This window comes from Carcharhinus amblyrhynchos, chromosome 25 (assembly GCF_965287045.1).
Source record: "Carcharhinus amblyrhynchos chromosome 25, sCarAmb.v2.hapA, whole genome shotgun sequence".
Classification (NCBI taxonomy): domain Eukaryota; kingdom Metazoa; phylum Chordata; class Chondrichthyes; order Carcharhiniformes; family Carcharhinidae; genus Carcharhinus; species Carcharhinus amblyrhynchos.
This window is the reverse complement of record NC_137348.1, coordinates 22,804,207-23,037,894: the sequence shown is the minus strand read 5'-3', so window position 1 is coordinate 23,037,894 and position 233,688 is coordinate 22,804,207. Positions and strand designations below refer to the sequence as shown.

The 233,688-nt window shown below is 40.0% G+C and overlaps 1 protein-coding gene and 1 non-coding gene across 10 annotated transcripts; one reads left to right on the top strand and one right to left on the bottom strand.

Moving 5' to 3' along the window:
- Positions 1 to 6,575: 6,575 nt before the first annotated feature.
- Positions 6,576 to 174,880, bottom strand: strbp (spermatid perinuclear RNA binding protein). Of its 9 annotated transcripts, none has more exons than XM_080212033.1 (20): positions 174,176 to 174,878; positions 173,419 to 174,140; positions 95,415 to 95,607; positions 79,406 to 79,592; positions 78,208 to 78,443; positions 70,740 to 70,905; positions 63,657 to 63,804; positions 60,221 to 60,312; positions 59,732 to 59,827; positions 59,181 to 59,292; positions 58,691 to 58,788; positions 57,137 to 57,251; positions 52,094 to 52,186; positions 48,084 to 48,292; positions 42,275 to 42,442; positions 34,553 to 34,687; positions 31,785 to 31,925; positions 31,252 to 31,378; positions 24,405 to 24,449; positions 6,576 to 12,858 (listed from the first exon to the last, which is right to left on the bottom strand). In XM_080212033.1, exons 4-20 carry the CDS (start codon positions 79,502 to 79,504, stop codon positions 12,764 to 12,766), a joined length of 2,175 nt encoding a protein of 724 aa, XP_080068159.1. In that variant the 5' UTR covers positions 79,505 to 79,592; positions 95,415 to 95,607; positions 173,419 to 174,140; positions 174,176 to 174,878; the 3' UTR covers positions 6,576 to 12,763. The 9 variants fall into 9 exon arrangements, with proteins under 9 accessions (XP_080068159.1, XP_080068158.1, XP_080068161.1 ...); XM_080212032.1 differs by having other exon boundaries at positions 60,221 to 60,315; positions 174,176 to 174,877; XM_080212035.1 differs by lacking the exon at positions 6,576 to 12,858 and adding an exon at positions 18,504 to 20,891 and having other exon boundaries at positions 174,176 to 174,876.
- On the top strand, positions 167,525 to 167,717 carry LOC145358469 (U2 spliceosomal RNA). Its single transcript, XR_013889487.1, has one exon. It is a non-coding gene; the product is annotated as a U2 spliceosomal RNA (small nuclear RNA).
- Positions 174,881 to 233,688: the final 58,808 nt, after the last annotated feature.

The following is a 233,688-nucleotide window of genomic DNA, read 5'->3' as shown; positions in this document are numbered from 1 at the left end:
TCATTTTTGTTTTCAAATCCTTCCATGACCCTGTCTCTATCTCTGCAATCTGTTCCAGCACCAGAGCCATGGAGATATCAGAGCTCCTCTAGTTCTGAATTCTTGTGTACCCCCAATTTTTATTGCTCTAAAAATAATTTCAGAATTGAAGTTCAACCTGTATGGGTGCTGTGCTTTCAGTTGCCTATAAAGCCTCAAATTCTGTATTACCAACCATTCTCCCCTCCCCTGACATCTCTCAGCCTCTCTACCTAGCCTTTCTCCTTCAAGACACCCCTTAAAATTTACCCCTTTGAAAATTTGACCTAATATCGCCTGATGCAGCTCAGTGTCACATTTTGTTTTATAATGAGTTTGTGAAGCACTTTGAGGGTTTTATTTGTGCCATATAAAGTTTTAGTAGTGAACAATGGAATCCCCTCTTATAATCTCTTCATCTCTCTTTTCCTTTAAGATGTTCCTTACAGTCTAATTTTTTAAATTAAATTTCTGGTCAGTTGCCCTAATATTTCACGTGGCTTGGTGTTAAAAATTTTGTTTGACAAATGCCTGTGAAACACCTTGAGAGATTTTACCATGATAAAAACACTACATAAATGCAAGCAGGATTGGGAGTTCAGAAATATCACAGCCTTGGCATTTTTGTAATTGCAAAAGAGCAAGTATTAGGAAGGTTGCATGACAATAAACCATTAGGACCTGACAAGATTTATCCAAGTTTCTTTTAAAATGATTTTGTTCAATAAATTGTAGGGATACTGAAGATGTTTTCCAAGATTCGCTGATTCAGGACATGGCAGCATTCCCTCTCATAATTGTTTGCACCACGATGGTCAACAGTTGTGTTAAGCATTATCACGTATGGCTCAGGAACTCCACCGTGGAATGGCAGTCCCCACTTCACTTGCTGCAGAGGCTGAGAAGGTGCACAATTCACTGTCCTCCATTTTGTCTAGACCCTCTTCTTGGCTAGCTAAACTTTTCATTTTTGGTTGCCATTTCCAATGTCCTTCCAGAGCTCACGGCCATCAGTGCCAATATCTGCCATCTTCATATCTGGTTTGTTGGTGTCCTTGTGGTGGAGGTATGGACATATAGGTTGTGATCCAGTGGCCAATTCAAAGAACAGAAGCCTTTGGATATACAACTATCATCCATCTGATAAACATGGCTGAGCCAGCACAGATGTTGGCTAAGCAATGAGTATATACTGATGGAATTAGCACACCTCAGGACGTGTAAGTTAGTGACCCTGTCTTGTCAAGAAATGCCAAGAATACATCTGAGACAACAAAAGGTAAAAACTTTCAGCCTTTTCTTCTGCCTAGTATACATTGTCCACATTTCACCACTGTAGAGCAATATTCTGAGGAGTCAGGCTTGGTGAACTCAGCCTGTTGTTTTCAGGTTGCTATCTTATTCAGCTTGGATATAGCAGTTGCAGTAGGATCATCTTAGCATAGATCAATCGGAGACAGCCTATTTGGTTTACAGAATGGGAGGACATGGAATCTTGTGGCTAAAGGTGAAATTTTGTTTGTTATTAGTTAGGTGACTTTTGGAACTATCCTGTTATATAGGAAATACTGCACAAGTTTCAGGACTTTGTGATTAATGGGAATGTACTAAATTGATTAACTGAAAGAAAACAAATACGAATAAGTGAAAAGAAGTTGTTTATTGGCGGTGTATTAAAGGGATCAACATTGTATTCACTGCTGTTTAACATTATATGTGACTCAGACCTCACAGCCAGCTTATACTTGTGGAAGATTTGCAGATACAAAAACTGGAAAACTAGCAGGAGAAAAATATGAACACATTAGAAGAGTTTTGTCTGTTGGAAGAAAAACACAGCATATTCAACTTAATGCTTTATGAAAGCACTCATAAAAAGTTCAATGAGTATATATTGTACTCATTGGTGGTCCTGGGTTAAATGTTGAGTTGATGCAGACTCAATGGGCTGAATGGACTCCTTAGGGATTCTATGGATTCAGTAGGGTTATAGTGGTGGTGTAAGAGGAGAGATCTTAGAACACTAGTGCAAAGATCACTAAACCCTGCGATATCATGTCTAATAGTGGTCCTTTATTTCAAAACTGATAAAATATTGGAGAGTTCAGAGGGCTAGAAGGTTAACAATAGTAATCAGGATTGAGCTATGGAAAGCAATTGTATACCCAGGAACATCCACACCTTCAAAAGACCATCAAAGCTTGCAGTACTTTAGCAAAAGGCTTATCAGTTTATTAAAGAAACTGACACAACAGGTTGAAAGGAATTTTAATTGGTTTTGAGGGATCCTGTGTTTGCATAGCCCTGTTTTCTTCAGTCCATGCAAAGACTTCATTTTAAGGTATTTCTGCCCTTGCACAACTACATTTAAATGCTAGACTGTAGTGGTTAACTAACTCTGCTAAGCTAAACAACTGTTGCATTCCTGAAGGTAAACAATGCAGGCAAACAAGTTTCCCATAACAGCAGTGAAGATTGATTATCTAGATTGAGACAATATGTTAAAAACACTTCCAATAACAAGATAAGGTTTGAAATATATTTTGATTTTAGAGGGTGTGTTCAGTTCTTAGATTCTGCTTATTTCAGTACTTTTTTTTGTAGAAGGTCTGGTTGAGAAGCTAGTCTGCAAGTCTGCTTTTTTGCTTCTGTCATGTCAACTCTTGACAAACTTTTTTTCAATAAAAAAAATCATTTTAAAACTCATACCAGTGCTGTCCTCTCATCTCTTCAAATGAATGAATGGACCCAAGAGTTCAAAAACAACATTTTTGGCATTTTAAAATATTCAGTGTTGTTATAAATGACAAGGAAATATCTTACAGGGAAGATTGGGGATTATTAAATGGGCAGGCTGGGTCATCTCCAGCCTAAAGCGCATTCTGCATCAAGAATATAAACTTCTCAACAAAACCAAATGCAAGATAGTCAGAGAAAACGTGGTCAAACCAAGGGACAGGAATTGCTGCTACAACACATTCATGTCAGTATGTATGCAAAGTAACAATGAACAAAGACAAAATCACTATACAGTAAGTTACTAGATGGCAGTTCATATTGATACTAGGAGAAACTTTGCACTAATCTTAAAATTTAAATAACAAACAGCACAGCCAAGCTAAGTAACCTAGACAACATAAATTCTAAATCAGTTAAAATGTCCATTCAAGCTGTGTATACACACATGCACAATATACCATATGCATACTTTATAAAAAGATTTTGAATGATAATTAAAAGTGCACCCAGATTACAAGTATTTATTTTTCACTACTACTTTAAGTTCCCTGTAGAAAATGATTTCAAAAATCAAGCTAAAAATAAACTCAGAAATTGGCTTCACATTGACTATGCATTCCATAGCTATTTAATACAGTAAGTTAAAATGTCATTTGGAATATCAGGTTCTAAGATATTGCTGAAAAAGGAGACATGCACTCATCAGAACAAACACAAAAATGCCAAATGATCACAATTTATACCACAGGAGAAAAGGACTGCTGATTGGTTGAAAAATCAAATCTGATTGGCTGGGGCATTGCTACGTAGGAAGTTCCAGGCAACTACTGACTCTCTATATTTCCAGGTAATTTTAAAGGAACACAAGCCTGAACCTTTTCCTTTTGTTTGCAGAGGATGGCTCTCTGGGTATGAATGTGTAATGTAAGCAAGCCAAGCTACAAGTCCAACTGATGATCTTAAAATAGGTTTGTTAGTGTAGCTATTATCACACTCAGGAATTTTCAGCAAGTGCTGCCCAATCACATCTAACAGTTGATGTTTTACGCTTTGCAAGCCTGGGCTGGTTGTCTGCTTTTTAAAATTCTTTCATCAGATGTGGGGTATCATTGGTAAGGCCAGCATTTGTTCCTAATTGCCCTTGAATTGAGTAGCTTGCTAGGCTATTTCAGAGAACAGTCAAGTGTCAAATACATTGCTCTGGCTTTGGACACAGATTGCCATCCCTAAAATGATATTAGTGAACCAGATGGTTCATGGTAGCTTCAAGGTTAGACCTGCTTTCAATTCCAGATTGATTTGAACCAATGTTCCAAAGTATTACTAATCCAGCAACATTACCACTACACCACCATCTCCCCTATTACTACAGCCAAAGGAACACGTTATTTGATTCACCAGCCAATCATTGAGACATAGAATCCATGTACCTGGCATCACATTGCTCAATTATGTGGTTAGGCAGAATCTCTTTTTTGACTGAGAAGCATCCTAATTAATGGAAAAAACCAACTGCATTGCCACTGTGTAGCAGCAATGTGAAATAGTGTGCTTAATCTGTTCAAATATTTGAGATACTTTGTCCTTGCTAAGGTGATCTGAAATAGGCTGGGCATTTTTCAGGTCTAAAAGTGGTGGACTTTGGCCCATAACATGGCTTCTTAAGCTCATAACATGGCTTCTTAATGCTCGCTCAAAGTGACATTCTCTGCAAACAAAAGGAATATGTCATGCTTTTTAAAGAATTAACTAGAAGCATGGGGAGCCTATAGCTCCTTGTTGCTTTCTATATGGCAAATCTCCACCAGAGCCAACTTACCAGAACCCTTCCTCTTGTGGTATAAATTATGATCTTTTGAAATTTGGCATTCTTGTGTTTGTGCTGATAAGTGCTGGATGAAAAGTTTCAGCAACATATCTTTTCTCAGCAACATTCAAGTTCTATTTATTACCAACTGTTAATAAGATAATTCTCTACAAAGAGTCCATTAAAGGAATTATAGTATCCAGTACAATGTTGTGATGATACTGTACCTTTAAACATATTTTTATCATGTTTCTTGTAAGGGGTATGTTTAAAATTCAGCTGTTAACATGGTGTCAATTTGTCTGTGCCAGACAGCTCACATGCTGAGAATGCAGGCTAATGATTGATTTTAGCTGCGGATGTATTTGTTTTAATCTGTGTTCATGCATTTTTGTTTTTCCCCCTAAGTTTCAGAGGAGGATTTTGATTAGGTTGATTGAATGAGGCTGAGTCATGTGAATGGGTGGACCTGAGCTTGCAGGGAAGACACAGTCACTTTGATTTAAAACGTCAGTTTTTTGCATGGTTCTGAAAAAAACAAGAGGAAGCTTTCTGTGTTCAAAGGCCCTAGGATTGTTAACAAGTACAAGCATAAAAGTCTGGGGGTTTGCTAACTTATTTTGGAGAGGAGTTTAAGTTTATAAGAAGAATATTGATTGAATTGGTATTAATGGAGATAGGATTAACTGTTAAAATTGTATCTGGTCATGTTTGAGTACTTAATTTGGTAGACATTATACTAATTTATTCAGTATATTTAAACTGTATTGTTAAATGAAGTTTGTTTTGATAAAAGGTACCTAATGTGTCAGTAAAATCACAGAGTGAAACATCTTACCCTCATTCTAATGCCAAAAAAAAACGTCTTGGGGTCTAGTCTAACTTTAAAACATACTTTGAGCGCTCTGGTACCCTAAAAATGTCCAGAACCATGACAATCCTATGAAAGGGTTACATTTTGTAGATATGTAACTTTATTTAATTCACATTCAGAGACATATATTTGTCTCTCTGAACATTAAAATGCAGTTCTAGTCAAACAAAACCTGTGCAAAAGCATGATTAGTACTGAAGTCTGTGCTGCATGCATGCAGTTCACTTTCACTCATCATCTCTAAGTATTTTTCCCATGTGGGTTTACCTGCTCTTTTTTAAAGCTTTTTGATGTATTATTTATGCATCTCTTTCTGATGAAGGGGAAAAGGGGAAGTGCAATGGTCTATTCTATTTCTTACTTTGGTAAAGGAGCTAGCAACTGGTAAAGTATCTGAGTAAATGAGTTGAACCACTCATTTCATTGTTTTTCTGTCTCAGCTCACAGTTGGAAAACCACATGCACAACCTCTAGAACTCTGTGGCACAATTTGCTATGGCACCCATATTTCCTGTTGGTCAGCACAGCCGAGTTTAATAGCGCAATACTTCTAAGGGCAGGAGAATCTCTCCATTTGGTCATTGCTTTTTGGGGCTGAAGGACTGGAATGTCTGGCTCCAGGTTCTTCACTTTAATGTTTCAGCGTTAGCTGTGAGTCTTGGAAAATAGCCTGAAATTGGCCTCTTTAATATTTCATCTACCCAATGAGACATCTCATCTCCACTTGACACTTCTCCAATGCAGAACAGCCAAAATATGGAAAGTTGATAAAAATAAATGTTTTAAGTCTCTTTAATGCCTTGCACTATTGCTCCAACAAGTTAGAGATAGTAGTTTCAAATCAGCCACTTTGATTGAAATTCACTTAAAACACTGAAATGCTTAATTAAATCTTATTGAGATAAGACAACAAAAAAAGTGTGGCATCTTTAGTGGATCTCAACATAAAGTTACGGAAATACTGAACAAAAATAATATTTTATAGAATGATGCAATGGTATTAACTTTTAGATGAAATATCCATTCACTCATGTAACAGCTAACATTCCAACACCCATGAAAGTTCATTTGGAAGAGTATTCAAGAAGGGAAGTGGCCATAAGTAGAATCAGTTCTTTCAAAAATACTCAACACAAATTTATATTGTGATATTTTATTGTACAAAATGCAAGTACTGGCTGTGTTGCACAGTTATTTGTGACAAAAATCGCATACAACAAAAAAATATACACTATATATCATTTCATTTATGCTCATAATGATTAACCTAGTTATTGCCTTTATTCTTTTCATACACACTTCTCTAAACATTTAGTAAGACATGAATAAGCTTCTACTTCAAGGTAGTTTCCTAGTCTTAGTAACTTGTAATTATATACATTGTCAATGAAGACTGATTTTCCTCTGTAGCTTTTACCTATCTGAAAATACTTACATATTTTTATATATTTGATGGTGTACACCTACCTATAACCTCAAAAGGCGAGCCTTGAGGCTTCAAAAGTACTTTCTGTAAATTATACGCAGAAACAAATGGAAAGCTAAATAATTGATTACATCAAGGTAATTATTTTGGAAGAGTTTGGTAATTATACTGCCCTGATTGTGTGCATTTGAAAATTCAATTTACATCTTGGTAGGGATTTTAAATGTCCAGAGTCAATACCAGCATTTCAAATCCCTTAATTACCCTGAGAGAAGTATTGCTGAATTAGAATTGTGCTTTAGCTTACAACTGAGAAGTATTCAATTCTAACAAATTATTGCATAAACTGTAGTTTAAGGTGACTGGGCATAGTTTCAAAGCACATTCAAGACATGGCTGATGGTATTCAAACAATATTGTAATAAGCCATTTGCAAACATGAAATGTGTAGGTCAATTCTTTTAATATTAACTTGTATGCATCTACATACAAAGTTGGATCAACCATGAAAAATGAAAAACAATTCAACGACTAACATATTAAGAGATCTAGATCAAACATTTATTCAGTGCTTGCCTTTTGCAATAAGCAGGACATTGCAAATAAAAGGTTTCCAAATTGCATGACTGGCATAATTTGGAAGGAAAAGCAGCCAATACGGAAATATGGGCATGTGTTCATGAAGAAACTTGTAAATAATTTCCATCCTGTTGCATATGTGTGTCACCCCAACTTCCCACAGCAAAAATAAAAATGAAAGACAATATATACACATTGGCTAATCAATTCCTTTGGCATAGAGGATAAAATGCCTCATACAAGAAACCTCCACTGCTACATAAATTGCTTTCTCCAGCAGAAGATTTACTTGGTAAGCCTGCTTCTGCTAGTGATGATAAAGAGGAGTTCCACTATTTTAAAGCGGAAGAACGACAAAGAAGTACAATATGAAAGATAGTCCCGAGTAGGTCTGAAACACAAAACATCTGCAATAGCAGCTTAGCAATTTTTGACTTTGTGACAGTTCACTTCATTCCATTGAATAGTTCTGGCCTATGCATTGGTTCCATTATATACTCACTGGTTTTATACACAGAATGCATCCTGAAGCAACGTGGAGTAGCTCACAATGGATTCTGGGCACACAATCTAAAATCCAAAACAATTTGGAACTTTGTGCAACCAATGCACTGGCATCGCCTTGAGCAATTTGGAAATGCTAACCTGTATACTGGAAAAAATAATATTGCCACAATTCTAATCAATTTCTGGTCCTCAAATGTGCAGTACAACTGTTAGACTACACCATAATACATGAGAGAATGGTGCAATTTAAATATGATAACTATCTTTACTGGGGTGAAGATTAACATGTAAGTTAGATTATTGTTGGACCAGAAAATATTGACAAAAGTATAAACTTTGTAGTATATGACTGATTTCACACAAAGAGATAAATGAAACACACAACACCAATATTAACTTCAGAACCATGAAAGATTATTACAATTATACCCTGGAAAAAATGGTTCTCAACAAGTACAGGTGTATTCCTCTCCACTGCCATAGATGAAATCTCCCCACTTCAATTGCTGATTTCATGTTTTATTTGGTGTCAGCGGAGCTGAAAGGTCTATTCAACTACGCTGGTGAGGAAAGAGACTCACTGCAAATAAATGCTCTTGAAGCAACAAGAGATTCATAGTAGTCGCCCAGAACAGGAGCAGAAACCCATCTAGCAGTACAGTAACTCAGAACAAGTTGACTAGTCCAAATGATCTGCATTAACTTACCAGTATTCTCACTATGTCCTTGGGCTAAAATACTTGAACTATAGTGTTTCACAAGTCGTAATGAACAAATCCCTTATGATGACAGAGAGCCTTGGAAGTACCATCAATTATTTAGGAGCCATTACATTTTGTACTCTTGCCACAACACAGAAATTTGGAGGTTTATTTATAGTTTCTTAAAACAGTTAGTATATATTGGAAATACTGTACCATCCTTCAAAAATATGCAATCATTGGCTAATAGATATTACCAGATATGTGGGTCTTCCTTGGTCTCTGAGAGAAGTAAAAAAAAGACCATATATCTGAAAACCCATATTGTAGGTGTGGGCAGAGGAACTAGGTGCTTTGCAGTCAGTGGGATCATCTACTAAGAAGGAACTTTTTACCCTGCAGTTATAGCATTAAGTCCAATGAGCTAAATGAAGTTTGGACAGTTTAATTCCTAGTCAACTTTTAATGCAGCTTCACATTGCTTACCACAAAATCTACTCCCTTGGAAACAAGATTTCTGCAGATCCAATGGAAAATCTAAGCACCCAACATTTTCATCAATAAAATAGGAACATCGTCACCTCCAAGTTTTTCTTTAAGTTGCATACTATTCCAGCTTGGACAACAGTATCATCGTTTCATTGCTACGGGATAAAAATCCTCAAAATTTCCCAACACAATAACATCCCAGAAGCACAATAGCCACGAGGACTGCAGTGTTTCAAGAAAGCTCACTACATCTTCTCAAGACAACAAGGGAAGAGCAAGAAATATAACCATGCATATGTTGCAAATGTACACTGCAGCCCGAAACTCTTGAATACTTGTCCTTCTTCAAGGTATCAGGGTTCCAGCAATGAGTCTCGCATTTAAAGTTGATGGGCAGGGAGTGCTGCTGTTTGAAACTCGGGTGTATTCAATTTGGACCCATGCTGTGAGCAAGTATAATTATAATGTTGCCAGGCTCGCTAAATATTTTCAGCATCTTCTTTTTACTTTAATCTCCTGTTGGCTTGATTCTTGATAACATGGACAAGCTGTCAGTCTGACTTACTTAAATCTTTCACCACATAAGCCCTTGAATGATTAAATAACACTGAGAAACTGAACTGGGTTTGCGTAAGTCTGTATTTTTGCAAATGACATGTTCGAGTGACTACTTCCATAGGAGAGAGGGAAATCTGTATTTTGCAAATTAAAAAATAAATCTATCTTGAGCCTCTTAAATATATAAATAAAGTAAAAATGAGATCTGTGAACTGATTGCCTATTATTTCTAGAAATACATGCACACTACATGCATAAGCCTCCAGCACATAAAAAGCGCTTCAGTTGGCATACCCTGGAATGTTAGTGGACCTGCATTTTGTCTTTATCTCAAGGTTTATCTGGTATATTTCATCATGGGTTTTAACCCTCAAACTGCAACACAAAGCGATTATCTGTTTTCTTAAGAGCATGATTGAAACACTCCTTCGATGCAGCACTTCCATTGGATGGATATTATAACTTGGATGGCAGTCTTTGTGATTACAAATCCATTTGAAAAAGGGTCCTTCAATCAAAAAAGTTTGAATACCACTGGGTTAAGTGGCTCCTTCTGCCTTGCATGTGTTGTGATCATCAATTGGAATTAAACTGGCACCAAGATCAGGGTGTCTAATTTGGAGTGCTGATATTTGCACCAAAGATCACCTAAAGATTAGGTGAAGTTTGATAATATTAGCAGTTACAATTGATGTCAACACCACTGCAGAACCCAGGGATACAGTAACCTTTTGACTATTTCTAGAGGACAGTTTTGATGTGAAAAGAGCAGAATGCTGCTTGCTCTGTATAGTGTTCCCAGGTTCTACTGAAATTGTTGGTATAACTGCAAAATTGTGGCTCATCTGCAGAATCTACTTACAATAAATAAGTTGCATTTGCAACTTTTGGGGAAGGCTCTACTTCTGAATATCATGGAATGTTTGACAGAGGGCAACAAATGTCAATGCTATCAAGGGAATACAAAGCAGAATACCTGGGAAGTTTTAGAATTAGAACCATTTTGAACAAAAACAAAATCATTTGTCAAGAATGTTTTCATTAATCAAGAACAAAAATCAGATGTTCAAAGATTATAATATCGTTGTCATTCTGACCATAAATTTTTTTAGAATCAGAAGCTTGCATCAGTTGGTGGAAAAAGGAGCAGAATTGAGCTGAAATTTCTTAAGGCAACCCCTGTGAGAAAATATTGAGATGCAACAAGTAACAGTGACACTGTGCAAGTAGAAAAAGACTTTTGAGAAGTAGCCTGCAAATTGAAAATTAATTTTTAAAAAGAATTATCAATCCACAAAAAAAAAGCAATAAATGGCAAAAAATATTTTCAGAAAGTGGGCACCTGAAAACAACTGGAGAACACTCAAAGGCAATCATTCAGAATAAAGTTTTATAAGCAATGGGCTGGAGGGAGGATAACATGATAGCAGCACAATGGCACAGGTTTTTAAAAAATATTTAAAGTAGTGTCAACAGTGTCACTAAATGAATTTTCCAGTGTAGAAAGACAATTGTGTCTTACTTTCAGGTGATGATACTTGTTGAGAACATCTATTTTCCCAAGAATACTGTGTAATAATTTTTCACTCACCTGTGGGATGTCATTGCTGATGTTACCTGCCTGGATATGGTTTTGCCATCAATTTCATTGGCAGCAGAAAGAAAAAGTCTGTCATTTAACTTAGACATTGCAGACACAAGCAATGTTTAATAAACCACTGAGATGGATGAAGTTAAACCAAAATATAACTTCTCAACTGCCACATTTATTAGAACCATGGAAAAGTTGCAGCACAGGAGGCCATGTGGCCCATCTTGTCCATGCCAGCCCAAGGACACCCATATGCCCTTTCTGATCCCACTTTCAAGCACCCATAGTCCTATAATATACTGCACTTCAGGTACAGATCCAGGTACTTTTTAATCAAATTAATCTGAACATAAAGTAACAAAAAGTTATTTTACTTCTACAATGAAAATGGCAGTGAAGTGGATAAGTAACTAATTGCAGATATGGGAGTGTAAACTGGGGTAGTTTTTAATGTTAATCTAGATAAATAGCATATGATTTCAGATGCCTTATAATAAATAAGATAAATGCCAATCTCCAATGGCATTTATTGTTCCAACAGTTTAAAGAAATATAGTATAAAATTACAATTCTATAAATAACAAAAATGCTAATGAACACACATTTCAAGTATTGGCCATATTTTCATTATTAATCCCATACATTTTATATTTGAATAAGTATTAATTCATCAGCCATGCTATAGAAAATGTTGGTTATTGATGAAAATTTGTTTTCCTCTATTTGTGCTTATCATCTCCTTTAAATATATTTGATCTAATTTTAAATATCTTACTGTACACAAAGCCAGTGGCTTTGTTCAGCTTTCATATTTTGCTTGTATTAAACAATTACCTTAAACAGTGCCCAGCCACCATAAATTTAGAAAATTATTTTACAATTGTATTTTAAACCCTGTATCAATAATTCAAAGAAAACATTGAATCGTTAGCATTCAAATATATCCACACTGGAGAATACTCATTACTTTCTAAATAAAGGATTGATTTAGTGTTACTTTTGTAGTGCACAATATTTATAACTAATAATCTGATGGTTTTGCAACATATTAATGGTATTTCACTTTAAAATCTAATTGTTGAAGCCATTAAGTAAATGACTAGCAGCAGAGCTGACAAAGTAAGTCAAATTCACAACAATTTTTACTGGAGTACAAAAACAAAATACAGGACTCAAATGCAAACTCTAATGAAACAGCATATGATTGGTATATGTTAAAATGGAAGAATAGGAAAGAGAATCAACTTCATTTTACAGTTCAAATTTCTAATGGTTGGAATCACTGATAAATAATCCTCATGATCTTGGCTTAAACATTTAAATTCTAAATTTAAAGTAAGCTACTGCCAAAGATTGCTATTCGTGCAAGGGATGGATAGATATATGGCCTCGAAACAGTCTGCCATTTTTTCCCTAGCCCACAGCCGAACTGACATAACAAAAATAAGTTTTCAAGTCTCACAATCTGATGGTTCTAGAAGTCAGAGTCGAAATCCTGAGGACCCAAGTGAATAATAAAAGGTGCGATGGCCCGAGGCTGGTAATAGGGATTGTCAATGAAAAAACCACCTACAGTAAGGAAAAAAGCAGAGAAGCAAAACTGCACATTAATTATCACTGCAGTGAAGCTGTTCCATTAGCATTTATATTTCTCTGCTCCTTTAGCTGTATGTGGAATTTTCATTGCAAACGGGGCATTCTTTGTCAAAGGCATTCAAGTCACACATTTCCTACTTTGATAAAAAGCTCATTTTAAATAAAGCAGAGAAATGTAAAATTTTCAGCAACTGGAGTTTCAGACATTGTGGTTAGTCACTTGGAATAAACAAAAAATTTATACATTATGAAACAATCTCAAGCATCATTTTGGAAGTGTACAACCGCTTGCTGATAGATCTATGTTCTGGGATATGACTAACATGTTTGAATTTGGCAAAGTTACGAGCAGCAGTAATGCTAACATCAAATATTGTTTTATCTAAAGGTCAGCAAAACAAACTGAATAGAACTTGGGACAATAAATGGCACATGTTCAAAATTCTGCCTTGCAAATCACAAAAGCCAACAGTATGAATGTTCATGCAATTAAGACCGCCTTGCAAAGCAACAAGAATTGTTGCAAAGATAATTTCAACATTACAGTTGAGGGATTGCATTTGGACAAATATTTCTGAATTTATTCTTTAGACATGGTCAGAAAATAGAAAGCATTTGCCTAAATATCTGCAGCAACTATTCTAAATGAGAATTTTGTGCACACCTTAAACTAACTTTTCAGATTCTGCCTTTACATTGGCCACTAATGTCTTACAACTGAAAAACATTATATTTTGAGTGTGGAGCTCAGGAATGAGAACGGCCGAAGGCAAAAAGGTCTGAACTTTTTTCTGATAAGGAATCAAGTAATCTGAGCATCTTTTATGATCTGTAGCAAAAATGCATGTATGTCTAAGCCACTTGAAATGGGTGGAATTATTAGACTTCGAGTGGGTGAAAACATTAGCTTTCCCTTTGTTATCTTCAATTACTTCCAATGTGTCTGTAGCAAATCACCATAGTGACCTCAGCATTTCAGCAGTTAGTGAATGAACAACAGAACACGACCTTGCTGGACGAGGTGCATGCGAAGCAAAGTGAAGCAAAGGAATATAGCAGTTTTTGCAAACTATTTTTCAATGTGGCTCCATACTCACCACCAACTTCTCAAGGGCAATTAGAGATGGGTAACAAAGGCTGGCCTTGCCAGCAATGCCCGCATTCCATGAACAAATATATGTGTATGTTTTATATATATATAATACATATATAAAAAAGCTGGAAAATTCATGTGCCCTCCGCCAGCAAAAACAGCAATAAAATAACATAGTAGCATTCTGCACGTAGGTATTAAAGTCAACTTATCAGCATAATTCATCATATAAAAATGAACATCTGTGTTTGTAAAGCACTTTTGAAAAATCCATTTTATAACATTCATGTAGGTTTCAGCCAAGCTTTTATGTTCCATAGTGTCAGAAGATTCATGGAAACCCTTTCTTCACCCACACTGTAATTAGATTCTCTCCCCATCACACATTCCTTGCCCCAACCACCAGCCCCCCACTCACTCATAGCTTTTTCCCAAACCATCTCCCCCTCACTCGTTCACTCACCCCTCCCTTCCCAACCCGCTTTCTCACTCATCCCTTCCGCACCCATCTCCACTCACTCAACCCTTCCATCTCTCCCCTCCCAGAATCACTCTCACCCATCTTCCTTCTACACCCTCCCACCTTATCTGGATTTTTTCACCTTCTCCAAACTTGGCTCGTCATCCTTGTTGCTATCCTTGCTGCCAGTAGGAATCCTCTTCAGCTGGTACACTTAGATCTAACTCCCTGAGGATTAGCAGATCAGGCTCTGGGTGCACAGACCGTGCAAGATACCAGGCTCTTCAATCACTGGGCACTTGGACAGCACCAGGGTTCTGGGTTGTCCAAGCTAGAGGCAGCTGAAAGTGGCAACTGCTGCTGAGAGCAGGATGTGGCTGAGACTACTGTCTCCATCCCTCTATCCCACAGCTGGTGCCGGAACCAGAGCCTGAAGTCAAGAAACAGACTATGGTTGAGCTGGGATCCAGTTGCTCTATCAGTAATACAGCCTGAGATTGGCCAAACGATCCAGTCATTCTCTGCCAGCAGAAGCAACCCTTGCAGCGGACAGCATGAAGACGAGGATCCAATTCACATGGGCAGCAGCAGTGACTGAGGAGGAGGAGGGGTGAGTGGTCAAAGCCTCTGCATCTCCCAATCGCAGAAATTGAGCGATTGAGACTGTAATTAGATCAACTGGAAGTAAAAGCCAGATTGGACATGTGATCGATTAAAGGCTGAGTGATGTCTTCCCATGCTGAGAAAGGTTGGAAAAAATTAGAAGGATGGAATTTCATGATCAAAAGAAGATGAAATTCTGCCATATGGTGGAAAGCTCCTATCCTTGGCAGTCCGAAATAAATTCCAAATCCTTAATCGCATGGAATAGTTCCACTTACTGTTCATTTGAGTCACACCCAAGCACAAAAAGCTATCTTTACTAATTAGCTTATGAGCCATTCCATCAGATCGTGTACCAATACAAAGCCATTCAGAATAGTTTCAACATGCTGGATGTAGACAGAGGCAAGGCTTACACTATCCATTATCATCAGGCACTGTTCAAGACCTCCCCCCCAACACCCCCCACTTTACATATGAAAAGGAAGAAGCCAATGATAGCAAAAATAGTTTAAAAATTTTAACAATCCAAATCTGCACTTTCTCTTTCATTAGAGTTGTGTAGAACATCCAAATCTCTGTGGTGCAACGAGAAGAGCAAATTTGAAGCTGGTTTCATACTGCTGACTCCATCAGTACTGAGATTCTGACCAGCATGAATTGGTCTCCGCTTTTTCCTTTCTGTTTTTTGGTTTAGCTTAGGACCTCTTCCCCATGTGTCTGGCTAAGGTTAATCATTGTATTGGGAATAAAAGCCATAATTCTGCAACCATTGCCCTATAATTGATATACGAACATTGCATAAGGAAGCTGCCTTAGTCCTGTTTCTTCTTAGGTGGGATTGCAAACCATCATCCCATTATTGTGTTTGACTGACAGTGTTCAGCACTGCACACAGGCAGCAAATTGTAAGAATTCAGTTTTAATACAATATTACATATAGAACTGTGATTATAGTGAAAACAAATCAAAAGGAAAAAAGTATTCCCATTTGTAATAATGATTAAACATGAACACCACAATCACCAGGCAACAGTAACATTATCTTTCTGAATTTTTCCAGCCAAAGTACCTAGGGTCTATTAGTACTATTAGATATTTCATAAATTGAAAGGTGTTAGGAGACATATAGAATTAGATGAGTTACGTACCTGGGTCATTCCTATATATTCTTGGTCATCAAAATGTACCTACTTAATTCATTTTATATACACAAGGATTAGATGCATAATAAATCATATGCAGTGAACAATAAACAAAGCTGAAGATCAAAACTATAATAATACTTAAATGTTGATGAAATATCCTCCAGTCACCACCCTTTAAAAGGATTTGTAAATGTCAATGGACTGTGGTATTCCTCATCATTTCAAAGTCAACATTTCTCTCTTGACAGAGGATGAGAAAAAGTTCACATCACTCATCCAAAAAATAAATTGCTTAGTCAGCTTTGAAAAAAACCTGTAAAACTTCACAGCAAATTATAAAAAACAGTTTTTAATTTAAACATCACAAACACACAAAAGGAGAATGAAAAAGTAGTCTAGTTAAATAAAACACAATTGTTTACAGTCATTGGCATTATTTATAAGGGATTCTCACGTAAGATTTAGATGGTTTTATTTAAATTAAGATTAGGTAATCAGATTTATTGTTGTTGTTCTAGTCACACTGATGTTGAAATAATAAAAACTGCTGGTAATTAGCATGCAATGTGTGCAATTGCCACCAATACAATCTGCACACAGTGCTGGATCAGATATTCAACCAGAAAAAAAGTTAGGAAATTTTCAGTGATTTACCCCTCAAAGTGGAGATGAATTATTGCTTTACAAAAAGCAATTCACCAGGAAAAGCCATGAATTTATTGGTACAAGTCAGTAAAAATGGGTTTTAGTTATCCCTTGTGGCATCCCAGCCAAACAGGTTGTGGCACACAAACATAAAAACATGGAAGATAGGAGCAGGAGGAGGCCATTTGACCCTTTGAGCCTGCTCTGCCATTCATTATGATCAATGCTGATCATCCAACTCAATAGCCTAATCTTTCTTTTTTCCCATAATCTTTGATTCCATTTACCCAAAGTGATACATCCAGCTGCCTCTTGAATAGTTGAATAAAGAGGCAATCCAGTGTCTCAGTCAGCATTATGAAGCAAGTAACTCAGCCACCAAATACTCAATAACGCAACATCTTTTCTACTGTAAAGAAATGATAAAACATTTCCCTATAATCAATTATTCCCATTGGTGCATAAGCACCAATTTAGAAGTTTAGGTCATCAGTAGAGGCCTTTTTCTTATTCTTTCACAGGATGTGGATGTCACTGGCAAAGCCAACATTTGTTGATCATTCCTACTTCCCTTGAAATGAGTGGTTTGTTAAGCCATTTCAGAAGGCAGTTAAGTGTCAACCACATTGCTGTGGGTCTGGAGTCACATACAGGCCAGCCTGGGTAAAAATGATAAATTTCATTCACTGGAGGACATATGTTTTTAGAATAATTGATGGTAGGTGCAGGGTCACCATTCCTAAGACCACCTTTACATTCCAGATTTATCAAATATATTCAAATTCTACAAGCCACCATGGTAGGATTTTAACATGTGCCTTCAGAGCATTAGCCTGAGCCTCTAGGCTACCAGTCCAGTGACAATGCCACTCAACTCACCATCTCCCCGCAAACTCAATTTAACTCGTGCCTTAAAATTCTTGCTTATGTTAAATTAATTCAAAATATACTTGTTCTGGGTTTGTAGGAAACAGTCTTGATGAATATAAGAAGCCAAAGGATTATATAACTGATAGGCTGACAATTGTTCTGCAAATGGTAGTAATCAAGTGTCACCAGCCATCAAATGTAAATGTGCTCTAACAGGGCAGTGAAGCTCATACTTTATCCAGCATTATTGCATTAATAATTATATATACATATATCAATTAATGAAGATATTGTAGCAAGCATCAATGTAATGAATATTTAATTTTCAGTAGTTTACTGAAATTATATCGTACACAGACAGTCTGAGTTTAAAATAAAGAAAATAAATTATCCCATTTAAAACTCCAAATGCAATGACATGTGAGCAAAATTGATGCCCACAGGTTAAGAGGGCAATAGTATAGATATGAAATTGGTAAAGAGGTTGAAAGCAGTGATGAACAGCTGTTTTACAGGCTGGAGAGAAGTAAACAGTCATACCTCCAGGGTTCAGATACTAGGATCATTGGCTATCCTTGATAGCTATAGTAATGATTTGGTCTTGCTGTCCTTGAAATATATTAAGGATCTGATCTTGAATATATACGGCATGATTTCAAAGTTTGAATGAAACTCAAAAAATGTAGTAATCAGCCAGGCGGACAGAAACAGAATTCGGGAGGATAGAAACACAACGGGCAGACACACAGTCGATGCAATTTAACAGAAGTGTGAAGTGATGCATTTCAGTCGGAAATATAAATTCAAATATAGTTATATATAAATATATGATACATAATATATAAATTTAAACATAATTTACTGGGTAATATAAACTAAATTACAATTTTAAGGGGATGCAAGGATAATAAGACATTGGTGTTTGTACGCAAATCTTTGTAGGTGGCAGGAAATGGAGCAGAGTTGTTTAAACTAAAGCAAATGGGGTGCGTGGCTTTGTAAATAGAAGAATAGAGAACAAAAGCAAGAAAACTATGCTAAACTATCGTAAATCACCAGTTAGGTCCCAGATGGTGAAGTGTGTCCAATTCTGGGCATTGCATTTGGAAGGGGATGTCACCATGGCTCCAAGGGTTAGATGACATTGAGAGATCACATAAATTAGGTTTTCTGGTATCTCCTGGGATATAGTAGGCTATGGGGTTATTCAATTAAGTTTTTTTTTTAAAGGATTTTGAAATGATTGATTAGATGGAGAGAAAAATTTCCCACTGGTTGGAGATTTTAAAACAAGAAACATAGCTTTAAAATCATAAGGCGGCCATTAGGAGATAAATTAGGAGAAACCTCCTCACGCAAAGGATGGCAGAAGTGAAGAACTTGGCAACTTATTAAAGAATGCACTGCCTGATAGTAGTAGAATTAGATTTAATAACTCTCAGAGGGTAACTGGATAAATACTTGGAAGGGAAAAAAAAACAGTTCTTAGAGAAAGGGCAGGAGAACTGGACTAACTGGATTCATTTTTCAAAGAACTGGCACAGATATAATGGGCTGAATAATCTATTTCTATGCTGTATGATGCAAAATATACATACTTTGCATTTCACAAGTGCAGCACATGCACATATTTGTTAAGGGGTTTTGCAGTGGAAAATATACAATCTTTCAGATTTTATTAAGTAGGGATTTGCAATTTTGGTATGAAATCTCATGCTTCATGTCCCTTTAAGCACTTTCCTAACAGAGTATCAAGATCCCTAGCACAAAATTCTTAACATACTGGTCAATTTAGAATTAAGTCTGACTTTTCGTACACACCTTGATAAACTGCTATCATTGACTTCCATCCTTACCACAGTCCAATAAAGTCAAAAGATTTTAAGAGGAAGGTGTCCTTCTCAGGAATAAACTGCAAACAAACTGATTGGTACCTTAATCTTAGGAAGAAAGTGATGTAATCAAGGATGATCTTAAAATAATTCTCAAAGCCTATAAAAGTGGCATATCATTTTCACAAAAGGCATGCATATACACAAAAAGGGCATCGGGATAAAAAAATGTTGGTTAACAATTATATAAACACAAGCATCTGAAGTTCTGTTAGGCTTGACAATGATGCAAGAATGATGGCCCATGGGTGAGACGTGTCACTTTTTAAAAAAAACAGCAGCACTCAACAAGAATTGGGACAATTAAGTAGCGAATATCCATGGGGACCTTGTTGCTGCTTCAGATTCTTCATTTTGTGCAGTGGGAAAAAGATCCTTAGAAAAGGAGATTTTTTTGTTTTTGTACTACAGCTCATCAATTAAAAACCTATCTACCTAGAAGCAACTAATGCAAAGTCAAGATGCATCTCAGTAACTATAAAAAAGGCCACAAGAACCAAATATAATATTATGGAGGCAAGATAGCCTTAAGCCAATTTTAACACACATGCTTCATACCAGGATCTTAGGAAGGACATAGGTATATTAGCTCATTTGCAGCTTCCATCATTTGTATAAGACTTACCACCAATATGACCTAACTTGAGTGTTTTGGAACAACACAAACTAAATTTTGAAATAAACTAATAGAAACTAATTATAAAATTTGAGGAGGGAAAACACCATTTTCATTACACAAATGATGGCCAGTACAGAGCATATGCACAATACTGGGTTAAGGCTTTGCTACATAAAGAGATTTATAAAACAGGCAATACGCTGGCTGGTTCTGAAACAGAAAGTGTTTATTTGTGATCAGAGATCTATTATCTATACATCCTTCACAAATAAGCTTCCATAAAATTCTTCAGAAGCTATAAATCAATTAAAATGTTTGTGAGGTTCTTCTTTTTAAAGTTTATTACTTTCTACCACAGAAGGCTGGCATAAGTTATATTGAGAATGAGGTAACATTTCACAGTACATCTTCAAGTTTTAATGAACTAAGCCTTTTTGTTAAAATCAAAAAGATAGGAAAAATTATTTTACAAGTAATTTGCTTCATACAACATTTTCAAAAGAAATTTAATTAAAAAAGCAACTTTTTTCTCCTAATGCTCACTTTTTTTGCTATTGTGATCAGAATCAGTTGTTAGGCTTCTAATACAGTAATTAGCTGAAAAAGGAGTAAAGGGGAACAGGATATGTTGGAATTTTCATAACAGGGAACAGAAGCATTCTCTTGCCTGGCAAACCTATAGAGAGAAGAAACGAAAGGACCCCAAATAAGTTTAATGGTCCATTAAATTGACTTAAGAATATAAGGTTCTGTTACCATAGATCTTTCCAGATTAGCCATTCAATTTCAACTTATTTATTTTTCTTTATATATACCATCTAATTTTATTAAGCAAGCTGACAAATTCTCAGCATTAAAATTAATGCTAATAAGCAGAAACTGTAAATCAACAATGTGTGGAAACTTCACATTTTATCCACATCCGTCCCCATATTGTACTTTTAAGTAAGTACTGGAAACCACGAAGCTTTGAACATTTCTTTACATGCTATTTTTAAAAATAAAACTTATCTTGCTGAACATAAATTTATTATTTGCAAAATAGATTCATTTGGGATAAAATCTGACATTGTGGAAAAGGATATCGGGGCGGAAATAGTATCACACAATTATTAAATGGGCTACTAAGTATGGCTGCAATGCTGCTAATTATATATAACAAATTGAGTATCTATTTAATTCATGTAGTTTAAAGAAAACAGAATACAAAATAAACCACTGGAGCAGCATTTTTAAAAGATTTTTAAAGTTTATTTATTAGTGTCACAAGTAGTCTTACATTAACACTGCAATGAAGTTACTTTGAAAATCCCCTTGACACTCGGGTATACTGAGGGAGAATTTAGCACAGCTAACGCACCTAACCAGCACGTCTTTCGGACTCTGGGAGGAAACCAGAGTACCGGAAGGAAACCCGAGTACCGGGAGGAAACCCACGCAGACACAGAGAGAACATGCAAACCCCTCACAATGACTCAAGCTGGGAATCGAATCCAAGTCCCTGGCGCTGTGAGGCAGCGGTGCTAACCACTGCGCCACTGTGCTGTCCTTTTCATTATACAATTTCATTATGTTAGTAAAATATTCTCTCTTTCTTAACTCAGAAAGCTTTCATTTTCCCTCTAATAAGTGTTCCTGCAGTGAAGCAGAACCTTTCTATCTTTTAATGGAATATTTTGCCAGATTTAATAATCAGCAACGGTTAACACTGGAACAATTTGAAAAAATGAAAATTATTTCAACTAAACGTACAAATAAGTTGTTTTCGCATTGGAGGTGGACTTGGACATTGATTGTTACACTCCAATCTTTATCTTGATACAACAGTGTCTGCAGGAAATTAGAATTCCAAATCATTTAAAAGTGTAGTTCCTAGCACATTTGGGCAGCAAATGTTCACTACAGATGCTACCATAAATTTACATCATGCTTCCACAAAAGACCACACTATCTATTTTTCTCAAGATTGTATCTAAATCGAATGTCATCTACAGAAAAGTTATTCCACAAGTTATTTGAACAGCAGATCTGGAAAGGTCTACGGGTTGTTAATTAATGTTATTTGGTTGAATACTAAGTTCTTGTGGCCTCACAGAATTCTAAGTATCTAGACAGATTTCTTATTCTCAATTTTTATCTTCATTAGAAATCACAAAGCAGCAACAGTAGGTGTTTTAACAGCACCAGATGACTGAAGTGCAAATTTCCCAACATGCAACAGCTTACAAAGGCATTAAGACACTTTCAACCTACAGCCAAGAAAACAGCCGTGTCAAATATTGTTTTGCATCACATCTAGACACTGGAAAAACACAGGGCCTTTATGTGAGAAATGATGACAATGATTATTTCTAGGAAATAACATTAATTTGGACCTCATTGAACATTGCTGCACACCAAACTGACAACATACAAACTGTAGTGTTCAGGATTGATTTTAGAAATACATAGGTAAGTTATTTCAGACACATGCCAGCTGTGACTGTAATAGCAAACTTTGCAGATTTATATTTGGAACTCATGTGATACTCAAACCGCTCACATGTGCAGCCCAACTCAGGCTCCAAATAAATCTTACATTTGCTTGTCATCATTTGCACATAAGGCTCATTCAAAGCAACAGCATGGTGCCAGTTTTTGTGATTAAATCGAGCTTATTTTAGTAAATTATGGAAATCTGTCAGTATTGTTCTAACATTAGAAAATGTATTTGACAATACAACAAAGGTGTATGAACAGTCAAAAGGCTGTAAAAGCTTGAGCCAATTGATATACCTTTCCAGTGTTAAACATTTACCTGTTATACTGAAAGTGGGTCACAGGCTTTGTTTACCAGAAAAATACAAACTTAAAATTAAGTCCTTAAAATGGTAACTTACTAGATTAGAATACTAATAATGCTGCTGTTCACCTTGAATACTTTAACTGCCAATTTTAAATCAAGTTTAAATCCTTCCCTCATTATAGCCTCAACCAGGGTTAAACCAGGTAATGATTAAGTTGAGTGTAAAAATTTGAAAAATTGGGAAAATTAGGAACAAAGCAACAAGTTTATCAGTTGGGGAGGGATTCATTTTGGCCACAGACAAACTTGTTAACAAGATTAAATATTTTCCAAAGTCACACTAGTGTCTAAAATTGCAGTCATTTCACTAAGTCCTTCAGCTGTCAAGGATAGCACACTGTAAAAAGCCAACCCGTGAGATGGGCATAAGTGTTGACATTCCACCTGTTTTGCTGCTAATCAACTGGGTTATAATTTTGAAGCTAAATAACCACAATATATCCATGTTCCACAGTTCCTTGAAATTGTAATAACTGATTGAAAAAATTAGCCAAATTTGAAAATGGCATACTATTCAATAACATCAGAATTAAAAATTCAAATTTTACAAACACAAATGCTGTTACTTTTCAAGTAATTAAGGTTCATTTTACATTTACAACTTTAAAATTAATTATGCCTGCTTAAGGCTATGGAAGAAGAGTAATTGCAGCAGTGAACTAAATAAATGTTAATGCAGTCAACTTGTTAATTTGTCTGGCAGTGCAGTTTGCTTTGAATAGAGCATCTAATGGCTGTAAGCACTGGGACTACATTTAATAAAATGTACACTCTGGCACGGAAGGGGACAAGCAGTTTACAAGCAGTCCCTTTACAACTGGACAAATCTGTGCAAGGAGGAGCTCCAACCATGAGAAGAACCACAAGGTTATGCTGATTTCTTCTACTGAGTTTTAAATTGGGTCAAAATGACAATTGGACTGTTTTTGTACAAGTATGTAAATCAGAATGAACTAGTTGCTATTTAAAAACAATACCTTGTGTTTTAATTCAATGTAACATTGAACCCTTCAAAGTACATAAGATAATAAAAGTTCAAACTGCTTTTGGGAAAATACTCCATAATTTTATGAATTCATAATATATTCCACACTCCCTGTAATCCTACTTTACAAACATAACAAGTGAAAATCAAAAGTGAGCTTTGGAAATTTGAAATATTTTCACCATGGTTGAATATACATTCAAAAACCAGGAAAGGGACTTCGAGTACTTGAAGGGTTGTCAATGTTCACATACATATATATATCTCTGCACAATGCAGAGATATACATGTTCTAGATTAAGGCACTAAGGAAATGATAGTCATCTTAGAGTCATAATCCATTGCGTTGCCATACATACCGTAAGCTGGGGCAGCAGCACTGTAACCATATGGTGCCCCATAACCTAAAGCCAAAAAGGAAAACCAGAATTATTTTTCTAAATTTTATTGTCATCAGTAAAAGAACAGCAATTAAACAAAAGGAATTTTATTCCATAATTCTTGTTGATGCACTGAAGTTTACTGCAGGCACACATGCTTGTGGCTTCGATGTTAACTGCATTAACAATTTTACTGTATTAAACCAACCAACTATTTAATTATTGGACCAGCTCAAATACATTACTTCTGCTTCTTCAAAAACATTACACTAGTTTGCTGAGGATTTTGTCAGAAATTTACAAACCACTATATTCTTTACCCTCTCTTTTCCTTCTCCCCTATGTATTTTATGAACAGTATGTTTTGTCTGATACCACACAAGAAATAACAGTTTTCATTGTATACCAATACATATGACAATATTAAATCAAATCAAAACCAGCGTTACAATAAAATCAGAAGTAAAATACAAATCTACAAACACTGGGAGCGAGTGATACAGTACTACAATCATGGCCTGAATTTTTCACGTTTTAGGCAAGTGCACTAGGTGGGCCTGGAAGCAGATATGAAACATGCTTCTTGCACCATCAACCCCAGAACACAATTTTGGGCAGCCAGCATGTAATGCATGCTGGGAAAGGCTCAGAGCTGCCAGACAAGGCAGGAAAAGATGTGGAGATGCCGGTGTTGGACTGGGGTAGGCACAGTAAGAAGTCTCACAACACCAGGTAGAAGTCCAACAGGTTTATTTGCTAGCACAAGCTTTCAGAGCACTGCCCCTACATCAAGTGAATGCAGGATTTGATTCACAAATAGGGCATATATAGACACAAGCTCAACAAGATAATGGTGGAATGCAAGTCTTTACAGGGGCCGACAATGCATGTGGAGACAGGGTAAAGCACAGGTTAAAGAGATGTGAATTGTCTCAAGCCAGGACAGTTAGTGAGATTTTGCAAGCCCAGGCCAAATGGTGGGGGTTACGGATAGTGTGACACGAACCCAAGATCCCGGTTGAGGCTGTCCTCATGCATGCAGAACTTGGCTATTAGTTTTTGCTCGGCGATTCTACGTTGTCGTGTATTTTGAAGGCTGCCTTGGAGAACGCTTACAGGAACAATTCAGCAGTCAAGGACCTTCAGCCTCTGATCTTCGAGTAAGCGTTCTCCAAGACAGCCTTTAAGACACACAATACAGAATTGCCGAGCAGAAACTGATAGCCAAGTTCTGCACACATGAAGATGGCCTCAACCAGAATCTTGGGTTCATGTCACACTATCCCTAACCCCTACGACTTGCCTGGGCTTGCAAAATCTCACTAATTGTCCTAGCTTGAAATAATTCACACCTTTTAACCTGTGCTTAACCCTCTCTCCACTTCCATTCTCTGCACCTGTAAAGTTTTGACTACCTGTTAAAACTCGCATTCCGACCATTGTCTTGTAACTGAGTTTGTGTCCAAATATGCCCTGTTTGTGAACCAAATCCTGCACTCACCTGATGAAGGGCAGTGCTCTGAAAACTCGTGTTACCAAATAAACATGTTGCACTGTAACCTGGTGTTGAGTCTTCTTACAAGGCAGGGAAAGGTCAGTCACTGAGGAAAATGAATACAGGTTGGTGCGGAGCTGTCTCAAGGAGCTGCAGGCCTATAAAAATACAAAACTTTACAAATAGTGTCTAGGCAGCACATTCAAATGCAAACCTCCGTCACCAGACACTTTTTTTTAGTCTTACTTCAGCCCTGACGTTCCATCTCATCCTGGATTGTGGTTACAGCTAAAAAGGAAAGGCCAATCTGCCCACCAACTGTAAAAGTAGAAGGCCATATAAAATTGCTTTCAATTGGCTCTTTAATGGGTTAAATTGCCTGCTATATTGTCAGCGGGTGTGCTTTTGACTTTCACTTGCACATGCCAACCAAAACATTGCGCGAGTGCGCAACAACATTTGGATGCATTCCCATTGGCTTCGTGCGTGATTTCCACATTTCTGGACTGGGTGCGTGACCACCTGAGCAATATAAAATTGTGGTTCAAATGTCAGAATCAGAAACTTTTAGTGGAACTAGTGAAAAGATAAATACTTCCAGAAAATTAAATTATTCCCTGCTTGTTCCTTCCCTACTCATTACACATCTCCCAACATCACTTCAGCACTGTATTAACCCTTGCTTGACTTCACTCTGACCAGACAATCTCTAGCAATGGCTTTTCTCACCAAACCTTTAATGTTACCTCTGAAAGCCCCTGAGCATCCCTCTTATCCATATGCTGTCTTTTGATTACATCATCTGCAGACAAGGGGACAGCTTCCACTTGTACAGTGATTGGTCTCCAGCTGTACCTCTGTTAAGTGAATCACTCTGAGGCTGTTACACTACTTATCTGACATGCAGTGCTGGATGAGCTATAATTTCTTCCAATTAAACACTGCGAAGGCTAACATCAATTTCTTTCATCTCTGCCAAAGAACTCCGTACTATTACCACTGGGTCGTAGAACATAGAACATTACAGCGCAGTACAGGCCCTTCGGCCCTCGGTGTTGCACCGACCAGTGGAACCAATCTAATGACCCTCTAACCTAAACTATTCCAATGTTATCCATATGCCTATCCACTGACCATTTGAATGCCCTTAAAGTTGGCGAGTACACAACTGCTGCAGGCAGAGCATCCCACGCACTTACTACCCTCTGAGTAAAGAACCTACCTCTGACATCCATCCTATAATTACCACCCCTTAATTTAAAGCTATGTCCCCTCATGTTAGCCACCACCATCTGAGGAAAAAGGCTCTCACTATCCACCCTATCTAACCCTCTGATCATCTTGTATGCCTCAATTAGATCACCTCTTAAGCTTCTTCTTTCTAACGAAAATAACCTCAAGTCCCTCCGCCTTTCCTTATAAGATCTTCCCACCAAACCAGGCAACATCCTGGTAAACCTCCTCTGCACCGTTTCCAATGCCTCCACATCCTTCTTATAATGCGGCGACCAAAAGTCTTGTACAGTTGCAACATGACCTCACGGCTCCGAAATTTAATCCCTCTACCAATAAAAGCTAACACATTGTACACCTTCTTAACAACCTTATCAACCTGGGTGCCAACTTTCAGGGATCTATGCACATGTACACCGAGATCTCTCTGCTCGTCGACACTACCAAGAGTCCTTCCATTAGCCCTATATTCTGTACTCCTGTTACTCTTACCAAAGTGAATCACCTCACACTTTTATGCATTAAACTCCATTTGCCACCTCTTAGCCCAGCTCTGCAGCTTATCTATGTCCCTCTGCAAACTGTAACATCCATCCTCACTGTCTACAACTCCTCCAACTTTGGTGTCGTCAGCAAATTTACTAACCCATCCTTCTACACCCTCATCTAGGTCATTTATAAAAATGACAAACAGCAATGGCCCCAAAACAGATCCCTGAGGTACACCACTTGTAACTAAACTCCAGGTTGAATATTTCCCAACAACCACCACCCTCTGTCTTCTATCAGCTAGCCAATTCCTGATCCAAACTGCTAAATCACCCTCAATCCCATGCATCTGCATTTTCTGCAGTAGCCTACCATGGGGAACCTTATCAACCGCTTTGCTAAAATCCATATACACCATGTCAACTGTCTTCCCCTTATCCACCTCCTTGGCCACCTTTTCAAAAAACTCGATAAGGTTTGTGAGGCACGACCTACCCTTCACAAAACCGTGCTGACTATCCCTAATCAATTTATTTCTCTCTAGATGATTATAAATCCTATCCTTTATAATTCTTTCCAAAACTTTGCCCACAACAGAAGTAAGGCTCACCGGTCTATAATTCCCAGGATGGTCTCTACTCCCCTTCTTGAACAAGGGGACAACATTTGCTATCCTCCAGTCTTCCGGCACTATACCTGTAGCCAATGACGACATGAAGATCAAAGCCTGACACAGGTAATGGAGAGTTCATGGAGAACTCTCCATTCACCTGACGAAGGGACAAACCCCGAAAGCTTGTGAGTTTACTATCAAATAAATCGGTTGTACTTAAACCTGGTGTTGTCAGACTTCTTATCATAATATAGGAAACTCAACAGGCAACTTACACACAGCTGGCTCTCACAAACAGCATTATGATAATAAGCAGATAATGTTCTTCAGTGATGTTGCATGAGAGATAGGCATTAGCCAGGACATTGGGGTTAACTCCTTGCTCTTAAAATAGTCATGGGATCTTTCATTTCCACTTGTGAGATGGATCTTCAATTCAACGTTTCATCAGGAAGATGGCATCTTCGACAGTAAACCAGAGCCATAGCTTTGATTTTTGCGCTCAAGTCTTGAATCCACCAATCTACTGACTCAGAGATGAGCTTTCTACTGATGGAGCCATAGTTGACAACATACACATGCAAGTCATTGTTGCATTTTTTTGCAACCATGCAGACAAAGCACAAGGTTGATTCTTGCTTGAAGCCAAGTTAGAGGATGTCAACCTGTGGAGCTTCTTCCCAATCCCTGCTAGCTTTTCAAAACCAGCAACTGAAGATACAAAACAAACACATAGCCAGGATTTGCACTCATATTGCATGAAAATACAGTAAGCTTAGCTGTGAATTCCAGGTGGGTAATCTACAGGCACATTGTCCAGATTCTTACAAAGAATAGGGAATTGAGTAGGGTATTTATGGAACTACACTCCTGCAAGAAGTATGGCCATCAGTGTAACTATGGGGAGAAAATTGTTGGGTGGAAAAATTGAAAGAACATTATTACTGCAGTAAGCGTTCTCAATGCATAATTTCAACAATTGACTCTCTGTAAATAATAAGGAACTTCTACATAACCAATGGATAATTTTGTACAAGTCTGTGAAAGAAGCTCCACAGATTGACATCCACCAACTTGGCTTTAAACAACAATCAGCTTTGTGCTTTGCTTGCATAGTTGTAAAGCATGCAGCAACGACTTGTATGTATATACTGTCAACTATGGCTCAATCAGTAGAAGTCTCACCTCTGAGTCAGGAGATTGGTGGATTCAAGTCTCATTCTAGCATTCAATTTCTCTAAGTTAGTTGCAAAACATCTCAAAACGCCATGTGCAACTTGCAATAGTTCAAAACAAATATTCCCATGAACAAAGTAATTAGCAACAAATATGAGTCCAAAAATAAATCTCAATCCAGCTGCTAGAAAGTATGTGAAAGTAACACATTTGAGTCACATTCATCTTCCCTTTTTTACCCCCTGCAATGTTTGACCTGTAGCTACATCCTTTGATTGCACAACTGAGGTACTAATATCTGCGCAAGGATTCATGACATAAAATCCTGGCGCTACAGTTTGAAGCTATAATCTCTGGAAAAATAAGACATTTAACTGATTTGCCATACATTAGTTACAAAACGTAACTTGAGGATACATGTGGAAATAAATATGTAAAATTAAAACATTATGGCCCATCAGAAAGGGAATGTGCAGTTGATGACATTCTAAATTGGATAATATTTCCTAAATATGAATCAAGGTATATTCCCTTGTTACTGGCAAGAATGAGGGTAATGGGTCATTGATTTTTACTTGTTTATCTTGGGCACCTTGAACCAGGCAAATATGTATTACTTTGTTAATGGTTAAATACAATGTGTTGGTTAAAAGGAAGCATCTTTGCCAGCTAGGACAACTGAGGAGTGGAAAGTTCATGCAATCAATAGTGAATGCATGTGGGTTGAAGGTCTGCAAATATGTGGTCAACTAGTTAACTGCCATGATTGTCCATATCTGATGACTCTGATATTATGCTAAGAGACCAACAGACTTGAATTAAAATTGTTTGGCATTTGATACTTTTGCTGGGATTTAAAAATCTATTTTTATAATTCTTCAAAGTACGAATACATGAAATAGTGGCACAGTGGTTAGCACTGCTGCCTCACAGATGCAGGGACCTGGGTTTGATTCTGGCCTTGGGTGACTGCGTGAAGTTTGCATGTTCTCCCCAAGTCTGCATGGGTTTCCTCCGGGTGCCCAGGTTTCCTCCCACAGTCCAAAGACATGCAGATTAAGTGGACTGGCCATGCTAAATTGCCCCTTAGTGTCCAAAGATGTGCAAGTTGAGTGGATTAGACATGTTAAATGTGTGGGATTAAGGGGATAGGGTGGGAGGCCTGAGATGCCCTTTCAGAGTCAAGTGCAGACTCAGTGGGCTGAGTGTCCTTCTTCTGTACTGTAAGATTCAAAGAAACAAGAGGTATTCCATTTACCGAATAAAAAAAATCACTAAACAGGACGTATATCTTGCAGAGGCAGGTAAAGGTACTAAAACTGATGTGAGCATTGGTTGTGTGTTTTTAATACTTTCAAAGTATTAATTTTCACAGTATACAATTACCAATAGTGGCATGTGGATGTCATGAAGCTATTAATGCATTGCCATGATTATACCTCACATTCTTATCTTTCCACATTTTATCATGTTGTTTTAATACTTCAAATTATATTTTTCCAAGTGGGTTTAAAAATGGTTTAATTCAGTTATTTTCTTGTAAGTAAGCAAAATTAACAGAATCAGCTGTGAAGCTATCATTGATATCGAGAGCTTCATAGTTACCATAGCTATCATATAAAGCTATCGTTGATAGCTTCATTATATGCAGGTGTGCTTGCAAGGCTGTGTAGTATTTGAACAGAGATGACTTAATTCTATATGCCTTCAGCAAAACCCAGAAGACAATAGAATATAAAATCTGAGATATTTATAATGCAAAAAACATTTTCCTTGATAACTTTCAACTTTGACCACTGCTGTTTTGCAATGCGTCATACCTGGTGTTAGATATCCTGGAGCAGCTGTTACTGCTGCACCAGCAAATGCTCCTCTGCTCAAGGCTCCTCTGCCTCTGCCTCTGAGCGACTGGACTGCAGCTGCTGGAGCAGTAATTGGACCCTTAGCCTTTATAAAATGAAAGACACGAAAAGGCATCAGCCAATAAATGATAAATTTCATTTCAATTAAATGCAGGTTTTAAAAACAATTCAAAGCATCATCATTTCAGGTTTAAAGAAAGTTGACCCTGTAATGAGGTAATTAAATAACACATTCTACTTGTGAAACTTAAAGTGCATTTACCAAACTTACAAAAAAAAGGCAAGTGGACTCGTACAGAAACTGTTAATTCCAGAAATAAGTGTTACAATGTATGGAAGTAACACAGCATTTGGGTGTGTAAATAAATTAATTGGTGTTAGAAGGTCCTTTTTCTGATTAAAACCGTTTGTGTGTTATTTGTGATCAGTCACTTACCTAATTCACATAGCTTAATGCAAAAGAAGCAGAAAGAAAACCATAGAAACCCTACCGGAGGACCAGTCCTCTTTTTCTTGTTGTTTGCAGCACTGGGACCAGAAAACAATCTTTCAAGGGCAGCTAAAGCAGCACTGGCCTTTGCTACCTTCTTATTAGGACCTGCTCCCTTGAACTTCTGACCATCTACTTCAACCTAAGAAGAAGATGAGAATTTTCAATCAGTTCCTGTACAAGCTATTGAATAATCATAGAAAACGTGAGGTACTAAACAGGCTGATATACCTCTACCTTATTACTCTAAAGGAGGTGCAGGAGCAGAGGGACCCCTCTGTATATATGTGTGTGTCATCAAAGGTGGCATGAAAGGCTGAGTGTGTGATTAATGAAGCATACAATATCCAAGGCTTTATTAATAGGGGCATAGAGTACAAGAGCAAGGAGGTTACGCTGACTTGTGTAAGACGCTAGTTAAGCCTACTGAGTTCTTGATGCTGTATTTTAGGAAAGATGTGAAGGTTTTGGGAATAATGCAGAAAACATTCACGAGAATGGTTTCAGGGAAAAGGAACTTCAGTATGAAGGTAAACTGAAGAAATTAGGACTTCTGTTTCCTTGGAGAAAAGAGATTTGGTAGGGGTATTCAAAAATTGTGAGAAGCCTGGACATAATAGATAGGAAGAAACTATTTCCATTTGTGAAAGGATCAAGAATGACAGGGCGCAGATTTAAATAGCTGGCAAAAGAAGCAAAAATTATACGAGAAAACATGTTTCCATGCAGCAAGTGGTTAGGGTCTAGAATGCATGGCAGAATGTGTGGTGGAGGCAGGTTCAATCAAAGCATTCAGAAAGTAATTAGACTGTTTTATGAAAGGGAAGAACATGCAGAGTTATTAGAAGGTGGGAGAACAGCCCTAGGTGAACTGCTTATTTGGAGGGCTGGGGCAGACATGATGGGCCAAATCATCTCCTGTCTGCACTGTAGCAATTCTGTAATTATATTGAATTGTCTGTAGGTTGAACTGTAATTGCTGCCAAGGATTTGTAATATACTTAAGCCACAAAATAAATCAATAGCAATATTTATTCTTGTCTCTAAAGGAAATATTGTATTTAAAAACCACTTTAGTCAATATCTAAACCACATTATGATCTGTTCATTTTCTTAAAACATTATTGTAAGTATGCATGTTTATATGCAAAGACGGAGTGTGAAATAATAAATATATGCAACTCTAATTATTGCATATTGTAGCCTATAAAAGGGAATTTAATGATAATAATTTCTCTATTAAATCATGCAGAGATCAAAATGATTAACTTTGTAGTGTGTAGAGATTTTTTCTTCCATAGTGTTAAAAACTCTTAGTATTTTTGGTTTGAGCGGTTTTCAAAGACAAGATGAATTTGGAGAAGGCATGATTGGAGACAGGAGGTAAAAATTTGGCTTGGTGGATAAAGTGAAAGGGTAGAAGTAGCAGAGGAAGCAAAACAGATGATTTCAGTATTATTGAAACATGTTTTCCTGTCTTACAGTGTAAAAGGCAACTTTTACACTGTAAGGCAATTTCTTCCAATGTTTTGCATTCAGTAGCTCATGTCCTTTTTATCTGGATAGGTGTTGAATCTGACCAGGACACTGATTAGATGAGAAGTGGAGACACCATTTCATTCATCAGATATGAGTACTTTGCTGGATGTCAATTCAATATTCAAAGGCTAGAGCTCTGGTCTTCTGCTCACTGAGTTGTGTGACACACAAGAAACAATGATAAATCTGGGCATAACGAATGGCAAAGAATGAAACCAATTACAAAATCAAGCAAAATAACATTTAGCACTATCAAGTCTCATTCTCCTCAGCCAAAAATACACCTTACTCTAATCATTCTGGAGATCAAAGGTAACTCAAGATTTATTTTCTTCATCAGGATAAATGGTGAGATGATTTCCCTAGTGGGACAGTCTTGAATACGGGGACATAGTGACAAGATAAAGGGTTGGTCATTTAAAACTGAGGTGCATAGAAATTTCTTCTCGCAGGGGATCGTGAATCTCTGCCGCAAGGGGTAGTGGAGACTGGATCATTAGATGTATTTAAAGTGGAGGTGGATAAATATTTCACAGATCAAGAAATAGCAGACTATGGGGAAATGGCACAGAAAAGGAGTCGAGGCTGGCATAGGTCAGCCATGGTCACACTGAATGGCGGGACAGGCTTGAAGGGCCTGGTGCCTACTCACTGCTTTTATTTCATGTGTTAAGAAATATTTCCTCAGCTTTCATGCAGTAACAAAAAAAAGATACTATGAAGGTTATAGCACAATGTAATTCAAGGGCTTTGGACAATCAATTGTTCCCCAGTCAGTCTGCTGTCAATGCTGATGTACCATTGATAAACAGATATTTAATTTGTATTTGGCTGATATAGTATGATCAGTGCTGTAGTTATATTGACTTGTAAACTGCGGAAAGTGAAAGCCAGGCCATTCTCAATTTTTCTAAACTGAATTAAAGATATCTTTTAAACACAGGGAACACATTTGTAGCTCAATTTTCTCCACCGAATACAGCAAAGAGTAAGAGCCACAAGGCTGTTTTCCTTCTTGTTATCTACTAACACGTGCTGCTGTAAAGTTGTGACACTTAGTATTGTAAACCCTTTTTCTGAAAGAAAGCGTGCAATGTCTGACTGCTGATCTCAGAAATTAGACTTTTAAATTAAATGTAATAAAAATTTCTGAAGCAAAATATTGAGTAAACTGTAAACTTGAAATAAAAATTAGTATAAAAATATTTCCAATGCTAAATCTTACCGTACCTCCATAACAAAGCGTTTGTCATGACTGCCACCAGTTTCAGATATCAATTCATATTTCAAACCCCTCCTCTTTTCATTTAGTTCCATAACTGGATTTTTTCCACTCGCAGTTAGGATAGGACCCTGTGTTCTCATCTAAATACAAAGCAAAATATATGCGCAAAATATTTTATGCACCACCACATGGTTTCATTTAAAAACAGGATGTCTTAAAATAAATCATTATGATTTACATTGGACTTTTGTCTATTTCTATTCAACTGTTCAAACAAATGCTGGCAAAACTAGCTGTGAGGAATCACTGACATCAACTACATAAGGTAAATTAACCTAAACTGATTGCGTGCATCAGCAATCATTTTTATTTAAGCTATGTTAATTTGATCCACATATTTGGTCAAGCTTAGTGGCTTCTCAAAATAATATGTTCTACTCGCTTACAAAGTTTACAAAAATTAACAGGATTGGGCAGAATAAAGGATTACTTGTCAATCAAATATTTATTTGTTTGGAACTTTTTAATACAGCATATTAATAAAATTATGCAGTACTTTGCACATAGTATACCACAATTTGCTTTTCCAACAGATTGTCTCTCAGAATATACCAAGTTTGGCACAGCTCCATAACATAAAAGAATTTGTACATAAGCAGCATCTTATTATATCTCTCAGAAACATCTCCAGGGATTTCACATGCAACACATTACTTTGAAATAGCTGCTATGTGACTATCATGAAAATACAAACTCGTCAGATGTCTAATTTTATCAAACAGCCTCAAAGCTAGAATTTAAAATGTCTCAAGATAGAAAGTACCACACAGAAGACTCAAAATATGAACCTTAATTAATCCATCAATTCACTATGAAATTGTACAACAACTGGTTTCAACTGGGGCAAAATACCACTCAAATATTTATTTTTAAACTAACCAACTTCCATTCATATTACTTTTGAAAGAAAATCCACCGAGAGAAATGAATTAATTTGCTACAAACTTCTATGGAGATTTTGCATCTTTTTCTTGGAAAGTACAAAATCATACAAAAAATATATGGATTCTCCTGTTGCTTTGAAAATGTGTGTTCGATAAAAAAAAAATCAGTCTAGGTTGATGTTATCTCACATGTATTACTAAGCTAAGACTCAAACTGCAAAACCAATTGCAAATACTGCATATGAAGTCAGTGCTGCAGGGAAGGATGGAGGTACTGGCTTTGTGCTGTACTGGGTTGTCCTGAAAGTAATTGACTGTTCTCCTCAAAAGTCAAATTCGCTTGATGACTGAGAATAGTCCATTTGGGTCTGTCCGAGGTGGCTTCTTTCCATGTACAGGGATCCAGCTTGCAAGCTCTGAACACTTTCAGATTGTCTTTTAAATCTAAGCTTGGGATGTTATATGGGGTGGGTTTCTGTGCTCAGCATGGAATGAGCCCTGGAGTATGTGCTATGAGGGTGTAGCCATCTGCAAGAAAGATTTTGCTGAGTAGCCATTCAATAACCTTCATGCAAGCCTTGAACCTTTGCAAATCAAAGAGGTTGCAATCTATCCTGAATTGAATGGTGTACTTCTGTGTCAAGATCTTTGAGCATCTATCGGTGCACAGCAAAGAAGTGTATGGCGAAGAGCTGGAGCCAATACAAGCGGTGCTTGATGCCACTGACGACAGGACAGGTGTCCAGTGATGTATGGACTTTACATCACGCTGGCCATCATGCCATTGTGAAATGAACAAGTAACACCGAACATTTTTCAGGGTAGGCAAATTTCTACAGAATCTTTCACAGGCCTTCCCTGTTTATGTTAAAAGCTTTCTTCAGATCAACAAAAAAAAACCATATACAGGTCCTTATTTGTGGGATTCTTTTGAATTTGACATGCTACAAAGATTGTGGGTGGAATTTTCCTAAAAAATAGCAGCAAAGTATCAGGTTCTGACTGAAAACTGGCATGTTTCGCCCCAGAAAAACAGCCAAGTTCTCTCCAGATCTCGTCTGTAAAAAAAAAAGCAGCTGGGCATTTTTGTAGTGTCATTCTGGAGAAGAGTTTCAAATTTAAGACCCCCCTCCCCCCACCAGACATTGAGACTTCAGCATATCAGGACAGCACCATGCGCCCAACACTTAATATATAGCCCCCAACACGCAGCTATCAGGGTGTTCTGACACCACACGCCACACCCCCCTCCACCGCTGCCAACCCCTCCGCCCCCTATCTAGGCGCAACGCCACCACACCCTCCCCACCACCACTACTGCCCTGCCCCCACCATATAATGGGAATCTGCCAATGGAGTTCCCTAGAGTCCCTGCCCCTTGACAATACCAACCTGGCAGTACCAGGGTGTCATATCCCTGACCTCCCCAGGCCTACAGTGGCCCTAATGTGGTCTTCCCAGCTGAAGAACAGCAGTGATTCCCACCAGCTTGATCTTGCGGGGGATGGAGGAGACATCACTGCCCCCGGAATCAAAAGCATTAAGCTTTTTTAGAAATATTTAAATCTACTAAAACTGATCGTAGTCAGGTTCAGGCCCTCGTTGGGTTGAATCTGATTACATCACCAGTGAGGGGCCAGGAATATCTCATTCTGAGCTTTCCCTGACGCAAATACCATTACGGCCCTTTTGTGAGAGTCGGCAGCCCTAACTGGATTTATGCCTGTGGAGAATGGGCCCTGAAAGCCCCCCTCTCCCATGTCTACTGTTTCCGCCCTGCTTTCTAACTGGCATGGGAGACAGTGCATCATAAGCATGGATGCATCGGTCAACTAATGGCAAGAATCTGTGTTAAAACTCCAGGAATACCTTTAATTACAATTGGCATAGTGGCAATTCAATAACATTTATAAAGCTTTTCTTTGCCATTTAAAGAAGTGCTATTCCATATTCCGCTGTTCCTTGCTGGATATGTAAGATCTCAGCGTGTCGTGCACTTTGTTTAGAAGCTTGTGTATGCCTTGGCTGTTGTTGTTTAAGCAGTCTTGGTGTTTTGATTTAACAAATCCCAAAACTTCTGATATTGTGCTGTAACATTCTTTTTTTTTCCCCCTCCAAGATTTCAATAGCAATATTGTCCTCCTGCTTATCAGTGTTACACTCTTGTCTCTTGGCTATGTCTTTGACAAAAGTTACCTCAAGCTTCCCTTTTGACTCATCAAATGATACAACACTCCTGACAAGCCAATGGTCAGACCAGCATTTCACACTTCCAATGGAGCAGGTCGAGCACATTTCCTAGAGACCAAAAGAGAACATGCTGGAAAATCTCAGCAGGCAGCATCCATAAGGAGAGAAAACAGCTGACATTTCAAGTCCAAATGACTCTTCGTCAAAGCACTGCTGCAATTCCTAGAGATCTCTGTTATACAATAACATAGTCCAACATGTGCCAGTGTTTGGATCTGGGGTGCATCCATGTTGTTTTCAGTTTATCTGTTTGCTGGAAGATTGTGTTAGTGATGGCTAGTTCAAACCTGCTGCACTTAGAGCTGGCCTCTGGAGTTTGCTTTGCCAATACTGTGGTATTCTAGTACTCCTTCCCATATATTACAGTCCATGCCTAATTGGGCACTGAAATCACCAAGCTGGGGTTTGTCCTCATGAGGTATATCTCTAATTATCTTGCTGAGATCATTATACAATGTTTCTTTGACCTCACCTGTTCATGTCATTGTTGGAAAATAGACGCTCACGTATGCTGCATGCTGATTTCTGACAAAGCTTAAATGAAGGGCCGTGAGTTGATGATTAATCGCCATAGAAAGTGAGTCAAACCTGTGTGCCACCTCAGATTAAGTGGCACGCCCGATTGTGGAGACTGGTCCTTGAACTTGTCAATCCAGTAAAATATAGAGAATTCACCAAACACCTCAAATTGAGACGCCTCAGTGAACCTTGTTTCTCTTGGGGCAGCCATGTCAATATTGTTCCTCCTCAGTATTCCGACTATAAGGGTTGTTCTGTCATCTGCCTTGTATTGGTGTCTTGAAGTGCTCTGGTACCCCGTGAACTGAGCTTCATACGATGACTAGTAATCTTGTTCTTTACATTTTGATGTTGGTGAACAGATCTGGTCAGGAACAGGGGGCGCAGGCTATGTTTAGGGTTTCTTATCTGCCTCTTCACTGCATTGTGGAGAGAGCAACGTATCTGAAAGCATCTGCTTTACTGTCTCAGGAGGGTACAAACTCCACATCTCTCCAGATCTTTGACAGAGGACAGTCACTCCAAAGCTGCTTGTATGCAGGATAATTGCTGAAAGCTATGTGTAGTATCCCCTACCTGTTGCCAATTCCTCATTGCCACAAAGTTTGGTATGCCTGATGTTTTGGTTGATGATTTTTTGATTACCTGCACATTGAGTGTATTTTAAGTGGGAGGGATTTGTGCTCTCTTCACCATCCAAGTCCTTCTTAACCCATTGACCCCAGATTTACACAAACCTAAATGAAAGCACCTACATATGTAAGATTAAGCCTACTATTGAATAATATAAGGCTCTTGAACAATTAAACACTTGCACATTTAAAAGCAGCAATATACATTCTGTCACAGAAGTTGTTAACTTTTAAATTAATCATTTGGAATATAGATGTTGTTCTTCCCTGGTGGGTAAACATAATTTTAAATGCATTGACCAATGGCAGACAAGTATTTGTGAATTCTGAGCAAACAACAAAATTGAAAGAATTTATAAGCCATTCTAAAGAAATGCTCAGCAAACATTGTACCCAAGGGCAGCACAGTGGTTAGCACTGCTCCTCTCAGCGCCAGGGACCCGAGTTCAATTCCAGCCTCAGGCCACTGTCTGTGTGGAGTTTGCACGTTCACCCCGTATCTGCATGGGCTTTCTCTGGATGCTCCGGTTTCCTCCCACAGTCTGAAGATGTGCGGGTTAGATGGATTGGTCATGCTAAGTTGCTCCTTCGTGATAGGGAGATTTACAGGATGAACGTGTGGGATTATGGGGATAGAGCACGGGTGGGATTGCTATCTGTGCAGACTCCATGGGCTGAATGGCCTCCTTCAGCACTGCAGGGATTCTAAGTTAGCACAGACCTATGAAGCACCTCAACAACTGAAAACATTGGAAGGCTTCTATAGAACTAATCAATGTGTGCATTGCCAGATCTTTTGAGCAATTAATATAGATCAAATAAGGAAGATTAAAAACAGAAGAAAATTCTCCACATTGGCATAGTTTGCTTATCTGGCTGCCTTTCCTCACTGCAGTGATCTCTGGATTTGGACATGCAAGTGTAAACATTTGTCATGGAAAGTGGGTGGTGTCACGTTGGCCACCTGTTATAGGCCCCACTCTATAGCCAACCAACGCCTCTACTTTCTCAGAAGACTAAGGAAATTTGGCATGTTAGTAATGACTCCCACCAATTTTTATAGCTATACCATTTTATCACAGTTTGATATGGCTCCTCTCTGTCCAGGACCACAGGGAACTACAAAAGGTCGTGAATGTAGCCCAATCCATCACGCAAACCAGCCTCCCATCCATTGACACTGTCTACACTTCCCTTTGTCTTGGCAAAGCGGCCAGCATAATTAAGCATCCCACGCGCCCCACACTTCCATGTTCTTCCGTCAGGAAAAAGATACAAAAGTCTGAGATCATGTACCAAGCGACTCAAGAACAACTTTTTCCCTGCTGCTGTTGGACTTTTGAATGGACTTACCTTGCATTAAGTTGATCTTTCTCTACACCCTAACTATGACTGTAACGCTACATTCTGCAGGCGCTAGTTTCCTTGTCTATGAATGGTATGCTTTGTATAGCACGCAAGAACTAACTTTTCACTGTATGTGACAATAATAAATCAAATCAAGTATTCCGTTTTACAGACTTCAATGAAACTGAATATTGTATTGGGCAGAATGACAAGTACGCTACCATGAATGATGGCCCTCATCCATACTTGCTGTGAACCAGCAGAAATCTGCTCAACCACTTGGGGGCTTGCAGGAGTAAAGCCTTAAACTTATTTTCTTACTTTGGGATATATCACAATGCTATGTGTCTAAATTTAGGGGGTCCGAATGGCTGTTATCTGTGATTCTATTGTTGAATTTTATTTGGAGCAATACTGCAAACGTACATTTCAAAAGCATAATGCTTCCAATATTCAAACTGAAGTAGGCAGGTGATACTAGAGTAGCCAGCTAATTCAAGTAGTGACTAGGAGACAAGTAGGCTGCTATTTATGCAAATTAACAATTCATGAATAAAGTCTGAAACCTAGCACTGCACATTATCTAAACATTTTAAAATAAGCCACGGTCAGTATTTTCTTATGAACTGAATTTATTCTCCCCAGCTGATATTTGGCAGGAATTATTTTTCATTTTGCATCAAAAGCGACATCAAGCACTCCTACGATAAGACACATCGCAGGCCAGATGCAATAAGATACAGACCTTCCCACACATTATACTGACAATCTGCCTAAACTTCAGAGTCACGAGCAACAACTCCTACTTCACTCCACTGTGACATTTTAGTTTGTCATTTCCCACAATCATTACCCATTTTAAACAGGATCACACCCAGTAGAATTAGATTAGATTTATCCAAATTTGTTTTGTATTAAGTGCACAATGATAAATGGTCATAAAGACCTGGGACCGAGTCCAGGTTTAGTAATTCATATTCACGTGTGGCTGCCAACTAAAATAACCCAATACCGAACACATTTGGGTAAAACTAATCTAATTCTATTGGTGTGGTCCATCAAATAAAATTTCTCGACTGGTCATAAAGTTGGTCGAGTTGCAATTTCACAGTTTAATGGTGTCCCAAATCAGGTGAAGGCAAATGTCTGGGATTGTGCAAAAGCAGCATTAACTTGCTCATCAACTGAAGCATGAAAATTCATGCTAATTTGATCAAACTAAAGATCTGCATGCATGATAGGGAGGATACTTGTGTTGAGACCTAAATTCACAATACGCAGGCATTTTCTTTCTCATCCTAAAGTCGCAAGAAACAACCCCAATTTATAGTTACACAAGGAGGAAAGGTATTTTTGCCCAACTTTCTCACTCCATTATTCATGATCTGATTAAACAATTTTGAATCTATTTCACAATCTATATTTATCACAAGCCACCGAAACAGAAACTGATCCATTTGCTCGTGAATGTTTTTGCTGAGCCAGAATTTAATGCATCAAGTAGTAATCATACTTTGCCATTTTTGGAGCTCAATTGAAAACACTCCAGCAACTTGACCACTCAACTGTAAGAGAAATAAACTATGTCAATAAGCATCTTTAAATGGTGCACACAATTACTAATTTTAGCCATATTTTTCTCTCTCAACACTCCAATTTCATGGAACATAAGAACATCCTGAAAGTTCATCAATCCCAAAGGTAATTAATTTACCTTGCTGCACAAGTTTTAGAAAAATAGTTATAACTGCACTTTTAAAGCACATACACTTCAAGTGCCTCCGTTTCCACTTGATCATCTAACTGCATAATCCTGGAAGTGCAAGAAACTCACTATGCCCAATATGATTACTTTCAAAAGAACTCCAAGTGTTAATAAAAGGAAAGTAACTTAGTTAAAATTTGATAATATAGATAGTGAATACTTACTTTGAAATTAAAGAAGTCAAAATTATAAAGGCTGTGAATTACAATAGTGAAATAATTAAATGATTCTTTCTACCCTATTTATTATTAGGTATTCAAAATCTAGTACCTCTAGAGTATTGGTGCTTGCGGTTGTAGCACAGCCAACTGTGTCATTGCTAGAGTTTGTAGAGACAGTTTCATTTTTATCATCGCCTGAGGACTTTTCTTCCATTTCCTGAGATTCAAAACCCATCTTCAAATCCATACCAGTTGGGCAGCCCATTGCCTGAAGTACCTGGAATAACAGCAATTAAAAAAAAAGTCATTTTGGAATATTCAAGTGTTTCTTTAGGCTGTTGCAAAAACTACAAATTATTCCATTAAGTTATCAGGGCACTCAATCCATTGTGTCTAAATTCAATATTACTATTATTTGTTTATTCATGGATTTGGCAGAAACTGACAAAACACATAACTCCTAGTTGTCTAGTTACTTGAACTGGAATCACATGTTGGTGAGTTAAGCTGGGTATTGAAGGCCCCATGCTTCAAAAAGACAAGTGAATGTGTTGGGTTTTACAACAATTCAGCAGTTTTCTTGGCCAGTTTTTTCTGTTGCTAACCAAAGAAAATTAAGATATTTTGCATTCAATTTTGCAATTTGTCATGATTCCTCAATTACTAGCCCATTACTAGTATTGTAATAATTAGGCTATTGTACAGTAAAAGTAGTGTTAAAGGGGGAAATAGTGACATGACAGTAATTTCATTGGTTCATAATTTGGAGGCCGGGGCAAATGATTATGGGTTCAAATCCCACCAGGACAGCTGATGGAATTTAAATTTGAACTAAAAAAAATCTGAAATTGAAAAATTGTTTCTGTAATGGTGATCATGAAACTATTGTTGATTATTGTAAAAACCCATCTGATTGAATAATGTCCTTTTAGGAAAGAAATCTGAAATCCTTACCCAATCGGCCTACATGCGATTCCAATCCCATACAATGTGGCTGACTTTTAACCGCCCTCAGAAATGGCCCAATCAGCCACCCAGTTCAAGGGCAATTTCTGGGCAACAAATGCTGGCCTTGCTAATGATGCCTACATCCCATGAAAGAATAAATTAAAAATACATTATTCATAGAGATAATCTGATGAAATGTAGACCACATTAACAAGGACCTATAGACCCAAAGTAACTCGTTATAAAACATTGCACTTGAAATCAGAACTATCACAATCCACTGTAGAGTGTCCAATTAAAGAATATTTATAATAATTACACATGCTGCAATGCAATTCAATGTATTTAATTTTTCAAAACATTACATCAATCAGTACCAAAGAATTACACCACTGTAAATCTGCACTTCCTGCTACAATTGGGCAATGTGATAAAAACTAATAAAACTGATAATTGGGTAATTCTTTTGACTGGAGCAATATTTGTGTATGAATGAGCATAAAACAGCTTCATATATTAGAATTCATATATTAGAATGTTTTAAGCTGGTTAACCAAGTAAGTCTTTCAACTACTGGCTGAAATTCATTTCTTCTGCTGACACATTGCAACAGATTATCTGCCTTTATAGTTCACACATCTTCATGGATTCACTGGTGGAATATTAAAGACTTTGGAACAGGTTGTATATTTGCCTTCTTAATTTATGTGAGACAGCATTTCAGGGAAATATATAGCCTGCTTGTATTTGAGGGAAACCTACATTTATCTCAAAACTGAGGAATCTTGAAATTGTTAAAAGCTAGCATTCAAAATCATAAATGTTCCTTTGTAAATTTCTTCAGCAGTTGCTCACAGGAACTTAACAGCTATTTAGTATTTAGTTTTAACTATTTGTTAGTCTTAAAAAGGCATTTGGAATACCAAATCAATATGGTGGAATGTGGATTTGTAATTTAAAGTCCCCGCATAAAGTTCTTGGTATCAGTTAAGCCACCATAGGGGCCTTAGCAGAAGTCAGGCACTGTTCCAAAAATAATGGAAAGATTAAAAGTTATGCAGTAGCCCAGTTACACCGGTTTCAAGCGGTCATGTGGCACTCCTTGACTATAAATAAAGCTCCGAGACCAAGGCGCTCAAAAAACAATTTCAATGCATTTTTAGCCAGCTGGAAATAATATCACTCATACTGGTTGCTTTGAACTGAAAAAGATTTGACAGTACCACAAATCCTTTTTATCCTGTTAGAACAAACATAGCGCACTCTACAAGCAAGATTTTATCGCATTATTTCCTTTCAAATGCAAATATTATTGAAGCTGTCATTTCAACCAAGGATTGTGCCAGATCCTAACAAACAGGAACAGCAGGCAAACTTCTATATTAAGTAGATGCAAACCATTGCAAAAATAGCCCTAATCTAGAACAAAACTGGTTCACAACTAATGCTGAAAACTGAAGATTTTGGCTCTCAATCATCCAAATCAAAAATATAATGTATAAACATTCAGCCTTCACACACGAATATTCCATCTACTGTTGTTTATTGTGATAGATTCCCTGTTTTACAATTGTCCAGTCCTCCATTCCTTTGTCCATGACCATTATTAAGATGAAAGCTCCCAACTACTTGTTCTTCTGTTAACATCACCAACCGGTCAAAAGGAGATGGCATAATAAGACTTCCGTGCTCTCTGGGAAAATTCCTCAGATTCAAAAGGAGAGCTTCCAATGTAGGGAAACTGTGGGAACCCATGACTTACAAATCTGAAACTGAGTGAGATTTATCAATAAATTATTCTGCCATCATATTACAACATTATCTGATGTACAGATGTCATCATTCTTTACAAACTACTTGGAGACACTAATCCTTTAAGGAATTTGCACCCTATGTCTCATTTATATCAAGTATTAGTATATCAAGTGGTTGCAAGCAAAAAGACTGGATCAATTGCAAATATAAATATATAATGAGTTCTCAGCTCATTGCCTAAAAAAGGCAGCATTGTGGCCACACTGAACAGCACAAATTGTTCAAATAAAACAATAAACAGTAGTATAAATCCAAGACACGAGAAGTAGAAACATAAACAACAGGTATTCTAGGATGGAGCTCGGCACAAGAAAACTTTCAAGCCCTGCCAAGATCAGGAAGTTGGCAGAACTCAAAATTACCAGTGCCAACTAGACTGCTTATTTCACAACCTCAGTCCTGATACTGGCCATTTTGGGGGAGGCTGACAATTGGCTCATGGGTTAAGGAGGCCAATTAAGATTTTTCAGACAGCTCTCAATTTCCCTGACTCAACAGCCCCTTTGCATTAACTGGGTATGTATGTAACCAAAAGCCGGTCTTTGTGGGATTCTCCCCTCCAACCTCACAGTGGTAGCCTACTTGCTTTTCCTATTTTCTAAATTTTTTTTTAATGTTGGTGAGAAGGCATCATTATGTTGAAGTGCTTTCTCAGTTACTCATCCTTTACTGTAGCCATCTGTTCCTCTGAAGCAAGAAGACCTTTGACTGACATTCCGACTCTGAAAGCCTGCCTGCCTCTGTTGATAGGACAGAAAACCTGTATCCATGCCATTTCAAGGAGCGCTCCAACCAAAACTCCAACATGACTGTTTAGTCCTGAGGGTGAATTTCAGAGATAGAAGCAGTTGTGGCTCCCATTTCCCAAATGCTATAAGTGAAAATTCAGCCCATTGTTTGAGAAAGATAATAGGTAGATAGGTTTTTAACTAAAGCAAAATGAGGCACTTTACAATTGTCATATGGAATAGGAACATTCCAAAGTAGAACAGAAATTGACTGTGGAAATCTCAACTGTGACTGCATTTCCACAGCAAATTGCAGCAAAAAATTCCTAAGCTGTCAAGTCAAATATTGAAGTTCAGTAAAAACATGCATAACAACTCTTGCTTGCCTCACATGCAATCTTGGGTGAACTCCTAAATATTTGGGTGTAAGAGCTGCTCACTATACAAGAAAGCAAGCTGATGTAATTGATTAAAAAATAGTATTTAATTCTGTTTAAAATATAGGATGACATACAAATCTACTTGATGGAGGAACTGAGAGGTTGGTGATAAATGTAGTAGTGTCACAGTTTTGTTAAAAGTAACCCAATCTTACTGGAGCCCATCGATTCATCAAACAACGTGGAACATATCTCAGCCAGCTTACTTGTGTGAAACCATTTTTATTGCCAGGTGAGAGTCCAGAATGACCTCCCTACATCTATGTATTTTTTTGAATATTTCCTTAGGCTCAATTCTCTGACTGATGATTTACAGAAACCTTCTTTTGTCAACTGTTTTGAGATATTGGTGTCAAGGTTCAAGTTGTGATATTATTGTAATCCAGAATCCCTCTCCGGTGAATTAATTTTGTTGTCAAATCCTTGTTCTTAGATTGGGAGAGGAATCATATCTCAAAAGTAACATAACCAATAAGTGAGAGGTCTATAGCAAGTGAAGTATGCTGGAAAAACTAGAAACTGGCATTTCAGATGGTTGAAGCAAGATTAATTGAAAAGCAGAATACTATAGATGCTGGAAACTCAGCAGGTCAGGCAGTATCTGTGGAGAGTGAAACAGAGATAACGTTTTTGACGAAAGGTCTTGAAACATTAACTCGGTTTCCCTCTCAAGGAGGGACTGTCTCATTTGATAGTTATATAATAAATAGAAACATAGATTACAAGAGAAGATGGACTGAAATGAACTAATTAGGGGGTATACAATAACCTTCATTTTAGGTGCAGGTTTGTACGCAGAGATGCTAAATAATATTTCTTCACTAATAATTGATTGCTCAAAAAATAAATCTGATGTCATGGATAGCTATTATGCTTTCTTACTGTTTGTGATTGAGGTGTTTTGTATTTGAGGTGTGTGTTTCTACCCTCAGAGTGGTTGTTCTAATTTAAATAATCCCACTATTGGGCTTTTCTGTGATTTTTTAAAATAAAGATAGTTATTTAATATCCCACATTTGCCCTGGAGGTACAAAAACACAATGCATCACACACACAAAGATCTGACACAGAGAGAAAAAAAACTAAAAGGTATAATTGTTTCAGTCTCTCTTTTTTGTGGCAAACGTGTTGGTTCTTAGATGAATTGATACTTTTGAGTAAAGGTTGTGTAAGCAGAGGATTCTCAATAAGCTATGAGCCTTCTTGTAATTGAATTTTAGGGAGGTTGGCTCTTAAGTGAACTTGAAATTGAAACAAACTAGAGTGAGTCCTTCTATCACTTTTAAGATATGACTATTAATTACTTTGAATGCTTACTTGACTACAGCTGATTTGATGACTTTCTGCTGGCCTCTGACTCTGCAGAATTGATTTCTGCTGTTTTAAGAGCAGGTAACAAACATGGCTGTCTGACCAGTGTGACTTTTGATGTGTTACACTGGCTGTGTTGTGGCTTTTCATACAATGATAGACTGCTACAGCCACAGTCTTTGTATTTGGATGAGGGCCATCACAATACAATGAAAGGTCGATGGGATCTATTTCACATTTGTCTAACACTCATTGAGTTTTGATGTCCCTGCTGAAACATGGAGATGAATTTTCTGCACACCCCATTGCCTATAGGTTTTGGTCCATCCTTAAACTTAGATGTATGAACTTCACAAGTGGCCGTGTAGTCCCTTCACTCAGGTACATATTTAATTAGGTACTGGTCACAAAGTCCAATGTCTACAGTTCAAATGCCAAAACTCATGATATGTTGCAGCCACTGGTGTTCACTTTTTAAAATATAGGTTTAACATGTGTAACATTGTCATGCCTGTACTGGGCATGATGCCAAGTAAATGTTATTGTTCTTTCACTGGAAATTTCCTATCCATGGCGTGGTTGTGTACTCCATGAGTATTTTTCCCCAAATTAACCCCATCAAAATTTACTCCAACCAGCAAAAAATATCACATTACTGTAAGCTACTATGTCTTACCTTAACTGCTACATTAAGTTTGGCGGTTTTTTTAGATGGTCCTGAGGCTTCATAGGTTTTCCCATCAACATCCACAGACATTGTGAAGACAGGTGCATGCACAGGACCAGACTGTGAAAGAAGCTTGTACTGCAGGCCAGGTTTAATCTGATTCAGTCTCATCAGAGCATTCATAGGTTGGTTAACATCTATAGCCTTGCTTTCCATTACTAGAAAAAAATATGCAAAAAGAAAATCTTATGATTGCTAAAAGTTCTTTGCTTTTGTTAAAAATAATTGGAATTTTTCCACCTAAAATTTTAACGAGGCAGAATTAAGATGTATAAAACAGTTTTTATTTGATCACATTTTTCTTTACAGGACTTACAATGTGTCCTCAGTAATCTGACCATTCTTTGCTGTGTATCCACCAGATTTTCTTCAATGAAGCACTTAGCCTGCAAATTACTAGGAATTGAAAAAGTCTTATCTGCCCACAGTGCACAGCAGAGACATAAATACAACTGTCTATACAGGGAAATTCTCACCATTGTTATTAGCAACCTACTTCTATCACCCTGTTCGTTCTAATATCCAATTAATTTATGCACCACTAAATTGACTTTGTCCATAACCTCACGCAGCCATACACAATCTAGCGTGCTCTTCATTCCTCATTGCTTTTCACTCTGTTTGTTCCACCATTTATAGTTTTTTCCCTAGAAATGTTTCTTTAGATGCCTCTAACATTATCTACTATCCAATGTTTCAAAATCCTTCTCTTTCATCATGTCATTGAAACTCCCACCCTCAAATTTTTCTACTTTCTGATTTGGTTTGTATCCATCATCTTTCCTTTGTCTTTAGTTTCCTGCCAACCACCACCCTGAGTACTTGACCATTACTTAGCTATCTGACAAGTTCACTATCAGAAAAACATTAACAACTAATTCTTATCTCAAACTTTGCAACTTGACCCAGATTTTGTCCACCACCCTGTCACTCATTAAGAAGCTACCTTACATGGGAATCTTGATTAACCCAGGGTTGGACTTCAAATTATATACCCAAACATCAGCAAGTCTTCTTCTGTGTCCTTCTGTGCCTTACAAACAGCGCCATGCTTTTGACATTCCAGGCTCAAACACTTTTCATGTCTTCACCATTCTTCAGTTACAATTCTCTTTGTCAAAATTTATTAACTCCCACTCCAACACCATCACCACCACCGCCTACCTGCAACTCACTGAATTCTACAAAACCACATTCCCTCTTGACCACTGCAAACTCCTCAACCTTGCATTCATTGACTTGACCGAAGCATTTGACTCAATAAATTGAAAGGCTCTGTAGCTTGAGCTACAAAGATCTGAATGTCCAAAAAAACTTAATCATAATCCTGCAATTGTTTACTGAAGATATGATTACAACGGTCTTGAGTGGGTGTTCTGAAACAGATTCCTTAAAAATCCAAACTGTGATCAAGCAAGGCTATATGATAGCACCGCTTCCATCTAAGAACTACCTGACAGTGGCTATTCATTTCAAAGAACAACTGCCCTCTGGAATAAGTATTAAATATGGCATAGATTAAAAATTCCTTAACCTCAGTCGCCTCCATACCCAAACTAAACTGACCAAAGAAATACATGATCTACAGTTTGAGAGTGACTACAGTATCATTGCCCATTCTTCATCAGGTTTGCAAGCCAATCTGAATGCCTTCAATTGTGTACACAAAAGATTTGACTGGTCCTTGCATGTTGCCAAAACAAAACTAATTTATCAAACCATATCTGGTCAGCCAAAGAGTCCACTTCCCATTTGTTGCAGGAGAGATTCTATCATAACGTTGGACAGCTCCCATCCCTCAACAGCCACCCTCTCTCAAAAGGCACCATTGACAAGGAGACCCAACACTGGACGAGCAATAACAGCTCAGCCTTCTACAAACTACAATAGTAAGAATTAGACAACAAAGTTTTGTGCAAGTCAACAAAAATCAGTGTACAGAGCGGATGTCATCACCACATCCCTCTACAGCAGTGAGAACAGGACTAGGTAGCAGTGACACAAAAGCACTAAAAAAATTCAGCAATGCCTCTGCCGTGTGCTTTCAATTCAATGGAAGGGCTTCACAAACATTTCAGCGAAACTCTTGCAAAATCAGTTTCAATAGACTTGACACTTGAGTCCAGATGGCTGAAAATGGGTTTTTCCAACCAGTCCTGTTTCCTCAACTTTGAAATGGCCAGCATTTCAGGGGGAGGGTAAGGAAAATGCTTCAAAGACACTCTGAAACTCCCTGTGACACATAGTGACACTGACATCAATGACCGGAAGGAGTTTGTTACCACTTGTTTTGAATGACAATCACTTGTTCATTGAGCTGCATTACAGTTTAACATCAAACACCTTAATAATGAGGCAGGACGGTGACATTCTGGATCTCACTACCTCATGGGGTATCCTGCCCATATGCCCAAAGATCTGTGGATCAGGAATGTGCCTGTGAAGTTACATGGAGGCCCATGGTAAAATCTCATGGCCCGGAATAGACTTTCTCCTTGAATTGAGGAACAGCCCACAATAACATCAGTAATACCCTGCTTGTTTATATTTGTGGAAATCAAGCAAAGCCACAACATAGATTAGTAGGGCATATCATGAGCTACATCCTGAAAATCCAAAGAAAATATTAATTTCTTCTTTTGTTTTGCTCTCTATCTCCTATCTACATTGCCACAAGGAATTTAGAATCAGCACTTCATCAAATATTTTCTAAACAAATATGCTGCATCCACTGTAATCTAAGTCTAAGTTCAGCAATGTCTTCAATTACTCCATTCCAATAGTGAAGCTGTTCATAAATGCACACTGTGGGGCCCTCATCAGCCTGCACATTTCCAAGTATTCACTAATTTTATTCCTATTATTTGGAAGATCAGAATTTAATGTGTTGCCAGTGAAGTTCATCAAAAAACACAGTACGAAAATTTTTATGCACCTGCCATGGCACTTCACTGAAATCTGTTGTTATACAAAAAGTATCCATATCTAAAAAAAAATCAAGCTTGTCAACATTATAGTGCATTTTAAATGTAAGATAACTGGACCTATTCAGAATAACGCATATTGGGTTCTATAACATGATATTAAGAATCTTGAGAGGGTGCAAAGGAAGGCAACAAAGATAATACCACACCTTAGGAAGTTAAGCTGTGAGGAAGGATCAATAAAATTTGGCTCGATCTCACTCAAAGAATAAATTTAGATGTAATGCAACAAGAATTTTCAAAATCATTAGCTGATTGATAAAACTGATTCAAATAAATTGGTAATACTTATTAAAGTTCAAAAAGGCAACATCATTTTTAAAAACAATTAACAATTGACTCAGGTATCAAGTATGTATGGCTGCTGAGGTCAATAACAAATTAAGTCAAAAAGTATTTGGATGTATTTCTGAGAAAAAGGTATCGAGTACTTTGTCAAGAAAGCAGAACTCTGATATTGAACAAAATTTTGATATTGATCAAAAAATTGTTTTTTCTGGGCCTAATGGCTTTTGTATGGTCAAAAAATATATGTCCTATAACTAGCCAAAGCAGAATAACCAATATTAAAATTAATAACAAAATTAATAACAATATTAAAATTAATAACATTGTTCACATTATGAGGTACTGAATTGTAAGACATTATATTCTTATGTTCTTATGCACTATAGTCCGCCAGGTGAAAAAATAATCTTGGTAATCTAAGCTCCAGCTTCAATGGAAGGACCAATAAATGTCAATAATTTTTGTTTACAAGAAGTATTTGCACAAAATGTCATGAAACAGAGTTGAAGATATTTATTTTTACTGTCACAAAAATTTTTTGGATAAGCGGAAAGCACATGGAATGGAAGTAGTAGTTGCAAATTGGATGCATGATAGTCTTAGATAACTGGAGCATATTGTTATGTATTTCTTAGTATTTAACTGTTCAGTGGTAAATTGTTGTGGGAAACGTGGACATTAGCTTACTTTTTCTCAGGTTCCTCTTCATCTTTTTGTTTGGATCTTTGTCATCTCCTATACCATCTTCATACGGTCTCTTCAAAGGTGCTGAGAGTGGTCCTGCAAAAAATTCTGAAGCATTTTAATACATTATACATCTTTAGGTGAAAGATCAAATCAACAACATTTTTCATCTATGATCCGTATTTGAATATTATGAGTTAAGATATGAACTTACTGTTCTTCATTTAGATAATAAGATCATTTAGATCATCTGGATATAAATTGTTCCATTGGTAAGATGCAGCAGGGGCTCATGAAGGGCAGGTCATGTTTGACTGGTGGAATTTTTTGAGAACATTATATATGCAGTAAACAATGGGGAACTTGTGGATGTGGTGTATCTGGATTTCCAGAAGGCATTTGACAAGGTGCCGCACCAAAGACTGCTACATAAGATAAAGGTGCACAGTGTTGCAGATAATGTATTAGCATGGATAGAAGACTGGTTAACTAACAGTAAGCAAAGAGTTGGGGGGGGGGGGGGGGGGGGGGGGGCGCGGTGGTGGTAAATGGCAATCAGAGACTAATGATGTGCCACAGAATCAGTGTTGGGACTGCAATCTGTTTATGCTTTACATAGATGATTTGGAGTTGGGGATCAAGTGTAGTGTGTCAAAATTTGCAGATGACACTAAGATGGGCGGAAGAGCAACAAGTGCAGAGAACGCTGAAAGTTTGCAAAGGGATATAGATAGTCTAAGTGAATGGGCGAGGGGATGGCAGATGGAGTACAATGTTGGTAAATGTGAGGTCATCCATCTTGATAGCAAAATGGACTATTATCTAAATGGTAAAAAATTGCAGCATGCTGCTGCACAGAGGGACCTGGTGTCCTTGTGTAGGAATCTTAAGGATTTGGTTTGCAGGACAGCAGGTTATTAAGAAAGCAAGTGGAATTTTGTCCTTCATTGTTTTTAAACTTCAACCCCTAGCAATGAGATTATGTTGCAGCTGTACAAGGTGCTGGTGAGGCCACACCTGGAGTACTGTGTACAGTTTTGGTCTCCTTACTTGAGAAAGGATATACTGGCACTGGAGGGAGTGCAGAGGAGATTCACTAGGTTGATTCTGGAGTTGAGAGGGTTGGCTTATGAGGAGACACTGAGTAGACTGGGGCCTATACGCATTGGAATTCAGAAGAACGAGGAGAGATCATATAGAAACATATGATATGATGGGAATAGAAAAGATAGAAGCAGGAAAGTTGTTTCCACTGGCGGACGAGACTAGAACTAGGGGGCATAGCCTCAAAATAAAAGAAAGCAGATTTAGGTCTGAGTTGAGGAGGAACTTCTTCGCACAAAGGGTTGTGAATCTGTGGAATTTCCTGCCCAATGAAGCTGTTGAGGCTACCTCATTGAATGTTTTTAAGGCAAGGATAGATAAATTTTTGAATAGTAAAGGAATTAAGGGTTATGGTGAGCGGGCGGGTAAGTGGAGCTGAGTCCATGAAAAAATCAGCCATGATCTTACTGAATGACGGAGCAGACTCAAGGGGCCAGATGGCCTACTCCTGCTCCTAGTTCTTATGTTCTTATACATTTTACAACAGTACAAAAATACATTGACTAAGATCAAGTGTAGTATTGACATGCTGTGCTTGGTTGAAGCCATTAGGTTACATTTTAGCCTCATCTGAAGCAATTTTTTAAAGTGGCATCTCGGCCTTTTGACTAACATGCAAATAAATCAAGCCTTGGAGGAGGAGCTACGCCTGCTCCAATCAGCTTGGATCATGTAGATCAAGCCCAAGAGAGGAGGAGAGTGCCCTATCTTGTCAGCTTGGATCGGGAACGTCTCAACTTGTTGAGACTCTGAATTGGACTTGATTTGAGTGAATTAGAATAAAAACAAGAAAAAAAAATTTCTGGACTGACTAATTTGATATTCTGAGGCAGTAATCTTGTACTTCTTCAAACTGCTGTTGTTTTTAATTTATGCATCAGGAGCAAAAGATCATTGTAGTCAATCAATCAGGAATACTTTACTGATTTCTCGTCATGCAATAGCCATATGCAATTAAGGGTTTGAAGTAAATTGTTTCAGGAACTCCACAAGACAACTTTACAGCTTTATTTTTTAAAATTAGAACAAGCCATATTTCTATTTTTAAGAGCATCCAATATTTTACATAAAGTTATAAATGGATTTTTAAAAAAAAATCATGGCTTCCTATTGTTCAAAATTTAAGATAACCTAAAAGGCTTGTCAATTTAAAGAAACTGCCAACAATTCTAATTAGCCTGTAATTCATCTCAGAATCAATTTAGACATTTGGTAACAACAGCTGAGCAAAACAAACAGATAGCAACTATTACAAAAATGATCATGCACTGGATGCAGTGCTCGACTCAAAACATTAACTCTGTTTCTCTCTCCACAGATACTGCCAGACGTGCTGAAGATTTCCAGTATTTTTGTTTTTATTTCAAATCACCAGCATCTGCAGTATTTTGCTTTAATTTAAGCACTGGATATATGGTCAGGAAGGCTAATGGGATGCTGGCCTTCATAGCGAGGGGGATTGAATATAAAAGTAGGGAGGTCTTGCTGCGGCTGTATAGGGCATTGGTGAGGCCGCAGCTGGAGTACTGTGTGCAGTTTTGGTCACCATACTTACGCAAGGATATTTTGGCCTTGGAGGGAGTGCAGAGGAGGTTTACTAGGCTGATACCGGAGTTAAGGGGATTGAGCTATGAGGAGAGGCTGAATAAACTAGGCTTGTATTCGTTAGAGTTTAGAAGAATGAGGGGAGATCTCATTGAGACATACAAGATGATGAATGAGATGGATAGGACAGAGGTGGAGAGACTCCTCCCGCTCAGAAAGGACAGTAGGACTAGGGGGCACAGCCTCAAGATAAAGGGGGGGGGCGGTTTAGAACAGAGTTGAGGAGGAACTTCTTCACTCAAAGGGTGGTGAATCTCTGGAATTCTCTGCCCGTTGAAGTGGTGGAGGCTGCCTCGCTAAATATTTTTAAGACGCGGGTTGATGGGTTTTTGATAAGCGAGGGGATTAAGGGTTATGGGGAGAGGGCGGGAATGTGGAACTGAGCCACGACAGATCAGCCATGATCTTACTGAATGGCAGGGCAGGCTCGAAGGGCTAGTTGGCCTACTCCTGCTCCTTTTTCTTATGTTCTTATGTAAGATTCTGAGGGGACTTGATAGTGTACATGCTGAAAGGATCTTTCCCTTCGTGGGGGAATCCAGAACTTGAAACTAAGTTTCAAAATAAGGGGTCACCCATTTAAGACAGAGATTAGGAATTTCTTCTCTCAGGGAATTGTTAGTGTGTGCAATTATCTTTCACAGTCAGCAATTGAGGCTGGGTCATTGACTATATTCAAGGCTGAGTTACACAGATTTTGATTGACAAGGAAATGAAGGGGTATGAGGGGCAGGCTGGAAAGTGGAGTTAGGTCCACAATGAAATCAGGCACCCATCTTACTAAATCATGGAAAGGACTCAAGTGGCCGAATGACCTATTTCTGTTCCTACTGGTCTTTTACAACACACAGAAAAAGTAACTACTTTTAAAGAGACAACTTGACACTGGTGTGTGGGAGAAACTTGCTGCTAACCAAGCAATATGGTGATATCTCATCTAAGCTGCAATGCAGTTGGAAACTGACTGTATAAACTGCTACAGGAAAGCAATAAAAGCAGAGGAAGAGAGAGCAGAATGCTGGATCAAAAATCTACTTCCCGCAGGGCTACTCTTGTCCTCTCTTCCCAAAGACCAGTGGTTCCAGAAGCAGCAACACAAATCACAAAGCTTGGCAGAGGTCATCCATGTTTCAAGGGATTGACTACAATGACTTTTCCAAAAGTGATCAATAAAGTATTTGCTTCTGTAAACTAGTTGTCTAAATTGTGGTTGATTAGATACTGCAAATCTTGTTAGCTTTATGCTGCGCATCTTCCACACCTAAATGCCAAAAGAACGTGCCGGACACCTGTCCAGCACATTCCAAATGTCTGAGCACTCAGCAGCAAGCTTAGGAATTTTACAATGTGTGCAACATTTTTTTCAGCCTTTGGTTCCAGTAAATACCTTGGTCAAGACTAGAATATTCATCAACAGTTAAGTATTAAATTTCAGTTTCATACAACAATTGAAAGAGTTTGAGACTAATACTTATAATGTCCAGTTCTTACTGAATATTCCAGGTACAGCAAGCAATTAGAAAGGCAAACAACATGGTGCCTAACATTGCAAGGGGATGGGAGTATAAAATTTAGGAAGTCAAGCTACAATTGTACATGGTTTTGGTGAGCCCAGCCCTGGAGCATGATACATATTTCAGGTCTCCATTTCCAAGGAAGGTTATGGCAGCCTTGGAGGAAATACAGCAAAGGTTCATTAGATTTGTACTATGGTGAGAGGCTGAGTAAATTTGGCCCAAATTTAAGAATGAAAAGCGATATCTAGGCATCCAACAATAGCAATATCATCAAGCAGGGTTCAATCATACTGAAGTTTTCTCTCAGACAGAAGTGTACCAAATTTTTCATTTAGTTAATTAAAAATTTACACCAAGTCAAATGAGTAGGTCATACACATTGGATATCCAACATTTTAATTTTTATTTTAAAAAAATGTAAATAATCATATATTCCAAAAATATAAAATTGATCTGAGGCCATTTGGCAGTAATTGTGCGTTTAGTACACTGTTAAAAGTCCAGTTACAAATCATTCATTAAGGCTCAATTTTTTTGCAAGGGCTTTTCTAGGACAAAAAGGGCAATTTTTCATCAGTTCAGTGAGTTCTACCTGACAGTAGTAGGGGGGGGACTTCAACACTGCATTCCGATATGGAAGTTTAGAATTACTGACTGAATGGTTTCCCCATTTAATTAAGCGTGTGCAGAATCCAGAAGTTGTCAATTTCAGAGGAGTAAAAATGACAAATGCTAATAATAGTTTAGTTATTATTACTACCACAAAACACACAGGCCATCGTGTCAAACTGGACCTTTAAAATATTGATCAATGACTTACCATCTCGATCACCCAGTGATCTGGGCCATTTTTGAAGGGAGGATCTTGTTGATGGAAGTGGATCCATCTCCAATACTTTATAGATTTGACCAAAAGCCATGAGCCTAAGTGCATGCTGTAAGCAAAGATCTATAGATAAATAAATTACAACTACATACATGTAAGCAAGTTATTTTAGACTGAGTTTTGTATTATTAAACATTTACAGGGTTCATAAATGGGTTAGCAAGTTTATCCAAGAAACAAACTGAGCAATAAAGGCAAGAAACGACCAAAATTTGATGCCTGGCCACATACATAACTAACAGATCTGAACAAGAGCTGCTGCAGGGCAGTCATAATTGGGAAAAAAAATCTGCTATGAATTTTGCTTCCAATTAATATTCAGCAACTCCTGCTAGAAACATGCACGTGTACTCCTTCAGGAAGATGTACGTGTGGAGAGACAAGAACAGTATCAAGTTCAGCTTTGCCACCCACAATATTTGAACAGCTGAGAATGATGTCAAATAGACATGGTGCTAAAGGAAGAAATAATCTAGCAATGACATCTTCAAAGGAGTAACTAATGTCTCCAGTACCCAATTAGTAAGATGTAGGAACTCTCCCAAGATGGTCCACACGAAATCACAATCTCAGCCGGGTTATGAATGCAGGCTTAGTACAGCAGCAAGTTCAGTTTACACCATTTTGATCTTTTTTCCCCTCTCCCAAGACACATTGTCAATTTGTCCTTTTGTACTAGGAACACGAAAGCCCCAATAAGTTCGGGGGGATATATATACTTTTACTGTCAATCAAAAACAAACTTACTATCTAATAATGTTCTATTATAGTTTTCCACATTATATAGAATCCACAGCAGAGAAACAGGCCATTTGGTCCAACTGATTCATGCTGGTGATATGTTCCATACATGCGTCCCAATTCTCTTCATCTATTCTTTCCTTCATGTTCTCATCAAGCTTATCTACCTTGCACTTCTGCTCCTCTTCATCTACTCCTTCCTTAATGTTCTTATGTAGCTTATCAATCTGAAATGTATCTACGACTTTTGCCACAGTTACAACATACGGTAGAATTCTCACCACTCTCTGGGTAAGGACATTTCTCCTGAATTTTTTACTGCATTTGTTAGTGACTCATACTTATGGCCCCTGGAATTGGGTACTCCACAAGTGGAAACATCTTCTCCAGGTATTGATATGTAACTGATAGCTATACATACAAGTACAACTGATTATTCTTAAAATCAATCCTCTGATTTATGTGAAATGCTTTCACCATTATTACTGTGCAAATCTTCTCAACTGGTAACTATCAAGGTATAAAATTATCACTAAATAATCACTAAATTGGGAAGCAAGTTCTCTGCTACACTCAATTTACTTAACAATATAAAAACAATTACTTGAGGTATGGGTGATCTAAATATATCCATTTTTAAATAGAAGCCACTGTTTCAAGATGGGAAAATATTTATTCAAGCTCTCACAATACTATTATACCTAATGAAAATTTTCAACGGTCGGTGATCCTGATTATTGATCATACCTGGGCACTATGAGTAATGTTGTCCATTTCCTGTGACGTCATCGAGATCAATACATCAGTTAGATCTTTTTCACAAGGATCATGCAGTCCTGGACCACCTGCATAGAAAATACGCACTTTGCATTTCAAGCAGTTGACATTTAGCAGGATAAATTCCATACAGCAAAGCATATTGTTTAGTAAATGTGGTAAGCAAGTAGTTATCAGCTATTCTAAGAGGGTGAAAAAAGTGCATTTGTAACTTATCCAAGATAAATGTTAAATTTTATGTACCATAGCTGATGTTTCATCAATTCCATACCAGTGTTTGGCAGAAACTACTAATTTTGAACTTTCATAGGAAAAAAAACAGAACACTATACCTATTATCTATCTTTCCGAATTAGCATAGAATTTTAAAGCATAGCAAAACCATTCTAATTTATGTAATACTAATATTAACAACCTATTTCAATATATCTATTAATTGTTATTTATTTGAGACTCTTACCAGGTAGAAGAATCCCTGATGCCAAGCACTCCATTACACGTCTCAAGGCTTCACCAGCCCCTAACGGTCTATTACTAGTACCTATGGCTTTTTCACAAATAAGCTCTAGGGGCTAAATGTAATAAGGAACAAGAAATCAGTTACATCTGGTAACACGTAATGGGGACGGTTTTTTATTCTAAAATATAACACCCTTAGATTAGGTGAAAGATTTTCAAGCTAAATTCCAAATTCTTTTCACACCAGTTTAGTTCAAATTCATCTGGTTAGTGTCAAGAAATAAACTTAATTAATATTTGGCTAAGATAAATCCCTCACAATACTACATGAAAAAAATCTATACTTGACCACTAAATTTAATTAAATATATATTTTGATTAAATGAATTCATGTTTACTTTGCACGTACTTACAAATTTGCATTTTACTCCTTGAACTTTCTGAATTAGTCTTATTTTGAAATACCAAGAGTTGTGGAGTATTTAAAAGTAAAAGTTTCTATGTGTTCAGACTATTTAGTTTGACAAGGGAACAGTCTATAAGTAAACTTACCCATCCTTTCAATGGTCCCCATGTGGGTACTCTGTTGCACAAATCACGCAGAATACGAATCACAATTACACATGACTTTAATCCATTTGCCCTTGCCTAAAACATACAGAATTGTAGTGATATGTCATCTGCTTAAAATTATATAAGTTATACATTCCTTGGCATTTCTCAGTAACTTAGAAAATTAAATTAAATTTTCATGCAAACAAAAAGGAAATTTTACAGAGAACAAACTCCATCTTTAGAATGACCGATTTCAAGAACAAGCAAGAAGCATAAATGTTTAACAATTGCTTTTGTAGCCTCATGATAACTAACAAAATAAAACTATCTACCTATTGTAGTTTACCGACTGACTTAAGCTGTGCGCAGAGTACCAAAGCTACAAAGAGCAAATGAATAGCATTAAGTGTTTTAATATAACAAATAGTTTTAACATTAAAACCTCATAAGGCTACAATAACAATAAGGTAAGAACAAGTAGCCAACCTGAAACCATTTGGCATGTCGCAGAGACGCCAAGGCGTTTAGGCATTTCTGCCTGTCCAATAAGTCCGGTGGATCTTTCATCGCAAAATTTTCTACTGGTGAATGGAATAAGAAGACAGATACAGTTTGACCAAGGGGTTTCTGTCATTCAGTACTAGGGAGTGGCAGCATCCTAGGCAAACAAGGCTCCCAGAAATTTTAATGGTTTAATAGTGCATTGTGGTTACTACAACAGCCATTTACAGTAACGTGAACATGTGAGACAGAAGCAAAAGGCATTCATTCGGGATACGAATCAATGGCATATCAACTGCAGAGTATATGATTCTGAGTCTTATTTAAAATGCAGAACACAACAGATTATACCACACAGCAGATACTTTTGTTGACTGTTAGTCAGGCCTTAATTTCTGGTTTCTTGGGTTGTCTAAAATTGAAATAATGAATTACTATTAGGAGAAAAATATGACTTACTACCAGACTTTTGAGTCGTTCAGTTTGCATTTGCCTTCACAATGATTTCAGCTTTTGTAGATCAAAATCTTGAGAGCTCACATATAAAAATGCCATTTCAGTTTCATGACTTTGTCTTTTTACGACAACACAACATTGAGGACCCAGGAAGCCAGAAATTAACTATGTATAGCCTTATCATTTTAATGCCTTGTGCAAGTGCCACTTGTGGAAGTTATTGTTTTCTGAGGAATTCTCTCCAAAGCTATCAGTTGAGTTTAGATAATATTAGAAATAAACTACCAGTAGGCGCCAGCAACAAAGGTATTAAAATGTAACAGAAACTCAATATGGCAGTTAACCCCTACTGAAATTTGCAAACGCAAATAATTTAAAATACTTTCAACAGCTGGAGTTTTCTGCCTTTTAAAGCAACAAAAGCATCTGCTATAAAGTACAATATTTCTTACACAAGGGATACAAAGATAAACTGCCGTAGATGGGTGGTTAATAGTCTAAAACATTGGATTAGACAGCATAAAGGATGACTGTCTGCAGGGGAAATTTTTATCTAGCCACGCAATTCTGTATCAAAACATATCAAATTGTAAAACCTCACTCACTTCATCATCACTGAGTCAGATCCTGACTTTTTTTTTCAAAAGAAAGCACATTAACATTTTGTTTCAAAACTATAAATATAGCATCATTCTGTTTCGATGTCTATGGTTAAGCTTAACAATGCTCCTACTACAAAATTTTGATTTGTTTAAAAGTTTCTTGCAATCCAAGATTTATTGCATTGAAGGGCTCTTCTACAAACTTACTATAAACATACAATACTACATTCTTTTTGCAGTCAGTCATCTTTTACGTGCAAGTTCTACAGAAAAAAAGATAAGGATAGGGGACAAAGAGCAGGCAGTGAATGGGATAGACTTGCACCAAAGTCCCTTTAAAAACACTCATGTATTCACTTCATGCCCTGTACAATTTTGAGCTCAAAATTAATGTTGGCTTCCAACATGTTAATTTTACCATCAAATATAAATGAATAATGTTCCATGGCATGTGGTGGCAGCAAATTATACAACTCCCTGCAACTTACACAGAATCAGTAATTGATTCAGAATGGATGGCAGAAAGTTCAAAGTCTCCCATTAGGCAGGGAAAATTCTGCCTATTGCCAATGCAAAGTTTATTGACACCCAAACTACACTTCAAGCAGTGTGAAGCCAATCACCACCTCAAGAGGCCTTGATATTGTAATTTTTTAAAAAACTGCATAAATTTTACATTACTGGAAGAATTTTAAAATCTTAGGGAAGAAATCAAAGCAATGGTAACATAGTTAACATGAAAACTAATTCAGAAAATTGAACCTAAAATTATTCTTCAATTCTGTTGTTGCCAATACATTAATTTCAAACATATAATTGTAGGTCACATGGTAGTAGGTGTCAACAACCTGCTCATCTCAACTTTTCAAAATATGCAATAGCACAAGCAACTTCAAGTTTTTCCCCACCCCCAGACAGCAGGGCATGAACGTACATGAATCATTCATATAAGACAAAATGTAAACAGCTGAGTAAGTCCCCTTCAGCCCTTACTGCATTGGGTGCTGATTAGTGACTGTATAGCGTACTGTGTGGCAGGAAATTTTGGATGGTATTAACTTTGGCAACTAATGTGTACTTAAATCAATTATTATTCCTCATAGTGTTTAAAAATTCCTTCTGAGTTTCTCAGCATACATCTTTTCATACCATAATTTCTTGCTGAACAGTAGTAGAATTACTGAAGGGACTTGTAGCAAGTCTAGAAATGGGGAGAACAGCAACAGGGAGTCCCCTCCTGCCCAGGTGGGCACAGCTGCCTCCATTCCCATGACAGAGAGCGGCCAGTTGGTCAAAGGTCTGACATTGTCCAGTAAGGCTCAACAAACTATCACTGACACGCTTTGGTGGCTAAATTAAAAAAAAATCCTACAAGTAAACAATAAAACCAAATTAACACATACTACTTTATTCTTACCAGTTATTTTTCTTTCCCAATCTCAGTGCTGTTACAAGCTCCATGCATTTTAAATAAGCATACTTAAGGCATACTTGAAGATAGTAATATTGAAGGGACTGTTTGAATATTGAATGCTCTTTGTGGGTTCAAAGTCCTATTCTTGTAAGTTATGCATACCACAAGAACAGTGCATTACTTTTTATAAAATCAGAATTGGAAAATGTGGTCTGTGCTTAACAAATTAAACCTCAAAGTCTTAAGATATTGTATATCATAATAAAGTCTGTTTCAGCATTGATATTTTATAAATCTTGCTATTGATAGTTAGAGCTATAAACACAATTGCATGGGCTAAGAGTGCTATGTCAAACATACCATTACATATTTTTAATCATCTGCACAAACATTAATTACCCTCCTCAAACATACAAATACATTTAGAGTCTATAATTCTCAGTTTTATATTTTTGAATACATACAAATTGAAATAGATTGCTCTGCATTTAAGTATATTGTTTACTTTTATTTTTGCAGCACTGAGATGGGGCAATATTGATACTAAATAAACTATTAAAAATGCAGCAAGTCTTACATTTACACGGTCAGAACATGTTCTGTGAATGTGCAGTAGACAGGTAATTAAACGTAATGGAGCAGTACACCTTTCACATATGGAGTACACTACTTTTAAGACCCTGCTGTATTTCAATATTATGTATTCATAATCTGTTCAGAAATCATAAAAGTTAAGATCTATGTTTAAATTTCTGGAGAAGTAACTCTTTGATTTTTGTATATTTTTTAAAAAGAGAAAGATCTGCACGCTTTGCTGAAAGTGACCGCTGAAGCTGCAAAGTTTATTTTCAAGGTTTGTTCAAACCTGCTCTGCAAGACCACAGAAGTCTTACAAGCAAACAACATCATAAAACTGTAACACATATCTGAAAAATGCGGCTCAATATACCTCCATCTTCTTTATTTTCCATTTCATCTCTCACCACTGGCGAACTCAGAATAATCTTCAGTGTCAACTTGGGTTCTTTTGTATTTTGAACAGTAATTGCTGCTTCTTCCACACATTTCTCAACTTCATATTTTTCTTCTGAAAGTTTCTAAAGGTATTAACATTTAAAGATATAGACAAATCAAATTTTAATCTGAAGAAACAAAAGATGGCCCTTCATATTCACATCTCCAAAAAGACAAGTTTGCTTCTGCAACATCTGTATGTTGCAAAACAGTAACGTACGAACATACACATTAGTAGCAGAAGTAGTCCACTCGGCCCTTTGAACTTGTACTTGATTCAATAAGATCAAGGCTGATCTGATCATAATTACAACCTACATTTCTGCCTACTAAAGATTCATGACCTCAGAGAACAAAATTCTCCTCAACTTCATCTGAAATAGGCGACCGTGAGGAAAATCCCTCTCCACATCCACTCTGTCAAGACCTCTCAGGATCTTAAAGATTTCAAACAAATCACTCTTATTCTTCTGAATACAAGCTTAACTTGTGCAACCTTTCCTCATAAGACAATCAGCTCATTCTAGGTATCAGTCTAGTAAATCTTTCTGAACTGCTTTTAATGCATTTTTTTCCTTGAATATGATGTTCATTACTATACACAATGGACTAGATTCTTTGCATTCCCCTCTGTTTTTCCCTGCCGGAGGAGGCAGCGCACCATTCACTGATGGTGGGATCTTCTGGTCCTACCACTGTTAATGGGATTTCCCATTGAAGCCACCCTACATTACCAGGAAACCTGCAGCAGGGGGTGTGCCACCAGCGGGACCAGAAAATCCTGCCAATGTGAAGCTGGAAAATTCTGGCCAGTATTGCTGACATGAATCACAGAAGAATAACCTTGTTACTTTCGTAATCAGTTTCCCCCCACAATGAACAATAACATTCTATTAGCTTTCCTATTTACTTGCTGTATCTGTATACAGCTTTTTGTGATTTATGCATTGGATCCTTCTGAATCTCAGAGCTCTGCAATCTCTCGCTATTTGGATAAGATGTTTCTTTTTTTCATCCCGCTAAAAAGGACTATTTCACATTTTCTCACATTATACTCCATTTGCCAGATCTTTATCCACTCATTTAAATCATGTCCTCTTCACAATTTACTTCCCCACTTAACTTTGGTAATTATACCCTTAATCCCTTCATCCAAGTCATTTATATAAATTACAAATATCACTGAACCCTGTGACATTAAACTCAATATACCATGCCAACCAGAAAATGACCCACTTATGCCAACTCTCTGCTACCTGTTATCCAGCCAATCTTCTATCCATGCCAATATTTTCCGCAGTAACCTTTGATGTGGTGCCTTATCAATTACCTTCTAGAAATTTAAATGCACTACATCCAGTGGTTCCCCTTCATCCAAAGCACTCCTTCATGGAACTTAAATTGGTTAGTGCATCCCATCAGCATAAAAACAAACCACACTAAAATAAAGCACCTTCAAGTTACAAGTGTTCAGCTATACATATCCATTTTGAAAAGCTATTACTGGTGAATTACTGTTCATTAAATACAAAACATTAATTTCACAATGTATAAATAAAAATGTTAATTCATCTTCAAGAATTGTTTGGTACAGTATTGATTATTAGTCTGTAATAGCATACAGCTTGATTATGAGTCATTGTAACGTATTCTGGAAGGGGATTTCTAATCAGCTAATAAATTTATAAGCAGAATGCAGTCTTTCTGAGGACAAGGAATCAGTAAAGAGTTAAATGATTACTGGGCAAGATAACACAAACAACTTACACAAATGTGAACGCAGTAAGTGAATCAAAACAATTAACTATGATCTTAAAACATATATGCTGATATTTTAAACATATTTCAATGTAAAAGTACACTTTGGTCAAGCAAAGATACCGAAAGGCTTGGTGGTCGGAGTCAATAGTTTAAAGCCAAAAGGTCTGAGAAAAGAGTTTTATCAGGTGACATTCCTAAGAGCATTATGCAACATTAAACATATTAAACATTAAAAACTCATTGCCCAGACATAGAATAGATATGAAACCTGGATGCAGGAACACATGTCTGTTCAACTTGGCAGTGAGCCAATGGAAATGTCCATTGTGGTAGAGTCACTGTTACCAACGACAGAAAGTTAGTTTGTGCCAAGGGGAAACTACATCTGGAATTAGTTGGATGAATAAGATATCACCACGCTATTAAGTATCTTATGATTGGCTGAGGTATCTGACAGAAATTTGTATTGATGTGTAACTGTTAAATGGAATTGATTTTAAGCTAATGAAAGGTGGAATTATTGATTATGAAAAAGTATAATGGATCTGTATTTGACTCGGTAATCGAGTTCTTTTGGAGAAGTTCTATAGCTCTGACCTTAAAGCTGTTTAACCCTTTGTCAGACTCCAGTCAGCTGTACATTTGTATTGTACTGTCTTATGTTTTATGTTTAATAAATTTGTTACGTCTTTCATACAGAGATATCTGTCGTGAGTTTTGAATTGTCTTAGTTAAGACACAATCGGCCATCTCTTGAAATTTTCCCATAACAACTCTACAAAACATTAATTTCACAATGTATAAATAAAAATGTTAACTTGTTTTCAAGAATTATTTGGTACTGTATTGATCATTAGCCTGCAATAGCATACAGCTTGATTAATAGTCAGTATAACATACAGCTAATAATCTCATTCATTCTCTTTTTTCCCAAAAACAATTTAAACAGTTTATTTAATAAACATAAAAATACCCAAAGACATTTGCAGAGGGGTATCACTTTCAATTCAAATTACGTGGTGAAAACGTAATGTTATATTTCACTATTTACTGTATAGGACAATTAAAATCAACTTGTCAACCATTGTTCTTTGCATTGAAAAGCAAGATGAAAGTTTTTAACTGAATATAGTTACATAAATAGGTACATGATTTTCCTGAGCTAAAAATTAGAATAACAAATTGCATGAACCTAAAATTGTTCTTGTTGATTGAAGAGACAGCTTCAGAAATGGTTTTAAAAAGGCAGCGTGCTCGCCCAGTTTATTGGAACAATCACAATTACAGTTTTTCTTTACTGAAGAACGTCAGTCAGCTTTAAAATTTTCTAGTTCACGCATATGGTGAGCAAGAGAGTTCAAATTCCTTTATTTAAAAGGCTGGCAGTCAATTTTAATGGCTTTGCAAATATGTTTTAAAAAACTGGTGAAATCAAAATAAAATTGGAAAAGATTGAGAAATTAATAGTATGGATAAATGGTAATAGTGATGAAAATATTTCCTGGACAGTATTTAACACAATGAACCCTGACGTACATTTTTAAGGACAGTAATAAGGTAGCAACCAGGGAACCTTGACATGTCACCAACAAGTACTTGATCAAAGGGGCAACTGTCCCTTTAAAAGTACTTAATCAAGTACTTGATTCAAGTACTTGAGCAATAGCCCATTTAATTCATATTTGGCCACTAAATGGATTTTGTTTCAATCGTTTAAATCTAGATATTAGCTTCCCCAAATGATTTCATTTTATGCAACTGACAATTATCAGTGGAGCTCAAGATTATTTACATAATTTTCTCTTCTGGTTCAGTCACAACATTTGAATGGCACCCAGTTCTGGTCACCACGTTTTAGGAAAGACACATGAGTCCTTGAGAGGGTACAGAGATGAGTTACTTGAATGGTTCCAAGGATGAAGTATTAGCTGCAATGTTAGCTAGGAGAAGCTGGGACTCTTTTCCTTACAACAGTGGAAGGAGAGAGATTTTCAAGATTATGACAGATTTCAATATCATAGACAAAGAAAAGCTGTTCTCATTATCATATGGTATAAGCACTAGGGGACAGATTTAAGATTTTGGACAAGAAATGCAGGAGGACGCGAGGAATAACCTTTTAATGCAGAGTCTGGTAATGATCTGCCTATGAAAACTGTGGAAAGGGAGATGATGAAAGGTTTCAAAAAGCAAATTGGATGGGCTTCTGAAAGAAATAAATTTATGGGGATAACAGCAGGGTAGTGGGATTAACGTGGGTTATTCTACAAAGAGTTGGCACTGACTCAGTCAGCCAAATGGCCTCTTTCTGTGCTATAATGGCTCTTTAACCTCAGAACAAGAGCATTTTAAAAATTAAAACAAAACAGTGGGACACATTTTAAGAGGAATAGATTTGAAATACAAGGGCATTGTTATCAAACTTACATGGAATCTTGTTCAGAACACACTGATACGATACAGGGCCTTTAAGAAATGTATGTGTGGTATATTTCTTGTGTAGGTTTTTTTAAGCAGGTAATTCCATTTGGTTTCACTTTGTCTGTAGCTGGCATCCTTTGTTGTTACTGTATTAGCATAATTGATTTTTATTTCTAGAATGTTTGTTGTAATCTGGATTAATGCAGGGTTGTTGATAGTTTAGTATTTTCCCCTTGGTTTTTTTCAGAGAGGGGTTTGATTAGGGTTTTGACTGAATAAGTCATGTGACTGGGCATGGCTAGGCTCAGAGAGAGAAACCAATTCAGCTGCTGCTTGGGGACTGTACTAAGAAGTAGTCCTTTTTCTTGCTAGATTTGGAAACGATTTGGAAACTCGGATCTGCCAGAAAATAGGCCTCTTTGAAGTTTTGCTGCTTGAAGAGAGATCTTTCCCTGAAATTCTGTTGTTTGAAATTAGATCTTTCTTGAAGATTGCTGCATGGAAGTCAGAAGACTCTTGTCTTCTGGATCTCTGTCCGGAGGTGTTAATATGCTGGAAATCTAGCATTCATGTGAGCATTTCTGTTTTTGGTGCTAACTGGTTCTGAAGAAAGGACGTATGTCTATGGAGATATTAGTTAAATTGGAACTACAGAGATAGCCAGCTGTTAAGAATTAAAACTTGTCATGTTTAATATTTAAAGTGGTAAAAGTTGAGTTAATTTTTTTTATATTCTCACCGTGTTCATAAATAAAGTTTGTTTTGATAAAAGCTTTTCAGTGGGTTAACAGAATCACCTGGAGTGAAACATCTTATGTTCGCAAAGATGCCATAATCAGAAAATGTTGAAGTCCAGGTTAAATTTATTATGTACCTTTGAGTTTCTAGTCTGGTCCCTAACAGCCCAACAGAGCACTGTGAACAACTGAGGTCTCCATATTACATAAAGAACTTAGAGGCGCTGGTAAAGATGCAACAGAATTAAAATGATGATATCAGGAATGAGGGGTTACAGCTACCAGGAAAAATTGGCCACGATGGGGTCCTAATTATGAGCTACTAACAAATCCAATGCAGAATTTAGGAGAACGGTTAACGAGAAAGGAAAAACAACATGCTAACTACCTCATATAAAATCTCTTGCTAATATTAAACTACTGGCATCAAACTCTACAACTAGTAGCATATTTGGGTGGGAATGATGGCGTAGTGGTATTGGGCAGAGATCCAAGGTATTGGTCTATGGACAAAAACAAAAAAAATCTCAGTAAGTCTGACAGCATCTGTGGAAAGAGAGTAGAGCTAACATTTCGAGTGTGGATGGGTGGCACAGTGGCTAGCACTGCTGCCTCAGCACTAGGGACACGGATTCAATTTCATCCTCGGGTGACTGTGAGGAGTTTGCATTCTCCCCGTGTCTGCATGGGTTACTGCCAGGTGCTCTGGTTTCCTCCCACAGTCCAGTGATGTGCACGTTAAGATGATTGACCATGCTCAATTGCCCCTTAGTGTCAGGGGACCAGCAGGGTAAATATATGGGGTTATGGGGATAGGGCCTGGATGGGATTGTTGTCGGTGCAGAATGCCAAATGGCCGCCTTCTGTGTTGTAGGGATTTTATAATCCTTTGTCAGAGCTGTTGGCTCTGGGTGCATGGGTTCAAATCCCGTCATAGCAGATTGTTAAAGTTGATTCAGTAAAGATCTGGTATTAAAATATGGATGACTATGAAACAATTGTTGATCGTTGTAAAAACCCACCTACTGTCCCTTTAGGGAAGGAAATCTGAATCTGCATCTTTACCCGTCTGGCCCACATGTGACTCCAGACCCACACCAGTTGACTCTTAAGTGCCCACTGAAATGGTCTAGCAAACCACTCAGTTCAAGGGCAATTAAGGATGAGCCAATGTTGGCCCAGCCAGTCATGCTCACATCCCATGAACAAACAAAAATAGAGTCGTTGTGGAGAAACGTATTGAAGCATTTAAGGGGGAGCTAGGTAACTTCAGACGAAAAAGGATGTATGTCTATGGATATATTAGTTAAATTGGAACTATAGAGATAGCCAGCTCTGATATGACGATAGGATTAATGGCAATAGAGTGGGAGGAGGCTCATAAATGCCAGCATAGATAAGATAGGCCAAACAGCCTTTTTCTGGGATGTAATTTCTATGTAGCAGAAAATCATTGAAATAAAGGCATAAAGCAAATATTGTAGTAATTCCAATTTGTGTCCAAGTCCCACTAACAGGAATTAGAAGAAATACTAAAATTTTCACGATGTGATTTTGGGACAGGTGGTGGTGAGGGAAACAAACACTCTTCTCAATGCTTCCTCGAATAGCACCACGCAATCTTACGTATTCCCCTGAATAAGCTGACTTTCTCCCAGCTCTTCAGCCTGTACTGCACTAAAACCTCTCTGTTCCAAATAACTATTTTTTCACTTCTCAAATTTGGGGCAAAAAAAGACAATATATATGAGGAAGGTTATTTTTCATGTTGATCAGGGCATCCTTTAAAGACGATGCTCTGATCTCTGTGGAGCCAGCCTTGCTTTATCAGTCCCTGCCTTACCACAGTAAACTACACCCTCCCAGAACTTTTTTTTTGTCCTATGGCCTGGTCTGAAAACTCGGCTGTGCATCTGGAGAGATATCCGCCAGTTTTCAATCAGAGTTTGACACACTCGACAAATTATGGCAACATTCCGTCGCCCATAGTGTTTAACATAGACTAAAGCTAACATTTTCAATCATGCAGAGTCACACATCACTTCAATTTATGCACTGTACATTTTCCTATCAAGCACAGCAAATTATCTGGAACTCACCTGAATTTGTATTGGTAGATTGTTATGCACTGTGTTTAGTAACTTCTCGGTTGGTTTTTCTTTACACATTAACACCAGCTCCAAATCCAGGTCTCCCTTTATCAGCAAACCCTTCGCAACCAATCCAATTCTCATCACACCACACAAGACTCGACCACTTTGCTCACTGTCAAAACAATGATCAATTATGTGATTTGTTTTTCATCCAAAAAGGGAAAAGTAAAATCTTTTATGAAAAAGCTAGAAGAATTAGCCCTTTGAATAGTGAATTCTTTTGAAGCTTTCAAATGTACAATTTTCTAATATATAAAATCTTACAGTCTGTAAAGTTTTCATCAAATATATTTAATTCCCTTTTGAAATTTACTATTGAACTACTTCAACTATTATTTCATGTAGAGTCATAGTCATTCGGAGGCGCTTCAGCCTATTTAGTGCGACAACAAAACTACATTAATTCTACACTCATCCCACTTTCCAGCACTTGGCCCATAGCCTTGAATGATATGACACTGCAAGTGCTCATCTCCATACTTTTTAACAGCTGTGAAGTTTCCCACCTCTACTACCCTCCTGGGCAGTGCATTCCAGACTCCCACCAACCTCTGGGTGAAACAAGTTTTCCGCAGATCCCTCATAACTTCTGTTCCTCACCTTAAAATTATGCCCCTTTGTTATTGACCCTTTAACTAAGGGGAACAGCTGCTTCCTATCCACCTTGCCCATCCCCTCAATCAGGTTCCCTCCCCTCAGCCTTCTCTGCTCTTAAAAAGAAAACCAAGTCTATCCAGCCTCTATTGAAAGCTTAAATTCTCCATCCCAGGCAACATCCTGGTGAATCTCTTCTGCACCTTCTCCAATGGCAGGCAAAAGGCAGGAAATTATAGGCCAGTTAGTTTAACGTCTGTTGTAGGTAAAATGTTAGAATCCGTCATCAAGGAGGAAATAGCGAGGCATCTTGAGGGGACTTGCTTGATAGAGCAGATGCAGCACGGTTTCATTAAGGGGACGTCGTGTCTGACAAATTTATTGGAGTTCTATGAGGATGTGTCTAGGGCGGTGGATAGAGGAGAGCCGGTGGATGTGGTCTTTCTTGATTTTCAGAAGGCGTTTGACAAGGTACCTCACAAGAGGTTATAGCAGAAGGTAAGGGGGCATGGAGTTGGGGGTAGGGTGTTAGCGTGGATAGAGGATTGGTTGTCAAATAGGAGGCAGAGAGTGGGGGTCAATGGGTGCTATTCAGATTGGCGGTTGGTGACTAGTGGAGTGCCCCAGGGGTCGGTGCTGGGGCCTCAGCTATTTACCATTTATATAGATGATCTGGAGGAGGGGACCGAGTGTATGATGTCGAAATTTGCTGATGACACCAAGATTGGTGGAATGGCAAATTGCGCGGATAGAGGTGGAGAGACTCTTCCCGCTCAGAAAGGACAGTAGGACTAGGGGGCACAGCCTCAAGATAAAGGGGGAGCGGTTTAGAACGGAGTTGAGGAGGAACTTCTTCACTCAAAGGTGGTGAATCTCTGGAATTCTCTGCCCGTTGAAGTGGTGGAGACTGCCTCGCTAAATATTTTTAAGACGCAGGTTGATGGGTTTTTGATAAGCGAGGGGATTAAGGGTTATGGGGAGAGGGCGGGAAAGTGGAACTGAGCCACGACAGATCAGCCATGATCCTATTGAATGGTGGGGCAGGCTCGAAGGGCTAGATGGCCTACTCCTGCTCCTATTTCTTATGTTCTTATGTTCAATGCAATCACATCTTTCCTATAGTGAGACAATCAGAACAGCACACAGTACTCCAGCTGCAGCCTAACCAAAGTTTTATACAGCTCCAGCATAACATCCCTGCTCTTATAATCTGTGTAAGCACAGTAAGAGGTCTCACAACACTAGGTTAAAGTCCAACAGGTTTATTTGATAGCAAACGCCACTAGCTTTCGGAGCGCTGCTCCTTCGTCAGATGAATCTGTGCCATGACTGATAAAGGCAAATGTCCTGTATGCCTTAACTACCCTATTAACCTGCTTTGTTGCCTTCAGGGAACTGTGGACAAGCACTGCTACTGAGGCTCTCAACCTTCTTTAGACATTTTCACATATAGTTGTTTGGTAGTACAGAATCATAGAACTCACGGAAATCTTTCAGTGCAGAAAGAGGCCATTTGGCCCATCGAGTCTGCACCAACCACAATCCCACCCAGGCCCTAACCCCATATCCCCACGCATTTACCTGCTAATCCCTCTAACCTACTCATCTCAGGACACTAAAGGGGCAATTTTAGCATGGCCAATCAACCTAACCTGCACATCTTTGGACTAAACATAGAATGTTACAGCACAGTACAGGTCCTTCGGCCCTCAATGTTGTGCCGAGCTATGTCCAATCCCAAGATCAAGCTATCCCCTCCCTATAATTCTGGAGTGCTCCATGTGCCTATCCAACAACCTTGAAAGTTCCTAAAGTGTTTGACTCCACTATCACATCAGGCAGTCTATTCCACACCCCGACCTGAATGAAGAATTTATCTCGGCCATCCGTCCTTTATCTCCCACCATGAACCTTATAGTTATGCCCCCTAGTAACAGCTGTATCCACCCGAGGAAATCGTCTCTGCATGTCCACTCTATCAATCCCTCTCATCATCTTATAAACTTCTATTAAGTAGCCTCTCATCCCCCTTTGCTCCAAAGAGGAAAGCCCCAGCTCCCTCAACCTTTCCTCATAAGACCTACCCTCCAAACCAGGCAGCATCCTGGTAAATCTCCTCTACATTCTCTCCAATGCTTCCACATCCTTCATATAGTGAGGTGACCAGAACTGAACACAATATTCCACGTTGGTCTCACCAACATCCGGTATAGTTGCAGCATAACCCCACGGCTCTTAAACTCAAACCCCGCTGTTAATAAACGCTAATATACTATAAGCCTTCTTCATGGCTCTATCCACTTGAGTGGCAACCGTCAAGGATCTGTGGATATGAACTCCAGGTTCTCTCTGTTCCTCCACATTCCTTAGAACCCTGCTGTTGTCCCTGTAATCCGTATACAAGTTTGTCCTACCAAAATGAATCACCTCACACTTATCAGGGTTAAACTCCATCTGGCACTTCCTCAGGGAGGAAACCAGAGCATCCGGAGGAAATCCACGCAGACACGAGGAGAATGTGCAAACTCTTCACAGTGACCCAAGCCGGGAATCGAACACAGGTCCCTGGAGCTGTGAAGCAGCAGTGCTAATCACTGTGCTACCATGCCACCCTTGAGTACTGTTGAAAAAAGACACTTGCCCACCAACCAGTCAGCACTCTCTTCTCATATAGTATAAAGTGTTGCTCCCCCTGACATTTTTGCAATTGTCCTGATGAGTGCAAGATGAAAAGCTTTGAGAAATATCTTTTCTCAGCGATACTTTTCACAAAGTTCCTCTTTCCTGATGCCATGCTAATAATATTTCTTCTGTACTTTCTCCTAAATTGTGATGCCAAGAATTAGACATAATACTTTATTTCAGATTGGCATAACAGTGATTTATAATAATTTAGCATTTGCTTGCTTTTGTACTTTGTGTTCATAAAATCCATTATCTTGGCTGCATTTGTTAACCAGCCTTATTGGCATTTCCTGCCAACTTCAAAGATTTACATTTGTAAATCACAACATCTCTTCTGTTCTGCAGCATTATTAGAATTGTATCATTTAATTTATGTTCCCTCTCCTCCTTCTACTTTCTGAAATCTTTCACTTTATACTCCAGTATCAAATTTCATCTGCCACGGACCTGCGCATTTCATTAATCTGTCTGTCTTCCTCCTCACTCTTTACTGCAATTCCAAGTTATCCATCATTTGCAAACTCAGGATATATGCTCAGGTCCAGATCATTAATATGTATCAAAACAAATTTTGGCCCCAATATAAAACCTTTGGGATATCACCATAGTTCCCTCTAATCTGGAAAAAATGTACATCACTACTCTCTGCTTGTCAGTTTTGTAGTCCATTTTGTACCATGTTTCAGTACTTTTTTAATCCCTGGGTTTTAATCTTGCTCCAAGTCTATTATGCAGCATTTAAGTCCATATACATGACATCAGCTCTCTCCATTATTTCATCAAATGCTTGATCGAGTTTATCAGGCACAATTTACACTAAAAAAATCCATGTTGGTTACAATTTAGTACCCCTTGTTCATCCAAGTAACAATTAATTTTTCCCCTGATTATGATTTTTAGAAGTTTCCACACCGCTGACATCAAGTTGATTGATCTAGAATTACCATGTTTATCCCCTTACCCTTTTTAGAATAGGAATATAATACTTTCAATTCTCCAGTATCTTATGCCACTCCCATATTAAAAGAGGATTGGAAGAAAGTGGCCAGACTTTCCACTTTTCCGATGCTTGTTCCTTAATGGCCTGGGATGTATCCCACCTGGACCAAATTAGTTTTCTATTTTGAGCACTGCGATTCCATTAAACGCTGCTATTATTTATCCTATTCAATTCCTCTTGCCCCACCTCCTTTAATGTGACTTTGACAGCATTTTCTTGTTTTGTGTAGACAGATACAAAGTACTTGGTCATGTCTTCTGTTCCCACAAGATCATTTCCTATTTGCTCTAAGTTGGAACCATTCTTCCTTTTGATTATTTGTTTGCTCTCCATGTTTACATAAGATCATAGCATTCCCTTTTGTGTTTCCTGCTAATCTTTACACACGTGCTCTCTTAACCTATGTTATTCCCTCATAAGTTCTCTTCTGCACTTTCTATATTTTGCTTGCTTTTTTTGAATGAACCTGACACTTATCATCCTCATTTATCAGAGTCCCAGCTTTTTTACTGTAATCTCAATTTTTTCTACTAGTCATAGAACTCCTTAGAATGGTGGAGAATGAGGGGAGATGTAATAGAGGTGTATAAGATTATGAAGGGTATAGATAGAGTGAACAGAGGTAAGCTTTTTCCTAGGCTGGATACAAAAATTACTAGGGGCCACGGGCTTAGGGTGAGGGGGGCAAGGTATAATTCGGATGTTAAAGGGAGGTTTTTCCACACAAAGGGTGGTGGGGGCCCTGAATGCACTGCCAAGTAGGGTGGTGGAGGCAGGCATGCTAGAGTTGTTTAAGGCTTACTTAGATAGGCACATGAGCGGATCAGAGATGGAGGGATACAGGAGACTGTTCTGAATAAAGATCAAGAGCCTTGGGACATCCCTGGGAATCAACTGACTCCTACGGACCTTCCAACATATTTCATGGCTACTTGTCTTACTTCTGAGCTTCTGGGGATTCTGTAAATGTCTAAGTTTTGCACGCTTATTGATGTCTTTTCTTTTACTTGACAGGTGATTCGGTCCGCCTTGTTGTCCAACAAGGGGCATACACGCAGTCGGTCGTGCGAGGGCTGCTCTTGGATGTTGCTTCGAGAGTTGACTAGTGCTTCACGTCGTTAGTGTACGCTTGAACTGGACCATCTGATGGGCAACATGACAGCTCAGTGACTATCACTGTTTGCTGTTCAGATACATGGATTTGGGCCAGCGTCTGTGGGAGTTTGCACATTCTCCCTGTGATTGCGTGGGTTTTCTCCGGGTGCTCTGGTTTCCTCCCACACCCCAAAAACATGCTCTTAGGCTGATTGGTGTAACAAATTGTCCCTAAATTAGGCTTCCCTCAATCTTCCCCAATAGGTGTAGACAAAGGTCATAGATAGAGAAGGGCACTCATAATGTTAAAATGGCAGCGTGGGCTTGCTGGGCTGAAGGGCCTGTTCCCGTGCTGTGTCGTTCTTTGTAACTTTGGATACCCTTTCTTTCTGTCACAGGAATATGATCAACCTGGGAGGAACAGGGTTAACCTTTCAGGTATGTGACATTTCAGCTGAACCTGTCACACACCTGAAAAATTGGGCCCGATTCTCCCATCCTGAGGCGCAGATTTTTTGGCACGTCGGGTTGGGAGATGCGCATGTTGGCCATTTTGTAAGATTCGCGCAATGGTTCCCGACGCATGTACATCTCCCACAACAGGAGTGCAGGTGCAGTCGGGATCGTGCTGGAATCTGGGGAGGGGGGAAGACAGATAAGTGATTTAAATCTTTTTTAATGTTATTTAAATGTCATTATTGGGCTTGGCATAGAATTCTCCAGGCCTGATAGCATCTCCCAACCTGTCAGGAGTGTTTCAGTCCAATGGGATTTAGAGTAGCTCCCCACTTGCGGGGAACTAGCAGGAGACCCTGCCAGAGTGAAGCGGGGTGGACAATTGGAACCCCCCCAGGGGGTCAGGTGGCAGGGGGCTGGTGTCCCCTGGGCATGGACACCCTGTCAGTGCCAGCTTGTGCTGCCTGGCACTAGCAGAAAGAAATCCCACAACACCAGCTTAAAATCCAGCAAGTTTATTTGTAGCAAATGCCACAAGCTTTCGGAACAGGCTGTCCTGGCACTGCCCAAGGGCAAAGAGCCCATGCCCAGGGGACACACTGGCACTGCCCACTGGACATCAGGTAGTGCCAAGTGGGCAGGGACTAGAGGCAGGGCCAAGAGGGTGATTGGTGAGGGTCCCGCTGCCACTCTGCAGATAGGTCCGTCAGGGCTGGAGATTTTGATGAGATTCATGTTTCTGATTCTGCCCTCTGCATTGCAGAGTGTGGGAGATTCAAGTTTGAACTTCCACTGAAAATCAATCGTGAATTACACCATTTTTCTCACCAATTCAGCACTTAGAATTTTTGGGGGAAAATCGGGCCTATTAACTTTGTTTCTTTCTCAAAGGACGCTGCCAGATCTGCTCAACATTTCCAACATTTTCTGTTTTTACTTTAATTTCCAGTATGCAGAGCATTTCACTTTAGCATGTTTGATCTTCATTGGCAGTCTCATCTTTGAAGGGCTTCCATTGCTTAATTCTATTTCAGAGGACAATTTCTTTATCTAATCCATCTGGGCCACTTCTCTTTTCAACTCATTCAAATCAGCCCTTTTCCAGTTATGTTACTTTGCCATTGTCCCTTTCTATAACAAATTTACATTTAATTATATTGTGATCACAGCTTTTCAAACATGCTCCACTCACCTCATTTCATTTTCCAGAACTAGACCCTGTTGTACATTTCTAAATAATTGGACTGGAAAATAAATTTAGAATCCATGACCTTGGAAGTAAGTAACTTTCTACTTTAAATGACACAGTACAATTTTGTCTGCTCACGGTTAAAATTATCATACGCTATTGGAACTTAGAAATTTGATTAGCTTTATGGGCTAGAGAACCTGTTTAAAAAATGATCAAATTTTGAAACTGAAAATTGCAATTTGTCAGCAACCAAACAACAAATGATGTGGATGAAAATCTAATAAATCAGCACAACACTCTTGCACTGACGCTAATATGAGAATCAATTAAAATATTTCTGCTGTACAGAAAAGACAGGGAAAAGCTCTTCAGCAAAACTGGCAACAACTTACTTTGTATTGCTTTCTGATGTGCCACTTTTCTTCGCATCTGCAGCCTCATCTTCACCTTCATCTGTGTTAACTGATTGCAAATTACTTTCATCCAAATAGTCCGATACATGTTTCAGTGCACACTCCACTGTTGAAACCATATTCTGCACAGCTTCAAGCTCTTCTTGGGAAGGATACACCGAGGAATGTTTTGCCATGACATGTCGATCATCATTAGCAAATGTTCGGATTGGTCTCTTCAAATAGAAAATTAAGTTTATATATTGAACTGTTTTCAAATTAACAAACAAAATGTTCTAAAAGCTTTAAGTACTAAAAAAAAGCAGTGTCAAAGTCCATGCATAGAGTAATGCTTGCTCTTCTGTTCTTCAGCTATTCTCTTGGGCATCCATTCCACTGGGTGAAGAAAACAGATATTCAGATTTTCTTCTGGTCTTACTACCACTGCTTGATAGAAAACTCTAAAAGGTTAACAGTGGATAAATTGGAGATCACAACTTTCAAGTTCAAGAGGCATGAAGCATGCTGTTCTCTCCATCCTTTCATGATTTCATTGCCATTTGTTATGGGGGTCATTTTTTTCCCAGTGGGGGCCAATGATGAACATAATAACAAATTTGTGCCTTGGAGAACAAGGCTCTGTTGAACTGTAATGTCATCACAATGAGTATTAACAATAAGTTCAGAAACATTATTTACCTCTGATATTAATGTAATTCACTTACTGCTCTGTCTGTCTGGTTAATTCAGCAAAACTCAGCAATTCCTACACATTATTCAAAATCATATGGTTGCAAATATAAAAGCCAGTTTGAAAAATTATTTTCCTCAACATCATGATCATAAATTGGATAATGATCCATTTCCCTGTGTAAGTCTACATTGAGAAACCAGGTTAATGTTGTTAAATCTGGTGCACAAGCCACCCCTTTTAGCTTTATGTAACATTGAGGGATATTACTGAGACTGCATATATACATACTGAATATAATTTTAAGAGCTAGGCAAGTGAAGCTGCCTGCAGGGACTGTGGACTTAAAAATAAGCCTTTGATTTCAGGAGAAAATGCAAAAAGTATAAATTCTCAATTGCAAATCAGATAGCATAGGAGAGGATTGGTTAAGAGCTTGGCATGCAGAGAACATAACTTGAAGAATGTTGAAGACCCTACCAAGGTAGGTAATGTTAAATTGCTTACCTTCTGTATGGTCTTCTTCATTCTTTCAACATACTTCATCCTCCAAATACAAATGATTAAGCCATCACCCAAACGGGGGAAGATTGCAAGACTGTCCATTTAAGACTTTTCATCCTTGCAGTAGCCATGCAAGCCACATGATCTCCCCCGCCTGTGCTGCATATAAGGCTCATTCTGTACCTCAGTTCTTTCATGGAGGAGAAAACAGAAGAGATCAAATTGATATAGCGCAAAACACATGCAAGAAATTGGTAAGCGCCAAGTGAGAAAAAGAGATAATATGGTTTGAGCTACTCTGAATACCATTTCCATATTGCACTGCAAAAGGCAGTTTCCTTTGCTATTCTGCATTGCCTACAATTTCAAACTTACCTATATGCATTTAGTATAGTTGCTTCTGCATGGAGAATAGTTGAACCACCAAACTAACCAAACCAACACTGTTCTATCATGATCACAAGACAGACTTGGTGCCTATGTGACTGATTAAGGGTTTCTGACTGGTATTTTAATTTCCAAAGATAAAAGTATAATTAATCTGATGCTAAATCCACACTTGTACCATCACAGAAGACAAGGTTGCAATTGGTAATTTAAAAATAGTTGACCAAGTGCTAAGAGATGGGTAAAACAAAAGCAGCATTGAAAGATAATACAAGATCTTGAAACATCAATGTTATTTCAGTATTTAAGACATCTGGCTAGATTTTCCTGTGTCAGCTGCAGTGAAAGCTTGTATAATATCCAAGCAGACAAGTGATATTTCCAGTTTGTAAAAACTGCATTTTGTTTTCTCCTTCTCCCAGCTGAGCCATGACTGTGGGAGGGTGACTTGGGTAGGTGAGAAAACAAGAGCTACCGCCTGCACAATACCAGTAAAGTGAAAATCTGTCCTCAGAATCAGTACCTGAAGTTCTGCCAGGATCCAAAAACTGAGTCTCCTGCCCAGGGCAGACTCCCACCAACTTCCACCACTGGGAATGATTACCTATGCAATCCTTTAACAGTATAAAAGGTGGACTTTCTATTTTATATATAATAACAAATCAATGGAGAAATGAGATTATTCTCCTGATTGTGTTCAGCATAATGTAGCATATCATTCCATGAATAGAAGGACTCCTTGTGCTGAATCTATGCAGGACCTTTGACCAACCCAAAGCTCTCTGCAATTACGCAGCCACATCAGCTTCCTTGATTTCAACTTTGATTTGTCTCATTAAATTTTCCACCTCTGTGTACAGACCTACCTGTAATTTGTTCTCTTACTAGTGAAACATAATAAGTAAATTCTAGCATCTGTATTACTCTTGGTAGCTGGTGAAATGGCTGCACCATCTTTTCTAGTAACCCTGAGATTCTTCTACAGATGTTGAGCTTGGCTTTGATTTCTCAATCTCAATATATGTGCCACACATTCTCATTGGATAGTATACGATTTGAACAGTACTTTCTAAATGTTCAGAATTTATCAGAATTTTATATTGAATCCTAAGGGTCAAATTACAAGGTGAGTTTATACAAAACAAACTGGAATTCAGACCGTTCAACAGTGATTTGAACAAATTTCCAAGGCATTAGGAGGAATAGATAAGATTGCTTGAGATTTATGTAGAAAGCAATAACATTTAAAAAGAAGAGTAGTTTACTGAAGAAACATGCTGTTAAACTTTTTGTCCTGCACTTACTGACAACCAATTTAAGATCATCATTTGGGCTCGCAGCGTGGCTCATTTAGGCATGCCAGAAGCTACATATATCCACCAACACTACTGCACATTTTTCAGCCAAACAAATGCTCAGGGAATAGCCATTCCCTGGTTTATTCGCCATGGCAATGCCTTGAGCAGAACCAACCGCCTGGTTTGAATTTAAACAGAAACTTAGCAGTTAACTGCTCCCTGATACATTCTCCATGGCAATGCCTTTACCATGATGTGGAGATGCCAGCACTGGACTGGGGTAAACACAGTAAAAAGTCTCACAACACCAGGTTAAAGTCCAACCGGTTTATTTGATAGTGATGGGTTTACTATCAAATAAACTGGTTGGACTTCAACCTCATCTTGAGACTTTTTAATGCCTTTACCAATCAGAGGCCACTTGGCAACCAATCAGTACTCTCTTCTCATGCAAGATAAACTGCTGTTCCTTTTGCAATTGGAATCCTGGTGAATCTGTCCCGATCAATGCAAGACAAAAAGTTTTCTCAGCATTTTTTTCCCCCAGCAATATTTAGAAGGAAATTCAAATTCCCAATAGTTGAAAAAGATGACAACCAAATTTCACAGGTTGAAATATTTAACATAAGAATTACTGACAACACTAAGAAAACACAAATTTTGGAGGCAACTTGTATTAAAATTATAGAAAGCAACAATCCTTTTTTATACTTGTCACAAAGTGCACTCTCCACAGAATTATAGTCCTTTCAGTATACAGTCCATAGTTGCTTCCAGTTTCTAATGAGTTCACCTTTTCTCATTTCACCAAGTAGTAATATTGGGGGTGATTTTGAGCCACACTCTCCTACTGCCATTGTGCTTATATTCACCTGTGCCCACTAGGAGTCCACGGTTTCTTCATCTTCTTCATCCTCCCACTATATCTTAGTGTTTCCCCAGGATTCACAGCTGAGATTGAGGTGGCATGCAAACTTCCACACCCTATTGCCTGAGATGACTCTGGCTGCCATTCCTTGCAGTCATTATGAAACAGGTGCCGGGGGGCTGTTTATATGGAGCTCCCCAATGCTAGCAGCAGAGGGAACCCAAAGTTCGTGGGAATAGAAATATTAATGAGCCATAAGATTTGGCTCGAAAACATAGTGGTGTGAAATATTCATGCCAGACCCAATGCTCCGCCATCCTTTGGTAAGATTCTGCCCTTTGAATGGCCATCTCCAGATGCATTCCTCATTTCCCAAATCCACTACCAGCAGTGATGCTTTCTGGCCGAGGTAGGACAAATTTCCTGGATTCTTTAGGGAGCTGTTTAATGCACCGCTTTTACTAAAGACCACTCCACACCATTAGCATCCAGATTCGATGGCTTGTAAAGAAACTGCAGCCTCTCCAATGACCATGACAACAGCTGTTCCTCTCTCTTTTCTATTTTGGCCAAAAGCTTGGAGTTGGCAAGTCTAATTACAGCTGCCCTTGTCTTTTACTTCGAAGTCTGAGAACTTTTCACTTTGCTCAGCAGATCCCTTGACTAAGCCAAGAATTGGGAGTAGTCACATGACACCCTTCATTTTAACTTAAGTGTAAAGACACAGTCCAAATCACGGCCATCCGTTAAACCATATAATTGTAACAGTGTAAACAGAGAAAACACAGATGGTGACAAAAATCAGACACATGGAGTTAGACTTCAGATTATTCAAGACCACAACGAATGGAGGAACAAGCAAGTGGCTACTGCTGATACTTCGGTCCTAGTTTGGGCTTTCCAACTGACGACAAATCTTTGAACAGCATTAATTGGTTGCACACTTAGTATCTACATATCAAGTCAAATAGAGAGAACCAGCTAATTCTTGTGACACCTTCCTACCAGAAAGTGATACGTAGAGCAACTTGCCCCATGTACGTTCAGCAAAAGGCCAGTGTGCTATGAAACCTCTAATAGCTGATGCACCAGATTACAGTATCAAGTGAACAGATAACTAACTGGATAACTAGTTGTTAAGACCTGAAACTAGAACATCAAATGGGAATCCAACCAACATAAAAAATTTGAACAATGCATCAATCGTGATATCAATGTCTGCTGATGCCATCACTTTCAGTTATCTAAATGCAATTTCGAGTATTGTCAGCAAGCACTATTTCCAAAATAAAATCCCACTGAGAAGTGAGCCAATTTTCTTAGTTTATAACGGGAACATAATCGTGATGCTTTGATGCAGACACTAATTTACTCTCTCAGTCATTCCGCATACTACAAAATGTAGCGGTTTCCTTGCAGATCAATTTTACCGCAATCTGCATTATGTAATCCATGCCTTCACATCCTGCAACAGAATGTTGGGCTACCTTTAATAAATCTTGGTAGCATGCCCAAGATACGATTCTTTGCTGGAACATTCCTGTGTTCTGTCTCTCAATTGCTTTGATTTCCATGATTAAGTCAAAATTCTTTCTTTGTACTTTTGCCACTCTGCAGGTTTAGGTTGTTGGAGGCTGATAAATGATTTCTTGTGTGAGGTCAGTACAGACCCATGGTTAACTCAACACAATTCAAACTGTGCAGGTCTTTTGGTACAATGCAAAATATCATGGGGAATCCTCTATTTCGTCAATTGCTTCCATAACATCTGATAACAGCAGAAGCTGCATTATGGATTTTAATCGCCTCTTCTGACTGATACGAAATCATGAATGCCCAAGCTATTTCTTGCTCATGTTTTAATATATTCCCCAGGAATGTATCACACACCTCCTCTCAACGTAATGAACACATGCTTTTATTTCTTTCACACCGAGGTGGTTATTTAGCTTTCCCTCCAATGCATCTATATCATTCACTTAGCCAGTCTGAGTAGCAAAATCCGCATTCTAACCAATCTCTGGGTACAGAAATTTCTCATTGGGGGTGGGGGGGGAGAGAGAGACAGAGAGAGAGAGAGAGAAAAGAAGGGGAGAGGTGGTGGTCGTGCAGGGTGGGATGGGATAATTACATGGTTGGAATGTGGATCAGGTTAATGGCAACAGTATGGATTTGATTCCCATTTCGACTGAGGCAGGCTCATAGGTGCCTCTTTGCCCTACCGTGATTAAAAATCGTGGCAGTTTGGTGTGGTTTGGCGATTAATCACCAAGGAACGAGGAGGAGGAGGAGGGGAGGAGAAACTATTTTATATATTTCATGTCCTGTCTCTCCTTATCCTGATCACAAATGGAAACACCTCTTACATTTACCTTGTCAAACGCTTTCATAATCTTGAAGGAATTGTTCAGGCTTCTGTTTTCTAGAGAAAGAGGCCCTAACCTGTTCTTAATACGTATTAGTATCTCAGCTCTGGCATAATAGTAGAATTTTATTGTACCTTCATTAATGTCTATGTCTATTTTATAGAACAGAGACCACAACTCTTTACGGTTCTCCAAGTGTTTTCCAATTAAGGTTTTGACAAGTTGAAAATCATCTCTGCTTTTCAACTCCACCCCTCTCAAAACAAACCCATGCTTTAGTTGTTTTTATAGTCTCATTAACTTTCAGCGACCTACATCATTTACATCCTTATTCCGCAAGGAATAAATGACCTCCTTGCTCTTCTGACCAAAATATACATTACATTTCACACAGCTACGCAAATTGATTTGTCAATTGCGCTTTGGTTGTGCAGGCTCACTGTCTTGTATTTTGCTGCAGTCCTCCTCTGTGTTAACTACAGCATCCAATTTGCTTTTTCGGTTTTGATCTCTTTCCTTGTGCTTCTTTCCTTCTATTGTTTTCACTGTTCTTTTTCTGCACCCAACTTATGAAATTCTAACTGCTGAGCACGTCTTAATTCTTTCCCCCTCACAGTTACATAGATAAGTTTGTGATCACAACCCACATTTCTTTGAACCCCAAAGTCAATTTCTTTCATTTGTAGCTGTTTGCTTCTGTTTGTTAATTTAATGCTATCTTTTTTGGATCCTGAGTGATATTAATCCCCTCAGCTATGATTTGGGCTTCTCCCTGATAGCCTTTTCCTCTTCTCATGTAAAGGGCAGCTTGTACAGCAGAACACGCATTTCCCATCCCCTTAACTAAACTTAATAGCCTGGGCTTTGTTCTAATAACGACAAAGCCAACAAAGCATTACAAGGCAAATTTAACAACAATTTCTGGCATCCACACATGCATAGTTAAAATCCAGGAAGTTACTGTTAGACACATTGTTCTTTCACAGGGTGTCCTTGGTGCGATCTTCACTGATGAGACTTAGCACTGAAATTATTATTGGTGTGAACCTATGGTACTTACCCACAAGCATCACACTATAAAGACCTGCAAACATTAGGGCAAGTGCATTCAGGAGATGATTACTTCTGAAGAACCTCTTTTTTATATGTACATATGTTTTATGTGTACATATGTTTTTTATATGTATGTAAGGGAGAGCGAGTATTTTGGGCCTATATTCCATGGACTTTAAAAGAACGAGAGATGGCGTAATTGAAATGTGTAAAATTGTTAAGAGGGCTTGACAGAGTAAATGCTGAGAAGCTGTTTCCCTGGCTGGAGAGCCTAGAGGTGGAAATGCTGGCATTGGACTGGGATAAGCACAGTAAGAAGTCTCACAACACCAGGTTGAAGTCCAATAGGTTTATTTGATAGCACAAGCCATTAGCTTTCAGAGAGCTGCTCCTTATCCAATGAAGGAACAGCGCTCCGAAAGCTAGGAGCTTGTGCTACCAAATAAACCTGTTGGACTTTAACCTGGTGTTGTGAGACTTCTTACTGTGGAGAGTCTAGAACCAGAGACCACAGTTTCAGGATAAAGGATCATTCCAGAGACAACTCAGATAAGAAAAAAAATTCACTCAAAACCTTGACACATATTGGAATTCTCTATCTAAAGAGCCGTGGAAGCAGTCAATAAATATATTCAAGACCAAAGTATGTAGATTTCTAGGCAGTCAGGTATCATGAGTTTCACAGATACAGTGGCATAGTGAAGGTGGCACAGAAGTTCAACTATGATCTTATTTAATTACACAGCAGCCTTCATGGGCTGTGTGGTTTACTCCTGTTCCTACTTATTTTGTTCTTATTCTACTGATGGGTGATTCACAGAGTGGGGTGCAGTGGTGGTTGGCTCTGAGCAAACAACCTAATTTCTAATCAAAGTGCTGATGATTCTATTTTTTGTAGTGGAAAAGCAGAGCAAGTGATTTACCTCCTAGGATAGATAAACTATTACCAAAAAACAAGGTGACCCATTTATAGTATGGCCTAAAAAATGATTAAACAATCAATCCTCACATGCAAAGGCATTATACCAAATTACTACAACAGTACGTGAAAGTAGTGACTTAATTTTGATGCTGTGCTGGTGAAAACTGGTCCCCTGTGGGCAACGCAGTTTGTAAGAATGACTTAAAATTTCCAGGCTGCTCTAGAGTCTCCAAACAAGAAGCAGAGTAATTTGTAATAGCATGCCCTGGGCTCTTTTGCAAACCAAGACAACAAGCTATAAGTGACCTGGGACTGTAATTAAAAAAGGAGACACTTAATCATGCTATGAAGTGCTGAGAATGCTGTTCAGATATCAACGGCAAACCGTTTGAATCAACATTAAAATGGTGGTTACACTAGACATGAACAGCTTGTTGCTACCAAATGTAAACAACGTCTTTAATGAAACATGCCATCAAATAGACTTTGAGGAATTTGCTATATATTTGATCTATCTTGCTTTCAATGTTTTATGGGTCAGTTAATACTCAGCTCCAGCCAGCCAGGAAACAGGATGCAGTTTCACTGGTAGCAGGATTAGGAAGGCCAGAAGCAGCCAAGAAATCTGATGCACAGAATGCTTTCGAAGTATTTTTTCTCTCTGCTGTTTTCCCATTTTCTTCCCTCTTAAACTCCTGAAGGTACGGGAACATTGGGGTACACTATAATGGACATCCTACAGTATTGTGCGCCCAAGTGTTCATTCTTCACATGAACAAGTTACTCTACACTGTGGAGCTTCTTCGTTCTGCCTGATCTTTTTGTCAAGCATCATCAGTTAGCCAATAATCAAACATTAGGAACTGATGTTTGGTTGATTTTAACTCCCCAACAATGCCTCCAACTCTCCACTGTAATATCCAACCTGTTTCACTGGCTAAGAGTAGTTAACATAGGAAGAATGCACGTAGCTGATAATGCACCAAGGGACTGACCTAGTTTAACAGAGATACGCCGTATGCCTGAAACATTTCGTCAGAGCACATTATTACAAGTCAAGTAAATTGATTAATCTATCTGTCGCGGCTGTGATATCAAAAAGTAGTAAAAGGTACCACTGTAGAGAAGACTGACTTGGAAAGATCACAAAGAGTGTCAGTTGATAGCTGTAGCATAATGTTCATTCTTCAGGACTTTTTCATTTGTGTTGCTATTTTCAGTTTCTTGTCATCTGCGCTCGAGTACTGCCCCTTCCATAATGAGTGCTGAGCCAGCCACCACCATGTTCTGTTGGTAAAGCTGCTGCTGCAGTCACCACAGGCCCAGGCTGCAAGGAGATAGCTAGACACAAGATCCATGGTGCAGAACCACAGGGCAGACTGTTGGCTGCCAGTCAGGTGATGTACTGTGTATAACCTGGGGTGTAAAGGGAGCCCCCCCTCCCCACCACACAGCGCTCTCCACACCAGAATCTGAAGTTAGGGCTGGGTGGGGGGTGACAGAGAGGCCAGGTTGGGGTGTGGGGGGGAGGAGAGACGAAAGGCCGGGTGGGAGACATAATTCACAAAGTTGTTTCACTTGTTATGAGAGTCATACTTAGCATAACATCAAAAGTGGAAGTTGGGTAGCTCCAACTCCACAAACTTCACATTTGTGACATATATACAGACCAGGAGTGCACTGCACACGAACAGTTTGGCACTGTCAGCTCGCTGGATGGACCCAGCGTGGCAGGATGTAAAATCCTGGGTCATGTGACCAGCAAGTCCCCTGGGCAGTGGATGGGGAGAGGGGACGGAAAGATGTCCCAAAAGGAAGAGGGGACAGACAGAGGTCCTAAAACAAAAACCCACCTGGGGGACAGAGAAAATAAAAGGTAATAGAGAAACAGGCTCCAAACAGGAAAAAAGCTGCTGGTGGCAATTTTAATTGATGAGAGCTCCGGGAAGCTTTTGGAGGGCTTTTGGAGCAAAGTGTAGTTGAGTTGGTGCTTGAATGCATATTCAGGAATCCAGAGGAACAGAGTCTTGGGAGATTAAATTAAAATCCTATCAAGTGGCCTGTCATTGGTGCTGTCCGAGTTTGGTAAATCAAGAGGGCTCAGAAGAAGTTCTGAGGATCCAAAAAGGTAACTGAAGATTAATGACTCCATGCTATGGGCCATTAATGCAAAAATACCTCTGGAGCAGTAGTGTCCTGCTCGGCACAGCCAAAGAGCTGAAGTTATGCTTGTGAGTTGAGTATATACTTGAGAATCCAGACAAATGAAATCTCGGGAAATGAGATAGATACCCTGCTAGGTGGGCAGTCATTGATGATGCCCGAGTTAGAGCAACGGTTGAAGAGAATTCCAAGAAAGTTAAAGACTGGAATTTCTCGTGAGAGAGACAGTTTCGGTGAGATTGGGTGACTTCACAGAGTTACACATGTCTGAGTGGGTTATTTAGAAATCCATGGACTCTACCTCAGTTGCTTCTGCTGTTCATTGTATGGTATGTTTGACCTCAGTTGGCTTGTTTATTCACAGATACCCTGAATGTTAGTGCAAAAGGTATATATTGTAAACTGTTCTATCTTTCTGACCTTGTATATTAAAGCTTATTTTTGTTTGTCCAAAGCCTGTGGAATCTTGCAGCTTTATTCAATAAGCAAGTGTCTTAAATCTCAAACTCGGGCTACTTTAAACAAAACACTATTTGTCCCTCACCAAATCTTACCGTCTGATGAAGGATCATAACATGAAGGTCACAATTTTCAGGAATGTGGCCATAACTTTAAGTGAGGATTTATTGCACTCAGATGATTGCAAAATGCTGTGAGCTTTCAAAAGCTATTAACAAATAATCTGGAGCTAGGAAGCTGAAAAGAGTAGGGAAGAGGTTTGCCAGAAAGAACGTTGCTTGAGAAAAGATCCAAGTTCATTGTAAAATAAATCTTAAGAGTATGCCACTTTCCTGGTTCGGCATGGTGGCACCGTGGTTAGCATTGCTGCCGTACAGTGCCAGGGACCCAGGTTCAATTCCCGGCTTGGGTCATCATCGGCTTGGAGTCTGCACGTTTTCCACAGTGTGGATTTCCTCCCACAGTCTAAAAGACGTGCTGGTTAGATGCATTGGCATGCTAAATTCTCCCTCATCGTACTCAAACAGATGCTGGAGTGTGGCGATTAGGGAATTTTCACAATAACTTCATTGCAGTGTTAATGTAAGCCTACTTGTGACACTAATAAGTAAACTTTAAATATTCTGGGTTCTAACTTCTAACGTTACGCGAAGTATGATGGAAAACAACAAAATAAACAGAGACATGATGAAAATGGATGCTGAACCAAAATCTAATCATCAAAGAGTGATCAAAAAGATGACTTCAAAAGAGGGTCTAATGAAAATGTGGAGAAAGAGATACATACATCTCTCCCAGTTCTATTCAGTTCTGCTTGCTTCATGCAAAATAGCATCTAACAATCAAGGTGAAACATTCAACTAACTTGGTAAACTAAGACGACATTCGTAGTAAAAGTTAGAAGATGGTCATTAGCATATCGCACCAATGTGATATCCAATACAATGGAGCGATATTGACTGAAGAGGAACTAAGTAAATAAATCATACACCAGAGATTAGCCATGGAAAAGCACTTTCCCATAGTATACTTCTAAAATATTTGCCATTTGCTTCATGGATATCGAGTAGGACAGGACATCTAACCAAGCAGTAGGGTCTGAAGGGCAGGATTTGCTTCCCTTTCTTTCCTTCTCTGCTGCTGCTGTCTTTTTATTAATGCATTGGGCTCACAACCTGCTGAACAAGTTGTCATCATCTGGAATGACTAATAACAAGCTTCGCCTAGTCATTAATGTCAATGCTGCCGAACTTCAAGAGCTCCAGTGAAATATTTTCTTTGCCCATCCCTAGCACACTGAACATTGAAAAATGTTGAGAAAACAGGATCAGGTGGTGGAGGCATTTCACAGCCATCTGGAAACAATCACAGTAGATTTTGCAAGCAAGGGGCAGTCTGAAGAATGCAAGTTGCCACTGTGGATTCATGGGTGAGAAGGTGTTGAAAATGTTCTTTCCAGCATTGCTGGATGGCATTGTCATCTTTAAGAAAAGAAATCCCATTCTGTGAGCGATGGAGATGTTGATCATTTGACCATGGTTTAGAGATGGCCCTGATGGTTTTGCATATCATGATGATCAGCACGTTGCTGGAGCTCTCTGGATTTCCTTTCCCACCACTTGTCCATTATCTTCCCGATTTGTGTGCGTGTCAGCCTTGAGCTGTTGGAACACTACCTTCTTAATTTGAGTCCTTGGCTTGTTCTGCCAGACAATGAAGGCTGCATGTATTTTGTTTCAGAAGGTCATATACTTGAGCTAAGTCTTCAATGAACCAGTCCTTGTGACTATAATGTTCAAACCCAATGGTCTTGAGGATGTAACTAATAGAATTAATGAGGGGTGCCACAATGTGCTTTATTTGGAGTTTCAGTAGGCTGTCAACGAAGACTGACATAAGAGATTAGCGTGTAAAATCAAAGCATACGAGATTGGTGATTGTGTATTGAGATGAATAGAAAACTGGTCGCAGAAAGGAAACAAAGAATAGGAATAAACAGGTCTTTTTCCAAATAGCAGGAAGTGATTAGTGGAGTAACACAGGGATCAGTGCTAGGACCCCAGCTATGGATTTAGATGAGAGAATTAAAGGTAATATATTCAAATTTACAGATAGCACAAAGCTGGGTGGGAGGGTGAGCTGAGAGGACGCAGAGATGCTTTAGTGTGATTTGGACAAGTTGAGCGAGAGGGAAAATGCATGGCAGATGCAGGATAATGTGGATAAATATGAGGTCATCCACCTTCATAACAAAAGCAGGAAGGCAGATTATCCAAAATGGCTGTAGGTTGAGAGGGGAGAATGTGCAACGAGACACATGGGGTGGCACGGTGCCACAGTGGTTAGCATTGCTGCCTCACAGCATCAGGGACCCAGGTTCAATGCCAGCTTTGAGTCACCGTCTGTGTGGAGTTTATACATTTTCCCCATGTCTGTGTGGGTTTCCTCCAGGTGCTCCACTTTCCTCCCACAGTCCAAAGGTGTGCAGGTTAGGTTGATTGGCCATGCTAAACTGACCCTAGTGTCAGGGGGGTTAGCAGGGTAAATGAAGGTTACAGGAATAAGGCCTGGGTGGAATTGTGATCAGTACAGACCCAATAAGCTCAATGGCCTCCTTGTGTACTGTGGGGATTCTATTCTATGTCCTTGTACATCAATCACTGAAAGTAAGGCAAATGTTGGCCTTCATGGCAACAGGAGTTGAATACAGGAGCAGGGATGTCTGATTGCAGCTGTACAGGACCTTAGAATATTGTGTGAAATTTTGGTCTTCTTATCCAAGGATGTTCTTCCTATAGAAGGAGCACATTGAAGGTTTACCTGACAGATTCCTGAGATGGTGAGATTGACACATGTGGAGACATTGAGTAGGTTAGGATTACATTCGCTGGCATTTAACAGAATGGGTGGGTGGGTGGGGGTGATGGTGGTGTCAGCCTGTGGTATTTGTGACCACAGAAAGCATTTGAGGCCAGAATATTGTAAGTTTTCAAGAAGTTAGATTTAGTTCTTGGGGCTAAAAGGATCAAAGGATATGGGGGGAAAGCAGGTTAAAAAGTTAGATCATAATGCTTTGATTGAGGATTCCTCCATGTGGTTTTATATTTGTTCTTCTGGCAAAAGAGGGTGTATATTATAATGAAGCCACGCTAAGCATATTGTCAGCAGCTGGGGGACAGCACTTGCATTGGCTTTTCTCAACTAGTTTTTTTCCAGTAGTTCCTCTCCAGACATTAGAGTCATGATCAACACTGGTATTAAAGTTACACAGAAGAATGATCTTCTTTCTCAGGATGGCAGTGAGGGGTTAATAAAGATCAGAATAGAATGTTTCCTTAACATCTTTATCAGAGTGAAGGATCAAGGCCTTCTGATTATAGCTAAGCTATAGGTTATTTTATTTAAATAATTGGGGAGTTCTGGCCATGAATCCAACAACTTATTCCTGATGGCAAAACAAACTCCGAACATGAGAGTTGTTGCCAGCCTTTCTTTTCTAACTGAAGGTGCATCTACCTGTTTGTTCCTTCAGCTGCCTCTTCGAAAGTAGATGTGGCTTACTGAGGCCAGTGACGTCAACTTGGAGTCTTGATACCTCAAGTGATACAATCGCAGATCTTCTTTCTGGATGGTCACTCTTAAAATTATCCACGAGTGTTTCGAACATGCCAAGTTGCAATGCTTATTTACTTTTTTCAACCCGTACAGATTTTGATCCCGCACAGTGTGGTTCCCAAGCTAGGAGAAACAGGGACAAACTCTTTTCAGGCCATTTTTTCTAGCCTCTTCCCCATTTGGGGTGAGGACAGAGTACTCTGAAAAATACTGCACAGTCATAGGTACTGCTGCTAAAGGTACCTCTTTCCCAACAAGGTGTCCAGTGACTTTCATGCATTTGTCACCTGTGGGAAGATTCTTGACTAGGAGCTCCCAGGTTCACATCCCTGCCCCGATCACCAATTCTCCACTGCCACAGGACTTTACAAACAGTCCTTGGTAGAAATCTGCATGTGACTTTGTTTGACATTGGAACTTTGGGGCACATCACTGTATACACAACCTTGACAGGCTGGTTGTCAAATTTTGGTCACACGTTTAACCACAATGACCAGGATTACCTTACGCTGCAGCCTTTTTCCAGTTTCATATTTGAAGAGATGCCCTGTTCCACCTTAAGGACATTTTGAACTACCCTTTGTCTGGCAATCACACACAACTTTGCTGCCATGGGTGATTCTACCAGGGACATTGCTCAGGGATCATCAGAATACATAAGCCTTTCCATCACGGAGGAATGGATGCGCATATGTGGCAAAAACATGGATTGTATTTAGGAGCAGAAACCCCATCTCATGTTGTATTCCTGTATTCAGGATTATTTAACCAAATGAGAGATTGACTCCTCTTCTCCACTGTTCACAATGCAATTTGGGCTGATTCAGTGAAGACAATCATTATAACACAGAGTCTTCCTGGTCTTCAGGGTTTAGTCTCATACCAGGACATTACTGGGCAATGGAAAAGAAATGACTCGTTTGTAACACTTAGCCTTGTTAGTTGGGGAAAAAATATTTGCTGCAAAGAGCACTGAGCACTAAGAGAGCACTGGATAATTTTAATTTGACAGTTTGAAGGCAAACAGACTTATTAGTTTGGATTACTGAGAGCAGGATTGCTAGACAAGTAGCTGGGTTCTTTGAACCTCATGAAGGGGCCAGCGCTAGCTTTTTATGTCCATAACTCCACATGTAGATGTTACATAAAGATGCAACTTCTGAATTCCCAATTATCCACCATCTCGATTATCTAGCAGAACTATCAGCAAGGTCTTATGCCCAACCTACGAATGCTCAGGGTATTCATATTTCATCACCCTTTCCTTGTTTTGTTTTTCCCATTTATATTGTGTTTCTTCATTCTGTCTCTAGGGCACTGCTATGCAAACAAGCAAAATACAATTTTGGGGGCTCCAGAATTAGCTGCATTTTGCATTATTCTCTTACAGTAACTTTTACCTTGGAAATATTATCCATCATTTCACTGTGCAAGCTTGATGCTGAAATACGACACATCAAAGCTGTCCTGCAGGGTAATAGCTTCACTTATCAGATCATTCCTCATTGTACATTACACAAACTCATGAATGGGCCTAAAGCCGCCACTTCCCATCCTGAAAAATGACCTGTCTGCTTCAGGTTACTTAAGGTATCTCAAAAATTTGGACAACAAGTGAAGCTAGGAGTTCACATTGCAACTTCACAGTCGTAACATGAGTGGCATTTTCTACTAACAGGATTCCTCTATCAAGTCAAAAAGATGTTATGTTTGTCATACAAATGAGTAATGTGGTAAATTAATTTCAGTATCAGTGGATTGCCAAGTAAATGGGCTGTACATCCCAAAGACTGGTGGATCCTATCAAACCACGTCCCTTCGGCTATTTGCAACACACAAAGTACTGACTGTACCTAACAGGCCTGCAATTGCAAAACTCAAAACACAATGTCCAACATTAGTTGCAATTCCACGATTGGACCACTCTTGCTAAACAAGCCTGATTGTGGCAACCAATTAAAGTCCTCAGTTGGTTCACGTACATATATCAGAAGCTCCATAAATTCATGCTCAGGGCCCTATATTTTGCAGACAGAAGGATCATTTCAATGGATTGTCCCTCTTTTGTGAGAGACAGCCATTCCTTGGTTCATTCTTCATGGCAATGCCTTGACTGATTAGAGCTGACCTGCCTGGTTTCAGTTTTTTAAAAGTCTTGGTAATTAACTGATCTCTGGTGTATTCTCCATGGCAATGTTGCTACCAAAGTCCACTTGCCAAACTGCAAACTCTACTCATGCAGTACAGATCACTGTTGGTTTTACAGTTGGTTTTCTTGTAAATTCTGTGATGAGTGCAAGATGCAAAGCTTTGACAACGTCTCTTTTCTGAGCAGTGGCAGTAGCTATTTCCCTTTTCATTAGTGCTTTTTGACTTTATCATGTAATCAGGAGATACAATAAAGCAATTTGAACAGACGATTAAATAGTGCTGACATGAAGCATCTGTTTACCTAACAATAGCCAAGTTAGCTGATGCATCTGTCAAAGTATCCAGATTCACTTACTGCAATGATTTTGCCAAACAGAGGACAATGACAAGCACCTAACATTTTAGCTATGCAGCAGAGTCCAAGGTCATTTGGCATCTTACAGCAGCATGTTAACGACAGTTTCATTAGAGCGTGTAATTTATGAACATGCACTTTGCAATTAATAATTCATATGCTGCAGACTCTTGAGGCTTCATTTTGTGGTTTAAAGACCTTGGAAATAAATCAAGAACAGTACAATCTGCATATGGAATTGTAGTATCCATGTAGTTAATACCAAACCACCAAACAGATTTTTGTTTTACTCAACTATGCTGATTGCATCTATTAGACTGCTTGCTAATTTTTCACATAAAACAAGGTCAGAAGTGACAAAATCCAAGAACATACCATGATTCTCCACTTGCTATTCCAGCTTCCCTTTTCCGTCTTTCCCTGTTTGATGCTCCTTACGTTCTGCAGTCTCCTCTAGCCACTGATTTTCTTTCTCGCAACAGAAATTCCTCATAAGCTCTTGCAATCCCTCGACAACTCAGATCTTAAAATAGCAAATGGTATAGCAAGACGTTCTTTTTAAATGTACCTGGAGAAAAACACCAGCAATCCAAAGTGAAATTCAGGCAGCAAAACTCACTTGGACAAATTATGTTAATTTGCAATTTCTTTTAAGTCACAAAAGCAAAATACAAATTTCAATTTTAAAATCATAGCTTATGTGGAATTGAAACTAGTACATGAGGAGGTAACCATCTTCAAAAATGGTCACACCATTAAGGTTGAACTGAGAGCAGAGGCTCTGGGGAATATGGAACCAGCAGTCTCCAGCATATCTAACTGATTGCTTGGCTGCCCCATATTCCCAAGATTCTGGATAGGTTAAGCAGGCCAAGATTTCTTTCTTCCCATTTGACATCATCAGAATCTACACAATATATTTAAAAACCTGTTTTTTTTCCCAGATGGATGAGATGCATTCAATCAGTACAAAGAAATTAATTATCTCTCATCTCATTAAATTAGTTTTTACACATGTACATAATCTCTACTCATGAACTTTTAAGAGTTCATGCACTAAACCTGAATGTTAGTTTTGCAAATTTTTCAAAGCTGCAGGGGGTTAAAAATGCCATTTCTCAAACATCCTATAATGCAAAATGTTAGCAATAGATCTTGAGTAGTTAAAACTATCTGCCGCTCAAAAGACAGTTGTGTTATTTCATCAATTGTGACTGAAATTATAACTTTTTTTGGTTTGTGGTGAATTATTAACATTCTTTATTGCTGAAATCAGCTATATGAACAGCAAAACTCGAGGACACACGAATAATTTCACAAAAGGAAAAGCTCAGGAATCAAATTAGCTGACGGCAGCGGGTTCCACAAAGTGCAAATTCTTAAGGAAATACAATAGGAAGTCTAATTTGCTAATTGCATCATTGGGCTACAAGATTTCATCATACATAGTAAAGATTGTATCTTTCGAAAATTCATTTGTACAGGATGTGAGTGTCACTGGCAGGACCCACCCTTTATTGTCCATCCCCAAGTGCTCTCCATTTCAGAAGGCATTTGCAAGCCAACCACATTGCTGTGGATCTGGTCACATGTAGGTCAGACCGGTAAGGACAGCAGATTTCCTTTCCTAAAAGGATATTAATGAACCAGATGGGTTTTATAATGATTGACAGTAGTTTCATGGTCAACATTAGACTTGAGTTCAAATTTCACCATTTGCAGTGGCGCAGTTTGAACCCAGGGCCCCAGATCTTGCCCTGGGTCTCTGGATTGCTAGTCCAGTGACAATACCCCTTTGCCACTAGCTCCCCTTTGTCTTAATTAGGCTTTACATTTAATAGTGATAAGGGAGCCTTTTGTTTCAGCGTATCTTCAAAAGATGTTGGATGGTATATCTGCCAATAAGAAAAATCAGTTGTTTTCTGTTTTCTACCAGCAGAAAGGCTCCAAAGCAAAATACTGCAGATACTGGAAATCGGAAATAAGTACTACATTCTGTAAATACTCAATGACAGCATCTGTGGAGAGTTAATATTTCAGGTTTACATTGTTTATGAAAAGATCAATGTAAAAGCTGTCTTTTAAGTTTGCGCCAACAGCAAAGAGGTTAGGCCAGTTTCAAAAGTGCCACATGTTCAGTATAAGAAACTGTTTGTTTTAACGTTGATAGAAAGTGAGTATTGTTTTAGCTGCTTTATATGAGAACAGTGAAATATATAATTCACTTATGTAACTGGTTACTTGGTTTATTTGAACAAAATAGTTATCCGATAGCATTTATATTGTGCGCAGGATATATTATGGAGTTCTACCTTTCGAAAAGATGAGAACCTCGAATTGGCTTGTGTTTGCATTCACATAGACAATATGCAAGTCAGTGAAGCCAAGCCGAAGAAAACACCCGGCATAAAAACCCAGAAATGCAAAAGTGGGACTGAATTCCAGTATGTTAGGAGAGCACTTAGATTCAATTAAAGAACTCAGAGTGGAGTATATTACCAGCAACATGTTGTTACTGATAGATCCAGTTTCTCCAGTAGTGTTTTTAATGGGTGCATTTACTTCCTTGAATGCTCGTGAGTTAGTCTCAGAGGTGGTTTGTTCGTATATTGAAGGTGCAACTGGAAAGCTGCAGTATTCATTGCACAGGAGAAACAGATAGAAAATGAAAATGTTCAGAAGTACAAATCATTCCAATAGGAGAAAGTTGTGGAAATTTTCAAAATTTCAACACGATGCTATTCACACAAAATACTGTAATTAGTTGAATAGCAGAGTACTGTGGGTACAGGAAAATCTGAAGTGAAAGCAGAAAATGCTGGAAATAAGTCAGGAGAATCTGTGGAAAGAGAAAGTTAATATTTCAGGCTTTTCATCAGAATTGAAAAAAGTTATTAGATTTTGAGCAAGGTATGAGGGGGACAAGAACCAAAGGAAGGTCTGTGATAAGGTGCAAGACGGGAGAGATTGAACAATGGAACAGTTAATCTTCCAGGGTCAATAGGAATGGTGATAGGGCTAGGAAAGAAAATAAAAGATGTGCCAAGGGCTGGTGCTGCTTCTGACTGAAGGTAAAAATGTGTGAAAAACTGAAGCAAGAAAACAAAATGGGTCAGTGGGTGCCATGGTGGCACAGTGGTTAGCACTGCTGCCTCACAGCAGCAGGCCCCAGGTTTGATCCTAGCCTTGAGTGACTGGCTTTGTGGAGTTGGCACATTCTCCCAGTGTCTGCATGGGTTTCCTCTGGGTGCTTCAGTTTCCATGCTTGTGCAATGAACAATGGTGTGCTGCAAAGTGGTCATTAAATCTGCATTTGACCTGCCCAGTGTGGAGATGACCACACTGTGAAGCAGCAAATACATCAGACTAGGGTGAAAAAAGTGCACATAAATTGCTGATTCACCTGGAATGAATGGAAAGGTGCTGTATGAAGGGGATGGAGTGTTGGGGTGTCTTGAGGAGTGAATAAGAGTATGACAAAAAGAACTGTCCCTTTAGTTTGCTGAATGGGGAGGGGAAGATGTGTTTAATGGTGGCATCAACTGGACGTGGCAGGATATCATGAATTGCCCATCCCTTCGATGAAGTGGTTGAAATGCCTTCTTGAAGTCTTGTGGTATACGTGGTGTTGGCACACCTGTGGCACTGTTAGGGAGGGAGTTCCACAATTTTGATTCAGTGAGTGTAGGAATGTCAATTTTATTAAACAAAAAACATGATGGCATATGACTTAAAGGGAATTTTGTAGGTGGTGGTGCTCCCAGGCATCTTCTGCCTTGTTCTTCTGGTGGTGGAGGATACTGGATTAGAAGGTGCTGTTGAAGGATCTTCAGCAAATTTTTACACTGCATCCTGTGAATGCATCTTTGAATTCCCCTCCAACCCGATTTTCAAGTTTGCTGATGACACCACTGTAGTGGGTTGGGTCTCAAACAACGATGAGACAGAGTACAGGAATGAGATAGAGAATCTAGTGAACTGGTGCAGCAACAATAATCTCTCCCTCAATGTCAACAAAACAAAGGAGATTGTCATCGACTTCTGGAAGTGTCGCGAAGAATATGCCCTGTCTACATCGATGGGGACGAAGTAGAAAGGGTTGAGAGTTTCAAGTTTTTAGGTGTCCAAGTCACCAACAACCTGTCCCGGTCCCCCCCATGCTGCCACTATAGTTAAGAAAGCCCACCAACGCCTCTAATTTCTCAAAGGACTAAGGAAATTTGGCATGTCAGCTTTGACGCTCATCAATTTTTACAGATGTACCATAGAAAGCATTCTTTCTGGTTGTGTCATAGCTTAGTATGGCCCCTGCTCTGCCCAAGATAGCAAGAAACTACAAAAGGTCTGTATTCTCTCGTTTCCTTCTCTATGAATGGTATGCTTTGTATAGCATGCAAGGAACAATACTTTACATTCTTTGCTAATACATGTGACAATAATAAATCAAATCAAATTGTAAATGGTGCACAATGCTGAGGGAAGGAGTGAATTTTTAAAGTGGCATCTGTGATACTGATCGAAAGGGCTGCGTTGTCCCAGATGGCGTCAAGCTTCTTCTGTTATTGGAGTTGCACTTACTCAGGCAATTGAAGAGTATTCCAACGCAATCCTGGTTTGTGCCTGACAGATTTTGGAGTTTCAGCAGATGAGGTACTCACCACAGAATATCCAAACTCTAACCGGTTCTTGTATTTATATTGTTAATATCAATGTATTTACAGCCCACCTGGGGGAAGCAGCGGTGGCCATGTCTCTGGAGCTGAGCACAGCCCAGTAGCTCAAAAAGGGAAGGAAAGGAGGAAGGTAGTGTTAATCGGGGACTCTATAGTGAGGGGGTCGGACAGGCTTTTTCGCGGACGCTGACGGGAGTCTCGGATGGTGGTTTGCCTCCCTGGTGCCGGGATCCGGGATGCCTCTGGTCACGTCCCAGAAATCCTGAAGGGGGAGGGAGAGGAGCCGGAGGTCGTGGGTCATATAGGTACTGCTGACACAGGTAGGAAGAGGGAAGGGGTCATGAAAAGAGAATATAGGGAGTTAGGTAGACAGCTGAGAAAAAGAGGAACGCAAAAGGTAGTAATCTTGGGATTGCTGCCTGCGCCACGGGAGAGTGAGAGCAGGAATGGAATGAGGTGGAGGATGAATACGTGGCTGAGGGACTGGAGCAAGGGGCAGGGATTCAGGTTCCTGGATCACTGGGACCTCTTTAGGGGCAGGTGTGGCCTGTACAAAAAAGACGGGTGGCACTTGAATCCCAGGGGGACCAATATCTTGGCAGGAAGAATGGCTAAGGCTACTGGAGAGACTTTAAACTAGAAAGGTTGGGGGGAGGGAATCGAGATGAGGTGACTGAGAGCGAGGAGGTTAGCTCACAAGTAGAGAAGGATTGTAGACAGTGTAAGAGGGAGGGGAGCACTCAGACCAAAGGTCTGAGGTGTGTCTATTTTAACGCCAGGAGTGTAGTGAATAAAATGGATGAGCTTAGAGCGTGGATTGCTGCTTGGAAATGTGATGTCGTAGCCATTACAGAGACTTGGATGTCTCAGGGACAGGACTGGGTACTTCAGGTGCCAGGATTCAGATGTTTCAGGAAGGACAGGGAGAGATACAAAAGAGGGGGCGGAGTGGCACTGTTGATCAGGGATAGTGTCACGGCTGTAGAGAAGGTGGACGCCATGGAGGGATTGTCTATGGAGTCTCTGTGGGTGGAAGTTAGGAACAGGAAGGGGTTGGTAACTTTGCTGGGTGTTTTCTATAGGCCGCCCAATAGTAACAGGGATGTTGAAGTGCAGATAGGGAAACAGATCCTGGAGAGATGTAGTAATAACAGAATTGTCGTGATGGGAGACTTTAATCGAGACATCGATTGGAATGTCACAGCGATCATAATTCTATCTCCTTCATGTTAGCATTGGAAAGAGATAGGATCAGGCAGGCTAGGAAAGTGTTTATCTGGAGTAAGGGGAAATATGAAGCCATATGGTAGGAAATTAGACGAGTAAATTGGAAGGTGTTCTTGGGTGTGAGAAACACAGCTCACAGTTAAACAATTTAGTCAAGTCAAGTTCTGAAGGAGCAAGATTTTATTTGACGTTCTTGCAAGACCGGGTGTCTAGCGAAATAGGCACACCTCACATAGATTTACAGCACATTTTATACCTTTTTTACAAGCATTGTGATGGCTTTGCAATGTGATGTTCTCTCCTAATTGGTGGTCCCTGTCCCATCTATGTGTTGACATTCTCCTATTGGCTCGAGGTGCCCTAAGTTCCTATCCCATCTAACAATGTCTCCTGTTATCACAAGAGTGCATTAGCAAACTCATCCATCTTATCCAATACTGTTACATGTCCAGTTCAGATTGGCAGTAATCAATCCTTTGCCAACTTAATCACTGCTGTCCCGACTATCTCAGTGACCCCTTCCCCCTTTTATGCTTAGTTGTATAAACAACACATCTTGCAGACCATTTGCTTTTTATAACGTGGGCCTCTTACATTCCTGCAGGATGTGGTGTATGCTTCACTGCACATCACATCTCTGATGTTATCTCTACATTACAGGCAGTCTTTTTATTATCCCTAATTATTGCTGTGTTAGCAGCATCGAACCCTATGTCCTATGTTTGTGACTAAACTCACAGTTGTTTCCATAAAGTGGGTTATCAATATACCTAACTATATCCAATCTATTTAACTTCAAGCTATTTCTCTATGCTCTACAAATATATGTGTTAACAACATCTTTACCTATTGCTCACATTGGGGAAAAGTACTGAAGGAAGGTGGCAGATTTTCAAAAAATGTTTGTCTGGAGCTCTGTACAACGTTCCGATGAGACAGGGAGGTTTTGGTAGGTTACGGGAACCATGGTGCACAAAGGTTGTAATGAACCTAATCAGAAAGAAAAGGAAGGTGTACAGTAGGTTCAGAGAGCTAGGCAATGTTAAGGATCTAGAGGAGTATATGGGTTGTAGGAAGGAGCTTAAAAAGGAAATTAGGAGAGCCAGAAGTGGTCATGAGAAGGCCTTGGCGGGTAAGATTACGGAGAACCCCAAGGCGTTCTACAAATATGTGAAGAGTAAAAGGATGAGATGTGAAGGAATAGGACCTATTAAAGGTGAAGGGGGAAAAGTTTGTGCAGAACTGGTAGAAATGGCAGAGGTGCTTAATGAATACTTTACCTCAGTATTCACGGTGGATAATGATTAGGGTGGTTGTACTGCAGGTTTGCGGCGGACTGAAAAGATTGAGTATGTGGACATTAAGAAAGAGGATGTGTTGGAACTTTTGAATTGCATCAAGATAGATAAGTTGCTGGTTCCGGATGGGACGTACCCCAGGTTACTGTGGGAGACGAGGGGACAGATTGCAGAGCTTCTGGCGATGATCTTTGCATCGTCCATGGAGACAAGAGAGGTTCCCGAGGATTGCGGACGTGGTTCCTATTTTCAAGAAAGGGAACAGGGATAGCCCAGGAAATTACCGACCAGTGAGTCTGACCTCAGTGGTTGGTAAGTTGATGGAGAGGATCCTGACAGACAGGATTTATGAACATTTAGAGAAATTTAGTATGATCAAAAATAGTCAACATGGCTTTGTCAAGGGCAGGTCGTGCCTTACGAGCCTTGTTGAGTTCTTTGAAAATGTGACTAAACACATTGACGAAGGAAGAGCAGTGGATGTGGTTTATATGGACTTCAGCAAGGCGTTCAAATAAGGTCTCCCATGCAAGACTTATTGAGAAAGTGAGAGGGCATGGGATCCAAGGGACTGTTGCCTTGTGGATCCAGAACTGGCTTGCCTGCAGACAGTGGATATGGATGGGTCTTTTTCTGCATGGAGGTCGGTCACCAGTGGAGTGCCCCAGGGATCTGTTCTGGGGCCCTTGCTGTTTGTAATTTTCATAAAGACCTGGATGAAGAAGTAGAGGGATGGGTTGGTAAGTTTGCCGACGAAACAAGGTTGGTGGTGTTGTGGATAGTCTGGAGGGATGTCAGAAGTTGCAGCGAGACATAGATAGGATGAAAGACTGGGCAGAGAAGTGGCAGATGGACTTCAACACGGATAAATGAGTAGTGGTCCATCTTGGCAGGTCCAATGGGATGAAGGAGTGTAATATCAAGGGTAGGACTCTTAGCAGTGTGGAGGATCAGAAGGATCTTGGGGTCCGCGTCCATAGGACTCTTAAATCGGCCTCGCGGGTGGAGGAGGTGGTCAAGAAGGTGTACGGTGTACTAGCCTTCATTAATCGAGGGACTGAGTTTAGGGGTTGGGAGATAATGCTGCAACTTTATAAGACCCTTGTCAGACCCACTTGGAGTACTGTGCGTAGTTCTGGGCGTCTCATTACAAGAAAGATGTAGAAGCTATTGAAAGGGTGCAGAGGAGACTTATAAGGATGTTGCCTGGATTGGGTGGCATGCCTTATGAGGATAGGTTGAGGGAGCTAGGTCTTTTCTCCCTGGAGAGACGAAGGATGAGAGATGACCTGATAGAGGTTTATAAGATGTTGAGAGTTCTGGATCGGGTGGATTCTCAGAGGTTATTTCCCAGGGCTGAAATAGTTGCTACGAGAGGACACAGGTTGAAGGTGCTGGGGAGTAGGTACAGAGATGTCAGGGGTAAGTTTTTCACTCAGAGGGCAGTGGGTGCGTGCAATCGGCTGCCATCAGTGGTGGAGGCGGCAAACTCGGGGTCTTTTAAGAGACTTATGGATGAGGGCATGGGATTTAATGGGATTGAGGGTTATACGTAGGCCTAGTAGGGAGGGATATGATCAGAGCAACTTGTGGGCCGAAGGGCCTGTTTGTGCTGTGGTTTTCTGTGTTTTATGTTTTTTTTTGTGTCTGAATTCTTTGTCAATCTCTCCCATCTCCACCAACCACTATCCAGCTCTCACAGCTGCTCTCCTCCACTGCCCCCAGACCACTACAGTATAAATCTCATCCTATTCTCTACTGTTTTCAGCTTTGACAAAGAGTCATCAGATTCAAAATGTTAGCCTTGTTCTCACTCCACAGATGCTGTCAGACCTGCTGAGATTTTCTGGTATTTTTTGTTATTTATATGGCTAGTTCAGTTAAGTTTCTGGTCACTGACACCAGGATATTGGTGAGGGATTCAGTGATGGCAATCTGGTGAACACCAAGGGAAGATGGGTAGATTTGCTCTTATTGGAGATGACTATTGCCTGGCATGTTTTTATTATTTGCCATTTATCAGCCCTAGATTACATCTATATGTTGGGTAGATACCAGTGCTGTAATTGTACTGGAACAGCCTGGCTGAGGATGAGGCTAGTTCTGGGGCACAGTCATCAGTACTACAGATGGGATTTTGCTGGGGCCCAGGGCCTTTGCTGTATGCAGCGCCTTCAGTCATTTTGTGAATTCACGTGGAGTGAATCAAATCCCTGCCGTATAATATCAAGAAACAGCTGAAGAATGGACAAAAAGACTCTGAGGCAGTAACCACCCACATTCACTCAGAAACATTCACTGCCTTCACCACTGATACATAATGACACAGTGGCCATAGTGTGCACATCTACATGATGCACTATAAGTACTCACTAAGGCTCCTTACGCAGCACTTTCCAAATATAAGAATAAGGGTAGCAGACACATGGGTACACCACCACCTGGAAGTTCCCTTCCAAGCCACACATCAATTTAACCTGGAACTATAATCACTATTCCTTCATTGTGAATGGATCACGATTGTGGAATTCCCTCCCTAACAGCATTGGTGGTGTACGTAAACCATATGGGATGCAGTAGTTCAAGAAAGCAGCTCATCACCACCTTCTCAAGGACAACTAGGAGTGGGCAATAAATGCTGGCCTAGCCCGCAATGTCCACATCTCATGAATTAATTAAGAAACAACTTAGAAAAGCAGACATAAAAGATGACTGGAGGCAGTCAGCAACACCTAGAAGAGTGGACAAAAAGAGGACTTCGGGGCAATTGGCTGTACCTAAGAGTGGATGAAAGGAGGCCAGAGGCAGCCAGTAGCACCTAGAAGAACTATCCAATCTAATCCAGCCTGTGTTGAATGGAGCAGTCACACTCAGAGGTCAGTTTGACATCACAAGAAAACAGATTAGTGGTTGGTAAATATGTTGCTCGTTTATCTTCAAAACTCATGTAATTTATTCATAATTGCAAGTTGTATTAATTGTAGTAAGATTTACCAGCAGTAGTGAAGATTATTGGGAATAGAAGCACTTATTAATTATAAATTAATTAATCAAGACAGAAAAAAGACAGGTTAGGTAATGTGTTGCAACTCAGGATGTGGGAGTGCCTGATGTAATTCAGGACAAATGGGGAGTCAGTTAGCTGGACGGCTGGTTCGTAATATGGAGTAACACCACCAGCAAGGGTTCAATTCCTGTACCGGCTGAGGTTGTTCATGAAGGTCTCACATTATCGACCTTGTCTCTTGCCTGAGGTGTGGTGATCCTCAAGTTAAAATCACTACCAGTCAGTTCTTTCTCTCAAAGGGGAGAGCAGCCTATGATATCTGGGACTATGGCAACTGATTAGGTCAATGGCCAGGAATAGGAGGGTGTGATTGAGTGAGGCAGAAATGGGCACCCAGAAGGGGAGCCTTGGAATTGTCCAACAGGTTCAAGATTCTTGTCGCCAATACAGCTGAAAGTGGTAGTTGCACAGTGGATGAGCAAACTGACCATGGTACAGGATCCAATAAAGAACAAAAAAAACACAGTATAGCACAGGGACAGGTCCTTCGGCACTCCAAGCCTGTGCCAATCATGATGCCCTGAACTACAAAGACCTTCTGCCCTTACTCGGTCCGTATCCCTCTATTCACGTACCCATTCTGATGCCTCTCAAATGTTGCTAATGTGCCTGCTTCCACCGCCTCCTCTGGCGGCATGTTCCAGGCACCCACCATTCTCTGCGTGAAAAACATACCCCGCACATCTCCCTTACACTTTCCTCCTCTCACCTTGAGCTTGTGTTCTCTTGTCATTGACACTTCCACTCTGGGAAAAAGCTTTTGACTATCTATCCTGTCTGTGCCTCTCATAATTTTGCAGACCTCTATGAGGTCTCCTCTCAGCCTCCATCTTTCTGGTGAAAACAATCCTGGTTTATTCAATCTCTCCTCATAGCTAATGCCCTCGAGACCAGGTAACGTCCTGTTGAACATTCTTTGCACTCTCTCCAAAGCTCCCATGTCCTTCTGGTAGTGTGGTGACCAGAATTGCAATCAATGTTCCAAATGCGGGCCTAACCAAGGTTTTATATAACTGCAACATGATTTCCCAACTCTTGTAATCAATGCCCCAGCTGATGAAGGCAAGCATGTCATATGCTTTCTTCATCAATTGGCCACATGTACTGCCACTTTAGGGAACTGTGTTCCTGCTCGTCCAGATCCCACTGTATGCTAATGTTCCTTAGGGTTCTGCCATTTACAGTATAATTCACACCTAAATACGATCCACAAAATGCATCATCTTGCATTTGTCTGGATCAAACTCTATCTGCCATTTCTGTGCCCAAGTCTCCAATCAATCTACATCCTGTTCTATCCTGACACTATCAGTAACTCCATCAGTCTTCATGTCATCTGCAAACTTACTAATCAGAAGCCCTACATTTTCCTCCAGATCATTTATATATACTATAAACAACAGAGGTCCCTGCACTGATCTCTGCAGAACACACTAGTTACAGATCTCCATTCTGTAAAACACCCTTCCACTGCTAATCTGTCTTCTATAACCAAGCCAGTTCTGTATCCATCTAGCAAGCCCACCCGAATCTCGTGTGATTTTAGTTTTTGTACCAGTCTGCCATGTGGGACCTTGTCAAGTGCCTTACTAAAGTCCTTCCCTCATCAATTATCTTTGTCACCACTTCAAAAAGCTTAGTTAAATTGGTGAAACATGACCTTCCGTGTACAAAATCATGCTGTGGAGATGCCAGCATTGGACTGGGGTAAAACAGAAAGAAATCCCACAACACCAGTTTAAAGTCCAAATGAAAATCATGCTGCCTGTCACTAACTAATCAATTTTCTTTCAAATGTGCATATAATCTGTACCTCAGTATCTTCTTCAAAAGTTTCCGTACCACTGATGTCACTGGCCTATAATTTCTTCGATTATCCCTGCTTCTTTTCTTAAGCAAGGGACAACATTGGCTGTTCTTCAGTCCACTGGAACTTCGTCTGTGGTCAAAGAGGATGTGAAGATATCTGTTAAGGTCCCCGCTATTTCTTCCCTTGCCTCCCACAGGACCCGGGATAGATCCCATCCCCCCCAGGTGTTTGTCTATCTTAATGCAATTTAGGATACTCAATACTTGACATTCTCTAGAACGTTCACACACCTAAATCTGACCTCAACATCTGTCATGTCCTTCTCCCTGGTGAATACTGATACAAAGTACTCATTAAGGATATCATCCACTTCCTGTGGCTCCACGCATAACTTCTCTCTATTGTCCTTCTTGAGTGGGCCTACTCTTTCTCTTGCTGCCCAGGTTCGAGATAGGTCCCAGATTGAAAAATAGTGAATGTGACCCCACCTTATTCAAGCAAAGGGGGTAGGGAGAAAGCAGGAAACTATTAGCTGAACAACTTCCATAACAAAATTGCTAGAATCTATTATTGAGGAAGGAGCAGAGCACTTAGAAAATCTCAATGCAACAGGCATAGTCAACATGATTTTGTGAAAGGGAAATAATGTTTGACTAATTTATTGCAGTTTTTTGAAGAAGCAACCAGAAGCATGGAGAAAGGGGAATCTGTTGATACGGTACACTTAGATTTCCAGAAAGTGTATGATAAAGTATCACATCAAAGGTGACGGCGCAAAAGAGGTCAAGGTGTGGAGGGTAAACACATTAGGATGGATTGAGAATTGGTGAGCTAACAGGAAACCGAGTAGGTATAAATGGGTCATTTTCATGTTGGCAAGATACGAGTGGAGTGCTACAGGGATCAATGCTGCGGGCTTCAACTATTTACAATCATATCAATGACCTGAATGAGGGACAGAATGTATGGTTCCCAAATTTGCTGATGACACAAAGATTGGTAGGAAAATAAGTTGCCAATGTCCTTTGCAAATTCCTTAGGTGAGTAGGCAGATGGAATGTAATGTGGGAATATGTGAACTTGTCCACTTTGGCAGGGAGAATAGAAAAGCAGCATATTATTTAAATGGAGAAATATTACAGAGCCCTTGAGGTACAAAGGGATTTGAATGTCCTGGTACACGAATTACAAAAACTTAATATGCAGGTAGGGCGTCTTGAGGATCAACAAGGTAATCTATGTGCGGATCCACAAGAGATGGGGGAGATCCTAAATTAATATTTCTCATCAGTATTTACTGTTGAGAAAAGCACGGATGTTAGGGAACTTGGGGACTTAAATGTTGATGTCTTGAGGAGTGCACATATTACAGAGAACGAGGTGCTGGAAGTCTTAAAGCACATCAAGGTAGATAAACCTGCAGGACCTGATGAGGTATATCCCAGGAAGTTGTGGGAGGCTAGGGAGGAAATTGCGGGTCCCCTAGCCGAGATATTTGAATCATCGATAGTAATGGGTGAGGTGCCTGAAGATTGGAGACTGGCAAATGTTATGCCTTTGTTTATAAAGGGCTGCAGGGAAAAGTCTGGGAACTACAGGCCAGTTAGCCTCACATTTGTGGTGGGTAAATTGTTGAAGTTATTTTAAGAGACAGGATCTACAGGCATTTAGAGATGCAAGGATTGATTAGGGACAGTGAGCATGGCTTTGAGTGGAAAATCATGTCTCACAAATTTGATTAAATTTTTTGAAAGGGTAACCAAGAAGGTAGATGAGGGCAGTGCAGTTGATGTTGTCTACATGGACTTTATCAAGGCCTTTGACAAGGTACCGCATGGTAGGTTGCTGCATGAAGTTAAATCTCACACAATTCAGGGTGAGGTACTTAAATGGATACAAAATTGGCTTCTTGACAGAAGCTAGAGGGTGGCTGTAGAGAGTTGTTTTTCAAACTGGAGGCTTGTGATCAGCAGTGTGCCTTAGGGATTAATGCTGCGCCCACTGTTATTTGTCATTTATATTAATGATTTGGATGAGAATATAGGGAGCATGATTAGTAAGTTTGCAGATGACACCAAGATTGGTGGCATGGTGGACAGAGAGGAAGGTTATCTCCAATTGCAGCGGGATCTTGTTCAATTGGGCCAGTAGGCTGACGAATGGCAGATGGAATTTAATTTAGACAAATGCAAGGTAATGCATTTTGGTAAACTGAACCAAGACAGGATTTAGCTAATAGTAGGGCACTGGGGAGAGTTACAGAACAAAGAGATCTAGGGGTACATGTTCGTAGCTCCTTGAAAGTGGAGTCACAGGTGGACAGAGTGGCGAAGAAAGCATTCAGCATGCTTGGTTTCATTGGTCAGAACATTGAATACAGGAGTTGGGATGTCTCGTTGAAGTTGTACAAGACACTGGTAAGGCCACACTTGGCATACTGTGTGCAATTCTGGGTCACCCTATTATAGATATTATTAAACTAGAAAGAGTGCAGACAAGATTTACTAGGATGCTACCGGGACTTGATGGATTGAATTATAAAGGAGAGTCTGAATAGACTGGGACTTTTCCCTCTGGAGCATAGGAGGCTGAGGGGTGACCTTATAGTGATCTATAAAATAATGAGGGACATAGACAAGGTAGATAATCATTATCTTTTCCCAAAGGTAGGGGAGTCTAAAACTAGAGGGCATAGGTTTAAGATGAGAGGGGAGAGATACAAAAGTGTCCAGAGGGGCAACTCCTTCTCACAGAGGGTGGTGATTGTCTGGAACAAACTGCCAGAGGTAGTAGTAGAGGCGAGTATAATTTTAAGAAGCATTTAGACAGTTACATGGGTACGAGGGATATAGAGGGATATGGGCCACATGCAGGCAATTGGGATTAGTTTAGGGGTTTTAAGTGGCATGGACAAGTTGGGCCAAAGGGCCTGTTTCCATGCTGTAAACCTGTATGACTATAGGTGCAGCAAGTGATTAGGAAAGCAAATGGAATGTTGTTATTTATTGTAAGTGGGATTAAATATATCTGGAGTACTACGTACAGTTTTGCTCTCCTTGTTTAAGAAAGCGTATCAATGCACAGGAAGCAGTTCAAAGAATGATCACTTGACTGATATCTGGGATGGGGTGTGGAATATCTTATGAGGCTGGCCCTGTATCCATTGAAGTTTAGGAGATTGGGAAGTAATCTTATTGAACCATAAGATCCTGAGGGGATTGACAGGGTGGATACTGAAAGGATGTTTCCCTTTGTTGGCGGCAGGGCACAGGACACTAGAGGACACAGTTTAAAAATAAAGAGTTTCCCATTTAAGGCAGAGATGAGGAGGAATATTTTCTCCTACGGTCATGAGTCTTTAGAATTCTCTTCCCCAGTGAACAGTGAAAGCAGAGTCATTGAATATTTTTAAAGGCACAAGTAGATTGCCTCCCTTGTTAGTCAGGAATTTAAGGTTATCAGGGGTAGGTGGAATGTGGAGTTGATACCATAATCAGATCAGTGAGGATCTTGTTGAATGGCAAAGCAGGTTTGACAGGCTTGACTAGCCTACTCCTATTCTGTACATTCATACGAATAGACTGAAGACTGACACCTATAATGATAGGGTGCTCAGGAGACTGCAGAGGTGGATTATCCACTCAGCACTTCTGGCTGAAGATGATTATAATTACCTCAACCTTTTCTTTTGCACTGATGTGCTGGGCTCCACCATCATTCAGGATGGCGATATCTGTGAAGCCTCCTATTCTGGCTTTTGTTTAATTGTCCACCACCATTCACAACTAGATGTGGCAGGGCTATAGAACTTTCAACTGATCTGTTGGTTGTGGAGTGCTTAAATGTGTCTATAGCACTGCTGATTCACGTGCATGCAGATCCGTGCTGTAGTTTCACCAGGTTGGCACCTTGTTTTTGGTTTACCTGGTATTGTTTCTAAATTCCTCACTGAATCAGGATGGGTCATATGGCTTGACGTTAATGATGGAATAAGGTATATTATCGGACCATGAGGTTACAAATTGTGGTTGAATACAACTCTGCTGATGATGATGGCCCATAGCCCCTCCCATTTAGCATGGTGGTAGTGCCACATCTCAAAGACAGAACTTCGTCCCCACAAGGACTGTGAAGTGGTCAAACCTACTAATGCAGTCCTGGATAGATGCATTTGCAACAGGTAGATTGGTAAGGTTTCTCCCTTCAGTTCTCTCACTACTACCACAGTTCCAGTTTGGCAGAAATGTCAGACAAGATTCAGCCAATTTATTTTAGTAGTGATGCTACCAAACTTCTGCTGGTGATTACATGAATACCTGCTACCCACAGTGCTTCAGTGATGTTCAACATGGAGGTGTATTCATTCATTAGCTGAGATAGGATGGCAAATGAAAATTAATGATAACAAGTGATGATCCTTGTATATATTTGGCCTGATGACATGAGACTTCATAGGGTTGAGAGTCAATGAGGAGGACTATCTGGGTCACTTCCTCCTGACTGTATGCCACTGCGCTGTTGTCTCTAGACAGTGGGGCAGGACATACCAGGGATGGTGATGAAGGAGATTGGGACATTGGCCATAAGGTATGATTTGGTGAATTTGATGACACGTTGCTCCACTAGTCTGTGGGACAGCTCTCCCAATGTTACCACATGTTCCTAGATGGTCATGACAGAGTCTTGTAGGGTCGATGGGTTGGGTGTGCCCACTGTCATTTCCAGTGCCTAGGTCAATGCAAAACCAGGCGGTCAGTCTAATCTTATTCTTATTTAAATGTAATACAATTGAATTGCTTGCTTGGCCACTTCAATGGACAATCAAAAATCAACCATGTAGGCCAGTTCGGATCACAATAGCAGACGTCCTTTCCCGAAGGACAATATAGTGATATTATAAGGTTCTCACTACAACCTGGTAGTTGCATGATCACCATTACGAGTAACTAGTTTTTTATTTTAGATTTATTAATTTAATTCAAATTCCCCTAATTGCCATGGCAGGATTTGAACTCTCATCTCTAGAGCATTATTCTAGGTCTCTGAATCACTAGTCCGGTTGCATTACCATTATGCTACCATCCCATGTTTATTTTTAACAATGTAAAAATACTTGCATTTATATTGCCCATTTCATGACCTCAAGACATCAGAGAGCACTTTACAGCCAATAAAGCAACTCTGATGTGTCGTTACTGTTGTGAAGTAGGGAAGAAACAGTCAATTCGCCCAGAGGTCCCACAAACAGCAATGTGTTAATGGCTAGATAATCCTTTTTTAGTGATGCTGACTGAAACATAAAAATATTACCCAATAATCCGTTTTAGTGACAAAAGCACGTCAAGGGTCCAGACTCGAAACATTAGTTCTATTCTCTCTCCACAGGATGCTGTCAAACCTGTTGAGATTGTCCAGCATTTTGTTTTTTTGTTTCAGATTCCAGCATCTGCAGTAATTTGCTTTTAGCTGTTCTAGTGATGTTGATTGAGAGATAATTATTGGCCAGGATACAGGGGAGAAAAACTGTCTGTTCCTTCACCAGAATAGTTTACTTTTGCTATTAAGATGCAATACCTATACTGACCTACTCAAGTTGCCACAAAATAATAACTCATGGCTTCCATTTCAAACATCATGTACACCTAGCTCAAAATTAATTTCAAGGTTTTTTGATCTGATTTGTCACATATATAATATACAGTTAAAAGTATTGTTTCTTGCTCTATGCAGACAAAGCATATCATTCATTGAGAAGGAGAGGGTGTAGAATATACTGTTACAGTCATAGCTAGGATGTAGAGAAAGATCAACTTAATATGATAGATCCATTCAAAGGTCTGATGGCAGGAAGGAAGAACACAGTAAAAAGTCTGACAGCACCAGGTTTTAGTCCAACCGATTTATTTGATAGTAAACACACAAGCTTTCGAGGGGACTCCCTCTTCGTCAGGTGAATGGAGAGTTCTGGCCTCGGACAGAGCATATAAAGCACAGACAGTTTAGAGATTACTGATTAGAATGCGAATCTTTACGCCTAACCTGCTGTTCAAATCCTAAAGTGGCTGACAATGCGTGTGGAAGGAGCACTGATCACAGGTTAAAGAGATGTGTATTGTCTCCAGACATCACAGTGAGTGAGGTTTTGCAAACCCAGGCAAGTCACGGGGGTTACAGATAGTGCGACATGAACCCAAGATCGCTGTTGAGGCTGTCCTCATGTGTGTGGAACTTGGCTATCAGTCTCTGCTCAGCAACTCTGCGCTGTCGTGAAGGCTGCCTTGGAGAACGCTTACCCGAAGATCAGAGGCTGTGGTCACATTCAGCCTCTGACCTTCGGGTAAGCGTTCTCCAAGACGGCCTTCATGACACATGACAGCGCAGAGTCACTGAGCAGAGACTGATAGCCAAGTTCCACACACGAGGACGGCCTCAACAGCGATCTTGGGTTCATGTCGCACTATCTGTAACCCCCGTGATTTGCCTGGGTTTGTAAAACCTCACTCACTGTGCTGTCTGGAGACAATACACATCTCTCTAACCTGTGATCAGTGCTCCTTCCACACGCATTGTCAGCCACTTTAGGACTTGAACAGCAGGTTAGGCGTAAAGATCCGCATTCTAATCAGTAATCTCTAAACTGTCTGTGCTTTATATGCTCTGTCCGAGGCCAGAACTCTCCATTCACCTGACGAAGAGGGAGTCCCCTCGAAAGCTTGTGAGTTTACTATCAAATAAATCGGTTGGACTAAAACCTGGTGCTGTCAGACTTTTTACTGTGTTTACCCCAGTCCAACGCCGGCACATCCACATCAGGAAGGAAGAAGACAGCACAATGGCATACAGTCAGGAGGAAGTGGCCCTGTCAGTCCTCACATTGACTCTCAACCCCATGAAGTCTCATGTCATCAGGTCAAATATGGACAAGGATTATCACTTGTTATCGCTAATTTTCATTTGCCATCCTATCTCAACACCTCCATGTTAAACATCGCTGAAGCACTGTGGGTAGCAAGGAGTCACATCGGTGGTACGTGACCTCAAGACTTTTGTATCTTTCACCCAATGGAAGAAGGTGGATGGCCAGGGTGCGTGGGATCCTTGGTTATGCTGGGTGCATCTTGAGATACAGTGTAGCCATTAGATAATAGCCAATATGGAATCTCTAACAAAATCCTATTAAAAATACTGTATGCAATATTGAACATCACATTATAGGAAGGACTCTGAACTTTTGCAGAAAATGCAATGAGATTCACTTGAATGCTGAGAGATCTGACTAAGTGCACAGAGAGATATGAAAATGGTGTACTTCTTCCCTCAGAACAACCCAGGGTGCAGTGTGACATGTTACACAGGATAGAAAGAAACAGCTGTTTTCAGTAACTGAAACGAGTCAAGAGCTAGGGGCCATAAACGTCATAGACACAGAACAAAGTGCAGAAGAGATTTCTTCACAGTGCTGTACAGCTATGGGATTCACTTGAGAATTAGTGATGAATGTTAACATAGTTTCTGCATCAAAGATTAGATTGAATAGTTGGATGAAGCAGAATGGGCTGAATGAATAGAATGGGACTGGCCAACATAATTAGGAATACTTATTCACAACAGGTAAATGCCACCACAGACTGGATGAGCCAAACGGCATGTTTCTGTGTTATAACTTTTATGTATTTCTATTAAGGTTGTTAGTTAATCACAGTTAACTTCCTTGAATAACATGATTAAGATTAATTTTTTCAATGCTTGTTAATCATGGAATAGAAGAGTACCTGCGTAGAAATGTTTTAATTACAATCAATTGCTGACCACATGCATCAATCACGTGCTGATTTGCCTGCAGCCTTCATAATATCACAACTCTTCACTGTAGGTTCTGTATACATGGAAGCTTATGCAGACATTGCGTACTCATGAACGTGTGTCACTGTTACGTTTCAATTAACTATGTTACCAAAACAAAGTTTACCCAAGGTTAACATTTTCAATTGCGAGATTAATTACTGCACAGCCCTTGTTTCTGCGTCTTTCTGAACTATACAAAGTCAGATTCACCTTGTGGTGCAAGAGATGTCCGATGCAATGTACTTCAATACTAAGAACTTGTAGGATATACTAGATGAAACTTTTCCAAATGACTGCATGATTGTCTTTTTCATCCAATTCGCTCCCCTTGTCCCCCCAAAAGCAGTAATGCATGAAACAGTAGTTCTAAATGCACTAATCGGTCTCTAGTATCTCAACCAGGTTACCATTCACAAGGTCAATATGGACCTTGTTTTAGCTCATCCTTCTAGAAAGGCACTATCTTTTTAACAGATCAAATGGTTTGTTCAATGTTTCAAGTGTTTCATTTTTACCACTCTGCTAAGAGGGCCATTTCATGCGTTGATTCCACTTTGTGCAAAGGACAACTTCCACAGATGTGCACGAAATTTTTCTTTGACCTGTCCCATTTGCAATGCTGAGGAAATAATATTCAATGATTAGGAAGTAATTTTCTGCATTTCTTTCCACACATCATTCGCAAACACAAAAAAACCCTTCCTGCGCTGTGCAGACTCAGAAAGCCACCCACTCACTGACTATTCAGTGACTGTGCCCTGGCACTCCTACGTGTGCAGGATTCCTTTTCACAGGCATTCAGAGCTGGGTCCAACTTCATTCCTGTAATGGATTCTCAGTGGGACAACTTTTCAGTGGCCTGGTTGGTTACCTTCAGTATTCTGATTGAGCAGAATCACTGAACGTGCCAGGGCTCAAATGAAATTGCCTGCCACATACCTCAGTATAAACTGGTCATTGCATCAGAATGTTCCAATTGGTTGATCATGGGTTTCAGGCCACAGCCTGCTTGGTTGGGAACAACTCGCCTTTGACACAACTCTACAAAAATTACTGCCAATGTTTGAATTGTTCGGGGAAAAAAATAAGCTCCAAAACAAATAAAAAACTCTGAAGGTGACTTTGTGAAATAATAGGGGGGGTGGTTCAGTAGTGGTGGTGGAAATGGAGGTAATTTTTTGAAAATTAAATCATGAGTTGTAGCCATCACTAGCTTGGCCAGCATTTATTGCCAATTCCTAATTGCCCCCAAGGAGGCAGTGGTGAGCTGTGGTGTAGATACGTTCAATGCTGTTTGGGATTTCCAGGATTTTGACCTTGCGATACAGTGATATATTTCCAGGTCAGGATGATGAGGGAAAAGAATTTCCAGATGGCACCCTTCATAGTCATCTACTGCCTTTGTCCTTCTTGATAGTAGAGATTGAGAGTTTGGAAGGAACCCTCTAAGGTGCTTTGGTGAATTACTCCAGTGCACTTTGTAGATGGTGCACCTGGCTGCCAGTAGGTGTGGCAGTAGAGGGAATGAACGTTTGTGGATGGGGTGTCAGTCACATGCTGATTTGGCCTGGATGCTGTCAATCTTCGAGTGTTGTTGGAACTGTACTGATCCAGGCAAATGGACGTTATTCAATCACAATCCTAACTTGTGCCTTGTGTAGTGGGTACAAATGTTACTAGCCACTCATCAGCCTAAACCTGAATTTTGTTCAGGTCTTACAGCATTTGGACATGGATTGCTTCAGCATCTTAGGAGTACTGAGTGGTGCTGAACATTGTTCAGTCATCAACCAACATCTTTCTGACCTTATGATGGAAGGAAGGTCATTGATGAAGCAGCTGAAGATGGTCAGGCCTAGGACACTACCCTGTGTAACTCCTCCAGTGATGTCCTGGAACCGAGATGATTGATCTCCAACAACCTTAACCATCTTACTTTGTGTTAGGCATGACTCCAACCAGCAGAGAGTACCCACCCCCCCGATTCTCACCGACTCCAGTTTTGATGGGACTCTTTAATGCTGCACAAACCTTGATGTCATTCATGTCACTTCACCTCCGAAGTTCAGCTCTTTTTATGTTTGAAGCAAGGCTGTAATGAGTTCAGGAGCTGGTTGACCATCGCAGAGCTCAAACTGAGCAGCTTGGGGAAGCATTGGGATTGCAAGGAGGGATAAGGGGAGATGTAATAAAGATGGTCCAAATTTTGAGGGGATCTGATAGATAGTTGAGAGATTTTCTAATGACAGGATGGTTATTTAAGACGATTCCTATAAAAAAAAGCAGGGTGAAAATGAGAACTTTCTATATATGCAGAGTTATGATCCAAAACATGCTGCTTGAAAGGCTGATGGATGCAGACTCAATAGTAACTTTCAAAAAGGATTTGGATATATTATTTGAAAAACTAATATTTTCTTGGCTACAAGGAAAGAGCAGGGGGGTAAGACTAATTTGATAGCTCTTTGAAACAGCTGATACAGACACAACGGGCCAAATGGTCATCTTCTGTGCAGCATGTAACAGGAAGAGGGGATATTGGAAAGACAGATAATAGAGCGTTCAATGGGTGAAGCGTAACTCCTGGGAGAGGATATGGAAACAAAGCTGCTTGAAGACTGCAATCCCTAACAAAAAATCTCCTCCCAAAGAAAAAAAATCAGGAGGTCAAGAGAGAGAATTAATTCAGTAAAAGGTCCCAAGGAGTTTCATGGGAACATCATCAAACAAAATGTTTGAACCCTGAACCAAAGAGGCATTATTAACAACTGACCAAAAGATTGGTCATAGAGGTAGATTTTTAAAAAAATCTTCTTAAAATGGGGGGAGGGTTCCAGAGCTTTGGCTGACATGGCTGAAGATACAGGTGCCAATGGAGAGGTAAAGGAAGTGGGAGTGTAAAACGGGCCAGAATTTGGGGAACACAGAAGAACTCTTAAGGGTTATTGGGCTGCAGGAGATTACAGACAGGCAAGAAAAAGGCCATGGAAGAACTTGAACACGTGAAAATTGGCACTGGGAACCATTGTAAATCAATAAGCAAAGATATGATGCATATATGTGTCTTGAAGCAAAGCAGCTTACAAGCAGCAGTTTTAAATTAGTTTAAGTTTACAGAGGGTGGAAGATGGAAGGTTGGCCAGGAAATAGTGTGTCAGTATCAACACAGATGGTTGTTTCAGCAGCAGATTGCCTGAAGCAGGGGTGGAGATAGATGTCCTTCTTAATGGAGAAGATATGGGTTCTGAAATCGACTCAGGCAATTATTATTTGTGATTTATACTTTTTACCAACATGGAAACACATTTTGCTTGTATTACTTTTTTATTGATTAAGGCAACGATTTCACCAGATGTTTTCTGCAACTATGAGTAGCAACCTCAAATACTGAACTTGCGAAATGCATACAACGTTTTCGATGCAAGATAATTCATGAAGTGTCAATAGGTACATTAAAGTTGTTTTTATGCTTATTTGCAGATTCACCATTAAGTTTGTGCTCTTAATAGGGCTGAAGTGGAATGATTTGGCTCCAGGTTTTTACCAAACTTGACCATCTTTGAATGCAGTCAGCATCAGATATGCACACTCAACATTTACAAGGAAATGCAGTGAAAATGATGGATGAAGCATCCAATTTACTGCAGAAGTGCTGCATTAGCGTAAATCCAGTAAAGCAGCAATCTGCTACAGCCAGAAAGTGGAAGCAGTTAAAAGTGCACTATTGTTACAAGATGTTTATATGGGCACATGGCCATCAACTTCCTGCCATGCAATGAAACTCAGAGGTCTTAGTTGTGTATAACCCAATACTAAATTGCTTCAGAACTTTTATTCTGTTTGATGTCAAAGAAAAAGTGGCAGTATTGTCAACACTTGTATCAATTAATGGACACAGCATCAACTTTTGCCATGAATAATAGGTAGTGATCTGCTGCATATCTCTGGTAAAATTCGGGTCACGATTTCAAATTTGTGTTAATTATATCAATGAATTTCTCTTTTTTTGAGAACTGCATATACAACATGTGAACAATCTGGACAGAAAAAAGGCCAGTTGATGCATTTAGCCTGTTCCATGTAGTTATGACGGCTCATTCATCAGGTCAAGAAATTATCTGGAAGAGATAAAAAAATTCAAATACCCAAGGCCAATTGTGAGGGGAGGAGACAAGAGATGCAAGGGTACCAGAACTGGACACCGTATTCCAAATTGTGCGGCACAAGGACAAAATGATATGTTTTGCTTTGTAATCAATCCTCCTATAATTGTAGCAAAACACCTGTTTTACTTTAGCCAGAGGTTCTCCTCTGCACTGGCTATAAACATGGATTGTCATATTCATTGAATATACAGTAAAGACCAGGAACTACAGAATTAAAATTAACATTCTGCTTGTTTATGGTTATGTATATGTTTTTAGGATCTGATGACACCAGTTAAAATGGATTCAATTCTATTTTTAAATAGATCTACAGAGCACTTAATGAAACATTAAAAATGCCCACCATGGACACTGCAACAACTTAGCAAGGTTTCTTCAGCAGGGCTAATGGCAGCAGACGCGGTAGCACAGTGGTTAGCACTGCTGCTTCACAGCTCCAAGGTCCTGGGTTCGATTCCTGGCTCAGGTCACTGTCTGTGTAGAGTTTGCACATTCTCCTCGTGTCTGTGTGGGTTTCCTCCAGGTACTCCAGTTTCCTCCCACAGTCCAAAGATGTGCAGGTTAGGTTGATTGGCCATGCTAAGAAATTGCCCCTTAGTGTCCAGGGGTGCGAAGGTTAGGGATTAGTGGGTATAATATGTATAGCTATGAGGATAGGGCCTGGGTGGGATTGTGTTTGGTGCAGACTCGATGGGCCGAAGGGCCTCTTTCTGCACTGTAGGGTTCTATGATTTGACAATTATCACAAGTTTCTCTCAAAATTACACACCATTCTGATCTGGATATATATCAATGATCATTCTTCATTACAGGAATCAAAACCCTAAAGAGCCCAGTTTGGAGCAATTCAAAAGGTTAGCCAACACTGCCTTCTAAAAGAACAACAATTGATGGATAATAAATGCTGATCTTAACACTGACTCCGACATCCCAAGAATCAATTTTTAAAAATACTGTATTCCAAAAAGCACAATGAAAAACATCAGATATGGCCCTATAAGCTATGAGGCAAGAATGGACCCATTGAAATCTGGGATCCTGCCAGTACATTACTGGAGTACAATTCTGTTGCTGGGTGCTGATGATGAATAAACTTGATTCTTGCAGTTTTTTTTTAATCTCAACCTTGCATTGTTATTTTATAACTGACCTAAAGCAGGAACTAGAAAGAACATTACATCCTCAGGAAGTCCCGAAGTACTTTACAGTCATGAAGGTTTTCTTGTCAGCAGATGTAGCAGTCAGTTTGCAGTACAACAAATGTTAGCAGGATGAATAACCAGTTAACCGATTTTCAGTGACATTGGTTGAGCGATAAACATTAGCTTATTTCCCCCCTTTCTTCTTTAAACAGTGCCATGGAGTTTTATATGATTAAGGTGATTAAGAAGGCATATGGTATGCTTGCCTTCATCAGCTGGAACATTGAGTACAGGAGTTGAGAAATCATGTTGCAGCTATATAAAACCTTGGTTAAGGCGCATTTGGAATATAACATGCAGTTCTGGTCACCAACTATCAGAAGGGCATGGAAGTTTTGGAAATTGTGCAAGGAAGGTTCACCAGGATGTTGCCTGGTCTCGAGAGTGTTAGCTATGAAGAGAGGTTGAACAAACCAGGATTGTTTTCACTGGAAAGATGGAGACTAAGAGAAACCCTGATAGAGGTCTACAAAATTATGAGAGGCATAGACAGGGTAGATAGAGGCTTTATCCACGGATGGAACTGTCAATTACAAGGGGGCACAGGTTCAAGTGAGAGGGGAAAAGTTTAAGGAAGATGTGTGGGAGAAGTTTTTCACACAGGGTGATGTGTGGCTGGAACACACTGCCAGAGAATGTAGTGGAAGCAGGCATATTAGCAAATTTAAGAGGTATCTGGATGGGTATGTGAATAAGGAGGAAATAAAGCGATATGGACCAAGCAAGGGCAGAAGGTTTATTTTAGTTAGGCCGTCATGATCGGCACAGGCTTGGACAGCCAAAGGGCCTGTACTGTGCTGTACTTTTCTTTGTTCTTTGTATATTAGTCCATTAGGCCCTGTTTGACATCTCAGCTAAAGTGACACAACAATCCAGTACTTCTCCCTCATTACTACACTTAAGTATCAACCTAAATTCTGTGTCAGAATACTGGAGTATTTAAACCTTGAACCTTATGCTGACCTAGGGGCTAAAGAAGCTAAGCCAAGCCGACACTGAGTTTACTGTCCACGTGATGTGGTTTTTGGTATGTACCAATGCTAATCTCCAGTGCCGATCCAGAATCTGAGCCCATCCTGATTTCAGACAGACATGAGAGACATCTTCCTGTTTCAGGAAATCTTGCTCTACTTCGCTTCAGAGGTAAGACAGAACCCAACTATAGATTTTGCCTGCATTCAGTCTATAACAAAATTGTTTGTACGTGGCTGTCAACAGTACTGCAAATATTTTGCACCCATGGCACAGCTGCAAAGGAAGTCTTATGGTACAGTAGGTGGCGTTTCTGCCTCTGAGCAGAAAGCTCTGAGTTTCAGTCTCACTTTGGGATCTGATGGTCGCAGAAGATACATTCATCACGTGGTCGAACAGACTGATCATCAACCTGCAAATCCTTCTGATACACTGATGACAAATGATAGAAGGAGGAGAGTCTCCTGGTCAACTGGGGCCTGCAGAATCATAACTATAGACCAACACGTGGTTGCTACGCCCTCTCAGGGTATGGTACTTGGACAGTACAAGTGCAACTGGTATTTTGCAGCTTTTGGTATGTTCATTATGATTTGTGACCAGGATCTAGATAGCAGAAGTGTACTTTTGTGCCATTAACATTGTTATACACTTGGTTTACTCCCAGATAAATAGCAAACTGAGGTTGATTTCAGCTGACTCATGAATGACTTCAACCCATTTGTCACAACAAATAAAATCTACAGAACTGTTTCATAAGAACGTAAGAAATAGGAGCAGGAGTAGGCCATCTAGCCCTTCGAGCCTGCCCCACCATTCATGGCTGATCTGAAGTGGATCAATTCCACTTTCCTGCCTGCTCCCCATAACCCTCAATTCCCTTGTCCATCAGAAATCTTTCTACCCGTGACTTAAATGTATTCAACGAGGTAGCCTCCACCACTTCAATGGGCAGAGAATTCCAGAGATTCACCACCCTTTGAGCGAAGAAGTTCCTCCTCAACTCTGTTCTAAACTCAAATCAATATCAGCGTAAGCAAAAGCATTTTTGAAAGCAGCATCCCATAATAATGCTGATTTGTATTTTTAACACCAAAAACTAGTAATGGACATTCGTCCTTATTATAATTTAACATCCGTTATACAAAAGCCTAAAGCTTTGTGTATAAAGGCAACAAAGTGAAGACTGATTAAAGCACTTCAAACTTAAACTTCCCAAACCTTGATCCAATTTTTTTTATATATCCTCATTTTGTTGCATTTTTTCTTCGGTCAGGAAGGCTCAGAAGTATAGATTGCAACCTCCTACTTCAATGCAACATTGCTCACATCAAAGCCTATGTTATTTTATTTTTCTAAATAAAATAAATATTATCACATTATAAATAACTGATGTGCTGTTCACTTTAATATTTTAGTGGTAATAATATAGAGAAGGTTGAAGTTTAATTTCTAGAAAATGGGATAAATGTATCTATCGCAACCCAGGGTTTATTACACTTGAACGATTGGAACCATGTTGATTTAAGGGCTCAACATAAGATAAGACCCTAATACATCAGGTGGGCCTACTTAGCTGGAGAACTGGAGACAGAGACATAATGCCTACATTGTTTGTAAAGAAATGCAGCCCAGGAAGACGTTTTGTTTTGGGAGTTCGAGCTAAATTAGTTTAAAAGCAGTCAGTGAACCCTGAAAAGCTGCATCATTGTGGAGATTAAGGAGGTTCTTTGGTTTCAATTTATCTGTGTGGTTGTCGGGAGAGTGTTAGCTGCAGTTTGGAACTTGTGTGGTTTGCAGCTCAGAGAAGTCCTGTGAGCAGCTAGCAGGCAATTAGAGTCCAAGGAGTCATTTACAGTTGGATGCAGTCAGAAAACTGGAGTTTGGAAAAACCATAGGACAGTGAAATTCATGAAGCTAGCAGCCTGCAGAAGTTTTGAAGTCTTCCAGTAATTAGAGGCCGGAGGGCAGCTTTGTGAATCTCGTGGACTGTTGTCTCAGGTGAGGCTGAACCACTGACAGGTGAACAGTCGTTGGGGCGATCTGAGTTGGAGCAGTTTCAGAGGGAATTCAGAAGGTAGATCTTGAAAGTGAGAGAGATGGAGTTTTAATAAGTTTTGTGACTCAGCGGTCACCGACATCTGCTGCACTGTTCAGAAATCTGTGGGATCTGTCTTGGTTGTGTCTGCTATTTAATGTGGTGCGCTCAACCACATTTTCCCTATTAATTCATGGTTATCTTGTTAATTCTGAATTTAGAATTTAGGATAGATAATGTAGATTGATATACTTTTCTGATTTTGAATAATAAGTTTATTTTGTTTGTTTAAAACCATGGAATCTTGTGGTTTTATTCTCGGTGCCTAGGATGTCAAACTTCATTTAGTTCAAACAAAAGGTTATTGGTCCCTACCTGGATCATGACAAATTAAGGGCTCTTGCAGCATTTCGAATCCAGATCTGCCAAAACACAGAGATTTGGGCTCATAAGATTTTTCATCATGAATTTTAGTATACTTATTGAAAAGCAGAGTAGCTTTGTCAAATGCTACAACTTTCTAGAGGGAGGATTTATCCCAGATTTGCAATAATTAACCAAGGTTTAATTATTTACATTAGCAAAAGAGTTGAGGTTAGAGTTAAAAGCAGGGGCTAAGAAAACCGTTCTTGTTGAGATAGTAGCTTAGCATTTGAAATTAGAAGGAAAAGTTAATCTAGCTAGTAATTCAATTGAGTTGGCTAGAATTCTGTTACAAATGAAGCAGGAGAAAAACCAAAAACATTTCAACTTGAAACAGAGCAAGAAAGAGAAATGTGAACGTGAACTCCAGGGAGAGAAGCTAGCAAAGGAAGAAAACAAAAAGGAAAGAGCTTGAGAGAGAGAGCAAGTGCATGAGAGAGTGAGAGAAGAATCCGACAATACAAAGTGGCTAAAGAAAGGTTTAGGTTACAGAGTGAAAGGAAATTTCGCAGTTTGAATGATAGTCAGTCCCATTCAAAGTTTTGATGTAAATTCACTGACAATGCAGCTGAGACATATTTAAAGCTGAAGTGGCCAAAGGACTCTCAATTTGCTGACCATTTTGGTCATGAAAACTATGAATGTGTATTCTATATGAGCCAGTGAAAGCGGTGATAATTAATGCTTACAAGCCGACTCCCGAAGCATATCTATTGGGAGGCATAGTGGTTAGCTCTGCTGCCTCACAGCACCAGAGACTTGGGTTTGATTCCCGCCTTAGATGACTGCATGTGGGGAGATCAGCCATGATCTTATTGAATGGCGGGGCAGGCTCGAAGGGCTAGATGGCCTACTCCTGCTCCTATTTCTTATGTTCTTATGTTCTTATCTGTGTGGCTTCCTCCATGTTTTCCAGTTTCTTCCAACAGTTCCAAAAATGTGCATGTTGGGTGGACTGGCCATGGTAAATATGTGGGGTTGTGGGAATAGGGTGGGGGAGGTAATGCTCTTTTAGTTGGGGCAGACTCAATGGGCTGAAAGACCTCCTTCTGCACTGTAGGGATTCAATGGAAATTTAGGACTTTTTTGAAAAAAGACAATAAAATGTTCATAGAATTTGCAATGGAAAACAAAATGTTGTGTGACAGATGGTTTCAACACAGAAACTTGAATTAATTTTGTGAATAAAAGAAAGCTAATGAAAACAGAATAACTTTTCAACAGTATGCCAAAAAGCTATTGGGTCATCCATGGAAGACCAAAAGATTTCTAATGTAAGAGAAGCAGCAGTTCTGGCAGATGGGTATGGCATATTATATAGGCACCTGGAGCCGTTTGTAAAGCTACAATAAAGTTGCAAGAATATAAAATAATCTTTCTTTGGGAAGAAGGCAAAACCTGTTCTAGTCAATAAATTGTGTAGAGAGTAGAAATATATTTTTATTGCCATAGATCAGAGCATATAAAAGCAAATTGTTAGAAGTAGAAAGGTAAACCAGTGGCAGTAATAGGGACATTTAAGCAGTCTTCAAGAAAAGCTGTACTGGAAAAGGAAAAGGGTGCTAAATCTTATGCACTGTTGCAAATGACAGGAATTGCCACAGAGAAACTGCATCAAATAGTGAAGATTGTGAGAAAGCCATTGCATCACTGTTTTAACCTTGGGAATAGATAGGGCTGCAAAAGATCATAAGGATTACTATTGAAGTCAATTTTTGCCCAAGAAAGAGCTTCAAAAACCTGTTGTTCTGAGAAGTGATTGTTTGGCTCAAAGCTCATTGTTAAAAAAAAAATTTAAACCATTCTCCAGAAAGATTGCTGAAATCAGGATACAAGGGGAATTCCCATATATTCAGTCCCTTCATCCATGTATTGATATAAATTTTAAATGCATTCATTTCATCACATCTTGCCAACCCTGATGCTTACTCTCTGCTTCCCATTGGCTAACCAATATGTTACCACCCTACACCATAGTAACCTTTGATGTAACAGCTTGTTAATTCATAGAATAGATCATAGAATCAACCACAATCCCACCCAGGCCCTACTCCCATAGCCCTCTTTACCCACGAATCCCTCTAACCAACACATCTCAGGACATTAAGGGCAATTTTTAGCATGGCCAATCAACCTAACCCACACATCTTTGGACTGTGGGAGGAAACTGGAGCACCCAGAGGAAACACACACAGACATGAGGAGAATGTGCAAACTCCACACAGACATTGACCCAAGCCAGGTATTGAACCCAGGTCCCTGGAGCTGTGAAGGAGCAGTGCTAACCACTGTGCTACTATGCTGCCCGTGAATGCCTTCTTGAAATCTAAATACAGCAGGCACATCCACAGGTTCACCTTTATCCACGCACTTTGCTACTTCTTTAAAATGACTCCAATAAATTAATCAAGATGATTATCCTTTCTTAAAACCATGGTGGCTCTGCCTGATTACTTTGAGATTTAGGTGTGGCACTGCAAATTCATTTGACTTCACCTGATGAAGGAGTAGCGTTCCAAAAGCTTGTGATTTCAAATAAACCTGTTGGACTATAACCTGGTGTTGTATGACCTCTCATATTGTTTGGAATGTTTTTCTTGTTGTTGAGATTGACCAATGCTTTAACTCTGACCACAGTGGGAATATTTATGATGAGCTCTAATGTTGACCTCTGACATAATGACTAAAATTAGTAAATCAGACCTGTATCTGCTGAATAACTACATATGTTCAAATGCTGCCCACAGGAGGCTAAACCACATGAAAAACATCTCTGTGGTGCTAAATTGATAGATTCATTAAGAGCTACAAATCCACAGTAATGGAAAAAGGCAATTTTGTTTACAATCGTGCAGATAACAGAGGAGAAAACAACGTTTTTGGAAAGAAAGAAGGAATTAAGAAAAGCCCCTGCATCTTCAGCAAACAATGGGAGATAAAGCAAAAATGAAGTCTGAATGTAAATAATCAACTTAGGTGCTTTGATAAGGAAAATATGTTCTTTAAAGTTAGCATTATGAACATTCTGTGTTGGTGTTGGATGATTCAGTACATATTAAAGTGTTTAATATTTTTACTTCCAGTCAGTCATGAGATAAACTGTTTCATAACTGGGTTAATCACTGTCACATTTTGACCACAAGATTGAGGAAAGAGTATCAACATGCTTGTCCCAAACTGAGTAATGCCTTTGGATGTATGTAACATTATTGTTAAACTTGTTTGGAGAGTTGCCTGAAGAACAAGTAGAATCAACATGCTTAGTTAGATGTTTATCAAAATAAATCTGATGGGGAAAATTAAAGTCTATTTTTCATAAATTAAAGACATTAATTTAACATCACTGATTAAACCAAGCAAAAGGTTAATATCATCATTACAGATCAGCTGACATGAAACTAGGGCAATGTTTGGTAAAAACATCCCCCATTAAATCTTTGGCTGATTTATACATATCTTACAAATACACCTCTTGGATGTCTCATTATTTTGGCTCTAGAAATGAAGACAAATTGCAGTCAAATCTGGAATAATAGAAGCATTGATAGAATCATTATTGAATTCTGAAAGTGATCAGGCATCATCCTGACAACATTTCACTTTTTTTGAATCACATCAGTTTCTGTGGGTAACAAATTGCTGCAAAACTGGGTCGAGTCAGATGGAAAATAGTGCTGCAGAGCTGGGTAAACGGATTTCAGCAGTAAGGCGACAGTTACAGTATTTTAAACTTAAAATCTGTTAGATGTCAATGGAATTAAGAAACTATCAATATTAAAGAGAATAGCACGAACAAATGTTGGAAAGAATAGTTATTTCTTAGACCTATTCTTTTCTCAATATTTATTGTACAGTACTTAGGACCGTAAATGCCATTCCATTGGAAAGAAATATTCACCTCTCTTCAGTATACATTTGCATCCATTTTCTTCTCTAAATATCAGTCTGTTTCTATTGATTTAGTTCAGCCCCAGAGCATCTATTCAGCGGTATTTGTATACATCAACAACTTTTAGGATACTTCAGTACATACACTTCAGAAACAGATCCTTAATTATCTTGTGTACTTCAAACAAGCTTCACGACAACAGGTATCCTTAGAATGTCATGTCATTATAGGTCAATGCTTCTACCTGATGTACTGTGGAGTAAATTTGGAATAGCGTAAACCAATTCAATGTTTTAACCAATATTCCAACCAATCACAGGCAGTCTAGTTATTAAGAATTTCCATTATTGATGCAAATTAAACTGCTTTATACTGCATTTTTGACTTTGGCGATACCAAAATTGAAACATCAATGCAGCAAAGCTCATCAAAACAATAAAACTGCTCATCACTTCTCAACTTCAGAACATGCTCTGAAAAACATAAGTTTACAAATGCTTGCACTGATGCAACAACACTTCAGTTTGAGAAATGACCAGTGTCAGTGCAATAATGTAGTCAACGTAAATGAGACTACACAGTGCATCTCATTTATATCATGCACCAACACCATAAAGTTTGATCAGCTTTCATTACTCTCCAATTCAGTGACTGACTTTTAGAATAAAAATGTTAGCACCTTATGGCTAATGGAGTTTTATTTTAACAACACACTTTCATATTTAATAGGCTGAAAACGAAAGTAACTCGAAGTTGGAAGTCTAACCAATGACTGGAGAAGAGTTCAGAGGGTCAATCTGGGGCACAATTGTGGCTAAAAAATCAAATTCATCAAGGCATTTTTAAAGGAAACGAATAATGTGCAAAAAGCAATCCTGTAGCTGGAAGTAGTCAAGATGCTATGGCAAAAATTTATCAAGTCTCTTGTTGAATTTAAAAAAGAGGTCTAAGATAAACTTGAATACTGACCTTATTTCATATTTTATTCCAAATACTGCGCAAAAACACCCAAGTAATTTCTATGATTGTAAAGGACCAGTACTGGATTCTGCCATTCTACTGCTGAATAGGGGTTCTAATTGCAATCGTGATGCTGTGGCACTTCTCAAAAAACTGTTCATGGAGATGTTGGCATCACAATTGCCCTTCCCTGACAGCCCTTGAGAAAGTGAGGTGGTGATCTGCCTTCTTAAATGGCTACAATCTGTGATGTAGGTACATAAGAACATAAGAAATAGAAGCAGGAGTAGGCCATCTAGCCCTTCGAGCCTGCCCCGCCATTCAATAAGATCATGGCTGATCTGTTGTGGCTCAGTTCCACATTCTCGCCCTCTCCCCATAACCCTTAATCCCCTCTCTTATCAAAAACCCATCAACCCGCGTCTTAAAAATATTTAGTGAGGCAGCCTCCACCACCTCAACGGGCAGAGAATTCCAGAGATTCACCACCCTTTGAGTGAAGAAGTTCCTCCTCAACTCCGTTCTAAACCGCTCCCCCCCTTTATTTTGAGGCTGTGCCCCCCAGTCCTACTGTCCTTTCTGAGCGGGAAGAGTCTCTCCACCTCTATCCTATCCATCCCATTCATCATCTTATACATCCATAATGCTGTTAAGGTTTAGGATTTTAACTAGCATGGTTGTGACTTTGGGGGAGGAGGAACTTGCAGGTGATCTCAGGTTTGGAAGTTATAGTCAAAGGAAGTTTGGCAAGCTGCTGAAGTACATTTTGTAGATCTGTATTGTCCAATGTGTTCTTCAATTGCAGCAAATTGGCAAAGGCAATGGCAAGTTATATTAAAGTTGTGGTGGGTGCGAGTGTTACTCTCGAGTGCTATTTTTGTCCTTCCTAATTAAGCAATGAAGAATCAATCATATTGCAATTGGACAGGAATCACATGCTGGTCAGACTGGGAATAGGTTTATTAGAATATAGAAACAAAATATTGCAATGCTGGAAATCTAAATTGAAAACAAAAAATACTAGAAAAACTCAGCAGGTTTTGATTTGATTTATTATTGTCACATATATTAGTATATAGTGAAAAGTATTGTTTTTTGCAAGTTATACAGACAAAGCATACCGTTCATAGAGAAGAAAACAAGAGAGTGCAGAATGTAATGTTACAGTCATAGCTATGGTGCAGAGAAAGATCAACTTAATGCGAGCTAGGTCCATTCAAAAGTCTGATGGCAGCAGGGAACAAGCTGTTCTTGAATTGGTTGGTACGTGACCTCAGACTTTTGTATCTTTTTCCCAAAAGAAGAAGGTGGAAGTGAGAATGTCCGGGATGCACGGGGTCCTTCCTTAATTATGCTGGCTGCTTTGCCGAGGCAGCGAAAAGTGTAGACAGAGTCAATGGATGGGAGGCTGGTATGCATGATGGATTGGGCTTCATTCACGACCTTTTGTAGTTTCTTGTGGTCTTGGGCAGAGCAGGAGTCACACCAAGCTGTGACACAACGAGAAAGAATGCTTTCTATGGTGTATCTGTAAAAGTTGATGAGAGTCACATGCCAAATTTTCTTAGTCTCCTGAGAAAGTAGAAGTGTTGGTGGGCTTTCTTAACTATAGGGTCAGCATGGGGGGACCAAGACAGGTTGTTGGTGATCTGGACACCTAAAAACTTGAAGTTCTCAACCACTTCTACTTCGTCCCCATTGAGGTAAACAGGAGCATGTTCTCCATTATGCTTCCCAAAGTTGACGACAATCTCCTTCATTTTGTTGACTTTGAGTGATTATTGTCATCATACCACATTCTCTATCTCATTTCTGTACTGTGTCACATCATTGTTTGAGATCCGACCCACTACGGTTGTGTCATCAGCTAACTTGAAAATCGAGTTGATGGGGAAGTTGGCCACACAGTCATAGGTGTATAAGGAGTATGCACAGTTAAAAGTCTCACAACACCAGATTAAAGTCCAACAGGTTTATTTGGGAGCAAGAGCTTTTGGAGTGCTGCCCCTTCATCAGGTGAGTCACCTTAATTGTGGTCTATGGATTAGAAAATTCTAGATCCAGTCACAGAGGGAGGAGCCAAGGCCCAGGCCATGGAGTCTGGAGATTAGTTTCGTAGGAATAATGGTGTTGAGGGCTATAGTCAATAAATAGGAGTCTGACATAGTTTCTTTGTTACTTAGGTGTTCCAGGGTTGAGTGCAGGGCCAGGCAGACGGTGGCTGCTGTGGACCTGCTGAGGTCTGACAGCATCTGTGACGAAAGAAATAGAATTAATGTTTCAAGTCCGTATGACTCTACTGAAGAAATCATACAGAAATCATATAAACCTTCTACACACCTGACGAAGGAACACTGTTTCCAAAAGCTTGTGAGATTACTATCAAATAAACTGGTTGGACTTTAACCTGGTGTTGTGAGGCTTCTTACTGAAATCATGCAGATTCAGAATGTTAATTGTTTCTCTCTCCGCAGATGCTGCCAGACTTGCTGAAATTTCCAGTTATTTTCTACTTTCATTCGAATATTGTTGAGTTGTCGGGTTTCTGATTTCCAGAACCTAAAACCTAAGGGTCACTTGCTCAGCGAAACAAGTTGTAACTTTCTCTGTTCCTGGTTCCAAATTACAACGTTTAGGACTGCAGGACCGTTTTGTGAAGCACAGTGAAAGTTGGAACAGCCGTAGCCTTCAAAAGGACAGCTGTCTGATTGCTCTCAAAATTTTCTTGGGGAATCTACTGTCACAATCGAGACGTGAAAGATAAAAGAAAAATTCATCAACTGGGCTTCTTTATAAAGTCATTTTATTCTATGTTGTTAAAAGTGGAAAATTGCTGAGCAAACATGTCTCTAGCTGGTCACCTGATGCCTTGCAGCAGTTTCAACGTAACAATAGCTACAGAGACAGTGAATCTGTTCCAGCTAACTTCAAAAGAAAAACCTTTGCAGATGTAAATCTCCCATTATGGTGCTAATGGCTGAAGCATTAACAACTCTGACACTGTGGTCTCAATAATCAGGAATGTGTTTACTACTGACTCGAAACCAGTGTCTCTGAGAACAAAGGAACCCTGACTCCAATTAAACACTTCAAGATTGCAGATATGGGAATAAACCATCAAGCCCAGTATTAAGGAAGTATGTCGCATGACCTCTCCCAAGCTGCACCATGACATCATAAAATTCATGATGTGGAGATGCCGGCGTTGGACTGGGGTAAACACAGTCTGACAACACCAGGTTTAAGTCCAACCGATTTATTTGATAGTAAACTCACAAGCTTTTGAGGTTTGCCACTTCGTCATGTGAATGGAGAGTGAACTCTCCATGAATGGAGAGTTCAGTCCATTCACATGACGAAGTGGCAACTTCAAAAGCTTGTGAGTTTACTATCAAATAAATCAGTTGGACTTAAACCTGGTGTTGTCAGACTTCTTACTGTACCATAGAATCCTACAATGCAGAAGGGGGCCATTCGGCCCATCAAGTCTGCACTGACCACAATCCCACCCAGACCCTATCCCCACAATCCCATGCATTTACCCTAACTATTCCCCCAACATTAAGGGACAGTTCAGTATGGCCAATCCATCTAACCCGTATGCCTTTGAAGTGTGGGAGGAAACCCACACAGACACAGGGAGATATCATCCAGTGGAACTGAATTTGAGCAGTTAATGTCTTGAACTTCCAATGTGAACAGAACTCCAGGCAACAGCCTGTGCTGTCGACTATCAAGCTGGTGACAACAGAAAGGACTATCATCAAACCTGCCTACTGCTGGAACCTTGGAAATTATGCCTCTAGACCAACTCATTCAAAAAGCTTTCTCCAATCATGGGAATCTCACCTTGAGAAGATGTGTTTATTGTGGTCATGCCTTGAACCCTCTTCCATTTTTCTTATCCCCTATTTATTATAAGAACATAAGAACATAAGAAATAGGAGCAGGAGTAGGCCATCTAGCCCTTCGAGCCTGCCCCGCCATTCAATAAGATCATGGCTGATCTGTCGTGGCTCAGTTCCACTTTCCCGCCCTCTCCCCATAACCCTTAATCCCTTCTCTTATCAAAAACCCATCAACCCGCTTCTTAAAAATATTTAGCGAGGCAGCCTCCACCACTTCAACGGGCAGAGAATTCCAGAGATTCACCACCCTTTGAGTGAAGAAGTTCCTCCTCAACTCCGTTCTAAACCGCCTCCCCTTTATCTTGAGGCTGTGCCCCCTAGTCCTACTGTCTTTTTTGAGCGGGAAGAGTCTCTCCACCTCTATCCTATCCATCCCATTCATCATCTTATACGTCTCAATGAGATCTCCCCTCATTCTTCTAAACTCTAACGAGTACAAGCCTAGTTTATTCAGCCTCTCCTCATAGCTCAATCCCCTCAACTCCGGTATCAGCCTAGTAAACCTCCTCTGCACTCCCTCCAGGGCCAAAATATCCTTGCGCAGGTGCGGCGCCCAAAACTGCACACAGTACTCCAGCTGCGGCCTCACCAATGCCCTATACAGCTGCAGCAAGACCTCCCTACTTTTATATTCAATCCCCCTCGCTATGAAGGCCAGCATCCCATTCGCCTTCCTGACCACCTGCTGCACCTGCAAGCTGGGTTTTTGCGACTCATGCACAAGGACCCCGAGGTCCCTCTGCACCGTCGCCTGCTGCAGTTTTTCGCCACGTAAGTAATAGTCCTTCCTACCATTCTTCCTACCAAAGTGGACCACCTCACACTTGCCAACATTAAATTCCATTTGCCATTTCCTGGCCCATTCGCCCAGCCTATCTAGATCCTTCTGCAGACTCTCCACACCCTCCGCACAATTTGCCGTTCCCCCAATCTTGGTGTCATCAGCAAATTTCGACACCCTGCACTCGGTTCCCTCCTCCAGATCATCTATATAAATGGTAAATAGCTGAGGCCCCAGCACCGACCCCTGGGGCACCCCACTAGTCACCATCCGCCAATCCGAATAGCACCCATTGACCCCCACTCTCTGCCTCCTATTTGACAACCAATCCTCTATCCACGCTAACACCCTACCCCCAACTCCATGTCCCCTGACCTCTTGCAATAACCTCTTGTGAGGTACCTTGTCAAACGCCTTCTGAAAATCCAGAAAGACCACATCCACCGGCTCTCCTCTATCCACTGCCCTAGACACATCCTCATAGAACTCCAGTAAATTTGTCAGACACGACTTCCCTTTAATGAAACCGTGTTGCGTCCGCCCTATCAAGCAATTCCCTTCAAGATGCCTCGCAATTTCCTGCTTAATGATGGATATGAGAATGTAAAATGTCGTAGATGTTGCAAAACCCCTTTAGCATGATTGTGTGCGCATGTAAAAATAAATATTATTTTCACCTTACCTTGAGCCTTCCATGCAAGTGATAAATTTGGAAATGTTCCAATCCTCTATTAAAGTGTTGGAAAAAAGATCACCGTTTATAGAGGGGGCGATCAGGATTTTAAAAAACCAGTTTGCAGCCAGGTAGGATGTGGGGAAATCAGGACAATTTAAATTGTGCCCTCCTCCTCCCACCATGATGCTTGTGATACAGAGGATGCCAACTGAAGTATCAGGTTTTGTTTAGCTGATAGTTTTAGCAAAATAATCAAGATGCCCGATTGACAAACAGCACTGTATGACTGCCAATGGGGCTAATACGTACAATTTTGTCATGCTGGTTTGGTGCAGCAACATCTAATTGTGTTCAGCCCTCCACTTCACGGATCTGTTGAAATGAGGGAATGAAAGTAATTAGGGTGCTCCAGACATACAAGGAGAGATTATGGGAAGTTGGCCATCAGCCAAAGGTCTATTAAATGTCTGGACAAAGTTGGGAAATGTCAGGCTACAAAGCATGAGTATTGTCAGAACACAGAAGCCAAAACACAGATTTATCAATTATTTTCCCTCTCCTAAGTTTTTTTTTAATTCTTTCATGGGGTGTGAACATTGCTGGCAAAGCCAGCATTTGATGCCCATCCCTAATTATCGTTGAACAGAGAGGCTTGCCGGTCCATTTCAGAGGGCAGTTCAGAGTCAAACACATCGCTGAGAGTCTGGAGTCACATATAGATCAGACCAGTTAAGGATAGCAAACTTCCTTCCCTAATGGGTATCAGTGAACCAGATAGGTTTTCATGACAATTGATGATAATTTCATAGTAATCATTCGTGAGGCTAAATTCAATTCCAGACTTTTTTTATTAATTGAACTTACCCACTTCCACCAGCTGCCATGGTGGGATTTAAAACCAGGCCCACAGGGTGTGTCTTGAGCATCTGCATTACTAATCTAGTGACATTAACAGTACGCCACCATCTCCCCCAAAATTGGAACGCTAATGTATCCATTTTGATGAAATAGAGGCAGTTTACACCAGAAAAAATTCAAAAGTAAGCTGAAACATGCCTTCAGAAACTGGACACAGTTTGTCACTGCCTTTTAAGACTGTACAATGAAGACTTTCTTTACAGTACAGTTGGATTAAGCTATTAAAGCTGTTCTCCAGTTCTGGCAGTGTATGCATCAGTCCTGGGTGCTGATAGTTTAAATCCTCAAAACTGGTTCAAAAGATTGTGCATCTGTTTTGTTAATTTACTGAATATGGTGACAATCAGCAATGATGCCAATGTTTGGCATGCGCCAAAATTCTATCAGACAATGCTGTTATAAATGGTCCAATAAAGTAAGTAATCATAAGATCAGACTGCACTTAAGTATTCCGTACTGGAAAAGAAATGGATGACATTATTTTTAGCATAACTACGCACACATGCACACACACCTTTCCATTGGGAAATAGTGCGAAAGGATTCCCATGTTGATTATCAGCTCAATGAATGCATTATGAATGCTCCTTCCGTGGCCAACAAGTCCCGGCATTAGACTTGCACCCAGACTACGGGTCCAGAGGTAAGGATGCTGCTACTGTGCTACAAGATGTCCTATGGACGGCAATAATACTCTTTCTTTGGTACCAGAATACCACAGTGACGAAAGTACTGTTTCTAATTAACAAAGTAGAGTAATCAACTATACTACGAAATAGATATCATTCAATTCAGAGATGTCAAAGTTTGTAGTATTCTAATCATGCCATATCACAATTAATAGAGTTTGAGTCACCAAAATAAAAGGGCGACTTACCCCCAATATACTATAGCTCAGGCAATACATTTAGCAGAAGCATTCAATTTTTCTTTCTAAACACAATGGAACAGGATTCTAGGGATGGGGGGAGGGGGGAAGGGAGGGAGAAAAGGGGGGAAGGGGGAGGGGAGAGGGGAACATAAGAACATAAGAAATAGGAGCAGGAGTAGGCCATCCAGCCCTTCGAGCCTGCCCCGCCATTCAATAAGATCATGGCTGATCTGTCGCTGCTCAGTTCCACTTTCCCGCCCTCTCCCCATAACCCTTAATCCCCTCTCCTATCAAAAACTAAAAAAACTAAAAAATAAAAAAAGAGAGGGGAAGGAAGGGAGAGGGGAGAGGGGAAGGAAGGGAGAGGGGAGAGGGGGAAGTAGGAAGGAGGGAGGAGAGGGGGAGGGAGGGAGGAGGAAGGGGGAGGAAGGAAGGAGGGAGGAGAGGGGGGAGGGAGGGACGGAGGTGCTGAGAAAAAGAAAAAAAATGTCAATTTTCTTTCCCTTGTTCCTCTACCCAATTTCTGACTTCACAGGCATATTCTGATAATATAACCATGATTCAGCAAAAGCTTTAGCAGTAGCTGCTAATTCAACTGAAAAGGAAACTCAGCAAAACTCAATAATGACCTCAACTTTCATATTCACACATTTCCAGCAAGGGTCACTGCACAACAATCAGGCCACTCAAACCTGATCCTCTCTCTCCTTTTGCCCACCCAAACCCAGGAGCCATGTAGCTAATTATAGCATATCTACTCTGGCCTTGATTAAGATCGGTTAACTTGACATAGACCAGGGACTGAACCTGGGGCCTCCAATTATCTGACTCAGCTTCGGGTCAGGGCAACAGACAAATCAGATTTTTGCAATCCAGTGATGGAAAGATATTACGGTACACAGTTCAGAAGTGTCAAAGGAGAAAAAATGTTTTAAAAAATGACAGAGCTTTATTAAAAAAATTATTGCAAAGAGGAGATTTTGAAACAAGACCCAGTCACAAGCAGTGGAAAATTTAATTTTAAAAAAAGACAACAGCTTAAAGGAAACACTGAGAAACTTTGAAATCACTTCCCGTGTAAGCAGCATGTTGGTGCTTCACACGGTGAACGAGATTCTGCAACAACAATGAAGCAGGTATTCAAATTATACAAATGAAATAAGAGTATTTAATCCAGGTGACAGGGGTCTCAGCTCCTGGTTAGAGAACCAGCAAGAGCCCTGTGTTTCCTCCATTGGGGAGGGCATACAGTATTAAGTGCTCATCAAGTACTTAACTGGTCAGCAGCGGGGCTTTTCCAGGATAAGGTCTCCAGGGTGAAAATCCCATCCAAGAGTTGCCAACCAAACAGAAGATGGCAGCTACCCATTTCAGTCAGTGCCAACAGGAGCAGGGGCAACGGCTGACAACGCACCCATCAATCCACCAAAAGCCCAGGATCACAAGTGGCTGTGTCACTAACCAAGTGGCAGAATAGCTTTGAGTTTGTATCAATAGGGGCTTTAACCAGACTTGCTAGTCCGGCTATTGGTAGTCAATAGTAAACTTTATCCTTAATGAACTTTTATTTCCATTTCCAGCTTACACAGGAAAGGGCTGGAGTTTACAGTTGCTGTTGTATTAATGTATACAATTTTAATGCTAAAAGGCAGTTTAAAAAATTGGATTTTGACCCAAATTAAAGCAGAACTTTTTGGGTTTAGAAACTGGATTGTGTTACACTTATTCTGTAGGTGTGAAACATGCAAGGGCCTGATAAAACAGGTGGAGTGTATTATGCATCAGAAGTTCAACACCCAATCACATTTGGGAGGGTTCTTCCATTGTTGTCCATTGTGTGTGCAAGAACAAGAATTACAATGTTTTGCAAATACAAATTGAGACATCTCTTCATAAAATATGACTGAGAATGACAACGACAGTTGTGAGGGTTTCTAAGCAACTAAGTTAGTGGTGATAAATAACTGCTGAAGGTTGGAACCCAAAATGCAGTCAAAAAAGCAATAGGAAAAGTGGGGCTGATCCTCATAAATAACTCTTGTTTAAAATCAAAGGCAATGCCACGCAGACACCCCACCCCTGCCAAATCATGCCACCCCCCTCTCTCACCCAAATTTAGCATGTTAGAATTGAAGTTGCTATACAAGTGGATAAAGTAGCTTTCTCTTAGCTTGCATAAGCAGCCAGCCAGAAAATGTGCAGAAAGGAACTCTTAAATTGATGCTCTATCTACCAGAATTCCCACACTATTTATTCCCGAAAGGCCCCTCCCCCACACTATTTATTTTCCTTTTTACGGTTTTCTTCTCCACAAACCATTGTGACCAAGGAACCCGCGTGCACAGGCAAATGGGGTAATTGCTCTGCAAAGCTGCAGAAGCCATTTCGTGGGTGGTATCCTTCTCAGAACAACTCGCTCTTGGGCAAAAAAAAGTTAGGTGATCAGGTTTACAAATGTCAAAGCTGGAACACACAAAGTCTTGGGAAGCTGGAATATCATGAGGGGTGACCAGTGGCAGGAGCCTGGGGAAGGGGCAGCAAAAAAGGTGGTGGTCTCGGGTATTCCAGCTAGAGTTAGTAACACTATTAAGACACCAAAATATTGAAGACAGCAGTTTCATTGGTAACCCTGCCTAATTTTCTTAAAATAGTCTGAAGAATCTGAACCAAGGCTTATTTGACACAGGACGCCAGTCAAAATCCTCTATTCCACTCTAATTTTATTATGCAATGCACAATGGTAAGACCAATCTTCATTTAAAAGCCTTATTCATTTTCTCACTAAGTTCAAAATGGAAATTAAACTAGCAAACATACTTAGATGTGGGGATTCTATTTGCACCCTGATCCGCAAGCAGGAAAACATGCAATCTTTCAATGACAAGTTTGGTTGAACGTACCATAAGCTCAACCAAGCCTGCCTGCTAGTTTCCTCAGTATTTCTTGATGGTTTTACCAATGGATGCCATCTGACTTCCTCTTCAAGCGTAGTTTGGAATCTGGGGATAACAAACTCAACCTTCTGTCGTCAACAAAAAGTTGAATCAATCCCTACTTCAAGGTGGTCACGGGTTAACTTATAAGAGATCATGAGGATAAGTTACCCCACAACCTCCCATAAATTCACCCAGCAGTCCAAAAATCTGCATTGCCCATGCTAGCCTCCCACATGCCCACACTGACCGCTGGAAAAATCACCATTCAAGGTGAAGAAGAAGAAGAACTTAAGTAACACGAGTCAGTTTGATGGCTATGTTTGCATTTGATTGTTCATCATCATTAACTTTAACAAATTCCACCAGCAACAATTGCACCAATGAGTTGACTTCTTCAGGATCCTATTGGTTATGGGTGGCATTCATGTTGCCATCAATTAATCCATTCCACTACCTAAACAAAGGAGGCTACCAATCATTCAATGTTCAACCCTTAAATGAGCAACAGTACAGTACAGAATGCCAAGTATGCTGACAGCTGCCACAAGTTTTTTAAATCGACACAAGGTAAAAACAAAGAATTGCACAATAGAAATGGAATTTGTCTTAAACTGAAATATTTACAATGGGAATTTCCTAAAACCTTATATGATTACTACCATAACTTTGCTTTTTTAAAGACATATCCTCATTTTATCATTAGGTGAAGAAAAATTAAAGATTTGTCATAAATTGTTACTGTGTCCACTCCTGTGTTTTAAACTCCATCGAATAGATTTTCTTTCTATCCCAGACTGAAACTAATATTTGCATTTATATAATCTTTTAGGTCATCAAAATCTCCTCAGCGTTTTTCAAGGCAGCACCATCACCAACCTCTCAGCAATGAGAGACACCCCCCACGCCACTCAAGCATGGAGTTTCTGCGACCCAAAGCCCTTCTCAAGCCACCTTCTCTCCTACAGCATGCCTCCCTTCCCATCAGACCTCCCAATCAGCCCCTCTTCAGGCCACACACCTTGGCAATGCCAGCATTTCACAGCCCACTGGCACTGACTTCCTGGCTGGTGCCTTGGGCACTGAAGGGCCTTGAGGGGGTAGGTCCAGTGGCCATACATCCCTCTGCTGCTGCCAGGTTGCAGAGGGCGGGGCCCTTAAGGGTCTTGGGGTTTAGGTGCACTCCAGGTTTCATGCTGGCGTGGGCACAGTCTCAATTCATGTGAATCGCACCACTATTTTTTTTCTTCTTCGTTCATGGGATGTGAGCATCACTGGCATTTATTGCCCATTCCCAAGGACATTTAAGAGTCACTCACATTGCTGTGGCTCTGAAATCACATTTAGGCCAAATCAAATAAGGACAACAGATTTCCTTCCTTAAAGGACCTTAGTGAACCAGATGGGTTTTTACAAGAATCAACAATGGTTCCATGGTCATCTGTAAACTTTTAATTCCAGTTTTTATTGTATTCAAATTTCACCATCTGCCATGGTGGATTCGAACATGTGTCCCCAGGGAATTACCTTAGGTCTCTGGAGTACTAGTCCAGTGACAATACCACTATGCTACTGCCTCCCTGAGGACAGGACAAAAGATTAGGTGCAAAAGGATTAAATGAAGAAAAAGTTGCCTTCAATTTTGATCCATCAATATATTCTAGCCTAAGAAGGGTGCGCATACTATTACACCAGTGCAACATTTTCATTTCTCGGACAGCCATTCTTTTGATTAAGTCTGCCAATTAGAACCAACTTTTGAGTAATTTTATACTATGAATTCACATTGACTCAGCTCACTCTGCTGGCCTCCCATTCTCCCTCACTGGCCCCCCTCCAAGGAATCCACGTGACTGGCCCATCAGAAATCTTTGATTAGCTGATCGAGGTACTAAAAGGCGAACCGCCTGTAATAAATGGAACACAAGGAGCAGGGTAAATAAAGGGAAAGGCCTCAGCTGAGCCTAAAACACAGCACTTCAGCAATATGGGAAAAAAAGACTGTCGGGACACTGGAATGCTTAGTGAAAAATCTGGGCTATCCCAATGAAACATGAGGGGTCTGGTCACCTGAAAGAGTGTGTATACATGAATGAACATTTTTGCCCCAATTCTACATTTACTCATAACAACAAACTATTTACTGCAGGAAATTATATACTGTGCCAAGTCCACTTGGCTGAGTCTAACTCAGTTATTTGTTGCTAGCCATCTGAAACATTGTGCTACTGTTTGGAACAAAATCATTATTGTTGTAAGTTTATTGCCAAAATGTAATGGTCTTGATGAGTTCTCTGAAGCTCAGTCAGCACAACAGTATTCTTCACGGACCTTTGACATCCTGATAGTGTGAAGTGTTTGAATTAGGGCACATGAACAGAGTCAAACTTCCAACTGGAAGTAATGAAAAATGTCTGTATTCTAAGGCTTCAATATATAAAGTAGCTAAATGCAACAATAAAATTGAAAATATTGAGCTTACCATTTCACTTGATGTCAAGTTATTCATATGTTAATATTTGGAGTATTTAAGGGTGCAATTAAAAGCAAATGTACCAAATGATATCAAAATAATCGAATGCATCAACTGACCTTACAATGATCCAACACTAATGTTTTTGCTGAAAATTAGATTTCTAAGTTAATATTAAACAGACATAGTAACACAAGTTTTGATGAACAGTTAATGCAACTGTTTCTTTACATGCAGATTTTGCATGTGCATTATAAGTTTCAGTGATAAGCTCGTCAATATATGTTTACTTAAATCAAAGCCAATTCTAAGAATCTGCAGTCCCAGTCGTCACAACATTTAATTGCTGCAAACAATTCCAAATATTTAGTTCTGCTCTTCTACCTCCAAGGCAATCATATTTTGTACAACAAAAGTATTTCAACGCAAACTAAATGACAAAGTATTTTCCAACCTTATGTCTGAACTTTAATTTTACCAGTCTGTCCTGGTTTCCACCTACCTCTCCTTGCCTGCCTTCGTTTAAGGATAAATAGTTACTGTTTTTTCAACATTGTTCATTAGTCAGCCTTTTTGACTGTTTCACTTCTTTGCTTTGGTTTCTCTCGAGTCACCACAGCTAAACTCAATACATACAATGCAGTCTGAGCGCTACACTATTTGGTTCAGCAATCTGGCATTAAGTTGGCACTCAGCACTATTTATTTATTTGATTCCTGCTCTGAAAAACTGGACAGAGGCATTCTTAAGTATGGTTGCAAATAGCTAGTTCATATGTTTTAATACAAAATTTTTAGTTTTATGAATTGAAGTTAACTGTAGAATATGGAAAAATGCAATTAAAGCACATTAAGAGTCTATTACACTTACACAGTTAAAACTGCAAATAAAACAGCAGGTAGGCCTACTTAACTAAAGGACTGGAGGTGTGACATCTGCAATCCTTGCAATAATGGCAGGTGAGTTGTGTGTTGAGAGGTGGAGTGAAATTATTAATGAGGGTAGGACAGTGAATGTTGTCTACGTGGACTTCAGTAACGTCCTTCATGGCACCTAGTGCAGACGATGAAGTTGCATGGGATCAGAGGTGAACTGGCAACCTGGATGCAGAACTGGCTCAGTCATAGAGATCATGTGGAGATACCGGCATTGGACTGGGGTAAGCACAGTAAGAAGTCTCACAATTCCAACTGTTACCTTGTACATTGAGTTTGTGTCTATATATGCCCTGTTTGTGAACACAACTCCCACTCATCTGATGAAGGGGTAGTGTTCCAAAAGCTGGTGGCTTGTGCTACTAAATAAACCTGTTACTTGGTATTGTGGGACTTCTTACTCGGTCATAGAGGACAGAGGGGAGCAGTGGAAGGGTGTGCTTCTGAATGGAGGGTTGTGGCAAGTAGCATTCCTCGGGGATCAGTACTGGGACCTTTGCTGTTTGTAATATATATATATTTGGAAGAAAATGTAATTGATTTGATTAGTACATTTGCAGACAACACAAAGGTTGGTAATGTGCAGATAGCAATGAGGACTAAAGGGTACAGCAGGATATAGATCGACTGGGGACTTGCGGAGAGATGGCAGATGGAGTTTAAGCCGGACAAACGTAAGGTAATGCATTTTGCAAGGTCAAATACAAAAAGGAAATATACACTAAATGGCAGAACCCTTAAAATAGGCAGAGGAATCTGGGCATACAGGTACACAGGTCACTGAAAGTGGCAACGCAGGCAGCAAAGGTAATCAAGACGGCATACGGCATGCTTGCCTTCATCGGCTGTGGCACTGAGTTTAAAAATTGACAAGTCATGTTGCAGCTTTATAGAACCTTAGTTAAGTTGAACTTGGAATATAGTGATCAATTCTGGTCACCACACTACCAGAAGGATGTGGAGGCTTTGGAGAGGGTACAGAAAAGATTTACCAGGATGTTGCCTGGCATGGAGGGCATTAGCTATGAGGTAGGGTTGGAGAAACTTGGTTTGTTCTCACAGGAACGACGGAGGTTGAGGGGTGTCCTGATAGAAGTCGGCAAGATTATGAATGGCATGGACAGAGTGGATAGTCAGAAGCATTTTCCCAGGGTGGAAGAGTCAATTACTAGGGGGCATAGGTTTAAGGTGCAAGGTTTAAAGGAGATGTACGAGGCAAGTTTTTTTTTTACACAGAGGGTGATGGTTGCCTGGGACTCGCTGCCAGGGGAGGTCGTGGAAGCAGATACGATAGTGACTTTTAAGAGCATCTTGATAAATACATGAATAGGATGGGAATGGAGGGATATGGTCCCTCTTCAGTCGGGCAGCACAGTCAGTGCAGGATTGGAGAGCCGAAGGGCCTGTTCCTGTGCTGTAATTTTCTTCTTATTTTGAAAGCATTCAGTAAACCCTGAAAAGTTGTAAACCCCTTTACTTCATCAGTTCAAAAGGAGAAATTGTGAATGAATGGTAGTTAATCCAAGGTCAGTTGGAGGACAGTCCAGAGCATGCTACGTCATCATGCTCAGGGATGCTCTCTGTAAATAACAAAGACTAATATGTCTTGTAAGATAATTCTTGGGGGAAGTGAGTGCATTACCACATATTACATTAAATACTACTCGTTTTGTTAAAGACTTATATACACACTAAAGTTTGTGTTTAACGTCAATCTTGCGCTTTGATCTATTTGTTAAATCAAGGTATTCAGATTTCTCTTTAAATATTAACAGTCCTTAACTGGATCGTAACTGTATATGAAGAGATTTATTTCAATCTTTCCCTGCCAGTTAATTCAAAACCATTCACAATGTTCCTTTTTTTCCCAGTGTCTTAAGTTTATTTATTAGTATCATAAGTAGGCTTGCATTAACACTGCAATGAAGTTACTGTGAAAATCCCCTCATTGCCACACTCCATTGCCTGTTTGGGTACACTGAGGGAGAATTTAGCATGGCTAATGCACCTAACGAGCACGTCTTTTGGACTCTGGGAGGAAACCTGGGGCGGCATAGTGTCACAGTGGTTAACACTGCTGCCTCACAGCACCAGGAACTCGGGTTCAATTCCAGCCTCGGGTCACTGTCTGTGTGGAGTTTGCACATTCTCCGCGTGTCTGCATGGGTTTCCTCCAGGTGCTCCAGTTTCCTCTCACATTCCAAAGATGTGCAGGTTAGGTGGATTAGCCATGTTAAATTGACCCTAGTGTCAAGGGATTCATGGGGTAAATATGTGGTGTTGTGGGAATGGGGCCTGGGTGGGATTATGGTTGGTGCAGACTGGATGGGCTGAATGGCTTCTGCAATGTAGGGATTCTATGATGATTCTGTGACCCAGAGGAAACCCACACAGACACAGGAAGAATGTGCAGACTCCACACAGACAGTGACCCAAGCCGGGAATTGAACCCAGGTCCATGGCGCTGAGGCAGCAGTGCTAACCACTGCAACATCGTGCTGCCCTATGTTTACCTATCTGCAGTTATTCTGTGTTGTTCTATAGTTCTTTGGACACTTCATTGGACTCCAGTCATCCTTCGCCTCTTAAAAGTTGTATTTTTCACCTGCACAAGGGAGTTTATGCATTAACCTTTTCAACATTGTTTTTTCTCCTCACATAACTCATGTGTCATCTCCTAATTAATATAACTGGTATTTTAAACCAATCAGATCAGTTAAACAACAATCCCACCACAAACTATTTTTTACTTCTTAAAGATAAGCAACAAATTACCACAAATTTACTTCTGGGACAGAAACCAGCCTGAATCAATGTGATCCAAAATTACAAATTTGTTTCTATCCCACAGCCTTCTTAGTTTCTCTACTGTATCTGCTCATTAAATCAACAGATTTTGGAATATTTAAACAAATTTGATTCCTATTATTTTTCCAAAGAAATCCTCTAAATTTCTCACACTTTCATATTAGTGTAATTAGATTGATTCCACAGATGAGGGGTTTGTGTATGGACAGACACCGAACAGTTTAGGCCTATACTCCCTGGAATTTTGAAGAATGAGGGGGAAGTCAAATTGAGATATGCAAGATGATAAAAGGTATGAATAAAGTAGACATGGAATGGATACTTCCGCTGGTGGGACATTTTAGGATGAGAGGTCATAGTCTTAGGAAAAGGGGTAGCAAATTTAAAATAGAGTTGAGGAAAAATTACTTCTCCCAAAGGGCTGTGAATCTGGAATTCACTACCCCAAGGTGCAGTGGATGCTGGGACAGTGAGTAAATTTGAGGAGTTAGACAGATTTTTAATTGGTAATGGATTGAAGGGTTATGGGGAGAAGGCAGAAAATGGGGATGAGGAGCATATCAGCCATGATCGAGTGGTGCAGCAGACTCAATGGGCCAAATGGTTTAATTCTGCTCCTGTACCTTATGAACTCGTAACTTAATTAGGAAAACAGATCAAGTCAGAAGTTTTCCTAACACAAGAAAAAAATTTAGGTTTCAAGTTATGCAAAATGAGTGGTGAATCAGAATTCAAAGTTGTATTTCTCATGAATTTTCAATGCATCTCGTCCAAAGTGATATAAACTTGTTGCAAGAGAGAAAACTACTGCCAGAATCTTCCTGGCCAGACTGAGATGGCCCCTCTTATTGGGGCTATCACAGACCCTTTCACTGGGCCTTCCAAATCCCTGTTCCACCTGCCATCCTTCATTTGGCAGCCTTCACCTTTTTCTTTGTGCTAGCAGATTGATTGGTGAGATGCCCTGCCTCGGGACCGGCAACTAAATATCTGCAGGAGCGCTCGGCTCTCAGTAGCTAAAATGTCAGCGTATATCTAAATTTATGACTGAATGGATAAATAAGATACTGCAAATTCACTTTAAAAAATGTGTTATTTTGCTAAAGGCCAGCTGTTGTACAACTTCCATAAATACTCAGCTCATTCTCCCGGCAATGTCTAACAAAATACAAACATCTGTCTCTGGCAGTAGAACTATTAGGAATAAAGCATTTTATATTTCAGTAGTCACAGCTTGTAAATGCTAGATAAAAATTACTCCAACTATCCTGCTAGAGAAATGCACAAAATTCACACCTACATTTCAAAATTTGTCATTACACAATCACAATAAAAGATTCTCTTGGAATATAGATCTGCAAATCAACGTAACAACGACCACAAAGTGAAACAAACCACAGATTTTCAAAGTGCACAATTAGCATTGGCATTCTGAATCAAGAATTGTTGTTGGATGGGATGGAGTAATTACTGTTCAGACAAGTTACAGCTTACACGTTAGATGTTTAAGAAGATATTTAATACAGTGCCATAAGCCTAACGAGTCAGACATCATAGCACTATACAATAGCAATATACTGCAATTTAAAGTAAAACTGAATCACCACGGCCCTTCCCAAATACTCCATGAAAAACGAATGGTGCGAACCTCTAGTTCATGATTCATGTCTTTTAAATTATAACTTCCCGGTCTGGAAGTTGAAACTTCTCAATACAATTTAAATAGTAAGCAAACCAAAGGTAATTGGTAATCAAAAGCTTGGGGTCAGTGGGTTAAATCATAAACAGCATGGAGCTTGCTCCTACCTTCACCAGCAAATCTAGGAAGCGTTGTCCTGTCTTTGTTAGAAATATAAGTTATTCATAGGCTTCCTAGAATCAAGGAAAACTTTGGAATTAAAGGCAGTTAATCTGCATTTATATCTGGGAATATGCCATGTGTATCACGTTGCCATACACAGTGATTCAGGCAGGGTGGAACCTTGGTTAGAAGGTTATTTTGTTTAATTATCGGTGTGTCTGCTGACAGAGGAGACAAAGGCCTCCTCTGAAATACTGTGTCCAGCTCTCAGTGCCAAGCTTGAGGAAGGGGTGAAGGCTTTGGAGAGAGGTTACAGGGGATACACAAGAATTATTCCGGGGATAAACAACCATAGTTGTGAGGAGAGATTGAAGAGGTTAGTTAGGTCTGTTTTCCTTGAAGAGAAAGGGCTGAGTGGAGACTTGATAGAGGTATTCATGATCCTGACAGCTATGGACAAGACAGATAGTGAGAAACTGTTACCTCTCAAGAATACATTAAAAAACTAAATGGCACAAATTCAAAATAGGAGGCAAAAGTAGTAGTAGTGATGCAAGGAAGACATTTTTTCATCCAGAGTGTGGTTGGAGTTTGCGACAAACTTCCTGATAGGTTGGTGGAGGCAGGTTTGATCAAGGTATTTAAAAGGGAATTTGATTGCTATCTGTATCGAAAGAATGTGCAAGGTTATAGGATAGGCTTAGGTAGCATGCTCTTTCAGAGAGCCAGAAAAGAATGGTCTTCTTCCGCGCTGCAGAGATTCTATAAGGTCTATAATAACTGTTAGATTAAAGAAAGAATCAAGAAATCAAGCAAGTTAAGTGAGATTAATTCTACTTGCTGAGATTGCCATTTTTACTGCACAACAAGCAAATTATGCACAGCAGTTTACCCACTTCAGTTATGTCAAATGTATACTGACAACATATTATGTCCTATACAAGAAATACAGAATTCATTCCATGTACAACAGCAACTTAAAACAAAATCAAAAATCTGCTGACTTTTAACCATCAGTGTCAACTGGAATCTCTCCATCCTCCTCATTAAGACAGTACTCGAGAATTACGGCTCATTTGTACAAATCACAGCATGCTGAAGCTGCAGTTACCTTGCAAAAATATTCAACAAACTTGAACGAAGCAAAACTACTAAATGGAGCAGACATTCTACTAATGTGAATACAAATCAGGGTGCAAATACAGTACCCTCTTTGCCAAACAGCAAAACAATGATATAATTGACTTTATGATAACCTGAAGCATTTTGGATAGAAACTAATTCAATGCCACACAAAGAAACAGCCACACCCAAATTGCTTTATTTTTAACCACGGAGTCATATTCTAACATACAACTGATATGGCATACAAAGTTATTAAATATATTTACTCCACTTGTACAAATTGCTCTTCTTGACACATGGAATAAAAATGGTACTTAATACCCATGTAACAACTTACCTTTAAATCAGGTCAAAATGGACACTGAGAACATCAAGGGTCTGGTTCAGCCCAGAACATTGGCTGAGGAAAGGTATGGAATGCTGGTGATTATACAGAGTTAATGGCATTAAGGGGTCAAAGTCAAAGGCTTCACTTGAAGAAATTACAGTTCATCAAAGACTCAATATTGGACAAGCAATCCAACTGTACAGATAGTGGAAGGGTCAACAGATGGGTTAATATCAGCATACATATGAAAGCTGACCACATGTAGTAGATGATTTGCCAATATGGCCATGATGGAATGAATGGCCTTCTGTGCTGTAACGAATCTATGATATCAGCAAAGTGCAATTATATAGATAAGGAAAGAGGGACCAAAGATAGTTAGTACCTTGTGTGACATGAAGGCAATGCATAGGGTCTGGAACAGAAGCCACTGCTGGAGATGCGCCACAATTATATAGATAAGAGTGGAAGCAAGTGAATATAATCCTCCAAGATAGTAGGGTCAAGATATAATTTTAACATCATAAATTAAAGTACAGTACTCTTATTTCCCATTTTGTTCACCATAGCTGAAACTATCAGTTTTCTAGGCACAAAAGCTAAGTGGCATTTGGACTACAAAAAAAAGCATAGTTTTTGCTGTATACTCTGTTTTCACTATTGCCTGTAAACATTCTTTAGTGGTTATCTTGTACAATGAACATGTGTATGAAAATCAGGCAATTTAAACTGCAGCTTTATACAACAGGTACTAACAACTGAGGATGTTAAGTTGTGATGGGGCATAATTACATTCTTTTCTGTAATACTTAATGGTTATATAATTAGACTGAAGAGCAGTTTTGAATTTCCTTGGCATGAAAATGAATCACTAACTGACAGAAAAAGTCACCTTAGCAGGCTTTCACATATAATATTTAAACACAAGCCAGGGAGCGTTATATCTTTCAACTTCCACATCAACGTTGCACAAGTGCAAAGTCTAACGAGTATAGTGAACCATGAGGTGAATTACCAATCACTGGCTCAAAGAATTACATTTACAGCAGCTAACAGGCTATGTAATCAAATATTAATTTTATATACAGTATAAAAATGCTGACATGACTCTAACTCAGTCATCTAGTGTTCATGTAATAAATTTACAAAGCAACATTTCTTTTCTCAAGCCATTCGACCGTTAGAATTTATGTAACCCAAATTAGTGTGACCTAAATACCACAATGAAAACATGGAGATTTTAATTTTATGTATGCAGTTGTACAGGTGAGTAGTAATACAATAATCTAATTTTTAATTATAGATCTATAAAAGATTAAACAAAAGAAAGTTTCAAAAAAGGTACTGTTACAACAAAATACCAACATGTTCATAGAACAGAGGCACTAAGTTTAATTACCTCATGGTTGCTATGTGCCCCAACTTCACTTATCTACTTTAGATCTATATCTTTACCCAACAAAGATCTGAGTTTTGACATTTTTGATTGATTCAGCACCCATGGCTTTTCTGGAATGAGTGTTCATATTCTGACAAGCCTCTTATCTGGAAAAAGTGCTTCCTGATTTCGTTCATAAATAGTCTAGTTCTAATCTTAAATTTATGCTCTCTTGTTCTAGATCTCCTTATCAAAGGAAATAAGTTAACTATATCTACGCTATCACATCCTTTCATAATTTAAATACCTCAAGTACTTTGTAGGTGAGATACATTTGCTGTTGAGTAAAGCTTCCTTAAAAAGGTACAAATGAAACCTGACATACAACATGATAAGACAATTATTTTCAGAAAGTCATTGATCTGCAGTTTACCCGGTCAGAACATTATTGGATGCCCTTAATAAAATCTGATGTTTTTCATCAACAATCAAAAAAAGACTATATTGAAATTACTTTTTCATCCAGCTGTCAAATGATGCACATGTGATTAATGGAGAGTATGTGGCCAGTAGGTTAGTGAGAAATGTGAAATCTGTAAAGGTATTATTAGGATGCCACTATATCCTATTGTAAGATATGCACAGGCACTCAAATTTAACAAGACAGTTGCCATAGGTACGAGACAAAGACATAAATATTTTAATCCACCATTTTGTTTGCCAAATTGCCCCTTAATATCAGGGGGATTACCTAGGGTAAATGCATGGGGTTATGCGGATAGGGCTTGGGTGGGACTGTGGTCGGTGTAGACTCGATAGACTGAATGGCCTCCTTTTGCATTGTAGGATTCTATGATCCTAGAATTGGCTACTAGATGTAATGTTCTACAATAATACATAGTGGGACAAAAAAAATTACAGACAAAATCCATGAAGAAATTGATAAAAGGTGGACTTGAGGCACCAGCAAAGTATGATGGTCTTCCTGCTCTGAAGATACTAGTTATTTCCAACCCCCCACATTTTAGTGATCTGCATGCATGAAGATGAGCATTTTTCAAGAGTGAGGTCTTGGAGGGATGTACAAGACAATTCAAGACTATATTAAACTCACAGAAGAGAGTTTATAAAATGTATTTATTAGTGTCACAAGTATGTTTACATTAACACTATAATTAAGTTACTGTGAAAATCCCCTAGTTGCCACACTTCAGCACCTGTTCAGGCGCACTGAAGGAGAAGTTAGCATGGCCAATCCACCTAGCCATACATCTTTGGAGCATGGGGGGGGAAATCAGACCATCTAGAAGAAACACACACAGATATGGCAAAAATGTGCAAACTCTACACAGACAGTCACCCGAGGTCCCTGGTGCTGAGAGGCAGCAGTGCTAACATCTGTGTCACTTTGCTGCCTGAAGTAACACCTCAGAAATGGCTGTAAACCAGAAAATGGAAGGGAAGAGAAACTCAGAAAAAATACAGTCGACAGGGAAGTGGTATTGAGCATATTGTTGGGACAATGGGCTGAAAAATCCCCAGATCTGGATGGACTTCATCCTAAGGTATTGAAAGAAGTAGCTAATGAGTTGATGCATTGGTTTTAAGTGTCCAAAATTCCCTAGGTTCAGAGACGGTTCCATTAGTTTGGAGGATAGCAAATATAATTCCTTTATTCGAAAAGGAAGGGAGACAAAGCAAGAAACTACAGATCAGTTAGCCTAACATCTATGGCAGGGAAAATTTAGAAGTCATTATCAAATGCATTATAGCAGAGCACTTAGAAAAATTCAAGGTAATCAGGCAGTCAAGTTCATTTTGTGAAATGGAAATCATGTTTGATTAATTTATTGGAGTTCTCCGAAGAGATAACATGTGCTATGGATAAGGAGGAACCCACTGGATGTACTGTATTTAGATTTCCAGATAGCATTTGATGAGATGTTGAAAGTGAATGTTAAATGATGAAGGGCTCAGATATTGGCATGGATTGAAGATGAGCTGGCTGACAGGAAAGAGTTGGCATATAGTGGTATTTTTCTAGTTGGCAGGATGTGATAAATTGTGCGCCAAGGGGATCAACATTTTATAATTTATATAAATTACTCAGAATATAAAGGAATGATTGTTAAATTTCCTGATGACACAAAGATAGGTTGGAAAGTAAACTGTGAAGAAGAAATAGGAAGCTACAAAGGGACATAGGTAGATTAAGTGAGTGGGCAAAAATCTGATCAATGGGGTATAATGTGGGCAAATGTGAAACTGCCCATTTTGGCAGGAAGAATAAAACAGCTTATCTAAATGGAGAGAGATTGCAGAGTGAGAAAATGGAATATAAATAAAGGGCTAACGTGACTTGATGGGGGTTAGAGAGGATAGCATGACTTGAATAAAAACAAAACAAAGACATACAAAGAATGGAATGCTCTCAGAAGAGAGCTAAAGCCACAAGTGATTTAATTATGGGTGTAACATTGTATTCTGGTAAAGACCTATTGGGCAAACAAGATAGAAAATCCACTGTATTGAGAAATGTTATTAGATCTGAACAGAATAGAATATATTTATACGATTAGATCTAAATAAGGCAGCTGAGGTGATTAGATCTGTACAGAATTAAATATATGCATATGATTAGACCTATATAAGACAGCTGGTGTGATTAGATCTGCACAGAATTGAATATATTCGTATGATTAGATTTGCATAAAAGACAGCTGTAACAGAACAACTTTGAATAGATCCTTCTGATCAATCTCAATGGCAGTTATAAGCACAAAATAAAGTAACATTGAGTGGATTTGCTGTAATGTAGGCTGTTAATAGAACATAGAACACCACTGCACAAACAGGCTCTTCGGCCCACAGGTTGCGCCGATCACATCAATACCTACCAATCCATAGACCTATCTATAACCCCCAATCCCATTAAATCCCATGTACTCATCCAGAAGTCTTTTAAAAGACCCCAGCGAGTTCGCCTCCACCACCACCGACAGCAGCCGATTCCATTCACTCACCACCCTCTGAGTGAAAAACTTACCCCTGACATCACCTCTGTACTTGCTTCCCTGCACCTTAAATCTGTGTCCTCTCGTAGCAACCATTTCAACCCGGGAAAATAGCCTCTGAGAATCCACCCTATCTATTCCTCTCAACATTTTATAAACCTCTATCAGGTCGCCTCTCAAGCTACACCTCTCCAGGGAGAAGAGTCCCAGCTCCCTCAACCTATCTTCAAAAGGCATGCCTCCCAATCCAGGCAACATCCTTGTAAATCTCCTCTGCACCCTTTCAATAGCTTCCACGTCCTTCCTATAGTGAGGCGACCAGAACTGTGCACAGTACTCCAAGTGGGGCCTCACAAGGGACTTATAAAGTTATTTAAACTTTTCCTTAACAAGAGCTCCAAGGAATAAAGGGATCTGGGTGTCCCAGTGCATGGATCACAAAAGGTTAATATACAGGGATGGCAAGTAATTAGGGAAGCTAATAAGAATACTGTCATTTATTGTGAGGTGAATTATTACAAAAGTGTTTACAAATGGATGGGTTGTCTTATGAGGAAAGGTTGGTGAAGTTAGGTTTGTATCCACTAGTTTAAAAAGGTATGGGTGATATGATTGAAACCTTTAAGATCCTGAGAAGTATTTACAGGGTGCACGTGCAGCTAATGTTTCTTCTTTTCGGAGAATCTAGAACTAAGGGTCAGTGTTTAAAAGTAAGGAGTCGCTCATTTAAGATGGGGATAAGGTTTTTTTTCTCTCTCAGAGGGTTGCAACTCACTGGAACTTTCTTCCACAGAAGGGTAGTGGAAGTAGACTCCTTGAATATTTTTAAGACAGAGTTCAATACAGTCTAGATTAACAAGGGAATGAAAGTTTATCTGGGTAAGGCAGGAATGTGAGTTTGAAGTTACAATCAGATCAGCAACGATCTTATTGAATAGTGAAGCAGACTTGACAGGCTGAGTGGCCTACTCCCGCTTTGAATTCATATGTTCATAAGTACTAGTTAAGGGACAACTAGCTTCATTACATCACTGGATTAAACTGAAAAGCTCATTGCAGATGGGACATATAAGACTGATGTGAGATTAGATGTTCAGGGCTTTGTGGAGCTATTGGCTAATACAGATGTTAGAATAGTCTCCCGCATGACTGAAAAGCCATCAAGAAATGTATTTAGCTCTTTAGGTCTCATACTCATGGGAGTATAGATCAATCAACATAAAATCTGTGTTTCTGCAGGGCAATACTTTTCAGGCAGATATTTTTTTAAACTGCCCAAAAAGACAGCTGATGCAGTGGATATTAAATAAATGCATCTATATTCTGGATGATGCTTACAAAGTCTGATACTGTTTGATGAAATCTATTTTGCTGAAAACAGGGTGGGTTAAGTTAAACTACAAGATGATCATGCAATGTTGCATTGGTATCATAAAGGAAAACTTTCAGTGATCTTCACATGCACGTTAATGATTTCTTATGGAATGATATTATAGATTTTGAGAAATGTTATTAATTAGATTTGTGAAAAATTTAAAAATAGGGAGTTAGGCTTTAAAAGTAAGGAGTCGCTCATTTAAAATGGGGATAAGGTTCTTTTCTCTCTCAGAGGGTTGCAATTCACTGGAACTTTCTTCCACAGAAGGGTAGTGGAAGTAGATTCCGCGAATATTTTTAAGGCAGAGTTCAATACAGTCTACATTAATAAGGAATGAAAGTTTATCTGGGTAAGGCAGGAATGTGAGTTTGAAGTTACAATCAGATCAGCAACGATCTTATTGAATAGTGAAGCAGACTCGACTTTAAATTACTTTTAAATGCAAGTAGGTCTGGAATAACTTTAAATCAACAATCCTGTTTAAGAGTATTACTTCAATTCCAGTTAACTGTTCTAGGTCACCACAGTGTTTTACTTTAAGACCATGAGTTGCTCGATTGGCTAGCTAAACTGACTGGGCACTGGAACTAGACAAAATACTAGTTTAAGCAATAAAATAGAGAATGGTTCAAACACAAATAAAACAAATAAAAATCGAATCTGGAGAAATGTGCAGTCGAGTTATCATCCTTAGCTGATGCAAGGAACATGAAACTAGTCGTTTCCAGCAACGCTTCACATATCAATCTTCTCAAGGAGTTCTCTAGAACAGATAGTATCAGCATATCCCTTTTGGGTAAAAACAGGAAATTCTGTCCTTTGGCTCAGAAAGCCAAATTACAAGGGTTGTTCCAACTAATCTGACTGCTGAAACACTGGTACATGTGGTGACAATGAACACTCGATTCTATTTGTCAATTATTTTAAGTGAGATTCTGTACAAGGAGCATACCGAAGATAGTATATGCACCGATCATTCATTCAGAATAATGTACTTTACAAAATAAGGAAGTGCAAAAGAGTTACAGAATGTCTTTGTTGGCTTGAAACAAATGGTACAGAGAAAATAAATTTCTAAAATTGAGTGGTACATACAAGTTACCTTGTGATTATATATGCATTTTGTTTTTGTGAAACAATGGAATTGTTACGAGTCCTAGGACGCAGGTGTTTCACAATGCAGTGCTTTGTAAAGAATATGGAGGTTTTTGATTTAGTTTGTTTAGAAATTTTGATTGTACACACTAATTCCATTTTTCATTTACAGAGAAAGAAGAGAATCCATTAGTTGCACACTGCTTATGTTAAATTGTATGCTAGTGGTAGATATGAACTGGAAATTAATTTAAGTTGCTATAAAAATACACATAGACAAACCACAATTGTTGAGTTAGAGGTAATGTATGTTTGTATTACATAACTGTAAAGAAATCGAAGAAGTGTAAAGATTGGCTCCATTTCTATTCTTTGTGAATATTTTTTTCTTGACTTGAATAGATTTTTCCACATTGAACTCCATTGAATGGAGTTGAGGAGGATCTTCTTCACTCAAAGGGTGGTGAATCTCTGGAATTCTCTGCCTGTTGAAGTGGTGGAGGCTACCTCGCTAAATATATTTAAGTCACGGGTAGATAGGTTTTTGACAGACAAGGGAATTAAGGGTTATGGGGAGAAAGCGAGAAAGTGGAACTGATCCACTTCAGATCAGCCATGATCTTATTGAATGGCGCGGCAGGCTTGAAGGGCTAGATGGCCTACTCCTGCTCCTATTTCTTATGTTCTTATCTCCCTTTGTATTCTCTTAATCTTTGCAAATCCCTGCAACCATTCACATAACTTATTAACTACTAATTATCGTCAAATGTGGACACACAATTCTCTATTCTTTCATTTAAGCCATTAATATGTGGTGAAAAGCAATACAACATATTCCTGGGGAATAGCACTCGTCACACCCTGCCAATCAGAATATTCCTTTTATCATTACTCTGTATCCTACCTCTGAATTACTGACCCAAGATAACCTCTTTGTCACTTTAATGACAAATTTAGAAATACATTTTCCATCCTAGCACACGTGTATCTTTCTTCAATGTACAAAGCAATTTTAGATAAAAAGGGATGCATGCCTGCAGGTCCTACTCAATGGGAAGCAAAGGATATTACTGATCTGTAAAGTGCATCACTTCAAATCTCATTATGTAGAAGAACAAAAAAAATTTTGCAAAAGATACAAATTCATTCTAGAATCAACACAGCACACAAAGTAAAAGGCAATTTTATGGAATTAAAATACTATATTCCTCTTTTCTCTCTAAAATGGGACTGTCTGAACTCTCATTATCTACTGGCTAGACAAGACAACATTAGCTTTCTACACATGTGCAATACAACGATGGCACAGGAAATAGAAATTTCAAATTCTTATTTTAGATAAATCATTCCAAGACTACTTGAGGGACTTTTGTTTGCTAAATGATTCAAGCAAGCTACTGGTGAGAAACATAGATTGAAAAAGTAGTTTTGTTAAAAAAACAGAATGTAAACCTGAAGAAATACTTATATTCTTAAACAAAGTATTCAAATAAACTGCAACTAAAACCTAATGAATTAGGAAAACAGAAATATACAGAAAATTCATGTAAAACTGAAAGTTATTTGGTGCCAAGACCACAAACAAACTAAATGGTTTCAAAATTCCTTTTCTGCCTCATGTGTTCCTGAAGATGTGTGGAAATTTTATAAATAGGAAATCTGGTTGCCTGGTCACATATTAACGGAAAGGAAGGAAAAATATTTTCAATTTGTGCACAAACATTTGTTTTCTGTTGCACAGACCCAAAAGTTTGCAATAGGACAAAAAAAATCAGAAGAATAAGCAGCACGGTGGTTAGCACTGCTGCCTCACAGTGCTAGGGACCCGAGTTCAATTCCCAGCTTGGGTCACAGTATGTGTGGAGTTTGCACATTCTCCCATGTTTACATGGGTTTCCTCCGGGTACTCCAGTTTCCTCCCACAGTCCAAAGATATGCGGGTTAGGTGGATTGGCTGTGCTAAATTAGCTAGGGTAAATGTATGGGGGTTATGGGGATAGGACCTGGGTGGGGTTGTGGTCAGTGCAGACTCAATGGGCTGAACGGCCTTCTTCTGCAGTGCAGGATTTTATGAATTCTCTTATACATGTCATTGCCTTCCACATCGAACCTTAGTGTGGAGATTCAATACTGTGATTTGGAAAATGATAAATTTGCGTTTTCAAAATTTTAATAAAATTAATCACAAAATAATTTCTTAAAAAATTAAAATTTACATTTGTACCAAAACATTTCAAAATATTTAAAGGGAAGAAAGAAATACACTTAGACAAAAAAGAAATCAATATATCTCACTCGTTGATACATTAGGACCTAATCACAACTAAAATGCACAAAAAGACATTCAGCTTTCTATAAAATGAGTTAGCTTTGTAAATCTCAATCAAGAAAAAAATGCTTAAATTATCACATTTATACAGCTCTCTACTGCGACAATTTGTTTCATAAATTCAGTGGAATAATCAGTAATTAGTAATTTCAACTGCAACTACTTTGAGTTATATAGTTGCTTTAACGTATTAAAATAATCCAAGGTGCCTCAGAGGGTCAAACAAAATTTGCTACCAAGCCACATAAGGAAGTTAGGACAGGTTTAAGAAAGCGTGGTGAAAGAGCTCGGAGAGCTAACGAGTCAAATTTTGAGGGGCAATTCCTGAACTTTGGGCCGAGACAGCTGACAGCATCAATGGTGGAGCAATGGAATCAGAGTCACAAAGGCCACCGAAGCAGCCAAGGTCTCAGAGGGCTGTAGGGCTGAGATGGGGAAGGGAAAACAAAGAAAGGACCTGAAAATAAAGTTGAAAACTTTAAAAGTGAGGTGTTTCCAGGTAAATAGCCAATAGCCATGGCGAAGAGGCAAATGGTCACTGGACCTACCTCCTTGAACCCCCAACCCCTTTAGGCTCCCAGGCGCCAGGGCAGGGTCAGTGCCTGGATGCCAGGGGACAGTGCCCCATTAGTGTGGTGACACAGAAGGATACCCTCCTTGCTGAGAGACTGTGGTGCTCCCCTGGTTGGGAGAGGGGTCCTGTCTGTGACCAAAGCGATCCATTAACTTTTAGAAACAGCACCCCAATCTCTGAAAAGCTGGCTTGGCAAGTCTGATTCATAGGATCGATAAATTTGGATCCATCAGGTGGAAGAATCCCACCAAACAGACACTCACAGCACCAACTGGAAACAATCGTATTTTCCTGCTGGCCTGGGCACTTAGTCCCGATTTGGGAGGACTGTGCCTATGGTTTAATCTTACCACTGGGTTACTTCTATAAACTACAATAATTGGTCCAGTTGGGTAGAATCACATTACATGTCATTGTTCAAATTTGCGTGAGAATATGTTACCATTGTACTAGCCAGCGTCAACTTCAATTTACAATGAAAGCAAGTTTTCAAAAAACAAAAAAAAAGCTTGTCTAGAGAATGAGCCCTATTAAGGAAAGCTGCTCATTAACTCTCATAAAGCTAGTGTTCCCCATTTGCTCTTGGAATGTAGGCATTGTTGGCAAAGTCAGCATTTATTACTTATCCATATTAGCCCTCGAGGTGGTGGTGGTGGTAAGCCATCTTCTTCAATCATTCTTGTCCTTGACGTGTAGATACATCCACAGAGTTGTTCAGAAGGGAGTTCCAGGAATTCAACCTAGTGACATTGAAGGAATGGCGATCCACTTCCAAACCAGAATGGAATGATCAGAATGGTGATTTGGAGGAGCACTTGCAGGTGGTTATGTTCACATGCAAGTGCTGCTCTTGTTCTTCTCTGTGTTAGCGGTCATCTGTTTGAAAGATGCTGATGTTTCTGCTGTGTATTTTATAAATGGTATACACAATGGCTACTATTATATGCTAAAGAATGAATGAAGGTAATGGACGGGGTATCAATCAAGCAGGTTGCTTTGAGCTGAATGCTATCAAACTTTGAACGTTGTTGCAGTTTCACTAATCCAAAAAAGTGAAGAGTATTTCGGCATGCTCCTGACTTGCAAATTGTGGTTGGTGGAAGTGTCTGGGGAGTTGGAAAGCAAATTATATACCACAAAATTCCCAGCCACTGACCAGTGCTTGTAGCCACAATATTTGTGTGGCTGGTCCAGTTAAGTTTCTGGTCAATGCTAGCTCCCAGGACATGGGTGATGGGAGATTTAGTGAAGGTAATGCCACTGAATGTCATGAGGAGATTTAGTTTTCTCGAGTTGGAGATGGCCATTTCTAAGCATTGGTGTGATTCTACAATATTGCATATTGATGTAGGAGCTATACCAAGGTATGTAAATTGCATAGGATAAACAGCGCAGAAACAGGTATTCAGTCAAACCAGTTCATGGCAGCATTAAATGCTCCACTCATGTTACAGGTTGCTGGTTTACCCACAATGTATACATTCCATGATTGACAATGTAACACAAACGCACCATACTTGCTCAGCAACTCCAATTCTCAAACCTTGCCCTCCAAGCAAATGAAGACAACCACCGCCCCCCCTCACTCACTGAGCAGCCTAGCTTTTCCCCAAAAGCCTTACAAGAACACCAAGTCACCTTGGGCCCCACAGGCTCCTTCATAGCCAAGCTAACATGACTGAAAACCAGCACTGATTCACTACAACCATCCAAAGCTTGTGTTTCCACTGCCCCCTCCACTCCAATGCCTGATGAACTCCACGGCTTCACCGAGCAGTCAACTACGAAACATGACGTGCTGTTGGGAAATGATGACAGTTGGGTCTGGGCTGGCACAAGGCTGAGTAGCAGCAGTTGGGGTTCAGGTGTGAGCTGCAAATGGGGCTCCCAACTCGAGTTCAGAGATCACACCCTGGGCAATCTAGACTTTAGGATCGGCCAAAAAGGTCAAGATTGAAGTTGAGCATACCAACAACGACAGAGAAGTGGAGGTCAAAAAAAAGTTTGGAATTCTGCAAAAAGGTAGAAATTTCTTGTCACCATTCGCAAGAAATGGCCATCTTCAATAACAAAGGGAAACTGACAATGAATCAAGGTTCAATATAAGTTTAGTGTTATTTTCCTAATTTTCAATTCAATCCCAATGGAAATAAAGCCTGGTATTGATTTGCCTTCTTATGGCCTTGTGAACTTAAGCTCAACTTTTGGCAATTGGTGTTTTTAAACTCCAAAATCCCTTTCGTTCTTCTACTCCTTCCAAACTTGCACCTTCTGTGTAATAAGTGACTTCTCCATTCTTCATATCGAAATGCATTATCTCACATTTATCTGTGTTGAATTCATTTGTCAATTATTTGCCCATTCTGCAAGTTTAATAATATCCTCCAGCATGTGTTGCAACCCTCCTCAGTATTGAAATTCCCTCGCAAACTTTGGTATCAACAGGAAATTTAGCAAATGTGTTTTTGATTCCAAAATCCAAATCGTTAATGTACTGATCCTTTGCTCCAACACTGCTGTCTTGAAGCCAACTAGCAATATGCTCTGTCGTTTGTTCCCAGATTCTACATTCTCCTATCAATCTATTATGGGGTGCCTTTACAAAGGCCTTTTGAAAATCCAGATAAATTACACCTACTCCATACCATTGTTGACTCTATTGAACTTGTTGAGAAAATAGCAGACGAAGTTGGGTCGAGCAACATTTTTCCTTTTGAAATCTACACTGACTATTCATTATTATCTTTCTCATTTCTAAATATTTTATTCTCTCTTTTAGTAAGGATTCCACTACTTTTCCTAGCACTGGTGTTAAGCAGATGTGATGCAGCAGTTAGAACACTAGAGATAGCCAGAAGTAATTTTGTGAAGATGAAGAATGTGTAAACAAGGAAGCTCAAGCTTATAACAAGGAAAAAACTCAAAAGATGCCACATTCTAACTACTTAGCTGTGTGCCGCAAAAACCTAGACAATAAAATAGAAGCTTTTGAAATGTGGATGCTCAGACAAATGCTACAAACACCATATACAAACAACAAGAGCAATGAAGAGGTGCTTGAATTAGAAAGTATGAAAAGAACTATGACATCCAGAAAATAAAATGTCAGTACTTTGGCCACCTGAGCTGAATAGCTACAGAAATCTCTTTGAGGGTAAAGTGGAAGGCAGCAGAGAGAGGGGTAGAGTGGTTGCAATTGAGATAGTGAATGATTGAGAATGGCGCAAGACTAACAGAACAGATCTCCTGGTAGGAGTAGATGAATTAGTACAAATGAATAAACGTGTAGGAATGCCTCAGTTGTCTCTTTCCTTCTTAACCCTTTTAAAATGTGTAGCTGCAACAGATCTGGACCAAAAGTTTATCCTATTTTGAGCTCGATTCATTTATTTTATACACCCTTTTCATTTTAAACGCAGTTATCTTATAACTCATATCACCATGCAATGTCATGTTTATCTGTTCTATTTCCCTGGTATAAACACCTAAGCAAAACATTTCTGCCATCTCTCATTACATGTGACATTATCTCATCAGTTAAACTTCTGATTCCCTTTATAGCTTTCCTTTTTTATATATAGAAATCAATGTGCCATTAAAATATTTTATTATTTTGTTTTGTGCTTTAATAATTTAATTTCATAGTTCTTTGCCTTCTTAATTGCTTTTTTAACTTTTCGCCTAATCTCGTCAATTGTTTTATTCATTCATGGAGTGTGGGTACACTGGCTAAGCCTGCATTTATTGCCCATCCCTAATTACCCTTGAGAAAGTGGTGGTGAGTTTCCTTTTTTAATCACTGCAGCCCATGTGATGTAGGTACACCCACTATGCTGGTAGGGAGAGTGTTCCAGGATTGTGACTCAGCAACAGTGAAACAACAGTGACATATTTCCAGGTCTGTGTGGTCAGTGGCTTGGTCAGAAGCATCTCTCCAAGTGGTGTTCCTATGTGTCTGTTACTCTTGTCCTTCTAGATGGTAGAGGTCATGGTTTTGAAAGGGGCTGTCTCAGGAGACTTGGCGAGTTTGTGCAGTGCAAGCTCTAAAATCCAGTGCAAGTTCTAAAATCCAGTGTCACTGTGCATCAGTGGTGGAGGGAGTGAATGTTTGTGGATGGTATTATGACGTCTGGTGATGTTATTACTGGACAGCAAGCTCCCAGCATGGAACCCTGACACAATATACCATAACATTTACATTTTTTTAGAAACATGGATGAACAAAGTCACAGTGCTGCCATTTAGCTTTTCGCAAAACAAAACATTTGTTAAACATGAAAAGACTGACGACAATATAATACTTTTTCTTCAATGTATACAGATTTTTAAGGCCAATACAAGTTACTGAATAAAACCTGTACTATATTGTTCTCAGCAAGCACACAGTGCCCGTAAACCAACAGTCCAACTGTTTTCAGACCCACCCCGCTGTGAAACCAAGTGGCAGATGCCACTCAAAATAACTTCTGTGGATTTCCAATCAAATGCTCCCAGATGTTTCTCATATTTTGAGCCAAGTGGCCTGACACAATCTTCGATTTCTATACGATTGTTTCCAAACTCCATTCTTGAAAATACATGTCTTAAAATCTTCTCCCTAGCAATGCTTTTTCTCTAAATACTTCACCATGGCTCCACTTCCAGGATTTCTCCTTTCAGTATTCCTTTGTCTTGAACTGCCAAATGCATTCAATCTTCCACTTACGTCTCAGGTACCCATCCACTCCAGAACACTACCGCTTCATATGCTAATAATAAGCTCACTAGCCTTAGGATTCCTTCAGATATCTGGCTTCTTGCTAACTAGTTTCACCCGATCTGCCTTTCAGATTTGTTTTTAACCGGGAACCTCTCTTCAACTTCAGTGAACAGTACCTTGTTCAAATTCCAGTTCTTTGTGCCCCTTTGACTTCAGTCTGCCTAGGACTTCTCTTTTCAGTCCCTAATTTCTAGAACTCTGTTCTTTAGCTTCTGGAACTTGCTTTCTTGCACTTATTCCATTGTTCTGCCTTTCTACTTCTGCATTGGGCAGTTCTTGTGAGAACTACCTCTCCAGCTACCTATTTCCAAATGCCTTGGGTCCAGTTTCAACTAAATTCATAGGGTCTTTCCAACATAAAGTGGCCTCTGGTTGCTAAGCTTTAAGATTTGGTTTTCTTCATATCACAAGCTCTCTAATAACAATGCAGGCACAGTTTGAAAGTAAATCAAAATGCCCACAAATACAAGCCCCTTTGTTGAACATGAATCTAATTAAAGTTTTAACCCTTTCTTACATAAGAACACACATTGAAACAAGCAAATCTGTTTTCATAGTAACTTCATTGCAGTGTTAATGTAAGCCTACTTGTGACTAATAAATAAACTTACCTTGTTTCTAACACCCAAAAATACAAACATAGATTACTTAAAACTTTCCTGAAAATGGGTGTTTTGTCCTTGATGATGTCATGCTTCAGTGTTGTTGGGAGTTGCATTCATCCAGGCAAGTGATGAGTATTCCACACACTTATGCCTTCGAGATGGTGGGCAGGCCTTGGGAAGTCAGGAGGTGAGTTACTCATACCTTCTCTTTTCAGTCTGCTGTCCATGTGCTTAACATATCGCTCTTTCCAACTCCTTATTTGTCCCCCTATAATGGAAATAAGATCTCCAAAGTGCAGAAGGTGGTTACTTGGCCCATTGAGTTTGCACCAATTCTCTGACAGAGCATCTCACCTAGGTCCATCCCCTCCATATCCCTGCAACTCCACATATTTACCCCACTATTGGAAGGCAATGGCCTAGTGGTCTTATCGCTAGACTATTAATCACTAAACTCAGTTAATGTTCTGGGAACCTGGGTTCAAATCCCGCCACAACAGATGGTGGAATTTGAATTCAATATAAAAAATCTGGAATCAAGAATCTACTGATGATCATGAAACCATTGTCAATTGTTGGAAAAACCCATCTGGTTCACAAATGTCCTTTAGGGAAGGAAATCTGCCATTCTTACCTAGTCTGGCCTACAGGTGACTCCAGAGCCACAGCGACGTAGTTGACTCTTTGCCCTCTGAAATAGCCCAGCAAGCCACTCACATCAAGGGCAACTAAAGATGGACAATAAATGCTGGCAAGCCAGCGACTCCCATCTCCCACAATTGAATAAAAAAAATCTAATTCAATATCCTGGGAGTCTAAGGGAACATTTAGCATGGCCAATCTACCTAACTTGAACATCTTTGAACTATGGAAGGAAACCGGAGCACCCAAAGGAAACCCAAGCAGACACAGGGAGAATGTACAAAAAAGCTACACAGACAGTGATCCGAAGCCAGAAATGAATCAGGGTCCCTGGCAATGTGAGATAGCAGAGCTATTCACTGTGCCCCCTCTGGAAGCACCACTATGTCTTTATTCATCCATGGAGGTCCACAAGTGTCTGTTCTTTCATTTTTAGCAGAATATATTTTTCTTCACTTTGTTGAATACCATGTTAAATGTTTCCCATTGCTGTTTTACATCATTGTTTGTCAACATGAATTGTTAGCTTTATTTTTCCAAACTTTTCAGCACCTCAAAAGTGGCTTTTCTCCAACAGATTATCTGGTGTTCATCATAGATATGCCTTTCATTTTCATCATCTTAAAAAGTGTATTATGTTACAATAATTAATGTTCTCCTACTCCTAATTCTCTTACCTGCTCTGATTCACAGGTGAAATGAAGCTGCCCTTATTGGGTTTTTATTTATATTGGCTTGGAAATCAGTCCTGTACGCAACATAAAAATCCACTGCCTTATCCTTTCATCTAACTTTCCTGTCCAGGGTAGTTGAAATCCCAAAGTTTTTTTTTTACTCAATTCTTTAATTTCTCTGCTGTTTCTTCACCTACCTCCCTCCCACTATTAGGTGATCTATAGACAACACCTATTAGTCTGATTGACCTACTGCCTTTTTCATCTATCCATATGGATTCTATTTTTAACTTGCTGATAGCTACCTCTTCTTTCTACGGCCACTGTTATCCCTAATAAATAGTTACCTCACCTCCCTTTTACCTCTCTCTATCTTTTCTAAACATATCCTTCCCGCAATTCTTGATTCACAGTCCTGATTTTTCTGTAGCCATGTCCCAATAATTTGTGCTATGCCTTGTTTCTCCAAAAGCATGATTGCTGCCAGTTTACTGGTTTTATTAGATAGTGAAATAGCAATTACAGATATTTTAACTCATTTTAAATATGATTTCCTCTTCACTTTGTGTTTAATCACCTTTTTAAACTCCTGTTTCAACTCTATTCTTTCCTATGTTCTTCTTCCCTCTTTTGTTCACATTAATGTCTCTTGGGAGATCACTCCCTTCATTTAACTTAAAGATTTTGCCACCTCCCTATTTGCCCTTTCCATTAAGATACAAGTTCGATTCCAGATCAGATGGAGCCCACCCAAAGGTACAGTTTCATCCTGTCTGTGTCACGTGAAAAGGAACTCCTCTTTCCACAACAACCCTTTAGCCAAATGTTAATTCTCCAGATCTGTTTGCTCCAATTCCAATGTGGCTTGGGCAATAATGCAGAGATTATTACCTTTACCCTTAAGGTCAAGTCTTTTAAAATAGAGTAGAATGCTTCCCTGTTTCTGCTTTGTCATTTTTTTCAATATGATCCATGACAACAAAATTTACACTACTTTTTTTCCCCAAGTTCCTTTGTGGTCAGCAAGAGATATCCCTCACCCTTGTACTTGGGTAAGCAATACACCTTTTACGATGCTCATTCTTGGCTGAAGAGGACATTATCTGTGTGTTCCTGAGGTGTCTCAATGTGTTCAGTGCCTTCTTAAATAAACTTCTCCATTTGGTCCGTCACAAGTCAGGGGCTCCCATGAGTCAACTGGGATGTTCAATTTCTTCTGGATCTTTGAGGATATGACCTGCTCAACATAGTTAGTTTTAATATCTTGATGCTGGGCAACTTGGCTTGCTGATGGACTCCTTTCCTGCCACCCAATCTGTATCTTAATGGAAAGGGCAAATAGGGAGGTGGCAAAATCTTTAAGTTAAATGAAGGGAGCAATCTCCCAAGAGACATTAATGTAAACAAAAGAGGGAAGAAGAACACAGGAAAGAATGGAGCTGAAACAGGAGTTTAAGAAGATGATTAAACGCAAAGTGAAAAGGAAATCATATTTAAAATGAGTTAAAATATCTGTAATTGCTATTTCACTATCTAATAAAACCAGTAAACTGGCAGCAATCGTGCTTTTGAAGAAACAAAGCAGAGCACGAATTATTGGGACTGGGCTAAAGAAAAATCAGGACTGTGAATCAAGCATTGCAGGTAGGATATGTTTAGATAAGGTAGAGAGGGGTAAAAAGGACCCAATTTGGAGGATTTTGAGAAGATGCCACTGCTCTGAGGTACCTGCTACAAGTTGTCCAAGTCTAAAACACAGGACTTCACTGACTCCACAGGAAAGAAGGGAAGAGTTAGGAGGGATGACCTAAAAGCTAGATCAAATACTGGTTTAATTCAAAATAGAAAGATATGGAGAGACTTAGAGAAAATATTCCAGAGATTGGGACCTAGACAGCTATCAGCAGTATTGGGGTAAAGAGAGAGGTTATACACATCAGAGGAATAAAGTCTTTGGAAAAGGGGGTCTGTGGAAGGTACAAAATAAATTATGAAGTGACAAAAATGAGATTATGAATTTTAAAGTTGAGAATTTGGGAGAGTGGGAACCAATGTACATCAGTTAAAAGCGGAGATGATTGGTGAGCACACTTTGGTGTAGGATAAGTCACTGGTAGCTCAGTTTTGAATGAGAATAAGTTTATTCAGGGCACAGAAAGTGACAAAGAAAACAGCTCGATGCTGAAATTGTGTACAATTTAGTATATACTAAGACAATGATCAAAAATGGAGTAAAGTCAATGGTAAAAGGTCTGGAGTTAATGATGGTGGCTGAAGTCACAGGCTCTAGTTTTTCAACGTTTTGTACCTTTTCATTCAAGGCCAATTATTACATAGTGTAGTGTGGCTGCAATGGTGTACTGCACTCTCCAAGGTTTCCCTAGCAACATCTTGTAAAATACTGGTTGGCCTTTTGGCTAAGATCAAGTGTAGTATCGACATGCTGTACGTGGGTTAAGTTATTAGGTTACATTTTAGCTTCATTTGAAGCAATTTTTATAAGCGGCATCTCAGCCTTTTGGCTAAGATGCAAATAAGGTCAAGCCTTGGAGGAGGAGCTATGCCTACGCCAATCAGCTTGGATCCTGTCAATCAAGCCCAAGACAGGAGGTGAGAGCCCTGTCTTGTCAGCTTGGTGTGGGAATGCCGGCGTTGGACTGGCGTAAACACAGTAAAAAGTCTGACAACACCAGGTTTTAGTCCAACCGATTTATTTGATAATACTCACAAGCTTTCGAGGGAACTGCCTCTTCGTCAGGTGAATGGAGAGCCATTTACCTGATGAAGAGGCAGTCCCCTCAAAAGCTTGTGAGTATTATCAAATAAATCGGTTGGACTAAAACCTGGTGTTGTCAGACTTTTTACTGTTGTCAGCTTGGATCAGGAATGTCTCAACTTGTTGAGACTCTGAATTGGATTTGATTTGATTGAATTGGAATAAAGGCAAAAAAAATCTATTCTTATTAGTCTAATAACTGACAGGTCCCTTATCTGGGGACCATATATTAAATTGATTTTGAGCAGTGAGATGGAATAGGGGCTTGCTCCATCCACTCTGCGTATCGGCCCAGTAATGCAGTATCTCCGGGAATGGTGCACCACCTGCCTTCTGGGAACATTCTCAAACTTCAAAAACAGCTCCTTCACCCAGAAGGACAAGAGCAGCGCATGCACTGGGAACAACATGACCTTCAAGTTCCCTTCAAGTCACTCATCATTTGAAACAGAACATATTACTGCACCTTTTTTGTTGCTGGGTCAAAGTACCTAACTGCAAATGCTGCGGAGGAAAGCAGCAAAATTCAATCTGTCTGAGTTTGAGGAGGTGTGGCAACAGAGTGTACCTGAGGGCATGACAAGGCTGGACCAACCCAAGGGTATAGCTCTTGTTGATAGAAATTCAAGTGATTTTTCAACTGAGTGTCAAAGATCTACTGGAGAACACACAGGAACGTTTCAACAGCCTCTTTAACATCAGAGCAAAGTGGACTGAGGAAGATATTGTTCCATATATATCCAAGGTTTACGTGGAGAGAAGCAGACTATTGGAACTCTACTGACAAAATATGCTCATTCATCCATGCAGAATGGTGTAAAAGTGTTTAGCTCCAGAAGGCCAGTCTGATGATGAATTTGAACATTCATCAAAAGAATGCTTGTCTGACAGATGTTCAATAGAAGTAAATGTGTTCCTCTCAATCTAGCTCCTAATTTTGTGATGAAACTTCTATTTCATAAAAGTTTGTTCCGGAATGCAGATGGTATGTTTTCAGGTTGTTAATAAAAATGAAAGGTATATTTTGGGGGTAATATCAATAGAACCTGAAGTTCCACCACTGTTAATTTGGTCAAAGGCTATTACTTTGAACTCTTGTACACATCTGTTACCTTTACAAAAACAACTTTTCCTTTTAAAGGTTTAATGTAGTCTTTGTCATACATTCCTCTCTTGCACAATCATGTCTATTTACTCCATGTACATTTTACATCAACTATTGATATTGTATTTGACTCTGGCTGATCACAAGTGCTAACTGACTGCACTACAATGAATGGCAATTGAAAGTGGGCCACTGGCCTTGTGTACTTTCACCATACACACTGCAGCAGACCAAGAATCTGGTCCATCGTCACCTTGTCAAAGGAATTGGATTGGACAATAAATACCAGCTCTGCCCACATTTGAAAGTGAATAATTTTTAAAATTCTTTGCAGCTTTGAAATATGCCAGTGCAAAGTTCTAAAATGAGCAACTCATTTCACAGTGAATTCATCATAGAATGTCAAAGATAATTGTGCACTGATTGATTATGCCTTCTCTCTTCCTCCTCCTCCTCCACTCCCTTCAATAAATTGTAGCCATGCAAATGGATATGGGCCTGCAATTTCTGCCTCAGCAATTGTAATGAGATAATTTTCCCCCACACACTTACATGGGAGGAAACTCAAAAATACAAATCATTTTGCTAGGAAGTTTTTTTTGTTTAAAACTCTCAAGTTTTATTAACACAAAATGAACATTTCCTTAAATTTGACTTCTTCCATTTTATACATGTTCTTCAGATATCAGTACCAAGAAAATTTTGTTCTACCCATGATTAAATCTTTGACCAGTTTTCTTTGCCTGAAACTTAAGTCCAGTTTCTTACCACACTGAATATATTTTGTTCAAATAAAAAATGGAGATGCAATATTTAATAGCACATCTCATAAGGTTAAGGCACAAAATGTCACAGAATTGTGTTTGCCTTTTCACTAAATGTGCATACATATTTTAAATTAAAACATTTTTTAAAAAAGAGATCAGCAGATGCTGAATTTTTAAAATGGTGAAATGACATATTATTTGAAAAATACAGCAATGAATTAGGAAAAATGTTTTATTTATATAAAATCATGGAAAGAAAATGCTTCACTTCTACATAAGTGAATGAACATTCAGACTGTCAAAAAAATTCACTTTGTACATTTTTTGTTTGTTAAAAGTTAGACTCCAGAACTTTTGTTTGTCCTTCCTTTATACACACACTACAAATAGTTTCAGAAATGAAAGTTACTTTCCACAAGTCTGTTTAAAACAAACTTTGAAAAGGGTAATATAATAATCCTATCTAGATAGGGAGGGGCATTAATCTTCATATAGACTGGGTAAATCAAATCAGCAAATATCAATTTCTAGAACAATATGTCAAGGTACCAGCGAGGGAACAGGTTATTTTAGACCTAGTATTTTGGAATAAGAAAGGTTTCACTGGTAATCTTATAGTAAAGGAACTCTGGATAATGAGCATAACATGATGAATTTCACATTGAATAGAGTGGTGTGATTAGGTCTGAAACCAGGGTTCTAAAGTTATGAAGGGTGGATTGGCTGAGATGGATTGGGAAATTAGATTGAAGATATCAGGGCAGATGGCAGGGCACACGTTTAAAAGAAATAACTTACAATCCTCAATGTACGTTCCCTTGAGGAAGAAAATTTATTTTGGAAAACAATATGAGTGGTTAATTAAAGAAATGAAAGATAACACTAGTTAAAAGAAGAGACTTTGAATGTTGCCAAAAAGAGTACTAACCTGAGAAATTAGTGTACAGAGTGTAAATAGAGAGAATATGCTGTGAGAAGGACCTATAAAGGTTGCAAAAGGTTACAAGTCAGTTAAAAGCTTGGACAACGTGGCCATTGATGAAACAGTAGCGTGGGCAAGCGTGAAATTACTCATTTTGCTAGAAAGAATGGAGACCTGATTTTTTTTAAAAGCCAAGAGACAAGTTAATATTGGTGTTAAGAAGAATTTGGGGGTCCTTGTATTCATAACACAGAAAATTAACATGCAGGTACAGCAGTTTGAAGGCAAACGATAACAATGAGATTGAAGTATAAGAGTAAGGATGGGTCGTTTTGTGATAAGGATTTCATGAGCTCACCCCTGAATATTATACAGTTTTTGGTGCCTTTACTCAAGGAAGAACATATTTGCCTTAGAAGGGATGGAATAAACGTTCATGAGGTTGAGTCCTAAGATCATAAGGCTGTCCTGTGAGTATAATGGACCTATATTCTCTTGAGTTTAGGAGAATGAGAGGTGATCTCATTGAAACATTGATTAATGGGCTTGACAGGTTAGATGTCAAGAAGTTGTTTTGTCTGCTCGGAAGGTCTAGAAATCAAATGTCATAGACTAGATAAGGGATGGGTTATTTCAAACTGAAATCTTTTCACTTTGGGGGTTGAGAGTCTTTCGTGTTCTCTACTTCAGAAGGTGATGAATGCTTGATGAGTATATTTGAGGTTGAAATCGATAGATTTTGGGCACTAGGCTAGAGCCAACATACAAGCTCAGCTGCAATCTCACAGAGAAGGTTTGACGGGCTGTAGGGTCTACTCCTGTATGTATTTTATATGTTCTTATTAGTAAGCATGGAGTCAGCTTGTGTGTGTCAACTGTTGTCAGCCAACTTTATTACTCCGATGTCAGGAAGACTTTTCAATAAGATCTCCAGTAGCTCAATGATGGCAAGACTGAACGCCAGCCGTTTAGTGTCCAGAAGCAAACCTCTTTTAAGCAATGTGCCATTGTTCTAAACTGCAACAAGCACAATGCCCAAATCTGAATGTCACGCTGGCCAAAAAATTCCAAAGCCACGGGATATAAACACTCTCCCAATAGCCAACTTACTGTTTTCCATTTCCTTTAACAGCAGATTGATTTCTGCAAACAGGCAACTTGACATATTCAGTGTAATTTAAAATACAAAACTACACTGAAAAAAGCTTCATGAATAGATTGTTATATCCCCGAATATACATCACTACAGTAAGTTTAATTTAAAATGTGTTTAGTTTCAAAATAAATTATTTCTTATCCAGCGTCATTCCAATTCTTTAGCCAATTCAAAGAAATCTAAACCTGCAATAAGACATTTTTAAAATATAGGATATCGATCTTGAAATAAAGTGAAAGGATAAGATTTGTACGTGGCCTGGATCTCGATTTATAGTAGAAATACAGACTAAATTTGAATCTACAGCATATATATTTTTAAAAGAACTATGGAATTTGCTTGACGCTCCAATGCCACTGTGCTGGTGTCACCCGTAATCTTCGAGGTTCCCGAGAGACTTACGTAAGTTTTACAGATCATAAAAAGATCTGGAGGAGTCAATGCACCGTGCATCCGACACGGAAACGCTCTACTTAAACGCAAACTATAAATATTCTGCGCAAAGGCAGCGAAGATATTTTGCAGTGCTGCATATTCTAAACTTAATACAATTTTGCAGAACTGAAGCAAAATATCAGTTCTATGTGGAAGATTATTTACAAATAATAATGCATGACTGAAGTGGACAGCTCTCACAATTCAGAACAAGACGGGCCGGTTTTGCAATGCATAATTAAATATTCTGCATAGCAACACAAGCGAATTTATAGAATTCCAACTGGCACCTCGTTACTGCCTTAAATCATGTAGGAAATGTGGTCAAATTTTATATATGGTTGCTTTTATACGCTTACAATTATTACTCTCGTGAAATAAATGGAAAGTAAATTTGGGTCAAGGACAATGCGACAAACCGGAATTCGCACAAAAAGAACAAAACAAAAACGATTTCAAATTTGAAACGATTGGGGTGAATCTGTAATATTTGCTTAACAATTGCGAAGGAAAACTGAATTCTTTATCAAAAGACGCCGAATTATATCAAGTATTCATGTCAAACAATGATACACCTTCAGCCACTATCCTGCCAAATAGTGGACCCCAGCAAAACCCAGGACGGAAATCACTTCTGCTAACTTCCAGGTTGATTACATGATTGAAAAAAGACATTAAATACCCAAGAGCCGTTCATTACAGGAGGGGAATATCCAACCTAGTACGAAATGTAATCAGACTGTTCCGCGTAGGAGGAATGCCCGATCGTAATTTTCTCTCTCGTACACCAACAGCAGTATAATGCCAGAATAATACAAAGATTTGTGCGCTTTTTCTTCGTGAGGTGACACAAATCGGCACTAGCGGCGGAAGTAACCAGTGGTGGAAGTAACCAGTGGTATTACAATCAGTGTAGCTGAGATATTTTTCACAGCAACACGATAGATTTCACGCTTCAGACAAATAAACGAAAAAAGGGTTCGGGAGTCCGCGCATTTATATTCGAAGAGGGTAAATAAAAACACTTAAGCACCTTGCATAACGCCACAGATTTATTTATTCTTCAATGTCAATACGTTTTCACTGAATAAATTCATTACAAAACAAAGCCACACGATAAGCTGCAGTACTTCCTTTTACCAAAAAAAAACCATAACATCATTTATAACCTTCAACTAAAAGCGACGAGCAGGTTTATGGAGCCACTTTCCGTGTCAGAGGTCATCAGTTGCTAATGTCAAACACACAAAGCGGTAGATCCCTTGGACACAATTATTTTAATAACCTGACCACAAAGTGTATGAGCAAAAGAAAAGATCCTAGCCAACTTCCAAGCTCCTGCCTAATTTCCCACTAGGTTTACCCGCTAAAACTCACATCCTTTCCCCACATCACATCGTTCAAACCGAAGTTATTTTTAAAATTTCTATTTTAAAATATTTCTCACACAGAACAAAACCAATGTCCCACACGGAGCAATTTCTAGCAGGAAGGAGAGCTGGCCGCATCTGCGCATGCCCAGGGAGGCCCGGAGACATGGGCTCACTATTTGGCACAGCACCGGATGGGACCTGGATCCGACTCTACCACGCGCGAGAGAGAAAATACTCCGCGGTGAGAGAGAAAAATCAAGGCGAAACTCACCCCAAACGGAATCGGCGGACCGCAGCCGGGGAGTTTCACGGCTGTACATTCATTCACTCTGCCGGCAGATGAGGAGAACCAGAGGCCATGGAGAGGAGTGTAAGTGAAATGACCGAGTGCGTCGCCCTCCAGCGCGGGGAAGCCAGACCTCTCTCTCCCGGCGCCCGCATCAACCGCCGCTCACGTGGCGCCGCACCGCCACCTCCTATTGGCCCGCGCCGCCCCGCTCCATGGAGACGGGGCCTCCTCCACAGCAGAGCCCGGAACAGCCCGACTCCAGCACAGCCGAACCGCCGGCACAAGTGAGTAATCGGCCGGCTGGCCAGGAGGGGACAAGATTCAGAAGCGAAGGGGCGGTGAAGTAGCCAGGCCGCCGAAGTGGAGAAGAAAACGCAAGATGATGGGGAGGCGAGCAGTGAAATTGAAGACTCATGATGGGATATCCTGGTAGCAGGCTTGTTGTCATGGAGGCAAAACCCGACAGCAAAGCAGCTGGACAAGTGCTCTTGTTCGAATTGGGCAGTGGACTGACTTTGACAACAAAAAAAGCTTCTACTGTAGAGTTTCGTAGACCTTGGCAGGAGAATACTACCGGTGTAGGTTTTGAGGAATATGATTTAGGGGAAGAATGTGAAAAATATTTCAATTTTTCAGATAGAAAAAGGAAATTAGTTAAATGCTGAAGAAGGAAATTATTTAAATTGCCATAGGGAAGCTATTGGCTGTATTTACATTGAAATTAACGTTAACTTTCAGCCTGACACTAAATGCAGTGAATTCTAGAAGGCCAAGTCTGCTCATGTGCTTCGGTTGAGTTAGGTTGTTTGGGTGTGTTTCTCAGATTTCCTACTGCGTTAGGGCCACATGAGTCCCGAGTCCCTGGAGGTTTGCGGGTTTTGATTTGTTTTTATCACTATTGCAGTATTGGTGGATAAATCATTTAAAATTAGACACCCAGTAACTTAAGACGAATGCAAGCTAATAAATTTTAAGCTATTTATGTAGTTCCCAAATTAGAATATTATCACACTAATAGTCTTCTGGTAGGGATAGAAAAGGTATTCAAGAGCAGGAGAAGTATTTTAACCAAAACCTTTTGAGTAATCTATTTTGCTACTGTTCCTTGTAGCCACACATGCCACAAAATTTACTGTCATGTCCTGCTTGTCTGTCTTGCACAGGACTCTCACATCCACTATTTACTGACTGTCTACTCATTTAAGATGATAGAATCATAGAATTTTTATAGTACAGATGGAGGCCATTTGGCCCATTGAGTCTGCACCAATAACAATCCTACCCATGTAACCTCATGTATTTGGCCCCCTGATATGAAGGGACAATTTAGGTTGGCCAGTCAGCTGAACCCTCACATCTTTGGACTATGGGAGGAAACTGGAACACCCACACGGACACAGAGAATGTGCAAACTCCACACAGTCACCCAAAGAATTGAACCTGGGTCTTTGGTGCCACTGTGTCACTCACATATGGTTGATCTGCAACCGTTCTGTGATGTCTGTCATCCAACTTTGCCTAGGTTGATCCCTCTTTCTGCTACCCTTCACTTTGCCCTCAAGGAGAGATCTCTGTACTTTTCAGCTCTAATCAAATAGTCAAAATACTGATATTTTCTTTTCTGGATGTCACTTTTAAGAGCTTTTTTCACACTTGATATTTTATGTGCCGCTTCATTAGTCTTAGTCTGTATTTAGAATTTTTAGTGCAATTCTTAGTATCCGCATTTCAAATACCCCTACTTTCTTCTGCAGATCTTTAGTTATTGTCCAGGTTTCTGGGCATATAGGAAATTGGACAAAATGTAGCATCTTATGAGTTTACTCCTTGTGACAAGCTTAAGTGTTCTTGTTAGCATATCCTTCATATTCACAAAATTACTTCTGGTTATCTCTATCCTTCTTCTAATTCTGGCATTGCATCTATCATTTTGTTATCATTTGTCCTAAATAGACAAACTTATCTACTTGTTCCAGTGGATCAAGGACAATTAATGACTTTAATATGAGTTCAAAGTCTTAGGCTAGAAGAGCTTTAAAAAAAACACATCTCATAGAATGGATTTATTTAAGAATGCTGTGGAAGATTTGGGAGGTGATTTGAGAGGCACTAACAATCATTCTGAGATTTCTTTTGGATACTAGGAAGTTAGCATTATACTGAATATGGCTAATGTTGTCCTTGTGTTCAAGGATGTGACAAAACATACAAAACCCATTAGTCTTTATTAATGGAGTTAATCGTCAGGAATAAACAAGAATCATCTGTGCATTAACAAACTATTGATCAGTAATCAAAATTGATTGAAAGAGTAGGTCCTACCTGATCAGCCATCTTAATGGAAGAAATGACAATCTGAATGGACCATGGTGTACCTTGATATTCAGAAGGCTTTTCATAAAGTTTCACTAAAAATTAATTAAATTTAATGTTGTAAGAATACATAGTAAACACTAGGAACTGATAAATAAACTGGTTGAGAGTTTGAAACAATTTCACTCTTTGGAGGAATTTGTCAAAGTGAGGGAAGTAAGTGCTGACTGAGGTATCTCAGGGCTTCTGTGTTGAAACAACTTTGATCCTAATTTTCATAAATGAACCGTGTTCAGTAAGCCAGTACAAAATTAAAAATTGTAGGCGCTGACAGTTTTGGAAGACTAGTTCAGAAATTACAGAACAAGTTAGACAAAATATTCACTTGCATCAAATATGGATAACTTTAGCATACCTGATGAGAAAACCAAAGCATATGCATGAAACAACATAAGATTTAGAACTTTAAATCTCAATATTTAGGAACAATGGCAGGTGAAATTTAATACAGACAAACGTAATGTGCATAAGAAGAAAACACATAACATCAATATTCCATATTAGGGAAATAATTATGAAGCTCAATGAGACCTGGATTTTTTTGTAGATCCAATAATAAATCTGGCCAATCAGCACAGTGCAGCAAAAATTATAGACCCATACAATCTTGAATTACAAAACAATCGAAAAGAACATGATAGCAAGTAGACAAAATTGTGATAAAATCTTATGATGCTGTGGTCAGACTGCACCTTGAATATAGTATCCAATTCTCATCACCAAGAAACATGCATTCAAGTGTTGAAGTCATGATTCTAACGCTCAGGATCAGGAGTCTGGATTATGAATAAAAACTAAAAAATATGAATTTTTCAATTTAAAAAGGAATGGTCTCAGGTGATATTACAGAGTTAAAATGGTAATCCAGAAGATTACTTGATGAAATAAAATTTGTGGGACTGAAATGAAAATTAGCTTTAAATTAAGGGGTGGTAGTTATAGGACGGATGTCAGAGGTAGGTTCTTTACCCAGAGGGTGGTGAGGGATTGAAATGCCCTGCCTGCTGCAGTTGTAAATGCGCCTAGTTTGGGGGCGTTTAAGAAATCCATGGATAGGTTTATGGATGGAAAGGGATTGGTTTAGGTTAGAGGGTCATTGCTTTTTAATTGGTCGGCGCAACATCGTGGGCCGAAGGGCCTGTTCTGCGCTGTTATGTTCTATGTTCTATTAAAACATAAAGATAAGAGGCAGAAAGAAAAAGGAAAAAGGTTTGATTTGATTCATTACTGTCACACGTTAGCATCCAATGAAAAATATTGTTTCTTGCATACTATGCAGACAAAGCATTGTGTCCACAGGGAAGGAAAAGAGAGTGTGCAGAATGCAGTGCTACAGTCCTAGCTAGAGTGTAGAGAAAAATCAGCTTAACGCAAGGTAGGTCCATTCAGAAGTCTGATGGCAGCAGGGAAGAAGCAATTCTTGAGTCGGTTGGTACGAGACCTCAGGCTTTTGTGTATTTTTCCCAGGGTGCGTGGGGTCCTTGATTATGTCAGCTGCTTTTCTGAGGCAGCAGGAAGTGTAGACAGAGTCAATGGATGGGAAGCTGGTTTGCATGATGGACTGGGCTTCGTTCCTGACTCTTTGTAGTCCCTTGCAGTCTTGGACGGAGCAGGAGCCATACCAAGCTGTGATACAACCAGAAAAAATGCTTTCTATGATGCATCTGTAAATGTTGGTGTGAGTTGTACTGATTTCCTTAGCCTCCTGAGAAAATAGTGGCATTGGTCAGTGTGGAGGGACCATGATGTGTTGTTGGTGATCTGGACACCTAGAAACACGAAGCTCTTGACCATTTCCTCATTGACCCCATTGTTGTCAGCCACTTCAGGTCTTGAACAGCAGGTTAGGTGTAAGGATTCGCATTCTAATCAGTAATCTCTAAACTGTCTGTGCTTTATATGCTCTGTCTGAGGCCAGAACTCTCCATTCACCTGACGAAGAGGCAGTCCCCTCGAAAGCTTGTGAGTATTATCAAATAAATCGGTTGGACTAAAACCTGGTGTTGTCAGACATTTTACTGTGTTTACCCCATTGATGTAGACAGAGGCATGACCTTCACTTGGCTTTCTGAATTTGATGACTATCCTTCATTTTGATGACATGGAAGGAGAGTTTATTGTCATCACACCAGTTCACCAGATTCTCTATCACTCTCCTGTACTGTGTCTCTTCATTGTTTGAGATTTGATCCACTACGGTAGTGTCATTGACAAACTTGAAAATTGAGATGGAAGGGCATTTGCCCACATAATCGTAGGTGTACAAGGAGTATAGTAAGGGGCTGAAGGCACAGCCTTGTGGAGCACCGGTGTTGAGGATGATCATGGAGGAGCTGTTGTTGCTTATTCTTACTGATCGCAGTCTGTAGGTTAGGAAATCTAGGATCCGGTTGCAGAGGGAGGAGCTGAGTCCCAGACCACAGAGTTTGGAGATGAGTTTCATAGGAATAATGGTGTTAAAGGCTGAGCTACAGTCAATAAATAGGAGTCTGACATAGGTGTCTTTATTATCTAGGTGTTCCAGGGTTGAGTGTAGGGCCAGGGAGATGGTGTCTGCTCCCACAGGCGTACTGTAGTAAATCCAGGCGATCTTGGAGGCTGGAATTGATTCGTGCCATGACTAATCTTTCAAAGCACTTCATAATGATGGATGTCAGAGCCATAGGCCGATGTTGTTAAGGCACAGTGCCTGACTTTTCTTTGGTACTGGAATGATGGTCATCTTCTTGAAGCAGATAGGGACTTCAGATTGGTATGAAGAGAGATTAAAGATGTTTGCGAATACCCTCACCAACTGATCCGTGCAGGATCTGAGTACTCGTTGTACCTGATCCAGGCTAGTCACTGTGAGTTGACTTTCGAGAAGACTGCTCTGATGTCTGCGATGGTGACCTCAGATATAGGTTCTTCCATGGTGCAGGACATGCACTTGCGGATCTGTGTTAAGCTCATCGGGGAGTGGTGCATTGGTGTCAGTGATTTTACATGCATTCATCTTGTAGCCTATTACGTTTTGCAGATTTTCCAAAGACGATGGCAATCCATGTGGCTGGCCTGGGACTCTAGCTTGGTCGCTACTGTCTTTTGGCATCTTTAGTATATCTCCATAGATCATATCTGGATTTCCTATATCGGTCACGGTTGCCTAACTTGGATGTCTCAGATCTGGACTTCAGCAAGCAGTGGATACATGGTCCTCTACACACTTACTAATAAAGTCAGTTACTGTAGTGGCATATGCATTCAGGTTGGTCACTGAGATTTTAGATATTGATCAGTCTACTGACTCAAAGCAGTCCCGTAGGAGATCATCTGATTGCTCAGACCAACATTGCATGACTTTCTTTGACGGATTCTCCCGTTTCATTTTTTTGCTTGTCAGCCCAGAGAGATGGTCTGATTTGCCCAAGTGTGGGTAGATATTTATGTAGCAGTTGTCTAGGTATTTGGGCCTCTGATGGAACAGGAGATGTGGTCAGAATCTCTTGATCTTGACCTGATTGAATTCCTTGGCCACGATGAACAAGGTCCTGGGATATTTCATCTCAAGGCTACTTGAGATGGTGTGCATTTTATCAGTGTGGTCTTCACATTTGCACAGGGGAGATCTCATTGACACGTATAAGATGATGAATGGGATGGATAGGACAGAGGTGGAAAGACTCTTCCCGCTCAAAAGACAGTAGGACTAGGGGGCACAGCCTCAAGATAAAAGGGGGGCGGTTTAGAACGGAGTTGAGGAGGAACTTCTTCACTCAAAGGGTGGTGAATCTCTGGAATTCTCTGCCCGTTGAAGTGGTGGAGGCTGCCTCGCTAAATATTTTTAAGACGCGGGTTGATGGGTTTTTGATAAGAGAGGGGATTAAGGATTATGGGGAGAGGGCGGGAAAGTGGAACTGAGCAGCGACAGATCAGCCATGATCTTATTGAATGGCGGGGCAGGCTCGAAGGGCTAGATGGCCTACTCCTGCTCCTATTTCTTATGTTCTTAACTGAGGTGAACTCTTGTGGAAGGTAGTAGGGGCAGCATTTTAGGATCAGTCATTCCAGGTCTGGAGAGGAGAAACTCACCAGTGTTGCTAAAAGTTGTTTAAAATCTCCAGTAATTAAAATCTGAAGGACTGAGGCTCCACACTTGCAAAAGTAAATCTTCAGTGCCAGTGACATTTGACAGTAATTGAGAATTATTGCCCGTTAAAATTCACTTGCATTTGAATAGACAAACTGTAAAGATTTTCTGGTATGTTCAGTGAGCATGCACTGCAAATTCTCATGTGTTTTAATGCCAAGTCTTTTGGTGAAAAAAAGGTGTAATAGCAAAGCTTGTGGAGAAGCAGGGTAAATTGGACTGCAACTTTCTGATTTCCAATTTTAACTGCACATGTGCAGGTGTTGTAAGTTGTTATTGAATTTATGCTATAAGAGCGAACAGTGATTATCAGAAGACTCGGGCCATTATCTTTAACCAGAAAGAACTGAAGGAGAACAGACATTAGATGATTACTGGAGGTCTGATTGCCTAGATTGTATTTTATAGTTTTGCTAGGCAACTTGCAAATCAAGTTGGTACATGGTGACCTGCTATAACCTACAAGTGCATTATTACCAACTTCCTGACTACATATAAAATACATATATATCCCACCTAATAATAGTTCCAGTTGTTGCAGATGTGGAGCTTCAGCAGTAACTATTTGTCTTTCATTAGGCCAAGCAATAAAAACATATCCTCAAACATGACCTTGGGTTACCCCTTCTAGCAGTTTTCTCAGACCTCCATATTTCCTTATGAAGTAAATTGTTTAAAACATTAAGACTTTTGCTCAGTTTTACAATTGGAATACACTTCTTCTTCCTTTCAATGTCAAAGTACTAGTCATACGTAAGGATTGGTGAAACAATAACATGGGTATTTGAAAACCTGACTATGCATCTGTACTCCTGACTACAAGTCTTGAGACCAATGTATCATACCCTGTTCAGTTAGTAATGATGGATAGCAGTTTAAGATAAAGGTGCATGTTGTTATATCGCAACATATATCAACAATTGTGGTACAATCCTTTCAACAGAGATTTCTCTAATATTTTGAATTTAAGTATATTTTTACCATAAAATGTCCTTTAGGGCTTTGTCCAATTTCTGATCAACAAATTTATGTTGTAGAAATACTCCCGTGAAATTTGGAAACTCAACTAAATCTCATGACAGTCTAGTGGAAGTATCTGAATGAATCATGATCATTTATTGTAATAAAACTAGAACAATGTTTATTAAAAAAAACTGTTCTTGGGATGTTAGCATCACTGGCAAGACCAGCATTTCTTCACCTTCTTGAGATCTTTGCCCAAAAAGTAGACAGGAGCCGGGTTCCAAATCCACCATAGCCAGTATGGAGATTGGACCCCATGCTATTGGCATCAATCTAATCCACACTTGTAAAAGTGTATGTTCCAATTTCTTTTCATCACATGGCTGAGCAGGAATCTCTCTTGATTTTACCACCTGCCACTGGCGTATGTTGGAAGAATTTACAAGCTGATACTTGTTTGGCCACGTCATTAATGTATTTTCCATGGCCATCAAGTCCGGGGGAGGACTTGAACCTGGAACTTCTAATTCAGAGGCAGGATGTTATGCACTGCATTACAAAACTTGACCTCCTCCCAGCATTTATTGTCCATTCCTAATTGCTCTTAAGGAGATGGTGGTAAGCAGCCTATGACTCAGTGGCTTGCTTTACTGTTTCAGAGGGTAGATAAAGATAGAAAACAGAAGGAGGCAACATCCCTTCAAGCTTGCTCTGCGATTCATCGTATTCGTGGCTGATCATCCAACTCAATCACCTGATCCCGCCTCTTCCATGTGCCCCCCCCCGCCTTCCCATATCCTTTGATCACCTTCAATATATAACTGTTTCTTGAAAACATACAATATTTTGGTTCAACCACGTCCTGTAGTAGGGAATTCTGCAGACTGACCACTCTCTGGGTGAAGACATTTCTCCTCAGCTCTGTCCTAAACTGGGCTACCCTGTATCCTCAAACTGACCCTGATTCTGGATGCTCCCACCATTGGGAACATTCTTCTTGTATCTAACATGACTAGTCCTGTTAAATTTTGATAGGGTTCCATGAGATGCCTCCTCGTTCTTATGAACGCTAGCAATACAATCCCAATCAAATCAATCCTTACAAACTAGAAACCACAAAAAAGACCTGTCAAACTATAAGTGATAAAAATTTTAAATACTTACCCTACCTTACCCACTACTTAACAATCAGCTCTCTCCCTTGTATCTCTACTACTGCAGCAGGACGAGACTACTCTCTGAAGATTTAAAAGTTAGAAAGTGAGGAGAAAAAGCAAAAAAGCACCTCTTTCCCCTCAGCACCAAATTCCCATTTGGCTCCAAATTCCTGACACCCACACTCATACTGGCTGTCTCTCACTCCAGATGAGTGTCCTCTCCCACTGTTCATGTGCAACACTCTACGCGAGTTTGCTTTCAAGCCCCTTTCTTAAATACAGCTGAGGTAACAGTCAGCCACATTTTGACTGGCTTCTGGCAGGTCCCTGATGGCAACATATGTCACTGTGACACACTGACTAAGCATTCAAAGGAAACAAACTTCCTTTTATACTGAAACACCGTGGATTTTGTTTACTGGTGGCTGTGTGTGGATTATATGCTGATATTTTCCCACACATTTTGTTGCAAAAATGCATCAGTTTGCAGATCGACCTCGGAACATTCTCTCAGTTCCCAGTTGATGCAACAGCAATTTTTAGAAACATGGATTTTCTAGAATATATTTTCTTACAATATCATATAGGTAGAAATGTTATTTTCATAGTTGTTGATATCACTGAATTCTTTTTGTTTTACTAAATTTTTCCCCTCCTCCCCTAAAGGTTGGTTGCCTACATTTCCATCGATGCTGGTTTGTCTACTGTACCTTGCTGACCAGTCATTATTCACTTGAGTTTTGATATGGATAGCAGATTGACAGAGGTAAATGGGGAGGGTGAGGACGGTATCAAACCAGGACCCGCAATACCCATACAAATACACTTCAGGCAGGTAGTGGTTAGGAATGGAACAGAATTAGCTGTAACTCCAAAACACGGAATTAGATTGTGGTATCCCTATAGCTATTCAGCTGAGAGCAGCTAATTTACGCTAGAGATTGAAACTCTCCGTCTTCCTGGTTTGTATGGCTCATCTACATATTGACTAAATTTGTGACAGTCATCTGAGAAGTCAAAAGCTCCTCTGGAGTTAAGCTGAGTTTTTCTAATGGCACATCTTTCATGTGGAAGAATTATTATGGGTGTAGTCTTCTGTGATTTAAGGCTGAGAACTTGAAATCAGAATTTTCTTATTTGAAACCATGCGCTGGAGTTGGCATTCCTTACCTTGAAAATACCCACTGCATCTGCTAGAAGTGTTGATGAGTTATGTGAGTTCATGGATTGGTCTGCCATATTGTTAGTGACTGTTCTGCACACTTGGTAGCTCAGTTGGCTGGATGGCTGACGAGTGATGCCAGTAGTGCGGGTTCAATTCCCAGTTGGATGGCTAATGAGTGGTGCCAAAAGTGCAGGTCCAATTCTTGGCTGGATGGCTGGTGAGTGATGCTAACAGTGGTGGTTCAATTCCTGTACCAGCTGAGGTTATTCATGAAGGCCAGCCTTCACAATCTTGTCTCTTGGCTGTGGTGTGGTGATCCTCAGGTTAAAATCACCACCAGTCAGCCGTCTCCCTGAAAGGGAAGGGCAGGCTATAGTCATCTGAGACTATGACGATTTTATCTTTTTTTCACTTAGTATACCACATTTTCTAGTTTCTAAATTGCACAAGAGATCATTAATTGTGGATATCGCACATCCCTAATCAGGTTACAAGATTGCGAGGCATTGCACCCTCTGCAAAAAGAAAATACTCATGAGATGTGGGCTTCACTAACAAAGCCAGAATGTATTGCCCACCCCTAACTGTCCTTAAGAATATGGTGAGCCATCTTCTTGAACCATTACATTCCATGTGGTGCAGGTATACCCACTATTTAGGACAGAGTTCCAGGATTTTGACCTAGCGATGATGAAGGAACACTGATAAAGTTCAAGGGCAGGATGTTTGTCACTTCGAGAAAAACTTGCAGGTGGTGGTGTTCCCATGCATCTGCTGCCTTAGTCCTTCTAGTTGCTCTGATTACCAAATAGAGCACTATATTAAACTTGTAATGCATTCTTTTTCATTTATTTCCTTTCTGTTTGAGTTTGAAGGATATAATGTGAACAGTTCCATATTCATGTAAAATATGTTTACTCAAGTAGAATATGAAAGAAAACTTCTTTTGTTTTGGAGTTTGTTGCAAATGATGAACTGTGTTGAATTGTAATCCCAATAGGGGAAAAGCACAACTATGCTAAATGGACTGATCAGTCAGCGATTTTACCATTTGTGGAGAAACTCCTTATGGCATAGGCACATTGTGTGTCTCTAAGAGAGATGCATGAGTTAATTAATGGAGAGAAAATTTAAGGAATGATGCCTCACATAAAGTAAAATGACTAAAAATGAGCCACAAAATTGTGTGTGTGTGTGAAGTGATGAAATTTTGTGAACTGTTGCAGGAAACAATGCTGGCGTCAAGGAAGTATTCTTTTCTTAATATTTAGTATTCTAGAAGCAGAAGGCTATTGGCCTTGATGTTGCAGTTGCACAAGCAAAAACCTACATGTTATTGCTGAGCATAGTGAAGGTTACCTTTGTAGCTTTCTTAAGCAGGAAATGGTTGTTTTCCAAAGCTGTACAAGAGAGCTTAAACAACACATTAAGAATAGTTAAGTCTTTCAGAGGTGTCCCCTATTATTCTAGTGAACATTTGGATGTCATCAACATAATATTTAAATTGCAGTACCTAATTTATTTATCAGAATATCTCCTAAAAACATGATTTGAATGCATGACAAATTCCCATGGCAAAAATCCCTCAACTTTTTGAAATTCCAATAAATCTTGTAAAATTATGTGAAATGTTGACAATTTTCACAACACACCATTGATAATAGCAAACCCAACCCTGTTGACTCTGCAAAGTCTTCCTTACTAACATTCTTATTAAAATTGGGAGAGCTGCCTCACAGACTAATTACATAACATACTGCCAAAGTTGTACTATTAGTATCATACCTTACTGATAATGTCACAACACCACCATCATCATCCAGTAGAGATGACAGCATAGTGGTATACAGTCAGGAGAGAATTGTCCAGGAAGTCCTCAGCATTGATTCAAGATGCCTTGCAGGTGGAGGATGGGGTCAAGAAGGCGTATGGTGTGCTAGCCTTCATTAATCGAGGGATTGAGTTCAGGAGGTAATGCTGCAACTTTATAAGACCCTTGTCAGACCCCACTTGGAGTACTGTGCACAGTTCTGGTCACCTCACTACAAGAAGGACGTGGAAGCTATTGAGAGGGTGCAGAGGAGATTTACAAGGATGTTGTCTGGATTTGGAGGCATGCCTTATGAAGATAGGTTGAGGGAGCTAGGTCTCTTCTCCCTGGAGAGACAAAGATTGAGAGGTGACCTGAGGTTTATAAAATGTTGAGAGGTACAGATAGGGTGGATTCTTGGAGGCTATTTCCCAGGGCTGAAATCGTCGCTACGAGAGGACACAGGTTTAAGGTGCTGGGGAGCAGGTACAGAGGAGATGTCAGGGGTAAGTTTTTCACTCAGAGGGTGGTGAGTGAGTGGAATCGGCTGCCGTCGGTGGTGGTAGAGGCGAACTCGCTGGGGTTTTTTAAGGGAGTTCTGGATGAGTACATGGGATTTAATGGGATTCAGAGTTATAGGCCTGTTAGGTATGTATATGATCGCAACTTGTGGGCCGAAGGGCCTGTTTGTGCTGTAGTGTTCTATGTTCTATGCCATGCAGTCTAATGGTACCAAGTCAGACATGGGCAAGGAAACCTACTGATTACCACGTACCATTCCCCCTCAGTTGATGAATCGGTACTCCTCTATGTTGAACAGCATTTGGAGACAGCAGTGAGGTTGGCAAGGATGCAAAATCTATTCTGGGTAGGGGAACTTCAATGTCTGTCACCAAAAGTGCCTCAGTAGTACCACCACAGACTGAGTTGGCTGCGTTCTGAAGAACATAACTGCTACACTGGGTTTGCGGCAGGTGATGATGGAACCAGTAAGAGGGCAAAACACACCTGTCTCTTACAGCTGTGTCTGTCCATGACGTAATCTGTATGAGTGACCGCCACAGTAAGAAGTCTGACAACACCAGGTTTAAGTCCAACTGATTTATTTGATAGTAAACTTGCAAGCTTTCGGGGTCAGGCAAATGGAGAGTTCTGTCTAGACTTCGCCTGACGAAGGGGAAAACCCCGAAAGCTTGCTAGTTTACTATGAAATAAATCGGTTGGACTTAAACCTGGTGTTGTCAGACTTCTTACTGTGTTTACCCCAGTCCAACGCCGGCATCTCCACAGCATGAGTGACCACCACGCAGTTTTTTTTGGAGAATGTGTCCAGTCTTCACATTGAGGACATGTGTGGCATTACTACCATGCTGAATAGAATAGATTTTGATAAGACCTAGCAACTTAAGACTGGGCATCTGTAAAATGCTGTGGGTCATCAGCAGCAACAGCATAATACTCAATTACAATCTGTAACCTCATACCCTAGCATATCCCCCATTTTATCACATCACTAAACCATGAAACCAACCTTGGTTCGATGAAGAGTGCAGGAAAGCGGGCCAAGAACAACACGAAGCATACCTAAAAATGAGCTGACTGCCTGGTGAAGCTACAACACAGGACCACTTGTGTGCCAGACAGCATAAGCAGCAAATAATAGCCAGAGCTAAGCAATCCCACAGTCAAGGGATCATACCTAAGCTCTGCAGTCCAACTGTGAATAGTGATGTACAATTAAATAATTCACTGGAGAAGGAGGCACCACAAATATCTCCATTCTCAATGATGGAGAAGCCCAGCATATGAGTGCAAAAGATAAGGCTGAAGCATTTGCAATAATCTTCAGCCAGAAGTACTGAGTGGATAATCCATATTGGCCTCCTCCAGAGATCCCCAACACCTTAAGATGTCAGTCTTCATCCAATTTGATTCATTCTATATGATTATTAAGAAATGGCTAAGGGCACTGAATGCTTTAAAGGCAATGGGCCCTGACAATATTTCAGCAATAGCACTGAAGATGTGCTCCAGAACTTACTGCACCCCTTGTCAAGCTGTTCCAATACAACTACAACACTGGCATATATCTGGCAATGTGGAAAATTGTTCAGGTATGTCCTGTACATAAGAAACAGGACAAATTCAATCCAACCAGTTACTGCGCTATCAGTCTGCTCTTGATCATCAGTAAAGTGATGGAAGATGTCATTAACAGTGCTATTAAGCAGCACTTGGTCAGCAATAACCTGCTCACTGAAGCTCAGTTTGGGTTCTGTCAATGTCACTCAGCTCCTGACCTCATCACAGACTTAGTTCAAAGATGGCAAAAGAGCTAAATGCCTGACATGAGGTGAGTGTGACATGAAGACAGCATTTGACCAAGTATAGCATAAAACAGCCCAAACAAAATGGGAATGGGGGAAACCCTCTACTGGTTGGAGTCATGCCTAGCATAAAGGAAGATCGTTGTGGTTATTGGAGATCAATCACCACAGTTCCAGTATGTAGAGCTCCTCAGGGTAGTGTCCTACATCCAAGCATTTCACCACCTTCATCAAAATGTCAGAAATGGGGATTTCGCTGATGACTGCAAAATGTCCAGCATCATTTGTGACCCTCTGAAGTACTGAAGTATCCATGTTCAAATACAATAATCCCTGGACAATATCCAGGCTCGTGCTGACAAGTGACAAGTAACATTTGCATCATACAAGTGCCAGGCAATGAGCATCTCCAACAAGACAGAATCTAACCACCTCCCTTTGACATTCAATGGCATTACCATCACTAAATCCCCCAATATCAACGTCCTTTGGGGTTATCATTGACCAGAAACTGACATGGGCTAGCCATATCTATAGCATGGTTACAAGAGCAGTAAAAAGTCTGACAACACCAGGTTTTAGTCCAACCTATTTATTTGATAATATACTCACTAGACTTTTTACTGTGTTTACGCCAGTCCAACGCCGGCATACCCACTACAAGAGCAGGTCAGAGGGTAGGAATACTGCTATGAGGCACAACTTAGGACTTGGATGTAATACTCTCCACTTACCTGGTTTGCAGCTCCAACAACCCTGAAGAAGCTCAACAGCATCCAGGACAAAGCAGCCCACCAGATTGCTACCCCTTCCACAACCATTCAATCCCTCCATCATCTATGCACAGTAGCAACAATGTGTACAATCTACAAATGCATTGCAGGAACTCATCAAGACTCCTTGGGCAGAATCCACTAAACCCACAAATACTTCCATCAAGAAGGATAAGAACAGCATAGGAACATCACCACCTGGAAGTTCTCCTCTAAACTACTGATCATCCTGACTTTTTTTTAATTCGTTCATGGGATATTTGCATTGCTGGCTGGCCATCATTTATTGCCCATCTCTAGTTACCCTTGAGAACGTGGTGGTGAGCTGCCTTCTTGAATGGCTGCAGCCCACAATCTGTGGGTTGACCCACAATGCTGTTAGGGAGGGAATTCCAGGATTTGGACCCAGCGACTGCAAAGGAATGGCAATATATTTCCAAGTAAAAAGTCTGACAACACCAGGTTTTAGTCCAACCGATTTATTTGATAGTAAACTCACAAGCTTTCGGGTTAGCCCCTTCGTCAGGTGAATGGAGAGTTCTCCAAAGCTTGTGAGTTTACTATCAAATAAATGGGTTGGACTAAAACCTGGTGTTGTCAGACTTTTTACTGTGTTTACCCCAGTCCAACGCCAGCATATCCACATCATGACAATATATTTCCAAGTCAGGATGGTAAGTGGTTTGGAGGGGAACTTGCAGGTGGTGGTCTTCCCATGTATCTGCTGCCCTTGTCCTAGATGGAAGTGGCTGTGGGTTTGGAAGGTGCTGTCTAGGGATATCTGGTGAATTTCTGCAGTGCATCGTATAGATAGTACACACTACTGCTACTGAGCACAGTGGTGGAGGGAATGGATATTTGTGGATATGGTGCCAATCAAGTGGGCTGCTTTGTCCTAGATGGTGTCAAGCTGCTTGAGTGTTGTTGGAGCTGCACCCACCCAAGCAAGTGGGAAGTATTCCATCACGCATCCTACTTGTACTTTGTAGATGGTGGACAGGCTCTGGGGAGTCAGGAGGTGAGTTACTTGCCACAGTATTCCTAGCCTCTGCCCTGCTTGGAAATATATTGCTGTTCCTTTACCATCACCCAGTCAGAATCCTGGAATTCCTTCTCAAACAGCACGATGGGTGTACCTACACCTCGGGGACAGTAGTGGTTCAAGAAGGCAGCTCACCATCATCTTCTCGTAGACTGTTAGGGATGGGTAATAAAGGCTAACCTAGCCAGCAACATCCACATCCTGTAAATTTTATACAAAGTTCAGATTTCCACTATGCTTTTTCTTGATACGATGAACATACTGACTGCTGTTTAGTTTAAAGACCCATTTCTATTAAACTAAGATAAATTGGTTTAGTATTCCTTTGATATTATAAGAGCGCGATTCTTATAGGTGGTTAGTCATGTGATGCAGTCGGTACCATCTGCCCAGTGTCTTGAGTTTGATCACAAAAATAATTTAGACTACAGGACCATTGATTTACAGTAATTTAAATTATGTTTTTATTAGCTATTCTAGGATTTTCACCAATACTTTGGAGAATGCATTTCATGATTTCATCCTTTTTTGTATGAAAATGTAAATCAGTGGACTTGATCATTTTAAATGCATTAACAACTTAACTGCTTAATGCAGCCACTTGTTGACAACTTATGATTTCAGACTTTTACAATTCTAATTCTTTTCAGTCTTGTTTGCATCTGCTTTTTAACCACTGAGGCCATTCAAAGCACTATGATTTTACTGTTTTTCTATTTGAACTGCACAATTATTGAAAGTTATGCTCTAAATCTTATTTTTAGACATGCGGTACTAAAATGAAACATTTGGTAAACTGAACTTAAAATAAATGTCTTTTAGTTTTGTGCCATTTACATTCTGTATACTTTTCTAGCGATATTTCCTACCCATTACTTCCACCATTCACCAATTGCAAAAGGCAGACACTCAACTTTTGACTGGGTCACCTGGATCTTGTTTTCTGTGCCTCCATCTGGGTAAGCATCACATCTCCCTTGGACAACATCAGGGAATCACTTCACAGGGAATCTTGAATGGTAGTGAATTAGCACACCACTGCCTTTTTGGTTTGTATTTTGAAGCAAATATGTAATACCAAATTGAAAAAATATACAAAACAGGTCTTTAAACTGCTGTCTGACAGCCAGGGAGCTGGATTTGATTCCTGGTTTGGGTCACTGAATGTGCTGAATCTGCACACTCTCCCTGTGTCTGCGTGGGTTTCCCCCAAGTGCTCCAGTTTCCTCCAACAGACACGCTGGTTAGGTGAATTGGCCATGCTGAATTCTCCCTCAGTGTACCCGAATGAATAGGAGATTTTCACAGTAACTTCATTGCAGTGTTAATGTAAGCCTACTTGTGACTAATAAATAATCTTTAACTGTGAGTGTTTATTCTTTGATATCATAGATGACTTTAAGTTGTTATGGAAGAACTTCTTGCATTGATGTTGAATTAAAAGATCCTTAAATCATCTACTGATTGTGAAAGTTGTTCTATGTTTGACAACCATTGGATAGAATCATGATGACTGCACACTACAAAATAAATTTGAATAGTGCTGATTTTACTGATGAGCATTCAATACTATATGATAGACTTCCAATTAGCAAATTAGTTTTGTTAGATAATTGTTGGAAGAACTGAGGGTTATGTCGTTTTTATTTTAGTTTAAGACAGTTACAACTAGATGCTCAAATTGTCATTCTCAATCATATTTTAAGGACTGAATCATTTTTTAATTATCAGTTGATTTTTTGTGACATTAACCAGATCCAAAAAGCTAGAACAGGTTTTCTGCTTCTTTGCACTCACTTTTACGAAACTGTCATGACTTTTTTGTATATTTCCAATGATTTATCATGTTTTCTCAAGCTTTCTTTCTAATGAGATAGGTAACAACATGATGTAGGCAGGGTTCCCAGCTCAGAAAGGGTTATTGGGGGGCATAAAGGTCATGAACAGCTTTAGCGAATGCACTGATATTCTCCACATCTCCTAATCACAATTTGTAATATGTAGCAAATGATGTAATGCAACATTCACAACACTTCAGCAAATACTTACTGTGTTGAATAGTAATTTGCTGCCTGAATACCACAATTTTGTATGTAAAGGTCCTAAGGCAGTGAAAATGTTGGTTTGTGAGTGAATCTAAACATCAGTTCATTATTTGTCCTGAATATAAATTTCTGTTGGATGGGGGTAAACACAAAGAAGTCTCACAACGCCAGGTTAAAGTCCAACAGGTTTATTTGGTAGCAAAAGCCACTAGCTTCTGCTACCAAATAAACTTGTTGGACTTTAATCTGGTGTTGTGAGACTTCTTACTATAAATTTCTAAACAGTGCTTGTCAGGTTATGCAGAAGCTCTAAATTCAAAGGTATGCCAGATTTTGAAGATACAATCAATGTAAATGCACCAATGCTTGAACATTATTTTGGTTTTTAAATTTTAGCAAAAGCATAACTTTTTATTCAGAATAGTAGAATCAATTGAGTTGAAAATTGTCAATTTTTATTTCACAACTTCCCAATAGATTTGCAGTTTTGCCATGTAATGTGCCAAAGTAGTGCATTTTTACAGATGTAACTGCATATTACATGCACTTTCCAGCACCATTATTCACTGCATCCAGAACAGAAACATAAATTACACCTTGGAACAGGGTTTAGTCCTATGTCATAAATTGCAGCGTTGGTTGTGAATTTGCAATCAACCAAAAGTGGCACACTTTGTGAATTATCAATGAGCTGTAGTGTCCCAGATCTACAGCCTGCATGTTGATTTTTTTTTTATATTAAACCTGTTTTACCAGGAAATCATTTTTGTTAAAACTCCAGGGTACTTATCAGAAATTGTGATTCAAATGCAATCAGTTTTTAAAATATTAAATTAAAGCATTTAGTAGATTAATTTTAAAGTGTATTTCTTTCCATCAGCTCCCATTTTAAAAAGTATTCTGACATTATTGTACTTCATATCACGAATCAGAACCAGTAACCCCATTAATTACTCAAGATGAATTCAGGGCACCAGTTTTAAGACCATTTTAACCTAAACATTTGTCTAATTTGTAACATTTTGCCTATCCCATTTTGTCCATCATTTAGGGAAAACAGATTACATTTTTCTCAAGTTTCAGTTTATAAAGAACAAAGAAAAGAACAGCACAAGGACAGGCCTTTCAGCCCTCCAAGCCTGTGGTGATCATGATGCCCTAACTAATCTTAAAAAAAAACCTTCTGCCCTTACTCATTCCACATCCCTCTAATCCCTCCATATTAATATACCCATCCAGATGCCTCTTAAATGTTGCTAATGTGCCAGCTTCCACTGCCTCCTCTGGCAGCGCATTCCAGGCTGTGTGAACACTATGTGTGAAAAACTTACCCCACACATCTCCCTTAAACTTGCCTCCTCTCACCTTGAACCTGTGTCCCCCTTGTTATGAATACTTCCATCCTGGAAAAAGCCTTTGACTATCCGCCTTGTCTTTCTTCTCGTAATGTTGTAGACTTCTATCAGGTCTTCCCTCAACCTCTGTCTTTCCAGTGAAAACAATCCTGGTATATTCAATCTCTCCTTGTAGCCAATGCCCTCAAGACCAAGCAACATCCTGGAGAACCTTTTCTGCACTCCCTCTAAAGCTTCCATGTCCTTCTAGGAGCATGGTGATCAGAACTGCATGGAATAACTCCAAATATGGTCTGACCAAGGTTTTATATAGCTGTAACATGATTTGCCGGCTCTTGTGCTCTTTATGCTGCCTTGAAACCATCTGCTTTGGTTGGTTTAAGAGCATGACAAGTTAATACATCCTCCCTCTTTGATGAGGGGTGTGAATCACCATCTGGGTCCCTGAGATGGTTAAATATTCCGACCATTCAGACTTGAAAGGAAGATTTTGGGATCTTGTGTCCACGAGATGGATCAGCTCTGGTCAGCCAGTCTGGTTATGAAATGCAAATAGTCTTTGTATAGTTCTTTGAATTTGGTCCCTGCAATTCACAGGCGGTCAGTAGTGTCTCTTCCGAGATAATGAAGTGCATATTTCTGCTGTACTGTCATGGTAGCTCCTTTGGCTCAGGGTCACAGACAGATGCATCCATTTTGGAAGCTCTTTGCCCAGTTTTTTTTAATTTTACAAATTAGTCATGAGGATATCTATACATTTTATAAAAGTGTATACTGTGAGGGCTTGGTGTCCTGACAGTCCTCAAAACACCTCATCACACAGAATACCCATCTAGTAAAATGCTGCACAAGAAGGATTTTTCTGCTGTGTTGTAACTTTAAGAATAAGACAAAATGATGAAGCAATGCACATTTAATAGTCGCTTGTGATTTTGCAGACTATAGTGCTGCTACTTTTGGTGCTATTTCATTCCTGCCAGTTTTCAACTTATTTATTTAATGGAAAAGACATTCAGGAAGAGGGGCTAAAAAAAACTGGGACATTCTTGGCATGTCATCTGTTTCAACTTCTAAAGTGAGAGTATGAAATTTCAGTTTTGCTGCTTTTCTTCCTCTGTAGGTTTTGCTATGTAGGACGTGTCCTTCATTTGGATGAGCATGTTGCTCTCGTGCTTCTGACAGTGCCACCCTTAAACTCACTTGGAGCGCTGCAACAGCAGCTCGTGATGACATGCCATCCTTTCTTGCTATCCACAGCAATACAACTAAGTGCAACATTGTATGGGGAAATTAAACTCCTGTCTGTACTGCAACACATTGGAGCATTAATGTACAAAATGGCTAATGCTGTTACCAGCTCAACATCTTTAAATAATGTCCTTAATGATAGGAACTTTCTGAACTGATACCTTTGATTCCAAGAAGACTTTTATGGTCTTTCACCTAAGGAATTGTACATCTACTAAATTTTTAAAAATGGCCCATTTCTTTGTGGAATTAACAGTGCACCCAATAGCATGTCAATCCAACAGATCTCCCACGATTATTCTCATCCATAACTCCAATCTTTTCCCTAACTCATATCTTCTGCCACCAAATGATAACTTTATAATACTGCACTCTTACAGCAACCAGTCAGCAAATTTCTCTCAAATCATTACAATTCCAGAGAAATGGATTAAAAATTAACTGTAGATATAGATACAGACCACACTCATCACCACCACTACAAACATATGAAAAATAAATAACTGGGAAATATCTACCGATCCAGCCAATTTGTACCATTTAGTTGTGATGCCTTGAGCATCACAATGCACACACGCTTAACTGGAAGCCCCATGAGAGGCCATAAAGAGGTAAAAACCAAGGACAATTCAGGATGGGACAAAAGATTCTGCTTCCATCTCTTTGGGTAATCAGAAACTGGTCCAGAAAACCTTTCTGGCCCTGACCAACATTACCAGGTTCCTATCACTTTGCATGAAGAGATCACCATACAAGCAGAAACAAGTCCAATTCATGTGCAAAGAAATCATTGAATTAGAGTCTATGAAACAGGCCAGTCAATGACACTATTCCCTGGGAACAGAACTTCCCTAACATCTAATTTAGTTCTACTCTTGCATTGGATCTTTTCAATATTCTGAAAAATAAATAAACAGTCCATAAAATTATTACAGAATACACACCACTCCAGCAAAGTGGCCCAACCCTGGATCAAAGGAGCAGTCTCTCCTGCACTTTGGTTCTATACATACTGGAGATTTCCAGAAAAAATTCTAAAATTTGAAACTGGCATGCAGTGGCTATGCTTTCTCACAGGAGAATAAATGTTAGCATTAATTTCACCAGCATGAAATCTCAAGCAGCTCTGACCCTAAACAAGGGCAAAGGAGTGAGCATGTATAAAAGAATGAGGTCTGAGGTGTAGCACCTTTTGGAAAATATAAATGAGTGTTGGAGATTACAGACACACCCCTTTTCCCAAACAACATCCAAATTAGAAAACCTATAAGTCAAATCCAGCTATTAGTTACTACACAATGTAGCTTAGATGATTACTGTAGAAAATATCTTTTTCTGTTCAGCAAAGGCACAAAATTCATCTTTTAGAGGAGAATATCTGCAATCTGCCATAGCTCTAGATGTTAGATGGAACAGGGTTCTTTCTGATTGTTGAATGAAAAGCTAACCCTCTTCCCAAATGAGAGTGCTAATTGTTATATTGTTTAGCTTCGTTGATATTCCACCTTGTGGATTTGGCTGTCTAAATCTAAAATTCCTTGACTTTAGAAGATGGGATCCCCATTTGTATAACCCTCCTGGTCTCTGGTAAACCATTTTCTGATATGACAAATCACACCACAATTTCTCATGACATGTGCTAATCTTACAACTGTGAAATTGCATCTCACTATTCCTCCAGGCACCTACTAATCTCATTACGTGTTATTTTGTTTTCATCTCAATTTCAACAGTTCCTTCTGGGTAATTTGAATCAGCCATTGGTATATCAAAGGCTTTGACAGAGAACTTGGTCTATGCATACTTTGCTGGCAGGGTTGATTGATGAAAAGTCCAGTATCCCCATTTCACAAAGATGCAGTCAATCTGATACAATTTGTCCAGGAAACATTAAATGATTCAGATTTCCTGTAACAATGTCCTGTTGAGGATTGGCAAGATTCTGCAATGCTTTGACAAAGGGTCATCTGGACTCAACGTTAGTTCTTACCTCTCCTTACAGATGCTGCCAAACCTCCTGAAATTTTACAGCGTTTTCTCTTTTGGTTTCAGATTCCAGCATCCACAGTAATTTGCTTTTATCCAGGTGTCTCTAATGTTTCCAGTACATGTAGAAGGTTTATAATATGGAGTCTGGCATAATAACAGGTATGGAAGGAAGTGTTTCAAGTTTCTAACCATCTGCATTTGTTCTTTCTCTCATGAATTTATCTTCCTCTTGTAAATCATACTATTGTGTGGCTATGTAAAGGGACCCCATTCTCATAAATTTGTGTGGATCTATTTAAATGAAGATGAATATTTATGAAATAAGTACAATAATGGCAGACAATCCAGCCAAACTAACTAATGAATGGAGCAATTACAGCAAAATACAAAATTGAAAAACTTTCAGCAGCAACTCAAAAATATGATAAAATACTTCAAGCCAGTTTCCAGAGTTCTTATGCATTCATTGAGTATGGGTAATATGAAAGCAGTGGGTAGTGCCTCATTCATAAATTATGAAATTTGCCACAAAATCTAATTTTAATAAATGATCAGTGTTAATGGGAACTGTACTTTGCCCAAACAGCAATCCCATGTTGATTGCTGAAATGTGTTTGAAACGCAATGCACAGCAAATCATGTAGGCACCCTCTCAAAGCCCAGTTTTATGGTGGTGAAGGTTTTGCACCTCTTGTACAGCCTCATAAAATTGACCCTTATAAGCCAGCACAAAGGTGGCCTTAACATTTGTCTGCTAAATACTGGATTGGATTAAAGCAAGGGAATCAGGATAAAAACTGGGCAGAAAATAACCACAGCTTTTATGTAAAATAAGTTCAGGCAAGCTTTTAATGATAAGAGCAGGACAGATGTTGCTAATACAAATGTGCACTGCATGTTAGGGTCTGAGAAAAAATTTTGATAAATGTGTAAAAAAGACTCTTTGAAGTAGCTGTGACATAGCAATGAATTATTTGCGCTTGGTAGATTAAACAATGTGCAACATAATCATAACATTCTGAAAAGACTTCAGTTCCTTATTCCATGCTGTCCTAAACATAATAGGTGAGAAATTAGGCTCTCTCACGTCTGCGTTTTGGGGTACCATGAGTGTTGTTTCAGCTGAAAAAATGCTATTCATGTTAATGCATGCATCCCTGTGATGTAAAGTGCGCCCACCTGCGCAAAGATATTTTGGCCTTGGAGGGAGTGCAGAGGAGGTTTACTAGGCTGATACCGGAGTTGAGGGGGTTGAGCTATGAGGAGAGGCTGAATAAACTAGGCTTGTACTCGTTGGAGTTTAGAAGAATGAGGGGAGATCTCATTGAGACGTATAAGATGATGAATGGGATGGATAGGATAGAGGTGGAGAGACTCTTCCTGCTCAAAAAAGACAGTAGGACTAGGGGGCACAGCCTCAAGATAAAGGGGGGGGGTGGTTTAGAACGGAGTTGAGGAGGAACTTCTTCACTCAAAGGGTGGTGAATCTCTGGAATTCTCTGCCCGTTGAAGTGGTGGAGGCTGCCTCGCTAAATATTTTTAAGACGCGGGTTGATGGGTTTTTGATAAGAGAGGGGATTAAGGGTTATGGGGAGAGGGCGGGAAGGTGGAACTGAGCCACGACAGATCAGCCATGATCTTATTGAATGGCGGGGCAGGCTCGAAGGGCTAGATGGCCTACTCCTGCTCCTATTTCTTATGTTCTTATGTTCAAACACACCTCGATGCAGGCATTGGTGAAAGTCTGCTATAAATCTGCAGAGCGGGCTGATCATGACCACTAAACTGACATCAGTACCATTTTGATGCTCAAAGCTCTAGTTGATGCCCTCTCTTAAGTATACAATGCTGAATGCACATTATACAGTAGTAAAGACCACTCCAACAACATTATTTAAAAGATTCGTCAACTAATTACAGGTTAATGGCTACAATTTTACATATTTTGACGCATTTCAGTTAGTTCAAGTTAGTTTCAGAATGCAACAGCAGGAAGTGGTGTGCCCAGGTGCTGAAGTACCTTTTGCTGACTTCCAAGGACTCTGCATGCACACTTCCTCCCAGATATGGGTATACTTGTAGGTCTGCCACTTGGAACAGCACATGACTTGGAGAATGAGTGAAGGCCATTGTTACAATCCCATTAAAGACCTTTAATATTTAAAGAGAAACTGAAAACCCAGCAATTAACTGTCAGAAGTACATCATAGACAGTCACATTTATATAAAAAAAGCAAACTCCACTAACATAATACTATTGCTTATAAAGACTTGTGCTATAAATTCCATTCTACTTGTTGCTTCCTCCCCAAGAGCTGCCTTACGTAGTACAAAAATCTTGAAAGTTCATTTATTTTTTCTGGGACCTACGTAAATGTGTGCTATAATAATCCAGATGTCATTTTTTTCCTCAGATTTCCAGTTATTCCGGAGGTATGAAATTTCATGGAGCTCCTTCCATTAGCTTTTCATTAAGCAATCCTTCATTTTCTTCAAATATCTCATGACTGTGGACTCTTCAGTTCAAGCGTAGGCTTCACCGCCTTCTTGCTTGGGGATTTAAACACTCCTGTTTCTTAATGGCCCTGAATGTTACCACAGCTTCTGGTTCCATAGCTGATTACAGTAAGAAGTCTCACAACACCAGGTTAAAGTCCAACAAGTTTATCTGATAGTAAACCCACAAGCTTTGGGAACGCTTTCCTTTGTCAGGTGAGCGGAAAGTTCTGATCAGGGCATATAAAGGCACACGGTGCCCTGATCAGAACTTTTCACTCACCTGACGAAGGAACAGCGTCCCCAAAGCTTGTGGGTTTACTATCAAATAAACTTGTTGGACTTTAACCTGGTGTTGTGAGACTTCTTACTGTGTTTACTCCAGTCCAACGCCGGCATCTCCACATCATGACTTCCATTGCTGATTCCCAGCTTCTGGCACATGGTTTCTCTCTGCCTGGTCTAAGCTAACTGATGCTAGCTGTTTGCTTCTGTGAGCAAATACCCAGAGATAAATTAAATAACAGAACTTTCTAACCCCCATAGCCCACCCCCATAACAATTTGGCATACCTGGGATGTTTTAAACAGAAATGTAAACTAATTATCTTTGTATCTCCAAAACAACTTTTTGATCCTGTAACCCATATAAATTTTTTTTTATCTCAAATGGATATGAATGCCCTCTCTCCAGACTTGCTGGAAAGAAACCAGCTTTGTTGGTTTTACCTTCTTTTGATCTGGACCCACATGAATAATTTAAATCTTTTGTTCAAGTAAGCGTTGGCCTATTGAGTCCACTACAAGCCGAGAGGTGGATCATTGATTGTTTCGGTTTTACACTTCAATCCACGACCTTGTAAGATAAACAAAAGTTGCATTTAATTGTGTAATGAATTCAACTTTGTTTTTTAAAATATACATTAGATATATACCAGTTTCTCAACCAACTGTTCCCATTTATCTTACATTTAACACTTCCAAAAAATAAATGTTATACCTCTAAAACATGAATAATGCCACTGAATTTCACAACTCCATGTGGAGCAGGACAATTTTCTGAAAGAGGGAAGTGGGGGTGTGAAAGGCTCTCAGCCGGTTGTCTAACCTGCTCAGGCTTTTTAGGGACTGATTCTCCTACCTGAATCCCAGTGTGTGAGACTTGTGTGTTTCAATGAAATTCACTGAAATTTCCCAACTGCTACAGTCACATTGGAATACATATCCAGTTGATGCGAAGATGACTGTGGCAATCAACATTTAGGAAGAGCCTGGTTCCTTTCAGGCTGGAGCTGGAGATATTGCAACATCTCAGTTTGTTGTCCACTGTTGTTTAAACCTATAATCCTAGCAGATCTGCATGGTCACTCTATCTGCTTGTCTCTGGCAAGAGAGAACGAAGTGGGGTACAGTTCTGCGATATTTTGTTGAAATATTTGAGCTAACACAGTAGATCTTGGCAAACCATTTGATTGTAGAGGAATCTATTATTGATAATCCTAATCTGGTGGACTAGTGTGACGACAATCTCTTCCTCAATGTCAACAAAACAAAGCAGATAGTCATCGATTTTAGGAGGTGTAGTGGAGAACGTGCCCATCTACATCAATGGGGACAAAGTAAAAATGGTCGAGAGCTTCAAGTTTTTGGGTGTCCAGATCATCAACAACTGTCCTGGTTCCTCCACGCCAACACTGTAGTTAAGAAAGTCCACTAACGCCTCTACTTTCTCAGGAGACTAAGGAAATTTGGCATGCCCGCTACAACTCTCACCAACTTTTACAGATGCACCATAGAAAGCATTCTTTCTGGTTGCATCACAGCTTGGTATGGCTCCTGCTTTGCCCAAGATCGCAAGAAATGACAAAGGGTCATGAGTGAAGCCCAGTCCATCACCTTCCCATCCACTGACATTGTCTACACTTCCCGCTACCTTGGAAAAGCAACCAGTATAATCAAGGACCCCATTCACCCCAGACATCCTCTCTTCCACCTTCTTCTGTCGGGAAAAAGATACAAAAGTCTGAGGACACGTACCAACTGACTCAAGAACAGCTTCTTCCCTGCTGCCATCAAACTTTTAAATGGACCTACCTCGCATTAAGTTGATCTTTCTCTACACCCTAACTATTACTGTAACACTACATTTTGCACTCTCACCTTTCCTTCCCTACGGACAGTACGCTTTATCAGTGTAGTGCATAAGAAACAATACTTTTCACTGTATACCAATGTGACAATAATAAATCAAATCAAATCAAATCTGTCATCTATACAATACACTTCCAGCAGAGACCATTAGATACAGGTCATGGACTCTGGCTGCTCTATGCTCTTAGTCTCCATGCCTTCACCAACTCTGGCTGAGATCAACAAATTCAGCATAGACAAAAGATTGAATCTGCAATCTTTCTGCCTGACATGACCCAGTTACAAACAACATGCTGCATTTACCTTCCAGACACCAATTCTTGCTTTGTTGAAATATGAAAGCACAAGCTTACCTTTTGGGACCTTGAATCACTATACAACATTATAAAAAACTAAACTCTGTTGCTGTAGGGCTTGCATTAGATTTAAAATGGGATAATGGATTCTAGGTGTCTAGCTATTGATTCCTTTTTGAGTGCACTTTGTTAGCACTGTAAATATTGTCTCTTGATCATTACCTGAAATATCAACTATAAAATATAAAGTAAAATACAGTTCTCCATATTTTCTTTTCCATTTACTTCTTTTGTCACAATTTTTTAAAAAGATTATCCACCAATTCAATGAGGCTTCACAATCCCAAACTGAGTGGCAGGAGGTGAACTATTCTGGTATTACAATGTCTCACAGACTGCAGAGGAGTGACAGCCTCTGATTCTCAAGAAAGAATGGATTCCAAATAATATTCAGAGACATGGTATTTCATTTTTAGACTTAAACATAATCAAGCACCAAATTTATGTAATGTTAACCCTCTACCATCTTAAGAATAAAATAAATTTTAAACGCACGTTAAATTTTCATACTATTGCTCTATAGTTTAAGTTCAGAGTGTTTATGTACAGAAGGTACATGTGATAGGTATTGGAAAACACAGAGGAGTTCATAGCTTACTTTGACACATTCCTGTGCTTAGGATCTCCAAACACTTTAAACACAATTTTACTGGTGAGAGATTAAGCAAAAATGTAGTTCTTCCACTGATGGCCGGAGTAGTTATAAAATGAAGAAAAGATTAAATATATTTTTAAAACTACCGTTGTAAACATGGTATTATAAACAATGTTACACAGGCTGAGCAACTAACGCCTTCTAGTAACAATACCATGGCGTCTGTGAACAAGTACAATTAAATCCTTGTCACTCATACATAGCGCAGCATTCAAATGTGCCAGTAAACTGAAAATCACATTTAAATTATACTTATGTTGTACTCAACCGGGCATATGAAAGTCTCCCAAACTTTCATTAAGTAAAAATATTAGTGCTGGCACTCTGATTTACATTAGAATAAGACTGCACCACAGCTCAAAAAAAGTAACTGATCTATAGTTTTACATGAAGATAGACACAAGGGCAAATCAACATCTAGTAATCCTACTGATTGTTCAAACTGTTAACTTATACAATCAAGTTTCACCTCACACGTATCATCTCACACAGAAGCTGTGGCTCAGTTGGTAGCAGTCTCACCTTGAAATCCCAAGGTTGTGGGTTCAAGGCCCACTCCAGGACTTGAACACAAAAATAAAGCAGACACTTGAGTGCAGTAGTTAGGGAGTGCTGCACTGTTCTAATTGCCACCTTTCAGATGTGATGCTAAACGTAGACCCTATCTGCCCTCTGGGGTGGATATAAAAGATCTCATGATACTATTTAGAAGAAGAGCAGAGGAATTATCCCTGGTGCCCTGGCCAATATTTATCCCTCAAATAACATCATAAAAACAGAGTATTTTCTGGCATTGCTGTTTGTCATGATGTGGAGATGCCAGTGTTGGACTGGGCTAAGCAGAGTAAGAAGTCTCACAACACCAGTTTAAAGTCCAGCAGGTTTATTTGGTAGCACAAACCACAAGCTTTCAGAGCATTGCTTTGAGGTGAATCCAGTCCAGTCCAAAGTCCAATAATCTAAAACCAAAGTTTCTGCGTGATGTAACTTAAAAGTCTTAAAGTTTATTTATGACTGTCACAAGTAGGCTTACAATAATACTGCAATTAAGTTACTGTGAAAATCCCTTAGTCACCACACTCTAGCGCCTGTTCAGATACATTGAGGGAGAGAATTTAGCATTGCCAATGCACCAAACCAGCACATCTTTTGGACTGTGGGAGGAAACTGGAGCACCCAGAGCAAACCCACGCAGACACTGGGGAGAACGTGCAGACTTCGCACAGTGACTGAAGCCAGGAATTGAATCCAAGCCCTTGGTGCCGTGAGGCAGCAGTGCTAACCACTGTGTCATTGTGCCAACCCTACAATTATACATCAAGCAATTCCAATTGTTCTCTGTAAAATATTTAGCCCACATGGAAAATAAATGTATGCCTCATTCTCCATAACCCTGCAATTGTGAGTTTATAGCACAGATTATTGCAAGGAATATAAATACTGAATCAGCTAAATCAAGTTAATTTTTTATGCATAGAATATCACTGATTAATTGTGTTAGATCTAATTTTGTATCACTATGAAAATCACCTAATAAGTGGCAACTAATCCAATCATAAACAGGGAAGATCATGTCTCATCAACTTCCTTAACCTTTTTGAGATAATGATCCAGAAATTCAGTTGCACTTTTTCTTGGGTGCACAGGGTGCACCCCTGTCCCTGAATGGTGAGGCCTGAAATTCCTCATATAAGGATTTTGAGGTTCTTGATTTGATTTGACTTATTATTGTCACATGTATTAGCGTACAGTGAAAAATATTGTTTCTTGTGTGCTATACAGACAAAGCATACCGTACATAGAGAAGGAAACGAGAGTGCAGAATGTAGTGTTACAGTTATAGCTAGGGTGTAGAGAAAAATCAACATAATGCGAGGTAGGTCTATTCAAAAGTCCGATGGCAGCAAGGAGGAAGCTGTTCTTGAATCGGTTTGTACATGATCTCAGATTTTTGTATCTTTTTCCCAGCAGAAGAAGGTGGAAGAGAAAATGTCCGGGCTGTGTGGGGTCCTTAATTATGCTGGCTGCTTTGCCGAGGCAGTGAAAAGTGTAGACAGAGTCAATGGATGGGAGGCTAATTTGCGTGATGGATTGGGCTTCATTTGTAGTTTCTTGGGATCTTGGGCAGAGCAGGAGCCATACTAAGCTATGATACAACTAGAAAGAATGCTTTCTATGATGCATCTATAAAAATTGGTGAGAGTCATAGCTCACATGCCAAATTTCCTCAGTGTTCTGAGAAAGTAAAGGCATTGGTGGGCTTTCTTAACTGTAGTGTTGGCATGGGGGGGACTAGGACAGGTTGTTGCTGATCTGGGCACCTAAAAACTTGAAGCATTCAATCATTTTTACTTCATCCCTGTTGCTGTAGACCATTATAATAATGGAGCCGGCATGGTTTCACAGCCAGCCAGTAAAGAGTATTTGGCAAATCAAGCCCACTACTAGCATTGCATCAAAGCTTGCGTAAATGGGTCTTACATTTGCACTGCTAGTTGCTGACATTCAGGCTAAGGCTGGATTCTGGAATGGGAATAGAATCTGACAAATGGGCACAGTGTGGACCAGCTTCCAGACCGTGATATCCCAAGTGGATGCTGCTAATTCCCAAGGTGAACTCAGACTTCCAGAAAACCTTTGACGATGTCTCAAATAAAAGGCTGTTGCATGAGCTTAATTATTGGATATGCGAGGTAAAGCTCAGTTGTCGATAAGCAGTTAACTGAAAGAAGGTGATGTAAGACTAGGAAATTATATCAAGCCTAGTGTCTCAAGGATTCTGTTGGAGCCACCATTCTTTAAAATCTACGTATATGACCTAGATTCAGAAACAGATTTGAAGGTGAATAGGTAGAAGAAAAGGGCAACTGTCAATTTGAATAAAGCAGCAGGAGGATACAAAAAAACTTTTGACAAAATTCAATCAAGAATTATGACAGGTAAAATTCAAGGAGCTACACATCAGTGGAAAGAAATTTTAGCTAATATTTGTTTAGTTTATAAATGATATTTTACTGGCAGGGAGAGGCTGATAGCTCTCACGTTGGCATTGTGATGCACCTATCAACAAAGCGAACAGAAAGGTGAACTGCATTGCCAGAGCAATGAAAAACAAGTCTGAGGTTAAATAGTATTTTGGTCAAGCCATATCTTATGTACTCTATTTCTGGCTGCCAAAGCACAAAGCAAGCATACACCGGGCGACATGCAGGCACAGTGGTTAGCATTGCTGCCTCACAGCTTCAGCATCCCAGGTTCAATTCCAGCCTCAGGTCACTGTTTGTGGGGAGTTTGCACTTTCTCCCTGTGTCTGCATGGGTTTCCTCCAGGTACTCCAGTTTCCTCCCACACTCCAAAGATGTGTGGGTTAGGTTGACTGGCCATGCTAAATTGACCCTTAGTGCCGGGGATAAATGTGTGGAGTTACAGGAATAGGGCCTGGGTGGGATTGTGGTTGGTATAGACAACATGGGCCAAATGGCCTCCTTCTGTATTGTAGGGATTCTTTGGATCCTAAGTCTTTGAAATGATGCAAAGCAGGGTCATGAGACTGATCCCTAATGTTGAAATACTGTATTATAAGAAAAGGTTAGGAAATTTCAGTCTTCTTATTCCATTAAATGGCAAATGGGAGAAAACCTTATAATAAAAATCCCTGATTAAAAGGTAACCTATTCATTTATTGGCATATCCAGTGATACTGAACCTCAGAGAGTATCTAGTGCAGACCTATAATTTGCAGCATCCTCCTTCAATTGTATTATCTTTGTGATCTCTTCACATAATTACCCAGTCCAAATGAAAGTGGTTGGCCCAGACACACGTCAACATTGCTAGCTTATACTCATTGTTCAAATTGTGATGTGCCTGTTCAGGTGAAATACTTTAATTCAGTTCACCTGAGGAAGCCGGACCATTAAAATCCAAACCTAGTCTACAGAGTCATTGGTCCTCACAAAAACAAGAATGTTCATCACAGTCTAAGAACCTGCCCAAGTGGGTACTTTAACTTAATATTCCTTTTGCGTGGTGCTGTCTTATGCATTTCGTTGCAAAGCCACACTTGATATCAAAAAAATGACTTTATGTTATTGCTAGCTGAGAACTACTAATAGCATTTTAAAAAGACTGAGGCAACATCCCGAGCTGCATGGTGGCACACTGATTAGCACTGTTGCCTCACAGCGCCAGGGACCTGCATTCAATTCCCGGCTTGGGTCGCTGTCTGTGTGGAGTTTGCACATTCTCACTGTATCTGCATGGGTTTCCTCCCACACTCCAAAGATGTGCGGGTTAGATGGATTTGCTATGCTAAATTGCCCCTTGGTGTCAGGAGACTAGCTAGGGAAATGTATGGGGTTATGCAGATAGGGCCTGGGTGGGATTGTGGTCGGTGCAGACTCGACGAGCCTAATCCAAATGGGAGTCTATGGATTCCATGATCTCAGTGACTTGAAATTGCAGATTCAAGATGGCTGAATATTTGCATAAAATTCCAAAGCCATTAAGTAGAGCCAACTTCTGTAGAAAACCTTAACAGAGACAATTATTTTGAAGGAGTGTGAATGGGATAATCTCCTAGCACATTCACAGAACATTCAATCACCTGAAAAGGGATTATGCATTAGATGTAGTCACCTTAGATAATGAATTCTGACCAAGAAAGGAATTCAACAGTCATAATCTAATCAAGTCAAAACCTTGGAATACACTAGCCATAGTGATATTTGTTTATCTGGGCTGTTGCTAAGAGAGAGGATATGTGAAAAGCCAGCTAACTCCCTGTTGTGTTTTAAGAAACTGTTTTCTCCACACCAGAGACAGAAGCAGAAAAGATGTTGAAGTGGCAAGAAGAGTCGTTCACTCTGTCGCCCCATCCATCTTGCAAGTTCAAATCCTGTCTGCAGTTTCAACATCAATGTGCCGCATGCAGAAATTTTTAAATAGCTCAATTAGCAGCTGCTAAGTCTGGAAGAACAGATAAATTATCCATCTACATCTTTAAACCACTTTGACATTGAAACAAGATTTCCTCCCACAATCCAAAGATGTTGGGTTAGGTTGATTGGCCATGTTAAATTGACCCTTAGTGTCAGGGGGACTAGCAGGGTAAAAACATGGGGTTGCAGGGCTACAGCCTGAGTTGGATTGTTGTCAGCACAGATTTGATGGGCCAAATAGCCTCCTGCACTGTAAGGATTCAATGATTCTATGACTACTTAGCCTGGATCCACCCAAGTCATCAACCTATAAGAACTGTTTAGCTTTCATTTTTTATTGGGCTTTAAAAATATTACTTAATTTATCCTGCCACTTTGTAATTCATTTTTGTATGTGTGGACCTGAATATGTATGTGCATGAAAGTTGGAGTGTTTTTTATTACTTTATTTAAACTGGTTAAGTACAATAAAAGCTATTTTTTCCTTTTAAAGAAAAACTCAAGGAAATCTATCCGCTGGTGTCTTTTATATTTTTTCTATATTTATGCACATACACAATTAAATACTCTGAATTGGCAAGCATATCCTTTGAAAAACCCTCTTGTTGTCAAAAGAGGAGTAGGAAAAGAGGGGAGCCATTTCACTTTTTTCATCTGATCATACCAGCTTGAATTCAAAAGTGCTTCCTGCTCATCTTCCTCTAGATAGCACAAGTACCAAGGGTTTCTAATCCGGACCCGTATCTGCACCTTATTGCCCTGTCTTTACTGCAGTAAAAATCTTTGGGAGGACCTGTCCTTTTAAGATCGAGAAGAGGATCAAATCAATCAAGTACTTTTATTTCAAATGCCTTACTGACTGTGATTTCACAGGGATTATAAAACTGTTCTACTTTTTCTAAGCACCTTATTTAATGTGGGCAGCTGTCAGGGCATGAAATGTGGTTGAGAGTCATTCTGGCATCATAAATGAAACAAAACTGCTTTATTGAAATATTAATTCTTCCTTAAGATACAATGCTATGAGGATTTTCTCAAATGGGTAGTTTAATGGGAGCAAAGACCTAAAATTATGGTGCTCCACCCATATTTCCAGTTGTCTGAGTCTCCTGTTCCGGCAGTCCGGGAGCTCCAATGTTCAGATAAACGTGCCCTAATAAAGCCAAGGAAGTGACACTGATACTGAAACATGAGCAGAACATGTGTATAACTGTTTGGTTGTGATGCCTGACAAAAATAGACATAGATGCAGGGCGAAAAGAAATTATGTAATGGAAACAAAGATGCCCTTTTAAATCAGCCAGTTATGAAGAGAAATAACCAAAATGTTTCCAAAGGACAGAAATGATTACACCGCTTCAAATCTGAAACCAATTTCTATTGTAGATTTCATTATTTTTCCTTATGATATGATTCTGTATTCATGTATAGATGTGCACCAAAAAAAAGTAAAACTATTGCTCTGATTCTTCTCATCTGTTTTGTATCTGGATACTATATTTATAATTTATTGTTTATTTTTGAACTGCTCTGTCTTCTCAGTCCCTTTATTTCTTCTTTTCTGACTTCAATGACTTATAGTTTTCTGCCTACTATACTGCAGTAACTGAGAAATGCCTTCAGTTCTGTCTATGCAATCCTTTTTTCTCTGGATCTACTGAAACAGTGGGAATGCTGCTCTGAGAACAAGGGAGGATGTGTCAGCTGCATGGCTAGGAATGCTGTCACACATGGGAAATAAGGGTAGGAAGGACTCAACAAAATGGTCTGAAAATTAAAGGAACTGAACCACAGTCATGTGTTATGTCATGTCTCAATCCTGCTTAATTAAATATATTTGAATTTTGTTATTTTCCTTTAGCAAAGTATGTTCAAAGGCAGATTCACCAATTATTACAAATGTAAAGTTTTATCCTTCTTGCATCATGAATATACTAATGTGCTAAAGGCAAAATGAACTTCTTGTCCTTTAAAATAACACATCTATATTTATGCTGGCCCTCTGGAGTAGGCAGAAATGGAAATTGGGCATAGAATGTCACTTACCTAGAATCCAACAGTGCAGAAGGCCCATTGAGTCTGAACTGACAACAATCCCACCCAGGCCCTATTCTTGTAACCGCACCTAATCTCCTGACACTAAGAGCCAACCTAGCCAGACTATTTCCCGTAACCCCAAGTATTTCTCTTGCTAACCCCCCTAACCTATACATTTTGGGACACCAAGGGGCATCTTAGCCTGGCCAATCCACCTAATCTGCACATCTTTGGAGTCTGGAAGGAAACTGGAGCACCCGAAGGAAACCCACATAGACACGGGGAGAAAGTGCAAACTCCACAAAGTCAGCCAAGGCTGGAATTGAACCCAGGTCCCTGGCACTGTGAGGCAGCAGTGTTAACCACTGTGCCGCCATGCCACCCTACTATACATGATATGTTTGTAGTCAGATATAAATGATAGGAATATATCATACAATGCATTCCCTTTCAATTGTGCCATAACTATACTCAAAATGCTATGAATTCCTGGTGTGCAGAGTTGTTAAAGTCGCAAACATCAGATTTGAAACTTTCCAAGGTACTGGGCCATCACAAAAAACATTTATTACCAAGAACAAAGAACAAAGAACAACCCAGCACGGGAAACAGGCCCTTCGGCCCAACAAGCCTGCGCCGCCGCATCACCCTACACCTATTCTACCCTGCGTGTCTACGAATAGAACCCCTGACTTAGCCAGATTCAGGGGAGAATAGTGTCAATTTGGTAAAACCAATCAGCCTAAGAGCACATTTTTGGGGTGTGGGAGGAAACCGGAGCACCCGGAGGAAACCCACGCATCCACAGGGAGAATGCACAAACTCCCACAGACACAGGCCCAAATCCATGTATCTGCACAGCTAGCAGTGCTAGTCACCGAGCTGTTGCGGCGCCCTTCTACCGGTCCAGGATCAAGCACACACACCAACACGAAGTACTAGGCCACTCCTGGAACCTCCAAGAGTAGCCCACGCACGACCCACCGTGTGCATGCCCCTCGTTTGACAACGAGGTGGACCTCCACCTGCGGAACAAAAGACAAAAACGTTAATCACAAGTCTGCCTTTCCGGTGTCTCCCGAGGTTCTAACCCTTATTTAATAACCCCTACCATAACCCTCCATCCTCGTTTCACTCATGTGCCTATCTAACTGAACCTTAAACGAGTCCAACGTTCCTGCCTCCACCACCCTACTCAGTAGCGCGTTCCATACCCCTACAACTCTCTGCGTAAAGAACCTTCCTCTCATATCCAAATTATATCTCTCCCCCCTCACCCTTAAATCATGTCCTCTTGTATTTGTAACCAATCTAGGGAGCAGTCTCTCACTATTGACTCTGTCTATTCCCTTCAGTATCTTATATACCTCTATCATGTCCCCCCTCAATCTCTGTCTTTCCAAGGAGAACAGTCCCAGTTTCTCCAACCTTTCCTCATACCCCAGCCCCTCCATGCCAGGCAACATCCTGGTAAACCTCCTCTGCACCCTTTCCAGAGCCTCCACGTCCTTCCGGTAGTAAGGTAACCAGAACTGGACGCAGTACTCCAAATGCGGTCTAACCAACGTTCTATACAACTGAAGCATTAGACGGCAGCTTTTAAACTCTATACCCCTTCCTATAAAGGCTAGCATTCCATAAGCCTTCCTGACAACATTCTCCACTTGTGTCGCAACCTTCATGGATTTGTGAACCTGCACTCCCAGGTCCCTCTGTGTTTCTATACTCCTAATTTGTCTACCTTTAATCACATAGCTCCTCTCTACATTATTCCTTCCAAAATGCATCACCTCGCATTTGTCAGGATTAAATTCCATCTGCCACCTATCTGCCCAATGCACCAACCTATCTATATCCTGTTGTATCACCTCACAATCCACTTCGGTGCCCGCCAACCCTGCCATCTTGGTGTCATCAGCAAACTTGCTGATCACACCACCTACGCTCTCTTCCAAGTCATTTATGTAGACTACAAAGAGGAGAGGTCCCAGTACTGAGCCCTGCGGCACACCACTGGTCACTGGCCTCCAGCCAGACAAAGTCCCCTCCACTACTACCCTCTGTCTCCTATTACCCAGCCAGTTCTCAATCCACCTAGCTACCTGACCTCGTATCCCATGCGCCTTAACCTTTTCTACCAGCCTACCATGAGGGACTTTGTCAAACGCCTTACTGAAATCCATATAGATGACATCAACGGCTCTCCCATCGTCAACCGTTTTTGTCACCTCCTCAAAGAATTCTACCAGATTCGTAAGGCAAGACCTCCCTCTAACAAAGCCATGTTGCGTATCCCCAATCAGACCACAACGCTCCAAATGCTCATACATCCTACCCCTAAGTACTTTTTCCATTAATTTCCCTACCACCGATGTTAAACTCACCGGCCTATAATTTCCAGGGTTATCCCTGCTACCTTTTTTGAACAGCGGTACCACATTTGCTACCCTCCAGTCTTCTGGGACCTCACCTGTGTCCAAAGAAGAGACAAAGGTTTGCGCCAGAGGCCCAGCAATTTCATCTTTCACCTCCCTAAGCAGCCTGGGATAAATACCATCAGGCCCCGGAGCTTTATCTGTCCTTACACTACCTAAAAGCCCTAGCACTTCCTCCCTCGTAATAGATATTTCCTGCAGCTGATCCTCAGCTCCCTCTAACAGACCGCACGATTCCGAACCCCTCTCCTTCGTGAATACCGACGCAAAGTATTCATTCAGGAGCTCCCCCATTCCCTCTGACTCAATACATATCTCCCCACTTTTGTCCCTAAGAGGACCAATTTTCCCTCTAACTATTCTCTTGCTCCTAATATAGGAATAAAATGCCTTCGGATTTTCCTTAATCCTACCAGCCAAAGCCATTTCATGCCCTCTCTTCGCCCTTCTAATTCCCCTTTTTAGCTCCCTCCTACTCTCTCTATATTCCTCCAGTGCACTCTCCGTACCCAGTCGTTTTGACCTAACATACGCCTCCCTCTTCTTCCTGACCAAGTCTTCAATACCCCCTGTAATCCACGGCTCTCTAATCCTACCTTTCCCATCCTTCCGCTTAACCGGAACATACCTCCCCTGCAACCATTTCATTTTGCCCTTAAAAGCCTCCCACTTGCCAACCGTGGACTTGCCAGCTAACAGTCCCTCCCAATCAGTGTCCTGCAGCTCCCTCCTAATCCTGCCATAGTTCGCCTTTCCCCAGTTCAGCACACTCCCGTTCGGCCGGCACTCGTCCCTTTCCATTTTTATCCTAAAGTAGACGGACTTGTGGTCACTATTAGCCATATGTTCGCCTACCTCTACCTCTCCCACCTGCCCCGGCTCATTACCCAACACTAAATCCAGTATAGCCCCTCCCCTAGTCGGACTAGTTACATACTGCTCCAGCGACCCTTCCAAAACACATTTCACAAACTCCTCTCCCTCCGTACCCTCAGCTCTAGGCCCCCTCCAATTCACTCCAGGAAGATTAAAGTCCCCCACTATAACCACCCTATTCTTCCTGCACCTATCCAAAATGCCCCTGCAAATGCCTTCCTCCACTGACCTTGGGCTGTTGGGTGGCCTATAATACACCCCTAGCAACGTAATCTCTCCCTTTTTATTCCTCAACTCCACCCACAGTGACTCAATCCCTATCTCTTCTATATTGTCCTCCCTCTGCACTACTGTGATGCTTTCCTTGACTAACAGTGCCACCCCTCAACCTCTCTTCAACCCTCCTCTGTCACACCCAAAACACTTGTACCCAGGAACATTCAGCTGCCAGTCCTGCCCTTCTCTTAACCACGTCTCTGTTATAGCCACCACATCTAACTGCCTCACAAACATCAAGGCCCTAAGCTCATCCGTTTTCCCTGCCACACTCCTAGCATTGAAACAAACACAGTTCAACCCATAAGTGTCCCTCGGAACCTCCTTCTCCCTGATACTTTTCCTTCCACCCGACTCTCTCCCAGCCACCTCCCCACCCCCCCTCCATATTAGTTTAAACCCTTCATAAACACCCCAGCTAACCTCCCCGCTAAGACATTAGTTCCCCTCCCGTTCAAATTCTCCCCACCCCTCCTGTACAATTGCCCTTCTCTCCTAAACACCTCCCAGTGATCCACAAAAGTAAAGCCCTCCACCCTACACCAATCCCTCAACCATGCATTCAGCTGCATGATCTCGTCACTCTTTGCCCTGCTGGTACTGGGCAACAACCCAGAGAGTGCCACCCTAGAGGTCCTACTCTTTAGTTTGGCCCCCAACTCCTTAAATTGCCTACGGACCTCTACCCTACTCCTCCTTCCTATGTCCCCCTCCCCTACATGTACTATGACCTCAGCCTGTGCCCCCTCCCCTTTCAAAATTCCCTCTACCCTGTCCGTTACATCCTTGACCCCTGCTCCAGGAAGGCAGACCACCATCCTGGCGTCACGCCTCTGTCCACAGAACCTCCTATCGATACCTCTGACCCTCCCGTCCCCTACCACTATCACCTTGCCAGCCCCCTTCTGTCCCTCTAAGTCAGTCACCTCCTCCTGCCTATCTTTCTGTGCCCCTGTCGACGAACCATGGGGGGCCTCTGGGGAGGCCGGAGGACCCTGACTACTCTTCTTCTTCCTCTTTCCCCTCCTAACAGTCGTCCATCCTCCCTTCTCTTCAGCCCTTGAGACCTCCTCCTGCTCATGGTTCCCAGCCATTATCTCCTCGTTCTCCCTGACTAGAAACGCATCTTCCAGCCGCCCCTCCAGTTGCCTGACCCGGGCCCTCAAGCGCTGCAGTTCTAAACATTTACTGCAGATGTGGACCTTGGGGACACGTGACACCACCAGGAACTCCCACATGTGGCACCTGACACAACTTACATTCCTCCCTATATTCCCTACCATGTCCCAACCTCCTGTAAGTGCCCAAAGGTAGAAATCTGTCACTCACCTTCTCCAAGCCTACTCTCGCCTAAGCCCAGCGAGCCAAAGCCCTTCTCACTCAGTTCCCACTCACTCTGCTGCCCGCTCCCGACGCTGCCCGCTCTATGCTGCTACCCCTTTTTTATACCCCCCGCTCCCCCTTAACGACAATCCCCTGGCCTAACTTCCAGTACGGAAGTAAACTACACTCTAACAAGCCCCGAGAACCGGAAGTACAGAAAAAAAGCGGTTTTTTACTTTAAATCAGTCACTCACCACAGCCACAGCCACCAGGTTCAATGCTCCGGAGGACAATTGATTTATTGTAGAGAAAAAGTAAATCCAACTATAGTTTCCAATCAGCTAAGAATCTGTGCATGTGTCACCTCTAAGTGCAGCTCAGAACTAAACATATATGCCAGGAGTGTAAAACTGGTCAATTTAACCCACATTTTCTGCCTGGAAAATAGGCACATCAAGGACCAATTTCAATACCAGTATTACTAAGGGAAAGCACTGTATTCAAAAATAGAAGGTATAAGCACAAGCAACATATGGAGATTTAAAATGTGGTATTACTACAGTTTGTGCACAAAGGTTTGAGAGGAGTTTGGTCAGGGACATGAATGACGGATTGGGAAGATGAGTTAAAAAGATAAAACACTAGCTGCAGACATATGTCCAATCTGTTTGGCTAAGGTGTAAAAAAAAGCTGTTAATGCAGTGCACATTTATCATTCAGGCCTCCTGCAACAGAGTTCCACAGATTTCTCAAGCTATCTGCTCTTCAAGACAATCCTCTAGATTCTTCTCTTGCTGCACAGGTTTTCTCTGTAGCCTCCATTATGCTGCTTCCTTGCAAGGAAATGTTGCATAGCTTTAAAACAATCCTTGAAATTTTCATCAATGCTGTGTACTGAATGCCTAGATCAATTTAAGGCCAAAGAACTGCTTCAATATGCCAGTGTGCTGATACTTCTGGTGGTTGTATACAACTTGTTATAACCGTTAAATTGTGTACCATTTTCTCAATCTCATTCAAAATCATTGACATGACTGCAGAGGATCCAAAACCCTCATTCAAAGGCTTCCTGACTAGCTCCTCGGGATTAAATATTGGTGAAACCACAGACTATCTTAAAGTGACAGCATTATGTTTAACTGTTGAGAAAATGAGCATTTTGTAGCATATGGTGCTGAAGATTACACACGAGTTGAACATTGGAGTGAAATCCAAGTGACCACTAGATGCGAACTATTGCAATGTACCCAAGGCTGTGCAAAGAGTGTCTAGGCAGCACATTCAAACACAAATTTCAGTCCGCAAGCCCCTTTTTAATTTTATTTCAGCCTGGACAGTTCATCCCGCCCTGGATCAAGGTTGAAGCTAAAACGTAAAGGTAGCCTCGCCAAACAGCCCGCCTGCCAACTCTAAAAGCAGACAGGCCACATAAAGTTCCATTAGTTTGGCACCTTAATGGGCTAAATTGGTTGCCTGATTGTCGGCAGGCACACCTCCGACCAAAATATTGCACAAGTGTGCGATGAGATCGGGATGTGGCCTGACCCAGAAACTTGTAAAATTGCGGAAGAAAGCATCTGGCGGGTGCCTGCCCAATCAACTTAAAACTCTGGCCCTTGTTTTTAAATTGTCATCTTTATTTTCAAATCCCTCCTTAGCCTCTCCCTCACTATCTCTGTGATCTCCTCTAGCCCCATAATCCTTTAAGATATCTGTGGTCTTCTAGTTCTGGCTCCTTGAGCATCCCTGATTGTAATTGCTCAACCATTGGTGGGCATGCCTGTAGCTTAGATAGACATTACATGCTGGAATTCCCTCCCTAAGTGTCTCCATCAATCCTTTCATCATTAAGGCATTCCTTAAAACTTATCTCTTTGACCAAGCTTTTGGTCATCTGACTTAATATCTCATCTATTCATCAGTGTCATATTTTGTTTTACAATGATGCTGTAAAGTGTCTTGGGATATTTTATTACACTGAAGATGCTATATAAATATACATTGGTGTAGCAGATAGTGGCATTGTATAATGGAGAACAAAACATTGAGTGGATATAATTCATAACTCCTATATTTCAGGCATCCTGCAGCCCTGCAAAATTGCACAACACGCCTACACTGCTGTTGGTTGCCCATTGGGAGGGAGATAAACTGATGCTGAAGCATACAAGCACACATCACTTGATTAACAAACACATCCATGCATTGCTGGTTAGCTGCTAATCACAATATTCCCAATGGCAGCTTGAAATCACCGTAATATATAAAAGTAGAGTGCCGTTGTGATTGTAACATTCACAAGCAAGCAGATCAGCAGTCCTCTTTACTAATGAATCAAAGGGTGAATTTAATGCCCTCACCTGAGGTCAATTTGGAGGCGGGGGGACATTAAAACAGGCTAAAGCATACTAGACCATACTACCTTCCTACCTCTGCCTAATTGATTCTGGGGCAGGAAGGCTCACTGATGGCTGCTTATTCTGATGGCAGTTGAAGCCCTTATGTGGATGCTAACTGGGCAGGACAGTCCGAACATGGGGAGCCAGAAAAGCAAACCCTGTTAAATTCAAGCTCCTGAAGAATGTGGGAGGGAAGGACCTTCGTTGCCAGGTGCTCAGAGACTGATACAAAGGGAGCAGCCCACCTGCAGATCATTCCTACCCTTCCAATCAGCCCCATTTGCACCCACTAGCTGATGAGCCCCAGCTTGTGACCCCCATTCTGCCCTCACTGCCTTTGGCTTGTGTCCCTTTAATGATCCACAGCTATTCGTGTTGTATTGCTGGCAGATGCCACACTGCCTGCCATGGGGAGCTGCTGGCCTTTGATTGGCTGGCAGCTCTCAGTGGGCAGGATTGCAACCTTTAGGATCCCTGATAGTTGTCAACTCTCCTGGACTGGCCTGGAAACTCCAGGAACTGTAGATTGATCTCTAGGAATTGTAAACTGATTACCAGGACCTGCTGAGTGCAACACAGGAACAAACAAATTAGGAGGGAGAGTAGGCGTTTCAGCCCTTTGAGTACACTCTGCCATTTAACATGATCGTGGCTGATCTTATCTTGGTCTTAACTCTACTCTTCTGCCTGCTCTACATAGCCCTTTATCCCACTTTTCATCAGAAATGTATCTATTTCTTTCTTGAATTTGTTGATTGATTCTGCGTCCACTGCACTCAGGTTGAAAGTTCCATAGATTCACAAATCTCTGAGAGGAGTAGTGTCTCCTCATCTCAGTTTTGAGCCTACCTCCTTTCACCTTATATCTGTGACTTCTTGTTCTAGACGGTCCCACAAAATCCACCTTATCAATCTCTTTTAGCATTTTATATACCTCAATCAGATCCCCCTCATTCTTCTGAACTCCAGTGAGTACAAGCCCAAGCTATTCAACCGCTCCTCACGTGGCGTTCCTTTCATCCCTGGAATCAATCTGGTGAAAAATTATTGGGACATTAATTTTTTTCTGTCATTTTCTTAAAACATTTCTCTTTGCCAGATTTAAAAATATTAAAAATGGGTAAAAACAAAGGGCTGCTTGGCCTACAGTCAAGCATCATCTAATTGTATGATGAGTCTTTTTATTTTCCCACTGACATAGGAAGGCAGTACAACACAAGGATGGATGTGTTGACTGGCTAATGGTTGGAGCATGGGGACATGTCATGTAATGAAATCTTCAGGAGTACATTTAATCACAGTTGGCTAGCTTAGTCCTTGATCATGGGAAAGGCCTGCCACTGGTGTGTTAAATGTCTGGGAGTCACTTAAATCTCCAAACGAGACAACATATGGTTCTCTTCAGTTCCCCAGATGTCAGTCAAGACCCCTGTCACCTGGATTAAATTCTTTCTAAAGTTTCCAGCAAGAAGTTCACTGTCTGATACCTGCCATCAGAGATTTGGGGTCCAAGAAGACACCAAAGAAGCTTAATGGCTACAGTTTTACCAGCATGCCCGCTCTGGAATCGGGACGGATGAGGCTCGCAGAATAGAATTCTCCATTGGCCTTGGGCAGGATTGCACAAGCGAGGTCGTAAGATCCTGGCCAATGTGTCAACACTAATAAAAAGCAGAATGAGGGTTTCAAATCCTTAATCTTATTAACCAACTGTACCATAAGAAACAGTTTACCTGGCCCATGATGCTCAGAAGTGAATGACAGATCAGACAAATCTATTTCGCACAGGATAGGGGAGTGGACTGTGTAGGCAGGAAAACACAGTAAGAAGTCTCACAACACCAGGTTAAAGTTTAACAGGCTTATTTGGTAGCAAACGCTACTAGCTACTAGCGTTTGCTAGTGTTTGCTACCAAATAAACCTGTTGAACTTTAACTTGGTGTTGTGAGACTTCTTACTGTCTTCACCCCAGTCCAACACCGGCATCTCCACATAATTAGGGAGGAAAATGTAGCTGACACCACCACTTTAAAGAGGATGTCCAACAGGCATATAGTGAGAAAATGAACAGAGAAATGTAGGTAACGTACTGTACATTCTGCTTTTTCGCCTTGTACATGCTTATGTTTTCAAACAAGAGAATGCATCCCTGCCTGCACATTGTAGTTTAAAGGTACCAATAGGTGGCTTTAAACTATAATGATGCTTCCAGTACTCCTCACACTTGCCAACATTAAATTCCATTTGCCATTTCCTGGCCCATTCGCCCAGCCTATCTAGATCCTTCTGCAGACTCTGCCAGGAAATGGCAAATGGAATTTAATGTTGGCAAGTGTGAGGTGGTCCACTTTGGTAGGAAGAATGGTAGGAAGGACTATTACTTACGTGGCGAAAAACTGCAGCAGGCGACGGTGCAGAGGGACCTCGGGGTCCTTGTGCATGAGTCGCAAAAACCCAGCTTGCAGGTGCAGCAGGTGGTCAGGAAGGCGAATGGGATGCTGGCCTTCATAGCGAGGGGGATTGAATATAAAAGTAGGGAGGTCTTGCTGCAGCTGTATAGGGCATTGGTGAGGCCGCAGCTGGAGTACTGTGTGCAGTTTTGGGCGCCGCACCTGCGCAAGGATATTTTGGCCCTGGAGGGAGTGCAGAGGAGGTTTACTAGGCTGATACCGGAGTTGAGGGGATTGAGCTATGAGGAGAGGCTGAATAAACTAGGCTTGTACTCGTTAGAGTTTAGAAGAATGAGGGGAGATCTCATTGAGACGTATAAGATGATGAATGGGATGGATAGGATAGAGGTGGAGAGACTCTTCCCGCTCAAAAAAGACAGTAGGACTAGGGGGCACAGCCTCAAGATAAAGGGGAGGCGGTTTAGAACGGAGTTGAGGAGGAACTTCTTCACTCAAAGGGTGGTGAATCTCTGGAATTCTCTGCCCGTTGAAGTGGTGGAGGCTGCCTCGCTAAATATTTTTAAGAAGCGGGTTGATGGGTTCTTGATAAGAGAGGGGATTAAGGGTTATGGGGAGAGGGCGGGAAAGTGGAACTGAGCCACAACAGATCAGCCATGATCTTATTGAATGGCGGGGCAGGCTCGAAGGGCTAGATGGCCTACTCCTGCTCCTATTTCTTATGTTCTTATGTTCTTATGTTCTTATGTACTCTCCGATCTCCCCATTGTTCCTTCTCTTTGTTGTATGTTGGTTGCGACCAGTTAAGGAAAGATTGTGGAGACAAAACAGTTTATTGGATGAACATAACTATTTACAGACATACAAGACTACATTCTTCCATCTAAGAGCTTTCTCATTCTCTACTCTCAGCCATGTGACTCTGTTAAATCATCATGCGGGTGTTACTGTTTTTCCAGTCCCACACATTAACTCCTTCAACGCTGAACACTCTAAGACTACACTGTTTTTCTTCTGAAAAGCTGAATACAGGAGAAATTCCAGTGGGGAAGTAATTACAGCATCTTGATAGTAAGAATAGAAAAATAATGCAACACTACAACAATTAGTTCTGTACACCTCTTTATGGCAATAGGGGGCAAAAAAATGAAAATCTTCAGGGATAACCTGACAATGTTGAAGTTTTGGTACTCTTTGTAAAAAAAAAACTGATTTCCATACGGAAAACAGTGCCTAGCAACTCTGAATATCCAATTTATCAGAGCAGGTAAGAGAAGCAACATGAAATGGAATAAATCGTGTAACCTGCAAATGATACTATGCACGAATCTACACCCCATCCACCCACAAACTATCAGATGCTTTTCATAATAGTTCAAGCCTCTTTGGAGAATCACAATGGAGACAATATAGGTGGAGATGTGCTGCAAAGTGCTTTTGTGGGGGAAAAACAATTCAGTAAAGGAGTCTTGGGACATTAGTGATGTCAGCACAGGTCCCTAAGTGACTGTCATCTTTCATTCATAATGGCTTCTGTAAATGTAAAGTGTATGATCAAACACGATATGTATCCACTTCTAAATCTTAAATATTCACTTCTTGATCCAACTGATGTGGAAGGTTAAACCATAATGTAGTTTAACTGTATTGTGATTGATCAAAGAAATTGCAATGTCCAAGTATAGATATAGATTGCATAATGTGCTCTTAAAAGTAATTAAATTGATTCAGGTCAGCTATTTAAAGAGTTGCTTCTCTTCCATTCCTCATTCCAAAGTATCCCCTCTGCTGCTCATTCCTGCTAGGGTGCAGTTCCATGGATGCTGGCAAGTCCTGTGAAAACTCATCCAAGTTCCCATTTTTATTTGTGAGCTTATACAAAGCAGCGAGTTGCCAATATCAGCCAATGCAAATGTAGTTCCCATACAATAATAATAAGCAGAGAGTCTGGCTGCTTTACCCTTCTGATCACCCACTGTAATATCCTGCATGACCCTCACAAAGATAAGTTAATCCAAGAACGACCTAGGAATTCAAGATTGGTTTGTATCTCAGTCTCACGCCAGTTTATTCAAAGGGCAATCAGGATGGCTTGTTTTTAAATCTATATTGATTGGATTTAGAGCACAAAAATGTATTCTTCTTTGCCTAGAATCAACAGCAGCTGGCTAGATTTCACTGTGGAGAGGTATTGCAGAGGCAGGCAACAAAATATAAACACGAAATACAGTAAAAATGAAACATTTAGTCATCAGCTGTCCAAGTGAGGCCGCCCAAATGATGTGAGCAAATTGTATCTGTTAACGGTTAGAACATTTTGATGTTTGGATGGCAACAGCTGAAGATTTTGTACCTGTGGTGGATTCATGTTAGAATAGTTTGCTGACCTCACTGATGAGGTAACCCATCTGCTCACTGCCTGCAATTTGAAGGTAAGCGTGTCTGTTCTTGCTGGTTCAGCTCAACAGGGACGTTTTCATCTGAGACAAGCACTTTCTGGAAATAATCTGTTACATAATCATTTTTGAAGTTAAGATCCTTTGTTTTAGCAACAGGACACCTTTCGTCTGAGGATCGAGTTATAAGTGCATTGAACAATTTAAGTCCTGTGCCACATTGATAAAATAATTTGGGCCAACAATCAATATAGTTGATTGGGCTACAAAGGCAGAGGATCTCAATAGTTACCCAATAAGTAGCCATTAAATTGTAAATAATGGAAGGAGGAATGTTAACTATTTTCAAATTATAGAAAATAATTATTTACACAATAATTTTATAAACTCATCAGCAAAGCTTCAGAGGAGAAGTCATGCTGCTCTATATAGATTAAAGTATTATTAATACAGATTATAACAGATACAAGATATGATTACACTGGATTCACTGTGGGAATACTTCTTTTGTAAGCACCCTCATTATGTGATGTGAGCATAATGCAAAATGCTTGTAAGTCATTTTCCTGTCAGATGTTACATCACCTTTCACGAATTTGAAAATGAAATAAAATCTATTTCACGTACCAGCATGACATTAATTTAGGGAATGAAGTACATTTTATTGTTTTGAAATATTATTCAAATTATAAAGATAAGCAATGGAAGATAACAGTGGCTGGGGTCAACACTAGGACCACTTGTTTTTGGTACGTATTGATGACTCCTACTTTGGGGTCCTAAGCACATTTCAATGTTTTCAGTTGATGTAAAATCTAGAATCTGAAATCAGTAAACAGGAAGATAATAAACTTCAAGAGGACATAGAAAGGCTGGTAGAAAAACGGAGGTACATGGCAGATGAAATTCAACACACTAAAGTATGGACTCATTCATTTTGATGAGAAAAGTAAGGAGAGAATAACAAGTAAAATTTCAAAAGGAACACAATGAAAAAAGCACTTGAGTGTGTTTCCTCACAAATCTTTGAAGTGGCACAGCAGAAGCAAAGCAGTTAATAGTGCACGTAGGATCCTGAGCTTTATAAGTTGGAAGAATACAAAAGCTAGTAAGTTATGTCAAACCAAAATATTAGTTCGACATTATCTGGAATACTGTGGGCAATTCTGACACCACACTTTAAAAAGGACATAATGGGCAGGGTATGGAGATTTACTAGAATGGTTCCAGGGTGAACAGTTGGAGAATCTGTTTTTTTTTAATTCATTTAAAGGAAGTGGACGCCCACTGGTCAGACCAGTATTTATTGCCCATCCCTAATTCCCCTTGAACAGAGTGTAGGCTATTTTAGAGTCAGTCACATGATGGGAAATTTTCCTCCCAAAAGGATATTAGTAAAGCAGGCGAGCTTTTACAACAATGAACAATGGTTTCATGGTCATTTTTTTAATGCTAGGATTTTACCAAATTCAAATTTCACCAGTTGCTGTGGTAGGATTTGAAGATGTAGAGATGCCAGCGTTGGACTGGGGTAAACACAGTAAGAAGTCTCACAACACCAGGTTAAAGTCCAACAGGTTTATTTGGTAGCAAATGCCACTAGCTTTTGGGGCAGAAAGCTAGTGGCATTTGCTACCAAATAAATCTGTTGGACTTTAACCTGGTATTATGAGACTTCTTTACTGTAGGATTTGAACCCAGGTCCCCAAATTACTAGTCCAGTGCCAATGCCAATGCACCACTACTTCCCCTCCTCTGAAAACAGAAGGCTGAAAGGAGATTCAACGGTGTTATTTAAAATCATGAAAGATATAGCTAGAATAAAGGGAAACTGTTTCCAATGGCTAAAAGATCAGAGTGCACAGATTTGAGGCGATTGGAAAAAACCTGAGGTAACATGATAACTTTTCATTGAAAAGAATGGTTTTTTAAGATTTTGAATGCCAAATAAAAGCAGTGGAAATTGATTGAGCAGCAGCTTTCAAAGGGAAATCTGATGAATACTTAAACAAGAAAACAATGCAGGGACATGGAGTCAAAGAGTAGAACTAACTGGAGCGCTCTTTGAAAGAGCAAGAGCAGAATCAACCAACAGAATGGCCTCCTTCTGTGCTGTACTATTCTATGATTCCATGAAGAGAATTCTTCGAATACTAAAATTGTTGGTAAATGGTCTGGATTTTTCTTATCTTTCACACTGACTTCAAATGACACAGGAAAGTTGTATAGACCCATCTAGTGGTCACAGATAGGATTAAAAGAGAAACAGCAAGGGCGAAGTTTAGTGCAGATGATGTGAGCTCAATCCACTGATAAAAGAACCAATGAGGACAAGTGTCATCTCTCCAAGATGAGCCTAACACAATTTAAGTGCAATCAGGCACTTAGGTGCGCAGTGTTGGGTCTGCCACAGAATTAATTTCTCAGTAGGCTGGAAATCCCACCCAAGAACTGCTGGCCAATCCGAGGCTGACAGCTCCATATTACAGGCAGAGCCACCGGGAATGGTGACTGCTGGCAATTCATTGAGATCTTCATCAGGGATCATTGCTGGATCCCTGGAGACAGATTGAAGTGGGAGAGTTGGGGCCATGGTTGCTGGCAAGGAATGGGGAAGTGGAGTTGAATGCTTCCAGATGCCGAGTCCCTCAGTTGGGCACTAAGCGCCTTTAAAAGAGCAAAACCCCTTGGGAGACCAATAGCAAACCCAACTGGGTTTGTTGGGCACCCTTCATAAGGCACAGGAGACCTATATGAGTTCAGGAGAATTCATGATCCACCACTAAATCTCAGTGGGCTCAGCAATAATGACCTTTAAGTGGCTCAATAATAAGCCTAATTAGTCAATGGGTGGGTTCCCTGCATTGGCCTATTTCGACATCTGGCTAAATAAGCATCAGCGTTCCCACTGGCAAGAATGGGCTGCATGGCCTCCACCACAATTATGCGGGCTTGCCCACCATCTAGCTCCCTCTGGTTGATTCTATTAAGGTAAGAAATTCAAGGTATTGAATTTCCTCAGGTGATTCACAGGAGTCCTGCCATAACTGACAAGTGTTTGGCAAAATCTACTGGAGAACAGCAGCAACCTCAGTTGCCATTGATTCCCACCAATTCCCAACAGCTTTAAGGCACAGAATCTCTGCCTGCCTCACAAGAACTAAAGACAGAGATGGAGTGGTGAGTGTCTACATCAGGATAGGTTTGGCAATGAGAACAAAATGAAAAGTTAGGTGTATGTGGCAGAAGTGGGCCCCATTGGGAGCATCCAGGTAGGAGAAGAGGGGTCCTGGCTGAATGTTTTGCTATCTGGGATGAGCTGGTACTGCAGATACATACCTGCCCACTGGTTTAACTGTTTAGAAAGCCATAGCTTGACATTTTACATTGTGTATCAGGGTTTTCTGCCAAAGCTATGACAGACAAGTTGGAGAATCTTTATGAAAATTCACCTATACAGTTTACCCAGATGATAAAATCATCATAGAATAGCAATGCCCACATATTGTTGAGTGTTTCTTTGAGTTTAGTTGAAAAAATCCATTTTCTGACAGAGAGAGGGAGAAGATTAGAGTGAGTCAGAAAAAAAGGAGAACTTCGTAAATGATAAAGAAACCTCTTCTTGTTTCTGTTCAATTCCAAGTTCTATGACCTCCATAACCAAGAAAGACAAGAGCAGCGTATTGGAAGCACCATCACCTCCAAGTTCCCCTCCAAGCCTCACACAGTTTAGAACTAGGCTTACAGGCATAATTTTCCTTCCTATTGGTGGGTCATAATCCTGAAATTCCTTGACTAATACTTTCATAGAGGCACTGTCATCACAAGCACTTCAGCAGCTCCATCTCCTTTTCCAGACAATCAACAGTAGGTAATAAATGTGGCCTTGCCAATTTTGCCCCACATCATGTAAGCAATAAAAAAAACCTCTCCCATCAACATGCCATGCATGTGGACTACGAGCTCTCATATACAATAGGATCTGCTAAAAGGAATGAATTGCATTGAATAGACATCTCCATTGTTCTGCCCAACTGTTCTATGTTGTTGTTTTACCCACATTAGTCTCCTCCCATTCTAAATATCTCTACACCCAACTCTCATCTCCCTGATTTGTGGCAGGAGCAAGTGAGAATCAAGCACATATCCACACTGAGCATCGAAAACCAAATGGAGTCTTTGTTGGATCTCTTTTGTATGTCGCCTGCCAGCTGGCTAATACAGCACTGGCAATAATTTTGAAGCTGGCTGCCAACAATATCCTCGCAGCTCCAGGGCTCTGGGTTCAGGATTACAAAAGGGCTTGGATACACAAATCTTTAAAGCTGAGAGGAAAAGTTGGTAAAATTTAAAAAGAAGAAATCAAATTTGATATTTTATAAATAGGGATGTAAAAGCAAAGGGGCAATGGTAAACCAATAGATTTAGAACAATCTTATCAAAGAAAATGTGACTAGTTTTGCGTGTCTTACCTTAAGGTTCAAAGGTATCATTTCTAAACACACTGTCAAAATTTGACCAGGGTGACAAATAGCCTTGTGCTGCTTCTGACCTTGAGGCCACTCCTGTACATTCATGCAGACTCTCAACTCTTCCCTAATGACTTCCAGTAGAAAGTCAAAATGAAATTGGTGTGTCTCAGACTCTCTGTTGTGCTGAGCATTTTACACCATTTTAACCAGACGTTACCAGAGAAATTGAAAGGCTTTTGGCAACAAAGATGGTTTTCTATTTTGGGGTGGGTAAGGCATGATAGATTTTAATCTTTCCAACCATTAACAAAATGAAAAAAAAGGCCCCAAAATTCTGACTTAGTTCAAAGATGGAGAACGGTCAGGTTCATAGCTGTAATCCAAAATTTTATACATCTGGTTCCTCTGTGATTCTGCCGCATTTTAACAACAGCCATCTTCTGGGTAGAAGGCACCATAGTTGATCCTGCATCAAAGGACATTTATTGGGAAACTTCTGGATTACCCAAGAAATTTCATCCTCCACCTTCCTGAAAGACCTCAGCAGAAAATATGTCAGCTAAGAGTGGTATGAGACCCCTTGAGGCTTCCCAAAAGGCCCCAAGTGTTATTCAAAATTGATTGGTAAACTCTGCCAGGAGATATAAAGGTTACTTCTCAAGCTGCAAACTGCAAAGTTTAGTTTTACCTTTGGTGGAGAAGGATCGGGGTCACCTCAGCTGGAGCAGCCACAGCAGACAGGGATAGTTGCACCTTTCAGATTTAAAATGGAGGCTGTGCCCAGAAGAAGGGCAAATAGTTCCACTCTGGAACTCTTCTGTCACTGGAATGAAATCAGTGGATTCTGGGTCCTAGGTCTTGAGGTAGAGAATAATTTGAAAGAAACAAGCTGAAATCTTGCAGCTTAGTGAACCATTTACAGACTTCACTACTGGTGTTTTGCTTATGCTGTGAATTAAGTAGGTCAGATGTATCTGCAATGCAGCCCATTGCTCTGAAAACTTCACAATTTTTCATCATCTGGGGATAGTTTTACAACACATCAGGTCAACTGAGCAATCCAGATGTGTCCAAATCAGATGAGAAAATTACTGATTCCAAACTCGAAACAACAATGGACTGAAGACCAAGTTATAACTCTAGCACCAATACTCCATCATACGTGCTGGAAACAACAGGGTCATTAAATTTACCTTAAATCTAATGGGGCTAAATTGGATAGTCCCCACTTCTGAAATCAAGGACAAAGATCATGATGCAAAACTATCCTGTGTCTGTTCAGAGGCGCATGCAGCATCCTACTAATTATAATGATTGTGTCACACATTTACTGCATGCCTCAGCAGGGGGCCCAGGTTCATGGAAACATAACACTACTTAAATCTAGCCAGCCCTACTTAAAGTCAGACTATAATTCTATAAGGATGCATGTGTTCTGGCTGCAGCAGGAATTGGAAGCAGTTAGAGAAATTTGAAGAGCTGCATGAATATATAAAAATGACTCACTAAGCCAGAGAGTGTGTCTCAATGTCAGGAGCAGTTGCCACCTAGGCAAACCTTAAGTCTGGCACCTCGCCAATTAACTTTTGAAAATGAATATTGTAAATTGGTTCCACTCTCAGACACCACTCAAAATTGCCTAACTCACAGGTGGATCTTATCCACAATCTGCTCTCAGCCCTTACTCTGATCTCAGGCTCCTGGGTCCCATCCCCATTGGTCTGTTTCTGCAGCACCATATTCCCTTGGCACTGCTTAGATGCATGTGCTCTGCTTCCACACTTATGACACCTCAACTTGCAGCACAATTTCATCATACATCAAGGTGGGCAAAGTCAAGGAAGATAAAGCAATTAAATAGTCAGCAACACCTGCATGGGGGTGGGGGGAAGCAGTCAGCAAGTTGCGAGCCTGTGTGCTGCGTGTGTCGGACTGGGATAGAGCTGCTTGGTGCTGTTACCTGCTAGAAGTTCTAGAGGAACAGCGGGGGAGGGGGGAGTAACTGAACTAAATTGCAAGGTATCCCACCCTGGGCACTAGGTTTGGGTGCTCATGCTCACAATAAAGTCATATCAATATCATTTTAAAGTGCACAATTCAGACTTTGGCTTTTTGCCACAGTGCCAGTTCACTGCAGTTGCTGCCCCCATATCTTGTTGCCTAGCAACCGCCTAGTTCATCTAGTGGTTGTGCCAGCCCTGCTCAAGGTTCACAGATCGTGTGGTACAGGACTTGCTACAGGTGGTGTACAGGAGGACAGAATCATCTCCCCATTTGGGATAAGAAAGCCCTTAATTCCAGTATTGAAATGGCACTTGGATTAGATAGTCTTTGTAGTCAATGCCAACAGTCCAGCCTGGAGGATCTGGATGCAAACAAGGTGAGTGAATTATATTCAAATGCCATATCCTAACCAACTGCAACACTAACTTCACACACTCCTCCTATCATTACAGCCCCTTCACTTGCTGACCAACAATATCTGGTAACCACAATTCATACCTCACTTTCATTGCCTCAATTCAGTCTCACATATGACCCCTGCTGCAAGCTGCACACTCACATCTCACCTTTGGGCAGTACAGTGGTTAGCACTACTGCTTCACAGCTCCAGGAACCTGGGTTCAATTCCAGCCTTGGGTCACTGTCCGTGTGGAGTTTACACATTCTCCCCATGTCTGCGTGAGTTTCCTCCGAGTGTTCCAGTTTCCTCTCACAATCCAAAGATGTGTGAGTTAGGTTGATTGGCCATGCTAAATTGAACCTAGTGTCGGTGGGATCAGCAGGATAAGTACGTGGGGTTACGGGAATAGGACCTGGGTGGGATTGTGGTTGGTGCAGACTCGATGGGCCAAATGGTCTCCTTCTGCACTGTAGGGATTCAATGATCTATGATCTCACAACTTTCACATACTGCCAACTGTTCAACAGCAGCAGACACATCACCCAAACATAATGCACTATGTTCATTAGCAAACCTCCCTCTCATGTAGGTGATCCATAATAGGCAGCAGCAATAGCTAACTGGCAGTTGACACACACAGCAACATGTGTCCAGTTTCCTAGGGGAGGCAATAATGGAAATAATTGGAGCAGCTGTGACTGGGACAGTCGTCAGCAGCAGGGCTGAAAGTGTCAAGGAAGATGGACTGTTGCTGCTGATTCCATCTTTTCACATCCCTCTCATCCCAGATTTACAAGCTGCAGATGATACAGCCATGTACCTCTTGCTTTCCCCGCTTCTCTCATTCCAATTTTCATCTCAGACACACAGGAAGTGCCACTTTGACAGCTCGTGGGGCAGAAGGTTTTAGATGTAGAGGGCAAAGAAACTACTGAGGAAGAAATATTGTTGCTCAATCTGACATTCATAGCCACCAGCCAGTACTTGCAACGTGCATACTTTAGAGGGATGCTTAGAGATCAGATATGGATCTAGTTTGTCACCAGGCACAGGAGGACTGCCATCAGTTCAGGGGGAAATAACCATGTAGGTTCTAGCTCCCCAGAGATGAGATCATTCTCAAATTCTGCTGCTGCAGACTCAGATAGTTTGGTGTATAGAAAAAGGCTGATGGGCTTGCACTCAGAATTACTTGGTGCATTGGCTGATGCCTTTAAACAGCATTGGTGGGAGGGATTCTTCATGCTACTGAACGTATGTTCAGTTATGCATGCTTATGAAAGAGCATTATCTAGAGTGGTAAAATCTAAAATGGTAGCATTGGTGTCAATTCAACATTAGATGCTGACTGTCATCACAGTTTGCCACGTCTTCATGCTTGTAAAACACGCAGTTAATGTTCATCCTAATGCTATCACAGAAATGGCTGTTAGCATGGGCCAAATCAACCATGAGGAGAAGCAGCGCAGACACCATTTTGCTTCTAAACTGGTATCCAGAGTATCAAAATGACACCATGGAGCCAAAATTTACAAAAGTTTACAAAGCCAAAGTTTAGTTTTTCCTCTGGGCTGTTAAATATTATCTTTTGGTTTTCTTTCAACATTAAGGGATTTAATATGCAAGAAGGTTGGAAAACATAACTTCATAATTCCACAAAGATCAAGGTAGAGAATTTTACAAGTGCTCTTGATACCCACTAATAATGTAGATTGAAGAGGAGGATGAGTAGAGGAACAGATTCCCCAGACTTGCCATTTGATGGAAACCGGAGGGATTGCCATTTAGATGCCACACAAATCAACTGCAAGCACAAAATTATATCTGAAAACTTGGGAGTAATTTCACACCAACACAAAATCTGAGCACTGGACACAAGTTACTGCTGTTCAAATCCCGTTCTTTGTCATCTCCCTTATTAAGCCGACTATCCTGAGTTTTCTTTAGCTGAGTGTTGAGACTCTCCCTCCTTCCAAATATCTGTCTTATGTATTAAAGTGTCTGCAAGTTGTATAAAAATATCTGGGGCTTGAGAATTCCAAATCAGATACCACACCATGTATGGGATTCCAACTGTGGTTAAACAGCATAGAAGGTAAAGTTACTGGAGATGTTTTCAGAAACTGAAGTGTAACAATTCGAAGTTCACCTCTCCTACATAGAGCACTGGGGCCTTTATTCTATTGTTTAAGAAGTATACCATAAATGTGCACAGACTTCTGACATGAGTTTGCTTTAGAATCTTACTCTAAATCTAGCTCCTTTTCCAAAGATTGATTCAAAGATATAAGTTTTTCTTGGAAAGATCACCCTGACCTTTTAATACTTCTCAAAACCAAGATATGACTGGTGTTGTAATATTCTGATTACTAGTCTGTGCATCAAACAACCTTGGTGGGCAAGTGGAGATGACACAGTAACAGAAAATTCAAACTGGCTACCACTCCATGGAAATTTCTTCAATCATTATAGTTACCTTTCCATCTCACTGATTTTAAATGGAAATAACATTTTAATTTCTGTGAAATTTAACAGAATAAACAAGTTTAAGGCTCTCATCTTTGTTGATTTTAGAAAAGCTTTCTCTCATTAATAATGGCTAGGGAAGGTATTTATTTGCTTAGCACAAGATTAGATTGGTCCACAATTCTGGAGGTGATCTTAGCTGATTTCTTTGATGCTATTCAAAATTGCACTTCAACAAAATATCCGTCTTGATACTTCCTTTGGATGTACAGACTGGGTGATATTTTGGTGAAAGAGTGAAAACAGTGTGTTTTGCTCATTATGCCTTTTTGCAAATCTGGTTTCAACGTGCAATTTTGATCCTTGCCAATGAAGAAATTCTACCAGTCAGAAGGCATTTTTAATTGCTTTTTAAAATTTTTAATAGTATGGTTTTTTATTAAGATTTGTTGACTACTTTGTAACATAGAGTGCAACTTTAGCTCATCCAAAATTCTGCTTCCCATATCCCAACTCAGGGTTTCCCAAAGGTTTTGAGCTATGGAATTTCTAGTGAACTCCCAAGCACATCAGGGAACCCCAAGCATTCTCATCATGTTGACCTCCATTTTATGCCACAAAATAGGCACAAACACAGAAATCAAAGAACAAAGAACAATACAGTGCAGGGACAGACCCTTCAAGCCTGTGCTGATCACGTTTATCTATCTAACCAACCACTTGTATCCTTCTATTCCCTGTTTTATATGCCCATCAAGATAAGTCTTAAATATGGCTGATGTAACTGCCTCAACCACCTTGTGGCAGTGCATTCCAGACCCCCACTACCCTCTGTGTAAAAAAACTTTCCCCACACATCTCCATTGAACCTTGCCCCCCTTACTTTGAACTTGTGCCCCCTTGTAATTGTCATTTTTGCCCTGGGAAAAAGCTTCCAACTGTTCACCCTATCTATACCTCTCATAATTATACAAACTTCTATCAGGTCACCCCTCAGTCCCTGTTTTTCCAGGGAGAATAATCCCAGTTTGTTCATTCTCTCTTCATAGTTAATATCCTCCATACCAGGCAACATCCTGCTGCACTCTCTCCAAAGCCGCCATGTCCTTCGGGTAGTGTGGTGACCAGAACTGGACACAGTATTCCAAATGTGGCCTAACCAACGTTTTGTACAACTGTAACATAATTTGCCAACTTTTATATTTGAATCATGTGTAATGTAAACATTAATAATGTAAACAGTTATTTTCCAGCTATATCTATGCATATATTAGGAATTAGGAAGAGGCACACTGTCACAAATATATTCACCAGCTACATGACCCCCTCACATTTCCCCTGCCAAGCCACTCTCCCATAGTTCCTAACATTAACCCCTGGAAGTAGTATTCACTTTGGGAGTGGGCAATTAAAAAGTTCTCTTATTAAAAATATATTTGTCTTACCTTTGTCATTTTTAATGGGAGGAATGATGCTGGGAAGCTAATATTCTTTTCAGTACAGGTCTCCCCTCCCACACATATACACCCTCCGCTCTTTTCTACACACACACCAATGCTTCCCTATCTTTCTCTCACACACACACCACACAGACACACACACACACACACACACACACACACACACACGTATCCCCTTCTGCCTCACACACAATCTCTCTTTCTCTCTCTCTCTCACACACACACACACATCAGCCTCTCTGCCTCATATACACACATGCTCTCTCTGTCTCACACATGTCACCCTCTCTCTTTCACCCACACATGCCACACGTGTCTCTCTCTCTCCCTCACACACGCATCTCTCTCTCACACACACAAACACAAACACACGCGCGCACGTCACCCTCACTGTCTCACACACAGACATCTCTCTTTGTCTCACACACACATTTCTCTCTGTCTCATACACACGTCTCTCTCTTTCTGTCTCATACACTCACACGTCTCTCTCCTTCACACACACATCTCTGTCTCACATACATGTCTCTCGCTCTCACACCCCGTCTCTGTCTCACACACACACACACCCCGTCTCTGTCTCACACACACATAAGAACATAAGAACATAAGAAATAGGAGCAGGAGTAGGCCATCTAGCCCTTCGAGCCTGCCCCGCCATTCAATAAGATCATGGCTGATCTGTTGTGGCTCAGTTCCACTTTCCCGCCCTCTCCCCATAACCCTTAATCCCCTCTCTTATCAAGAACCCATCAACCCGCTTCTTAAAAATATTTAGCGAGGCAGCCTCCACCACTTCAACGGGCAGAGAATTCCAGAGATTCACCACCCTTTGAGTGAAGAAGTTCCTCCTCAACTCCGTTCTAAACCGCCTCCCCTTTATCTTGAGGCTGTGCCCCCTAGTCCTACTGTCTTTTTTGAGCGGGAAGAGTCTCTCCACCTCTATCCTATCCATCCCATTCATCATCTTATACGTCTCAATGAGATCTCCCCTCATTCTTCTAAACTCTAACGAGTACAAGCCTAGTTTATTCAGCCTCTCCTCATAGCTCAATCCCCTCAACTCCGGTATCAGCCTAGTAAACCTCCTCTGCACTCCCTCCAGGGCCAAAATATCCTTGCGCAGGTGCGGCGCCCAAAACTGCACACAGTACTCCAGCTGCGGCCTCACCAATGCCCTATACAGCTGCAGCAAGACCTCCCTACTTTTATATTCAATCCCCCTCGCTATGAAGGCCAGCATCCCATTCGCCTTCCTGACCACCTGCTGCACCTGCAAGCTGGGTTTTTGCGACTCATGCACAAGGACCCCGAGGTCCCTCTGCACCGTCGCCTGCTGCAGTTTTTCGCCACGTAAGTAATAGTCCTTCCTACCATTCTTCCTACCAAAGTGGACCACCTCACACTTGCCAACATTAAATTCCATTTGCCATTTCCTGGCCCATTCGCCCAGCCTATCTAGATCCTTCTGCAGACTCTCCACACCCTCCGCACAATTTGCCTTTCCCCCAATCTTGGTGTCATCAGCAAATTTCGACACCCTGCACTCGGTTCCCTCCTCCAGATCATCTATATAAATGGTAAATAGCTGAGGCCCCAGCACCGACCCCTGGGGCACCCCACTAGTCACCAACCGCCAATCCGAATAGCACCCATTGACCCCCACTCTCTGCCTCCTATTTGACAACCAATCCTCTATCCACGCTAACACCCTACCCCCAACTCCATGTCCCCTGACCTTCTGCAATAACCTCTTGTGAGGTACCTTGTCAAACGCCTTCTGAAAATCCAGAAAGACCACATCCACCTGCTCTCCTCTATCCACTGCCCTAGACACATCCTCATAGAACTCCAGTAAATTTGTCAGACACGACTTCCCTTTAATGAAACCGTGTTGCGTCCGCCCTATCAAGCAATTCCCTTCAAGATGCCTCGCAATTTCCTGCTTAATGACGGATTCTAACATTTTACCTACCACAGACGTTAAACTAACCGGCCTATAATTCCCCGCCTTTTGCCTGGCACCCTTCTTAAACAACGGCGTAACATTAGCCGTTTTCCAATCTTCCGGCACTTCCCCGGAATCCAGCGACGTCTGGAAAATAACCACCAATAACCACACACACACCCTCTCTGTCTCACACACACACACACGCCCCCTCTCTGTCTCACACACACACACACACACACACACACCCTCTCTGTCTCACACACACACACACCCCCTCTCTGTCTCACACACACACACACCCCCTCTCTGTCTCACACACACACACACCCCCTCTCTGTCTCACACACACACACCCTCTCTGTCTCACACACACAC

What these genes read in the sequence shown, in the direction of transcription:
- strbp (XM_080212029.1), bottom strand. Translation starts at nt 79,504, where the DNA reads ATGGACAGTCTTGCAATCTTCCCCCGTTTGGGTGATGGCTTAATCATT. An exon ending in ATCACTGGGTGATCGAGATG is followed by an intron (nt 52,187 to 57,136) that starts GTAAGTCATTGA and finishes AATTTTTTGCAG; the next exon opens with GACCACTCTCAGCACCTTTG. An exon ending in ACAAACGCTTTGTTATGGAG is followed by an intron (nt 31,926 to 34,552) that starts GTACGGTAAGAT and finishes TCTTCTTCTTAG; the next exon opens with GTTGAAGTAGATGGTCAGAA.